This window comes from Giraffa tippelskirchi, chromosome 9 (assembly GCF_054371585.1).
Source record: "Giraffa tippelskirchi isolate mGirTip1 chromosome 9, T2T-mGirTip1v1.2.pri, whole genome shotgun sequence".
Classification (NCBI taxonomy): Eukaryota; Metazoa; Chordata; class Mammalia; order Artiodactyla; family Giraffidae; genus Giraffa; species Giraffa tippelskirchi.
In genome coordinates this window covers 7,108,175-7,343,171 of record NC_137283.1, presented here as the reverse complement: position 1 = coordinate 7,343,171, position 234,997 = coordinate 7,108,175, and the positions used below count along the sequence as shown (strand labels likewise).

The 234,997-nt window shown below is 44.9% G+C and overlaps 4 protein-coding genes and 2 long non-coding RNA genes across 10 annotated transcripts; 4 read left to right on the top strand and 2 right to left on the bottom strand.

Annotated features, from left to right (window-relative positions):
- Nucleotides 1-18,927: 18,927 nt before the first annotated feature.
- SUSD5 (sushi domain containing 5) lies at nucleotides 18,928-61,507 on the top strand. Its single transcript, XM_081527105.1, has 5 exons — nucleotides 18,928-19,286; nucleotides 29,117-29,294; nucleotides 36,466-36,584; nucleotides 45,227-45,415; nucleotides 57,216-61,507. The coding sequence occupies exons 1-5, from the start codon at nucleotides 19,196-19,198 to the stop codon at nucleotides 58,511-58,513; spliced, it is 1,875 nt and encodes a 624-aa protein (XP_081383231.1). The 5' UTR covers nucleotides 18,928-19,195; the 3' UTR covers nucleotides 58,514-61,507.
- Nucleotides 48,844-53,855, top strand: LOC145520557 (uncharacterized). The gene is made up of 2 exons (XR_014064582.1): nucleotides 48,844-50,601; nucleotides 53,605-53,855. It is a non-coding gene; the product is annotated as an uncharacterized LOC145520557 (long non-coding RNA).
- Nucleotides 61,508-65,926: 4,419 nt separating the features above from the next.
- On the bottom strand, nucleotides 65,927-101,558 carry CRTAP (cartilage associated protein). Of its 4 annotated transcripts, XM_081527123.1 has the most exons (7): nucleotides 100,992-101,558; nucleotides 96,724-96,873; nucleotides 92,485-92,656; nucleotides 87,709-87,837; nucleotides 75,325-75,470; nucleotides 74,331-74,414; nucleotides 65,927-66,958 (listed from the first exon to the last, which is right to left on the bottom strand). In XM_081527123.1, the coding sequence occupies exons 1-7, from the start codon at nucleotides 101,460-101,462 to the stop codon at nucleotides 66,905-66,907; spliced, it is 1,206 nt and encodes a 401-aa protein (XP_081383249.1). In that variant the 5' UTR covers nucleotides 101,463-101,558; the 3' UTR covers nucleotides 65,927-66,904. The 4 variants fall into 4 exon arrangements, with proteins under 4 accessions (XP_081383249.1, XP_081383250.1, XP_081383251.1 ...); XM_081527124.1 differs by lacking the exon at nucleotides 74,331-74,414; XM_081527125.1 differs by lacking the exon at nucleotides 87,709-87,837.
- Nucleotides 101,559-104,703: 3,145 nt separating this feature from the next.
- LOC145520556 (uncharacterized) lies at nucleotides 104,704-151,007 on the bottom strand. The gene is made up of 6 exons (XR_014064581.1): nucleotides 150,649-151,007; nucleotides 150,048-150,324; nucleotides 147,523-147,675; nucleotides 128,079-128,250; nucleotides 105,272-105,384; nucleotides 104,704-104,995 (listed from the first exon to the last, which is right to left on the bottom strand). It is a non-coding gene; the product is annotated as an uncharacterized LOC145520556 (long non-coding RNA).
- On the top strand, nucleotides 115,830-213,764 carry GLB1 (galactosidase beta 1). 2 transcript variants are annotated; one of them, XM_081527103.1, is made up of 16 exons: nucleotides 115,830-115,963; nucleotides 139,229-139,398; nucleotides 141,326-141,476; nucleotides 142,015-142,075; nucleotides 143,247-143,341; nucleotides 150,019-150,199; nucleotides 155,246-155,304; nucleotides 157,028-157,149; nucleotides 157,259-157,299; nucleotides 159,455-159,567; nucleotides 182,698-182,772; nucleotides 185,025-185,114; nucleotides 187,914-188,027; nucleotides 190,911-191,042; nucleotides 193,200-193,454; nucleotides 213,217-213,764. In XM_081527103.1, the coding sequence occupies exons 1-16, from the start codon at nucleotides 115,892-115,894 to the stop codon at nucleotides 213,445-213,447; spliced, it is 1,962 nt and encodes a 653-aa protein (XP_081383229.1). In that variant the 5' UTR covers nucleotides 115,830-115,891; the 3' UTR covers nucleotides 213,448-213,764. The 2 variants fall into 2 exon arrangements, with proteins under 2 accessions (XP_081383229.1, XP_081383230.1); XM_081527104.1 differs by lacking the exon at nucleotides 213,217-213,764 and adding an exon at nucleotides 200,178-201,368.
- TMPPE (transmembrane protein with metallophosphoesterase domain) lies at nucleotides 116,225-120,890 on the top strand. Its single transcript, XM_081527122.1, has 2 exons — nucleotides 116,225-116,532; nucleotides 118,045-120,890. The coding sequence occupies exon 2, from the start codon at nucleotides 118,150-118,152 to the stop codon at nucleotides 119,482-119,484; it is 1,335 nt and encodes a 444-aa protein (XP_081383248.1). The 5' UTR covers nucleotides 116,225-116,532; nucleotides 118,045-118,149; the 3' UTR covers nucleotides 119,485-120,890.
- Nucleotides 213,765-234,997: the final 21,233 nt, after the last annotated feature.

Below are 234,997 nucleotides of genomic sequence, written 5' to 3'. Positions count from 1 at the left end.
GTTCCTCTTCACTTTCTTCCATAAGGGTGGTGTCATCTGCATATCTGAGGTTATCGATATTTCTCCCTGCAATCTTGATTCCAGCTTGTGCTTCATCCAGCCCAGTGTTTCTCAAGATATACTCACATATAAGTTAAATAAGCAGGGTGACAATATACAGCCTTGATGTACTCCTTTCCCAATTTGGAACCAGTTTGTTGTTCCATATCTGGTTCTAACTGTTGCTTCTTGACCTGCATACAGATTTCTCAGGAGGCAGGTCAGGTGGTCTGGTATTCATCTCTTGAAGAATTTCCCACAGTTTGTTGTGATCCACACAGTCAAAGGCTTTGGCATAGTCAATAAAGAAGAAGTAGATGTTTTTCTGAAACTCTCTTGCTTTTTTGATGATCCAATGGCTGTTGGAAACTTGAGCTCTGGTTCCTCTGCCTTTTCTAAAACCAGCTTGAGCATATGGAAGTTCTCGGTTCATGTATTGTTGGAGCCTGGCTTGGAGAATTTTGACAATTACTTTGCTAGCATGTGAGATGAATGCAATTGTACTGTAGTTTGAACAGCTTTGGAATTGCTTTTCTTTGGGATTGGAATGAAAACTGACCTTTTCCAGTCCTGTGGCCACTGCTGAGTTTTCCAAATTTGCTGTCCTATTGAGTGCAGCACTTTCACAGCATCATCTTTTAGGATTTGAAATAGCTCAACTGGAATTCCATCACCTTCATTAGCTTTGTTCATAGTGATGCTTCCTAAGGCCCACTTGACTTCGCATTCCAGGATGTCTGGCTCTAAGTGAGTTATCACACCATCGTGGTTGTCTGGGTCATTAAGATCTTTTTGTACAGGTCTTCTGTGTATTCTTGCCACCTCTAAAAATTAATTTAAAAAATTCATTGGAGAAATTACTATTTAGGTCTTCTGCTCACTTTTTGATTGGGATGTTTGTTTTGATGCTGTTAAGCATCGTGAGGTATTTATAAATTTTGGAAACTAATCCCTTGTCAGTCATATCATTTGCAAATATTTTCTCCCGATTTGTGAGTTTTTTGCTTTGTTTATTGTTTCCTTTGCTGTGCAAAAGCTTTTGAGTCTAAGTAGGTCCCATTTGTTTATTTTTGTTTTATTTCAATTATTCTGGGAAGCGGACTGAAAAAGATATTACTGTGATTTATGTCAGAGAGTGTTCTGCCTATGTTCAACCAATGATTGCAATGTTCAACCCAATTAACAAATGGGAAGAAGACCTAAATGGATATTTCTCCAAAGAAGACATACAGATGGCCAAGAGGCACATGAAAATTTGCTCAACAGTGCTAATTATCAGAGAAATGTAAATCAAAACTACAATGAGGTATCACCTCACACCAATCAGAATGACTACCATAAAAAAAAAAAAATCCACAAACAATAAATGCTGGAGAGGGTGTGAAGAGAAGGTAACCCTCCTACACTGTTGGTAGGAATGTAAATTGGTGCACTGATTATAGAGAACAGTATGGAGGTCCCTGAAAAAACTAAAAACAGAGCTACCATATGACCCTGCAATCCCATCCCTGGGCAAATATCCAGAGAAACACATGATCTGAAAGGATACATACACCCCAATGTTCATGGCAGCATTGTTTACAGTAACCAAGATATGGAGGCAACCTAAATGTCCACCAAGAGAGGAACGATAAAGAAGATGTGACAAATACATACAAAGTAATATTACTTAGTCCTTAAAAAGAATGAAATAATTCCATTTGCAGCAACATGGATGGACCTAGAGATTGTCATACTGAGTGAAATAAGTTAGAGAAGGAGAAATATAGTCTGACATCCTTTTTATATGGAATCTAAAAAATTCTACAAATGAATTTACTTAACAAAACAGAGACTCAGAGAATGAACTTTTATGGCTGATGGGGGGAACAGATAGCTAGGGAGTTTGGGACACGTGCACACTGCTGTAGTCAAAATGGATAACCAACAAGGACCTACTACATAGCACATGGAGCTCTGCTCAATGTTATGTGGCAGCCTGGATGGGAGGACAGTTTGGGGAAGATGGATACATGTATATGTACAGCTGAGTCCCTTCACTGTTCACCTGAAACTATCACAACATTGTTAATCGGCTATACCCCAATACAAAATAAAAGTTTAAAAGAAAAATTAATGACTGAGATTATTCAAAGCTGAGTTGCACTCTCTGCAAGAACCAGCCTTTTTTTTGTATAACTTATCATTGATTGCAGCCATGAAATTAAAAGACGCTTACTCCTTGGAAGGAAGGTTATGGCCAAATTAGACAGCATATTTAAAAGCAGAGACATTGCTTTGCCAACAAAAGTCCGTCTAGTCAAGGCTATGGTTTTTCCAGTGGTCATGTATGGATGTGAGAGTTGAATGGTGAAGAAAGCTGAGCGCCAAAGAATTGATGCTTTTGAACTGTGGTGTTGGAGAAGACTCTTGAGAGTCCCTTGGACTGCAAGGAGATCCAATCAATCCATCCTAAAAGAGATCAATCCTGGGTGTTCATTGGAAGGTCTGATGTTGAAGCTGAAACTCCAATACTTTGGCCACCTCATGCAAAGAAGAGTTGCCTCATTGGAAAGGACCCTAATGCTGGGTAGGATTGGGGGCAGGAGGAGAAGGGGACGACAGAGGCTGAGATGGCTGGATGGCATCACTGACTCGATGTACATGGGTTTGGGTGGACTCCGGGAGTTGGTGATGGACAGAGAGGCCTGGCGTGCTGCAATTCATGGGGTCGCAAAGAGTCGGACACAACTGAGCGACTGAACTGAACTGAATGTGGAGCATTGAGGTCCCAACACAAAGCAAAGAAACACCCCTTCTTTGTCTTTGATAGAATCAGCAGTCAAAGGGTACTCTGGCTTTTATATAACATTTTTTAGATAAGTCAATGAATTCATTTTGACTTGTGAAATTTAAAATTTGATAAAGTATTAGAGTTATACTGGTGAAAAGCACATTTTGGAATAAAAACAGAAGACCTTTGGGTAAGAGAGTATCATTCTGCCAGACAACTTCTCTGGCATTTACAGATAATTTTTTACACAGTGTTTCTGGAGCAGCTTTTCCTCTGAAGTATTTCAAAAGATCCTATTCCTTCATTTTTTCCCCAATACTTTGGTCAACATCACCATCTAACCAATCCATATGTTGCCCTCTGTTCATGTAACAGAATCTTTTCCCTGACACATAGAGTTATTTTTTTCATCTTTTCCCCTTTTGCTTCTGTAGGCACACATTGTGCATTTTTGGTGAGCCTGGAGAAGCTGAAGTGAAGAATTTGTTTATTTTTTCATGTGAATGAAGATAAAATTCCATAAAAACCAAGTTCAAATAGCTACAGAGCAAACCTTTTATATGCTCATTTACTCTTACACAGACTATTTTTCAGGGCCCTCTTAAAAGTCAGTAGACAGGAAAATATGCTGTCTTAAAATATAATGTAACAAAAAACAGTGGGCTTTTAATTATTCTCCCAAGGCTATTCCTACCTTTTAAAAATAAATTAAAGCAAGCTTGACCACCTTTTAAAGGATGGAACGCAAAGTAAATAGGCACTAAGACAGCCGAAGGCATGCCTAGCAATCCAAGAGGCACATAATGCAAGTCTTCTCTGAACAGGGATCCTCTTCTGGTATTAATTCAATGTCGGGTGGGCCCCCCGGGCTCTAGGCCTCTGCAGCATCTCCCATGTGCTCCAGCTTCCCTCTCTTGATCCTACCCAGCAGCATCCCTAGATTTCAGCTGCCAACCTCCTCCAACTTGAATGTTCCTCTCAACTTCTTGTCTCCCCATCACTTGTTTGTTTAATGAATGAATGAGAGCAAAGCAGTCTGCCCTTGTTCACAGTACTACCAAGCAGCAGAATGCCCTTGGTTCTCTCTTCAGCACTCTGCTACTCACTTAGTAGGGAACACAAGAGAAACACAAAACATAACTTTCCTCCACTACCTACCTGGGTCCAAGTCAATTTAGTTAAGTGCCTGGAAAATTGTCATGTGTACACTCCTACTGTTATTTGGACATGACTTAACCTAATTATTGATGATTTGCTAACTCCTCAGTGAGTGGTTTTAGCTTCCAGTACATAATACTAAAAAGAGAAAATATTTGCCCACAGCTTGATACATATCTTCAGACAGTAAACGGAGGCTCAAAATGAATAAAAATAGAAAGTATATGAATTGGCAAACTGAACAAAGGTGATACATGGATTGTGATCAAAACACAAGTTTGTTTTTAACCTTCCACTGTCCCTTTGAACATTATTTCATGGGGATAATCATCCCTGCCCCCAAATTCCCAGTGAGTCCATGGATTTTTTTTCTCACTTCAAGGTTAACAGTCCCACTACCACTTAAATTTGAAGATACAGTTTTGTTCCAGAAATTGGTACTAGACACTTAGCAACAGAAATGCACGACTTTGTTTGGCCTTAGGTCTTCTTCCTCCACCTGTGTGGGCTGCTGGGTCCTTTGTGGCACATCACTATTTGGGGACCCCTTAGAGCTCTTTTTACAGCTCTTGGGCAGCTTACATAAACCTCTGTCCTCTTCCTGCTGGGGGGGGGGTCTCTTCCTGTTTCCAGATAGTCTTGTGTGGCAGGACCAAGACACCCCCACCCAACTCTCTTTCCAGCAGAATACACAGTTTAGTCCTCTGCTCTGACAAATTTGGGGAGTGTAAGGGTAGGGATTCTGGTCTGGCCAGCAGGAGGCATTCTAAACACAGAAAACCACCATGCATGAGGAAAAGGGCCACTGGATTCAAAGAGAACAATGGAAGTCTCCTCAGGAGCCACCTCTTCATTGCTTGGCTCTACTGAACAGGAAATGGAGTGCAAAGGAATGATTAACCCAATAGGCTGATGACAGACTAAGAGAAGAAGCCAAGAATCTTGGGCTCTTCTATCACACTACTTCTCAAAGAAAAGTTTTCAATGTCTCTGTCTTTGCTGTACTTCAGCAAAAAGCAAAAATCAACATATGGGCTAAGATAAGAGATATTTAACATGTCACATTGTTGGGTTGGGTTTTCCTGTCTTCTCACCATGTCCCATGTACATGATGACCGTTCTTCTGGAAATGAAGGCCTGGACGCATTGCTTGACAAGTACAGATACACCGGTGGGTACAACAGGACAGTCTACTGTTATTACATGAGCTATCTGAGGGAGATCTGGGAGAACAGTCCGTAGAATAGCAGACTGAGAGATCCACAGGGAATTCAGCAGAGATAGTCAGCTTGCCCTGCTTTCCCAGAGCAAAAGGACAGAGCTCAGTGGTTACTCTGTGACCTTTAGAGAAGTGAGAATCTTACTGTTAGACATGATAGAAGCCTGAGAATACTTATCTTTCTGCTGCTATAAATTAGTCTTGTTCAATTCACTTACTCAATTCAATGCCAAGCTGGATGAAGCACAAGCTGGAATCAAGATTGCAGGGAGAAATATCAATAACCTCAAATATGTAGATGACACCACCCTTATGGCAGAGAGTGAAGAGGAACTAAAGAGCCTCCTGATGCAAGTGAAAGAGGAGAGTGAAAAAGCTGGCTTAAAACTCAACATTCAAAAAACTAAGATCATGACATCTGGTCCCATCACTTCATGGCAAATAGATGGGGAAACAGTGGAAACAGTGAGAGACTTTATTTTCCAGGGCTCCAAAATCACTGCAGATGGTGACTGCAGCCATGAAATTAAAAGATGTTGCTCCTTGGAAGAAAAGTCATAACCAACCTAGACAGCATACTAAAATGCAGAGACATTACTTTGCCAACAAAGGTCTGTCCAGTCAAAACTAGGGTTTTTCCAGTGGTCATGTATGGATGTGAGAGTTGGACTATAAAGAAAGCTGAGCACTGAAGAATCAGTGCTTTTGAACTGTGGTGTTGGAGAAGACTCTTGAGAGTCCTTTGGACTGCAAGGAGATCAAACCAGTCCATCCTAAAGGAAATCAGTCCTGAATATTCATTGGAAGGACTGATGCTGAAGCTGAAACTCCAATCCTTTGGCCACCTGATGCAAAGAACCGCCTCATTTGAAAAGACCCTGATGCTGGGAAAGATTGAAGGCGGGAGGAGAAGGGGACGACAGAGGATGAGATGGTTGGATGGTATCACCGACTTGATGGACATGAGTTTGAGTAAGCTCCGGGAGTTGGTGATGGACAGGGAAGCCTGGCGTGCTGCAGTTCGTGGGGTTGCAAAGAGTTGGACATGACTGAGTGACTGAACTAAATTCACCTACCCTTTATTGAGCACCTACTCTGTCCCATGTACTGAGTTAGAAAGTGAAAGTGAAGTCGCTCAGTCGTGTCTGACTCTTTGTGATCCCATGGACTGTAGCCTACCAGGCACCTCCGTCCATGGAATTTTCAGGCAAGAGTACTGGAGTGGGTTGCCATTTCCTTCTCCAGGGGATTTTCCCGAGCCAGGGATCGAACCCAGGTCTCCTGCAATGCAGGCAGAGACTTTACCATCGGAGCCACCTGGGAAACCCACTGAGTTAGAAGCAGATCCCTAATATCTTCAGATACCTAATAAGACACAGAGCAATGCAAGTGGCTAAGGCACCATGCACATAGAAACTATTATGGATAGTCATTCTTTCTGTAGAAAGGTTTTTTATTTACAAATTCCAGTCTCAAAAACCCTGTATGTTAGGTGGCACATTCATCTCTATTTTATAGGTAAAGAATCTGAGGCCCAGAGATGTAAAGAGATATATTCATTTAGTTGCAAAAGTCAGACTGAAACTCAGATGCCTTTTCATAGGTGTCCCTCTCAATGGTATTTGCATCTCAATAAGGATCAAAGACTTCAGTGAACGATGCAGAATTCAAATTGGCGAGTGCAGGAGATATCAGGGAGCCTGGAGCCCTCCCAAAAGAGCCAGCACAGAAGGAAGGTGTAGGTAATACCAACAGGAAATCAGCCTTGTCCTGAGGGACAGCACTGAAGCGCCACCCCTTGGCTGCCCTGAAATGCCTTCCTGCCCCGTCCAAAGCCTGTCTTCCTTCAGAACCAGGTCTTCAGAATTGCTTTCTGAGTTCTCATTCCTACTTTTCATTAGATTAACTGCAAATACTCTGAGTAAACAAAATAAAATTTCCTGACTATTGGCAGCCTGCTGCTAACTGTGATACCCTGGACGATTTTCTTTTAGTTAATAATTCAATTGCTGAAAATGGGGGTGGGGGGGTTGGTAGGGACTTGGCTCCAGCTGCAAATCAAGTTCAGACCCCAGAGGAACTTGAAAGAACTCCCAGCACCCACAACGGTTCTTCAGTGTAGCCTGTGTTTACTCAGGACCCAGCCCACAACCTCGGTAGCCCTGGAGGCAGCCTACATGTAAATGCTACATTGTGCAGTGATTTTTCGGTTACGTGGCTTCAGACTGGAGGCAGATGATTTGCAAGACAGCTTTGGATCCATCAAGTCTGAAATCTACATTGGCTGATGTATATTGCTTTTGAGCCTCATTTATTTATCTTTCTGCTCATTGACCCTTAATTAAATGCCTACGAGCTATCAGAGATAGAAGAACATAAGTGGACTTGGTCACAGCCCTAAAAAGAAGACGCTAAGAAGAGATTCATGCAGTCCCTTGGCAAATGCACTGTTTTACTGAGAGCATTACCATGACCCTTGATCTGCTCTCCCCCTGGAGCTGGGTGTACGATGAATTCATCAAGCAGAGGTTGAGAACCTACTATGACCCAGGTACTTTCCAAGGCATCAGAGATAAAACCACAGAAAAGACGTGGTGTCTGTCATCAGGGACATTCAGACGAGTGGGAGAGACAGATCTATAGGACAATCACTCCATTAAAGATCCATCAACTTCCTTGGTGGTCAGTGGTCTAGACACTGTGCTTCCACTGCAGGGGGCAAAGGTTCAATCCCTGATTAGAGAACCAAGATCCCATATGCCGCATGGCATGGTCAAATTAATTAATTAATTAAACCAAAAATTTTAACCAACTGTACAGCACAGGTAACTCTACTCAATGCTCTGTGGTGACCTAAATGGGAAGGAAATCCAAGAAAGGGGGGATATATGTATATATGTGACTCATTGACTTTGCCGTATAACAGAAACTAACACAACATTGTCAAGCAACTATACTCCAGTTAAAAAATAAAAAGCCGTGGGCTTCCCTGGTGGTTCGGTGGTAAGGAATTTGCCCGCTATTGCAGGGGACACAAGTTCGATCACTGGTCCAGGATGATCCCACGGGCCATGGAGCGACTGAGGCCGTGGAGCAACTAAGCCTCTGCACCACAACTAATGAGCCTGTGCTCTGCAACAAGAGAAGCCATTGCAATGAGAAGCCTGGGCACTGCAACCAAGAGCAGCCCCCACTTGCTGCAACTAGGAAAAGCCTGCATGCAGCAGTGAAGACCAGCACAGCCAAAAAATAAAAAAATCCATGATTACTGAGACAACTGTTCAGGGTACACTGGGAGCATAAAAGAGAGAACTGTGAGTGGGGAGACTGGACTAGCCCAAAAGAAGACTTCCCAGAGGAGATGATGCTAGTATTGAGTCAAGAAAGATGAATATGCAGTCGAGCAGGTGGGCTAAGGGAAGCAGACTGCCCGCAATACCATGGGAAGTATGGACTCGTTCATTTATCAGGCATTTGTTGAGTATTTATTATGTGCCAGGCACTGGGATAAGGGCTATGGAGACCTTGGGATACAGAGATAGTGAGCCATGGCCCCTACTCTCTGGAAACTTATTCTCCAGAGAAAGGAAATAACCCATAAACAGCATCACAACACAGTGACCTACGCGGTACAGTCACAAGGAGCTGGAGAAGTTACTTATGGTTTCTTGTTCACACCTGCACATATAATGCAGCAAAAGCATTTAAACTACATACTCAGTGCTCCAAAACAGGAGTCCTCAGTCTCTGTTTTCTGCACAATTTTCATATTAACCTAACTTATAAGGTCCACACTCCTGACCTACTGGTGGCATGGTGGGCTCCTGACCTGCTGGTGGCATGGTGGGCACCTTACAGGCCACAGAAAAACTGCTTAGTAAACTGAGTGGCTGGTGGGGTTTTGAATACTTTTCCCACCATGACTAGAGACCATAAAGAGTGAGCTGCCCCTCACTCCACGTGTCTGAGCACACTTGATTTATATTACTGATCATTCCGCATACTGTGCTTGAGAGGGAGAGGTTGGTTACAAGGCATCAGAGAACGACCAGGGAAAATGAGATGGGTCACTGCTTATCATTCATGTTTAATCATGTTTTCAAGTGAGAAATACACATGCATCTCAACCACTACTAGATGAAAATACACAGAAGCGAGGAGTGCAAAATTGAGGACTGCCATTGTGGCTTATGTTAATTCTAGTGTTAATAATATTTCTCTAGAAAATGAAAACTCTAGGTCAAGATATGAAACTGGATGGCACTCTGTGATAACAGGTGTAAAAAGGAGATACAAACCAGGACTTTTTGTCATTCAATCTTTCCTTCTTGTTTGCCAGAGCAAAAGCCAGAAAATATTGCCAGTTTATCTTCAAACTAATCAGGGGCTGATGCCAATTGCATTGCTTTAGTGGGTATAGACATATAGTGGGTATATTGTCATTACTAGAATAGTGACAATAGTGGGTATATTGTCATTACTAGAATAAATATGGGTTTTGGCACCCGTTATGTTATTAACCCACTAAATGGTTCGTTTTTCATTCCTTCAGCTGCAAGAATAGCAGCACATTTTCACCGTTTATGTCAGGGCTGTATCTTGAGAGAAATTGATAGCCATGTATACTACATCATGAATAAGAAGATACAATGGTTATCCAGCAAAGGAAATCATAAACAATACAAAAAGCAACCTACCGCCTGGGAGAAAACATTTGCAAATGGTGCAACACAGCTTGATTTTCAAAATAAACAACAGCTCACATGACTCAACAACAAAAAAATAAACAACCTAATTGAAAAATGGGCAGAAGACCTAAAGAGACATTTCTCTGAAGGAGACATACAGATGGCCAACAGGCACATGAAAAGATGCTCCACATTGCTAGTTATTAGAGAAATGCAGATCACAACTACAATGAGGTACCACCTCACACCAGTCAGAATGAGCATCAGAAAAAAATCTACAAACAACAAATGCTGGAGAAGGTGTGGAGAAAAGGGAACCCTTCTGCACTGTTGGTGGGAATGTAACTTGGTGCAGCCACTATGGAAGAGAGCTTGGAGGTTCTGCATAAAACTGAAATTAGAGTCGCCATACGATGCAGCAATCCCACTCCTGGGCATATACCTGGACAAAACTCTAATTCAAAAAGATACTTGGGGGACTCCACTGGTGGCCCAGTGGCTAGGACTCTGATCTCTCAGTGCTGGGGCCCTGGGTTTGATCCCTGGTTGGGGAACTAGATCCTACATGCCACAACTAAGACCCTGTGCAGCCAAATGAGTAAATAAAAATAAACATTAAAAATATATGTATACACGGGATCTTCCTGGTGTCTACTGATTAAAAATGCACCTGCCAGTGTAGAGGACATGGGTTCAATTTCTTGTCTGGGAAGATCCCACATGCTGCAGAACAGTTAAGCCCATGCAGCACAAATACTGAAGCCTATTGGCCCCAGAATCCGTGCTCTGCAAGAGAAGCCACGCACAGCGATGAGAAGCCCACACACTGCAACAAAGAGTAGCCCCTGTTTGCTGCAACTAGAGAAAGCCTGCACACAGTAACAAAGACCCAGAGAAGCCGAAAATCAAATACATTTTTTTTTAAAAGGTACATGCACCCCTGTGTTCAGAGCAGCACTATTCACAACAGCCAAGACACGGAAACTACCTAAAAGTCCATCGGCAGATGAATGGATAAAGAAGATGTGGTATGGACTTCCCTGGTGGTCCAGCGGTTAAGACTCTGTGCTTCCACTGCTAAGGGCATGGGTTTGATTCCTGGTGAGGGAAGTCTCCCATGCCATAAAATGCGGCCAAAACAATTTTTAAAAGATGTGGTATACATACACAATGGAATAGTACTCAGCCATAAAAAGAGTGAAATAATGCCATTTGCAGCAACATGGATGGACCTAGAGATGATCATACTAAGGTAAGTAAGTCAAAAAGAGGAAGACAAATATCATATAATATCAATTATAGGTGGAATCTAAAATATGACACAAATGAACTTATCTACAAAACATAAACAGACACACAGACATAGAGAAAGGCTGTGGGGTGGGAGGAGGGATGGATTGGGAGTTTGGGATTAGCAGATACAAACTGTTATATATACCATGGATAAACTACAAAGTCTTACTGCAGAGCACAGGGAACTATACTCAATATCTTATAATAACCTGTAACAGAAAAGAACCTGAAAAAAATATATATATACATGCATATAACTGAATATATAGTCACATGTATATATACATGTATAACTGGAGAAGAGAATGGCAAACCAGTATTCTTGCCTTGAGAACCCCATGAACAGTAAGAAAAGGCATAGAGATATTACAGCAGAAGATGAGCCCCCCAGGTCAGAAAGTGTCCAGTACGGTACTGGGGAAGAGCAGAAGGTAATTACTAATCGCTCCAGAGAGAAGGACACAGATGGGCCAAAGCGGAAGCGACGCTCAGGTGTGCATGTGACTGGTGGTGACAGTAACGTCCGATGCTGTAAAGAACAGCATTGCACAGAAACCTGGAATGTTAGGTCCATGAATCAAGATAAACTGGACGTGGTCAAGCAAGAGCAAACATCATCAACATCTTAGGAATCGGTAAACTAAAATGGACTGGAGTGGGTGAATTTAATTCAGATGACCATTATACTACTACTGTGGGCAAGAATCTCATAGAAGAAATGGAGTAGCCCTCATAGTCAACAGAAGAATCCGAAATGCAGTACTTAGGTACAACCTGAAAAACAACGAATGATCTCAGTTCATTTCCAAGGAAAACCATCACAGTAATCCAAGTCTATGCCCCAACAACTAATGCCAAAGTAACTGAAGTTGACCGGTTCCATAAAAACCTACAAGAATTTCTAGAACTAACACCAAGAAAAAGATGTCCTTTTCATCATAGAAGACTGGAATGCAAAAAGTAGGAAGTCAAGAGATACCTGGAGTAACAGGCAAGTTTGGCCTTGGAGTACAAAATGAAGCAAGGAAAAGGCTAACAGTGTTGTCAAGAGAAAGCACTGGTTATAGCAAACACCCTCTTCCAACAACACAAGAGATGACTCTACATATGAATACTACCGAAATGGTCAATACTGAAATCAGATTGATTATATTCTTTGTAGCAGAAGATGGAGAAGCTCTATGCTGTCAGCAAAAACAAGACCTGGAACTGACCATGGCTCAGATCATCAGCTCCTTATTGCCAAATTCAGGCTTAAATTGTAGACAGTAGGGAAAACCACTAGGCCATTCAGGTATGACCTAAATCAAATCCCTATGACTATACAGTGGAGGTGGCAGATAGATTCAAGGGATTAGATCTGGTGGACAGAGTGCCTGAAAAACTATAGATGGAGGTTCATAACACTGTACAGGAGGCAGTGACCAAAAGTATACCAAAGAAAAAGAAATGCAAGAAGGTAAAGTAGTTGTCTGAGGAGGCTTTACAAATAGCTGAGGAAAGAAGAGAAGCAAAAGGCAAGGGACAAAGGAAAGATATACCCAACTGAATGCAGAGTTCCAGAGAATAGAAAGGAGAGAGAAGAAAGCCTTCTTAAACGAACAGCACAAAAAATATAGAAAACCAGTAGAATGGGAAAGACTAGAGATCTCTTCAATAAAATTGGAGATATCAAGGGAACATTACATGCAAAGATGTGTACGATAAAGGACAGAAACAGTAAGGACCTAAGAGAAGCAGAAGAAATTAAGATGAGGTGGCAAGAATACACAGATGAACTATACAAAAAAGGTCTTAATGACCCAGATAACCACAATGGTGTAGTCACTCACCTAAATCCAGATACCCTAGAGTATGAAGTCAAGTGGGCCTTAGAAAGCACTACTATGAACATAGCTATTGGAGGTGATGGAATTTCAGCTGAGCTATTTCAAATCCTAAAAGATGATGCTGTTAAAGTGTTTCACTCAACATGTCAGCATATTTGGAAAACTCAGCAGTGGCCACAGGACTGGAAAAGGTCACTTTTCCTTCCAATCCCAAAGAAGTGCAATGCCAAAGAATGTTCAAACTACTGTACAATTGCACTCATTTCACTCGTTAGCAAGATTGTGCTCAAAATCCTTCAAGCTACGCTTCAGCAGTACGTGAACTGTGAACTTCCAGATGTTCAAGCTGGGTTTAGAAAAAGCAGAGGAACCAGAGATCAAACTGCCAACATTCGTTGCATCATAAAGAAAGCAAAGAAGTTCCAAAAAACACCTATTTCTACTTCATTGACTATGGGAAAGCCTTTCATCCTGTGTGGATGACAAGAAACTGTGGAAAATTCTTAAAAAGATGAGAATACCAGACCACCTCACCTGTCTCCTGAGAAACCTGTATGTGGGTCAAGAAGTAACAGTTAGAACTGAACATGGAACAATGGACTGGTTCCAAACTGGGAAAGGAGTACGACAAGGCTGTATGTTGTCACCTTGCTTATTTAACTTATATGCAGAGTACATCATACAAAATGCCAGGCTGGATGAATCACAAGCTGGAATCAAGATTGCTGGGAGAAATAACAACCTCAGATATGCAAATGATACCACCCAAATGGCAGAAAGTGAAGAGGAACTATAGAGCCTCTTGAGGAAAGTGAAAGAGGAGAGTGAAAAGCTGGCTTAAAACTCAACATTCAAAAAAACTAAGATTGTGGCGTCTCATCACTTTATGGCAAATAGAAGGGGAAAAAGTGGAAGCAGTGACAGATTTTATTTTCTTGGGCTCCAAAATCAGTTAGGTGACTGCAGCCATGAATTTTCTTGGAAGGAAAGCTATGACAAACCTAAACAGTGTCTTAAAAAGCAGAGAAATCACTTTGCTGAAAAAGGTCCATATAGTCAAAGCTATGATTTTTCCAGTAGTCATATACGGATGTGAGAGTTGGACCATAAAGAAGGGTGAGAGCCAAAGAATTGATGGTTTCAAATTGTGATGCTGCAGAAGACTCTTGAGAGTCCCTTAGACACCAAGGAGATCAATCCTAAAGGAAATTAACTCTAAATATTCATTGGAAGAGTTGATGCTAAAGCTGAAGCGCCAATACTTTGGTCACCTAAGCAAAGAGCTGACTCATTAGAAAAGACCCTGATGCTAGTAAAGATTGAAGGCAAAAGAAGAGCGCCACAGAGGATGAGATGGTTAGACAGCATCACTGACTCAAAGGACACAGATTTGAGCAAATTCCAAAAAGATAGTGAAGGATAGGGGAGCCTGCCGTGGTGCAGTCCATGGGGTCACAAAAAGTCAGACACAACTTACCACCAAACAACAACATAACTGAATCACTTTACTGTACACTTGAAAGTAACACAACATTGTAAATTAACCAGACATCATTTTTTTTTTTCTTTTTGGCCTGGACTGGTTGACCACTTGAGTATGAGACTTCAACTGGTCTCATGAATGAGGCATTTTGAATCAGATGCAGAGTTCCAGTGTTCAATGGAAATGGTGTGTACAAGAGTAGGCCTGGAAGGAACAAATGACTTACACGAGCAGCTGGCTCAGGTTCCCAGGGCACTTGCTTCTGCTGCTTTACCATCTCTACCTCAACCCACATCTAGGGACTCACGGGCCGTTTCACACAACAGAGGGGAAAATCTGGGCTTGCTCTACCCTTGAGTATCCGTGGTGTGGTACTAGTCTTCTCCACTCTAGTGCAGAAATAAAAACATGGAGAAGGAAATGGCAACCCACTCCAGTATTCTTGCCTGAAAAAGTCCATGGACAGAGGAGCCTGGTGGGCTGCAGTTCATGGGATTACATGACTGAGCATGCGTGCATGAGGGTGGAGGGAGATGGGTTGGTAGCAATAAACTGGTAGAACTAAAAAAAAAAAAAAGAAATAAAAACAGTAGTAACGTAAAAGGACAAATATTGTACGATTCCAGTTATATGAGGTTCCTAGAATAGCCAAATTCATAGAGACAGAAGATAGGACAGCGGTGGCCAGGAGCTGGGGGTAGGGAGCGGAGGAACGGGATTTCTTGTTTAATGGGTTCAAAGCTTCAGCTGGGGGCAATGAAAGAGTTCTGGAGATGAGCAGGAGTGATGGCTGCACAACAGTGTGAAGGCATTTAATGCCACAGAATTGTACACTTAAAAATGATTAAAGTGGTAAGTTTCATGTTATATATGTTTTACCACAATGAAAAACACAGTCGCAAAAGAAAATTCTCCCAACGTGTGGGACTTTGGTTTACATGAAAGGAGAGATGGCCTTATCCATGGATCTGCACTGGTTTATGGATAATGCCTAAAACAGCTGGTGAGGAAATTGAAACGTTCAATGCTGAAAAACTGATAATAAGACGTCAGTATGGACCTCTTGAAATGAACAGCCTGGGAATGTGTACAGAGCCTGTGGCCCTGGGACACTCAGCGGAGACAACCAGGTGCCTCCTGGTAGTCCAGCGGGCCCTGTGGGGGACTGAGCCTGCTCTCTGGTCGTCAGGTGCCTCTGTCTCCAGCCACATCTGTGCTTGTGTGACGGAAGCATGCATGTCGGGGCCTTGTTGGCAGAGATGGAACCCAGGCAATAGTGCAGTAACACAAACTTCTCTTCTTCCTTAGATGTGAGCTCGTTACCACCACTGTTCCGTGTCCAGCATGCCAACAGGCAGAGGCTACAATGAGTCCCCACACAGCATCAATTCCCTCGCTGGCCCCTCTTGTTGGTTATGTGGGAGAAAAGCTTATATTGGATCCCTTTTCTCACAGGGGTCATAGTTATTCATATTCGTCCTCATTGGGACAGATGCTTAATCTACATATGATTTTGTCTTCTTTGCCTGCCTTGCTTCTTCTAGCATGATATCGTCAACTCAGAATGCCTCATTGATGGCCATGGGATCACACATCATCTATAACCAAGAAACTGACTCTGCCACAAAGGCAGTAGGGAGTGGAGTCATGTCCTTGAGTCTTATTCTATGCGGCTCACCCAGAAAGAGATGGCTTGATTAAAAGGTAAGGTCTCAGGGTACTAGCTGAGCTAACACTCTCAAGTGGTTAGGGCACTTGCCCAGGATACGGTATATGCCTTAAACCAGTCGCCAATGCATGGTGTCATTTCTCTTATAGACAGTACACCAAGAACCAAGGAGTGGAAGTCGGAATGAGCTTCCTTCTATTGCATATAATAAATCACCTATCAAAATTCCCCAAACCATCCCCACAACCTTTAGACTGGTGAACTGGAAGGGTTGGGTAGGCAAGGGAGATGTATTTCCATGAGGAACACACAGGCGTGTGCCAGTAAGTTGGAAACTCAAACTGCTCTCCAACAGACAGAGGAGGTCCCTCTACTGGCTAGTGATTGGTCCCGATGACCAAGAGGGTCGCTGCTACCCGATGGGGGAACGGATGACTATGTCTAGATCCCCGGAATCTGTCCAATAGCAACAGTCAGTGAGAAACCATGGCAAACTAATAAAGGTGGGTCCTCAGCAGGAATGAAGGTTTGGATCTCTCCTACCAGTTAAAAAAAATCATGTTGGCCAAGAGGCTCAGAGAGCAGAAGGGCAATATTGCAACGATTATCAAATGACACCTCTTGGCCAGTTGTGGGATCAAGGACTGTACTATCTACATTTAATGATACGCGTTTACTTTTTTCTCTGTATGTGAGACAGCACTAATGTGTAAATAAGGAGTGATGGTGGTTAAATATTATTGTTTAGCTCCGAGTGAGAGTCTGATTCAATGGACATATTCCCAGATCATATAGAAACTGATAGAACTTTGTGTTTCCCCCTGTTTTGTTCCCAATTATGTTCATGCAAATGAAAGGAAAAAATAGATGGACTGTGCTGGTTGATTTCCAACTGCCTCTCTGGATGCACTCTGCACCCACTCTGCCTGACTCTGCAGGCACATTTCCTGGGAGGATGACTGCTGGGGACCGTGGCACTAGTGCTCCTTTGCCTTTCAGCTGTCAAATGGGACAGCCACCAGGGGGCATCAGGGGGACTTCAAAGGGTAGACGGAGAGCGAGAGTGGGGTATTTCTCCCCCACTCCCTCCCTACCAGACCACTGGCAGCGATTACGTTCCTCTACCTGTGGTTAACCTCTCCTTTCATGACCATGTTCCTGCTGGGTTTTGATAACACCTCCACCTCCCCTCACACCTTCAGACCTCAAGGTGGTACCTCTTCCTGCTGTTGATAATCCCAAGAGCTTTAACATCCCTTACTGGTTCTCTCAACCCTGCCCACATCTCTGTTTGTGGTCCTTTCATTAAACTCTCTTCTGTTAAACCTATTTATTTTTCAGGGCAAGAACTGAACTCATTATTTTTGCAATGGTTGTTATTAAGGTATAAATAACATTCAACACAAGGCACAGAGTTTAAGTGTACAGTTTAGTGACAAAGTATATACACTCGGGTGACCATCACCCCCATCAGAGATAGAATGCTCTCATTTCATCAGAAGCTCTGTATGGTCCCACCTCCTCAAAGTGACCACACTGTTGTTTTCATCACAGAGTAGTCCTGCCCCTTTGTGAATGTCACATAAAAATGGAATCATGCAGGGACTTGCCTGGTGGCCCCTGTACAGTATGAGCTCTTTTGCTAAATCTTCTTTCACTCATCATATTTTTGAGATTCATCCATGTGATTGAGTGCATCAATATTTACTTCCTCTTACTGATGAAGGGTATTCTATTGCATAAACATGATGCAGTTTGTTTTTCTATTCATCAATGGATGACATGTGGGTTGCTTCCTGTTTTTAGTTATTGTGACTAAAGCTGCTATGAAATTTGGGTATAAATCTTCTTGTGGACATTCACTTTTTTTTTTTTTTGGATATACACCCAGGAGTGGAATTCTCTGTCTTTGGGGAGATGTATTTTAACTTTATATGAAATAACCAAACAGTTCTCTAAAACAATTGTACCAATTAAACCTTTAGAGCATGCTCTCTCTCCAAATTAGGCCAGGCCAAGACTTGGAAATGTCATTCGGATTCGCTGCTGCTGCTGCTGCTGCTGCTAAGTCGCTTCAGTCGTGTCCGACTCTGTGCGACCCCATAGACGGCAGCCCACCAGGCTCCGCTGTCCCTGGGATTCTCCAGGCAAGAATACTGGAGTGGGTTCGCTAACAATATCCAATTGACTATTCTAAACAACGGTGGTAGGCACAGTTCCTGAAGCAATCAAAGCGCAGCTCCTCCTACAGGTGCCTCCTGTCCCCTGCCCACCGTTCTCAGCGATCACCAGGCGCCATAAGGTCCCCTCCAGCCCAGACGTGTGAATTCTCACTCCTCAGCTTACCAGCTAGCTGTTAGCCGATGAGCAGTTAAGTGAATTCATTTACACTTACACGTGAATGACTGTCAGGCCTTTTAGGGGAAAGGAGTCTCGCTAGCCCGTGTCTGTCACTCCTCGGAATGAGGTTGGCCAGTTAGTTTTCTTTAAAAAAAAAAAAAAAAATTCTTCTACTCCAGGAGGACTCCAGCTGCAAAGTCAAGAGGCAGAGGACAGAGTTAGGCATCCGATTTTTCCCGGTCCTCCTGGAGGGGCTAGGCCTCTCAAGACTGCGTCCCCCTTTCTCAGAGGGTCCCCAGGCAGGCGGGGATTCCCTGAAGCCGGTGCTCCGGTCTCCCGCCTCCTCAAGCCCTTCCCCTTCGTCCGGGAGGCGCCCAGAGAGCCTGCCGCCCGTCCGGCGCAGCCTCCTTTGGCACCGAGACCTCCAGGTGCCCAGCGCGAAGGCGGAGCCGGGCTGCCGCCGCCTCCCCGGCGCCGCAGACGGGACCCCCGGGAGTGTGGGCCCCCGCGCTGAGGCTCCGGCGTCCCCAGCCTCCCAGGCCCGCTGCGCTCCTCCCTCTGCGCGCAGGGGGCTCAGCCTGCGACGCGCGAGCAGAGCGCAGCGCGCGGAGCCGAGGGGCGCGCGCGGGGCAGCAGCGCGGGCAGCGGGATCTCAGCGCGCTCAGAGCCCGCGCTCCAGCTGCGGGCCCACGGACGCCCGCACCATGGCTGCCGAGGGACCCGGCCCCGGCGCCCGGCTCTGGGCGGCCGCGCTGCTCCTTCTTGGCCTGCCGCGCCTCTCCATGCCGGCGAATGGTGAGTGTCCGTGGAGTGTCCACGAGGCGGCGGGCCCCAGGTGGCTCATAGGGTCTGGGGTGGGGGGTGGGGGTTATAAAGCTAAGCTCGCCCGGGCTGCCCCCTGGGACGAGCCCAGAGCACGGCCAGCTGGGGCGAGAATGAGGCGAGCGGCCGTCCTGCGACCCTGCGTCCCCCCTCCCGGCTCATCGAGTCTCCGCGAGCCGAAAGGCGCCCTGGAGCCCCTCGACCACCCCTTCCCGCGGGGCGCGCACCAGAGAAAGGCTGTGCTTTGATCTCACAGCCCTGCCGCTAGCTTTCCAAGATCTCCTTGAAAAGCCTTCAAAATGAAATCACGTCTAGGGTGCCTGGAACCTCCGCTGCAGAGATACGATTTCCCACGTCTATTAAATGTGCTCCTAATGGCAACACCGGTGATTACATGACTCCCTCGGAGTTTTGGCTTGGACCAGGAAGAGCTGAATGATGAGAGGAAATCAGCTAGGCGAAAGAGAGAGGACAGTATACTGGGGAGAGAGGATGGCACGTGCAAAGGCCCTGTGAGTGGCAGGGGAAATGGGACAAATGATAGAGTGGCTAGAGTGCAAAGTTCAAGGTGAAGCTGTCCTTCCACAAGAAGCTGAAGAAATAGGTAAGAACCAGATTATTGCAGAGTTTTGAGAATTGACCCATCTTTTTGTTCGTTTGTTGAACCTGAATTCAGCTTTCAATACTTCCCTTAAATTAGCAGAATCACAACCTTAGATCAGTTCAGTTTCAAAAAGCTAATTTAGCTGTCTTTTGATTTTGGAACAAAATCCCCGTTGACTTGTGCAGAAGGATATGATGAAAAAGAAGCCATCAGTTCTCACATCCATGAGGGGTTTCTAGTAAATCAAGCTTGGGACAAGTTAGGTTGATGAAGGAAAAAAAACCCTCAGGATTCAGGATGCTTTGTATATCTTAAAATGTCATCACTATTTAGCAAACAATACTGGGTGAAAGGAGAAGATTTGACAAAAAAGCAGCACAGTGGTTAGGGAAAGGAGAAAGCCAGAGGAAAACCTCCAGGTATTATCTTAGAAGTTTTGTCCTAAGTGCCAGATTGTAGGACTCTTTACTTATAATTAAGGTGAGTGTATGATTTCTCCATATCCTCAAAGAGAGTGTGAGAGGAAAAAAACACTGTTAACTTTGAAGGCTTCCAGTGAACACTGTTAATTTTTAATTAATATAAAATTCATGTACAATTTACCATTTTAAAATGCACAATTCAAGTGTTTTTTAATATAGTCATTATGTTTTACAACCATCACCGCTCTCTAATTTTTGTGTATTTTCATCACCCCAAAAGAAATCCCATCCCTATTAGCAGCTAATCCACTCTTAGTTCTTTGCTGTAGTAGTTTTTGGCCTGACATTGAGTCATGAAAAATTAAGCTGATTTTAAAGAATGCAACTAGAATAAATTGGAGCTAGTACTAACTTTTGAACAATGTATACTATTGTACCCATTTTATTTCCTTTTAAAGAAACATCCTGCAATCCATGAGACTTTAGTTTCACCCCATTATAACTGCTTAAGTGGAATGCCAGATGGATATGGAGCAATGTGGCTTGATTTGGGTCATAGAAAATTTAAGACAGAAATATCAGACAAGGCGAAAGCACCAAGCGTTGCTAAGTTGTGTCCGACTCATCGCCACCCCATGGGCTGAAGCATACCAGGCTCCTCTGTCCTTCGCTATCCCCCTCTGCTTGTTAACGCTTGCCAGAAATTGCCTCTGTTTCTCCTTTCCTTCTCCCTTCTTCCCCGATGGCGAACTATAGGTACCTTTGCTTTCAAGAAACTCCATTTGCTGAGCTCCAGCTTTTATAATAGAGCCATTGAAGAATTAGAATCTATTTATGAAAGGAATCTTTTCTTTACTAAATATATGCTTAACTACCACCACTTTTCACACTTAGGGATTTGTGTTCTACAGTGATGGAAGGAGGAAGATGAAATGTGCAGCTAAACTGATGTGTTAGGACATTTGAAGAGAGAATTTGGTGTTATTAAAAATTCCATAGACCTATTAAAAAAGAAGTCAAACTCAAATGGCAAACATTTAGTTTTCCATTGGACTAATTAGATATGTATCTTATATATAAAAGAGACCTGCTACTGTAACTTTAAAATACTTTTGAAACTGAAAAAATCTTCTCATTAACTGGATGCAAATTAACTGTGTTTGGGTAATGATTGCAGGAAAAGATCATTAATTCAACAGATAATTTGAGTGTCTACCATATGCTAGGTTACTGCCCTTGCTATTGAGGATAGAATGGCAAGGAGAAAAAGGTCCTTGTTATCAGGAAGCTTAAAATCCAATAGGGGAGTTTGTCCGTGGTGGCTAAGACTCCATGCTCTCATTGCAGGGTCCCAGGTTCAATCCCTCGTCAGGGAACTAGATCCCAAGTGGTGCAACTAAAGATCCCTCGTGCTGCAGCTAAAAAATTCCACATGCTGCAACTAAACCATGGCCCAGCAAAAGAAAAAAAAAAAATCCAGTGGGGGAAGAGACTCATTAAGCAAATAATTATGTGAACAAAATGTGAAATTGCAGTTCTGATAAGATTAAAGGATGGAAGTACTATGACAGCATGTATTAGGAGATTTTTCATTTGGTGTAGGAGGATCTGAAAGATGAGCAAGAACTGACCAGGCAAAAATGGGGAAGAAAGAAGATCTGAATAGAAAATGATATACAAAGAAACTGTGAGTCACAGAGAAAATGGGACATGTGATAAGCAACAGACTTCTGGGGTCCAGAGTCCAAGGTGGAAGCAGTTTGAGATGATGCTAGGAGAACTGAACATGGGGCCAAGTTTTGTTTTTATCCCCAAACAGACAGGAAACCATTGACTGGCTTCCAGTAGTAGGGTGACTGATCAGGTTTGCATTTTGGGAAGCCCATCCTGAGAATAGATAGATAGGAATGGATAGGACCAGGGCAAGACTGGATGTGGAGAGACCACACAGGATGGTACTTCACTTGTCCAGGTGAGAGAGGCTGGAGGTGGAGAGAAGGCTGGGGTGAACAGAAAGGGTCTGGACTGAAGAGAAAAACGTGAGTCATCCATGTCAAGATGGTCTGTGAAACGATGTGTGTAAATGGAATCCTAGGGAAAGATTTTATAGCAAGATGACCTACTTTAGTTTCTCTACCGATTCATTGAAGTATAAATACTGAACTAGTTCTAGTAGTTTTTTAGTGGATTCCTTAGGATTTTCTACATTCCAAGATTATGTCATTTGCAGATATATTTTTCTTTTTTCCAACCTGGATGCTTTTTATTTCATTTTCTTGCCTAACTGCCTTGGAGAGAACTGCCTTGGAGAGAACTGCCAGTACAATGTTGAATAGACGTGGCAAGAGTGGATAATCTTTGTTGACAAGGATCGTAGGAGAAGTGTACACCATCAAGTGTAATGTTATCTATGGGATTTTTGTAGATGCTTTTATCAAGTTGAAGAAATTCCTCTTCATTCCTAGTTTGCTGAATGCTTTTATCATGAAAAGGTATTGAATTTTGTCAAGTGCCTTTCTGCATCTATTGAGATGATCATGTAGTTTTTGTCCTTTATTCTATTGATAAGTTGTATTACATTAATTGATTTAGGGGTATAAGTCAACCTTGTATTCCTGGGATAGATCCCATTTAATCATCCTGTATAATTTTTTTTTTTTTTTAATTCTGCTGGACTTGGTTTGCTAGTATTTTTGTTGAGGATTTTTGTGTCTATATTTATGAGAGATAATGGCCTATAATTTTCTTTTCTTGTGTCTTTTGTCTGGTTTTGGCATTAGGGCAATGGTGGCCTTGTAGATAAAGTTGGGAGGTGTTGCTCTCTGCTGTTCTACTTTTTAGTTTTTATATTCTAACCATTTTTTAAATTGAAGTATAGTTAATTTACAATGTTGTGTTAGTTTCAGGTATAGAGCAAAGTGATTCACTTTTTAATATTCTTTTCCATTATAGGTTATTACAATATATTGAATATAGCTCCCTGTGCTATATAGTAGGTTCTTGTTGTTAATCAGTCTTATATATAGTAGTGCATATATATTAATCCCAAACTCCTAATTTGTCTCCCCCCTCATCCTCTTTGGTAACCATATAAGTTTGTTTTTGGTGTCTGTGAGTCTATTTTTGTTTTGTAAATAAGTTCATTTATATCATATTTTTAGATCGCACACGTAAGTGAGATCATATGATATTTGTCTTTCTCTCTCTGACTCACTTCACTTAGTATGATCAGCTCTAGGTCCATCCATGTTGCTGCAAATGGCATTATTTCATTCTTTTTTACAGCTGAGTAATATTAATATTTTCCATCTTTTTGGTCATTTTACTACATTTTGGATGATGTCTTCTGATTTCTTTTTCAAGGATAAGTTCTTTGTTCATATGTGTCTGATATGCAGTCAAAAACATTTATTACATTTAAAATTTTCATTTTTTAAAAACATTTCTAGATTTCCTATTTTGTTCTTTTTCAAGTCAGCATAGCACCTTTTTATAGCTCCCTATTCTTTGCAGATATTTTCAAATTTGTTACTTCTCCCAAAATGGTAATCCTCATTGTTTTATAATCTGTGCCTGTTAGTACCAGTATTGGACCCACCTGTAGGTCAGTGTCTGTTTCGTGTTGACTCTGTTGCTTCTCACTCACAGTGCCTTATTTCCTTGTACACTTGGCTGTGTTTTACTGTGGTGCTCATTGCCTTTGAAAAAGCGTTTGCGTGGGATTTCCTGAAGCATAAGACAAAGATTTTTTTTTTTCTCCTCCAGAGAGGAGTTACATTTGTTCCTATGAGGTGTCTGGATAAATGTTAGTTTCAGGCCACTTTAGGCTACATCCATGGCTTGAAGTATTTTAGACATCATGTTTTTTGTTAGGACTACAGTTCTCAACGAAGATTAGCATTTGGGTTCCTCGCACCAAGATGACTCATTCAACAGTCTTCAGAATGAGGGGAGGGGATATAGTTTATCCTTGTCCACTCTTTTATCTTGAGAATTTAACGTTTCAGACTCTCAGATTCATGTGTGCATGTAGCAGTGCTGGAGCAGGGAAGAGGTCTATCAGATTTCTTACATCATATGAACCCTTGACTTTCACTTTTATCTCCGGGGTTTGACCATCAAAACCTGTGTCTAATTTCATAGCCGTTTTTTTCCAGATACACAAATGCTATTAATACAAAAGTGTCCTGAGGGTGCAATGCTTGCTTCTTCAGGTAGGACTACCAAGTATTAATATAGTTATTCAGGTAATTTGCTGCACACTGGCACCATGTCTGAGGGAACTCCAGTCACCTACAGGTATGTTTATTGTGAAAAGTTTTTGCATTTTTTTTATTAAAGCTTTTGGTTCCAAAGCTGGGAAGATTACTGTGTTTGTGGTAATAACTTTGCAGTAGATGACAGTTAAGTTTCTTGTTTGATTAAAACCAAAATTTTATGTTAATTTTGCTGACAGAAGTGACATGTGACATTTTAGGTGGGCCTTATCTCCCCTGCCTTTACCTTAGATTTGACAAGGCCCCTACTTTGTCCCTTCAAGAGGTTGCTGGGGACCCCAGCACTCCCTCCTGCACCATGGTCTTCTTGCCTAAAGCTGTCTTTTGCTTTTAGACTCAGCTTTCACCTCTCCCTGAGTTCACATCCTATTCTGCCCATCTCTCTTATGTTTCTTGAGGCCTGCTTTTTGCCCATCGATTGACCGAGTGCAGGCAGCCGGGGTGCCAGAGACGAGGCTACTGCTCTCTTGTCCAGTGGGGAGAAATGCAGCAAACACGCGCGCGCTCATCGTGGGACGCGACGATGTCCCGAGAGAGGAGAGAAGCAACCTGCTGGGTGCGAGGTCACACTCCGGGGCAGGGCAGCAGAGGAGGGCAGAGCTGAGGCTGAGTCAGGGCCTCGGACACCGAGTGACCCCACCCAGGGGAACCTAGGGCGCTGAGCCTTAGCATACGGTGTTTGCAAAATACCTTTTTATTTATTTTTATTCAGTATTTTAATTTTTATACAATTTTGAAGGTTACTTTCCATTTACAGGTGAGTGACCACACCATCATGGTTATCTGGGTCGTGAAGATCTTTTTTGTACAGGTCTTCTGTGTATTCTTGCCACCTCTTCTTAATATCTTCTGCTTCTGTTAGGTCCATATCATTTCTGTCCTTTATTGTACCCATTTTCGCATGAAATGTTCCCTTGGTATCTCTGATTTTCTTGAAGAGATCTCTAGTCTTTCCCATTCTATGGTTTTCCTCTATTTCTCTGCATTGATCACTGAGGAAGGCTTTCTTACGTCTTCTTGCTATTCTTTGGAACTCTGCATTCAGATGGGTATAACTTTCCTTTTCTTCTTTGCCTTTAGCTTCTCTTCTTGTCTCAGCTAATTGTAATACCTCCTCAGATGACCATTTTGCCTTTTTGCATTTCTTTTTCTTTTTCTTGGGGATGGTCTTCATCAGTGCTTCCTGTACAATGTCACGGACCTCCATCCATAGTTCTTCAAGCTCTCTATCAGATCAAATCCCTTGAATCTGTCACTTCCACTGTATAATCATTAAGGGATTTAATTAAGGTCATACCTGAATGATCCAGTGGTTTTCCCTACTTTCTTCAATTTCAGTCTGAATTTTGCAATAAGGAGTTCACGATCTGAGCCACAGTCTGCTCCTGGTCTTGTTTTTGCTGACTGTATAGAGCTTCTCCATCTTTGGCTCCAAAGAATATAATCCATCTGATTTCGGTATTGACCATCTGGTGATGTCCATGTGTATAATCACCTCTTGTGTTGTTGGAAGAGGGTGTTTGCTATGACCAGTGCGTTCTCTTGGCAAAACTCTGTTAGCCTTTTCCCTGCTTCATTCTGTACTCCAAGGCCAAACTTGCCTGTTACTCCAGGTATCTCTAAACTTCCTACTTTTGCATTACAGTCCCCTATAATGAAAAGGACATCTTTTTCTTGGTGATAGTTCTAGAAGGTCTTCATTGAACTGTTCAACTTCAGCTTTTTCAGCGTTACTGGTGGGGGCATAGACTTGGATTACTGTGACACTGAGTGGTTTGCCTTGGAAACGAATAGAGATCCTTCTGTCGTTTCTGAGACTGCACCCAAGTACTGCATTTCAGACTCTTTTGTTGACTATGAGGGCTACTCCATTTCTTCTAAGGGATTCTTGCCCACAGTAGTAGACATAATGGTCATCTGAATAAAATTTGCCCATTCCAGTCCATTTTAGTTCACTGATTCCTAAAATGTCGATGTTTACTCTTGCCATCTCCTGCCTGACCACTTCCAATTTACCTTGATTCATGGACTTAACTTTCCAGGTTCCTATGCAGTATTATTCTTTACAGCGTCGGACTTTACTTCCATCATCAGTCACATCCACAACTGGGCACTGTTTTCGCTTTGGCTCTGTCTCTTCATTCTTTCTGGAGTTAGTTCTCCACCATTCTCCAGTAGCACACTGGGCACCTGCCGACCTGGGGAGCTCATCTTTCAGTGTCCTACCATTTTGCCTGTTCATACTGTTCATGGGGTTCTCAAGGCAAGAATACTGAAGTGGTTTGCCTTCCCTTCTCCAGTGGACCACGTTTTGTCAGAAATGTTTTGTCCAGACATCCTGGAATGTGAAGTCAAGTGGGCCTTAGAAAGCACTACTTCGAACACAGCTATTGAAGGTGACAGGATTTCAGCTGAGCTATTTCAGATCCTAAAATATGATGCTGTTAAAGTGCTGCACTCAATATACCAGCAAAATTAACTCAGCAGTGGCCACAGGACTGGAAAAGGTCAGTTTTCATTCCAATCCCAAAGAAAGGCAATGCCAAAGAATGCTCAAACTACTGCACAACTGCACTCATCTCACACTCTAGCAAAGTAATGCTCAAAATCCTTCAAGGGAGGTGTCAACAGTATGTGAACCGAGAACTTCCAGATCTTCAAACTGGATTTAGAAAATGCAGAGGAAGCAGAGGTCAAATTGCCAACATCCATTGGATCACAGAAAAAAACAAGAGAGTTCCAGAAAAACATCTACTTCTGCTTTATGACTACACCAAAGCCTTTGACTGTGTGGATCACAATAAACTGTGGAAAATTCTTCAAGAGATGAATACCAGACCACCTGACCTGCCTCCTGAGAAACCTGTATGCAGGTCAAGAAGCAACAGTTAGAACCGGACAAGGAAAACCAGACTGGTTTCAAATTGGGAAAGGAGTACGTCAAGGCTGTATATTGTCACCCTACTTATTTAACTTATATGCAAGTACATCATGAGAAATGCTGGGCAGGATGAAGCACAAGCTGAAATCAAGATTTCAGGGAGAAATATCAATAACCTCAGATACACAGAAGACACCACCATTATGGCAGAAAGTGAAGATGAACTAAAGAGCCTCTTGATGAAAGTGAAAGAGGAAAGTGAAAAAGTTGGCTTAAAACTCAACATTCAAAAAATTAAGATCATGACATTTGGTCCCATCACTTCATGGCAAATAGATGGGGAAACAGTGGAAACAGTGAGAGACTTTATTTTCTTGGGCTCCAAAATCACTGAAGATGGTGACTGCGGCCATGAAATTAAAAGACACTTGCTCCTTGGAAGAAACACTATGATCAACCCAGACAGCATATTAAAAAGCAAGGACATTACTATGCTGACAAAGATCCTCCTAGGCAAAGCTATGGTTTTCCCAGTAGTCATGTATGGATGTGAGGGTTGGACTATAAAGAAGCTGAGCATTGAAGAATTGATGCTTTTGAAGTGTGGTGTTGGAGAAGACTCTTGAGAATCCCTTGGACTGCAAGGAGATCCAACCAGTCCATCCTAAAGGAGATCAGTCCTGAATATTCATTGGAAGGACTGATGCTGAAGCTGAAACTCCAATACCTTGGCCACCTGATGTGAAGAACTGACTCATTGGAAAAGACCCTGATGCTGGGGAAGATTGAAGGTGGGAGGAGAAGGGGATGACAGAGGATGAGACGGTTGAATGGCGTCACTGACTGGATGGACATGAGTTTGAGCAAGCTCCAGGAGCTGGTGATGGACAAGGAAGCCTGGAGGGCTGCAGTCCATGGTCTTCCATTTACAAATATTACAAAATACTGGCTTGTATTCCCTGTGTTGTGCAACACATCCTTGAGCCTGTCGTACCCTCAGTAGTTTGTACCTCCCCCACCCCCGTATTTCCCCTGCCCCTTTCATTCCCCCTATATTCTGCTCTCTGTATCTGTGAGTCTGCTTCTTTGTTGTTATATTCACTAGTTTGTTGTATTTTTTAGATTCCACATTTAAGTGATATTGTACAGTATGTGTCTTTGTCTGACATATTTCCCTTAGCATAATGCTCTCGAAGTCCACCCATTTTGCTACAAATGGCAAAATTTCATTCTTTTTTATGGATGAATAGTATGCCATTGTGTATATCTCTCTATCCATTCATCTACTGATATACAGTTAGGATGTTTCCTTGTCTTGGCAAGGAAATTGCCAAGCATTGTAAATAATGCCGCTAAGCATCTTTTTAAATGGAAGATTTGAAGGACTTATCCAGATAAACATGCCAGAGCAAATAGTTAATTTTTTTTTAAGAGTAAAAAGTTGTCATTGTCATCGCTTGGTCCCAGGGATGAGTGCACTGCGGTAGTTGCTGTGCTTCAGTCTTGAAGCAAGTGGGAGAGACTACAGTCCTGACAGGTGTTTGCCCGGGGGGAATCTGCTGAGGTTCAATTCCCTGGGCTCCTGGAATCAGCCTGTGTCCGTGCTTGTCCTCACACAGGGAAGCTCTTCGTGCTGGAGTCTCAGAATGGCTCTCAGGGCCTGGCACTGGAGGCCGCGCAGCTTTCCTGCAAGAGCAGAGGTGCTCACCTGGCATCTGCAGATGAGCTGCAGAGGGTGGTCCGGGACTGCGCCTTAGCGGTGTGCACCACGGGCTGGCTGGCGGACGGCACCCTAGGGTAAGTCAGGCCAGCTGGGGCCTTCTCCTTCCAACTCACCCCCCTACCCCATCAGGGCTGATTTGGTGGCTCAATAATTGTTCTATTGAGGCACCAGGATAGACAAGAGTGCAGTGGGCTGTGGCTTGCAGTATACTTTTTGTTTTGAGTTCTCATATAAAAACATATTTCTGGAGTTCTGTCGCAGTCTTTTCCCCCTTGCTTTGTTATTTTGAATTGCCTTTTAGGTTACAAAAATAATACCTGCTCATAAAGATTTCAGATAATTCATATATATAAAGTACAAAGTGAGTTTCTCTCTTCTTCCCTACCTCAGAGGTAATGACCCTTAACTGTTTGACATATGTTCTTTACCTCTTTTTCTCTGTGGATGTCCATCTGCATCCATGAGAAAAGAGGAACATGGCATGGAGGTTTTAAAATATAATTACAAACTTTTTCACATTACTCCCATTGAGAAGTGGGGTCAATGTCCTTTCTGTTAGTATTTTGTTTGTTTTTATATCACTCCTTATTTTTTTGGCCTATGGGATCTTCATTCCCCACCCAGGGATCAAATCCTTGCCTCCTGCAGAAGCGCAGGGTCTTAACCACTGGACTGCAGGGGAAGTCCCAGGGTCCTCTGCCTTTGAATGAGGGACAGCATAGAATTGCCTCGACTAGTAGAACACAGCGGGAGTGATACTCTGAGGCTAGGTCAGAAAAAGCCACTCTCCGATTTCTGGGGACACTTACTTCTGAGATGCTACCACTGAGGAGTCCTAGCAAGCCCAGGCCACATGGAAACGCCCTGTGTATGTACTCTCACCAGTAGCCCCAAGTGATTTCCGAACCACTAGCGAGCATTAACTGCCTCTGAGTGATTCCAACCCCCCGCTATTGAGTGAGCCAGCCCAGCCTTAGATGAGTCTCCCCAGCTCAGCCTTGGACATTGTATAGCAGAGACAAGCCTTTCCCATCGTGCCCTATCTGAATTCCTGACCCCTGGAATCCTTGTGGAGAAATAATTCTGTGGCTGGCTAGGAGAAAACATCCCATTAGTGCTGCTAACTGCTCTGTTTATTAGTCATAAACAGAGAGGGCAGGAGCCATTCCACTTTTTCCTTCATGCCACAGGAATGTGAGAGAACAAATGGGCTCCAAGAACTACTTGACCCTGAAGATGTCTGGCTGGGAAATAGCCATAGAAAACATACACAACCATGCTGATTCACATCCCCAAAGGTGAAGCAGCAATTGAATAAAGAGAACAACTGAAAGTACCTCCAAAACTTTTCAGTGAATCTGGAATTGTGACTCTCTCTGCCTCATATTTTACTTCCAAGGTCCTAAATAAACAAAACATGACCAGTGATAATACATGTTTCCCAAGTGTAGTTAAGTATGGATACTTTTAATAACTATGTTACTATCATTGAATCAGATAATCAAGGTATTCAGAGATTCTAAAGAGCCAGCTTGGAGCCAGGCTTAGGTCTCCTAGGCATTACAAATCGAAACTAAGTCATTGGAAAGGTTTATCTTCTCTGGGTTTGCTGTAACATGTTAAAACATATTACATAGTGGATCTCTACCTTGCTTAGATGATATTTCTTTATACAATAAACACGCTTATTTGATATATTTACTAAATGACATATTAAAATAGTTTTCCATGTTAATATTTCTGGAACCAAGAAGTATCTGACCATTAGTAGTACATTTCACTGTGGGTCCATCTCCCTTCCCCACCAAAAACTGACACAGTGCAAGGACTTCCCTCGAGATCCAGTGGCTAGGATTCCACGTCCTAATGTGGGGCCCTCAGCTTCGATCCCTGGTCAAAGAATTAGATCCCAGATGCTGCAACTAATAAAAATGAAAAGAAAAAATCCTGCATGCCACAATGAAAATCAAAGCTCTCACATGTCACAGTTAAGACTCGGTGCACTCAAATAAAATAAATAAATAAATATTTTTTAAAAACTTCTCTAGAGGAAAATAATATTATCCTAGATTATTTCTACAAACTATGCTAGCAAATAAAAGACTTGTCACATAGTATAAAATAATCAGTCACATGGGGAGGCACCAGTCACATGGGGTCAGTTTTCATTCCAGTCCCAAAGAAAGGCAATGCCAAAGAATGCTCAAACTACTGCACAATTACACTCATCTCACACACTAGCAAAGTAATGCTCAAAATTCTCCAAGCCAGGCTTCAACAGTACGTGAACCGTGAACTTTCAGATGTTCAAGCTGGATTTAGAAAAGGCAGAGGAACCAGAGACCAAATTGCCAACATCCACTGAGTCATAGGAAAAGCAAGAGAGTTCCAGAAAAACATCTGCTTCTGCTTCATTCACTACACCAAAGCCTCTGGCTGTGTGGATCACAACAAACTGTGGAAAATTCTTCAAGAGATAGGAATACCAGACCACCTTACCTACCTCCTGAGAAATCTGTGTGCAGGTCAAGAAGCAACAGTTAGAACTGGACATGGAACAACAGACTGGTTCCAAATAGGAAAAGGAGTACATCAAGGCTGTATATTGTCACCCTGCTTATTTAACTTATATGCAGGGTACATCATGAGAAATGCTGGACTGGATGAAGCACAAGCTGGAAGCAAGATTGCCAGGAGAAATATCAATAACCTCAGATATGCAGATGACACCACCCTTATGGCAGAAAGTGAAGAACTAAAGAGCCTCTTGATGAAAGTAAAAGAGGAGAGTGAAAAAGCTGGCTTAAAACTCAACATTCAGAAAACTAAAATCATGACATCTGGTCCCATCACTTCATGGCAAATAGATGGGGAAGCACTGGAAACAGTGAGAGACTTTATTTTTCTGGGCTCCAAAATCACTGAAGATGGTAACTGCAGCCATGAAATTAAAAGACACTTGCTCCTTGGAAGAAACGCTATGACCAACCTAGACAGCATATTAAAAAGCAGAGACATTACTTTGCTGACAAAGGTCCATCTAGTCAGAGCTATGGTTTTTCCAGTAGTCATGTATGGATGTGAGAGTTGGACTGTAAAGAAAGCTTAGTGCTGAAGAATTGATGCTTTTGAACTGTGGTGTTGGAGAAGACTCTTGAGAGTCCCTTGGACTGCAAGGAGATCCAACCAGTCCATCCTAAAGGAAATCAGTCCTGAATATTCATTGGAAGGACTGATGCTGAAGCTGAAACTCCAATACTTTGGCCACCTGATGTGAAGAACTGACTTATTTGAAGATCCTGATGCTGGGAAAGATTGAAGTTGGGAGGAGAAGGGGACGACAGAAGATGAGATGGTTAGATGCCATCACCAACTGAATGGACTTGAGTTTGAGTAAACTCCAGGAGTTGGTGATGGACAGGGAAGCCTGGGGTGCTGCAGTCCATGGGGTCACAAAGAGTTGGACATGACTGAGCAACTGAACTGAACTGGGGAGACAAGGCAACAATAATAAAAATAGCCAATAGAAATTCTAGATGTTAACATTGGTAGATGCAGACTTTAAAATAACTCTTTAAAATGTTCAAAATACAAAGGATAAAAAGGAGAATTTTGGCAGAAGACTGAAAACTATGAAAATAACCAAATAAAAACTCTAGAAATGAAAAATACAATAGCTGAAATTAAGAACCAATGGCTAAATCTAACAGCTGATTTTAAGAGTCAAAGAGAAAATTAATGAACTGGAAGATATTTTAGAAGAAAATATCCAGAATAAAGAAGAGAAGAAAAAAGATGAAAATATAGAAGAAAGAGTACAAAGCAAAGAAGATGCATGTAATTGGAATTCCAAAAGGAGAAGAGAAACACGATGAAGCAAAAGTAATATGAGATTTAGCCACCACTGTGGAAAAAGACTCACACACAGATTTAAGAAGCCCTGCAAAGCCCAATCAGGATAAATAAGAGTTTCACAACTTGGAACAAAATAGTAAAACTGGTAAGAATCAAATATGAATAAAAACTGTTAAAGGTAATAAGGAAAAGAAAGAATACCGTCAAAGGAGCGACAGTAAAGTGACAGTGAAAGCCCCAAGACCACTGAATGGTGCCTTCAGAGTGCTGAAAGAAAATACCAGCAAGCTAGAATTCTATACCCAGTGAGAGTATCTTCAGAGAATAAAGGTAAAATAAAGAACTTTCAGACAGACAAAAGGGGAGAGAATTCATTACAGATGATCTGCACTAAATGAAACCCTGAAGCCTGTTCTTCTGGCAGGAGGAAAATAATTGGAGGTGGACAACTGGAGACGCAGGAAAGAACTGAGTGGTAAAAGTAAATACAGGGGTGAACTGAAATTACATACAGATGGTCCCTGACTTATGGTGGTTCAGCTTACAACTTTTTAACCTTATGATGGTACAAAAGTAGTATGCTTTCAATAGAAATGGTTCTTCAAGTTGTGAATTTTTATCTCTTTCTAGGCTAGTGAGATACTATCTGATACTTTTTTGTGATGTGGGGCAGTGTCAGTAAGCTGCAGCTCCCAGTCAGCCATGCAACTGTGAGAATAAAAAACTGATACACTTATAGCCATTCTGTGGTGAGACGACCATTCAGCTTTTTCACTTTCAGTATAGCATTCAACAAATTACATGAGACATTCAGTGCTTTATTGTAAAGTAGACTGTTAGATGATCTTACCCAACTATAGGCTGATGTAAATGTTTAGAGCATGTTTAAGGTTTAAGGCTAAGCCCTGATGTTCAGTAGGCTATATGCATTATATGCATTTTTGATTTATCATATTTTCAACTTATTACAAGTTCTGGGGTATTTAACCCCATTGTAAGCTGAGGAAGATCTATAATTATATAAAGCAATAATAGTAATACTAAACACTGAAAAATGGCATATAAGTCAGGAAGTGTTTGAAGTATGTTAATTCATAGTATTTTAAGTTGTGTTGTTGGGAAAGAGGGTAAAAGAAACATTAAATTTTAATAAATCAAAGAAGCATGTTATAACCTCTGGAGTAACCACTAAAAGAATTGTAAAAGGACATGTAACTTTCAAACCAATAAAGAAGAAGAAGAGATTGCTGAAAAGAAATTCAAACAATCAAAATCTGGAAAAGAAAAGAGAGGAAGAAAGAATGGGCAGGACTGATAGAAGTATGGCAGATTTAAATTCAAAGAAATATGTGATTAAGTTAAGCGAATGTGATGCTCTGATTAGAAAACAAGGACCATCACCTCCTAACCTGTTGGTGGGAATGTAAATGAGTATAGCCACTCTGGAGAGCAGTGTGGAGGTTCCATAAAAAAAGTGAAACCAGAGCTGCCATATGATCTAGCAATCCCACTCCTGGGCATATATCCCGAGAAAACCACAATTTGAAAATCACATACACCCCAATGTTCACTGCAACACTGTTCACAATAGTCAGGACATGAATGCAATCTAAATGTCCGTCAACAGAGGAATGGGTAAAGAAGTGGTACATATAGGCAATGGAATACTACTCAGTCATAAAAAAGAAACAGCATCTTTGGCAGCAATATGGGTGGACCTAGAGATGATCATACTAAGTGAAATAAGTACAAGAGAGGAAGACAAATATCATACCATATCACTTATATGTGGAGTCTAATTTTAAAAAAGATAACAGGACTTCCCTGGTGGTCCAGTGGTTAAGAATCTGCCTGCCAATGCAAGAGACATGGCTTCAATTCCTGGTCCAGGAAGATTCCACATGCTGCAGGGCAACTAAGCCTGTGTGCCACGACTACTGAGCCCATGTGCTTTTGATTCCACGCTCTCAAGAGCCTGTGCTCCACAACAAGAGAAGCCACTGCAATGAGAAGCCCGTGCATTGCAAGTAGAGAGTAGCCCCCACTCTCCACAACTAGAGAAAGCCTGCATGCAGCAACAAAGACCCAGCGCAGCCAAAGATAAATGAAATTTAAAATATACGAATGGACTTATTTATAAAACATAAACGGACTCAGCTGCAGCTCTTTCCTCCCTTTCTACTTCCATCACCCATTCATCCACCTCTGTGCCCAGATGGCTAGTGATCAGCTTTCTGACACCTGAGATTAATTTGTATTTCATATAAATGGAGTCATACAGCATATGCTCTTTTTCTGACTCCTTTCACTCAAAAATTATTTTGATATTCATCTATATTTTATGTTATTAATGGTTCATTGTTTTTTACTGCTAAATAATATTTGATTGCATCAAGTATGCTGCAATTTATTTATCCATTCACTTCCTGATAGGCATTTGGGTTGTTTCCATTTTTGCTCTGTAACAAATAAACCTGTTGTGAACATTTATGTACTAGTTTTTCTATAAACATGTGTTTTCATTTATGTTGGGAAGTACATAGATGTGCTCTGTCTACATCATATGGCACACTTAAAAAAAGAAAAAGAAAACAAGAACCATTAGGTGAATTTTAAAAAATTCTATTTGTTGATTTAAGTGGTACCCCTAAACAAATCATGGGACAAAAATAGATTATAATGGAAATTTATATATGTGTAGAAATGAATGATATTAAAATATAACAGGGACTTCTCTGGAAGTCCAGTTGTTAAGACTCTGTGCTCCTAATCCAGGGGGCATGGGTTCCATCCCTCTTGGAACTAAGGTCCTACATGCCACACAGTGTGCACCCCCCCCAAATATATATACATGTGTGTATACACACACACACACGTGCACACACATACATGCACACACATACACGTATGTGCACACACATACATGCACACACATATAAAGCATATCCAAACTCATGGGATGCTACTAGAGCTACACCTGGAGGAAAATGCATTAAATGCTTTAACAAAAACATTAAATGCTTATGTTAGAAAAGGAAAGCATCTGAAGGTTCAGGAACTAATAACGATCTATCTTAAGAAATCTGAAAAGAACAGCAAAACAAACCCATCCTAATAAAGAGCAGAATTTTATGAAATAAAAATGAAGCATATACTGGAAGAGATCAGCAATGTATTATATCTGAAACTTGAATCAATATATGTGACCTGAACTCAAGCATCACCTACAACTTCCTGCTTTTAGACCGATCTCTGGGAAGAGTATTAATACTTTCAGCCCAAACTCCTGAATCAGAAAAATATCTGCTGATTCAGAGCTGATGGCAGAAAAGAATTCTTTCCCAGCTTTGGTTAGCTCTTCTAACCCACTGTCTTCTTTGTCTGTTTCAGGACAACTGTGTGCAGCAAGGGGAGGGGTGAACAGCAAGCCAGGCGAGCTGTCGATGTGAGGATTGAAAGCAGCCCAGTTCCCGGTGGCGCACACAACGCGCTGTGCGTTAAGGATGAAGGTCAGTGCCGGGGCCTCTGTAAAGGTTTTGGAGGGTGTGCTCGTGGGGGTTGAGCTTTAGGCTGTGTTCTATCAGAAGCCAACTTTACGAGGAGGATTCACTGAACATCATGAATCAGGAAGTCTTCTGAAGAAAAGCCAGCAGGCCAGTGGGGAAGTGGACAGGGAAAGGAAGGGGGCCAGCAGAGGGGGGCACTAAGCAAAGTCCGCAGTGGCTGGGAGGCGGGTGGAGGTGGGGAGTAACTCTGGCGCGGTCCCACAGGGGCTCTCTGGAGACAGTGACCACAGGTCATCATGGGGTTCCTGATCAGGAGTGAGAGAGCAGGGCTATTTATACCACTGCTTTTCTCAGTCATTGGTTAAGGACTTCAGGGAGGTGTAAACTCCCAGACTCTTCTGGATTTCAGTGTGCTCAGGCAAAGGGTTCCAACAGGCAAGCCAACCTCCAACAAAGATGCACAGATGCCTACCTAGAGCCCCTGTCCATGGACCCCTGACAGCATCTGCTACAGCTGCTGGTACTGCTTGCCCTTCAATCTGCCTTCATGGTGGAAATTTTTCTACAAAGAAAAAAAAAAAAACTTTTTCCTTGAAAAGAAATGTATAGGATTTAGGAAACTGCTCCTAGAAAGGAAAATTCGACTTTCTTATGGGAAATCAGCTGAATGATGAGGAGAAAACCATAAAGGAGTCTCGAGGGCAGCGTATCACAAGCACACCTTCACTGTCAGAAATTCATGCCACTGAAAGGGAATGTCCGTGCGCAGTGGGAGAAAGCAAGCTGCTCACTCATCAGTCATAGACATCACCACAGGTACTGCCTGCCTGCGCAGTTTTCTCATCTGGGAAGTTTTAAGAAATACTGAGGCCTGGGTGCCAGCCCTGGAGATTCAGATACAAATGCTGTAGATGTTGGGGCTTTTTAAAGCTTCCCCAGGGCTTCCCAGCTGGCTCTAGTGGTAAAGAACCTGCCTGGCAGTGCAGATGTTAAGAGATGTGGGTTCAATCCCTGGGTCGGGAAGATCCCCTGGAGGAGGACATGGCAACTCACCCCAGTATTTTTGCCTGGAGAATCCCATGGATAGAGGAGCTTGACAGGTCGCATAGAGTCGGACACAACTGAAGCAACTTAGCATGCACGCACGCATTCAGTGGTTATAAGACGTAACCCAGTTGGAGAAATACTTCACTAATGCAGTTTCCCAAAGCTCTTTGATGGTGAGCAATAGCAGATGAACAGATTAGAAATACAAACCCTCAGGCTGCCTCCCAGAGGCACCAAATCCCAGTCTTCAGGGAAGGGGGTCAGAGGAGCTGCCAAAGCAAAGAGCCACAGTGGAGATTTCCCTAGTGGTCCAGTGGCTGAAACTCAGCACTCTCAATGTGGGGGGCCCCAGCTGGATCCCTGGTCAGGGAACTAGGTCCTACATGCCACAACTAAGAGTTCACATGCCAAAACTAAAGATCCTGTGTGTCGCAACCAAGACCTGGAGCAGCCAAATAAATAAATACATATATATATATATATATATTTTTAAAAAAGAGCCACAGTGAACCCTACCACCCTGGCTGGTGCCTGTTAGACACGTCTTGGTGGTAGATTGCTCTGCTGCTACGGCATCTCCCTCCAGAAAAAGGTTCTACATCTGTTGATTGCAGTCAAATGACCGAACGACGTGCCTGTCCCCTGGAAAGGCCTGAGGAGAACGATACCCGTAGTTTGTTTTTAAATCGCAGAAGTCAATGAAAATGATCCTTTGAATCTCGAACCTATGCAGAGGTTCAGATCCCTGAGGGAGACAGGACAGAGCTAAAAGAAAACCAGTGTGACCTTCTTTCTTTCGTGATCTCAATGGACATGCAGGGCTTCTGAGTCTGAGCTCTTTCCCCTGAACAAGGGGTATCTGCTATCCTTTGCTGTGGAACATACCATCTGTAAATGTAGTGGCTTAAAGCAACAACCCTTTGTTTAGTTCACTGTTTGGGGGGTGGGGAGACAGCAATCTGTGTTTCTCTGCTGGGCTCAGCCGGGCTTATTCATGAGTCCACCATCAGCTGCTGGGTGGGGGCCTTGCTTCTGGACGTTGGCTGGCTGTTGACTGGGTGATGGGGGCCACTGATCATCCAACCATGTGTTCCTCACCATCCAAAAGGAAACCCTGGGCCTTCCACCTCACAGGCCTTCAAACAGGTTGTGTGTCTGTGAGTGTGTGCTTCTCTGTCCACAGCTGTAGTGCACCAAGAAGCCAGAGGTTGGAGATATCTGTTCACATCTTACAAGGCACCAAGTTAAAACATGTGAGCGCGACTCTAAAACTGGATTCTTGTCAAACCGATGAGATGTGTCTGCTGATATCGTGCACTCTGAGGAGTACAACTTGATTTCAGTAGCGCTCCTGCCAAAAATGCATACCTTGAATCTGGTCATCAACAGACAGTAACTGGACTCAAGTTAAGAACCATCGTACAAAACGACTGGCCTACACTCTTTCCAAAATGTCAAGGATAAGAAAGATAAAGAAGGGCTAGGCAACGGTTTTGAATTAAATTAGATTAAAAAGACTTGACAACAAAATGCAGTCTGTGATCCTGGATCAGCGGAAATAGCTGTAATTGATGAAGTCTGCCTATGGATTATGAATTAGATAGTAGTATTGTGTCAGTGTTTAAGCGCTCTACACTGCAGTTATGCAAGAGAATATCCTTCTTGGAAACGTGTACTAAGGTTTTTGGGGACAAAGGGACATCACATCTACAAATCATTCTCAAGTGGTTGAGAAAGGAATTACAGATACACATATATACATATTTGTACATGTATACATACACAACCATGCAGCCATGAAATTAAAAGATGCTTGCTCCTTGGAAGGAAAGGAGAGAAACCTAGACAGCGTCTTAAAAAGCGGAGACATCACTTTGACGATCAAGGTCCATATAGTCAAAGCTATGGTTTTTCCAGTAGTCATGTATGAATGTGAGAGTTGGGCCATAAAGAAGGTTCAACACTGAAGAATGGATGCTTTTGAATTGCGGTGCTGGAGAAGACTCTTGAGAGTCCCTTAGACAGCAGGAAGATCAAAACAGTCAACCCTAAAGGAAATCAACCCTGAATATTCATTGGAAGAACTGATGCTATAGCTGAAGCTCCAAAACTTTGGCCACCTGATGCAAAGAGGTGACCCAATGGAAAAGACCCTGATATTGGAAAGATTGAAGGCAGAAGGAAAGGGCGGCAGCAGAGGATGAGACAGTTAGATAGCGTCACCAACTCAAAGTACATGAATTTGAGCAAACCCCAGGAGATAGTGGAGGATAAAGGAGCCTGACATGCTGCAATCCATGGGGTCACAAAGAGTTGGACACGACTTAGCAATTGAACAACAACAAAGCCTACAGGTATATGTATGTGTGTATGTATGTATGATATATATTTTCTCTATATATGGATATCTACATACATATCTATATCTATCTAGAGAATGATAAAGCAAATGGCACAAAATGAAAACACATTAGTAAATCTGGATAAAGCATTTATAAGAGTTCCTTATTCTTAGAATTTTTCTGTAACTCTTCAGTTATATATAAACGAAAATTTCCCCTCAAAAGGTCTACATACTCCTCCCAAAACAACAAAAACAACAGGGAAGCACAAAACAAAGCAAAACCAAAAAAACAAAACTGAAGCAAATTCATGACGCCTGTCAGCTTATGTGAGGACTGCTGCCATTTTAGCAGAGTGAGCCCTGTGTGGGGATCTTTCAATCAAAGCGCTTGAGCCCCGCATTCCAGGGCAATTTTGTGGAACCTAGCCTGCCCACCCCCATCACCTCCCAACCAACAGGGAGAGGCTTAGGTGGAAAAATCCGGGATCTTGTTCCAACAGGGCCTGACCTCTGAGGAGGCTGCAGATGGGCGATGAAGGGGGCTCAGAGATGCATGCTGAGGCAGGATTGGGGTCAGAGGGCTGTCGTCTCATGTGCTTTCCAGGAAGGCAGGATGGGTTCCCCAAGTTTTCCTCAGAGAGCTCTGTCCGTGATCCTCTGCCTTTGGCCCTTTAGAAAGAGCATGTAAACTGCTCCCACATGGCCCCCCACTTTTCCCCGGTTGGAACCTTGTAGACAGTCAACAAGAGATTATCATACTAAGCGAGGTAAGTCACAGAGAAAGACAAATACCATATGCTATCACTTATATGTGGAATCTAAACTTTGATACAAATGAACTTATTTACAAAACAGAAACAGATTCTCAGACATAGAAAACAAACCTATGCTTACCAAAGGGGAAAAGGGATGGGAGAGGGGTAAATTAGGGGTTATTAGCACATACAGACTACTACCTGTGTGTTTGTATATATATGTGTGTATACATCACTGAATCATTTGGCTGCACACCAGAAACTAACACCGCATTGTAAGTCAGTTAGGCTGCAGTCAAAAACAAAACAAGGGAAATCTGTGTGCCGATGGAAGGTGGTGGGAAGCTGAGAAGAGGCTCCTGGGGAGTGCACGTGAGGTCTGGTTCAGCAGGCCCCGGGTGCAGCATCGCCTCTAAGGTTGCCTTTTTCCTAAAGATGCTTCACAACACTTAGCCCTAGGCTGCCACTTCTTCTCAGTAAGACAGGGAGAATGAAGGGTGCTAGCTCCAACAATGGCAGACATGTGCCTCACAAGCCCAGAAGGAAAACAGCCTGTAGCGTGTGCAGGCAGCTTCCTCCTGTGTGTCTTTTTTTGAACTAAAGTTCACCATGCATGTAGACGTTTCTGTTTCTAGTATTTTTGTTTCACTGACAGTGAATTTCCAGCCCTGTGGTGATCTCACTTAAACTAATAAGGGAAGTTATTTTTAACCAACTGGATGCTGATTAAATGAGCGGCCTCCACGTGGGTTCTCTGGCTTTGCTTCTCTTGGCAGCTTGTTTATGGGGTCAACGGTGTGGTATCTGGAGGATTCGAGTCCCCTCTTGCCTACTCCCTGTTGCACCCCAAGGCTTACTTGGGGTGTGCTTCTGTTTCTCCCCCTCCAAGCTAGGGCTGGCCTGGCTGCTCTCTCCACCAGCCCACCTCATTCTCTTAGCACTGTTCCACCCTCCCCTGCACACGCTACTCCTGCCTGTATTTCCCATAAAAACAGAAATGGAACGATCTCTTCTTTTATGTCTTCAGACAGAGAGCTGAATGCTCACCTCTCAGGGCAAGCAAGAATTTTTGAGAACAGCTAATTCCCAGGTCTGCCTGCAGGAGGGGCTGTGCCTCCAGGTGGGCTTTGGGGAAATTCTCCAGTGGTGATGGGAGACTGAGACCGAAAAATTCCAATACTCTGAGCAGCTGATAGAACTTATCCAGTTTAGGATCTCCCAAGGGAGTGTGGAAAATTCTGTACTCATTACCAGTTGGCACTGGCCAATTGTTACTTTGTTTGTCTAGGGTAATGCAAAGCAGCACTCAGACTTACAGGTGCTTTCAATACATAGATAGACATACAGACACACAGACTGTTGGATGGCTGGATAGATGGATGGATGGTTGAGTGGACAGAGAGATGAATGGGTGGATAAATGAATAGATAGATGATAGGCAGACAGATGAATGGATAAATTGAAGACAGACAGATGGATTGTTGCATGGATGGATAGATAGATGGAGAGATAGATGAATGGATGAATAGATGGATGACGGGTAGACAGACAGCTGGATGGGTGGATAGATGGATGGAGAGATGAATGGATAATTAGAGAGATAAAGACTTCCGGAGGTGGCGGCAGTTGAGGTGGAATTTCATGGGGATTACGGTTAGGGAAAGGCGAAGAGGACACCGCACACAGAGACGGCTGGAGCACGGGCTAGAGAGACCCTGCAGACAGAGAGAACAGTGGCTCTGGGGAGATGAGCTCTGGGTGAGCCCTTGTCCCAGTGCTTCAGAGAATGAACTGGGTTTGGAACATCCCTGAGGGCTCGAGTGACTGCTCGGCAAGTCTGAGGAGGCTGCAGAGGGCAGCCCAGATAATCCTACCATAGTTAGGATTCCCAACTTCATCTATAGATTCAATGCAATCTCAGTCATAATTCTAAGCAAGTTACTTCGTGGATATGAACAAACTAATTCTGTAATTTGTAAGGAGAGACAAAGACCCAGAATAGCTCACTCGTTATTGAAGAACAAGGTTGAAGGCCTGACATGACAACTTCAAGACTTGCATAAAGATGCAGAAGCCAATACAGTGTGGTACTGGTGAAAGAAGACAAATATTAATGGAAACTAATAGCCCAGAAATAGACCCACATAAATGTAGTTGACTGATCTTTGACAAAGGAGCAAAAGCTATACAGTGGAGCAAAAATAGTCTTTTAAATAGAGATGCTGGGACAACTGAACATCCACATGCCAAAGAAAAGAATCTAGACCCAGACCTTACACCCTTCACAAAATTTAACTCAAAGTGGATCATAGACCTAAATGTAAAATGGAAAACTACAAAACTCTTAGAAGATAATATAAAGAGGAGCCCACCAGGCTCCTCTGTCCATGGGATTTCCTAGGCAAGAATACTGGAGTGGCATGCCATTTCCTACTCCAAGGGATCTTCCCAACCCAGGGATTGAATCTGCTTCTCTTAGTGAAAACCTAGAGACCATGTGTATGGTGATGGCTTTTTCAATACAACACCAATCGTACAATTCATGAAAGAAATAATTGATAAGCTGGACTCCCTTAAAATTAAAAACTTATGCTTTGCAAAAGACTATGAAGAAAATGAAAAGACAAGCCACAGACTATGGGAGTTATTTACAAAAGACATATCTACTAAAGACTATCATGCAAAATATACGAAGTGAAGTGAAAGTCATTCAGTCATGTCCAACTCTTTGCGACCCCATAGACTGTACAGTCCTTGGAATTCTCCAGGCCAGAATGCTGGAGTGCGTAGCTGTTCCCCTTCTCCAGGGGATTTTCCCAACCCAGGGATCGAACCCAGGTTTCCCGCATTGCAGGCGGATTCTTTACCAGCTGAGCTCCCTGGGAAGCCCTAAAATATACAAAGAACTCTTGGAATTCAATATTAAGAAAATGAACAACTCAATTACAAAATACACAAAAGGCATTTCCCTGATGGTCCAGTGATTAAGACTACATGCTCCCAATGCAGGAGGAGTGAGTTCAATCCCTGGTCAGGGAACTGGATCCCACCTGCGGCAATTCAAACCCAGTACAGCCAGATAAATAAAAAATAAATATTAAAAAAATATGCAAAAGACCCAGACAGATACCTCACTAAAGAAGATATACAGATGGCAAGCAAGCATATGAAAAATTGCTCCATGTCATATGTCATAAGGAAAAGGCAAATTAAAACGAGATACAACTACACATCTAGTAGAATGGCCAAAATTCAGAACACCGATGACACCAGACATTGGCAAGGATGTGGAGCAACAGGAACTCTCATTACTTGCTGATGGGAATGCAAACCGATACATCCACTTTGGAAGACAGTTTGCCAGTTTCTCACCAAGCTAAACATCTTTTACCATGTGATCCAGCAGTCACAGTCCTTGATGTTTACCCAAATTAGCTGAAAACTTTGTTGTTGTTTACTTGCTCAGTCGTGTCTGACTCTCTCTGTAACCTCATGGACTGTAGCCCACCAGGCTCCTCTGTCCATGGGATTCTCCAGGCAAGAATACTGGAGTGGGTTGCCATTTCCTGCTCCAGGAGATCCTCCCAGTTCACAGGTAGAAGCCACGTCTCCTCCGTCTCCTGCATTGCAGGTGGATTTTCTACTGCTGAGCCGCGAGGAAAGCCCAGCTGAACACTTAAGTTCACACAAAAACCTGTACATGAATGTTTATAGCATTTTTGACAATTTTCATAATTTGACAATTTCGTAATTCATCTTTTGATTACAGTCAGACAGGACTAAGCACACACACACAGACACACACATATATATAATTGTCTCTGTGTGTGCTGTAACATAAATGTTGTTGTTGAGTCGCTGAGTCATGTCTGACTCTTTGAAACCCCATGGACTGCAGCCCACCAGGCTCCTCTGTCCATGGGATTTCCTAGGCAAGAATACTGGAGGGGAGTGCCATTTCCTACTCCAAGGGATCTTCCCGACCCAGGGATTGAATCTGCTTCTCTTAGTCTCCTGCATTGGCAGAAGGGTTCTTTACCGCTAGTGCTCCCTGGGAAACCCTTTATATCTGTATCTGCATTTATTTGTAAAAACCAAACCGGTAGCAGTGTTATCATCAGGGTCAAGGTTGGGGGAAGGGATAGGCAACCTCTATTCTATAGTCTGTAACAGTTCGGTATTTGTCAAAGGGCATCTACCATTTATGTAAATAAGGCAAAAAGGAACTTGCTGCTGGGCATTGCCTCTGGTCATGTTGCCTGGCAGTTTAAAAATACAAAGCTATATTGGAGCACACACAATTCAGTCAGCAAGTATTGAGTGCTTCATCTGTGCCAGGCACTCTACCAGGTGTAGGGGATGCCAGGGTGAAGGCGATCTCCGTTTAGGGTGCAGGCAGCACCCATGAGGGAAGAGGGGGTCGCTTTCTCAGTTTTTTCTCTCAGGCTGAAAAGGTTCTGCAGAGTCTGGGGAAACTTACTGTGATTCCTTGTCCTCAGAGAAGCCGTGTGGAGACCCGCCCTCGTTCCCACACACCATCCTGCAGGGCCGCACCGGCTTGGAGATGGGGGACGAGTTGCTGTATGTGTGCGCCCCGGGCCACGTGACTGGCCGCCGCGAGACGGCCTTCACCCTGCTGTGCAACAGCTGCGGGGAGTGGTTCGGGCTGGTCCAGGCCTGCGGGAAAGGTAAGCAGGAAAGCAACTCCGTGAGCGCTGTGCGGATGGCTCCCCGGCTGCCTTGTTCTACCGCCTGCGCTGCCCCATGCGTCTGATTGAAATTATATGGTGGTGGTGGTTTAGTAGCGAAGTCGCGTCCAACTCTCGCGACCTCATGGGCTGTATCCCGCCCGGCTCCTCTGTCCATGGGATTCTCCAGGCAAGAACACTGGACGGGGTTGCCATTTGCTCCTCCAGGGGATCTTCCCAACCCAGGGATAGAACTCAAGTCTCCGGCATTGGCAGGCGGATTCTTTACCACTGAGCCAGCAGGGAAGCCTGAATGAAATTATAGCTGAGGCTAAAAAGACTCCTGGTGGGCAGAGCTCCTGAAACCTGATCTGACTCCCCATTCCCTCATCAGCATTTACCTGGAGGGTGAGTCTTCTGCATTCTACCTACCCCTGCTCAGCCCTTGGGAATTCTCCCAGGGAATTAAATTTCTCTCTCCTGTGACTCCTACACCATGAACCTCATGCCAACCCTGCATTGCTCCCTGACCTCACAGCTCTCCTCTCTCCCCAGGACTCCTTCAGGGCCACCTTCCTGATGCCCCATGATATCTGAGTACCAAGCGGAAGTTGGCTCTATAGAGGGGGAGGACTCCAGCACCATGATGCTACTGAATTTATAGGGCAATTTGTCCCCAGGATGTCCAGCAGAACATGCGGTAGAACCGTGACGAGACTAGGGTGCTGTCCTGTCTGTGAGCTTCACTCATGGCCTGAGCTGTGGTTTGTTGTGTTCATTGCAGTTTACTGTCCATAGTGTGAACACACTGCCCACTGCTTCTGCTGGTGGTCACTTGCCTTGTTCTCACGTTCTGATCGTCACAAACTTACGCTGCCATGATCTTTCCCATCTACATCATTCATTTCACACCTGAAGACCTTTCTGCTGGTTTTTGGGAGAGGCGTCACTGCCTACAGGATAGGTGGGTATGCAGCTTCTGTGGACACTGCCAGAGAGTTTTCTAAAGTGTCTGGACCATTTTCTGCTTCCACCAGCTGTGTGGAAGAGTTCTGCGTCAGCATCCTCACCAAGCTTCAGGACCGTGAGGCTTTTTACCGTTCTGCTAAGCTGGTGACTGCTCTGTCAGATCCATTTCTCTACCCAAGCACTTATCGCATGCTAATGGAGCATGATCAGTGTTTCCTTGGTAGAACTTCTGTCCAAGATGTTTGCCCATTTCTCTAATTGACTTGATTAGGCATCTTCCTGGTGGCTCAGATGGTAAAGAATCTGCCTACAATGCAGGAGACCCCGGGTTCAGCCCCTGAGTAGGGAAGATCCCCTGGAATAGGGCATGGCAACCCACTCCAGTATTCTTGTCTGGAGAATCCCATGGACAGAGAGGAGCCTGGCGGGCTACTCCAGTCCGACTCCAAGAGTTGGACACGGCTGAGGGACTCACACACACACATATAATGTAGGATTTCTTCTTTACATAAAACTCTATGTGTTAAAATGTTCTCTCTCACTCCGTGGCTTGTGTTTTTCCCCCTGGAGTGTTTTTTGATGAACACTGAGATTTTGTTGTTGTTGTCTCAAACTCCCTGTGTGCAACTTTACATTTTTTTCTGTGTGTAATTTTTAAACAGATTTTTGTTTTTTAGTTATTATAGACTGCCAGTTTTTGGTAAAGTGCAATAAAGATGAATTTGCATAAAGCTAAAGTAAAGATATTCCAAATATAAATAAAAATAGACATAAAATCCCCCCATCAAATTGTTACAAAAACTTCTAAAAGCTTCCTACTTGCTTGTCACATACTCATAACAAAGTGACAGACTGGGACAAATCCTTGAAACACAGTTTGAGCCATTGCCCAGCACTTTCCTCTGTTGCCGGTGTCTTGTGGCAGGCAGGAGCTCCACCAAGCCTAATGGATTCACCTGTCCGAGAAAAATCAGTCTGAAGACCTGACTTCCTGTTTGTGGAGCATGTCACCTCAAAGCAGACCCGAACTCACCCCGAGGAGTCAGTGAGCTGGCTGCATTTCTGACGCTGCATCATCCCACGAGCCACACCCACCACACTCAAACGGGCTGTTTACTGGCCCCAGCAGGATGAGAACTAAATGCAGGTCTTGTGTGTCTGAAACGGTGTTTCTTTTCTGGCCGCAAAGCAGAGTTGTTGGAGCTTTCAGCTACTGGTCAGGAATTTCGATTTCTACACTTGGCTGAATATACAGACCGTCAACAGTTTTCAGTATCTGTGTCACTGTAAGTGTGTGTTACAAGACCATTGTCACCAGGGATTCGACTCCACCTTTACATGTATTTTTCCAATGAACTTTTTTGATTCAGGGACTTTTTCAAATTGGAGAGGAGTCATCTTGGGGAGGGTGGACCAAACAGGATTTTGGAGTTGGATGGGTCTGAGTTTGAACAACAACATGCCTTATACGACTGACCAGCCATTCATTCATTCACTCTCTCCACCGCCCTTCATCTGGCAGGGTCCAAGCTACTGTGTAATCAAGATCGAGCAAAATTGTCCCAACCCTAAAGGTAACTAGTAAACTGAGTGCCTTAGAAGAGACAGAAAAGCCACAGATGATGAGGTAAAAGGGAAGCTGGAAAACGAGGTTTCATAGAAGGTGAAATTTTAAATGAAGTATATTATCCCAGGCGTAAGAAGTGCTCAAACGATGTACAGATCCAGTCCAAGGAAGCTAAAAAGTGTACATTAGCTTCAAAGTATAAGAAGACTCAGGAAGCCTCCTGTATTCCGCGTGTCTCTGAGGCGTGGAACACACCTAGGCAGCACCGCAGTGAACACAGAACAAGCTGCAGGGAGGAAGAGGGCCGAGGCAGACAACTACTGCTGCTCACCAAGAGGACGGGGTGGGGGCGCAAAGTGGGCAGCTGGAGGAGGAACAGGCGCCCAGAGAGGAGGTGAGGTTGTTTTGTTTTGTCTGCCTGCTTGCTGCTGTTATTCTAAGATGGTAAGTACCTCACTCAGAACAGGGCCTGTGTTATGGTCTGAGCCCAGTGAAGCTCCAATCTTTTGGCCACCTGTTGCAAAGAGCCGACTCATTGGAAAAGACCCTGATGCTGGGAAAGATTGAGGGCAGGAAGAGAACGGGGCAACAGAGAATGAGATGGTTGGATGGCCTCACTGACTCAATGGACGTAAGTCTGAGCAAGCTCTGGGAGATGGCGAAGGACAGGGAAGCCTGGTGTGTTGCAGTCCATGGGGTTGCAAAGAGTTGGACACGACTGAGCGACTAAACAGCAACGTGAAGGGTCCTTCTTTCCCTTTCACTGTTGTGCTGATGGAGGAGGGTATTAGGCCCCCTCACTGAAGGATGTAACGAGTTGTGTGATGCTGGCCTTGTTTCCCTGTGCATCATTGACTCTAGCCCCCTCTACAACAGACAGTCAAAGGCAGGCAGTGGCTCTAGCTGTCTAATACTTGGGTGAGAAATTAGTTGCCGCCAGCAGGCGTCTCAGATTCTGGAGACAGCAGCTGATCCTTCCAGAAAGGCATGGCCCGTGTGGCTTTATGACTCAAGGGAGACCCTGTGGGCAATCAGCTGGTGACTTTCTAATGTGTGGCTCCCAGGCACTCCAGACCTGTGGCCCTGCTGCCTCACCTCCCCAGGGAGCACCTGTCACCTCTGCCCTGGGCTTAGCCACTCCCCTCCCTACACATCAGAGCCCCCACCACAGAGCATTTCCTTCTGTACCCTATGAGCTGCTGGAGCCTGCTCCAAGCCCTCTGGCAGAACCTGCCCCAGAGGTTCCTGCCCTTTCTTTCCCTCATAACCTCTCCAGACCCAGAGAGCCTCAAGGCTCAGGAACCTTGGAGGTCAAGTGTTAAAAGAACTTGGAGCTCAGATGACTTTGGTCTCAGAGATTCTAGGCGCTTGGAGGCTCTGGGCTACTCTGAAGACTGTTTCACTCAAATTTGTCATTGTTTGGGCATGTTGAAGACTTGAGTTAGATTCTCCAAAAGCAGAGCCTATTCACCCGCAGATGGCTTGCTGAGGGAGAGTAAGGGAGGCAGGGAAGGTGGGAGGGGAGGAGTTAAGGATGCAGTCTCAGGTGGATTCCTGCTTTGCCTGATCCCTTGGGGAGCTAGGGAGCATGAATTGCACCACAGGGTTGGTCCCACTTGGAAGCAAGGGGACGGGCCTGAGTTCCTCTGTTCTAGTCTGTCATTGGCTGCAGGGCAAAAATGAAAGTGCTAGTCACTCAGTTGTGTCCAACTCTGTGCTACCCCATGGACTGTAGCCCGCCAGGCTCCTCTGCCCATGGAATTTTCCAGGCAAGAATACTGGAGTGGGTTGCCATTCCTTTCTCCAGGGGATCTTCCTGACCCAGGGAATTGAACCCAGGTCTCCTGAACTGCAGGCATCAGGTGGCTTGCAATTAAGGCTCCCATTCCTCCAAGGGCAGTGCTCTGGAGGAAGGGCAGCTGTTGCTTATTAAAGCATCAGTTCAGTAGAGCAGACATTTAAAGAAATTGTTTTAGATCCATTAGTAACGTGGGGATTGCCTGAATGAGCGTGATGAAATTTAAACTTTGTAATGGTGGTCACTGACTCAATGGACGTGAGTCTGAGCAAGCTCTGGGAGCTGGTGATGGTCAGGGAAGCCCGGCATGCTGCAGTCCATGTAGTCACAAAGAGTCGGACATGACTGAGTGACTGAACTGAACTAAATGGTGAGCAGGCATGAATGCACAGGGGTACATCCACCCAGAGGGGTCAGACAATGGCTGGTGCAGGAGGGCACCTCAGCCACACACCAACCACCCAGGTTGTACGTTCACTGTGACATTAAGGTCCAGCCTCAAGTGGTGGTGGTGAGGTCTCTCACTGAAGCACAAGGACTTCTGCCTTGACCATCAACCTGAAGCATGGGGGCTTCTTTAACTGCCATTTTTCTCCTTCTGTGTGTTGGTATTTCTCTAGTTTTGGGTCCAAGAGTCCAGGGTTGGGTCTGGCCATTTTCTTTTCCCTTCTATCTAAATCCACACATCTTCTTCTTGGTTTACATTCCCAGTTGGGCAGCACAAAACATCTGTCATACCTCTCCAATGTTCTCAGTACTAGTTGCTCAGTTGTGTCTGACTTTTTGTGACCTCGGGGACTGTAGCCCACCAGGCTCCTCTATCCGTGGAATTCTGCAGGCAAGAATACTGGGGTGGGTTGCCATTCTCTTCTCCAGGGGATCTTCCCAACCCAGGGATCAAATCTGGGTCTCCTGCACTGCAGGCTAGATTCTTTACCAGTAGTGCCACCAGGGAAGCCCAGTGTTCTCAGTGCTATGTGCTCAGTATCTGACTGTAATTGGTTATTGCCCTCATCACAGAAAAGTCCTGCTGCTTTGCTCTTTACCTGTGTGTGCAGATTTCCATGTTATGTTGGGTTTTCCTTGGGCTTTTTATTATACTGAGTCCCATACAGTCTTCAAAGCCATAGCCATCTCTGCCCACTTGTACCCTAGGGACAGTCTCTGACCTCCCACCACTCCAAGCGGCTGCCCCTGGCCACATGATCCCAGTGCCATGCAGTTTCCAGGGCACACTGCCTGCTCCCTACTTGCTGTCCTGGCCACTCGTTGCCTCTGACACCTCTGCCCTATGGTTTCCCCAGTGGCTCCTACCGTCTCCTGACTCAGCACCCTGTGGCCCCGTGGCCTCTGCAGAGTAGCACAGGATAGACACCCCAGGATGGGAGAGACTCATAGACCCTTGCTCTCTGATTTACCCCATGCTTCTCCTTTAAAGGTGGCTTCCCTGGTAACTCAGATGGTAAAGAATCTGCCTGCAGTGCAGAAGACCCAGGTTCCATCTCTGGATCGGGAAGATCCCCTGGAGAAGGGAATGGCAACCCACTCCAGTATTCTTGCCTGGAGAATCCTATGGACGGAGGAGCCTAGCGGGCTACAGTCCATGGGGTCACAAAGAGTGTAACATGACTGAGTGACTAACACTTCACTTCTCCTCTAAAACTTGCCCTGACAAAGGGCATCTGCTAAGACAGGCTCTGAAAAGCCTTTGAGATCTTCCACCCCAAGCTCCATGGTTCTGTTTGTGCATTCTGGCCTGCACTATCAGGAAAGTGAGCAACCCCAAGCTTGACCTCAGTCTACCAGCCCGACCACCTCTGAGTCCCACAACAGATAGACAGCAGTTCTCGTCCCCTCCCTGGTCTGCTGCAGCTGTGGCAACAAGACTTGTTCCCCCGTCCGGCACTGAGAAAAGAGCTCAATGCCAAACCCGTCCCGTGTTCTCTCTGTCTTGGGAGTTGTCTTTTGTTTTTGTTTTGTTTTTTGACAACTCTCTTGAGGCTTAATTTGCATACAAGAAATAGTACCCATTTAAAATATAAAAGTCCTGGTGGTTCAGTGACTAAGGTACCATGCTCCCAAGGCAGGGGGCCTGGGTTTGATCTGGAGTCAGAGAACTAGATCCCACATGCTACAACTAAGATCTCGTGCAGTCAAAAAACAAAAAAAAAACCCATATGCTGCAACTAAGACCTGGCCTAGCTAAATAAGGGAAACCACCAGCAGAACCAAATTACAGGATATTTTCATCTTCCCCAAGCCTCTTCATGCTGCTTTCTGATAGAGGAGTTCTGTATGCTTTATCCTAGCTCATCTCACAAGTCTGAGTAGAAACAGCCACCTCCCGTTGACAGATGGGACAACTGAGGGACAGAGAGGCTCAGTAACTTCCCATGTCAGCCAGCCAGAAAGCAGAGCCAAGATGTAAAACCAGGCATTCTCACTCTGGCATCTGTGTCATGTCCATGTGCTTCTCTGGGGCCTCTAAAAGCATGAGGGCAGAGCAGGGCTTGCTTTGCAAACGAGCTGTTCTCTCACCAAGTTTCTTTGCTATTTTCTCTCATTTCTGAAGTCCTTCTTTTGTTTTCTTAAATTAACTTCAATTTCTGTTTTCCTCCATCTTCTAGACTTCCTTCATAGAATAAAAGCCAGAGACTGAACTGAATTTAGAATTTCTTTGTCAATATTGCCATATTTGTTCATAAGTTCATTGAACCAGTGGTTATTTCTGGCTTGTCTGGCTGCCTTTTTTCAAAATTACTATTTTTAAAGGCTGTGTAGCCAAGACCAGAGGCAAAAAAAGAAGGCATGTGTGGGCTTCCAGAAACGCAACATGAAAAAGCATGAAAGTGGTAGCACTGGAGAGCCCAGCGTTCTGGGCTCCGGCTTGTACACTCCCGCCCTGGATAAAGGCACGGCCTAGGTGCCCCTTTTTACCCCGATCCCTATTGATCTGTTGTCTTCTGTTTTCCTAAAGTAGCAGTCAATTATAAACACAGAGGGAGGGATTTGATTTTTGCTAAGAGAGCCGATGAAGTTTACATTTCCTGGACCCGTTGGTCTAAACCAGAAGGCCAGGTATTGTGCAGACCAGGTTTCAGGAGAGCGTGGGGGAGGAGTCACAGTTGCTGGATGGTTCCAGAGAGCTCAGACCAGAAAGCAGAGAGGTGAGAGAAATAGCACCTCGACAGGCAAAGAGCTGGTGTTCCCCATCGTGATGGCAGAATGTAATTTGGGGTTGACATTCGGTGAGTAGCACACTTGAGCGTTACTCAGGAGGGGAAAAACAGCTTTGGGTTACTTTGTCATGAGTAGACTCTTTGTAAAAACAGTTGCTGTCTGTGTCTTCATTTGAGGTTTTGGTGTGGCTGAGGCTCTGACATAATGAGAGCCTGTTTCTGAGCCAGACCTTGACCTGAGAGCCTGGGCAGACAGGAGGGGCTTGGCTCTGAGCCCTGGGCTGCTGTCCAGGGATGCTCTAGACCCAGAGAGCTCTGAGGGCAGAATCTCCAGATGGACAGATAGATACACACAGAGCTCAGAGTGACCATAAGGGTCCAGGTCAAGGCAGGCCCACCAGGCAGGAGTGGGCTTATTGTGGTCGTTCAGTCGCTAGGTTGTGTCCCACTCCTTGCAACCCCATGGACTGCACCATGTCAGGCTTCCCTGGCCTTCACAGTCTCCTGGAGTTTGCGCCAATTCACGTCCATTGAGTCGATGATGCCATCCAACCATCTCATCTCAAATCCCCAGCTCTAACATCATACACTAGGCCAGTAAGAAGGGCGGGTAGAGGAGAACACGGCTTCTTTCCTGCCCATATTACAGGTGCCTTTTGACTTCTTAAGCTCATAGGGTGGGTTACACGGGAAAAGGAATTGAGCTGAGATTGTGTCCAGTACTAGGACTGAGAGGTTGTTGAGCATTCTTTGCTACTGTCATGAACCAAATAATGCCCTGGCTGATGACAGCCAGTCCCGAGCAGGGGAGAAGCAGGGAGGACCCCCGAAACAAATGGTTTTAGGCAGCTGCTAGGAACGTCCCCCCGAACCCCCTCCCGGGGCCAACAAACCATGAACAGCGGCTCCTTGAATCCACCTCGTAGCGTCATCATGGCGGCAGCTCTGTGCGTGGAAAACCCGGGGAGCCAGATATCGCGAGAGTGCAGGCTCACGTGGGCACCAAAATCTGTTATCTAAAGTGGGTCCAGGTGCTGGCAGCTGCAAAGCCAGTCAAGAAACGGTTGGTGGGAAGGTAAGTTTGCTTGATTTTGGAGGCCGGCAACTAGGGGTAGGGCGTTGTCCAAAGGCTGACTCCTCCCCCCACCCCCACCCCCACCCCCGACAACCAGTGGGCAAGAGCTTTTAAAGGGGAGTTTGGGAGGCATGGAGGCAGAAGGAGGGAGCTACATGCAGAAACAGCACACTCAGCTCTGAGTCTTCTTGATTGCTTTAAGTACCGTTAATCTTCATTTCCAGGGTTGGTTGGTTCCCGTTTCTTTGAGGCCAGTTCTCAGAATTGTGGCACCTTATGTCAGGCTACCTCTGGGCTTTATGTAGTTAACTTCTTCCACCTGGTGAGGATTTCAGTGTCGACAAAATAGCCTTCATCGAGCAGTAGTAGTAACATCAAAGATCACGGATCGCGCTTCCCTGGTGGTCTAGCGGTTAAGAGTCCACCTTGCAGTGCCTGGGACACTGGTTCGATCCCTGACCGGGGAGGATCCCACGTGCTGTGGAGCAACTAAGCCGGTGCGCAGCTACTGTGCCTCTGCTTTAGAGCCCAGTACCTGCAACTCCTGAAGCCTGTGTGCCTAGAGCCCGTGTTCTGCAACAAGAGAAGCGGCAACAATGAAAAGCCAAAGCCCTCATGCAGTGATGAAGACCCACCATAACCAAAAAATAAATAAGTCTTAGAAAAAATCGTGGATCACCATAACAAATATAATAAGGAAAAGTAAAATGAATGGGCAAGTGAGTGTTTTAAAAGATACGTATTTAGTTAAACATGCAATTATATCACTTACGTGAAATCTAAAAAATGAAACGAACTAGTGAATAAAACAAAATAGAAGCTGACGGGCACTTCCTTGGCGGTCCAGTGGTTAAGACCGTGCACTTCCACTGCAAGGGACACAGGTTCAATCCTGGCTGGAGAACGAAGATCTCACATGCTGTGCAGCGTGGCAAAAAAAAAAAAAAAAACACCCCAACTCGCAGATAATGGGAAACAAATGGTTACCAGTGGGGAGGGGGGGTGGGGTGAGCAACATGGGGGGAGGGGATAAAAAATGAAATCTTTATTACGGAATTTTATGGACTCGTGTGTGAAACTGTTGAAAATTGTAGAGCACTATAGAATTTAAAGAATCTTTCATTTAATTAAAAAGTTTGGAAAACCATACATCCGAATCATAAGAGAACAGGTTAATAAATGATCAAACAATAAAAGCAATTTAGCCACCCCACAGGTCAAGAAGTTGAATGCTGCCAGGGTCCCCAGAAGAATGTGCTCTTGTGCAGGATTTCATGGCGGTGAGAGTCCATGGCGTGTCTGCCACAATGTGTGTCATTTCTGCAGTTTGTGGCCATTTGCAGGATATCGGCTTCTGGTTATTATGAACATGCTTGTGCATGTCTTTTGGTGCCCACGTGCACACACTTAGGAGGAGAACTGCTGTATGTCACATCCACTGGAAAAGGGAGAGGCTACCCACTCCAGGATTCTTGGGTTTCCCTTGTGGCTCAGCTGGTAAAGAATCTGCCTGCAATGCAGGAGACCTGGGTTCGATCCCTGGGTTGGGAAGATCCCCTGGAGAAGGGAAAGGCTACCCACTCCAGTATTCTGGCCTGGAGAATTCCATGGACTGTTTAGTCCATAGGGTCCCAAAGAGTCGGACACGCCTCAGTGACTTTCACTTTCCACTTTCATATCCTTGTTAACACTAGAGACAGTTGGTCTGTTTAATTTCAGCCATTCTGGTCCTAGATAATGGAATCTCACTCTGGCTGTGATTAGCATTTCTCTGTTACTAATGAGGTTAAGCATCTTCACACGTGTATAATGACTATTTAGATTTTTTTTTTTCAGCCGTGCTGCATGGCATGTGGGATTTTAGTTCTCCAGCCAGGGAACAAACCTGTGCCCCCTGTAGTGGAAATTTGGAGTCTTAACCCCTGGACCACCAGGGAACTCCCAATACCTTTTCTGTGATATGCTGATTCAAGTATCTTGCCAACGTATCTACCGTTTGTCTGCCTATTTATTGTTGATTTGTAAGAGTTCTTTATAAATTCTGCAACCCTCCAGAGGTTGTATGTGCTGCAGTTATCTTCAAATCTGTGGCAGGCATTTGAATGCTCTTCATGGTGGCTTTTGACGAACAGAAGTTCTTTGAGTTAATGTAACTTGATTGTCTGTCTTTGTGCCAATACCAAACACAGTCTTTGAAAGTACTCCAGTTTTATAGTAAATCTTAAAATCTTGTAGCATACGTGCTACAGCATTTCTCTTTTTTCCTTGTCTCTTCTTGGCCCTTTGCATTTCCATAAATTTTAGCATCAGCTTGTCAATGTCTGAGATTTTTATTCAGTTCAGTTCAGTTCAGTCGCTCAGTCACGTCCGACTCTTTGCAACCCCATGAACCGCAGCACACCAGACGTCCCTGTCCATCACTAAGTCCCAGAGTCTACCCAAACCCATGTCCATTGAGTCAGTGATGCCGTCCAACCATCTTATCCTCTGTCGTCCCCTTCTCCTCCTGCCGTCAATCTTTCCCAGCATCAGGGTCTTTTCAAATGATTAATTGGGGCAGATTGACAGCTTAACAATTAAACTTCCATTATACTAATGTGGGATAGCCCTTCACTACTTAAGTCATCTTTTAATTTTGCTCAGAAATACTTTGTACCATTCCATGTACAAATCTTGCACATCTTTTGTTAGATTTATTCCTAGGAATTTTGGGGGGGGGGGTGTTTATGCAATGGTAGTCGGGCTTCCCAGGTGGCACAGTGGGAAAGAATCTGCCTGCTAATGCAGGAGATGATCCCCTGGAGTAGACAATGGCAACCCACTCCAATATTCTTGCCTGGAAAATTCCATGGACAGAGGAGCCTGGTGGGCTACAGTCCATGGGGTCACAAAGAGTCAGACACAACTAAAAGACGGCACACACATGCTATGGCAAACAGTATCTTCTAATTTTTTTTCTGTTTATTGCTGGTATATCGAGACACAGTTGGTGTTTTATGTGGCCTGTAGAACCAGTGTCCTTGTTAAACTCATCTGTTAATTCTAACAGTTTGTATGTAGGTTCTTTGGGTTTATCTGTGATACAGTCACAGCGTCTAAGAATAACAGTTTCATTCCATTTGTTCCAGCCCCTGTGCTTTTTATTCCCTTTCTGTGTTCCATGCTGGCTCTGTGCCTTGGACCTCATGAGGCTTTTCCCTCTTTCCTTCCAGATGACGCAGAGGTACATATTGACTATGAAGATAATTTTCCTGATGATAGATCCGTGTCATTCCGAGAGCTCATGGAGGACTCCCGCACAGAGGCAGAGGAGGACAGGAGTCAGGGAGAACCCTCTGAGGAGGCTCCAAAACAGGACCGTCTGGTCTCTATGCCTGTGGCAAGAGAAGACAGAGCCCAGGATACAGCCTTTGTGCCAACCACAGGCCTGCTGAGCGCCGGGAGCCCTGTCCCCACAGAGCTTCCGGGATCCCAAGGCAGCGGGAAGGACACGTTCTGGTCTCCTGCTGGGACCTTCCACAAGCCTGAGTGGGAAAAGGAGATGGATGATGACGCCAGAAAGCACCTTCCTGCTGGAGACCACCACAGGGGCACCACGTTGGCCCCAGGGGAGCCGGAAACCAGGGTCACCTACCACAGCACTGATGGTCCCCCGGGGCCCTCTGTGGGCAGGAATGACAGCAAGGCCGGTGACGCAATGGTGAGCAGCAGCGATGAGTCCTGGTTAGATGGCTACCCTGTGACTGACGGGGCTTGGAGGCAGCCAGAGGCAGGAGAGGAGGAAGGCGAGGAAGAGGAGGACAAAGGAGATGGATCAGTAGGGCTGGAAGAAGGCATCCTGATTACGCCCAGCCAGCCTGCCCTTGGGGAAGGGAAACAGTCCAGGAGCACCACCCTCACACCCAGTGAGGACGCGACTTCACTTCTTCCCTCTCAAACGGTAGATGGAGAAGCTTTGGCTCTCAGACCCATCAATGTGTCTGAAACCGAGGGTCCCGGCACAGGGGCTGGGGATTTGACTGGGAATCAGTCAGCCGTTCCCTGGGGATATGCCACAGAGAAGCCTCCCACGTCCACCCTGCCCTATGAACTCACCAGCTCTACCCTGGAGACCGTGACAACCACCGTCCAGAAGATGCCCAACCTTACTCCCTCAACTGTCATGGCGGCCACCCAGACTCCGCTGGAGACCACTGCCCCTGCTGTCCAGGATACCTTCCCATACCTGCTGTCGGAGGACTTCCTGGGACAGGAGGTCCCCGGCCCGGGTGCAAGTGAGGAGCTTCTTCCAACCTTGGAGCCCTGCGCTGGAGGCAAGTGTTCCAGCCTCGGCAGAGGCCCCGTCATTGCCACGATCGTCACGGTTCTGTGCCTGCTGCTGTTCCTGGCAGGCGTGGGGGCTGTGTGGGGCTACCGAAGGTGCCAGCACAAGAGCTCCGTGTACAAGCTGAATGTTGGCCAGCGGCAGGCCCGGCACTACCATCAACAGATTGAGATGGAGAAGGTCTAGCCACCTTGGGGTAGGGGGGGCTTCCCCGAAGCCCCCTTGGGAGGAAAATAAACTGACACATCACAGTGAGAAACACTGCCATTTCACTAGCGCATGAGACAGGTGCAGTGGGGCTGCTCTTCTCTCCCTCGGTCTTCGTTTTCTAGGCTGAGAAACGGGTCTGGAAGCAGCTGGCAGGGCAGGGAGGCTTGGGCAGGGAGGCTTGGGCAGGGTCATCACACGCCAGCAGCCCCTGGACCACCTGTCCTGGGACCTGTTGCCCTAACCCTAGACCTGTGCTTTGGCCCTAATTCCAGCCGGAGGTCAAAACTCACCTCTTCATCATACTATTGTATTCTTTTTTTTTTTTAAAGAAAAGTAATGAGTCTGCAGCCTGAAATTTTCGAAATAGGCGTGACAGAGTATTTGAGAGCAACATTATTTTGGATCAGGTATTTAATTGTTGGGAGTGGGAGAGGGAAGAAAAACAATGAGTTATTTCCTTTTAATGTTGTGATGTTGCTGAGGGCAAATGAGCCAAGATCCAGGACATAGCCTAGAAGCTCTGAGATTTTTTCAAAACTGTTTATTGCAATTGGAAAGAATTTACAACTGACATTTGTTGGGGGGAGGGGAGGAGGGTGGGACACACATCCAAACTGTTCCCTCTGTCCTGTGAATCCAACAAGGTTAGCTTTGTACCGGTAAGCACCGCTTCCTCTCAGAAGCAGTGGCCTGGTTGTCCTTGACCAGTCTGTGCCTAGGAATGTCTTAGAGTTTTTGCCAGGACTAACAAAACTCAGTCCTTGGCTTCCTCTCTCAGGATTAACCATTTCTCTGAACGCCAGGAAGAAAGAATGACCTAGGAGGGAAAAAATGTTTCAAGAGGGCGAAGGACTAGGATGTCAAGCACGGGTACCTACTTGATGGAGAAGCAGAGGAATTACAAAGGAATATGAAGTGATACCCTGTTGTGATGACTGTGAGCTGTCTGGAAACAGCCTGAGTGCATCACAGGCTCCCCCAGCTGGTGAGCATCCAGTTCACGGCGTCCCAGGCACTTTATGGTGACTCGGCCGGTCTCACTTATGACGGCCGTCCTCAGACCAGCGGCATAGATGTCACCTGGGAACCTGCTAGAGATGCAAGTCCTCTGATTCCACCCTGGATGAAGGGGAGGCCCGAGGGGTGGGGCCCAGCCGCGGGTGTGCGTGCTCAGTCATGTCCGACTCTTTGCAACCACATGGGCCGTAGCCCACTAGGCTCCTCTGTCCGTGGGATTCTCCTGGCGAGAATCTTGGAGTGGGTTGCCATTTCCTCCTCCTGGGGATCTTCCCAACCCAGGGATCAAACCTGCATCTCCTGGGGCTCCTGCATTGGTAGGCGGATTCTTGACTGCTGAGCCACCTGGGAAGCCCATTTATTGATTTGGTGTCATCTAAATTAATGTAAAAACACACGTAGAAAGGGAGTGATTAAAACAGTGTAAACTTCAATAGTATATCATGCATGTTTTGAGGTTGCTAAATGTTCAGTGTTCACGAAAATTTGGGGGTGGCGGATGGGCAAGGATCCATGAACACAAAGCTTCTGAGATATTTAAAACAAATAATAATTTCCCCAAATAGTTACTTAATGTATTTTATATCTGGGTTACATCACAATTGTTGTTGTTCAGTCGCTAAGTCGAGTCTGACTCTGTGACCCCATGAACTGCAGTATGCTAAACTTCCCTGTCCTTCACTATCTCCCAGAGTTTGCTTAAATTCATGTCCATTGAGTCATTGATGCCATGCAACCATCTCATCCTCTGTCTCCCTCTCCTCCTGCCTTCAATCTTTCCCAGCATCAGGGTCTTTTCCAGTGAGTCAGTTCTTTGCATCAGTGGCCAAAGGATTGGAGCTTCAGCTTCAGCATCAGTCCTTCCAATAAATATTCGGGACTGATTTCCTTTAGGATTGACTGGTTTGATCTCCTTGCAGTCCAAGGAACTCTCAAGAGTCTTCTCCAAGACCACAGTTCAAAAGCATCAATTCTTTAGCTCTCACAATAAGATTTTTTTTTTTTAAAAAAAAAGGGATTCTCTAGTAATCTTGAAAGTAATGTCTTAATACTTGCTGGATCTAAGACCAGCCTTTCTAAGCCTAATTCTCAGCCACATGACTTCCTGCAGCAGGATTTTAGGGCGTCTGCTGAGCTCCTACCCCCTCTTCCATCTTCCTAACACCAACCATAGACCATGCTTCTCACTACAACAAAAAGCCCAGGATCTTGCTCCTCAAAGTGTGGTTCCCAGGCCAGCAGTACAGACACCACTTAGGAGCTTGTTAGAGATGCAGAATCTGGGGCCCCCCTGGTGGCCCAGTGGTTAAGAATCTGCCTGCCAGTACAGGGGACATGGGTTTGATCCCTGGTTCGGGAAGATCCCACAGGCCACGAGGCAATTAAGCCTGTGCTCTAGAGCATACTCACACCCTTCTTGTCCAGAGGACTGTCCTCAGCCTAATGGGAGTTCCCTCACCCAGGAGTCAGCCTCCCCACCCCCACTCCCACTGGCTGGGCAGCCTGCGTGCAGCCAGTGACTAATGGACACGCTCACACGGAAGGTCGGCCTCCTTGCCTCCAGGTGGGAGAGCTCCCATGAGATCAGGCTGAGGCTGGTCTCCAGTGACCACACCCTTGCCAGCTCCTTCCTGCTCCCCTTCTCCTGAGAGCACTCCATCACTCACACAAGGCTTTGCTTCAAGAGATCTGGCCCTGGACTTACCTGGTGGTCCAGTAGATAAGAATCCACCTCCCAATACGGGAGACACACGGGCTCGATCCCTGGTCCAGGAAGATCCCACATGCCCCTGAACAACTTAAGCCCCTGCACCACAACTATTGAAGCCCGCACGCTCTCGAGTCCATGCTCAGGAACAAGAGAAGCCCGCACACGGCAATGAAGACTAGCCTCCGCTTGCTGCAACTAGAGAAAGCCCGTGTGCAGCGACGAAGACCCAGCACAACCAAAAATTTAAAAATATTTACTAATAACTTTTTAAAAAGTGATCTGGACCTAAGATGTCCGCTGATGGGTAAACTCTTACTTCCTACTCCCCCCCATTCCTGTTCAACCCCAACTTTTCCACTGTATCCTCCGGAATTCCTGGGCTGACATCAACAGAATCCCCCTGTCCTTCCCCTCCTCTTCCAGTAGCTGAGGTGTGAGTTCCCTGTGCAGTGAATCTGCTTTTGCCCTAACTGGTTCCTTACTCTTCCCACCTGCCTCCTTCTACACTTTTCTTTCTCCTCACTTGTCCTTGGGTGACAGGCATGGAGCACGGTAGCTGTTGGCTGTCATGCTTGGATCGGTCCTTGTTTGAAACAGTAAATACTTTGTTACTTCTCAGACCTTGGCAGCAAGGGACCAGCTCATTGGATCCAAAGCAAGCCCTAGATTCCCAGTGTTATCCCTTCGTGGGATCCCAGGTATTTGAAAAAGAGCCTTACTTGGGGGGGAGGAATGAGCCTGCATCTCCTGAAGGATCCGGGCGGGTAAGGACCACACCCCTCTCTGTCAGTCAACAGTCTTTGGGGTCAGGACTTTGCTTCAGTAGATGCACATCAGAAACCTCACAGACCTGAGAAAACAGCTCATGAGACGCATCCTAGGAATTCCCAGGTGGTCCAGTAGTTAGGACTCTGCACTTTTGTTGCCTAGGGCAGAGTTTCGATCCCTGGTGGGGGAACTAAGACCCTAAGATCCCACAGGCAGCTCAGTGTGGCAAAAATAAACGCAAACAAACAAAATACCACACAACACGTGTCCTAGAAGGACTGGGTGTGGTCAAGACAGTCCCACCACTGGACAGAGAAAGAAAATAGTCAAGAATAAGCAAAGTAAAACATTTAATGTGATTTCTTTAAAAAGGCTTTGTCTCCAACCATTTTCCAAGTTCTAATTTTCCAAAGAGTGAGACCATACCCACTGCCCTGATCCAAGGAGGGAGATGGAAAAGACATCGGTGACAACTTTTCAGTGTGGCCTGCTGACCACAACTCTACAGCGGGCCATCTTGGATCTGTGGGTACAACTGAGAAACTGCTTCAGTGTGGCAGCCTGGGTGGGAGGGGAGTTTTGGGGAGAATGGATACATGTATATGTACAGCTGGGTCCCTTCACTGTTCACCTGAAACTGTCACAACATTGTTAATCGGCTGTACCCCTGTACAAAATAAAAGAAGTTTTTAAAAATCAATGAAAAATAAAGACCAAAAAAAAGAAATTGCTTCATTTCCTCCCACTCTTTTTCTTGCAAAAGCAGGCACCATCATCTTACTCTATCAGCTCCAAGAAGGTAGCCAGCCAACTCACTCACTCAACAAGACACTCAAGCCAGATCTGGGAGGTAGAGTGGGGGGATTCTTGACTCTGCTGCCTACCTCTGGGAAGATGTTGCAACAGTGGCTGCTCCCGACTTGGGTTTCTGGGTAGGATAGGGTCAGTGAGGACGAAGTGGGCTGTCCTGGTGGGATCCCCCTCGAGGAGATGCCCCCAGGACTGGGCAGCGGGCACAGGAAGTCCTTGCACAAAACCTTTGGCCAAGGCTTGCTTAAGGTCCCTTCCCTTCCCACCCCCCTCCCTCTCCTTGTATATAGTTTAAACTCTCCACACTAGGTCATTCAAGCCTGGAGGCCCCAGAAAAAAGAAGTCGCTGTTTGGGGGATGGCAGATGGTCAAGAGTTGGGACAGCTGCGATGAAGGATTAGTTGTGGCTTTTTCTCGGAGCCTCGCTACAAACTGTCTTGCCATTCCATGTGCAAACACTATTAAATGAGAATGTTTTCTCTGGCTCCAGTCCACCTTCTCCCCACAGTTTAAGTATTGAATTTTTTTTTTTTTAACCGAAGTAGCTTAGGTTTACAGCTCACATTTAAAACTTAAAAAACGTTATTTCCATCCATGTTGGCAGAAACGGGCCACTGTTGATTCCACCGGCAGTCATAATAAACCCTTTCCCACTGACAATCGAACAAATCATTTTCTGTTTGCTGCTGAGTTTGGTTCAATAAAATTTTTGTACTCTTAAAATTCCCTTAGTAAGGACTCCTAAAAGCAACATTTCCTAAGGCGGCCTCTGTGGGTGACGGCCTCAGTGGTTCTGGACCCCAGAGGTGAGCCTGACAGGTTAGTGGCAGCAATTAGAAAGCCTCCAACTCAGAAGGACATTACTGCGCTGAATACATTGGTATGTGCAACATTTCCATTAGTTGCTTTTAATTCTCTGTGTACACCCAAACCTCCCCCCCATCCTTCCCTGAACATTAACATGGGCGCAGGGGGTGCCTTTAGACCCTCCCCAGTGGGGGTCCTTGTGCCTGGGCTGCCTGAAAGGCGTTGGGGCTGGACAGACTCCATTGCCCCATGGTGGGCAGCCTCCGTGGGCAGAGACCTAGCTGGTACCCACTGGGCTGAGCACAGGTGGGTCAGAGGGCAAGCCAGACATCTTAGACTTGGTCTGGAAACTCCCACACAGCTTACAAATGTGCTTCTTTTCTTCCCCCGCAAACAGCTGGCCAGACGAATGCTGAGCCCACGAGGTCTCAATCCAGGATTCTTCTAGGCTCTTCCAAGAAAACCCATTCAGGGAGGTACTGGGCTAAGGTCGCTGAGTGCAGCTGGGTTTTCATGATACATTTGGAAGAATTGGCCAACCTTTTTCTTTTTTCAAAAAATTGGTTTGGTTTCTTTTGAAATAAAAAATTAGTAACTCGGCTCCACAGCCTTCAATCAAAGCAAAGGGCTGACAGTATTGATCCCACTGTCCCCAGGGGACAGTCCCTAGGATGGGGGTGGGAGGGGCTTTCAGCCCCCAGCGGAAAGAAGACAACCTCAGATACCGCCTGCAATGTGGGAGACCTGGGTTTAGTCCCTGGGTCGGGAAGGTCCCCTGGAGACGGAAATAGCTACCCACTCCAGTATTCTTGCTTGCAGAATTCCATGGACAGAGGAGCCTGGCGGGCTATAATCCATGGGGTCACAAAAAGAGTTGGACATGACTGAGTGGCTTTCAGATAGTGAACTTGAACCTCTGCCCACACCAGGCAACCCTGTGGAGACATCCTCACCCCCAGAGAGTCCCCCAGAATCCGAGGAGGACCAGAGGGGGCCCTGGGGGACAGAGAAGTGGAGAGTCAAGCCTCCTTGCCTGTCCTCACGCAGCTGCAGAGAGCTGAAGCCTGGAGCTTCGAGGACAGTCAAGTGTCTGTGGGCCCAGAGCCTCCCCTGATGGGATCCTGGCGAAGGGTGTCCATGCCCAAGGTCCTCGACTCTGCTTTATAACCCCACCCTGGGACCCCTCCCCACTGGATCCCTGACTTAGGCTCTGCTAACCACCTGACCTGAGAAAACTCTCAAATCATATTTGCAGCCTGAACCCGGCATCCCAGCCTAGATGCTGCAGGCACAGACTGCCTGACTCACCAACCACCCACCTCCCTATCTCAGTCAATGGCAACTCAATCCTTCCAGTGAGTCAGGCTCCAAAGCTTCAGGTCACCACCAGCGCCTCTCTTTTCTCTAATGCTCTACGGTCAACCTGTCAGCAACTGTGATTGGCCCTGCTTTCAAATCCATGACGTGACCACTTCTTACCATCCCCCCTGCTATGGCCGGGGTCGCGCCTGCATCCCCTTGCCTGGATCTCTGTAGCCATGCCCCGATGGACATTCCCAAGTCTCCCCTCGAGTGCTGCCAGGTTTCTCACGGTATGGCAGCAGGCAGGCGCCCTGTAAAATGCCAGGGAGCCCAGGCTCTGCTCTGCTCCACGGCTCCCACTCCACTCAGGGCAGAAGCCAAGGGCCTTACTTACGTTGTCTGTCAAAGCTGAGCCATCCCCCCTCCCAGCCACACACTCACAGCAGCTTCCGCTCTGCGCCGGGCGCTCGCCTCCCCTGGGCTCTTTGCTGTCCCCTGACCGCACAAGCACGTCCCCGCCGCTGGGCCCCACACACGCTGCCCCCTCTGCCTGGAAGGTCCTGAGACCCACTTCCCCCGGCCTCTGCTCTTCTGTCGCGTTCTCAGTGATGGCTTCCTCGACCACTCCATTTAAACCACAGCAGGGCACTACAAGCCGGGATGACCCAGAGGGATGGGGTGGGGAGGGGGGCGGGAGGGGGGTTCAGGATGGGAGGACACATGTGCACCCGTGGGTGAGTCATGTCGATGGGTGGCAAAAACCACCACAAGGTTGTAAAGAAATTATCCTCCAATTAAAATAAATAAATTAATTCAAAACAAAACACTGCAGCCTTGGGACTTCCCTGGGGGTTCAGTGGTTCAGACGCCACACTTCCAATGCCAGGGCTGTGATCCCTGGTGGGCGGACTAAGATTCCACATACGGCACCACCAAAAAATTAAAAACCAGACAAACAACCCTGCAGCCTCATCTCCAAGCTTCCTTACCCCGCACTGCTTTATTTTCCTCCATAGCAATGATCACCCTCCGATGCCTTGTATATATTTATTCTTGTTTACCTGTTGTCTGTCTTTCCCTGTAGAGTGTAGGCTCTATGAGGATAGGTTTTTTTTTTTTTTCTGTTTTTCTGCGCAGCGTCTCCAGCGCCCAGATCAAGGCCTAACATGTAGTAGGTGCTCAGTAAATATTTGTCGAAGAGTGAATGAAACTAGATTCCCTCTCCTTCCTTCCATTTCCAACTCTGAGACTATCAGAGTTTGAGGTCAGTGGCTGAGCACTGACCTCAAAGGGGATCGACCGGCCATTGGAAGACTTCGGACACGTGAAAGTATTAGGCAAAAGTCCCATGTCTGTTCTCAATGCTGTTGCCCCAGCTCCTTTTTCAACAGGTGCCAGAATGGATGCAGGTCAGATGGTGTGCAGACCACTAAGAAGAGAAGCTTAGCCTTTGTCCTCACCATCTTTGCTGGATCAGGGGATGGGGAGAAAGGAAACCAAAATGGGGGAAAGCAGAAAGGCCAGAGTAGGTTTTTCTAACTACCATCTTTTAGGAGTATTTTTCTTATTTAAAAAATAATACTGATTTTCTGGGGGGAAAAAAATCCATGGAAAACTGTCCTTCTAACCAAAATGGTGAGAAAGGCAGGTATAAAAATGCAGAAGGCAGGTGTGAAGACGGGGAGGCAGGTGTAATCATGGGGAGGCGGGAGTGAAGATGGAGAGGCAGGTATGAAGACAGAGGGGCAGGTGTGAAAGGTGGGGGAGGCAGGTGTGGGCACGGGGAGTGCAGGCTCACCCCTTGTTAGCTGTAGTGAGAGACGGGGGCTTCCCTTACACTTCACAGAGTGAAGAGAGGGCTCTGAGGTATCAACAGCTTGGACTATTAGGAAAAGGAAGGCAAAGAATCGTGTTTTCTAAACATGGAAGGGTCGGCTCTCTGGCTTCTGGGGCTAGCTGGTCTCCTCCAACTCCAGCAGGTCATCCACGTATTCCAGGACCTCTCCCTGCAAGAGCAACCAGACACCTCTGTTAGGCGGCTACCTGACCTTCAAAGTATTGGTGACAGAGATTGTTTCCAAGAGGCTGCTGCTACCCGCCCCCGGGACTGGAGCAGCCTTTTCCCTGCTGCCCTCAGGCCCAGAGGGTCTGACTTCTTCTGGGGGAGACATGGCTTCCACATCATGTGAACTTGGCGTCAAGTGCTCCGAGACCCCCACAGATGGCATGTGAAGTGGGGGGCCCAGCACCCTAACCCTAACCCTTTTCTGTGCATCCCTCCCTCACCCCTACCCCCCTCCCATCAGCAGTTACCCGACAGGGAGACCTTCTGTCTGTTCCCCTACTGCCTTGATTACCAGACCATGAGCTTTTCAAGGGACCGGCACCTGGGCTCAGGTTCCTTTCCAGAGCCTGGCACACACAGGTCTCAGTAAACCTACTAGAGGAAGGATGGCTGACTGTGTGGACACGTGTTACTGCTGCTGCAGCTGAAGCCGCCACGCCACTCAGATGAGACATGCTTGGGTGCCGGGGACCCACCTGCCCACCTTCTGTCAGGACAGGAACCTACCTGCTCCCTCCTTCTGTCCCTGCCTTAAGCCTCAACCTGAAACAGCCCAGCACTTTCTGATCTTCTTTGCATTGGTTTCTCTCCCACAACACACTTGACCACCGGCACCCAAGCCCTTTACTGCAGAGAAAGAGTGAATCACCGACAAGGCCAAGCTCTCCTGCCCTGGGGTCAGCCCAGGCTGACCTGTGTAGCTCCTCCTTTGCCCCTCAGCTCCTTTCCCAAGAGTGCTCCCTCAGACAGTCACTCCAGCAAATTCTAATCTACTTCTTCGTCAACTACAAATGGGCACTCGCCATCTACCACCACAAGGATTAAATCAGGTGCTGCTATAGCTACCGACCTTCAACATTCCCTGAAAAGAGTTCAGGGCGGACAGCAGAAATGAAGCACTCTGTGCTCTGGGAAAAACTGGCAGAACAGGGCTTCAGATGGTTAAGATTTTATGAGGCAATTTTATGAGCCCAATTCTTATATCTCTTCATTTCTAGAAAAGCACTAAAATCCTTCATGGTGACTGAAGACTAGCAGAAAGCTTCTGTGAAAAATCTGTGCTTGACTGCATGTACTCCCACTTCACCACAATCACATTCATACTGACCGTCCCCCTGGCTTCATTACAGCAGTTTCTCAGAGCTATCTGAAATGCTGTCACCCGGGTTATAGTCCTCATTTTGTCCCCAACAAAACTTAACTCTCAACTCTAATGCTGTGCAGTTTTTAAAAGTTAACATCTTTTAGACTTTCCCAGAGCAAACAATTATCCGAACCTGAAACCTGAAACATCTGTTGCAGCTTGCTTTATAAACTTGCTGAAACGGTAGCGGGGCCCCTGCAAAATTTTTAACGACTGTGCAAACTTCCAGGTGTCCTTACACACATTTCAAGCCCAGAAAGCTATGAAGAATAATACCACAAATATCAGTAGACTGTATTGATGCTTTGTTTCAAGGTAGCATTTGGTCCTTTGAAATTTTTAAGGCTTAACTAAGAATTTTATTGTGTTAGTTACAGTTTATTTCAAATTATGACTTGCCATCATTTGATATATAATTTAAAAAATAGGTCATTCTTTAGAAATTATTTCACAATTCTAAAGCCTTAATAACCTAATTACCCTGGGATCTTCAGTGGAGCCCTGTTATCTTGAGAGTACCAAGTTCAATAATCCTAGGAATTGTGAAGCTTGGAAGAAGCCTGGTCAGTTCACTAGATGATTACTAGGCAGCTGTGAGACTTTCAGTAAGTCACGCTACCTTTCTGAGTTTGTTTCCTCATCTGTGACATGAAAGCGCTTTATTGCCTTATAAAGGGGCTCTTCTTGCTCTAATACTTGTGATTTTTCTATGTCTACTCACAGATAAACATGATCTTAACACACAGAAACTCCTGAGGAATACATATACACACAAAAAAGATTAGAACTGATAAACAAGTTCAATCAGCTTACAAGATAACACTATCAATATACAAAAACCAATAGCATGTCTATATACCAGCAAGACACAACTAGAAAATCAAAAAAAAAAAAGGAAAACAGTTCCATTTGCAACAGGGCTTCCCTGGTAGCTCAGCTGGTAAAGAATTCGCCTGCAATGCAGGAGACCTGGATTCGATTTCTGGGTTGGGAAGATTCCCCTGGAGAAGAGAACGGCTACCCACTCCAGTATTCTTGGGCTTCCCTGGTGGCTCAGCTGGTGAAGAATCTGCCTGCAATGCAGGAGACCTGAATTCGATCCCTGGATTGGGAAGATCCCCTGGAGAAGGGAATGGCTACTCACTCCAGTATTCTGGCCTGGAGAATTCCACGGACTGTATAGTCCATGGGGTCGCCAAGAGTTGGCCACGACTGAGCAACTTTCACTTCACTTCCATTTGCAACAGCACCCAGAATAACAAAACTTGAGAAAACATTATTGAAGGAAGTTATTTTCCAGGCAAGAATACTAGAGTGGATTGCCATTTCCTTCTCCAGGGAAACTTCCCAACCTAGGGACCAAACCTGAGTCTCCTGCACTGCAGGCAGATTCTTTACCAACTGAGCTACCAGGGAAGCTCCTCAAAGGAAGTTAAAGAAGACCTAAATAATCTTAACAATATCAAATATTCTGATCTATGAACATGGGATAGAGAAAGCTATCCCATGTTCATAGATCAGAATATTTGATATTGTTAAGATGTCAACAGTACCCAAAGCAATTGTCAGATTCAGCACAGTTCCTATCAAAATCCAAGCTGCTTTTGCAGAAACTGGCAAACTGATCCCATATCTCATATGGAAATGTAAGGGACCCAGAACAGACAAAACAATCTGGAAAAAGAAAATGAAGTTGGAAGACTTGCATTATCCAATGTCAAAATGTAATACAAAGCTACAGTATTTAAATCAGTGCAGTACCAAACTTTCCTGGTGGGCCAGTGGTTAAGAATCTGCCTGCTAATGCAGCAGACAAGGGTTTGAGTCCTGGTCCAGGAAGACCCCACATGCTGCAGAGCAACTAAGCCTGTGCACCACAGCTACTGAAGCTCACAAGCCTAGAGCCCACGCTCCACAACAAGAGAGGCCCATATCCCGCAACTAGAGTAGCCCCTGCTTGCTGCAACTAGAGAAAGCCCACACACAGCAACAAAGGCTCAGTACAGCCAAAAGCTACATAAATAAAATTTAGAATACATACATACATAAATGTGTTACGTTTACAAAACCAATAAAAACAAAACAGTGCAGTACCAGCATAAGGATAGAATCTAGATCCATGGGTAGAGTGGAGAGTCCAGGAATGAATCTTCACATTTAACATCAACCAATTTTCCTGTGAAGGTACCCAGACAACTGAATAGGGTGAGCCTTTTCAACAAACAGTGCTGGGACAACAGCATTTCCACATGCAAAAGAATGCAATTGGATCACTGCCTCATACATGTAAAATTAACAAAAAATAAGATTATAGATCAAAATGAAAGTTAAAACTATAAAAACTTTAGGAAAAAAACATAGTATATTTCAGTGATGGATGAGTTTCTTAGACATGACACCAAAACACAAGCAACAGGAAAAAAATTGGTTAAGTTGGATTTCATCAAAATCTAAAACATTTGAGCTTCAAGAGTAAAGTGAAAAGATAACCAACAGATTGAGAGAAAATGTTTGCAATTAATCTATCTGACAGAGGACTTTATAACCAGAATATATAAAGAACTCTTACAACTCAACAAAGAAAAGACAAATACCCCATTTGAAAATGGGCAAAGGAAAACAAAAACACTCCTCTCTTAAAAAAAAAGTGGGCAAAGGGTTTGAATAGAATCAACACTTCTCCAAAGAAATACACAAATGGCTAGTAAGCATGCAAAAAGATGCTCAACATCATTAGTCAATAGGGAAATGCAAATGACCACCACAATGAGGTACCACTTCATACTTACTTCACACCTATAATAAAAAAGACAGACACACACACACACAAAGAAAGGCAGTCGTTACAAATGTTGATTAAGATGAACCAGATTAGAACTTTCCTGCATTGCTGGTGGGAAATGCAAAATGGTTCAGCCACTTTGGAAAACAGTCTGGCAGTTCCTTACCAAGACAAACACAGAGTTACCATGGGACCCAGCCATTCCATTCTTAAGTATAAGAGAATCAAAACTTTTTACCCAAACAAAAATGTGTACACAAATGTACACAGTTATCATTATTCCAAGTAGCCAAAGAGTGGAAACAACCCAAACGTCCATCAGTCAAGAAATAAACACCATGTGGCATGTCCATACAGTAGAATATTATTCACCAATGAAAAGGAATTTTTTTCATGTCACGTGATGCATGTTGGGCTGCTGTCTATGGGGTCGCACAGAGTCGGACACAACTGAAGCGACTTAGCAGTAGCAAACTTGGAAAACATTATCCTCAGTGAAAGGAGCTAACCACAAAAACCAAAATCCATTTGATTCCACTCATAGGAAATGTCCAGAACAGGCAAATTCAGAGACAGAAAGAAGGTTAGTGGTTGCCAGCAGCTGGGCGCACAGGTTGTGTAGACAGAGGGGAAAAGGTGTAAAGTGACGACTTATGGGTTTCGGCTTTCATTTGGGTGAGGAAAACGTTCTCAAATCTGACAGTAGGATGAATGTACAACTTGATGAATATACTAAAAGCCACTGAATTGTACACTTTAGAAAGGAAAATTGTATGCTATGTAAGTAATAGCTCACATACCATTTTTTTGTTCTAGAAAAATGTAACAAGGGAAACTGCTCATATCAATGTTAAATGGAAAAGCCCTGATATATAATTGCCATCAAGTTAATGGTGAATATATTAATATATTGGAAATATATGGAAAAAACTGGAAGCATAAACACCAAAATCTCAATAGTAGTTTGCCTTTAGATAATCAGGAACCCAATCCATCCCCCTTTTCCTAAATATACTTTTCTCTACTTCTTAAACCACAGCGGCCAAGCTAGTTTGTGTCTGGCCTGGGTTCCTTCCTTTTCAGCATCCTTGTGATCTTATCCCAGGATCTGCCTCCAGAGAACCCAACCCAACCCAACCCAAGACACAAGGCATATGTGTCACTTCCTACTCTGTAAAGCACTTCCAGGTCCAAAGTGGTATTTTCTTCTTCCAACCCTGCAAAGCCAACGCTATCAGCTGCATTTTAATACACAAAAGAATTGAGGCTCAGGGTAGCTAAACGCATGGCAGTGGTCCATCCAACTCATGTGAATTTGTCCACGAAAACCAAATTTCATGATGACATTTTACTTACAGGTGTAGGTGCCTTCACTGAAAACTGGGGCAGTGGAAAGAACAGACATGGAGGCTCGGGACACTGCGTCTGGCCATGCAGCTTCCAGACTTTCCTGTCCTCCGGGGTCCCTCTTCTATGAAGTGAAGGGTCAGCTGAGAACAAGCCCTCAGCTGTCTTCCAACTCTGATGGCTGGTGAGTCCTCAGCTGTCTTAGAAACCATTTCATGGTCTGTTCCAAACACATCTCTCTAAGTGTTACCCCTGCACGCGTGCTTGGTCAGTCGTGTTTGACTTTTTGTGAACTGTAGCTCTTCAGCTCCTTTGTCCATGGGATTCTCCATGCAAGAATACTGTCATGGGTTGCCATGTCCTCCGCCAGGGAATCTTCCCAACCCAGGGTTTGAACCTGCATCTCTTACATCTCTTGCACTGGCAGGCAGGGTCTTTACCCACTAAGCCACCTGGGAAACCCAAACGCTAACCCCAATGATGGCTCTTCTGTGACTAGACTGCCCCAACACAGAATGACTGCCCCATAACCAGCAGAGTCTTCATCAGTAAAGGAATCAGCTGAGTGAGACTTAAGCAGGAATTTCAAGAAAATCCCAGAGAAGGATAAAATGCTTAACTCATAAAAAGACACACACACACACATACACACACACACACAAGTGACAGAAAAATTGGGATGTGGGTTTCCCAGAGTCTTCAGAGTGCTGAGTAATTGAATATTCACTGTTTTTATAAAGTTAAAAAATGAAGCTTGCTGCTCAGGCACAAAAAGGAATGCAATTATCCCATTTGCAGAGACATGAATGGATGTAGAGATTTTCATACTAAGTAAGTCAAAAAGAAAAAAACAAATATCATATATTAATTTATATATGTGGAATCTAAAACATGGTACTGCTGCTGCTGCTGCTAAGTCGCTTCAGTCGTGTCCGACTCTGTGCAACCCCATAGACGGCAGCCCACCAGGCTCCCCCGTCCCTGGGATTCTCCAGGCAAGAATAATGGAGTGGGTTGCCATTTCCTTCTCCAGTGCACGAAAGGGAAAAGTGAAAGTGAAGTCGCTCAGTCGTGTCCGACTCTTAGCGACCCCATGGACGGTAGCCTACCAGGCTCCTCCGTCCATGGGATTTTCCAGGCAAGAGTACTGGAGTGGGGTGCCATTGCCTTCTCCATGGTACAGATGAACCTATTTGAAAAGCAGAAATAGAGACACAGACATAGAGAACACACGTACAGACACCAAGGGGGAAAGGGCGAGGTGGGAGGAACTGGGAGATTGAGATTGACATATATACACTGTTCATACTATGTATAAAATAGAGACCTAGTGACAACCTACTGCACAACACAAGAAACTCTACTCAATGCTCTGTGAGGACCTAAACGGGCAGGCAATCCAAAAAAGAGGGGATAAATGTATATATATGGCTGATTCACTATATTCCAATATAAAACTTTTTTAAAAATGATGCCTGGGAGCTTCCCTGGTGGCTCAGTGGTAAAGAATCCGCCTGCCAATGCAGGAGACATGGATTTGATCCCTGATCCGGGAAGATCCCACACGTCATGGGACAACTAAGTCCATGTGCCACAACTATTAAGCCTGTGCTCTAGAGCCCCAGAGCCTCAACTACTGTCCTCGAGTCCATGCTCCGATACAAGAGAAGCCACCACAGTGAGAAGCCCGCTCACCACAACTAGAGAAAAGCCTACACAGCAACGGAGACCCAGCACAGCCTCAAATAAATAAACAAGCAAATAAATAAAACAAAAACGATGCCTGGATGGCTCCTGTGACGGGTGACTAGAGGATGGCTCCGAACTCTGCCAGGAAATGTGGTGCTTCAGCCTGGGTTTCCTAGAAGCCCTTCTTGTACAGGTCAGTCCACTGACGCGTTAAAACGCTCACAGAAACCGTGTTTCCCAAGGCCTCTTCTGGATCTCATTTCAGGAATGACAGGGCCTCCCAGTGATTTTTAACAAAGATGTGAGAAATATTTTCTCTCAGTCAGCTGTGTGCAAAACGTGAAAGCTCACCTCATCGTCATCCATGAGATTTTCCTTAGCAAAGTCATACAGCTCTTTCTGGAGTACAGTCACGTTAAAGAACTGGACTGCTTCCTGTTCAGACACAAACAGAGAACAGTGTATACAACCAACCATTTAACAGGAGAACTGGGGTGCAGGGGGAACAGGGGATTGGGGTTTCTTTGGTGAGGGGGTGATGAAAATGTGCAAAATTAAATAGTGGTAACAGCCATGCAGACCTGTGAATATACAAAAACCTCTGAATTGTGCACTTCGAACGCATGAACTTTCAACTATATGAATTACATCTCAATTTGAAAAACAGTGGCCAACCCCGAGTGAAGGAAAGAGAAATGTATGTGTGTGTGTCTGAACAGTGAGGTTGAAGGAAGATGTATGTACAGCAAACCAGGACAGCAGGCACAAATCTCAGTGAAAATACAACTTCAGGGCACATGAGAAAAGATCCTCTGAAAGTGATAAATAATCCACAAGTTTCCCTGAACATGTGCAAAACTGTGCGTGTGCATCAAGGGAATGAAATGATGACCCATCCATAAACAACCCTGCCACGGAGCTGTTAATTACAAAAAAAAAAAAAAAAAATATGGTATGAGTAACAAGGGAAGCATTCATGATGAAATTCTTAGAAAAAACAAAGCAAGTTGTAAAACTGTATATAGGATCCCATTTTTGTAAAAATAAAGAATTGCATGCTGTATATACAGCAAACATACAGCTTTACCACAGCATGAGACAGAGAAAACATAACATCAAGAGGCAGTGTCAATTCCTAACTGAAATGTTTCTGTAATGCTTGAAATTTCAGGAGAGTTTACCGATTTAGAAAAGAGAACAAAGGGGTAAAGGGTTAAAAGACAAAAAAGCGACAGAAGCAAGTTGAGACCCCCTTGTTTCTGAAATAGGCCTTCTCTTCAGCCGCCAAGCTGTCTCCCGGAAGTGGGATGAAGACGAGAGCGGAAACGCGATGGCGGGCGCTCACCGGTCTGGGCTGGAAATGCTCGTCCGCCAGCGCCCACTTGTCCCTGTGGTACTGATAGTACACCAGGTTCTGCTGCATGACCTTGTCGCTCTGGTCAAAGAGCAGGTAGCTGACCGCACAGGGCGCCGCATTCTTCAGGTCGTTCACTGTGGGCCAAAGAGAGAAAACAGGAACAGGAAGTCAGCCAGCCTCGCAGGTGCCCCCTCCGGTGAAGACAGCTTCCGGGAGAAAAAGACCAACAAGCCCCCTCTCCAAGCCCCTCCGACGGGGCACCTGCAGTGACGGGAAAAAAACTCAGGGATGAACAGGCCGTAGACAGGATCTCCAGGGAAAAGTGGAACCCATTTGTGAAAATGACATAAGTTCCTCGGTACACGGAGGCCAAGGCAGAAGTAACAAGTCGCTCCGCGTCAGGCCTCCGTGACCTGGGCTGGTGTCACGTCCCTGGGGCCTGAGCAGGTCTGGAGGCTGGACTCTCACCGGACTGACGGAGGATGTGCAAGCAAATGAGGCCCCTTGGACCTGTACTGCCCGCTCCCCTCTTGATGGGACCACAGTCTCCAGATCCAGGCGGGCCCACGAGAAGCCCAGGGCGCCCAAAGACGTGTGGATCCTCCTGGGGTTAGAAGAGCCTCGTCAAGTCACCTGGTCTCCCCTCCCCGTGTCCTGGCGCTGGGTTCCCACCGCCGCCCTCCCTCCTGAGAGTCCCCCCACCTACGGAGGAGGTGCTCCCTCAGCAGAGCGGTTTTCCGGGTGCTGAGATTTCTCCGTGGCGGGAAAGGGAAAGGGAAGAACGAATGAGACACTGGACCCTGGGCGTTTCTTCTGGCACATTCCCCTCTCCTTGACAACCCAGGAACAGGACTTCCCTAAGGCTCTGTCTGCCCAGGTAACCAGACCTGGGTGTGAAGTAGTGCTGCCGCCTTGTGGCCTTTTCCCATAACTACAACTTTCAAACCCCCACTTAAGGACATTGCCTGTTCATCAACCCTGCAAGGACTGTAAGTGACACCTACCTTCGAGAAATGTACGGCAGTAGGCTACGAAAAAATATTCAACATGGGGCTGACTTTCAAAAAGCCAACTTCAAAAGGTAAATTTCATTCATACTGTTTTTTTTAAAAGTAATAGAAAAGCTGCTCCATATGACTACTATTAGAGAAATGCAAATCAAAAAATGCAAGGAGGAATCACCCCACACCCGTCAGCATGGCCATCAGCAAATGGTCTGTATACGAACAACAAATGCGGAGACAAAGTGCACCAGAGGGAATCCTCCACCCAGGTTGTTGCGACTGTAAATCTGGAGAACGCTGTGAAAGTTCATTAAACAAACTACCAATAGAGTAGCATATGACTGGGCCACCCCAGTCCTGGGCAAGTAACTGGAGAAAACCAGAATTCCAAGAGACAAGTGCCCCTCAGTACTTAGTACAGCCCTGATTACAACAGGCAAGACATGGAAGTCACCACAATATCCTTCGACCGATGAATGGAAAAAGAAGAGATGCCACATGTTTACAATAGACTATTACTCAGCCACACAAAGGATGAAATGATGCCACTGGCAGCCACACTGACAGACCTAGACATGATCATACCAAGTGCAGTAAGTCAGACTGGGAAAGACAAATAGTATACGAGATCGCTTAGATTTGGAATCTAGAAAATAATAAGAATTAATTCATTTATGCAACAAAAAGAGACTCACAGAGTTGGAAAACAAACTTATGATCCACAAAGGGGAAATTAGGGTGGAAGGGATGAATTAGGAGGTTAGGATTAACAGATACACTCTTTAATATATAAAACAGATAATCGAGAGGGACCTACTATACACACAGGGAACTCCGTGAAACACGCTGTAAAACTACAGGGAAAGGATCTGAAAAACAATGCATCCATGTGTGTGCATAACTGAATCAATTTGCTGTACAGCTACAACAAACATCATAGTATAAATCAGTTCTATTTCAGTTCTATTTTAAATTTTTAAAATGACATTAAAAAAAAAAAGCAGTGCCTACCATATTGCCCTCAGGCCATAGGGACCTGGGCTGGTGTCACATCCTTGCACCTTGAGAGGCTTGGGTCTCAAGACTGGGCTCTCATGGGGCTGAGGGAGCTGAGAATTACATGCCATCAAAGCAGCGCCCCTTGGACCTGTAAGGACTGGTCCCCTCTGGATGGGACCACAATCTCCAGATGCAAGCGGGCCCTTCAGAAGCTACATGAAACCCAGGTCATCCAACGACTGGTGGGCCTTCAGGCTGGAAGAGCTTCCAAAAGCCAGCAGGTCTCCTGGACGTGTCCTGGTGAGGGAACTCAGCACCAACCTCGGAGGACATCACCCTCAGCGGAGTGGTTTTGCAGGGGCTGGGATTTGTCCGTGGGGAGAAGGGTAAGAAGGGGTAGAAGGAACGAGACACAGGCCCCTGGGCATTTCTCCTGGCACCTTCTGCTGTCCTTGACACCCAGGAATTGACTGACATTCCTGAGGTTTTGGCTGCCCAGGTGATCAGACCTGGGAGTGAGGAAGTGCTGCCAGCTTGTGGCTGTTTCTCGTTACTACAACTTTCAAACCAAAGTTTATGGACACTTTGCCTTCAATAACCCTGCAGGGCTGCAAAGGACACCTGCCCCCGCAAAATGCCCTGGGGTGGATCACGGGAAAAAAAGTCAAAACAAGGTCCCGACTTCCAAGAAGCCTGCTTCAAAATGTAAATTTCACTCATACTGTTTGAAACAAAGTATGAAAGACATGCTCTAAATGGCTATTCCTAGACAAATGTCAATCAGAACTACAAGGAGGTGTTAACTTGCACCAGTCAGAATGGTCATCAGGAAAATGTCTACAAACATAAATGCGGAGACAGGGTGGAGCAAAGGAAACCCTCCTTCAGAGTTCTTGTGAATTTAAATTTCCAGGAACTAGGGAGAACCTCGTGAGGTCTTTCAAAACTACTGAATAAAAATAGAGCGGGCATACGATTCGGCCACCCCGCCCCTGGGTGTACAAGTGGAGAAAACTGAATTTCAAAAGACACGTGCACCCCAACATTCAGGGCAGCCCTGCTTACCACACCCCAGGAATGGAAGCCACAGCAGTGCCCATCGTTAGATGAACAGGAAACGATGTGGCCCATGCATACAATGGAATACTACTCAGCCATTACAAAGGATGAAATGATGCCGTTGGCAGCCACCTGGATGGACCTAGACACAATCACACTAAGTGAAGTAACTTGGACTGAGAAAGACAAATATCATATGAGATCACTTACAGTTGGAATCCAAAAACTGATACAAATAATTTATGTAACACAAGGAGACTCACAGTTTCAGAACCAATGTATGATTCTATAAGGGGAAACTGGAGTGAGAGGGATGAAGTAGGAGGTTGGGATTAACAGATACACTCTCATATACATCATATAGAAAATAAAAAGGGACCTACTGTAAAGCACAGGGAACTGTGAAACACTCTAACGACCCGTAAGGGAAAAGGATCCAAAACACAATACACCTATGCGTGTGCGTCACTGAACCAATTTGCTGGACACCTCAAACACAACATTATAAGTCCACAGAAAATAAAAAGTAAATAAAGAAAAGCAGTGCCTACCATATTGCCCTCAGGCCGTGGGGACCCAGGCTATCACATCCTTGCACCCTGAGAGGCTTGGGTCTCAAGACTGGACTCTCATGGGGCTGAGGGAGCTAAGAATTACATGCCATCAAAGCAGTGCCCCTTGGACCTGTAAGGACTGGTCCCCTCTGGATGGGACCACAATCTCCAGATACAGGTGGGTCCTTCAAAAGCTACATGAAGCCCAGGGCACCCAACAACTGGTGGGCCCTCAGGCTGGAAGAGCTTCCAAAAGCCAGCAGGTCTCCTGGACATGTCCTGGTGAGGGAACTCAGCACCAGCCTCAGACAACAGCATCCTCAGCAGAGCGGCTTTGCAGGGGCTGGGATTTCTCCATGGGGTGAAGGGAAAGAAGGGGTAGAAGGAAGGAGACACAGGCCCTTAACCATTTCTCCTGGCACATTCCATTCTCCTTGACAACCCAAGAACTGACTTTCCGGACGCTCTGTCTGCCCAGGTGACCAGATCTGCACATGAGGTGGTACTGCCTCCTTGTGGTCATTTCCCATTACTACAACTTTAAAACAGGCTTTTACGGACACTGTGAAGTCAAGTGCACTTTAGGAAGCTTCACTACAAACAAAGCTAGTGGAGGTGATGGAATTCCAGTTAAGCTACTTCAAATCCTAAAAGATGATGCTGTGAAAGTGCTGCACTCAATAGGACAGCAAATTTGGAAAACTCAGCAGTGGCCACAGGACTGGAAAAGGTCAGTTTTCATTCCAATCCCAAAGAAAGGCAATGCCAAAGAATGTTCAAACTACTGCACAATTGTACTCATCTCACACACTAGCAAAATAATGGTCAAAATTCTCCAAGACAGGCTTCAACAGTACATGAACCGAGAATTTCCAGATATTCAAGCTGGATTTAGAAAAGGCAGAGGAACCAGAGATCAAATTGCCAACATCCATTGGATCATAGAAGAAAAAAGAGAGTTCCAGAAAAACATCTGCTTCATTAAGTACACCAAAGCCTTTGTCTGTATGGATCACAACAAACTGTGGAAAATTCTTCAAGAGATGGGAATACCAAACTATCTCACCTGCCTCCTGAGAAATCAATATGCAGGTCAGGAAGCAAGTTAGAACCAGATATGGAACAACGGACTGGTTCCAAATTGAGAAAGCAGTACGTCAAGGCTGTATATTGTCACCCTGCTGATTTAACTTATATGCAGAGTACATCATGCGAAATGCTGGGCTGGATGAAGCACAAGCTGGAATCAAGATTGCAGGGAGAAATATCAATAACCACAGAGATGCAGATGACACCACCCTTATGGCAGAAAGCGAAGAGGAACTAAAGAGCCTCCTGATGAAAGTGAAAAGAGGAGGGTGAAAAAACTGGCTTAAAACTCAACATTCAAAAAACTAAGATCATGGCATCCGGTCCCATCACTTCATGGCAAACAGGTAGGGAAACAGTGGGAACAGAGACTTTATTTTGAGGGGCTCCAAAATCACTGCAGATGGTGACTGCAGCCAGAAATTAAAAGACACTTGCTCCTTGGAAGGAAAGCTATGACCAACCTAGACAACATATTAAAAAGCAGAGACATAAAAAAAAAAAAAAAAAGCAGAGACATTACTTTGCTGACAAAGGTCCACCTAGTCAAAGCTATGGTTTTTCCAGTAGTCATGTATGGATGTGAGAGTTGGACCATAAAGAAAGCTGAGTGCCAAAGAATCAATGCTTTTGAAATGTGGTGTTGGAGAAGACTCTTGAGGGTCCCTTGGACTGCAAGGAGATCAAACCAGTCAATCCTAAAGGAAACCAATCCTGAATATTCATTGGAAGTACTAATGTTGAAGCTCAAGCTCCAATACTTTGGCCGCCTGATGTAAAGAACTGACTCACTGGAAAAGACCCTGATGCTGGGAAAGATTGAAGGCAGGAGGAGAAGGGGATGACAGAGGATGAGATGGTTGGATGGCATCACCAACTCGATGGACCTGAGTTTGAGCAAGTTCCGGAAGTTGGTGATAGACAGGGAAGCCTGGTGTGCTGCAGTCCATGGAGTTGCAAAGAGTCGGACATGACTGAGCAACTGAACAGAACCTGCCTTCAAAAATCCTGCAGGGCTGGAAATGACACCTGCCTTCAAGAAATGCCCCAGGGAAGGTCAGGAAAAAAATTCAAAAAGGGCCAACTTTTAAGAAGCCAATTTAAAGATGTAAATTTCAATTACACTATTTGAAAAGAAAAAACAAAAAAGAAACAGTAGTGAAAGTGCTCCACAAAGCTATTTTTAGAAAAATGCAAATCAGAACCGCAAGAAGGTAACAGCTCACACCAGTCAGAATGGCCATCAGCAAAACATCTATAAAGTGTAAATATGGAGACAGGGTGGAGCAAAGGGAACCCTCCTATGCTGTTGCTGGGAATGTAAATTGGTAACCAGCACCCTGGAGAACAGTGTGGAGGTTCTTTCAAAACTGAAAATAGAGCAGGGAGGAGGACCCATGCCGTTCCTGGGAGTATAATCTGAGAAAACGAAATTTCAAAAGACACGTGCAGCCCAGCGTTCAGTGCAGCACTGCTCACCACACTCAAGGCATGGAAGCCAGTGCCGCGCCCGTCGACAGGTGAGCAGGAAAAGATGCGGCACAGGTATACCATGGAACGCCACTCAGCCTAAAGAGAGATACCGCGATCCCACTGGGAGCCACATGGATGGACCCAGACATGATCGTATGCGGTGACGTCAATCAGACTGAGAAATACACATATCATATGAGATCACCTACAGGTGGAATCTGAAAACTGATCCAAACAAATTCATATCTGTAAAACAAAAACACTCACAGAGTTACGAAACAAACATATGATGCCCAAAGAGGAAATTAGGGCAGGAGGGATGAATTAGGAGGTTGGGATTAACATATACACTCTCACATACATAAAACAGATAATCTAGAAGGACCTAATCTAGAAGCACAGAGAACTGTGCTCAACACTCTGTAATATAAAGGAAGGGGAACAACAACAACAAAAATCCACAACTGAATCAAGATGCTATATACCTAAAACATTCAATAGTAACATTCTACTCCATCTAAGATAAAATGCCTGCCATGTTCCCCTAGGGCCTCGGGGACCTGAGCAGGCTTGGGTCTGAAGACTGGACTCTCATGGGGCTGAGGGAGCTGGGAACCGTGTGCCACCAAAGCAGCGCCCCTTGGATCTGTAGTGCCTGGAATCCTACCGATTAGACTACAATCTCCAGATCCAGGCGGGCTCATTAAAAGCCACACGAAGCCCAGGGAACCCAAAGATTGGTGAACCGTTCAAGCTGCAAGAGCTTGGAAAAGTCACCTGGTCCCTCTCCATGTCCTGGTACAGGGTTCCTACCACCAGCCTCCAACGACAGCACCCTTAGCACAGCGGTTTTTCAGGGGCTGGGATTTCTCCGCGGGGTAAAAGGGTTAGGGAAGAAGGAATGAAACACAAGTGCTGGGAGTTTCTTCTGGCACATTCCACTCTCCTTGACAACTCGGGAACACGACTTTCCTGAGGCTCTGGCTGCCCAGGTAACCAGACCTGGGGGTGAAGAAGTGCTGCCTCCTTGTGGCCGGTTCTCTTTACTACAGCTTTCAAACACAGGCTTCTGGACACTTTGACTTCAATAACCCCGCGGGGCTGCAAATGACACCTGCCCTCAAGAAATGCCCCGGGGTAGATCACGGGAAAGAAAGTCAAAACAAGGTCGACTTTCAAGAAGCCTGCTTCAAAATGTAAATTTAACTCACACTGTTTGGAACAATGACGAATGAAAAAAATGCTCCAAATGGCTATTACTAGACAAATGTGAATCACAACTACAAGGAGGTACCAACACACACCAGTCAGGATGGCTATCACCAAAACATCTACAAGCAGTAAATTCGGAGACAGGGTGGAGGAAAGAGAACCTTCTTACAAGGTCTTGTGAATGTGAATTGGTAACAGGAACTCTGGAGAACACTGTGAGGTTCTTCAAAACTATTGAATAAAAATAGAGCGGGCATATGATTTGGCCACCCCACTCCTGTACAAGTGGAGAAAACTGGATTTCAAAAGACACGTGCACCCCAACATTCAGGGCAGCCCTGCTTACCACACCCCAGGAATGGAATGGAAGCCACAGCAGCGCCCATCGTTAGATGAACAGGAAACGATGTGGCCCATGTATACAATGGAATACTACTCAGCCATTAGAAAGGAGAGATGGTGAAGGACAGCGAAGCCTGGTGTAGCGGAGTCTGCAGTCCACGGAGTCACAAAGAGTCGGACACAACTGATCAACTGAACAACAATAAGAAAGGATGAAATGACACCATTGGCAGGCATCTGGATGGACCTAGACATGGTCATACTAAGTGAAGTGACTTGGACTGAGAAAGACAAATATCGTATGAGATCAGTTACAGTTGGAATCCAAAAACTGACGAAATGAATTCATTTAGGTAACACCAGGAGACTCACAGAGTTTCAAAACAAACATGATTTCCAAAGGGGAAATTAGTGTGGGAAGGATGAATTAGGAGGTTGGGATTAATAGATACACTCTCATATACATAATACAGAGGGTCAAAAAGGACCTCCTGTATAGCCAAGGAAACTGTGCAACACGCTAACAACCCTCAAGGGAAAAGGATCCAAAAAACAACACATCTACGTGTATGTGTATCACTGAGTCAAGTTGCTGTACACCTCAAACACAACAGCATCAGTTCAGTTCAGTTCAGTCGCTCAGTCGTGTCCGACTCTTTGTGACCCCATGAATCGCAGCACACCAGGCCTTCCTGTCCATCACCAACTCCCGGAGTCCACCCAAACCCATGTCCATTGAGTCAGTGATGCCATCCAGCCATCTCTTCCTCTGTCATCCCCTTCTCCTCCTGCCCCCAATCCTTCCCAGCATCAGGGTCTTTTCGAATGAGTCAACTCTTCACATGAGGTGGCCAAAGTATTGGAGTTTCAGCTTCAACATCAGTCCTTCCAATGAACACCCAGGACTGATCTCCTTTAGGATAGACTGGTTGGATCTTCTTGCAATCCAAGGGACTCTCAAGAGTCTTCTCCAACACCACAGTTCAAAAGCATCAATTCTTCGGCGCTCAGCTTTCTTCACCATCCAACTCTCACATCCATACATGACTACTGGAAAAACCATAGCCTTGACTAGACAGACCTTTGTTGGCAAAGTAATGTCTCTGCTTTTAAATATGTTATCTAGGTTGGTCATAACATTCCTTCCAAGGAGTAAGTGTCTGTTAATTTCATGGCTGCAGTCACCATCTGCAGTGATTTTGGAGCCCCCAAAAATAAAGTCTGACACTGTTTCCACTGTTTCTCCATCTATTTCCATGAAGTGATGGGACCAGATGCCATCATCTTAGTTTTCACATAAACTAAAAATTAAATAAAAAAGGAAAAGCAGTGCCTACCATATTGCCCTCAGGCCGTGGGAACCCAGGCTGGTGTCACGTCCCTGCACCCTGAGAAGCTTGGGTCTCAAGACTGGACTCTCATGGGGCTGAGGATGCTGAGAACTACGTGCCATCAAAGCAGCGCCCCTTGGGCCTGTAGGGCCTGATCCCGTCCTGATGGGACCACAATCTCCAGATGCAGGCAGGCTCTTCAGAAGCTATGTGAAGCCCAGGGCACCCAACGACTGGTGGAACTTCTGGGCTGAAAGAGCTTGCAAAAGCCAGCAGGTCTCCTGGATGTGTCCTGGTGAGGGCCCTCAGCACCAGTCTCATATGGCAGCACTCTCAGCAGAGTGGTTTTGCAGGGGCTGGGATTTCTCCGTGGGGTGAAGGGGAAGAAGGGGTAGAATGAATGAGACACAGGCCCCTGGGCATCTCTTCTCCCACACTGCGCTCTCCTTGACAACCCAGAAACAGACTTTCACGAGGCTGTGTCTGCCCAGGTACCAGACGTGGGCGTGAAGTAGTGCTGCCACCTTGTGGCCTTTTCCCACAACTACAACTTATTTAATTTAAAAAAAAAAACCCTTGTTTATGGACACGTTCTATTCACTAACCCTGTGGAGCTGGAAATGACACTTGTCCTCGAGAAATGCCCTGGTGTAGGTCTCGGAAAAGGAATTCAAAACAGGGCTGACTTTCAAGAAGCCAATTTTAAGAGTTACATTTCATTCACAGTGCTTATCTATATTCCCGAAAACAAAGGTTTCTTGCAGAGTAGCAATAAATGCTGAAAATCTTGTGGGGTTTTTTGGCCATTATGTCCTTGTCACAGTTTCTGATATGCCCGGTGGTTTTTAGAGCAAGTAAAGGTTTCAGAGGAGTGACCATGAGTTGCCAGAGCCTGGACGTGTCCAGGACAGCGCTGAACTCCAGTGTTCCGGCATGTTGCCACTGAGCCCAGCCTGCTCCGTGGGTGGAAGACCCAAGTTTCAATGTCCATCACAATTAGCTCAGTGAAGTGCTGGCACAGCCTCTCATGAAAATGAAACAAAAATACCAGCTGTATTTTCATCCCACAGAACATGTAGAAACCTAACCCAGGATCGGCAGTGTGTTGATAAATGTTTGAGTTGGGTGACAGTCACCCCTAGTTCACTGGGCTTCCCTGGTAAAGAACCTGGCTGCCAATGCAGGAGAGATAACAGACCAGGTTTTATCCCTGGGTCAGAAAGATCCCCTGGAGGAGGGCACGGCAACCCACTCCAGAATTTTGCTTGAGAATCCCATGGACAGAGGAGCCTGGTGGGCTACAGTCCATAGGGTCACAAAGAGTCAGACACAACTGAAGCAACTTAGGACGCACCCCTGGTTTATTATACCATCCTTTATGATATGTTTCTCAATTTTCAGAAGTTAAAAAAAAAAAAGCACATAATTTTCTGTAATTCTCATTAAAATAAGATCTTTCCAAGTGTGGATAAATACAAGCCAGTCGTTAAATCTGGGGTCGGGTGAGAAGAAGCAGGGAGATTAGAATGGGTGATGTGCTTGATGTTTTTCTGTACATCTCTGTGATGTTTAGTTTATTGCACTAAGCCTATACTACAAGCCTTTTTAGGAAAAAAAAACACTTACCTTAAACCAGGTACTTATTTTTAAAAAGATGGCCCCTCATAAGCAAAGACACTGTCCGGTAGAAGACCACCCCTCCACACTAGAATGCAGTCAACAAATATTTGCTGGAACATGCTGTGAGCTCGGGGCTGCCCGGTAGGGAAGCATGTTCACACATTATATAGAAGGAGACTGTTGTCCTCTGTGCTAAAGAATCCTTTACTAGACAGTTCATGCCAGGGTGAGAGTGGCAAATAAACTCACCCTTCCCTCCATGAAAGGGGACACGAGAAAGACACTTCTTTAAAACACACCTCGACCTCCTGTTGGTCTCAGAAATGTCCCAATGAAGGGACGTTTTGGGCCATTTCATTCCACATTTAGATGAGGCTCAGGCTGCTGAAGATCAGGTTCACTGCTGAGAGAGGCCAGTTACCTTTCTCAGAAAAACATGGTGTAAATGTCAGTATCAGAGACTTTTCAGGAACAAAGGAACCAACTTGATTAGCAGCAAAACTTTAAATGTTTTAGTTAAAAAATTAAAATAGAGAAAAAGAGAGGGAATGAAGCAAAATTTTTCTCTTTCCCTTTTTTCCCTTTTTTGACCTTCAACAGGCAAGGCCTCTGGTGTGTCCTGGAGAGGAGACGAGGTGGGATTAACAGGTAGGTGGGCAGGTGTCTGGTGTGGGCAGAGGGAACTCAACAATGAACAAGATGTTCACAGCCGGGGAGGAGGGCTGTGGAAGCCAAACTCACCTGTCAGTCCTCCAGGACATCCCTGAGGCCCCATGACCAGCCACCCCTGAGTTTGAAAGACAGCCTCGGGGAAGCTAGCCAGACACCTGCCCATGGACCAGATCAGGAGAGCAGAGTCTTCCCCATAGCAAATGACCCTAGCAACCGCGCAAGCTCATAACTGATCGGCCAGGGGACACGCTGCTCAAGCAAGCGGCCCCCAGCAATCTTGGTTACAAAGAAAGAAGGGAAGGCAGGGACTTTGGGCTTTGAAGTCTGAATTCCTTTCTCTCTCCTACGTGAGCCCTTTGTCCACCTTGAAGGTTCTGACTGAGAAACTCCAAGTTCAAGGCAGGATCAACTGCAATGATCTTAGGGTTAACAGTCTGAAAAGGTCAATGATGTGGAGGAAGGGAAATAATGATATATATAGTGCTGGGGGTTTAGGAGCTCAGTTGTGTCCGACTCTTCTGCAACCCCACCGACCGTAGCCCACAAGGCTCCTCTGTCCGTGGGATTTTCCAGGCAAGAATACTGGAGTGGGTTGCCATTTCCTCCTCCAGGGAATCTTTCCCACTCAGGGATAGCAACTGCATCTCTTGCATCTCCTGCATTGCAGACAAATTCTTTACCACTGAGCCATCAGGGAAGCCATTGGTAATTCCTAAAAGGAATTCCCGTGCAGTCCAGTGGTTAGGACTCCACATTTCCACTACAGGGTGTTCCATTCCTGGCCAGGGAACTAGGATCCTGCAAGCTGCATGGAGCAGTCAAAAAAAAAAAAAGATTAATAAACAAAAACACCAGTTATATAGAGTTTGCCCTGTGCCGGTGTGTGAATTCCGTATGCATTCCATGTCTACCAACTCATTTAGTCCTCAAGACAATCTTACAAGGTTAGTACTCTCCACTGAGGCGGAAGCTGAGTCTTAGTACTTTGCCCAGATTTCCTAGAAGATGAATACTTACATTTATAATAAGCAAACTGCAAATAATGGTACATGGTAGCCACAAATTTCTCCACTGGATATCCTCCGATGACAGGGGTGAGGCTCTCTTCACACTGTATTTTGCATTCCAGGACCTCCACATAATGATCTGAAAGAACATACAGATTTTCAGGCAGTGTATTCATTATTTTCTTTATGCCACTTCTGCCCCACCCCCCAAAACAATTCAGGCAAAAATGATCATGATAAAATGATAAAAGTAAAATATTCGCACCACTTATGATAAAGGGCCAAAGTCTTAAACACATGAAGCTCGTTAAATCAATAGGAAAAAGACCAATGTTCGCTATAAAAATAGCCAAAAGGATGCTAACAGAAATTATAAAAAGGGCTAATAAACATTGTGAAAAGATCTTAACCTTATTTGTAATTAAGAAATCCTAAAATAATGTAAGCTATTAAATTGGCTTTGGTATAGTCAATAAAGCAGAAATAGATGTTTTTCTGGAACTCTCTTGCTTTTTCGATGATCCAGTGGATATTGGCAATTTGATCTCTGGTTCCTCTGCCTTTTCTAAAACCAGGGTGTTCATTGGAAGGACTGATGTTGAAGCTGAAACTCCAATACTTTGGCCATCTCATGCGAAGGGTTGACTCATTGGAAAAGACCCTAATGCTGGGTAGGATTGGGGGTGGGAGGAGAAGGGGACGACAGAGGATGAGATGGTTGGATGGCATCACCGACTCGATGGACATGGGTTTGGGTAGACTCCGGGAGTTGGTGATGGACAGAGAGGCCTGGCGTGCTGCAATTCATGGGGTCACAGAGAGTCGGACACGACTGAGCGACTGAACTGACTGAACTGATTAAATTGGCAAAATGTTTAAAAGTTGACAACACCCAGTGTTAGGGAGAGAATATTGAGATTCATAGTATCATATTTTGTTGGTAGGAGCAAAAATGGAACAATTTTTTTGGAGAACAATTTGACAAAATTTATCAAAGATTAAAATACACATATTCTCTAACCCAGTAGTCTCCTTCTGGGGAAATTTTTTTTAGACTTGGGCATACATAAGCAAACAAACTTGAAAGTAACCAAAATGCCAATCAGTAGGATAGTGACTAAGAAGTTATGGTACATACAGACAACAGAATCCACACAGGTTTTAAAAGAGAGTAGGTAGACCTAAACACAGTCACATAGAAAGATGTGAAAGACTACATTTCCCAGCCCTTTGCAGTTCAGCTGGGGCCATATGACTAACTGAGCCAATGAAATGTGGACGGTTAACAACTGATGGATACTACTTCTGGGGCTGGTCCCTAAATCCAGTGTGGTCCTCAGCCCTTCCCTTTCCTCCTTTCAGAGTCCAGCATGATGGTACACATTTTGCCAGCAAGACTGTGGAGGAGTAGGCAGTCTCCCTGGTTGGTAGGAATATATAACAGTACCTTAAAATACCAAATAATTTACTGAAACATTCACCCTGAACCATCAATCCTACTGATGTTGACTTCGCAAACACACTTCCATACTTAGCAAACAACAACAACAAAAAAGAAACCCACTAAAATTCCCCAGTACAGTAGTAGATGTAATAGCAAAAGACTGAAAGAAAGCGAAAGTCGCTCAGTCGTATCTGACTCTTCGCGACCCCATGGACTATACAGTCCCTGGAATTCTCCAGGCCAGAATACTGGAGTGGGTAGCCTTTCCCTTCTCCAGGGGATCTTCCCAACCCAGGGATCAAACCCAGGTCTCCCACATTGTTGGTGGATTCTTTACCAGCTGAGCCACCAGGGAAGCCCAAGCAAAAGATTGGAGGAGCCCAAATATCTATCAGATGGTTGAATAAACAGTAGCACACTCCTCCCCCGACCCTCAACGGAGCACTCAGCAGTAATGAGAAGAATGGTTTTATATTCACATAACCTTTATAGGAAAAATAGATTCAGGGAAGAATTCTCAATACTGTGCTAAATCAGTGCATGGTCAGGGGTGAGGGGGTAGAGAATAGAGAATCTGATGGACAGCAGTTGTCCTAGACTGGAAGCATCTGTCCATAAATTATTAATTTCAATAGTAATTATATTGGGGAACTGGAAAGCACCCCTCTATCTAGTCACGAAACATTTTCCTGAGAAAGCAGGAGACGTTTTTCACACTATATCCCTTTGCCTTTCACATGCTATAGGATGTGCTTATATTAACTATCAAAAATAAAGTTTGAGATTAAGTATTAATACAGGGCAACCCCCTCAGGTGAGACACTATTTCACTGGTTAAGAGGTGAGACCACAGTCAGAACACCTGGGTCTAAATCCTAGCCCTTCCCCAGAGGACAAGAAGCACTGGACTTGGGAGGTAGGGGAAAAATTAGGAGTTTGGGATTAAGACATACACACTGCCATGTGTAAAATAGGTAAACAACAAAGACCTACTGTATATATAGGGGGGCTTCCCCAGTGGCTCAGCTGGTAAAGAACTCGCCTGCCAATGCAGGAGAGGCAAGAAACAAGGGTTTGATCCCTGGGTCGGGAAGATCCCCCCGAAGAAGGCATGGCAACCCACTCCAGTATTCTCGCCTGGAGAATCCCATGGACAGAGGGACCTGGCGGGCTACAGTCCATGGGGTCACAAACAGTCAGACATGACTGAGCAGGCACACCACGCACTGTATACACAGCACAAGGAACTCTGCCTGATACCTTGTAATAATAACCTATAACGGAAATTATATCTGAAAAAATGTGTGTGTATATAGATTTGTATGTATATGTATAACTGAATCACTTTGCTGTACACTTGAAACTAACACAACATTGCAAATTAACTATACCTCAATTTTTTTTTGCCAAGCCGGGAGTCTTGTTTCCTGACCAGAGATTGAACCTGTGCCCTCAGCAGTGAAAAATGCCGAGTCCTAACCATTGGACCACTGGGGAAGTCCTGGGAATTAGTGTTTAATGGGTACAGAGTTTCAGTCTGAGAAGATGAAAAAGTTCTGGAGATGGATGGTGATGATGGCCACACAGCCATGTGAAAGATTAAGAAACTAACCAAGTGCAATGTGTGGACTTTATTTTGAACCTGATTCAAAGCAACAAATTGTAAATTTAAGGGACACACACATGTTTATGCCATTTCTAAGACGATTGGGACACTGGATGTTTGATGACGAGATCAAGGAACTGTTGTTATAATTCTTTAAGGTATAATAGTTGGGCAGTTATGTTAAAAAAAAAAAGAATTCTTATCTTTTGGAGGTTATCTGTTGAAACGTGACAAACGAAACGAGGGAACACCTAGGATTTGCTTTAAAATAACGTGAGAGGGAAGAGGGGGGTTTCAGATCACAGTCTGCCATGAGCTGACATGAGCTGACAGTTGACCATAGCGAAGCTGAGTCATGGGTAAATGGGCTTTTTCCACACTCTTCTATATTTTGTATATGTCTGAAATATTCCACAATCAAAACGTTTTGTTAAGAAAAATAAAGGTACTCTGTAGAAAAAGAGTTTCACAAGCAAAAAGATACTAAAACAACAACAACCAACAACCATACTGGATTCAATAACTGTAAAAGAGCTGCCCGCCTCAGGGTTTCTGAGAGTCATCACTCATCACACGGCACAGAGACTCCAAGAGGCAGACAAGCCTCAGGCCAATTCCAGACTTATCTGACCTGGGGCCCCTTCCTGCAAGGGGCAGTTTGAGGGTCTGTGTTTCCAAACCACTTAGAGACATCTCTTGGCCATTTCCTATTCTCTGGAGCATTGCTACCCACTAATGGTTAAAAAAAATACCTAGGGCTATTTATGTGTTTTCAATTTTCTTTTTGTTTTTTTGGCCAAGCCTGAAGGAATGGAGGATCTTAGTTCCTTGATCAGGATCAGAACTGAACTGGTGCCCCCTGCAGGGGAAGCTCAGAGTCTTAACCATTGGACCACCAGCGAAGTCCTCAATTTTCTTTCTTCACTCTTTCTTGTGCTTTCCAAACTTCTTAAAATAAGCATGCATTATTTTATCATCAGAAAATGTTTTCTTTTTTCCCAAAAGTTACCTTGGTATGCGTTAGTCACTCAGTAGTGTCTTACTCTTTGTGACCCCATGGACTGTAGCCTGCCAGGCTCCTTTGCCCATGGAATTCTCCAGGCAAGAGTACTGGAGTGGGTTGCCATTTCATTCTCCAGGGGACCTGTCTGACCCCGGGGATCAAATGTGGGTCTCCTCCATTGCAGGCAGATTCTTTACCATCTGAGCCATCAAAGTTACCTTAGTGATCACTAATTAGGGTTCATTATACTCTTCATTGTTGGAGAAGGAAATCGCTACCCACTCCAGTATTCTTGCCTGGGAATTTCCACGGACAGAGGAGCCTGGTGGGCTACAGTGCATGGAGTCGCAAAGAGTCAGACGTGACTAAGCGATTGAGCATGCAGACTCTGCATGCTGAAAAACTGCCATAATCAAAGTTGTCTCCCTAAGCTGAGGTATGAGATGCTTTGGGGCTCAATTTTGTTTTTCTACAAGCCTGTGGGAATCTACAGTCAAGCAGGACTGATGAGACAGACCTTCTCCGCAGGCCTGTGTCTGGACACCATATTCACTGTTCCTCTAGAAGCTCCAGCCAAGTCAGAGGCTAATCCATGTCTGTGTCAGCCACCTCAGTTACCCACTCTTATTTAAGCTCAAAAGTTCCTCAGAGGCCACCCGAGTCACCTAGAAGGCATGTAGAACTCGCAGGGGCAGCTGTGTCCTTTATGTCGAGGATACAACCCACTACCAACCTGCGATGGAAAGATAGAAATCCTTGAAGTCCCTGATCTCCCGGGAGCCCTCGCAGGCAGCAAGACACTCATAGAAGGCCTTGAAGAAGTCAGGAAGGGCCAGCTCCATGTCGGTGATGCACGTCCTCCAGTTCTCGCCATTGTACGCCCGCACAGCTCGGATGAACAGGCTCTGGAATCATCGAAAAGTCTACAAATAAAAAATGCTGGAGAGGGTGTGGAGAAAAGGGAGGGATGTTGATTGGGCAGCCACTGTGGAGAACAGTATGATGTATGGAGGTTCCTTAAAAACTAAAAATAGAGCTACCACGTGATCCTGCCATCCCACTCCTGGACATATGTTCAGAAAAAATGAAGACTAATCCCAAAACATGCATACACCACTATAGCAGCACTGTTTACAATAACCAAGACGTGGAAGCAACCTAAATGTCCATCAACAGATGAATGGATAAAGATGTGGTACATATATACATATATAAAAAAGAATGAAATAATGCCATTAGCAGCAACGTCAATGGACCTAGAGATTATCGTGCTGAGTGAAGTCAGACAGAGAAAGACAAATAACATATGATACCACTTATACGTGGAATCTAAAAAAAGGATACAAATGAGCTTATATACCAAACAGAAATAAAATCACAGACAGAAAACCAAACTTACGGTTACCAAGGGGGAAAGGGACCAGGAGGGATAAATAGGGAATTTGGGGTTAACAGTTATATATTACTATATATATTGGGTTGGGCAAAAACTTCATTTGGGTTTTTCTATAAGATCTTATAAAATATAAAATGGATAAACAAGGATCTATTGTATAGCACAGGGAACTATACTCCATATTTTGTAATAACTTATAATAGAAAAGAATCTGAATATATATAGGTATACATGTATATATTTACATATATATATGTACATGTATGTATAACTGAATCACTCTTCTGTACACCTGACACATTATAAATCAATCAAAAACAAAACAAAAAAACAGGCTCTGGAAAGCCGAGAGAAGTCAAAGAAGGTCCAGACATGGAGAGGGACAGACTTGTCGTCCCAAAAGGAATGAGATTATCATGAAGCTTGACTCTCATTAACTCTGCAGAAACCATGCTCACTTTTTTTTTTTTAATTAAAAAAATCTTTTTACAATGTTGTGCTGGTTTCTGCCATACAATAAGGCAAATCAGACCCAATTATACATATGTCCTCTCTTTCTCTGGCCTCCCTCCCTCCCAGACTCCAGATCATCACAGAGCACCAGACTGGGCTCCCTGTGCTACACCCCAACTTCTCCCCAGCTAGGAAGACAATCAGTGACGTACCTATATCTAGATTTTTCTACCCTGTTCACACGCACAGTTATTTTATTTAATTCAAAAACTAGCAGATGATTGATAATAAAATCAAGTTTGAATCAAGGAAAACACCAGTGACGGAAACCGGAGCAGTAGCTGCCAGGGGTCAGGGGCAAAGGCATGACTGCAAAGGGGTATGGGGGAAATTTAAAACAATGCTTTTTTATGCAGGAACTTTTTAGGAGAGAAGAACACGTCTGTATGATTGTGGTGGTAGCTGTGTGACTGCACACATTTGTCAAAACTCATCGAATTATACACTTACAATTAGAAGATTAGTTTTAAATAAATTATACCTCCATAAAGCTGATTTTAAAAATCAACTCAAGGAAAAGATAGAAGCTAAAGCAAGTGTCAGACACCCCTTGCCCTAACAGCAAAGTATAAACTAGGAGTGTCCGCATGTCTGCACAAGTTCCTAGGTAGGGCAGCCACATGCCAGCCAGTGGAAACATCAAGGAATTCCTGCTACCTGTTGCCTCTACCGGGTACCAGGAATAACTAGGGCGAGGAAGCAGTTTCTTCTTCACAGGAAGTAAGTAGAGATCTTGGGCACATGCAGAAACCTGCTAACTTGGAGGGGCCAGGACAGGTCTTAAAAATGCATGTGGCTCTCCACTGGGAGTTTTGTTTTCAGCTGCTCTGGATGGGGGCTATTTGAGGGTCACCCCTGGGACCTGGAATTTTCACCCAACTTAAAGCCTAAGGTTAGGAAGGTGGATCTCCTTATATATCCTGGGCAGGCAGCATCCCCTGGAAGCAAGACAGGCAAAGAACTGAAGCTTTGCCTGGAGATGGATGGGGGGGTGAAGGAAAGGGGGGTGTTGGGGCAGGGGAAGCAGAAACACCAGACCGCTGGCTCTGCAGAAATGGCAGGGTGGCAGCAGAAAGAAAGCCTTGCAGAGGGACTTCCCTGGTGGTCCAGTTTTAAGAATCCACCTTCCAATGCAGGGAACATGGGTTCGATCCCTGGTCAGGGAACTAAGATCCCACAGGGATCAGAGCCTAAGCCCGCGTGCCACAGCTACTGAGCCTGCATGCCCCAGAGCCTGCGAGCTACAACTTAAGATCCCCACGTAGCCAAATAAATAAAATAGAAAAGAAAACAAAGAAAGCCCTACAGAGAGAGGATGCCCCTAAGCCCAGTGCAATGGCCACATGCACACAACTCTTTTCCCTAAACCCAATGAACAATAACAGGGAAGAAAGTAAAAAGGGATCGATTCTTCTTATGGGAGATCAGGAAATGAGCAAGCAGTAGACAAGAGATTTCAACAACTCCTGGAAAAACAGAAGGCCGAACAATCAAAGAGGAGGGTCCTCAGGGGAGCTGAGCTACACAACCCATAGGTACCTGCAGGCCCCAGGGACCACGGAGGCTGGCACAAGGTGGGGGATGGAAAGCTGGGCTGAACGTCTAAACCTAGCTGTTGGAGCCTGGCTTCCCCTGCCAGTGGCCATCTGCTCCCCTAAGGGATCACACCTTCCAAAGCCACTCCTCCTCAGAAACTGGGGGTCTGTCCTAGAGATTCTACCCATAAAGGCTGAGGGGCCAGGGAGCGAGCACAGCAGTTAAGTTGAGGTGCGGGCTGAAACCCAGGAACAGGTGAGGTCTCCAACTCAGCCGTGAGACCGCCATCCCTCTCCCCAGACTGGCTCTCAGACACTCTGCCAGCCCTGCAGAAGGCTGGGGAAATCTTCCCTGGAAACCAGATGGGCTCCAGAAAAGAGACTTGGCCCACTGTGTTTGAGGGTCACCGCCAGCGAAAAAGTGAGCTTGCAGTCTGGTCCCACAATGGGAAACCCTAGAGTCAGACCTGAGGATCTAACAGCTCCCATGGGTACTTCTAACACATCCCTCTGTTTTCAACCCCTGCTGCTGCTCCACTGGTACCCACACGCCTGGAGCCCAAACTCGACGGCCCAGACAACAGTAAGTGCTCTGGACTCTTCCTCTGCTTACTGTCCTCATTCTCATCAGAATTCCCCTCTGCAGATGCACAGACTTCAATATCCTATAATCTGCTGAGTCTGTCCTAGAACCTATATTCCCTTTCCATCTTGAGATATATCTGTGTGTGTGTATAAAAATACACGTTTCCTAGTTTCATTAGAGATGAAGACCCATTTCCTGTTTCTTCTGTTCTTAGTCATTTTCAGATGATTTCCAAGACCCATTTTTATACCATCTTAAAACTGAATGATCAAATGACCATATTTCTAAAATGTAGCATTTAAAGGAAAAACAGTGACTTTAAAATCACCATGCAAAGTAAAATTGCATTCTTAAATGGATCAACTTGGTGTTAAAAAGGCAATCATTTTTTCTTTTTTAAAATTTTTTGGCCATACCCCACAACATGTGGAATCCAGTTCCCTGACCAGAGATCAAACTTGCAGCCCCTGCATTAGCAGCACGAGGTCTTAACCACTAGATCAGCAGGGAAATCCCAAGACAATCATTTCTATTGTCATAATACTCATTAAGGAGAAGGCAATGGCAACCTACTCCAGTACTCTTGCCTGGAAACTCCCACGGACGGAGGGGCCTGGTGGGCTGCAGTCCATGGGGTCGAGAAGAGTCGGACACGACCGAGCAACTTCACTTTCACTTTTCACTCTCATGCATTGGAGAAGGAAATGGCAACCCACTCCAGTGTTCTTGCCTGGAGAATCCCAGGAACAGGGGAGCCTTGTGGGCTGCCATCTATGGGGTCGCACAGAGTCGGACACGACTAAAGCAACTTAGCAGCAGCAATACTCATTACATGTCATCAAAAATCACTATCAGTCCTTCAGTGTCAATAGCTGTTCACTAAGATACACTTCTTCAAAAATTCACATTGCAACTAACCACTGTGTAAAAACCCAAATATACCTCGTACGACTTGGTTTCCAAGTCTTTAATGTAGTCCTCGGCATCAGGTAGGCTCTTGTAATAAGCCATGTTTCTCTTCATCATCTCGTCATCAGGATGCTTCAGTAGAAACGTGTGAGCAGCTGCAATGGCTTTCGGAAGATTATTTGCCTAAAGTACAGAGAGGAGAGACAAGAGCTACTCAATGGCTGGTGAGAGTGATTTCTGTAAAACAAGAATGTCTGTTCAGTCCTTAGGCAATTTTGTGTTTCTACACAATGCTTCCAGATAAGTGCTCAGTGATTTCCAAGGCCCAGCATACCTGGTCCAGCCACTCTGCATGAGCGTTCATTCCCTGTGGGTGAGCCGACGGACCCTCTGTGTCTGTCCCAATCTACTCTGCCGTCTCCACCCTCCCATGACCAGGAGGCTGGCCTACGGGCTGTCCTTGTGGACTCCCTTGCCCTCCAGCTTTCAGTGGATTCAGCTCCAACAGGCGCCCAACAGAAGACTGAAGGAAGGGAAGAGAGTAGGGCTGGGCTGTTTTCGTCCTGACTCCTTCCCTGCAAGGTCGCTCCCTTAATTCAAGGTCACAGCCCTTCTCAGTGGAGGGTCTCTCCATCTAGTCTCTCTCCATTCATGTTACCCCTTCTGGCCTGGGAGGTGGGTCACCACCCCGTCACCAGCTTTTGTAAGTAACCGCCTTATTCATAATTGTCCCTCCAGTTACCCAGTATGACTATATCGCATCTTTTCTGCCAGAACCTTGACAGATAGATCAGTATTTTCCCGGGTCTCTCACGGAACCTCTGTTTCATCTTCTCGAGGACCCCCACCACCTCCTCATTCACCCGTCTTGCTGAGAGCCTCTGCAGTAGGTGCTCTTCTAGGAAGGGAGTCCTGGGGGGTTGGGAGGAAGCTCCCTGCCTGTACATGCAAGTGAGTCCTCCCTTTCCCCACAACCTCAATCAGGAGACTCTTTTAAGAAGGCAATGGCACCCCACTCCAGTACTCTTGCCTGGAAAATCCCATGGACGGAGGAGCCTGGTAGGCTACAGTCCATGGGGTCGCTAAGAGTTGGGCACGACTGAGCGACTTCACTTTCACTTTTCCCTTTCATGCACTGGAGAAGGAAATGGCAACCCACTCCAGTGTTCTTGCCTGGAGAATCCCAGGGACGGGGGAGCCTGGTGGGCTGCCGTCTATGGGGTCGCACAGAGTCGGACATGACTGAAGCGACTTAGCAGCAGTAGCATATATATGAAAGTGAAAGTCGTTCAGTCATGTGCGACTCCTGGCAACCCCATAGACTATACAGTCCGTGGAATTCTCCAGGCCAGAATACTGGAATGGGTACCCTTCTCCAGGGTATCTTCCCAACCCAGGGATCGAATCCAGGTCTCCCGCCTTGCAGGCGGATTCTTTACCAGCTGAGCCACCAGGGAAGCCCAAGAATACTGGAGTGGGTAGCCTATCCCTTCTCCAAGGGAACTTCCCAACCCAGGAATTGAACCTGGGTCCCCTGCATTGCAGGCAGATTCTTTACCAGCTGAGTTATCAAGGTATGTATTTATCAGGGTATATAAATATATATATTTATTTAATGAATTTATTTGGCTGTGCTGGGTCTTAGCTGCAGCATGTGGGGTCTAGGTTCCTAACCAGGGATCAAACCCAGGCTCTCTATATTGGGAGTGAGGAGTCTTAACCACTGGACCACGGGCCTCTTTTACGTCATCCTGTCTCCTGCATTCCCAGCACCTGGCAGAGTTCCTAGGACAAGGCAGGACTCGGTAAGTAGCAGTGACTTGGACAGGACATCACGACTACATAATGTTTTCATGAAATTAATTCATGTTTCCCTCTCTTTTCCCCTCTCTCTCTTCTCCCCATTTGGTGGTGATCAGCTGATTCTGAGTCTCACTGTCTCAGGGGAGGTCAGGACACAGAAGTATGACCAAAGCCCTTGCACTCCTTAGAGAACTTGGCAAGTATGTGAAGAAGAGGAAACTGAGAGAGGGAACTGCAGGAAGAAGCTGACTGGCCCGGAAGAAGAAGACAGAGGAGGGATTTCCCTGTCGGTTCAGGACCCGAGGTTCCACTGCAGGGGATATGGGTTCAATCCGTGGTTGGGGAACTAAGATCCAGCATGCCATGCCGCATAGCTAAAAAAAAAAAAAAAAAACAAACCAAGGAGGAGGAAGGGGAATCCTCTAGGCTAGAAAAAACTCCCTCCTTGGGGTCTGCAGGGGCAGCAAGGTCTGTGGCCCTTGATCCCCAGGTTAGGTACCTGCAGGCAGAGTCCAGAAGTCTTCAGGGAGGAATGAGGTGCCGTGGGGCGAGTGAAAAGGCGTGCAGAAAGGGAGAGGGGCACCTCCCTGTGTGGACACACGAGCAGCGAACAGAGGGCCCCTCCCCCACCATGGATGTCATGGCCCCTCCATGCCCTGAAATCACAGCGCAGCCTGGGGGAGGGAGGCGGGACCCATACACGGGCAGGGAGACTCCTTCAGCCAATCCAGAGGGACCCTCGGGGGCAGGAATTAGGGAATTCTGGATGGGGAGAGAAAATAAAGGGATATTTGGCACGGTCTGGATTTCTGAGAATTAAAGGGCAGCAAATAGCCTGGGCAGAAACTGCCCCAGAAACGAGAGCCTAGTCATTTGGAGATAATGGCAGAGGCTGCCCTGGAGCGGCGGGTGGTGATAAGGACAGACTTCCAGATGTCCGTGCTGATGTCTGAGGAATGCCAGCTAGTGGCCTGGAGTGGGACTGTCTCCCTCCTCCCCACCCCGCCGGCCCCCTTGCCTCCTCTTCGGCCCCTCCGTCCCCCCACCCCCCTAGACCTCTGTGGAAGCGCGTAGCCCTAACCACCTGACCAGCGTGGAATTCCGTTTACTGACTTTAAGTAAGTGATTGTCACAAGACCTGTAAAGGGTTTTGAAGAGAAGTTATGAATTTACTAGCCTTTGCGGATGCCACGATGGACGAAACCCCTGCCTTCCGGTTACCCTGAATTAAATGTTCCTCCCCTTTTGCCTCGTTTCACATTCAACGGTATTTTATTTTTTATTTTTTTGTTTTTGTTTCTTTTTTTTTTATTCATCGGTATTTTAAAGGAATCAGAGCTTCCATTATTCTCCAGGTTTAAAAATAGAACGTTTCCCCCTTGATTATGTGACTCAAATTTGGCTCAGACTGTATGTGCCAAAAGCTCTACAAAAAAGAGGATTAAACGAGTTTTTCAGCGTAAAAATATAGTGCTTGTATGAGTCAGCCATCATTTCTGCGTTCTGGAAATGTATTAACCTTATCCCCAGTCTATTTTAAAACTGTTTTTTTTGTTGTTGTTGTTATTATTACTAGGATAAACATTCACAAATCTGATACTTTATATAAAGCTGTGGCAGGCATAGAAATAACCGTTTTTCTATTTAGGGTTTTGTGCTATTTTATGGCCCATATGAATGCAACATACACGTGGATCCGTTTCAGAGAAATATGAAAAGCATATCTTACAGCCCAAAGACAAGAGAGTTTACCAAATCGTTTTCCAATAAAGTGGAAACAGCTTTAAGAGGGATCTCTTGGCAAAACCCATCGAAGACCCGCCAAGCTAAAGCCTCTTTATCCAGTTAACAGGGAATTCAGCCCATTCTTAAAACTTCGGGGTCCCCGGTGTAAGGACCTAGAGGGTAGACAACTGCAATTTGTGGCTTTTTTTAGCCAGCAATCACAGACGGAATGCAAGCAGCCACAAAAAGGAGGCAGACAACCGCAATGCACCGTAGAGGAAAGACAGCCAGCGGAGAGCGCCAGCCCCGAGGACTCGCGGCGCTCAGGTTCTCCTCCAGGCGGGGGAGTGTCCTCCCAAGGAGCCCTGCCCTTTTCTGGCCTTAAGTTCCTCTGTAAAAGAGACTGGCCGGCCCCGCAGGTCCTCCTCCGCCCTACTCACTCGAGAAAAGCGGGTTTGATGGTATCTACCAAAAACGGAAGTCTGTCTTCAGATAACACTGCGCTAGTCGTTAGATGTACATCCTCTGCCTCAGAACCACCCTTCAGTTAAAGTATTTTCCATCTTTATTTATGAAATAGAATACGGGGAATAAGATTTGAAGGCCTCCCTTAGCGACGCTGAGTGCGAAAGAACTAGGTCAAGAAGGGGCAGTGGAACCGGGCCCAGGACGCAGGCACCAGGCAGGGGTCTAGAGGCGGGGCCTAGGCGAGGGAGGGGCGGGGCCTGGGCGTGGGGCGGGGCCTGGGCGTGGGGCGGGGCGGGCGGACTTGCCTTGAAGTAGGCGAACTGCAGGAACTTGTAGGGCTCTCGGCGCTGGAAGTCCGCCAGTACTTCGCGGCTGGGCTGCGACTGGCGGAAGGCCGGCAGGCCCTGCTTGCAGCGTTTGAGACAGTGCGCGCGGCGCAGCAGGCCCCCGAAGAGGCGCAACTCCGGGTAGCGCGCGAGGCCGGCGGCGGGCTCGGGCTGCGGCGCCGCGCTGCAGTTGCGGTGGCAGAAGGCCTCGCTGTCCCGTAGCAGGCGGTGCAGCCGCAGGCTGATCTCCAAGTAGCCCACGCTCTCCGCCCAGTGCTCGCTGCTGTACTGGTCCAGCGCGTGCCGGTAGGCCGACTCAAGCGGCATCAGCTCGTCCCGCGGGAAGCTGCGGAAGCTGTAGCGCTCGTACTGGGCGCGCCCCGAGTGCAGCGCGCACACCGCGCATAGCAGCACCAGCAGCGCCGCGGCCGCCGGGCGCCCCGGCTCCATCGCTCCAGGCGGAAGGAAGGAAAGAGAGGAGAACGAAGGAAAGGAAAAGGGAGCCGAACGCTGAAGAGGCGGAGACGCCAGCCTCAGGCCCGCCCCGTCCGGCCGCCTCTCCCCGCCCAGCCGGGGGGTCCGGGCGAAGCTGCCCGTACGAGGCGGGTGTCCTAGGGAGGTGCGCTGCCCTCTAGTTTCTGCGTGTCTAACCCGTGATCCCCGGCTCGGCTGATCGCTCCTTTAGAGAAGGCGGTCTGCAAGCCAGACGCGGCCCTGATGGATCTGCGCTGCTTAGACTTTAGAATCACTTAGAGGACTTTTGAAAAACGCAGATTCACAAGTGACTCCAGACTTTCTCTTTCAACAAATCTGGCTGAGATGGGGATCTGAGGGTTTGCAGTTCTAACCAGCAGCCTAGTGAGGCTAATGCTGCAGGTCCACGGCCTACACTTTGATGACCGCGAACGACCTTACATTTCAGTGAGAGAGACAGTGCATATATAAAATTAATAAGGATGTCGATGGCACTTTGTAAAACTATTGAGCTAATCAAGTTGAAGATGTACACACCTTATGATTGCGATTCCAAGCTTCTGAATACGCTCGAGAAACGTGTATGTGTGCATCAAAAGATGTGTATGAAATGTTAAAAGCAGTACTGTTATTATTAAATTTTTTGGCCGCACCGCGCGACTTTCAGGGATCTTAGTTCCCGGACCACGGATCAAACCCCTGACCCAGCCGTGGGAGCGCCAAGTCCTAACCAGCGGACTGCCAGTGATTAAGTCCTAGCATTGTGATTTTAATTACTTAAATTTTTTCTTTAAATAATTTACAGAAAATTTGCAAGGAGAGTACATACAACTCCTATATATCCTTTATACACATTCACAAATTAATAACTTATGCCACATTTCTTTTCTCTATTCTTTTCTGAATCATTTGAGAGAAGGTTGCATACATCAGGCCACTTACCCTATAATCTTTTAGTATGTATGTCCTAGGAACCGAAACTCTGTGTGTGTGCTCAGTCATGTCTGACTCTTTGCAACCCCGTGGACTGTAGCCCACCAGGCTATGTCCATAGGATTCTCCAGGCAAAAACCCTGGAGTGGGTTGCCATTTCCTTCTCCAGGGGATCTTCCCGACCCAGGAATTGAACCCGTGTCTCCTGCATTGACAGGCGGATTCTTTACAACTGCCCCTCCTGGGAACAAAACTACAATGCTTAAATTCATTAATGATCAAATTCACTAACCTATATCCCCTTTTTCAGTTTTGTCAGCTAATAATGTCTTTTATGGGCTTCCCTGGTGGCTCCTCAGTAAAGACTGCCTGCAATGCAGGAGTTGTGGGAGATGCACTGGTAGCTCAGTGGTAAAAAAAAAAAATCTGCCTCCCAATGCAGGAGACATAAGAGACGTGGATTCCATTTCAACTGTTGCTGCAACTAAACAGCAATAATGTCTTTTATAGCACGTTTTCCCCCTGGGCAGGATGCATCCAGTATCATGCACTATATCTAGTTGTCTCTTCTGTCTAATGTTCTAGAATCTGAACCTTCAGATTTTATTGTTATGCTATTGACACTAAGAGTACAGGCCAAAACAACAGTGAGATCCACTACACACCTATTAGAATGGCCAAAATTCAAAATACTGACAGCACCAAATGCTGACAAGGATGCAGAGCAACAAGAACTCTGTTCATCTCTGGTGGGAATGTAAAATGGTACAGTTACCTTGGAAAGACAGTCTGGCAGTTTCTACCAAACTAAAAATACCCTGCCATACTATCCAGCAAAATTACATTCACTGGTATTGACTGAACTAAGGTGAAAACATCTATTCATACAGAAACCTACACATGAATGTTTATAGCAGCTTTTTACATAATGGCTAAAACTTGGAAGCAAACAAGATGTCCTTCAACGAGTGAATCAATGAACTGTGGTACATTCACATCCAGACAATAGAATATTACTCAGCACTAAAAAGAAATGAGCTATCGTGCCACAAAAAGACAAAAACTTAAATACATTTTACTACGTAAAAGGTTATATTTGAAAAGGCTATATACTGTATGATTCCAACTATATATGACGTTATGTTTGGGGGTTTTATTTATTTGTTTTCTTGTTGGCTGCACTGCGCTGCTTGTGGGATTTTAGCTCCCCAACCAGGGATTGAACCTGGGCCCTCAGCAGTGAGAATGTGGAGTCCTAACCAATGGACCAGCAGGGAATTCCCCCAACTATATGCCATTCTGGAAAAGGCAAAACTTTGAGAACAGTAAAAGGATCACTGATTGCCAGGTGTTACGGGGAGAGAGGGGTAACAGGCACAGCACAGAGGATTTTAGGGCAGCGAGACTATTCCGTGTGATACTATAATGGTGGATGGATACCATTACACACTTCTCAAAACCCAAAGAATATGCAGTAACAAGAGTGGACCCTAATGTAAGTCATGGACTTTGGGTGATTATATTGAATCAAAGTAGCTTCATTGGTTGTACTAGGTGTACCAGTCTGGTGTGGGATTCTGATAGTGGGAGAGGCTGCGTGTATGTAGCTGCTGCTGCTGCTGCTGCTAAATCGCTTCAGTCGTGTCCGACTCTCTGCGACCCCATAGACAGCAGCCCACCAGGCTCCCCCGTCCCTGGGATTCTCCAGGCAAGAACACTGGAGTGGGTTGCCATTTCCTTCTCCAATGCAGGAAAGTGGAAAGTGAAATATGAAAGTGAAGTCGCTCAGTCGTGTCCGACTCCTAGCGACCCCGTTGACTGCAGCCTACCAGGCCCCTCCATCCATGGGATTTTCCAGGCAAGAGTAGTGGAGTGGGGTGCCATTGCCTTCTCTGGTGTATGTAGCAGTGGAGGGTAAATGGAAAACTTCTGTGCCTTTCATTCAATGTTGCTGCAAACCTAAAACTGCTCTAAAAATTAAAGTCTATTTTAAAAAAGAATACAGGGGTCTTCCCTGGTGGCTCACTGGTAAAGAATCTGCCTGCCAATGCAGGAGACATGGGTTTGATTCCTGGTCCCAAAAGATCCCACATGCTTCTGAGCAACTAAGCCCATGTGCCACAACTACTGAGCCTGTGCTCTAGGACTTGGGAGCTGCAACTATTGAGCCCACGGGCCGCCTAGAGCCCATGCTCTGCAACAAAAGCTTGAACCCTGCAACTAGAGAGTAGCCTCTGCGACAAGAAAAGCCTGCACAGCATGGACGACCTAGCACAGCCGAAAGTAAATAAAATTATTTTTAAGAATACAGGCCAGTTATTTTATAAAAAGTCCTTCATTGAGGTTTCTCGCTGTTTCTTCATGATTAGATTCAGATTAAGGTCTTTGAACTAGAACAGGGGTCCCCAGCGCCTGGGCAACAGACTGATACTGGTCTGTGGTCTGTTAGGAACCGGGCCACAACAGGAGGTGAGCGAAGCTTCATCTGTATTTGTAGCTGCTCCCCATCGCTCTCCCATCAGCCCTAGATGGGACCGTCTAGTTGCAGGAAAACAAGCTCAGGGCTCCCACTGATTCTGCATTATAGTGAGTTGTAGAATTATTTCATTGTCTATCACAACGTAATAATAATAGAAATAAAGTGCACAGTAAATGTAATGCACTTGAATCATCCCCAAACCATTCCCCCCACCCACCCTCCCACATCCCAGTCCATGGAAAAATTGTCTTCCATGAAACCGGTCCCTGGTGCCAAAAAGGTTGGGGACCACTGGACTAGAATACAGTCCTTCTCAGATGTCACTGGAGGAACACACTGTCAGCCCCTTATCATTGATGTTAATTGTGATTACCTTGTTAAGGCTGTATCCATTTTCTCCACTTCATTTTTTTTTCTTTTGTATTTAGTAAGTGTTTTGGGTATGATACAGCAGCACAGTTCCTAATAGTAGAAAGCAGAAATAACCTGTGTAAAAACAAAAGAGAATTTTTTTGTTTGTTTTTTTAGAGAGAAGAAGCACATGTAGGAGAAAATTTTACAGCGGGGAATAATAAAAGAATTACAGCTATACATAACAGCACAGTTTAGCCTTAAAAAGAATGATTCCACTTGTCTAAAGTTTAAAAGCATGCTAAATCACATAAAATATTATTTAGGAATGCCAGTAATACAGTCTTACCTCATACAAACAAATATGGTTTTTCCAGTAGTCATGTACGGATGTGAGAGTTAGACCATAAAGAAGGCTGAAAGTGAAAGTTGCTCAGTAGTGTCCAACTCTTACCCATCCCATGGACTATACAGACAGTGGAATTCTCCAGGCTGGGGTACTGGAGTGGGTAGCCTTTCCCTTCTCCAGGGGATCTTCCCAACCCAGGGATCAAACCCACATCTCTCGCCTTCCGGGTGGATTCTTAACCAGCTGAGCCACAAGGGAAGCCCAAGAACACTGGAGCGGGTAGCCTATCCCCTCTCTAGCGGATCTTCCTGACCCGGAATCGAACCGGGGTCTCCTGCATGGCAGGCGGATTCTTTACCAACTGAGCTATCAGGGTGCTTTTGAACTGTGGTGCTAAAGAAGACTCTTGAGAGTCCCTTGGATGGCAAAGATCAAACCAGTCAATCCTAAAGGAAATCAACCCTGACTATGCGTTGGAAGGACTGATGCTGAAGCTGAAGCTCCAATACTCTGGCCACCTGATGCAAAGAGTCGACTCATTGGAAAAGACCCTGATGCTGTGAAAGATTGAGGGCAGGAGAAGGAGGGGGCAACAGAGGATGAGATGGTTAGACAGCATCACCAATTCAATAGACAAGAGTTTAAGCAAACTCCGGGAGAAAGGATAAGGAAGCCTGGTGTGCTGCAGTCCATGGGGTCACAAAGAGTCAGACACGACTGAGAGATGGAACAATAACATACAAACATACAAGATAAAACTGTAATGAAAAAGGAACCATAAACAAAACTTTTGGATTATGATTTCCTATAAGTTGGAGAAGGAAACGGCAACCCACTCCAGTGTTCTTGCCTGGAGAATCTCACGGACGGTGGAGCCTGGTGGGCTGCTGTCTATGGGGTCGCACAGAGTCGGACACGACTGAAGCAACTTAGCAGCATAAGGTGGAAGGCCCCTCAGGTGACTTAAATGGCAAATTCTCTTTAGTATCATGAATTTATTCATTCTTTCACTACACTGTTCAGCACCTACCTTAGACCAGGTCCTGCCCTTGGCACGGAATGCAAAGATGAATCAGACATACATCCTTGACTACAAAGAACTTCCAGTTCAGTAGAGATAAGACATCTATTTTTTTTTTTTCATTTGTTCCATTAACCTATAGTAAACTATTGTGTGACAGGGACTATATTAAAGAAATATCAACTCGTTCCCTCCAAGTCTTGAGAAGACAGGTCAGCAAACCTTTAATTACCCACCATTAGAGCTGGAGAGAGTGTTATGTGGACCCCAAAGAGGGTTGGGTAACTATCTTATTGATTTCTGGCTGCTATCACAGGCCCAATGGATGGCTTGTAGACTGAAATTTATTTCTCATGGTCTGGAGGCTGAGAACCCCAGGATCACGGTGTTGGCAGGTTTGGTGTCAGGTAAGAACCTACTCTCTGGTTCATGGATGGAAGGGGCAAGGGAACTTTCTGGTGTCTCTCCCTCTTTTTTTAAAAAAAAAAAAATATCGATTTTTAATTGAAGGATAATAATTGCTTTACAATATTGTGTGGGTTTCTGCCATACAGCAACATGAATCAGCCATGGGTACACATATGTGCCAGGGCCCCTGCAATCCAAGCAGCTGTGCCACCTCCACACCTGGGACAGACCTAAGTCCTCAAGGAGTCTCACTTTTTTTTTATTTGGCTGCATGGCTTGCTGGATCTTAGTTGCCTGACCAGGGATTGAACCCTGGGCCACTGCAGTGAAAGCACCTGGTCCTAACCACTGGATTCTCTCTCTCTTTTAATAAATGTTTGGCCATACCTCATGGCATGTGGGATCTTAGTTCCCCAACCTGGGACTGAACCCATGTTCTCTGGATTGAAAGGCAGCCCATCAGGGAAGTCCCTGGGGTCTGTTTTTCAAGGGCACTAATCCCATCCGTGAGGGCCCCGTCCTCATGAGCTAATCACCCCAAAGACTTCAAAGACCTCATTTCCAAATACCATCACTTTGGGGATTAGGTTTCAACATATAAATTTGGGGAGGGGTACAAATCTTCAGTCTGTAGCACTAACCTAGTCTGAAGGTGAGTCTGGGAAAGTTTCTTGCAAGAGGTCATTCTTCAAGTCTTGAAGGGCCTGAACAAAAGGAACAGAAGTTTGCTGGAGGCAAGAAGGGAAAAAGGAAGAAGATTCTTGGCAAAAGAAATAACAGTTACAAGGGAGAAGAGAGGTGATGGGACTGGCAGCCAAAAAACAGCATAAAGACCCCAAATGTGATCCTATAAGAAAGATGAAGGCGTGGGAATTCCTTGGTGGTCTGGTGGTTAAGACTTTGCACTTCCACGGCGGGGGACCCCCGGCTCAGTCCCTTGTCGGGGAGCTAAGATCCTACAAGCCTCGCAGTGTGACCAAAAATAATTAATTCATTCATAATTAAAAGAAGATGAGGGTCTGAGTTAAGGCACAGAACATAAAGAGCCATAACACAGAGAAAGATAAATGTTATAAGTCCGATGTATGTAGAGTGAAGTGGAAATTGTTGGAAGGAAAGAACTCTTTCAGCTAGTGCAAGCACTAATTACTTCATTACGAAAGAGGCATTAAATCTGGGATTTGAATTGGGAATGAATTGTGACTTGTGGTCCTAAAAGCAAAATCTAAGAGGACATCCCCAGAACCCACGGATAGAGAAAGCTTAAGAAATACACACAGGCAAGAAATAGTAGGCTGCAGAGCAGTTTCTTCGTGTTCAACAAAGAATGGTCTCATGCTGGGTGGGCTAGAAAACAGAGACTGAGGCAAGAATTAAGTGCTTGGACTTTATGTGGAAGGTAGAATGCATGACTGGGCGAGAGGAAAGGAAAGGAAAAGGAAAGAAAAGATGAGATGCAAAGTGCGTACGTGTGTGCTATGCCGCTTCGGTCACGTCCGATTCTTCATGACCCTGTGAACCACAGCCCGCCAGGCTCCTCTGTCCATGGGGTTCTCCAGGCAAGAATACTGGAATGGATTGCCATGCCCTCCTCCAGGGGATCTTCCTGACCCAGGGATGGAACCTGCATTTGTTACCTGTCCTGCAGTAGCAGGCCAGTTCTTTACCGCTGGAGGCACCTGGGGAGCCCCAGAGATGCAACACACAGAGACGCAAAGTAACGTGTTCCCACACTGGCTACACCTTCAGGACAGCTTGAAGACATAGGGGCCTTGGCAGGTGCACCCACTAGACCACGTAGAATGTCTCTGGACAAGCTATACAGAGAAACCACTCCTTGAAATAGTTGATTGGAGCGAAGAAGGGTGAGGAGGACGTTTATTTACTGGCTCATTCCCTGCTCTGATCTCCACTGCACTGTGGTTCTCCATGAGAGAGTGAACTTGCCTGCCCTTCTGGGTTGCACCACCCAGCCACAGAGGAAGCGTGGTGCTCTGTTCCAACGAGCGCACAGGTGTCCGGAGGAGCCAGAAACTCCAGGTGGTTGGTTTGGGGCGATAGATGTGCAGCCAGGATAGCTGGATGGAACAGACAGCTGAGGGCTCTGGAGACAGGTAACTAGGGAATCTAATGGGTCACATCAATGTGTTTGATATAGCAGTCAGAGAGGTTGTAATCAAATTACCACGCATACTCTCTGGCCCAGAAGTTGCAAACTTTCCTGTCTGCTGGGGCCTGCAGGCCATGGCAAAGGTGCAGCAGACCAGAAGGAGATGTTGCAAACTGAAAGAACTGACCTGCCTCAAGAATGTCCCAATTCAACCTGTGATCGACTGTTATCCCAGGGAACTTGGCCTTCTGTGGCTAGACTTTCTGATCATTTTTTCTTTTTTTGGTCAAACCATGCAGCATGTGGGAGCTTAGCTTCATGACCAGGGATCAAACCCTCGCCCACTGCAGTGGAAGTATGAAGTCCTAACCACTGGACCACCGGGGAAGTCTCAGAGAGAGAGTGTGTGTGTGTTGAAAACAAAGTCACTCCGCCTCCCATCCCCCTGCCCCATTAAGAAGGGCCTCATGTGGGGTATTTTTGGTTTTAGATCTTAGACTCCTGAAAGGGAGTTTGAGGACATGCGGACCAAGGCATCCTAACCTCACAAGAGTCATAAAAGGTGAGCCGGTCTTGGGGCACAGCTGCCAAGTTTTATTGAGACTGTGAGGAAACTGCAAGTTGATGATTTCACAATTACATCTTTTTATTGCAAATAGATGGGGAAACAATAGAAACAGTGAAAGACTTTATTTTGGGGGCTCCAAAATCACTGCAGATGGTGATTGCAGGCATGAAATTAAAAGACGGTTGCTCCTTGGAAGAAAAGCTATGACCAACCTAGACAGCATATTAAAAAGCAGAGACATTACTCTGCTGAAAAAGGTGCGTCTAGTCAAAGCTATGGTTTTTCCAGTAGTCATGTATGGATGTGAGAATTGTACTATCAAGAAAGCTGAGTGCTAAAGAATTGAGGCTTTTGAACTGTGGTGTTGGAAAAGACTCTTGAGAGTCCTTTGGACTGCAAGGAAATCAAACCAGTCCATCCTAAAGGAAATCAGTCCTGAATATTCATTGGAAGGACTGATACTGAAGCTGAAACTCCAATACTTTGGCCACCTGATGGGAAGAGGCGACTCATTGGAAAAGACCCTGATGCTGGGAAAGACTGAAGCAGGAGGAGAAGGGGACGACAGAGGATGAAATGGTTGGATGGCATCACCAACTCGATATACACGAGTTTGAGTAAGCTCTGGGAGTTGGTGATAGACAGGGAAGCCTGGCGTGCTGCAGTCCATTGGGTCGCAAAGAGTTGGACATGACTGAGTGACTGAACTGAACTTAAATGATTGTTTCATAATCATACCCATTAGTTGGTTGCACAATTTAACCCCAGGATACAGGTCTTGTGACTTTTTTCGTCAGAAAATTTAAAGACTTGAAAGAAGCATGAGGGATTGCTACACAGCAGAACTGTCTGAATCTGTATAGGCCGGAGGCTTTATTTTATATTTTTTAAATAACCTTTTTATTTTGATATAAGAATTTCTATATGCCTTTTGCTGAATTCATCGATTGTTAACATTCTGCCTCATTTGCTCCATAATTTGCTCTCATCCTATACGTGTAATAATATGTGTATTACGTATGATTATATATATACATGTAATAAATGTATATTTATTTTAATGTATAATTATATATACGATACATACACATGAGGCTTCCCAGGTGGCACAGTGGTCAACAATCTGCCTGCCAATGCAGGACACACAAGAAATGTGGGTTTCACCCTGGGTTGGGAAGATCCCCTGGAGAAGGAAATGGCAACCCACTCCAGCCATCTGGGCTGGAAAATTCCATGGACAGAGGAGCCTGGTGGGGTACGGTCCATGGGGTCACCGAGTCAGACACAACTGACCACTGCCCGGCACAGTAGCACATCCTGTCTGTGCACACCTAGACCGTCCCGTCCGTGCACACGTAGACCGTCCCGTCCGTGCGCACCTAGACAGGAACTATAAATAAAGCAGGCACAGAAGCATCGTGGCCTTGTGAAAATAACCTGGACTCTAATAAACCATAATGAAAAAACAGGAAAAAGAACATTTATATATATATATATATATGTATATAAATAAACTGGAATCACTTTGCTCTACTCCAGAAACTATTCATAACATAACATTGTAAATCAAATATACCTCAATAAAAAAAAATAAAGATAAAAAGGAACTTGGGGTTTAAAGTCAGCCAATGAGACTAGAGATCCCATCACTTCCTGACTCTGTGGCTACTGGCAAGTACCTCCTCTGTGACTCGGTTTTCTCATCCGTGAAATGTGGATAATAACGTGCAATTAGGTTGTGACGCAGACTGACTCACTGCTGGTAAAGCCTTTAGCACAACCATGGCTATTATTACTTCCAGTTCAACTATGACACAGAGTCAGGTGCTAAAATCTCAGAAACAAACTACTATCTATACTCTCTGGGCAAGCTTCTATTGTAAAGGGCCAGATACGATACATTTTAGGTTTCGTGGCTCATAAAGGAAAGCTAAGACAAACCTAGCCAGCGAATTAAAATGCAGAGACATCACTTTGCCAACAAAGGTCCGTACAAAGCTATATTTTTTCTAGTAGTCATGTATGGATGTCAGAGTTGGCATCAAGAAAGCTGAATGCCGAAGAAGACTCTTGAGAGTCCCTTGGACGGTAGGGAGATCAAGCCAGTCAGTCCTTAAGAAAATTAACCCTGAATATTCATTGGAAGGAAAGATGCTGAAGCTGAAACTCCAGTATTTTGGGCAACTGATGCACAAGTTGATTCATTGGAAAAGACTCTGATCCTAGGAAAGACTGAAGGCAAACGGAGATGAGGGAGGCAGAGGATGAGATGGCTGCATAGCATCACTGACTCAAGGGACATGAATTTGCGCAGATTCCGGCAGATAGCGGAGGACGGGGGAGTCTAGCGTGCTGCAGTCTATGGGGTTGCAAAGAGTTGGACACAACTTAGGGACTGAACAGCAACAACCACAAAGTCTCTGTTTCAGCCACTCGACTGCCATTGTAACCCCAAAGCAGTCACAGGCAGGGCGTAGTGGGTTAGAAGGGGCTGTAGTCTAATACAACTTTATTCATGGATGCTAACATTTGAATCTCTTATCTTTTTTTTTTGGCCACGTCTCAAGGCGTGTGGGGTCTTAGTTCTTAGACCAGACAAAGGATTGAACCCTCTTCCCCTGCAGTGAAAGTATGGAGTTCTACCACTGGACCGCTAGGGAAGTCCCCCTCATTTTTTTTTTTTTTTAGGTTTCTTTATTTTTATTTTTCATTGTGCTGGGTCTTCGTTGCTGGGTGGGCTTTCTCTAGCTGCGGAGAGTGGGGGCTACTCTGGAGTTGCGGTGCATGGGGTTCCCATTGCAGTGGCTTCTCTTGTTGTGGGGCACAGGCTTTAGGCACACACGCTTCTGTACTTGCAGCTCGCAGGTCCTACAACACAGGCTCAAATGTTGCGCACAGGCTTAACTGCTCTGCAGCATGTGGGATCTTCCCAGAAAAGGGATTGAACCCGCGTCTCCTCCATTATCAGGTGGATTCGTTACCACTGAGCCACCAGGGAAGCCCCCAAAATAACTTTTAAACTAATTTTAAAAACAATTACAGGGAATTCCCTGACAGTCCAGCAGTTAGGACTCTGTGTTTCCACTGCAGAGGGCATGGGTTCGATCCCTCATTGGGGAACTAAGATCCCACATGCCTTGAGGTGAGGTCAAAAAAAAAAAAAAAGAAAAAGATACAGGAAGTGACACAAAACGAATGACTAAGAGGTGAGTACTCCTGTAACCACCCTCTAGTTCAAGAAACAAAACTTGGGGGGCCTTTCCCATTTCAGGCCCTCACTCTCATAAGTAATTACTACTCTTTATTATTATTACTTTACTTATTTATTTGGTTGTGCCAGGTTTTAGTTGTGGCATGCAAGCTCTTAGTTGCAGCATGTGCTGCTGTGGGAGCTAGTCCCCTGACCAGGGATTGAACCCTGGCCCCCTGCATTGGAAGCTGAGAGTCCTAGCCACTGGACCACGAGGGAAGTCCCATAACCACTACTCTTGTCTTTGATAACCATCACTCTCGTTGTTAAAAACCAGACTAAGTTTGAAAAAGGTCTGCAAATTGTAAAAAAAAAAAAAAAAAATAGTGCTAAAGAAAAAAAATTGGATACTTGCTAAAGTGGTAAGGAAGATTTTCTTCAAGATTTTTTGTAATAACGGTCAATTCTACTGCCACAGGTGGAGAGGGATCGTTCTCAATTCTAATTACAGCAAAGAGAGCTGGGGATTTATAGTCAGCAGAGTTAGGGGCCTGTGGGTGGAAAATTGTAAGAGGAGGTCTCAAAGGATTCTTGCTAAGGGTAGGTCAAAGAGTTAGATGTCAAGGAGAGGTGGGATGGGGATGAGTAGCTTGATCAGATAACAAGAATTGGGGGATTTGTTCTAAACTGACTTAGCAAGATTCTTTGCTAAGAATTTTTTTTTTTTTTTTGCTAATTTGCTAAGACTGGACAATTCCGGGCAGGCAAGGACAGGTCAGGCACAGAAGGCCAAGATCCAGGTCTAGAAGAGTCTCTAGTCAGAGAAGCCTAATTAAAGTTTAGTCAAGGAGTCTATCAATAAACCGCAATTTGGTGGGGGGGGGGTCGGTGATCGCAGTTTGGCTTGTGGGATCTTAGTTCCCCTACCAGGGATTGAATGTTGCAACCACCAAGGAATTCCCTAATCCTATACTGTTATTGTTAACCTCAAGCCTCAAGTTAACAATATGGGCTTCCCTAGTGGCTCAGTGTTAAACAATCTGCCTGCAATGTAGGAGATTCAGGTTCCATCCCCGGGTGGGGAATCGGACAATGGGAATCCAGTCCAGTATCCTTGCCTGGGAAATCCCATGGACAGAGAAGCCTGGTGGGCTATATAGTCCCTGCGGTCACAAAGACTCGGACACGACTTAGCGACTAAAGCATCAGCAAGTTAATATATTTAACATGAGTGAATTTTGTAGTGTTGGGGCCAGTGTGAGGAAAGCAGGAGAGACTCCATCTTGAAGTCTGTCATCCATCTTAAAGACAGGATGTAAACTGGGCGTGAACCCTGCCCAAGAATGAGAAAACCACTGCTAATGAAAACCAGGTCTCCTGGAGACTTGCCTCCCTACAGATGGCAAAGGGAGACTGTAGTTGAGGTCAGGCTGCCCCTGTTAGATTAACCATGGAGATATCCACCCTTGATGTATAATGGTTGTTCCCGGCCTTAACCTTGTTTGGTCTCCTAGCACCTATTTGTTTTAAAACTCAGTCATACATGACAAAGAGGTTGCTAACATGTAACCACTCACGTGGTGGGGGTGGGGGTGGGGGCCTCTGGGAAACATCAAGGTCCTTGTTGGGAACTGATTCCCCTTGGACCTGCTGGTTAATAAACTGTACCCCACACTGTCTTGTGTCCTCTGAGGTGTGTTTTGTGACTCCCGATTGCACAACAGTAGAATGTTAATCGTAACTCAATAAGGCTGGAAAATATATATACATATATATATTTGAAAGTGATTTCCCTAAAGGCGCCTTCCTCTGAGACTCAGTTTTGATTAAAGATGATTTAAAGTACAGCGATGCAAAGGAGGGATTTGCAGAGAGTTTTGGCAGCCAGGTTGGAAAAGACAACTTCAGGCTCAGATCTAGGGGTAACCAGAAGTCCTGGACTGGTTAACTCACAGTAGAGTCTCCCTTTCCCCACGTGTAGAAAAGAGATCATACTAGATATTTTACATCCACTTGACAGATCTGCTTGCATCACAGGGGTGTTGAGTGGCTTAAGTGCAAAACTGAAAGATGGGAGCTGTAGCTACTCTTATCTCTCAAAATCCAGTAGGAAATAAAAATTCCTTAGACCCAGGAGCCTTGAGGGTTGGCATTCCTGAAGGTTTCGCCACAGTTGAACCACACCTCTTAATGTATCAGTAACCTGGAAAAGACCCTGATGCTGGGTAGGATTGGGGGCAGGAGGAGAAGGGGACGACAGAGGGTGAGATGGTTGGATGGCATCACCGACTCGATGGACATGGGTTTGGGTAGACTCTGGGAGTTGGTGATGGACAGAGAGGCCTGGCATGCTGCAGTTCATGGGGTCGCAAAGAGTCGGACACGACTGAGCGACTGAACTGAACAGAACTGAACTGAACCTGGAATAATGGTTCTCAAGCTTTGCGTGCTGTCATAATGACCCGGACGGTTGTAAAAAGATTTCTGGATCCTATCCCCAGGGTTTCTTGGGCGAGGACTTGTTATTTCCAATTCCAATACGTAACAGATGGAAGACTGATTCAGGGACCACACTTGGCAGACCCCTGGTTGTTTTCCAGACTGCCCCTATGAAGGGCTGAGGATCCATCTAGTCCACTTAGGTTTATCTGGCCCGTTTCTGTCGTGTCCAGGGAGGCGGGGAGCAAGGCGACCCTTGTTAAAGTCCAAACCCGAGGTGCGTTATCAAGCTGCTGACAGCGAGTACTCCTGAGTGTCTTTGCAAAAGGTCCCTCCCTCCGGCGGAGGCCGGCCAGGGTCAGATAACACTGCCCTGGAGTCACGCGGCCGCGTGTGGCCCCAGGCTCTCGCCTGCAGGGCTCCGGCCTCCGCGGCTGCGGCTGGGCGGAGCGCGGGGCGGAGCCGGCGCGAGGCGGGGCCAGGCCCCAGGTCCTCAGTCAAGTGACACCGAACGGCTGCCCGGGCTGACTGCGGAGCCGGGAGGCCGGGGCGTGGACATGCCGGGGGTCGCTCGCCTCCTCGCCCTGCTGCCGGGGCTGCTGCTGCTGGGCTCTGCGCGTGGTTTGCACGTAAGTCCACAGGACCCCCGCGCACAAATGATGAATCGGGGGACGCTGGCGGGGAACCGCGCTGGGGCTGCTGCCACCTGGGGTCCCACAGGGCGGAGGTCCTGGGACCCCGAGGCCCGCCCGGGCCCGCCCGGCTCTACCGGGGAAGCTCAGGCAGTGGGCCGGCCCTCCCGTCGGGGGCGGGCCGGGCGGGGCGCGCGTCCTTATCAGTAGCTCTGTCGCTCGTGAGTTCCGCCCCTGCCTCCTCTGTCGCCGAGAGCCACTTCCTTATCGGTGCAACCAAGAGCTGAGATGAGGTGCTTTCCAGCTTTGCGGGTTTCCGGGAGTGGGATTCTGAGCAGCGCGCGTTCTTGGAGGGCGCCGGAGGCTCGGGCTTGGAGCGCCTCTCCTGCCTGCGCTCTGCGGAGCGCTCCGGAAGGAGAATGGTGGGGTCAGCAGAGGCCCCAGCAACGGGAACACTGGATTAACTACCTTCGGGGTGTTCTCTTTGAGGACGTCTCTTGCCCGTCTCGCCACTTCCCTCCGCCTACTTTTAAGGCTTGGATTTTTCAAAGCTTCAGCGTTTGACGGTGGGCAAGGGGCAGGCTGCAGGTGGCCGCCAGCGTTGCTGGAGGGAGGTCTGGCCGGGCGAGGTGTGTGCGGCGGGGGGGTGGGGGTGGGGGAGTCGTGCACGATTGCGGGAGAAGGACAGCCTCAGTCCACGCGGCAGAGCTAAGGTGGGGGCCGAGGGAACTCGGGATCGCTCCTGTGCAGGTCTGCATCCCGGCCTTGCAAACGTGGGGGTGGAGGGATCTGAGCTGGGAGAGGAGAGCGGGGACTTGAAACGGGCGCCTCTCTCTCTACACCTTCTGGGAACTAATTTTGGTTCCTCCAGAGTTCCGGTGGGCTGAGTCTGGGGCTTGTTTTATAAGTAGAAGCTGGTGAACTTGACTTGCAAATTACACCCTCTGATGAGAGGCTTTTTAATCAAGTGCCTACAGCAGAAAAAAGAAAAAAAGGCCTACGTTTATCTAAAAGCAAGGTTGAGAATCTTACTTGGAAAACAACCGCTGAAAATATTTTCGTTTTGGGTCTTACTGGGAATAGGTCACCTCAAATGAATATTTGCTAACCCTTGTCTATCCAGGTCTGTAGTTCCCTTGCACAGTTTTTCGTCTGGGAGCCAGCCAGCTATGAGAACCAACCAGGAGACTGGCTCCACCCCAGGAATCTTTATGTCAGTTGCCTAGGTTCCCCTCCTTGGCCTACAGCTGAAAAAAAATACCAGCGGGCTAGCTTTCCATGGCTTCCTAGTTTACACTTTAGAACAGCGGTTCTCAAACTGTAACTCTCCTAGAAGTTAGAACATTTAAAACTATATATTAATAAACAATATGTATATATTTTAAAATAAGTTGTTCTCTCCAGCTTTTAGGGCACAAAGTGACATTGTACATTTTTGCAAATCTTTCATGTCTTTTTTTCTTTTTGGAGATTAGACTTTGTTTTTTGCAAACTTTCAACTTTTTATTTTGTATCGGGGTAGAGCCGATTAACAATGTTGTGGTCTTTTCAGGTGAATAGCAAAGGGACCCAGCCATATATACACATGTATCCATTCATGTCTGCCTTAGTAGATGACTGTTGAAGGCTCCTAGCTACTTCTGCATTCAGTTTTGCCATATCACATGTCACATAACCTCTGGAAACTTCACTCATGAAAGAATGGTTATGGCTTAGTACTGTTTTTGAAAACAGTCAATGGACACCCCCGCCTTCCCCTCGAACCCCAACAGCCAGAGGGTCTCCCTGGACCACACTTTGAGAACCGCTGATTTAGAATAATGTTTCCCTTATTATAAAAGTTCATATTACATGTTGTGGAAATACTTGAAACATGCAGAAAACTGTGAGAAAGTTAAACTGCCCATCCTGTTACAATCGGGTGTGTTTGTAGTTCACTAATAAAATGTAGCAACTGACAGGTACTTGAGTGGCTTGGATTCAAGGCTGGTTGGGCAGATGTAAGTGGCCTTCAGGTTTTGACAGGGGACAAGAAAGCTGTCATATCACACAAAGCTGACGCGGGTTCCTGGTTGCAGGCGGAGCTGACCTGGAAACCTGCCCTTGGCCACAGTCTTATCTAAGGAACTCACCTTCCAGAGCTCACACGCACAGAGCTGGGTATCCTCTTAGGAGCAGAGGCAATGATGATCTTCAGGCAGCTGTCCCTGGGCGCAAAGGCCGCCCTGGCTGCCGGCACTGTCTTCGTGTCCATGGTTGTCTCCCGGTCTTACCTGGCGGAGAGCCTGGAGTTCAGGGCCTGGCGATGCCTGTTCCGCCTGCAGCTCGCCCTGTTTGCCAATTCGCTCATGCTCCTCGGCTCCATCTACATCTGGCGTAGCACCGTCAGCAATCTCAGACACTCCCCGGCGGCGGAGTCAGCCTGTTTCCAGCTCTGGAAGATGCTTGTCACGGCCTTCCTGGCCCTGGCGCATTCCAGCTTCTTCACCATGATCTTTCTAGTGGCCGAGGAGCCCTATCTCTTTTCCCTGGTTGCCTACACCTGCCTCGGGGCGTATGTCATCATGCTGTGCTTCCTCTGTGTCCTCAGCGGCATGGAGCAGGCCTACCAGCTCCTGGCCTGGCACACCGGCAGGGCGGTGGGCAGCCTTGACAAGACCAGGAAGCTGGCCCTCCGACCGGCACTGGCGGTGGCGGTGACCACTGTGCTCAGCGTGGCAGGGCTGCTGAACGCCGCTCAGCCCCCAGTGGTGACCACTGTGGAGGTGCCCGTGCATCGGCTGCACCCCTCCATGAACAGTCTCAAGATCGTGCTCCTGTCGGACATCCACCTGGGCCCCACGGTGGGCAGGACCAAGATGGACATGTTCGTGAGGATGGTGAACACGCTGGAGCCAGACATCACGGTGATTGTGGGCGACCTGTGCGATTCCGAAGCCTCTGTCCTGCGCACGGCTGTGGCTCCTCTAGGCCAGCTGCGTTCACGCCTGGGCACCTACTTCGTCACAGGCAATCACGAGTACTACACATCAGATGTCAGCAACTGGTTTGCGCTGCTGACGTCCCTGAACGTCCAGCCCCTCCACAATGAGAACGTGAGGATTTCTGCCACCGGGGCCCACCGTGAGGATGACGAGTGGATCTGCCTGGCTGGGGTGGACGACATCGAGGCGAACATCCTGCACTACACTGGCCACGGCATGGACCTGGAGAAGGCCCTGGAGGGCTGCAGCCCGGACCACCCCACCATCCTGCTGGCTCACCAGCCCCTGGCTGCCAAGAGAGCCCTCCAGGCTCGGCCAGATATTAACCTGATCCTGTCTGGGCACACGCATGCTGGGCAGATCTTCCCCTTGAACGTGGCAGCCTATCTCCTGAACCCCTTCTTTGCTGGTCTCTACCAGGTGGCCGAGTCTACATTTGTATATGTGAGCCCAGGCACGGCCTACTATGGTATACCCATGCGTCTGGGCAGCAGGGCGGAAATTACCCAGCTCATCCTGCGGCCGGCCCCCTGACCCCACCCCTGCCTGCCCCCCGGGCGCCTGCCTCCTTGTTGCCCTTGTCCTCTGTCCTCATCCCTCTGAAGAACAGGCCTCCCATCTACCCCTCCAGCCTCCCCTGCCAACCCACACTTGTCACAAGACTGGCTGGCACCGTGATCTGTGCTGGGGCTGCCTGGCAAGTCCAGGGAGGTTAACTCTGCAGATGACCACCTGCTTTTTCATACGCATTTGTGAGGCCACTCAAGTCACATGTGTAAGGACAGGCATCTATTTTCCAAATGATGTGAAGTAAGCCCTCCTCCTCTGCAGAACTCACAAGGATGCCCTGAAAACAGGGATTGCTGAATAGGGATGCCTCTGGCAAGTGGAATAAGGAAGGGACTCTTGGTGTTCTAAAAATCTTCTTTCGAGCTTAAGCAGTTTCCAGAAATCAGTGATTCTGAGCTTTCTGGGGAAGGGGCAGTGGGGCTAGGTAATCTGGGAGAACAGGCAAGATGGAGGCCCCTCTGGCAGCTGGAGAAGAAGGTTTACTTTTCCCCCTTGGTTCTACCAGAGTCACCTTTACTGAGAGCATCGGCCAAACCGTCTGGAACGCAGGCTTCCTCCTGCTCCTCTGGGCCTTGATTGATGCTGTCTAACTGGCTGCTGGACCTTTGGGAGTGGAAGGATGTGAGCACTTCGAGATGAAGGTCATGGTGCTGCCTAGAATTCAGAGGGTGTTTGCCAACCTTGACTCCATTTGTATTACAACACTTGGATGAAGGGATTAGAGACAGGCAACTTGCCCTAGCTGAGAGATGAAGAAACTAAGGCAAAGGGAAGTTAGGGCACTGGCAACATTGCAAGGGTTGTGGGAGATTCCAGGCTGAGAGCCAGGTTTCTGCCTCCCAACAGAAGTGTTCTTCCCACTGCCTGTATCCTTACAGGTGAGAACGGGATTCAAACACAAGTAACAGTGTAATGAGAAGGGCCTGGAACCTGATGTCCTTTCCAAGCGCTCACCTTGAGGCTGATTTCAGTTCATCATAACTACATGGGCCATGGAAGGCGGTTAGACAGTTTCAATGTAGGCCAACTGTTACAGGGGAGGGCCAGCCAGTAAACTGAAGACCACACCCTCCACCCCAGGTTGGGGTTAGAAATGGAGGTTCGCTCTCTCCCAATGGGGAGGTTGAGGCTTGCATCAGGAATGGCAGGGCCTTTCCTCCCTGGGAGTCCTGGCTTTGGGATGCTGGGCTATCCTTCCTCTCCAGCTGACCCCATCAGAGTCATGGAACCAGATGGCCATCCCTGTGCTGGATCCGCAGAAAAAGAGGCAGGGGTCAATATGTCTGGAGCAGCCCCGACCCCACTGGCTGGCCTCTGTGCCAGAGGCAGGGGACCCTGTGACCCCGGGCTAGCAATAAATCCTGATAGGAAAGGCCTCAGTGGGAATCTTTCTGTGACCTCTGACTGATCGGGGAGGTGGGGGGCTCCTCACCTTCCTGCTCACTTGTTAGGCAGCATCGGGCAAACTTGACGTCACTGAGCCTCAGTTTCCCTCACCCTGAAATGGGGATAATTACTGTATGTACCTCAAGACTGTTTTGAGGGGAGGGTATTAAAACATGGTGCAAAACAAAAACAAAAAAACATGTGGTGCAACAGTTGCCAGGGCTCAGTCACAAGAAGCACTTGATGTTGCCAATTTTAAAACATCCCATGGGGTGTGCAGTGGTACTGTTGGTCTCAGGTGCCCAGAGAATTTGTGGAGCAGCCACTCCTAGGGAATGGGAGTGGGTACCATGCCCAGTGATTTGTCAGAGCAGCAGCTGCTGGCATTGCTTTCCTCTGCCTCTCTGCCTGTTTCTGTCTCCTTGTTCCAGAGGGAGGCAGGGCCTGGTCAGGGCATTTCTCCGTTTCCCCAGGCAAGTATCATTTGCTTCTGTTCTTGGTCAGTGGAACCCTGGGGGGTCCTGGAGACCACCTGCCTTGTTTTCCAAGCAGCCAAAGTGTTGACAGCTGGCCTTCCAGTCAAGTTTAAAATGCATCTTTGAGTGGAGATTTCAGTGGTTTCCTTACTATCTACCCCCTTGTGTTTAATCGTTCCTATAATCAGGAGTATGTTTGGAGAAAAACCTATCTAGAGCCAAGGAAGGGACCCTGGAGAGCCTTTCTTTGAACACATTTTGCAGATGGTGGGGTCGTGGGTGGGGGAAGTGCTTTGCCCTGGGCAGCGCCCAGCTCAGCTCAAGTTCTCTGACTCCCTTCTCCGTGGCATCAGTCAAGCTCCCCACCTCTCCGTGTCTCAGAAAGGTCACTCTTCCAAACTCTCTCCCTCTCTCGTGCCCTGACCCCAGCTGGGATCCCTGGCTTTCTGACTCCCTTGCTTGGATCCCCCCAGGCTATGTTAGTTCTGCCATCTGTCTTCCACCTTATGGTGCAACAGGCCGTGTGTGTCTCTCCTGCTCCAACAAGTATTATTTCACTGGTTGCTTAATTGGGGGTCTTTCATTCCGGTGCCTGAGCTGGATGGAATTCACTTGCGTCAGTCCTGTTTTCCATCTTGCATCTTTGTCTCTTCTCTTCCCCTTGAGTGCCAATATTTTTTGGTCCTGTGCCCTGTGATCCTTATTCTGAGGTCCTTGGTTGACTGATTCCTGCCTTAACAGAAACAGGACAGGTCCATCTTCTGTGCCCAAGGAATAGTCAGCAACAGCTTCTCACACTTGGTTTGTGTTCCTTGATTTTATGGGGGAAGTTTTCCAAGCAGAAATTTCTCCATTTCTGTTCAGATATGGTCTGGGGAGGGACATGTGTGGTTTGCTCTCCACGGCCCCCAGGCGCCTACGTTCCCGCATTCTTTGCTCATTTACCTTCTTTGATTTATTGATTGCCAGGGGAGGTGGTGAGAAACATTTACTTGAAGCTTGAAAATGCTTTCAATTTCATTCTAGTATTTATATATATATATATATATATATATATATATATATATGTTAAATGCAAGTTAAACATAAAACTGTCTAAAAATTAACAGCAGCATGTGTAGTATGATACTATTGTTAGAAAATCTCAGTACATTTATCCCACTGCTGTTTATCCCAAACATCATCCATTCATCCATCCTTTTCCCCTCTTGTTTTGTTTATTCTTTTTAAAGCCTTTTACCGGGAAAATCTGAAAGTATTCATGAAGTAGAGAAAACAGCAATTGAGTTCCCCTGTACCCATCACGCAGCTTCAACATTTGTGACTATTCCACTGTTCTTTCTCATCTACCCCAGCCCCACACTCTTTGTTTTGGTCTGGAGTATATTAAGACAAATCTTAGAAAATATGATTTCACCCTAAAATACTTCAGTATGAATCAGTTTTTAAAAAGCGTATCCATAATGCTGTTATATCTGATGAAATTCACAGTAATTCTTTAATATCGTCTAATACCTAGTTAGGAGACTTGGGGCTAGAAGTTGTAATAGGTCTTCTACCTCTTAATAAGAGTGTTTTTGCCACTGTCTGAGGATTAAGTAGCTCTATCTATTATAGGTAAGTATAGGATTCAAATGCAGTTAACTGGATAAGGAGTAGCTTTCAGGTTTTTTCTGATTATTTCAATTGTCTTTTGTGTGTGTGATTTAAAAAAAAACACATAACAAAATTTGTCATCTTATTGATTTTTTAAGTGTACAGTTCAGTGGTATTAAGTATATTCACATCGATGTACAACAGCTCTTCAGAGCTTTTTCCTCTTGCAGATCTAAAACTCTGTACCCATTAAACAACAGTGCCCTACCCACCCCCAGCTCCCAGTAGCTCCCACTTCACATTCTGTTTCTATTTGACTATTCTGGGTACCTCCTATAAGCAGAACGATACATTATTTGTCTTTTGTTTCACTTGGCATAACGTCCTCAGTGTGCATCCATATTGTAGCACGTGACAAGACTTCCTTCCTAAGGCTGAGTAATATCGCACTGTATGTACCTACCACATTTTGTTTATTCATTCATCCATCAGTGGACACCTGGATTACTGTCACCCCTTGCCTGTGGTGAATGGTGCTGCTTGAACATGGGCATGTAGACATCTCTTTGAGACACTACTCTCTCTGCTCTTGGATATAGACCCAGACATGGAATTGCTGGATCATATAGTAGTTCTGTTTCTCACGTTTTGAAGAAGTTCTGTACCGCTTTCCATAGCAGCCGGACCACTTTACAGTCCCACCAGCAAGTTTCATATTCTGTTTGTCAATTTTGATTTTGTTGCCTATGCTTTTGGTATCATATTCAAGTAGTCACTGCCAATCCCAATATCACAAAGTTTTCCCCCATTTTTTTTTTTTTTTTTTGAGGAGTTTTAAATGTTAGGTTTTATGTTTAGGTCTTTAATCTGTTTTGAGTTATTTTTGTATATGGTGTAAAGTCAGGATCCAATTTTATTCTTCTGCTTGTGCATATCCAGTTTCCCCAAAACTTTGTTTAAGAGACTGTCCTTTCCCCAGGGTGGTCTTGGCTCCCTTGTTGATGACCAGCTGAACATATACGTGACAGTTTATTTCAGATCCCTCTATTCTATTCCAGTGGTCTATTTGTCTGTCTTTATATCAGTAACTCATTGTTTTTAGTATTATAGTTTTGTAATATCTTTTGAAATCAGCAAGTATGGGTCTTCCAATGTTGTTCTTCTTTTCCAAAGTTGTTTTAGCTATTTGGGGTTCCTTGAAATTCCATATGAATTTGAGGATGAATTTTTCCATTTCTGCAAAGAATGCTGTTCATGTTTTGATAGAGATTACGCTGACTCTGTAGATCACATTGGGTAATACGGACATCTTAACAATACTAAGTCTCCTGATCCATTAACATGGGATGTCTTTCCATTTATTTGAGTCTGTTTAAATCTCAGTAGTGTTTTGTAGTTTGCAGTGTATGAGTCTTTCACCTCCTTCGTTAGGTTTATTCCCAAGCATTTTATTCTTTTTGATCCCATTTTGATTGGAATTGCTTAATTTCCTTTTTGGATTGCTCTTGTCAATGTATAGAAATGCAGCTGATTTTTGTATGTTGATTTTGTATCCTGCAACTTTGTTGAATTCATTTATTAGTTCTAATAGTTGTTTGTGTATGGGGGTTGGGGGAGACTCTTTAGGGTGTTCTACATGTAAGATCATGTCATCTCTTCCTTTCCAATTGAATGTCTTTTTTTTCTTTTTCTTGCCTTGTTGCTCTGGCTAGGACTTCCATAAGTATCTTGACTAGAAGTGGTGAGAATGAGCATCCTGATCATGAAAGAAAAACTTGCAGTCTTTCATATTGAGTATGATGTTAGCTGTTGATTTTCATATATATGGCCTTTATTGTGTTGAGGTAATTTTCTTCTATTCATAGTTTAAGTGTTTTATCCTAAAAAGGTATAGAATCTTACCAAATAGATTTCTGCCTCAATTGAAGCAGTTATCTTTTTGTTCTTCAACCTGTTAATGTGGTGCAACCCATTGATTTTCGTATGTTGAATCACTCTTGTGTTCTGAGTCTCATTTGGCCATGGTGTACTGATACAAAGAGTCGCTAAGGGAAACCCCCAGCAGTCTGGTAATTAGGACTTGGCGCTCTCACTTATGAGGGTGCCAGTTCAATCCCTTATCAGGCAACTAAGATCCCACAAGCCAAGTGGTGCATCCAAAGAGAAAACGAGTTGTTGAATTTAGTTTGCTGATATTTGTTGAGGACTTTTGCATCAATATTAACCAAGAATATGGATATTGGCCTGTAGTTTTCTTTTTCTGTTATGTCCTGTCTAGCATTGATATCAGGATTATGTTGTTCTCATAGGATGAACTTAAAAGTGTCCCCTCCTCTTTAAGTTTTCAAATAGTTTCAGGAGGATTGGCATCAATTGTTCTTTAAATGTTTGGTAGAATTCCCTAGCTCAGTTGGTAAAGAATCTGCCTGCAATGCAGGAGATCCCGGTTCAATTCCTGGGTCAGGAAGATCCGCTGGAGAAGGGACAGGCTACCCATTCTAGTATTGTTTGGTTTCTCTTGTGGCTCAGCTGATAAAGAATCCGCCTGCAGTGCGGGTGACCTGGGTTCTATTCCTGGGTTGGGAAGATTCCCCTGGAGAAGGGAAAGGCTACCCACTCCAGTATTCTGATCTGGAGAATTCCATGGACCGTACAGTCCACGGGGTCACAAAGAGTCGGACACTAGTGAGCGACTTTCACTTTCAAAGCATCAGGTTCTTGGCTTTTCTTTGAGATTTTCAATACTGATTCAGTCTTTTTACTAGTTATTGGTCTGTTCAGATTTTTTATTTCTTCATGATTCCGTCTATGTAGGTTGTATGTTTCTTGGTAGGTTGTATGTTAACACAATTTGTAGGCATACAGTTGTTCATAATAGTCTCATAATCCTTTTTATTTCTGTAGCATCAGTTGTAGCATTTTTTGTTTCATTTCTAATTTTGAGTTTTATCTCTTTTTTCTTAATCTAGCTAAAGATTTGTCCATTTTGTTGATCTTTTTAAAAGATGAACTCTTACTTTCATTGATTTTTTTTCTATTCTCTATTTCACTTGAAAAGTGAAAGTGTTAGTTGCTCAATCGTGTCCGACTCTTTGCGACCCTAATGGACTGTAGCCTGCCAGGCTCCCCTGTCCATGGAATTCTCCAGGCAGGAATACTGAAGTGGGTTGCTGTTTCCTTCTCCAGGGGATCTTCTTGACCCAGGGATCGAACCTGGGTCTTCTGCTTTGCAAGCAGATTCTTTACTGCCTAAGCCACTTATCCCTGCATTAATTTGCATTATTTCCTCCCTTCTGGTAGCTTTAGGTTTAGTTTTTTCTTTTGATTTCTTGAGGAATTGTGTTACTTTATAGTTCTTTTGTTTGAATCAGGATCTAAAAACAAGGTCCATATATTATATATGATATATTTCATGAGTCTCTCTTTAGTCTTTAAGATATCTTCTCTTCTTATTTTGTGTCATGTGTTTGTTCAAGTTATCTGGATTTATATCTTGGTATTTCCTACATTTTGGATTTGAGATGGTGTTTGACATGTACTCTCCTTCATATTCTCTGTAAACTGATAGAGGTGGACATCTATTAAAGTTAGAGCTAGAAGCTGGACAGATTCACGTTCAACTTCTGCCCTTTTTGGTAGGAAGACACCACCGTTTTTGGTGATGCTGAGGTGGAGCAGGTGTTGTCAGCTGGGCCCCACCCCTAGAAAGTTCCACATCATCTTTTCACCTAAGGTTTCAGGAGTCATTGATGATTTTTGCCTGAAGTCATTAGTCTAGTAGGGATTGTAAAATGGTGATTTTTTTTTTTAAGTTTGATACATTTAATACAGAATTTAGTAGGCCAGAATACCAAGTAGACTTTTTAGGAATAATTAGTTGGCTTTAATGTATTCAACAGACAATGGAAGCTTCTTTTACCTCAGTTTTGTATTTTGAAGGAATTTTTGTGGCACTTAGAAGTATAATCCTGGGAATTCCCTGGCAGTCCAGTGGTTAAGACTCTGAGCTCTTGCTCCTGAGGGCCCAGGTTCAATCCCTGATTGGGGAACTAAGATCCCACAAGCCACACAGTGTGACCAAAAAGAGGTATAATTCGGCCATCAGCCCCCGAAATGAGGATTTTTAATCACATCATTTCTTCTGTATTTACTAGCTATGTTTTTTTCTACAAAGAATTATCTTCATCAGTTTTTTGGTTATTCTGAAAAAGTCTGTAGCAAAGGCAAGAGAGATGCTGATTCTGCCCCTTCATTCTTCATTTTTCAGGATAATGAAGTGATACCCCCAGCAAACTTCAAGGATGACCAAAAAGCTTTTTTTTTGCGTGGGAGGGAGTATTCCGAATTTGGCTAGTTTTACATGTCTGATGTGTTTCAACCCAGTGAAATGTTAAAACTTTTGATGCTCAAAATAGCCCATCTTCAGCCAGTAGGAACCCTTTCAAATTGGCTTCTATGTAATTTTGTTGTTGATAATAGTTATTGTTTTAGGCCTATTTTGTATATATTCTACCCAGACTTGGATTAAGTAATTTCTTAAGGAGCCCTGGTTTCTTTTAATGGGAAATATTTAGAGACTATAATTTAAGGGACTCGATGAGTTAAGTGCTACTGGCTATTGTCATTTCTAAGCTGTTTCTGTGGTTACTGCTGGGAAATAAATTTTTTTTAGAAAAAGGAAAACTTTAAGTTATATTATTTTTTACAGCAGTTTTATGTTCGTAGCAAAATTGAGTGGAAGGTATAGAGATTTTCTGATTTTAGGATTTTTAATTAACTTTCTTTGATTTTATATTTGCTTCTATTTTACATTGAAAATTTTGGTTCCTAACAACCCGATATAATTACATATGTATCCTACTGTGTATTTTATGAATTCAAATAGTCATGAAATATTAATAGGATGAAGTCTACTGGATGCAGGTTTGTTTGTTTGTTTTAATGCAGCTCAAGATATATTTTTATCCTTAGTTAAAATACTATTTCAAATTGACTTGATTCTTTCCTCTGTGGAAAGTTAGGTCTGTTTTTAACTTTTAAAAATTATTTTATATTTTTAATTTTTAATTTTTATTTAAAATTAATGAAATGTGCACTTACCTCTTCTCTGAGAGGAGCGGGTAGAATGAATCTGTAAATGTCTGTGAGTCCTGGAGGATAGGGAACTGATCCTCAACCGTGCTCACTTCTTTTCTATTCTGCCATTTTTCCTTCCTCTTCCATTGAAATGTATTCTTTCTATCCGGGGTCATTTGGAATGCTGAACACAAATCTGTTTGGAATAAGACAGGCATAAATAAATAAAATGAGTAAATACATAAGCTATAGCAGATCATTCACAAATTCCTCCAGATCCGTATTGGTTATCACTGTTCATTCCCTGTGGCGGTTTTGCTTCTCCATTCTGTCTGATGTAATGATGCTTCCATGACGTTTGATGTTTGAAAGGGCTCCTGCTCTGGCACAACGAAAGTGTCTTTTATAATTGTCTGCAATACTGCTTCTCTTTCCTCTTGTTCTGTGAACTGAGGGATCTGGGAAGCCCATGAGTGTAAACACCCACCCACCCCTGTCTTCTCCCCTTCTCTTAATCCCATTTCCCTCACCCCTAGGGTACTATCAGCCTTGGAGGGTTGTGTCTCTGTCACCCTGGAGCTGAGCAGCTCGTGTCAGGGATTCTCCAGGCTCTTGGGCCTCTGGGGTGAGTTGAGAGGGTATGTAGGAGCTAGGGATGGAGGTCCATGAAGAGGTGCTTAACTGAATTATAGTGAGCAACTTAAGTATCTTCACATAATCAGCATGACTCATAACTGTGATAGCACTGATCTCCTTTTATTTCTTTATTCAGGTTGAGGAGTGTGCACTAATAATGCAAATATAATCATTTTTAGTCCTGAGGATTAGGAAACTTGAGGCATGTTCGCATTACCTGGTGATGTAAATGCTGATGTTATATTTAATTTTTTAAAAGAAAGGCTTATTTGCCACTGACATAATCTTAAACATTATCAGTAACTTTAAAAATATTGTACTGGACAGTATGAGTTACCTGATACGTACTTGGTTACTTGTACTCTGGCCTTCTTTTTCTCCAGTATTGTATGCACTGTGCTCATTGGTTGGGGGTGGTGGGGGTGGCTTGGAAAAGCATGGGCTTTGACTTGCTTGGAATTACTCTTTGTGAGTGCTATGACTTCATGCATTGTAAACACTGATGCTCCCACACCCCAGCACATGTGAAATAAAACTGTGACTCTTCAGTATTTGGTTCCAGTGCTAATTATTTAAAAGGGGTGGAATTTGCACAGAAGGCAGATTTTCCGTTATATATATTTTGGGGGAGTAAACTCAGAAGACAGCTTTCGCTCCTTCTCCTCTCCCCATTCCTCGATTTCTTCCTCCCATTAGTGGTGCCACAGCTCAGAGATTAAGGAAGCTGGCTTTAGTAAGCTGGATCCTTTCAGGTCCTTCAGCATGGAGAGGGGTCAGTTTGGAGCCATGAGGTGGATTTTCCCTGTTGACTGTGGCTGTGACAGGCACCAGTTAGAGGCGATCTCTTAGGTGACGTCTCTTGCTCCTGCATCTGTCCATATTATCCCCCTTTAAATTTTTTTTTAATTTTTTTGGCTGAGTTAGGTCTCAGGTGCGCACTCAGCATCTTCGCTGTAGCACACGGGTTTCTCTAGCTGTGGCACATGGGCTTTGTTGCCCTGCGGCATCCTACCTCGGGGGCCAGGGACTGAGTCCACGGCCCCTGCATTGGAAGGTGGATTCTACCACTGGGCCACCAGAGAAGTCCCCCCATCTGCTGCTTTTCTAAGCTTTCTTTCAGAGACTTGTCACTGCTCCCCAGGTCTAAATAACACTGTTGTTTGAACTACTGTGACAGCTCAGAGAGTGTCCTGGCAGTCACGGTCTCAGGGGACGGAGCAGGGCAGGTACCAGATCCCTGGAGCAAAAGAAAGAAGGTGTCCTGCTGTCATGCCCACTTACAGACTGCTTTTGATGCTTTTTAGTGATAGTTTTGCAGAGATTAAAACACGAGTCACACATGCCAGAGGCTGTGTTGGCGTTCTACAGCCATCCCCGGGGTAATGCTTGGTTAAACAAGTGGTCTCCCAGCATCAGCCTCTTCCTGACAGGGGCTCGCAGGTGATCTGACTGTGGATGTGGTGAGGGTGTCCACTGCGTCTTTGTGGAAGAGGCACCAGGAATCTGCAGTTTCAGGAGGAACTGTGGGCTTGTTCAGATTTCTCTTGGGTGGAGGTGGGCAGTGGGTAGCTCCAGGACAATCATCTGGCCTTTCCCCCAACCATGGGCTCTAACTCAGGTGGAAGGTTCTGGAGGTTGTTAAGTAAGTTGAGTTGAGTGCATGCTCAGTCGTGTCCGACTCTTTGTGACCCTGTGGACTGTAGCCCACCAGGCTCCTCTGTCCATGGGATTCTCCAGGCAAGAGTACTGGAGTGGGTTGCCATTCCCTTCTCCAGGGGATCTTCCCAATCCAGCAATCAAACCCGCATCTCCTGCATTGCAGGCGGATTCTTTACTGCTGAGCCACTGGGGAAACCATCCCAGTTTACACTCATGACTGGGGACATTGCCATAGGGTAGGTCCTCTGACTTGCTGTGAAAAGGACGTGGCCCTTTTCCATGGCCTCCCAAAGAGCAACAAGGTGGGGATGACGGAATTTCTGGAGCTCTGGTATCAGCCCAGACTGCATCGGACAGTCCTCACACAGCCTAGGGGTGCCCTTTCCTTAGGACAAAGGTGCCATGAGTCCCACTGGAGAAGGAATTTTTATCATGTGCACCTGGGTGGCATCACAGGGCCCTTCCGCAAGGGGACCCTCCCTTCTATCAGTTGGTTCCTGCCTCAGAGCTGGGGCCTGGATGAAGGACTCGTGATTTCCCACGGTGGTGGCTGACCTCAGCCTTTTGTTCATGAGTGACTGAGTTTTTTGTCTTTTATGAGACACATCAAGCTGCAGCCCCACTGGCTGCCCAGCTATCTCACCCTCCCGGGACACTGTGGTTGCTGAGCCCTTGCCTGAGGTCATCTCTGAGGTCAACACGCCCCAGTGGCCCCCACAGTCTAGCAGACTGTGATGGCGATTATGTCCACCTGCCAATGGCAGTGAAATGGCCCCTCCTTGGGTATGTCAGGATTTCATCACCCTTGAAGACACGAAGAAGTGTCTTCTGCCATTCCCTGCCCACGGAGCAGAGCCCTCAGGGGACGTGAGGTTTCCAGGGCCGTCCTCACTGCTGCCTCCTTACGGAAGGGCGCATTATCTGGCCAGGCTTGGGGAGTACAGTCAGATGCTGGGGTGTCTGGTCACTGGCTTCACCTTCTCATCTCTTAGAGCCGTCTCACACCTTCCTTAGGATTGGATAGCAGTCCTGGCACCTCATTTCATTTCCTGTAGGTCAACATCAAGTCCAAGTTCCAAGGCACTGGGTTCCAACAGCACAGGGACTGGATTGAATGCCTTTACCAAGATGAAAGCTAACGAATCTTGGGAGAATGAGCCATGTCCATGCACTCCCCTCTCTCCTCCTCGTGTTCTGTTCCCTCGAGATCCACTGCCAGTGTTCCCCTCCACCCCCATTAAGTCCTGGCCTTATCCTTCTGGCAGGAGACGTAGGTCTCTTTCAACATTGCCACAGAAGCCTCTAGCATTCACAGAATGCCCTGCGTGGACGCATGATTTGAGCCTGTCAGCCAGTCTTTCTTCAAAGCTACCAATCGGTTAATAAAAGCCAGCCAAGCTCAGAGTCCTTACAGTTACCAGCACCCCGTCCTTCAGCCCCGTCCCACAGGGAGAGCTAAGGCAGGTGCCAGCTCCTGTCTGCCTGTCTCCTCCCTGTCCTGTGCAGGAGGGGCCTCAGCGCGTGTGTTCGCATACCAGAGGCTGTTGGCCTCCCACTTAGCACTACTTTAGGGTTCTCACTACTGTCTTGATGTACAGGAAATGAGAAATCCAGGTACAGATTCAACATCATGAGGATCTGCTGTTTAGGCCACTTCTGGTACAAATTCTTAATTCCGGTTCCTCTAGAAGTAAAACAGGCTTCCTTGGTGGCTCAGACAGTAAAGAATCTTCCTGCAATGCAGGAGACCCAGGTTTGATCCCTGGGTCGAGAAGGTTCCCTAGAGAAGGGAATGACAACTCACTCCAGTATTCTTGCCTGGAGAATGCCACGGACAGAGGAGCCTTGCGGGCTACAGTCCAGTTCAGTTCAGTTCAGTCACTCAGTCGTGTCCAGCTCTTTGCGACCCCATGGACTGCAGCACGCCAGGCTTCCCTGTCCATCACCAACTCCCGGAGCTTACTCAAAGTCATGTCCATAGAGTCAGTGATGCCATCCAACCATCTCGTCCTCTGTCGTCCCTTTCTCCTCCTGCTTTCAATCTTTCCCAGCATCAGGGTCTTTTCCAATGAGTCGGTTCTTCGCATCAGGTGGCCGAAGTTTAGGAGCTGCAGCTTCAGCATCAGTCCTTCCAATGAATATTCAGGACTGATTTCCTTTAGGATGGGTTGGTTTGATTTCCTTGCAGTCCAAGGGACTCTCAAGACTCTTCTCCAACACCACAGTTTAAAAGCATCAATTCTCAGCTTTCTTTATGGTCCAACTCTCACATCCATACATGACTACTGAAAAACCATAGCTTTGACTAGACGGACCTTTTTCAGCAAAGTAATGTCTCTGCTTTTTAATATGCTATCTAGGTTTGTCATAGCTTTTCTTCCAAGGAGCAAGCATCTTTTAATTTCATGGCTGCAGTCACCATCTGCAGTGATTTTGGGGTGGGAAGTCACAAAGACTTGAGGGATGAGTTTGAGATGAGACACTGTCAGCATACAGTACAACGAGTTCCCAAGAGACTATCCACAGGCGCTGGTTTAGATGTGTGGTTTTTTTTAGTTGCGGCCTGTGGGATCTTTAGTTGCGGCCTGTGGGATCTAGTTCCCTGACCAGGGATTGAACTCGCAGCCCATGCATTGGGAGCACAGAGTCTGAACCATTGGACCCCCAGGGAAGTCCCCTCAGTTCACATTTTAAGCTTAACTTTTTCTCAGTTTTATTGAGAAATAATTGGCATACATCCCTGGATAAGATTAAGGTAAACAACATGATTGACTGATTTGCATATTGTGAAATGATTACCACAGTAGGTGGTAATATCCCACTTCTCATACAGATATAATAAAAAGGAAAGAAAGAAGAAAGAAAATTTTTTCTTATGACGAGAACTCTTAGAAGTTCCTCTCCTAACAATGTTCCTATAGATCCTGAAGCATTCTTAGCTGGAGTCATATTGTACATGACATCTCTGGTACTTATTTACCTTGTAAATGGAAATTTGTGCCTTTTGACCACCTTTCTCCAATTCTCCCTGCCCCAACTTTTTCATTTGTGTCAACATTTCACTTGGAGAAGTCTTCACACATACAGAGAGCTGAAAATATTTCATATACTCCCCATTCAAATTCTCCCATTAACATGTCACTGTCAGTCCCTCCATCCATCACTCCATCCATCAACTGTGTCTTATTTGGGGGATGCATTTGGGAGTCAGTTGCAGACATCACTGTAGATCCTCTGAAATATATCAGCATATAAATCATTACTAGAGGTCAATATTTGTTTAGAGCCCTTTTTTCCTTTAAGGTAAACTTTACATGGGCCTTCCCTGGTGGCTCAGATGGTAAAGAATCTGTCTGCAATGCAGGAGACCTGGGTTCGATCCCTAGGTCAGAAAGATCCCCTGGAGAAGGGAATGGCTCTCCACTGCAGTATTCTTGCCTGGAGAATTCCATGGACAGAGGAACCTGGTGGGCTACGGTTCATGGGATTACAAAGAGTCAGACACGACTGAGCGACTTTCACTACTACAAACTTTGCATAAAGTACATGAGAGATTTTTTTAATTTAACAGTGTTTGGGGTTTTTTTCAGATTTATTTATTTTTGGCTGTGCTAGGTCTTCTTTGCCGTGTGCAGGCTCTCTCTAGTTGCGGCGAGCTGGGGCTTCCCTCTAGTTGTGGTGGATGGGCTTCTCAGTGTGGTAGCTTCCTTTGCTGGGGAAGCACGGGCTCTAGGGTGCTCCCACTTCAGTAGTTGTGATCCACTGGCTTACTTGCCATGAGGCATGTGGGATCTTCTCGGAGCGGGGATTGAACCCGTGTCCCCTGCATTGGCAACAGGGTTCTTAACCACTAGACCACCAGGGAAGCCCACCGCTTGATGGGTTTTGACAAACGCATACACCTGGTAATCCCAAACTCTGATTCAGCTATAGGGTGTTACCATTGCCCCAGAAAATTCCCCAATGTTCCTTCCCAGGCATTGCTATTTTCAAAAGTATTTTATTTTGTTTTAATACCATAATTTTTCAGAGTAACTCGATCACTGGACTTTAAAATGTCCCACATGTTAGACTTGGCTTACTACTTCCTTGTGTTAGAGTTAGATTCAGGTTCAGTTGAGATTAAAGTTCAGCAATGAGCACTGCTTCGAGGTGGGGCTGTGCACATCTTCCTGAATCACATGAGAGTCACGTCTGCTTGTTCCCCTTTTATGAGGTTGACATGAACGGAGGGATCACATCTGCCTGATCCCTCCTTTATAAGATTCCTTCAACCTTGCTGATGGTTTTAGCATACATTGATTATTACCAACAAAGGTCCGTCTAGTCAAGGCTATGGTTTTTCCAGTAATCATATATGGATGTGAGAGTTGGACTATAAAGAAACCTGAGTGCCGAAGAACTGATGTTTTTGAACTGTGGTGTTGGAGAAGACTCTTGAGAGTCCCTTGGACTGCAAGGAGATCCAACCAGTCCATCCTAAAGAAAATCAGTCCTGGGTGTTCATTGGAAAGACACGTTGAAGCTGAAACTTCAATACTTTGGCCACCTGATGCGAAGAGCTGATTCATTTAAAGAGACCCTGATGCTGGGAAAGATTGAAGGCGGGAGGAGAAGGGGACGACAGAGGATGAGATGGTTGGATGGCATCACCGACTCAGTGGAGATGAGTATGAGTAAACTCCAGGAGTTGGTGATGGACAGGGAGGCCTGGCGTGCTGTGGTCCATGTGGTCGCGAAGAGTTGCACACGACTGAGGGACAGAACTGAACTGATGATTACAGCTTAAGTCTATTATTTCGCTTAAGGTTAGGAAAGGATGTTTTTCAGATTCTTTTATTCTGTCACCATTTATTAGCTAGAATTCTGTGAAGAATTCTCCATTGTCAACTTCTTGGTTACCCTGAAATATATTTTTTCTGTGAAAAGGGAAATAACCCACTTGGTTTTTCCCTTTGCTTGTCATTTTTGGAGTAATGAGTTGGTACTCTCGCAGTCTCCAAAGGTGACTGGTAAATTCTTTTTTCCCCTCTGTGTATCATGATGAACTCATAGGTGTTAATATCCTTGCAGTCTTCTTTTTTTCCAGATGATCCTTTTAAGTTTCTCTCTTTAAAAAAAAATTTTTTTTATATTTTTTGATCTCTTGGCTGCTTTGCACGGCATGTGGGATCTTAGTTCCCTGACCCGGGATTGGACCCTGCATTGGCAGTCTGGAGTTTTAACCACTGGACCAGCAGGAAGTCCCTCTCTATTTTTTAAAGAAAAAGCTCATTTTTTTCTGCCCGAGGCTAGTGGGAGGCTCTGGCTTAGGCCCTGTGTTCGTCCGGCATCTGACCAACCCATGAGTTCTGTGGGGTCCACTTCCTGCCCACCTGACCCCTCGCTACCACCACCAGGGTCCACAACTCTGCTTCCTTGGTTGCCATTTCAGGAAAAGAGCAGAGTGCCAAATACTTGAAGAGACACGTCTGATCCTGTCAGTCTTCTGTTTGAGGCGCTCTCTGTAGCTCTGGGCACAAAGTCCAGGCCCTTGGGTGTGGATGTCAGAGCTCAGTGGGTCCCGCCTCTCCCACCTCCCCGGTTTCGGCTGTCACTGTGCTTTATCTGGGTCGTCCCACCACTCCCTGCCCGAGTGCCGCACCCTCTCCGTCAGGGCTCCCAGTTTCTGCTGCCTGCCTTGCACCTCTCCTTGGCTAACTCCTCTTCATCCTGGGGCTCAGCTTAAACCAGGCATTCTCAACGCTGACTGTACGTTACATCATCTGGGCAGTTTTAAGAAATACCAAGGCCTGGGCTCCACCCAAGGTCAGTTAACATCTGCATGTCTGGGCGATGAGTCTTGACTTTGCTATTTTTAAAAGCTTAGGCAGCTGATTCTGATGTGCAGCCTAGGCTGAGAATCACCATTTGAGGCGTTCCTTCCTCTGGGAAATTCTTCTTTGTCCCCCAGGCCTGGGTTACAAGCTGTTTATTACTGTTGCCATCTTCTGCTCTTGTCCTATCCCCCAGCTGCACTCGATATAATTGGATAACTGTGTATGTTTAAGGTGTACAACCCGGTGGTTTTATTCCCATTTAATCATCTAGGACTCACTGTGTTGATTCCTGGGTTTCTTCCTTGCTAGACAGAAGCTTCGTGTGGGCTGTGGCTGCATCTGTGTGGCTCTCCTGTTATTACTCAGCACACAGTATTTAGTCATATACATGCTGTGAGATGTTTTCAAAATCATCCACTGGGCCACATGGTATAAGAAATAATTTTTATATTTTTGTTAATTTCTGGTCTTTGGTGGCGATTAAAGCACTGCTTACTGGAAGAATAAAGGGATATTGACACTCTGTCATTTGAAAAAATGATTCTTAAATTAGTTTTTTGTTTATTTTTGGTTAGTAAAGCTTTCCAGTTGTCCCTTAGCAGTCTCTGAATTGTTTAACTTTTAGTCACAATGCTTTTCTTTTTTTGCCATGCCTGCAGCAAGCGGGATCTTAGTTCCCCAACCAGGGATCAAATCCATACACCCTGCAGTGGAAAGTGCAGAGTCTTCACCACTGGACCCCCAGGGATGTCCCACAGTCACAATACTTTAACTCTCTAGTTGGATTTCAAGCCAACTGTGATCTAGGACCCTTGCTCTCACGGTTGTCTCCAGATATGGCTTCAAGGTCAACACTCAAAAGTTTCAGGGACTGTTATGCTGCTGTGAAAAAAAGATTTTAAAAAAATGCCTAAAGATGCACAAGAAATTTTACCAACAATTGTTGTTCAGTCGCTAAGTTGTATCCAACTCTTTGCAGTCTCATGGACTGTAGCATGCCAGGCTTCCCTGTCCTTCACTATCTCCCTGAGTTTGCTCAAACTCATGTTCACTGAGTTGATGATGCCATCCAACCATCTCATCCTCTGTCGCCCCCTTCTCCTCCTGCCCTCAATCTTTCCCAGTGTCAAGGTCTCCTTTCCAGTGAGTCGGTTCTTCAAATCAAGTGGCCAATGTATTGGAGCTTCAGCTTCAGCATCAGTCCTTGCAGTGAATATTCAGGGTTGATTTCCTTTAGGATGGACTGATTTGATCTCCTTGCTGCCCGAGGGACTCTCAAGATTCTTCTCCAGCTCCACAGTTCAACAGCATCAGTTCTTTGGTGCTCAGCTTTCTTTATGGTACAACTCTCACATCTGTACATGACTACTGGAAAAACCATAACCATTGTTAACAATGGAGGACACTAATTAAATGGCTTCTGGTAGCCCTGGGTCAGGAAGGTCCCCTGGAGAGGAAGTGGCAGCCCACTCCAATATTCTTGCCTGGAAAATCCCATGGATAGAGGAGCCTGGTGGGTTGTACAGTCCAGAGCATCGAAAAAGAGTTGGACGTGACTTAGCAACTAAACAACAACAATAATTTGTAACCCTGGTTCTGTTGCTACATGAGGTCTGTTGCTGCCTTTTTCCACCCACCAGAGGGCAGTGTTCTATTCTACCTAAAAGTCGGCCTCCCCTTTGAGGTCTCGTTCATCTCCTAGCATTTCGCCTTCTGAAGTCATCCCCAAATAGTGTTTCTTGAAATTCGATTTGATTCTAGAAATACAACTTCCATTGCAACACCACAGAGATATACATCCATATTCAAATCTATATATGCCTATATAGCTGAAGTTTCATAAAATAACACTTATCTTTGTAGAGAACAGACTTGTGGTTGCCAAGGAGAAGGGGGCTGGGGGAGGGATGGATGGACTGGGAGTTTGGGGTCAGCAGATACAAACTCGGAGAAGGCAATGGCAGCCCACTCCAGTACTCTTGCCTGGAAAATCCCATGGACGGAGGAGCCTGGTAGGCTGCAGTCCATGGGGTCTCGAAGAGTCGGACACAACTGAGCTACTTCACTTTCCCTTTTCACTTTCCTGCATTGGAGAAGGAAATGGCAACCCACTCCAGTGTTCTTGCCTGGAGACTCCCAGGGACGGGAGAGCCTGGTGGGCTGCCGTCTATGGGGTCGCACAGAGTCGGACACGACTGAAGCGACTTAGCAGCAGCAGATACAAACTATCATATAGAGAGTGCAGAGACAACAAGGTCCTAATGTATAGCACAGAGAACTATGTTCAATATCCTGTGATAAATCATAATGGAAAAGAATATGAAAAAAGATGTATATATAGATATAACTGAATCACTTTGCTCTACAGCAAAGATTAATACAACATTGTAAATCAACTACTTCAATAAAATACAATTTTTTAAATAACACTTGTCTTTACTATGTGTAATACTGATTTTTTTCCTTTGTTTTTTTCTGTTCGCTTTCATTTAAAAAAGTTCTGATCACCCAGATTGAGTTCACAATTCACCGACTGGGTCGCAGATATTGCCTTCGAGTTCATTTAGCCTGGCATCCTGCATTTTTATGGATGAAGAGACACAGGGTTAGAGAAGGATGCTCGGTCATGGTGGGACTCAGAGCAGCAGCTAGGAGGATTTCGGGGCTTCGGACTTCTGGTCTGTTGCTCTCAGCACAGTGACATTCCTGCTGAGGGAAAAGCAGGGCTCCAGCAGGGCACGGCCACGGAGGCAGGGGAGGCAGTGTGTGTGCGTGTGTCTGTGCTGCCACCCCAGCACACTGGGTATGAGAGGAGTCCCCTGTCGCAGGGGGACTCTTTCATAATGTAACTTCGGCATCTCACCCACTGATTGTCAAATTGGTGCCAGCCTCTGGAACTTTGCATGTAGGTCCTCCTCGCCCTAACTCAGCAGTGGTTTGTTTTATAGCCCAGAACCAGGCAAGTACACAAACTAAATGGGTAGGGAGTCCCTCACCACCGTCCAAACATCTGCTTTCTGAAGGTGGAAGTTCTCATGTGGTCCAATCCTTGCTCTGTAGAATGCCACCCAGAGAACATTCCAGATCGACTACGGCCATAACTGCTTCCTCAAGGATGGCCAGCCCTTCCGCTACATCTCAGGAAGCATTCACTATTTCCGCGTGCCCCGCTTCTACTGGAAGGACCGGCTGCTGAAGATGAAGATGGCTGGGCTGAACGCCATCCAGACGTAAGTAGGAGGGCACTGGCCTCCCCTCCAAGGCAGAGACACCCACACCTGGAGTGGGGGACCAGCTGCATCTCTCTATGCAGAGGTTTCGTTGCTCGGAACGGGAATAACATGATCTGGTGTCCCACTCCAGTATTCTTGTCTGGGCAATCCCATGGACAGAGGAGGCTGGCAGGCCACAGTCCATAGTGTCACAGAGAGTCAGACACAACTGAAGTGACTATAGCATGCACAGCGTCCTGGGAGAGGTTTGTCGTGGGCTTGGGTGTCGCTTCTTTAGACAGTTAACTACTTCTTCCAGCCTTGAACTTTGTCAGCAGAAATCATAAAATGAGTACCAGCTTAAAAAGGCAGAGGGAAGTAACAATGATTGAACATTTGCTGTGTGCAGGATATACGATATGGATGATGCCATTTCTCCAAGTTAACTATTACTGAATGCAGCTGATAAAACTGAAATTTGCCGAGGTGTGTGCTTTTGCACTGAAATCCAGCTGAGATTTGAAGATAAGGGTGTTTGTAGGCAGCCATAGCTCCTGTCAGCTCCTAGGGGAACTTGCCTTGTTGGGTAGATCCGTGAAACCTAGTTTGTCTTTGTGGTTCTGCTGGGGTGATTCTATGGCCCAGGGTTACAGAATCACCCCCAATACCTATCTCTCTTCATCTTTCTGTTTGTTTCAAAGTGACTAATTGAGAAGGAAGTTGGGGTAGCTGGCCACCCTGGTTATTGCATTGCTGATGTGGATTGCTGATAACTTTTCAAAGATAAAATACAAGAAAATCCAGCAGCCTGGGACAGATGGTTAGGAAGAATCCCACTCATTCTTCTGGTTGTAGGACCACTGGGGCCTGTCTGTAGTTTTAGCCCTAAAACTAAAGTTTTAAAACTAAACTAAGTTTTGGGAGACCAAAATGGTTCCAGGGAACCATGAAACCCTGAAACCCTAAGTCAGGGGTCATCAGAGAGACCTTTGTGATGGCAATGGGTAGCTTCATATTTAAATTTGTGTCCCATGCTACAGGCAGTCAGGGGAACTGGTCGGAGTTTTTGTTACTTTACCTCCTTCAGGGTATTCCTGATAAAATTTTTGGTTAGGAGGACACAGGGCTTGGAGGCTTTTCCATTTTTATTGAAAAACATTTTTCAAAAAGTAAGTATATCACTTATGACCATAACACAGATACTTTCATTTTTCCTAAGCCTTACACTGTTGCTAGGTCGCTTCAGTCGTGCCCGACTCTGTGCAACCCCATAGACGGCAGCCCACCAGGCTCCCCCGTCCCTGGGATTCTCCAGGCAAGAATACTGGAGTGGGTTGCCATTTCCTTCTCCAGTGCATGAAAGGGAAAAGTCAAAGTGAAGTCGCTCAGTCGTGTCCGACTCTTAGCGACCCCATGGACTGCAGCCTACCAGGCTCCTCCGTCCATGGGATTTTCCAGGCAAGAGTGCTGGAGTGGGGTGCCATTGCCTTCTCCAAAGCCTTACACAGGCATATATAATTTTTACACAGTAGAAATTTGTGTCCGTGTAACTATGCATTTTTTGTTTTTTGGCCACACCGTGTGGCTTGCAGGATCTCAGTTCCCCAACCAGATATTTAATCCCGGCCCTGTCAGTGAAAGCCCGGAATCCTAACCACTAGGCAACCAGGGAACTCCATATATATATATATAAATTTTTTTTTTTTAAATAAAGCGTTAAATAGGAATGGGCATCCTTTGTGGAGCATACACGTAAGTGTCCCCACAAGTTTGATTATCTGGGTAGCTACTGTGAAAACTCAAGAGTTTTTTCTCAAGAGCTGCCTTAGGAAGATGTCTGTGTGTGTCCTGTGGGTTTATAGCTCTGCAGAGTGGTTCAGAAATTTGTATGGGACACCTGGAATTTTGAGCTATTTTCAGGAACGGGCTGTGTGCGTCTTGGCAGGTACGTGGCCTGGAACTTCCACGAGCTGCAGCCTGGACGGTACAATTTCTCTGGGGACCACGATGTGGAACATTTCATTCAGCTGGCACATGAGCTGGGACTGCTGGTCATCCTGAGGCCTGGACCCTACATCTGTGCAGAGTGGGACATGGTGAGTGCGGCTAACCTGGCCTCGTCTGCCTGGTGCGTGGACAGACGGGGCTCTGGGGGAAAGGGAATGAAAGCGGTGTGGATAAGTCTCCTTCCAGATAGCACGGGCCTGTAGCTAAGAAAGCCCAGGTGTCTTTTACCTTAGGCGGTGGCCAGGCAGAGAGGAGCAGGGAGGGGTGAGAAGGCATGGGTCCTCCTCCTGGTGGTCACAGACAGAAGTCAGTTTCCTCATCTGTTAAGAGCAGTTCATGAAGTGGCCTCTGTCTGCCCCACAGGGTAGATGTGAGGTTCAGTGGAGTAATCTATAGAAAAACCTTTGATTCTCAAAACACTGCATTCATGCAGAGTGATCTTATTTTTTATTATGTTTACAATCTCTAATTGCCCTGAAATTTACAAACCAGAAAGCCTAGCTTAAATACCCGTTCTCCATGACACATTTCTTCTTTACTCTCACTGCTTGTATTATTAATCATTTCTATCTCCCCTAAGACTTTAAAATGGTTTCTTGTATTCATTTGCTTCTTTCCCCATCCTAGGGAGGATTACCTGCTTGGCTATTGGAGAAAAAATCTATTGTTCTCCGTTCTTCGGATCCAGGTGAGTTGTTAGAGATGTTGTAAGAGAATTTAAGAAAGTTCAGGTACTTTATATCCAAAGGGTCAGATACAATATTTCAAAGGCTGGGATACTCCTGGGTGAATGCTTCTGAAAGTTTAGTAAAAGTGTGGGTGTCCGTCATTCTCCACCAGACACTGAGTGTGTAGGAAAGAAGGATTGTTTGAACAACTCGAGCAGATCTCATTGATGCCTTGGTAACTCTTTGAATTGGCACTGGACTCTGTTTGCGGTTGACTGATTGACTTTAATGCTTTCTCTGCCCCCATTCTCAGTCTGTGACTTGACGGGGGATGACTCCCAGCTAACCAGGAGGGCCGACGTAGTTTCTGTGGTGGCGTCACTGGATCTCTCTTCATCTGCTTTTACAGAGTGATCTGTGAGTGATAGGTTTTTCCCTTATCTAGCTATAAACCCTGATCAGTCTGCAGGTCCCAGTTAGCTGTATTTATTTTTGCTGGCATATAGCTGACTTACAACGTGGTGTTATTTCCTGCTGTACAGCACAGTGAATCAGTTATGCATATTTTTGAGATTCTTTTTCCATGTGGGTCATTGCAGAGTACTGAGTAGAGTTCTCAGCTGCATTTCTGTCTTCTGAAGACTTCATTTCTCTTGGGGATGAAGCTGGTCGTAAGAGCCGCTAACAATGATTAAATCTGCTGTATAAAAGGCTAGTACCTTACGCTCCGTGTACCTTTTCTTCGTAGTGTACTACCCTCGTGTTTTACACTGTTGGTATATTATTAGTGTTCTCCCACATACTATCTCATTTAATACTTACAGCAGCTTTGTGAACTGCGTACTTCTTATCCTTATTTGACAGTGTAAATGTATAGTTGATTAGAACTTAATTTTTTAAAAACTCAGCTGTGACAGAGAAGGACTCAGTCACTCAGTCATTCAACAAACATAGGCAGATGCCTCCTGTGCTGCAGGCTTGTGGTCCTAGCGGCAGGGGCTGATACCAGGCACACTGGTCCTCTGAAGGCTCTGCTGAGCAGACAACTCCAGGCAGGACAACTTTTATCAGACTTGTAGTGGTTGAATCCAATCTGTTCGATCTCTCCTGCCAGCTCCAGGATAATAGGCTCCACGATGCCTCTTTGTAGAAAAAAGGTGTGTGATGGTGTTAAACCTGGTTGTTTTCCAGATTACCTTGCAGCTGTGGACAAGTGGCTGGGGGTCCTTCTGCCCAAGATGAGGCCCCTCCTCTATAAGAATGGAGGCCCGATTATAACAGTGCAGGTAATCATGGAGCCCGGGTGGGTAGGGGGAGGTTTCCCTTTATCCACACAGTATGTGGGCTTGAAGCAGACGGGAGCCTCATATGACTATTTCTTTCTTTCTTTTTAATTTTTAGAATTGAAGTGTAGTTGATTTGCTATGTTGTGTGAGCTTCAGGTGTCTGGCAACGTCATTCGGTTTTATATACAGATACAGATTCTTTTCCATTATAGGTTATTATAAGATGTTGAATATAGTTCCCTGGGCTCTACAGTGAGGTCCTTGCTGCTTATCCTTCTATGTCTATCTCTAAGAGGCAATGCCACAGACAGTACTTTGATTTAAATTGCATTTTAAGGGGGCGTTACCATTTTTGAATGCCCTCCGTGTGAGACTCTGTGCTGGCTGCCCTACAGATGCCATTCAGTTATCCCAGCCACCGTCGCCAAAGAGGTTAAGTGACTTGGCCAAGGTCACGAACCTGGCAGGTGGCAGTAAGGACTGCAGCCAGGCTCCCCTCTGCTCCTACAGCGCCTTCTGGCTGCAGCGACACAGCCCAGACCAGCTCACTTTGGCGTCTGCATCGCCTTGGTCGTCGGTTCCCACGGGTGTGGAAAGAGGACGCGGTGAGCTGGTGCCACGTGTTTCTTCTCCCACTTCCTGCCCTCACCTTCCTTCTGCCATGTATTTTTCTCTTTGCATTGACTGGTAGAAGAAGGAGGATGTCATGTGGCAAGAGTGTTCCAAGAGAAAGATCAGTTCACTTGACCTGCAGTGACTTTCGATGTTTGTAAAATGACTTAGGTCAAACAAAACCATGTTTGTTGGTCATGTTGCAAGGGTTCTCTTATTGCAAAGAGTATGTCATGTAAAACTGGCTGTGTCCCGGACCAGCATGGGGTGTGTGCAGCGCTCCCTAGGGGGATGTGGGCCCGCCCTTGGGACCGGCACTGTTCACTGTTTGTGGGGATGGTCATTGTGGGCAGGAGCTTGGAGACTTAAGATACAGTATATACGGTAAGATACTGCATCTGTACGCTTAAGATACAGGCTGTAGGGGGTCCCGTGGTGGTCCAGTGGCTAGGACTCTGCACTGTCACTGCTGTGGCCTGGGTTCACCCCCTGGTCAGGGAATTAAGATCCCACAAGCTGTGTGGGGCAGCCCCCCCCAAAAAAACTAACAAACAAATATGCAGGTTACAAGGAGAGGGCCGGGCTGACCAGGGTGCCTGTTCTGACACTGCGTGGTGGAGAAAGGCCAGGCTGCTGTTCCCAGAGGGATGAATGACTGGTAGCATTCGCTGCCCCTGACCCGTCCTGAGTCTGTACCAGTTAAGCTGACAGGAGCCCGTTTTCCTATATGAAGATTTCAAGGCTGAAGCTGGATGTGTCTGCCTAGCTGGGTCTTCTTCCTTCCTCTTGATCTCAGGTTTTCCTCAGTTTCCATTGTCTTTTAGTGTTTTTGTTGTTGTTGTCGTTGTTGTTTAGTTGCTTAGTCACGTTCAACTCTTTGTGACCCCATGGACTGTATAGCCCACCAGGCTCCTCTGTCCATGGGATTCTCCAGGCAAGAACACTGGAGTGGGTTGCCATTTCCTCCTCCAGGGGATCTTCCCAACCCAGAGATCAAACCCACATCTCTTCCATCTCCAGCAATGACAGGCAGATTCTTTACCATTGAGCCACCTGGAAAGCCCTTTGCTTCTAAGTCACTTTTTAAAAAAAATTTATTTATTTACTTGGTTGTCCTGGGTCTTAGCTGCAGCATGCAGGATCTTCAGTCACAGCATGCTAACTCTTAGTTGGGGCATGTGGGATCTAGTTCCCTGACCAGGGATCAAACCCAGGCCCCCTGCATTGGGAGCAAGGAGTCTTAGCCACTGGACCACCAGGGAAGTCCCCCCTAAATCACTTTCAACTTTTGCTCACAAGTTTTCTGTATCTTTTGCTCATTGAAAGGCACTAAAATGTCATCCCTGGAGAAGGGTATGGCAATCCACTCCAGTATTCTTGCCTGGAGAATTCCATGGACAGAGGGGTCTGGTGGGCTACAGTCCATGGGGTAGCACAGAGTTGGACACGACTGAGGGACTAACACTTTCACTTTCAAAGTGTCAGCAAATAACGAACTCTGCACAGGAGGGCAAAGTTGACTGATTTAGAGGGGTGGGCGGTGGGCATGTTTCCTCCTGTTTCCATCCCTGGCAACCTCAGGTGACATGAACTTAACCGTGGATCCTGCGAGGAGACTCAGTTTCCTCCTCTTTCTTCTCCCCACATCTCTCTGCCTGCTCAAATCCCACCTAATCCTTTTGCCCCTTGGTAATCAGGAATGGGGGCCTTCTACGCTACAACCTAATTTGTGGGGCCCTCGTCATGAGGGATTCCCTCTGTTTATAGCTGTTGTTTTGGAAGATCAACAACTGAAAATGTCTTTGTTGCTTTACAGTAAATCCCCTATGTGTGAATGAGTTTCATTCTAAGAGCACGTTCCTAAGTCTGATTTGTTCCTAAGTCCAACAAAGTTAGCCCAAGTACCCAACTAACACAATCGGCTATATGGTACTGTACTATGACAAGTTTATAATACTTTCCACACAAATAATACATAAACAAACAAACAGAAAAGAAAACATTTTTAATCTTACAGTACAGTACCTTGAGAAGTACAGTAGGACAGTATGACAACTGGCACACGGGGGTTGGCATCAAGCAAACGGGCAAGAAGAGCGACCGACTGGAGAAGGGAGACGAGGTGGGAGATGGTAGAGCTGAAGAATCGGCAGCAGTAGGGGACAGAGTACAAGCTCTGATTCCATTCACGCCTGATGTTGATGGTACAGGTTCTGGTTCCTTGCTGGATCAATTCTGTCTGTTGTTGTAGTTCAGCTGCTCAGTCGTGTCTGACTCTCTGTGACCCCACGGACTGCAGCACGCCAGGTTCCCTGTCGTTCACCGTCTCTCGGAATTTGCTCGAACGCATGTCCATTGTGTTGGTGATAACACCCAACAATCTCCTCCTCTGTCGCCTCATTCTCCTCCTGCCTTCAATCTTTTCCAGTATCAGGATCTTTTCCAGTGAGTCGGCTCTTTGCATCAGGTGGCCAAAGTGTTGGAGCTTCAGTTTCAGCCTCAGTGCTTCCAATGAATATTCTGGGTTGATTTCCTTTAGGATTGACTGATTTGATCTTCTTGCTGTCCAAGGGACTCTCAAGAGTCTTCTTCAGGACCACAGTTTGAAAGCACCAATTCTTTGGCACTCAGCCTTCTTTATGGTCCAGCTCTCACATCCGTACATGACTACTGGAAAAAACCATAACTTTGACTATACAAACCTTTGTCAGCAAAGTAATATCTCTGCTTTTCAATACACTGTCTAGGTTTGTCATAGACAAACAATTCTGTCTATCCTCTTGGAAAATGATCCAGTGATATCTAGGCAGTAGCTCTTTTTTTCTCATCATAGGTGACAATGGTAGCACTGGATTGCATTCTGAACAGCTCCTGCAGCCTTTGGGAACTGTTCTACATTTGGCTCCTGTGCCTCGAAAACTAACAGTGGCTCCTCAAATAAAGCAAATCCTCTTGCCATTTCCCTGCGTCGTGAATCTTTTCGGTTCTTCAGTTTCTTCATCTTCCTCTTGTTTCTCTTCATCCTTTCTCTGGGCACATTCACATCTTTGATAGTTCACAACTTGAAGGTTCGTGTGTAGGGGACTTAGGAGCTTCCAGGGTGAGACAATTATCCTAGAGCAAGTACCTGCAACCTGCAATAGGGGCCCTCTGCCTGTTGTAGTAAATAAATGCCATTGGCACACGGCCCTTTGTGCATTGTCTAGGGTGCTCATGCACCACAATGACATACCCGAGTAGCTGAGACAGAGACTTAGGGCCCAAAAGCCCCTACTATTTACTTGCTGGCCCTTAATTGAAAAAGTTAGCAAACTCCTGTCTAGAAAAATCAGTGTTCCTCTGAATCTCACTTCGACTTCTTCTATGTGCCTTTCAAGCCCTTTTCTGTATGTTTCTCCTCTCACCTGCCCCGCCTCTTCTTTCCCCTCCTTGGCAATGATAGAGAACTTGAATATACGCTTTGTTGCCAGCATTTTGAGCCTTCGCAAGGTGCCAGGTATCGTGTATGCCAGGTATCGTGTATCGGCTCAGTGACTCCTCACACAGCCCAGTGGGGAAGGTACACTCACCTCTTACAGACAGAGAGACGTTTTACAGGTGGAGCCCCATGGATGAGAAGAGGCAGAGCTGAGATTTGCACGAGGACTCTTGGGCCTTTGATGTCTGTGCCTGTGACCGCAGCGCTAAGCTGTCTTGCCAATGTGAAGCTTTTCTCTCTTTCTCTAAAAAGCAAACCAAATGATGTGTATGCATCAATTACGATCCTGTTTAAAATGCACTCCTATATTTTACTATAATATAATGATGTTAATGGATAAATGAGGCTTGAAAAAGTAAGTGAAGATCAACAATGTCAGCTTGGGCGTGGCCCGAAAAGAACTCGGGGTGCAGAGGCTGTGAGCCCATTTTGTTGCTAGAGCTGACCTTAAAGTTAGCTCTGAACTTCTTGGCAGCCAGATGATGAAGGAAGACGCAGCCATATAATTACCAGTTTTTTTCGTTTTGGCTGTGTCGTGCAGCTTGTGGGATCTTAGTTCCCCACCCAGGGATTGAACCTGTGCCCCCTGCATTGGGAGCACAGAGTCTTCAGCACAGGCCCACCAGGGAAGTCCCTATAAATAGCTCTTAATTAAAAGGAGGAAAAAGAAAATGAGGGGGAATGTACCTTGCCAGTATTTATGAAGCTTTCCTTAAGATTTATTTCATTTATTTTCAAAGGGAGTGCTGAGGGTTCATCTGGGTATCAGGATCAGGTCGTCAGGGTATCAGGATCAGTCTCCCAAGGAGAGTGTCCTGCTCTGAGTGGAAACACCTCCTTTTTCAGGACGGCTGCATGCCCTGTGAAGCCCTTGGTACTGGCTACTACTGCCTGGTTTTGCATTTAAAGGACAGTTTGTTATTTTTGGCTGCACTGGGTCTTTGTTGCTGTGCACAGGCTCTCTCTGGCTGTGGCGAGCGGGGGCTGCCCTCTAGTTGTGGTCCATGGGCTTCTCGTTGCGGTGGCTTCTCTTCTTGTGGAGCACAGGCTCAAGGGCATGGAAGCTTCAGGAGCTGTGGCCCTCATGGCATGTGGAATATTTCCAGAACAGGGATTGAACCCATGTCCCCTTCATTGGCAAGTAGATTCTTAACCACTTGGACCACCAGGGAAGTCCCAGAACATTTTTGTGTTATTTTATTTGCCGTACCTGGAGGCATATAGAATCCTAGTTTTCCGACACAGGGCTTGAACCTGTGTCCCCTGCGTTGGAAGCATGGAGCCTCAATCACTGGACCACCCGGGAGGTCCCTGTTTTGGTTTTGGAACCCATACCATGATGGTGAGGTCAGAGGGATGCATCAAGCCATTGGAAGGTAGTACTTTCAGACAGTGATGGTGGCATCACTCCGCACCCCTCCCCACACCCCGACTGTGTCCACAGGCTTCATGGAGCTACTAGCAATTCTGCAAACAGCCTGCTCTCTGAGGAACGCTCTCCACCTGTCTGGCTTCCTTGACCAGTGCCTTTCTGTCTACAGCTGCCTCGGGTAACCCCTCTGGGGAAGCTCCGTTAACCTCCTCTCCCAGCTGCCCTCAGGCTGGACACCTGTTTTCTGGGAGCTCACAGTCTCTTTTTCTCTTAACTTGTAATTTTGTATTGGAGTTTAACAGTTACTAACAATGTTGGGATGGTTTCAGATGTACAGCCAAGGGACCCTGCCATACATATACATGGATCCACTCTCCCCCATTCTCCCCTCCCATCCAGGCTGCCACATAACATTGAGCAGAGCTCCCTGTGCTGGACAGGAGGTTTTTCTTGGTTATCCATTCTAAATACGGCAGTGCGTACGTGCTAATCCCCGACTCCCTGACTATCCCTTCTTGGGGGGTCTCGGTTTCTCATGCTCACGTTCAAAGACAACGTATTCCTTGTATCACAGAAGTTTGTTTTGTGTTATGTGCTGGTTGAAATTTTTATGTTTGGGCAATTTTTAAGTTTTTGTAAAATTGTGAGCTGTAACACACACACACACACGTTAATGTGCAGTGACTGAAGCACTGTGGGGAGAACAGCCACAGAATGACCACCCGAGATGGGAAATGGTATGTGACCAGGACCCTGGAAGCTTCCTGATCATGCTCTACTTTTTCTCACTGTCCTGACGTTCATGACCATCAGCTTCTTGCTTTTCTTTACACTTCTACCAACCAACCATCCGCACATCCACACTTACAGTTTGGTTTTAACTGGTTTGGATTTTTTGTTCGGGAAGTTGTATTATGTGTATTTTTTTTAGAGTCATGCTTCCTTCATTAAACTCTATACCTCTAAGATTTTTATTTATTTATTTATTTATTCATTTCGCTGCATTGGGTCTTACTTGTGACTCACAGGCTTAGGTCTTTATGCTGAGTTGCTCTTTGGAAAATGAGTTTTGAGGATCAAGTGTAGGAGATATTTAGGGGGAGGGGACCACTAAGCCTCGTCATCTCAGAGAGGCTCGGGGAGTTTCTCAAACAAGTTTGCCTTAGAACGTTGGAGTCTTCTGATTCCTTTCCCCTCCTCTTTTTAAACTTGCAGGTGGAAAATGAATATGGCAGCTACTATACCTGTGATTACGACTACTTGCGTTTCCTGCAAAAGCGTTTCCATGAGCACCTGGGTGAGGACGTGCTTCTGTTCACCACGGACGGACTGAGTGAGAGTTTCCTGCGGTGTGGGGCGCTTCAGGGGCTCTACGCTACCGTGGACTTCCACGCAGGTTGGTGTCTGCAGAAACCCAGCTCAGCGGGTGGATCTGGGCCTTTTACTCAGTCAGTTGCTCTAGGCAGCTGTTGTTTAAGTGGCATGGGCATACTGAGTAAGATTTCCCAAATTTTCCTTTATCTGTAACGGTAAAATAGAATACTTGATAAAGCACCCCTTGGTGGCAGAGATGGTTTGTTGTCAGCTGAGCTGCCCCTTAGGACACAGACTGTGTTTCCAGCCCTGACGGAGCTGGCTGCAGCCTGGAGTCCTGTTTTCTTAGGGGCTGCTGCCAGGGGTTCCCCCAGCTGGAGGAGCTCCACCTCTCAGGCTGTGTCTGGGATGTGCCGTTCTTCTCTGCACCCGCCCCCCCGCCCCCTGTCCCCCCAAGTCGTGTCTGGATGCTTGGGCCGGGTTGTGGCCACTGTGAACTCTGAGGTCAGCTCTGGAGAGCAGAGACCATACCTGGCAATTCCGTCTTCTTTCTGTATAACTCATAACACCAGGAACTGTGATGGGCCAGAGGTGGTTTGGTAGATGCTGCAAAGAATCGTCTTTCCTGATGCTTTCACGCTGTGTGAGCCACTGAGGTTCTGCACGTGAAAGCGCGGCTGGGGTGCTCAAGCTGTGATACATTAAGAGATCTTCACGGGGGTTGAGAGTGGCTTTTAGAAAAGGCATCACGGCTAAGTGCAATGTGATCCTGAAAAGAGTCTTGGACTTTTTTCTCTGTTTGTTCTGGTTGTTGTTATTATGAAGGACATTATTGAGACAATTGAAATCTTTGAATAAAGCCTTTAGATAATGGTATTCTATCCATGCTAATTTCCTATTTTTTTAATCATTCTATTGTATTTATTTAAAGAATGCTCTTGCTCTTAGGGGATACATGCTGAAGTATTTAGGGGTAAAGGGCCATCCTGTCTACAACTTATTCTCAAATGGCTCAGAAAAAAAAAAAAGTGCATATTTATATAGAGAGGGAAAAAACCGATGAAAGTGGTAAAATGTTAACAACTGGGGAAGCTGGGTGAAGGGAAAATAAGTTCTTTGTATTATTCTCACAGTTTTCCTATAAATTTGGAATGATTTCAAAATAAAATGTTACCCACTTGCCCAAGAGACCAGCTCTTCAAGTAGCATAAAGACCCCACTGTTGTCTTGTCTGAGGGAGGAGACACACATCCCGCATTGCCTTCTGTAGAGAAGGATGTTCAGACTGAAGTTGCATTTTTGAAGAAATTCTTCTCCACTACGAACAAAGAGATAACTGGCTCTGAGTGGATTGAGTGAATCTCTAGAAACATGGTGTGTTGCTCAGAGCATTTGGTGGTGAAGGAAGTCATCTACAAAGAGCTGCACAGGAAGTGGCATGCTGGTTTCCTCCTGCTTTGGCACATTTCCTTACACTGTAATGAAAAGCACAGTATTTTTCTGTTGGGAGGAACAAATTGAGGATTATCTCGAGTTAGTCATAAGTGTTATTTGTATGTGGGGTGACAGCATGGTTGCTACCGCTGTGGGTTCAAGGACAGACACTCAAGGCCATTGTACCTGGGGCAGGTGGGATGGTGGTGGCTTCATTTATCGGAGTGTCAGAGGGGCAATGCCTGGGGTCAGACCCCAGGAGAGGCTCTTGAGAGCAGGTTTCAAGATCTGGAAGCCAAAAAAAAAAACCAAAACACCAAATAACCCAATCAAGAGATGGAGAAATGATCTAAATAGACATCTTTCCAAAGAGGACATACAAATGGTCAAAAAGCACATGAAAAGAGGTTCAACATCACTAATATTAATAATTAGAGAAATGTGAATCAAAACTACCATGAAGTATTATCTCACATCAATCAGAGTGGCCATCATCTAACAATTTACAAACAGTAAATGCTGGAGAAGGTGTGGAGCAAAGGGGATCCTCTCACACTGTGAGTGGGAATGTAAGTTGGTAACAGCCACTATGGAGAACAGTATAGAGGTTCCTTAAAAACTAAAACTACCATATGATCCAGCAATCCCACTCCTGAGGGTATAGCCGAAGAAAACTAGAATTCAAAAAGATGCATGCACCACCAACGTTAAGTGCAGCACTGTCTACAACAGCCAGGACATAGAAGCAACCTAATGTCCACCAGCAGAGGAGGGGATAAAGTAGATGTAGTGCACATATGCAGTGGAATATTAGCCATAAAGGAGTGAAATAATGCCATATGCAGCAACGTGGATGAACCTAGAGACTGTCATACTGAGTGAAGTAAGTCAGATACAGAAAGACAAATGTCACATGATATCACTTATATGTGAAATCTAAAAAAAAGGGAGGTGTAAATGAACTTACAAAATAGGAATAGAGTCACAGATGTAGAAAACAAACGTGGTTATCAGGGGATAAGGTGGGAGGAGGGATGAATTGGGAGATTGAGACTGACATATACATACTACTATGTGTTAAATAGATAACGTATAAAACCTGCTGTATAGCTCAGGGAACTCTACTTAGTAGTCTGTAATGACCTATATGAGAAAAGAACCGAAGAAAAAAAATAAGAGAGTAGGTATATGTATATGTATAGCTGATTCACTTTGCTGTACACCTGAAACTATCACAACATTGTAAATCAACTATATTCCAATAAAAATTTTTTAAAAATCTAGAAACCACCTAATGCTTAGTTAATAGTGAGAAATTTACGGCCATAAAGTAAATGCAATTCCACTCTTTCCTGATCATCACTTTCTTTCCTTAGAGCTAGCCTCACAGAGAAGCCCAAGACTTGTCCGACAGCGAGGGGTTATTTGGAGACTTGGCTGGTGCCCTTGCGCTCTGGGATACCTGCTGCAGGAACTGGACAGTGCAGCGTGGGGCCAGGGTGTCCTCGACTCTGGCTGGAGAGACACTGTTCATGTTCATTACTTCTCTGTAGAGAAACCCTTTCTCTTTTTAGAAGAGGGGAGAACAGAAGATGTGGGAAGCAAGATGAGACATAAACATCCTAATGGAACACTTCAGAAGACAAAAATTGAGCACAAGTGGTCTGGAATGGCTTGTGATGTACAAATTAAAATACAGAGTATACTCTATGATTCAGGATAAATGTAATTAGAGCACAATTTGTCCCTTTGATTTGTTAATTTGTTGTTGTTGTTCAGTTGCTCAGTCTTTGCGACCCCATGGACTGCAGCACATCACGCTTCCCTGTCCCTCACCCTCTCCCGGAGCTTGCTCAAACTTATGTCCATTGAGTCAGTGGTGCCATCCAACCATCTCATCCTCTATATTCCCCTTCTCCTCCTGCCTTCAATCTTTTCCAGCATCAGGGTCTTCTCCAATGAATCAGTTCTTTGCATCAGTGGCCAAAGTATTGGAGCTTCACCTTCAGCATCAGTCCTTCCAATGAATGTTCAGGACTGATTTCCTTTAGGATTGACTGGTTTGATCTCCTTGCAGTCCAAGGGACTCTCAAAAGGCTTCTCCAACACCACAGTTCGAAACCATCAGTTCTTTGGTGCTCGGTTTTCTTTATGGTCCAACTCTCACATCCATTCACGACTACTGGAAAAACCATAGCTTTGACTAGGTGGACCTTTGGCAGCAAAGTAATGTCTCTGCTTTTTAATATGCTATCTAGGTTTGTCAATTTTTCTTCCAAGGATCAAGCATCTTTTAATTTCATGGTGGCAGCCACTATCTGCAGTGATTTTGGAGCCCCCCAAAATAAAGTTTGTCATTGTTTCCATTGTTTCCCCATCTATTTGCCATAAAGTGATGGGACTGGATGCCATGATCTTAGTTTTCTGAATGTTGAGTTTTAAGCCAGCTTTTTCACTCTCCTCTTTCATCAAGAGGCTCTTTAGTTTCTCTTCGCTTTCTGCCATAAGGGTGGTGTCATCTGCATATCTGAGGTTATTGATATTTCTCCCAGCAATCTTGATTCCAGCTTGTGCTTCATCCACCCCAGTATTTTGCATGATGCACTCTACATATAAGTTAAATAAGCAGGATGACAATATACAGCCTTGCCGTACTCCTTTCCCAATTTGGAAGCAGTCTGTTGTTCCAGGTCTGGTTCTAATTTGTGGCACTGTGATGCATATGGTGCTGTGGAGGCTACCAGGAAGTATGTTCAAAGCAGGGTCATCGTGTAGGGAGCAGCTCGGTCAACCAGTTACCTGAGTGAAGAGAGATGCACACCAGCTATGTGTCCAGGGTCTGGAGACATAGAGGAAGCACAAGGCCTGTGTCGTGATCTCCCAAAGGAATGCAGTCAAGAGAGGCCCAGACACTGTTCACAAAGGAATCATTGTGTGGTCCCCACAGTCCATCAAATGTATGGTCTGAGTCCCCACCTAAAGCAGTCCTCACCTAAAGCTGGCTTGGAGGTGTGCAGGCCCACGGGGGTATGAGGGAGGGCAGGGAGCCTGAGGCTCAAGTCCTGCAAAGGAATCTTTTTTTTTTTTTAATTTTATTAATTTATTTTCCACTGTGCTGGGTCTTCGTTGCTGCACATGGGCTTTCTCTGGTTGCAGCGAGCGGGGGCAACTGTTCATTGTGGTACACGGGCTTCTCATTGAGATGGCTTCTCTTGTTGGGGGCTCCAGGTGCGTGGGCTTCAAGAGTGGCAGCACATGGGCTCAGTAGATGTGGCACATGGGCTCAGTTGCTCCGCCTCATGTGGGATCTGCCCAGACCTGGGATCGAACCCGTGTTCCCTGTATTAGCAGGTGGATTCTTACCCAGTGTGCCACCAGGGAAAGTCCTCTTTTTTAAGAAATGAATTTATTATATACCTGGCTGCATCAGGTCTTAGCTGCAGCACTCAGGATCTTTCATTGTGGAGCACAGATTCTCTGTGGTGTGCATGGGCTTAGCTGCTCTCCTGCACGTGGGATCTTAGTTCCCCAACAAGGGATCGAACCCATGTCCCCTGCACTGGCAGGTGGAAGTCCCTGCAAGGCAGATTCTTAACCACTGGACCCACTTCCTTTGGGAAGTCTCCAAAGGAATCTTTTTTTCTTGAACTTGTCACTCCCATGGCTGACCTCTCTCCTCTTTCTCATTGTTCAGGTACCAACCTCGAAGCTGCTTTCACGCTCCAGAGGAGGTTTGAGCCCAGAGGACCCCTGGTAAGGGTCAGGGGTGAGGCACGGGGAGACCACTTGGTTGTACAGACTTCATTTCAGCTGTTGGGGGAGAGTGATGAGGTGCTGTGAAGGGTGGGAGTGGATCTTTGGTTTCCCTGGGTCTGGAGTCAGAACTGATGGGGCTGTAGAGACCGCCTTCTGGACACATGCGAAACAGCTGAAGCAGTGCTACTGCTCACCACTGACGCCCTGCACTGGGGGGGCAACTAAGCCCACGTGCTGCAACTAGAGAAGCCTGCTCGTGGCAGTGGAGACCCAGTGCAGCCAAGTCATTAACGAAAGAAAGAAAGAAAAAGAAATACAATGGACTTTTTTTTAATGCAAAAGAAAAAAAAAAAAAAGCAGAGCTTAATGAGGGGGGATGTTCACCGTGGTCCCCATTCTGTCCCCTCCAGAATGGATCCTAGTTCTCCCAGCAGGGATCAAACCCACATCCCCTGGATTGCAAGGCAGATTGTTAACCACTGGATCACCAGGGAAGTCCCAGGCTCTGCACTCTGGCATACCTCGCCACCTTTGGTCCTCATGGCAGCTCTCCTAAGTGGTGTTATGAGAGCTTGTTTTTCAGTGAGACACAGAGGCTGTGTCACTTGCCCATGCTTGCACAGCTGGTGAGTGGCGGGGCGAGGATCTGAGTTCAGCTCTGTCTCTTGAGAGCTCTTTATGACAGAGCTGCTCCGCCTTTAAGCTGCTTAGAAATCACATAGGAGGCTTGTGGAAATGCAGACATTGATTTACTGGCTCTGGGGAAAGGGTCACTGAGTTTCTGACCAGCAGCCAGGAGATGTGGGGATGTACGGTTGCTGACTCCTCTGGGGGTTGCAGGGCTCTGGGGCATGCTCCGTAGGTGGCTGGCAGGCAGAGACGGCAACAAGGTCCTGGCAGGTGAGCTCAGCCCGTCAATGAATGTGTCCCTCTCTCCACTTCCCTTTTCCATGCAATTGTTGTTGTTACTTGGCCCCACCTAAGGGGTGTCTTCCCTGCAGCAGGTCAGGCAGCCCTGCCTGTGTACCCACTTTTGTACAAAGCAACCTTTTCTGAACCTGGTCTCTGCTTCCTGAGTCATGCAGAACCCGTGTTCACAGACTCTAAGTGGAGCTATTTCCTGCAGCCTGAGACAAGAAGTCCCCAGAACACATCCAGATTTCTCTTTTTGTAGACAAGGACTTGGCAGGATCATGCCCCACAGAAACACCAAGCACTAGAATATTTGGACAATATTTCTACAATACATTAAGTCAGTCTGAGATCTAAAGAATGTCTATATGTCACTTTGCTGTACAGCAGAGATTGGCACAACACTGTAAATCAACTGTTCTTCAATTAAAATAAGTCAGCCTGAGATCTGAAAATCTGGTTTCACACAACGGGTGAATTTGGAGCTAATTATTTCATAGACATATTTTGTCATCTGATTCTTCTGCCCAACAAGCTTTCCCCCCGTATTCAAACTAGGGGTTGGTTAACAAGATTTCAATGCAGGTACAGCTTTTCAGGAATGCCTGCATTGTCCACACCTGAGACCTGAGTTTAGGCAGTGCTACTATGAAATGTCCTCATTGGTCCTCCGGTTCCCAGTAAAGCCGTGAGTGTCAGCTGCCCCCTCTACCTGTTCTTCAGCGGATAACCTAGGGCAGTAGTTACTGGGAAGCCCAGCGTGTGAAGGTTTAAGTCTGTCGTAAGCTCCATGTCCCTTTCTTTTTAGATCAATTCTGAATTCTATACTGGATGGTTGGATCACTGGGGCCAACGTCATTCAACAGTCGACTCTAAAGCAGTGGCCTTCACCCTTCATGATATGCTTGCTCTTGGGGCAAATGTGAACATGTGAGTGTTAATGTTTGGAGGGAAGGGTGTCCTCTGTAGCTGTGGGCTCATGGTGAAGCTGTGGGTTCATGATGAGCTGTGGCTCATCTGTTCTCTTGTTTCCTTGTAGGTACATGTTTATAGGTGGCACCAATTTTGCCTATTGGAATGGTAAGAGCGATTTAACATTTGTTTGTAGAATCTAATGGTAGAATGTTTCTGGTGCTTGATTTTGTCCATGCCTATGGCCAACTGTGATTTTTCTTTCAGTTTGTCTTCTCCTAAATTTTCTAACATGTAAGACTGCCTATATAATATTAAAAAAAATCACTTTTATTTTTTATTTATTAGGAAGAGAGAAATGTTGAATTTACTTTTCTATTGAGAATGATTTTTTAAAATTGAGTATGCAGGTGTTATGAAATAATCAGTGTTATATAAATGAGTAGCATTAGGATGCTTATGAATTACCATTCTATACTTGTTTTAGATGTTCAAAAGTTACTTTTTACAGTTTAGTTCAACATTTCAATTTACAAATGTGTAAGAATCATAGAAGTGGAATTTTTTTCCCTATGTAAATATGAATTTTTCTAGGTTTTCTTTATTTTCTTAATTTTATTGAAGTATAGTTGCTTTACAGTGTATTTCAGGAATACAGCAAAGTGATTCAGATATATATATAGATAGATATAGATACAGATATATATATTTCTTTTTCAGATTCTTTTCCTTAATAGGTTACTATAAAATATTGAGTTCTCTGGCTATACAGTAGGTCAAAAAATCATTTTTCTTTTTTTTTTTTGGTCACACTTTATGGCATGTGAGATCTTATTCCTTGACCGAGGATTAAACACATACCCCATGCGTTGGAAGCATGGAGTCTTAAGCACTGGACTGCCAGAGAATTCCTACAAAATCATTTTTCTTTACAAAAATTTTAAGGGCTGTAAGTTGTGCATTTAGAAACTATTGTTTAAAATCAAGCTAACTGGGCAAGTCATAGTCTCTGGCTATAACTTACCTGTTCGTATATTCTGGTCTTTTTCCTCTTTCTTTTTTAAAAAACAGTTTGTTGAGGCATAATTCACATACCTTAAAATGATGATTTTTAAAATATATGATCCAGTGGTGTTTAGTTTATCAAAAACTTGTGCAGCCATTACCACCATCTAATTCCAAAACATTTTCATTACCCCCAAAAGAAACCTCATACCCAAGAAATGCCCCGTCCCTTCTCCCAGCTCTTGGCCACCACTCCTTGTCTTTATGGATTTGCCTATTCTGGACGTCTAGTACAAGTAGAACCACACAATGTGTGGTCTTTTGTGTTTGATTTCTTTCATTTAGCATAATCTTCTCAAGGTTCATCCATATTATAGTGTGTATCAGTACTTCATTCTTTCTTATAGAGGAATAATATTCTATTATGTGGATATAGTACATCCTGTTTCTCCATTTATCAATGATGGACAGGTGGGTTGTTTCCCCTCTTTTGTGGCCATTATGAATAATGTTGCTTTGAACATTGATGTGTAAGTGTTTGTCTGAACCGCTGTTTCAGTTCTTTTGACTGCACACCTAGGATTGGAATTGCTGGTTCACATGGTAACTAACTCTATTTTTAGAGTTAGAGGAACTGAACTGCCACAGTATTTTCCAAAGCAAATGCACCATTCCTATATTGCCTATATGGTCTTTTTTTTTTTTTTTGGCCATACCATGTGACATGTGGGATCTTAGTTCCCTGACCAGGGATTGAACCCTCGCCCCCTGCAATGGAAGCACAGAGTCTTAACCACTGGACCACCAGGGAAGTCCTTACATGGTCTTTTTGGGGGGTAGCAAAAATTATGATAAAATTCTCCCAGTTTATTTGGTCTGATAACCCCTTAGTGGTTTGCTGCTGATCCTGGGCCCAGAAACCTGTGTGTCTACCATGGACCTTTTTTTAGCCACAGATGAGGTCAAAAACAAGATCACAGCTGCAAGGTTAACAGTCAGACATGTGCGTCATGGCCTGGCCACTGCTGGCTGTGAGTTGTCTGAGGGCTTTGTTGGGAGTTTCAGGTGCCCTACTGATCCAGTGTGGGGATATCTGCTGGGGTTGCTGAGAGAGTAAATGGGGAGAGTCCTTTGTAGACACCCAGGTGCTTAGTGAGGGCCACCTGCAGGAAGAAACCTTGCATCTGGAGGGCCACCTCTGTGTCACTTAACGGCTGGCTCTAATTTGTTTCCTTATTCACCCCCTCTACAAATCCATAAGAACTTGTCACAGGAGAAGGCCTTCTGTAGTAACTAGTGGCATGGTTTTGTCTTCCAGGAGCCAACACACCCTACCAACCACAGCCCACCAGCTATGACTATGACGCCCCCCTGAGCGAGGCTGGGGACCTCACTGAGAAGTATTTTGCTCTGCGGGATATTATTCAGAAGGTGAGTGCTTTGTACATGCCCCAGGGGCTGGTCTTGGACAAAGCCTGCCTGGGACTCATGATGATCTGTAGACATCTTCCTGCAGCCTTTGTGTGTAAAAGTTTGGATGAAGGGAGGCATCAGCTAGATTTGACCTCAAGTCTTGGCCCCACCCAGTTAAGAGTGAGCCTGTCAGCAAGTGAGGCCACAGCAGGCGGTTGTGTTATAAAGATTAGAAAGAACATAGGTAAAGCCTCGGGAATAGTCCTTGCACACACGCTGTCCAGTAAGTGTTAGCCGTTACTATTATTTACACTAAAGGTATAAATGTGTGTCCACATAAATAGCTGAAGTGCGCGGGAGAGAAAATCTATGGGCATTGTGAACACAGGGCAAGTGTGAGCTGTCAGCAATGGCTGATTTTTCTGCTTTGGAGCAAGTGATTGCTATTTCCTCCTGGCCTGACACCTGAACGCTTAGTCCTGCTAATGTTGTGACCTTTTGAGGCATCTAACGCACCCAGGTGGGGTTTCCTGTCTCTGTGTGGCTTAAAAAAAAAAAAAAAACCCACAGTTTTTCTGCTCAGTCACCTGAGTTTTGAAGTTAAAAACAAAGGTTTTCTGCCTATAAATGGTATAAACTTTTTTTTTGTTTTCAATATAGTCTCAATTTAAGCCTAAGAGTTAACGTTAATATTATGAAATACTTTAAACCTATTAAAAAGTAGAGTCGATACCTAACTACTCAGAGTTTGTTCATTTCCTCTGCATTTTCAGATGTGTGGTTAAAATGCTGCTCGTGTGATTTTTATTGTGGGTTTAATCTTTAGAATTTAGAGTGATGACTCCCAAGTTCTGTCTTGTACATTTGTTCTCTATTTCAAAGCTCTCTGTTCCTATCTTTCTTGTTTCCTTCCTTTATTTGAAGCTTAGCTTTTTAAACCAGACTTTGTTCTTTTCTAATATAAATGCTCAAGTCTTCACCTTTCCTTCAAGTACTGCTATGGTTCCATCTCGTAAGTCTTGATATGTAATATATTTATTATTGCTTTTACAGATGCTTAGTTTGATTTTTCTTTGACCCTTCAAATGTTCACAAGTAAGGTTTTAAAATACTAAACACAAGTATTTTTCTAGTCTGATGGTTTCTCACATAGTTGCATTCTGGTTAGAGAATGTTTTGAGTATAATACCAATCCCTTGAAATTTATTGAAACTCCTCATACAGCCTGGCTTATACCAATATGAACAAATATTCCATGTATTCTTGAAAAGACTGCATGTTTTATAATTGTTGGCTATAATCTGTATACATGTTCATTTGATTAAGCTTATTAATGGTGCTATTGATATCTTTTATATCCTTCCTAATTTTTGTTAGTTTATTCTATTAGTTATTGAGAGAGTTGTGTTTATGTATTTCTCCTTGTAGTTCTGTCAGTTGTTGAGGCCATATTATTAGAATGCAAATTGAGAATTAAATCTTTTTGTATCATTATATGGAAAACTCTCTATCTCTGATAATGATTTTTGCCTTAGAATGTGTTATGTCTGATACTAATATACTTACCTGCATTCTTTTACCTGGTATATCTTTCACAGTGCTTTAATTTCAAGCTTTCTATATCCTTTCTTAAAAATCATCCCCCCAAACTGTCCCAAAACAGAAACAAACTCACAGACATAGAGAACAGACTTGTGGCTGGTGAGGGAGAGAGGGATGGATTGGGAGCCTGGGGTTAGCAAATAGAAACTATTATACATAGGATGGATAAGCAACAAGGTCCTACTATATAGCACAGGGAACTATATTCAATATCTTTGTAATAAACCATAATGAAAAAGAATGTATAAGTGTATAACTGACTTCGTTGTACAGCAGAAATTAACACAACACTGTAAATCAACTTTACTTCAATAAAAACAAAATAAAAAATAAAAACACACGTCCTTGGTAGACAGGTTATAGCTGACTTTTTAAAAAATCTCGTTTGAACATTTTGTCTTTTAACTGGTGCACCTACTCATCATCCATTGTAATTCTTGATATACATCGATTATTTCAGCATCTTCTAATTATCTTCTTGCCTACCTTTTCTGTTTTGTGTTCCTTTCTCACTTTCTTTTGAACCATTTCTTTTTGTTTTCTTATATCACCGCCCCTCCACACCCTAATTTGGATGTTACCCTCTATATTTTCACTTCTTTAGGGGTTACCAGTTGAAGTGTAAAGTATGTACACCCCACCCTCCCCACAAAAGCACAGCTCATTAGTGTAGAGCTCAGTGATTTATAAATCACAAACCCCTGGAACCAACACACAATCCCTCAGAAGCTTCCCTCATGTTCCTTCTAATTATTGACGTTCCACTGACCTTGATCCCCACAAGTTAGCTGTGCTTGTTTTTTGACTTTATATAGATGGGTTCATACAATATGTATTCCTTTATACCTGGCTTTCAAAAAACGTTAACATTTAGTTTTAATTTATAATAATTAAAAATTAATCTATATCTTTACTTCCTTCCTACAACCAGAACTTTATCTCACGTTAACTTCAATTACATCCCTCCTGACTTACATGCTCTGAATGGCACGTATTTTAGTAGTGGGCTAGTTGTGGATGTGAATCCTCAAGAGAGATTTGTTTTCTCCCCAGTTTATTGCTGTGCAACAAATTACCCACAAACTTAGTAGCTTAAAACAACAGATGTTAGGAGTTCTCTGGTGGCCTGCTGGTTAGGATTCTGGGCTTCCACTGTCATGGCCCAGATTCACTCTCTATTTGGTGAATCCCACAAGCTTCATGGCATGGCCAAACATACATATATGTATGATCTCACACAGTTTCTGACGGTGAAGAATATAGGGTGGCTTAGCTGTATGTTCTAGCTCATGAATTCTCCTGAGGCTGCAGGGAAAGCTGTTGGCCAAGCAGCAGGCTCTAAAGACTTGCATGGGGCTAAAGGATCCATTTCTTTGTTTTTTTTTAAATTGAAGTATGGTTGATTTACAATGTTATGTTAGTTTCCCGTGTACAGCAAAGTGGTTCGGTTATACATATATATACATATTCTCTTCCATTATGGTTTATTACAGGATTCTGAACATAGTTCCCGGTGCTATTCAGTAGGTCTTGTTGGTTATCTATTTTATATATATAGTACTGTGTACATGTAATCCCAAACTCCTAATTTATCCTTCCCCCACCTTTTTTCCCCTTTGGTAACCATAAGTTTGTTTTCTTTTAAATTTTACTGACTAATTTATTTTTGGCCGCACTGGGCCTTCTTTGTTGCGTGAGGGCTTTCCCTAGTTGTGCTGAGCGGGGACTCCTCTTCACTGTGGTGCGCGGGCTTCTCACTGTGCTGGCTTCTCTTGAGGTGGAGCACAGGCTTCAGTAGTTGCGACTCTTGGGCTCTAGAGACTGGGCTCAGTAGTTGTGGCGCCTGTGCTTAGTTGCCCCAAGGCATGTGGGATCTTCCTGGACCAGGTATCAAACCCATGTCCTCTGCCTTGGCAAGCAGATTCTTAACTACTAGCCCACCAGGGAAGTCCCCATAAGTTTGTTTTCTATGTCAGTGAGTCTGTTTCTGTTCTGTAAATTAGTTCATCTGTACCAATTTTTAGATCTCACATATAAGTGATATTATATGGTATTTATCTTTCTTCATTTCATGTAGGATGATGATCTATAGGTCCATCCTACAAAATGGCATAATTTTATTTTCTTATGGCTTAGTAATATTCTATTGTATGTATGTACTACATCTTCTTTATCCATGCGTCTGTCAGTGGACATTTAGGATGTTTCCATGTCCTGGCTACTGTGAACAGTGCTGCTACAAACACTGGGGTGGATGAGTCTTTTTGAATTACAATTTTGTCCAGATATATTCTTAGGAGTGGGATTGCAGGATCATATAGCAGCTCTATCTTTAGTTTCTTGAGGAACCTCCATACTGTTCTCCATAGTGGCTGCAACAACTTACATTCCCACCCGCTCCCCTTTGAAAGGTCCATCTCACAGGGCTAAGGGCAGGTCACTAAAGTTCCTTGCCATGTAGGACTCTCCATGAGGTGGCTTACAATGTGGCTTCCCCCACAGTGAAAGATCTGTGAGCAAGCGGGCACCTCCAGATGAAAGTTGCAGTCTTTTAAAAAAACCTTTTTTTTAATTTATTTATGACACATGGGACCTTATTTCTCAACCAGGGATTGAACCCATGGCCTCTGCAGTGGAAGCATGGAGTCTTAACCACTGGACTCCCAGGGAGTCACTGAATCACTGAACTCCCAAAGCTGCAGTCTTTTAATTACCTAAACAAAGAATGACATCCTATCCCTTTTTCCACATTCTTTCCTCCAGAAGCCAGTTACTAAGTATGGGCCATCCTCACAGGGACTAAGTTCCACTTATTGAAGGGAAGAGGATCAGAGAATTTGTGGGCATACTGTTAAAACCATCGCATCCCCCTACCGTCAGGGCCAGATTTGTCACAGTCAACACTCATTGTAACCACAGGTAACTTTTGGTTATGCTGCTTATCCAACAGGTTCATTTATTTCCTTTAGGGGTTTTTTATTTATAGAGGTTGCCTTTTTCCTTTTTGACTAATTTTGTTTAATTATATAAAATTACAAAGTATCAGTATCTTTAAATGTTTCCTGTATGACTGTTAAGATTTCCAAGAAAGATGTCTTCTGATTTTCTGCCTGGAATAAGTGGCTGGCTCCCAGCATTCTGCACCCCGGAGCAGGGCTGGGGTGGTGGTAGTTCCTTTTTACTCTGTACATGATCGCATTCTCCCCTTTTAAAATGCTCTACATGTCCGTAACTCTGCAGGTTAACCAGGAACCCAAAGACCATGTTTTCTCCTCCCCAGAAAATAAATCTCTAGTCCCAGGAGGGAGAGGGCACGGCATTCACAGAGCAGTGTTTCTCACATACCAGCGCCTCAGGACCACCTAGTAACCTGATGGGAATTCTCATCCCACTGAATCAGAAGCTCTGTGGGGAGGGCCAGCAGTCCAGGGCTCTACAGACCCTAGGAGACTCTGGCACGCACTAGAGGTTGAGAACCCTCAGCGTGGAGAAGCAGCAATCTGTGGATCATGCTCCTTATTTAATTAAGCACCTGTACCTCCCAGGTTCGGAAGGTGCTGCCAGTTTCGAGCCTTTTGGTAATTCTTCAGAACCAAATGGAATTGGTTCTCCATTTCCTCCCATTCTCGGTTAGGGTTTGCCTTTCTTACTACTGACTTGCCATTCATTTGTCTGTTTTCCAGCTTCCAAAATTTTATTGCTGTTGTCTCCTCTCCTGTTCTTCAGTTCTGTGTATTTCTGCCTTAAACAAAAATCTATTCATTGAGATTTTATTGGTGTTTGGGGCAAGAATGACATCAGATGTTCTGTTTAGTGAGCCTTCTTAACCTAAATGATCTCATTCTCTGTAATGAGATCATTACATGCTGTTGTACATGTAGCATGTACTCAGCCACATGCTATTATACTATTTAGATCTACTGCCATTTACTTACACCATTTCTAATTGATGGGTATTTAGATTATTTTGAACTTTTATTTTACTTATTTACAAATTTTTAAATTAATGTGGCTTCACCGGGTCTTAGTTGCAGCATGTAGAATTTTAGTTATGGCATGTGGGATGTAGTTCCCCGACCAAGGATCGAACCTGGGCCCCCCATGCAGTGGAAGCCCGGAGTGTTAGCCACTGGAAAGTCCTAGTCTTCCATCTGTAGTCTTTCAGGATTTCCCCAGCTATTATAAACTTTCATATTATTCTATCAACTTCAAAACAAAAACTCAAGATACCTGTAGATGTTTTAATTAGTTTTGTATTAAATTTATACATCAAATTAGGGGTGATATTTACTGTATTGAGACTTAGCCAAGAAAACGGTTTTCTATCTATTCAAGTCTTCTCTGATGTCCTTGTTTTAAAGTTTTCTTAAAAAATAGTCCCTGTCCATTTCTGAATATGTTTATTCTCAAATATTCTATGTTCCTAATTCTAATATCATTATAAATGGAGTCTTTTATTTCTTCATGAGAAATATTACGATATATATTTGTCTTCAAAATATAACATCTTGAAATTTTTTTAATATATAGAATAATGTTGCAGACACTCATGTACCCAATACCTAGATATAACACAGGTCATTATGAAATCTTTGCTTCTAATTGTTTAAGAAAATAATACAATGCAGGTAAAGCTGGGTATATCTCCTGTTTCTTGCCCTCCCCCCTCAGATGGAGGAGGAGGGAATGGTATTTATCCTTACATACATTTTGTGATTTTACCACAAATGCATGCATCCACATATACCATGTTTAATTTATTTAGTCTCTTTAAATTGTACATGAATACTCCATTGTACCTTCCTTTTTACATTACTGACTGATTTCTATGATTTTATTAATGTTATAGTGCCTGTGGACTTATTTCTGTTGCTTCATCTCACAGACCATTTCAGATTTATTTATTTATTTATTAACAGATTTATTTAGATATAAATCACGTACTGTGGACCTCACCCATTTAAAGTACACAATTCAATGGATTCTGTACATTAATTTTGTAAATTGTGGTAAAATATATATAACATTAAATTTGGCATTTTAACCATTTTTAAGTGGTTAAAAATTCAGTGGCATAAATTACATTCATAACGTTGTGTAACCATGGCCATTATCTACTCACGAAATCTTTTCATTCACCCAGACAGAAACGCTGTTATGCAATAACTCCCCATTACAGCCTCCTTTCAGCCACTGGGAAGCTCTAGTCTACTTTCTGCCACTGTGAGTTTGCATATTCTAGATGTTTCACAAAAGTGGAACCATACAGTATTTTCCTTTTGTGACTGACTTATTTCACTTAGCATATTTTCAAGATTCAGTCATGTTATAGCATGTGTCAGAATTTCATTTATTTTTATACTGAATAATACTTTATGGTATATATACAGTCAGTGCTCCATATCTGTGGGTTCCACATCTGCAGACTCAACCAACCACAGAGTAAGGAAAAAAAAAAAAAATTACAAGAAGTTCCATAAAGCAAACCTTGAGGTGGTTGCATAGCACCAATGTTTTACATGACATTTACATTGTATTTACAACTATTTACATAGCATTTACACTGTATTAGGTATTATAAGTAATCTAGAGATGATTTAAAGTATATGGAAGGGCTTCCCTGGTGGCTCAGTGGTAAAGAATCCACTTGCCAAAGCAGGAGACACAGGTATGATCCCTGGTCTGGGAAGGTCCCTCATACCTTGAAGTAACTAAGCTCATATACCACAACAGTTGAGCCCGTGCTCTAAAGCCGAGGAGTGGCAACTATTAAGCCTACTTGCCACGACTACTGAAGCCCACACGCCCTAGAGGCTGGTCTCTGCAACAAGAGAAGCCACTGCAATGAGAAGCCCGTGCACTGCAGTGAACAGTAGCCCCCACTCACAACTACAGAAAAGTGCGCACAGCAACAAAGACCCAGCATAGCCAAAAAAATTTTTAATTATTAAAAAAAGTATATGGGAGAATGTGCACAGGACATATGCATATATACTCAAATTTCTTGAGCATCCTGATTTTGGCATCTGCAGGGGTCCTGGTGGCAGTACCCTGCAGATACAAAGGGACAACTTGTGTACCAGTTTATCTATTCATTTCATTCATCTCTTGATGGACACTTCGAATTGTGTGACACTCTTCTGGCTATTTTGAATAACACTATATTAAATATCAGGGCACAAATATCTGTTCAAGTTCTGCTTTCCATTCCTCTGGCTATATACCTTGCAGTGGTATTGCTGGGCAGGGTTATTTTAGAATACTGTTCTTTCGGAAATAATGAACTTTTCTATGCCTAACAAGAAAAAAAATGCAAATCAAACTTAAAAACGGATATTTACATGTGCTTTTTTTTTGCACAAAACATCATCTTATCTTTGGCCTCATCACAACCTCACACTCTTATTCTCCTATACATTTAGCTGCATCTTTCTGCCTCTTCCCCACTCCTGCAGCCCCTCACATTTTCTTGGCCTTCCCTGGCTCCTATGATCGCTGGCTGTTGGAGTCACTGTAACCCTCCATAGCTCTCTCTGCTGCTGTTCAGAGTCCGTGCTTCATACACCGGCCTGGGCCATTCTGCTGGCACACTCTGGCCCTGGAAACAAGCAGGAGGATTGTGAGCTTCAGTGTCAACTGGCTGGAAGAGGGATTTGTACTTCCAGCCTCAACTGGACCTTTAACTATCTGCATTTCTGTTTCCACCCTCATCTCTTCTCCCCATCCAGTGTGAACCATCACCGCCACACTTTTTCCATAATGTACAGGTGATGCTATCTCCTCCTTCATCAAGAACATTAATGCTGCTGAAAAAGCCAGGTGACATAGATATACATTTCAGAGAGGGTATTGGGTGAGGCATGAAAAGTTGAACGTATATTTAAATGAGTAAATATACTTTTTGTTTGTTTGTTTTTTACCCATGGGTACCAGGGAGTAAGGGGGGGAGGAATAAATTGGGAGATTGGGATTAAGGTATACACACTGCTATATATAAATAGACAACTAATAAGAACCTGTTGTATAGCACAGGGAACTCTACTCAATACTCAGCAATGGGAAAAGAATCTAAAAAAAAAAAAAGAGTGGATATATGTATATGCATAACTGATCCCACTTCATAGATCACAGCCTGAGTCATGCCATGCAGGGCCACCCAAGACGGACAGGTCATAGTGAAGAGTTTTGACAAAATGTGGCCCACTGGAGGAGGAAATTGGCAACCCACTCCAGGAGTCTCACCTGGAGAACCCCATGGACAGTATGAAAAGGCAAAATATATAACACTGGAAAATAAGTCCCTCAGGTCAGAAGGTGTCCACTATGCTTCTGGGGAAGAGCAGAGGGCAATTACTAGTAGCTCCAGAAAGAATGAAGCAGCTGGGCCAAAGCAAAAACGATGCTCAGGTGTGGATGTATCTGTTGGTGAAAGTAAAATCTGATGCTGTAAGGAACAATATTGCATAGGAACCTGGAATTTTAGGCTCATGAGTCAGGGTAAATTGGACATGGTCAAGCAGGAGATGGCAAGATTGAGCATCGAAATCTTAGGAATCAGTGGACTAAAATGAACGGGAATGGGCCAGTTTAATTCAGACAACCATTATGTCTACTACTGTGGGTAAGAATCCCTTAGAAGAAATGAAGTAGCCCTCACAGTCAACAAGAGTCCAAAATGCAGTACCTGGGTGCAACCTCAAAAACGACTGAATGATCTCAGTTAGTTTCCAAGGCAAACCATTCAACCTCACTGTGATCCAAGTCTATGCCCCGACCACTGATGCCAAAGAAGCTGAAGTTGACAGGTTACATGAAGACGTACAACACCTTCTAGAACTAACACTAAAAAAAGATGTCCTTCTCATCATAGGGGATTGGAATGCAAAAGTCAAAAAATACTTGGAATAACAGGCAAGTTTGGCATTGGAGTACAAAATGAAGCAGGGCAAGGGAAAGAGAACACGCTGGTCATATCAGATACCCTTTTCCAACAACCCAAGAGATGACTCTGCCCATGGACATCACCAGATGGTCAATAGTGAAATCAGACTGATTATGTTATTTGTAGCCAAAGATGGAGAAGCTCAGTACAATCAGCAAAAACAAGATGTGGCGCTGACTGTGACTCAGATCATAAACTCCTTATTGCAAAATTTGGGCTTAAATTGAAGAAAGCAGGGAAAACCATTAGGCCACTCAGATTCGACCTAAATAAAATCTCTTACGATTATACAGTGGAGGTGACAAATAGATTCAAGGGATTAGATCTGGTAGGGTGCCCAAAGAACTATGTATGGAGGTTCGTAACCCTGTACAGGAAGCAGTGACCAAAATCATCCCAAAGAAAAAGAGTGCAAGAAGGCAAAGTGGTTGTCTGAGGAGGCCTTACAAATAGCTGAGGAAAGAAAAGTGAAAGGCAAAGGGGAAAGGGAAAGATATACCCAACTGAATGCAGAGTTCCAGAGAATAGCAAGGAGAGACAAGAAGGCCTTCTTAAATGAACAATGCAAAGAAACAGGAAAACAACAGAATGGGAAAGACTAAGGATCTCTTCAAGAAAATTAGAGATACCAAGGGAACATTTCATGCAAGGATGGGCACAATAAAGGACAAAAATGATAAGGACCTAACAGAAGCAGAAGAAATTAAGAAGAGGTGGCAAGAATACACAGAAGAACTAGATAAAAAAAGGTTTTAATGACTTGGATAACCACTATATTGTGGTTACTCTCTTAGAGCCAGATATCCTGGAATGTAAGGTCAGGTGAACCTTAGGAAGCATTATTACAAACAAAGCTAGTGGAAGTGATGGAATTCCAGCTGAGGTATTTCGAATCCTAAAAGATGATGCTGTTAGAGTGCTGCGTTCAATATGTCAGCAAATTTGGAAAACTCAGCAGTGGTCACAGGACTAGAAAAGGTCAGTTTTCATTCCAGTCTCCAAGAAGGGCAGTGCCATAAAATGTTCAAGCTACCACACAATTGCTAGCAAGGTGATGCTTAAAATCCTTCAAGCTCAGCTTCAGCAGCTCATGAACTGAGAACTCCCAGATGTACGAGCTGGGTTTCAAAGAGACAGAGGAACCAGAAATCAAATTGTCAACATTCACTGATCATGGAGATCGCAAGGGAGTTCCAGAAAAAATCTACTTGTGTTTCACTGACTACACCAAGGACGTTGACTGTGTAGATCACACCAAACTGTGGAAAATTCTTAAAGAGATGGGAATACCAGACCACCTGACCTGTCTCCTCAGAAACCTGTATGCAGGTGTCAAGAAGAAACAGTTAGAACCAGACATGGAGCAACTGACTGGTTCAAAGTTGGGAAAGGAGTACAACAAGGCTGGATAGTGTCACCCTGCTTATTTAACTTATATGCAGAGTACATCATGTGACATGCTGGGCTGGATGAATCACAAGCTGGAATCAAGATTTCCAGGAGAAATACCAAAACCTCAGATATGCAGATGATATCAGTCTAATGGCAGAAAGTAAAGAGGAACTAAAGAGCCTCTTGATGAGAATGAAAGAGGAGAGTGAAAAAGCTGGCTTGCAACTCAGCATTCAAAAAACTAAGATCATGGCATCTGGTTCCATCACTTCATGGCAAATAGAAGTGGAAAAAGTGGAAGCAAGACAGATTTTATTTTCTTAAGCTACAAAATCACTGTGGACAGTGACTGCAGCCACGAAATTAAAAGACACTTGCTCCTTGGAAGGAAATCTATGACCAACCTAGACAGCATCATATTAAAAAGCAGAGACATCACTTTGCTGACAAAGATCTGTATAATCAAAGCTATGGTTTTTCTAGTAGTCACGCACTGATATGAGAGTTTAACCGTAAAGAAAGCCGAGCACCAAAGAATTGATGCTTTCAAATTGTGGTGCTGGAGAAGACTCTTGAGAGTCCCTCGGATAGCAAGGAGATCAAACCAGTAAGTCCTAAAAGAAGTCAACTCTGAATACTCATTGGTAGGACTGATGCTAAAGCTGAAGACCTAATACTTTGGTCACCTGATGTGAAGAGCTGACTCACTGGAAAAGACCCTAATGCTGGGAAAGATTTAAGGCAGAAGGAGAAGAAAGCAGCCGAGAATGAGATGGTTAGATAGTATCACCAACTCAATGGACATAATTTGAGCAAACTCTGGGAAATAGTGAAGGGCAGAGGAGCCTGGTGTGCTGCAGTCCATGGGGTCACGAAGAGTCAGACACGACTTAGTGACTGAACAACAACAACATTACTGATTCACTTTACTGTATACCAGAAACTAACACAACATTGTAAATCAATTATACTCCAATGAAAAAAATTTTAATCATTGCAAGTTATAATTTTTTAAAGATTAAAATAATCGGAAACATCACAAAACTTAAAAACGTATTTTGATTTATTCACTGCTTGAAACACCTCTGCCATCCTTCTTTCCTTATGTTCTTTTGGCTCCATGCTGTTTTATTGTCTCTTCAAATGACAACAGTGTTTGTAATCTTCTCTAGTGAGATTGGCTCTTGAGTGTGGTTGATAGAAATTTGTTTTTCAGTATTGACAGTTTAGAAAAAGAGAAAAGCTTCACATTTTGTTACCGATAGTGTTATATGACTATCTAGTATTGTCATGCAAATTAGGGAGATATCTTTCAAGTTCTTGCGTGCATGAGCTATAATATTTGGAAGAAATTTCTACAGACAAGTTCTGGCCACGTAACATTTCAAACCCTGTTTCCCCTCCACAACCCACATATTTCTGGGGCTGGATGCCTTAGAGCACAGTCATGTTGCAAGTCAGCATAATCTGTTAGCAATAGTTTACCTACTCGAGGGAGTGACAGTGCAGCTTGTAAATATATTCTCCACCCAAATTAAATAAATCCCCCCCTCAACTCTCCTTTGGTTGAATCAAGGCCTGTAGCCACTCTAAAGCCCTTTCACCTAAGAGCATGCTTGACAGAGGAAAGCTGGAGCAGAACGAGACAAGTGTTTTAGCCTTTTGTGGTTAAATTGCATTACTTTGCAAATTTTATAGAAACCTCTGACCACGCACTGCTAGGACCCTCCCTTGGGGAGGGAGTGACCCTTGGGGGCACTTCCAGGTGCAGGAGATGAGTTCAGAGGCTGCTGAAGTAACTGAGGAATGCGACGATGGCAGAGGCAGCAGGGAGTGGAGAGACAGCAATTGATTTGGAAAATATTCGGGAGGTAAAATTGGTAACCAAGGGAAGTGAGAGTGTTAGTCACTCAGTCGTGTCCAACTCTTTGCAAACTCATGGACTGTAGCCCACCAGGCTCCTCTGCCCTTGGGATTCTCCAGGCAAGAATACTGGAGTGAGTTGCCATTCCCTTCTCCAGGGGATCTTCCTGACCCAGGGATCAAACCCGGGTCTCCTGCATTGCAGGCGGATTCTTTACCATCTGAGCCACCAGGGAAGCCCCAAATTGGTAGGATTTAGCAGGTGTGAGGAAGAATGAGGAGTCGTTGATTGGTCCATGCTACAACGTTAGTTGGATAACTGGATGGGTATTGGGGTTAGCAACTAAGACAGAGGGCTGCGAGGAAAGCACAGGTGGGCAGTGGGGTGGGGAGAGAAGCCAGTGATGCTCAGGATGCCTCTGGGGACGTCTGGGGGAGGTGTCTGTCTGGCAGGCACCCCACGTAAGAGTGAAAAGTTCCAGGAAGAAGTCGTTAGGACAGACCTGGACTCCGCAGTCCTTGTGGGGGCGGAGGGTGAAGTTCAGGGGAGGCTGAGATTGCACATGGAGAGCTGATCAAGACGGGCAGTGGGCCAAGCAAAGGACAAATCCAGAGGATCCCAGGTGTTGAACCAGGGGCCACTGTAAGATGAACTCATGAAGGAGACAGAGTCTTCAGAAATTAATGTGATTCAGTAGCTTATGATAGATTGCAACATAACATGTAGTTGTCTTTCCCCTGGTTCTCTGTGTTGATATTTTAGGTATAGGAAGAGGAAAAAGAACAACTTCAAAAGTGGGCTCTTTCTTAGGAGACTTTATAGATGCTCAACTAGCTGGTTTGTTAGATGGTGCTCAGAGTGTTTGTTTGCATGGAGGAAAAGAAATGGGATCATAAATACCCCCATATACACCTCTTCCTGCCTCTTTCCTTCACCAAAGACTGAAAAAGTTGAATGGGTCTCTTCTTTACTCCATCTCAAGACTAAGCTGGGTGGAGATGGACAGTCTCTTTCACCGATGTGGACCCCCGGGGATGGGAATTTCCCAGCAGGTTGCACAAGCCTGTGCTCAGTGGTGAAGGCTCCAGGCAGCCCTCCAGGCAGCACAGGACTCTTTTAAGGCGTGACAGAACTCTTGATATTTGCATTTTTTAAGCTATTCTCTTTGCTGTGGGTAAAACTCAACCAACTTGGTTAACACTTTGACCTCGAGGATGAACTGTAAGACTGTAGGGTAGCGCCCTCCTACTCATTACCAATTCCTGAGAGGGGCAGTGGTGAGTTTATTTTTGTATGCTTGTGAATGCGAGTTTTGTTCCAGTTCTTAACAGGGGTTCTATCAAAGATGAGTCCAGCTGACTTTTTGAAGATGGGTTATTCTGCAGAAATTAATCAAGTTGTAGTTGATGACCTTGATGACTGGAGTGGGTCTTGGAATTCCTTGAGGGTGGCATTGGGGCTGGGCAGTGACAGGGCATGGGAGAATGGCCAACGTGATTTTCAGTATTTCAGAAGCTTCATGACGTCTGAACCTTGACCCAGGACCAGTCCACACCGGCTGAATGTCCTCCTGGTTTATGGCTAGAATGACATTAGTTCAGTGGGTGAACCAGCTGTCTCTTAATGATCCAATGTGCTGGTGGAAACACAGTGTTTATGTCAGATAATTAAGGATGATAATGTGAATATTACTTAATGAACGTTAGTCTTTTAAAAAAAATTTATTGAAGCACAGTTGATTTACAGTGTTGTGTTAATTTCTGCTGTACAACAGAGTGACTCAGTTATACATATAGATACATTCTTTTTCATATTCATTTCCATTATGGTTTATCAGAGGATACTGATTATAGTTCCCAGTGGTACACAGTAGGACCTTGTTGTTTATCCATTCTACATATAATAGTCTGCATCTGCTAATCCAAACAGATAGTCTTTTAAAGCGTCACCTACACGCCTGTGGCGTTAGTCCATTCATTTCCTGCATACCTGGCTTTTTTAGTTTGTCTTCCAAAGTGATTTCTCTGAAACACTGATCTGGTCAGGATGCCTTCCATGACTCCACCCCTATTTTCATCAAGCCTCATCTTTCAATTCTCCCTTTTATTTAAACCATTTTTAAAAAATTAAAGTATAATTTACAATGCTGTGTTAGGTTCAGGTGTACAACAAGATGATTCAGTCCTTTTCCACTCTTTTTCAGATGCTTTTCCTCTATTACAGGTATTGAATATAGTTCCCTGTGCTATTCAGTTCTCCCTTTCTTGTACATGACTGTCTAGCCTTAAGATAAAGGTACATAAAATTCCTCAAGTTCTACAGGAGGTGCTGCTTCTACTCCCTGGCCTCTGCACAGAGTGGCCCCTCTACCTTTATCCACCTGCAAAATGAGGACACGCCTCATTACCTTCTCTGGGGAGTCATCTTTGAGTCATCTCTCTGCAGATTTAGTCCCACTTTGCTTTCTGCCACTATGTTATACTGTGGAAATCTTGAATACACAACTTCTCCTAGTGTTAATATAACTTGTTGATACACATTGTCACTCTAGACTTGGAGCTGTTACTATCCTTAGTGCCAAGCACAGGACCTGACACAAAGTACTTTCATTTTTTTTTCTGTGCCACGTGGCTTGCCAGATCTTAGTTTCCTGACCAGGAATTGAACCTGGCCCCATCAGCAAAAGTGCAGAGTCCTAAACACTGGACTACCAGTGGATTCCCCAATTACTTTCTTAATAAGAGTTTATTAGATAAATGAACAAAAACATTAGAGATCTTGGGGAGAGAATAGTTGTTCACCATTGTATCTGCTGGATTCTGCTAGGAAAAGAGCAACTTCCTATGTTGAGTTGTCCCTCTAAATAAGTAGGATAAGAAGCAATATTTATGACAAGTCTGAAAACTATGATAAAAGTACAAATTACTATGGAGACATAAAGGTTCAGAAATTTATTTTGCTATGTTTGTCTGTTTCTTTTCTGACACATTGATTACTTGGACAGATTAGAATTTTGCTATATGATGATCAGTGAAAACTCACTATGATTATTTTTTTAAAGGTTGTGGCAAATGTAATAGACAGATGGAGGCTTAATATGGAGAATACAATGAGCTCATACTACTGATTTAAAAAAAATCAAGATCCAAATAGATAACTGGGTGAAAGACATATACAAGTATAGACCTCTAGTGAAAACTGTGGCATACCTTATATTAAGAATTATATAAAATGCTTATATCATTTGACCTAATGACCCCTCACTTGACTGGAGGAAGAAATGGCAACCCACTCCAGTATTCTTGCCTGGAGAATCCCATGAACAGAGCAGCCTGACAGGCTACAGTACCTGGAGTCACAAACATTTGGACACGACTGAAGCGACTTCACACGCACGCCCCTTACTCGGAACTTCATTTTAAAAATTCTGAACATGGAGAATGTTATAGACAAGAAGTTGTTCACTGCAATATTATTTATAGTATCAAAAACTGCAAATACTTCAATGCCTAATATTGAAAAGTGATGGTTATATAAATTCTGTTATATTTGTTTGAATGTAATATGCAAGTAAGTAAAATTGTTGTTACTATTTGGTCCATGCCAAAAGTGCTCTTGGTAAGTGGCAGTAGTAAATTATAAAATTATCTCATCTTTATATGTGCATAAGTAGAGGGGTTATAGCAGGAAAACTACGAGAGAGAGATGGTTTTGTGGGGCGGGGAAGATACTTTCTACTGTATTATTGTTCAGCAAAAAAGGAGGCAAGATGGAGCTGTAGATGGGACTTACCTGGTGGTCGAGTGGCTAAGACTCAGAGCTCCCAATGCAGGGAGTCTGAGTTCGATCCCTGGCCAGGGAGCTAGATCCCACATGCTGCAACTAAAGGTTCTGCATGCCTCAACAAAGATTCTTGTGTGCCACCACTAAGACCCAGCACAGCCAAATAAAAAAATAAATAAAAATTGTAAAAACAAAAAAGACAGAGCCAGAGGAACAACACTAAACTTGGAGTCAAAGTCCCAGCTCCCTCCCTTGCCCCTTTTCAAAATCTTGAGCAAGTTCCTCAGTCTCATCTCTAAAGAGGAGATATAATAACAAGATATGAGGGCCTATGTAAGGAGTAAATAAGATGACAGAACTGGCACATCAAAGTTAGCTGAGTGTAGGCTGAATAAAGGGGTCTGTGCAGTTGACTTTTTCATCCAGTGTGATAGAGCGCTTGCAGTCCTGGCCACACCTTGACTTTAGAAGTTAGGCGTGTCGTGGCCCCTACCATGTACAAGTAAATAGGAGGTCTCACACTGCTATCAGGGCTCCTCTGTGGATTTGTGTCGACTGCTGTTATTGGCCAGAATGTTGGGGGTTGGGGGGAGAATGGGGTATGTCACCTGGCAAAAGTGAAAGAATGTGATCTAGACTTCAGGGAAAGCTGGGAAGAGAGACCTTGCATCTTGCTCTAAGATCAGGAGTAACTCTGGCCTCATTTGTGTTACTCTGAGTCATGAAGTTCATTTTAACATGATCTTTTAAATTTCACAGAAATATAGACTCATAGAATATTAGAAATACCAAGGACTCCTAGTTCCAGATGGCTGTCTGTCTATGTATCTATCTCTTCTTCCTTCCCAAATGTGACTAATGATTAAAAAAAAAAAGAGTTTTTTTTTAAATGAAGCCAACAAGAAGGGAGCTGTCCATGCATGAGAGATTTCAGCAGATTTCTGGGAAACAAATAGATGGAGCAGTGGTGACTGAAGAAGAAAGATAAGGAAATCTACGTTCCCAGTGAGCATGGAAGAGGAACAGGGAAGAGGGAGTAGATTGACCTTAAAGAACCACAAAGAGCTGGGGTCTTGGAAATGCAAGTAAGACAAAGGATGGAAATGAGAGCTGAAAATGGAAGATGTGAGTGGTCCAGTGGTTAAGATTCTGCACTCCTTATGCAGGGAGTGGGTGTTCGATCCCAAGTCAGGGAACAAACATCCAGGATCCCACATGCCATGTATCATGGCCAAAAGATTTTTAAAAAGCTGGGGTGGCGGGGTGGGAAGGCTGATGAAACTCTATGTATTTCCTGTCAGATCCTTCACTCCTTCACCCCACTTTCCAATAAACTGTCCATCAGGGAAGCATCTTTCTACCAGTCAGAAAATTGGAAGATTTAAAAGAAAGTGCATAGCCCCAGAGCAAAGACCCCACATATTATGTCTGATTCCCTGCCAAGTCACCCTAAAACAAAGCTCCCCACTGGACAAGCCTGGCTCCTGTACACATAACAGGACTGGCGCATAGAAGCTGAGTGTGCAAATGATAGTGCATTCATCTGCATTACCATTAAATGTGAACAGACAACTAAGGATGATGGCCAGATGTTTGTGCAAATCCATAAAAACTGCAACCAGGAGGAGAAAGACCAAGATGAAATAAACAGAAAAATAACCCTAAAGGCAACAGCATTCACAGGACAGGAGAGATCTTAAACAAAACAAAGCAAACCTTCTGAAATTTAAATCCTTCAGAGATATTTGAGAAGATATTGCATTGATAAAATAAGAACAGAATACTTTGATAAATGAGACCAAGAAAAAGTTATTGGAAATTTAAAAAATATCCTAGAAATTTGAGTGAGAAGACAGATGGAAACAGGAGAGAAAAGATGAGACACAGAGAAGAATAATCTGGGAGGAGCAGGTTACTTATAAGGAAGGGGAGAAATGGAGAAAAAGAAAACACCAAAGAACTAATACAGAACTGTTTCCAAAATAGAAAAGAATATCTGAGTTGCCTAGTACAATGAATGTAAAAACCATGTGTGTCCAGATGCATCTTTATAAAAATTTAGGATATTGGGGGATAAAGAACCTACAAGCTTCTAGAGAGACAAAGCTGGTCACCTTTTTCAGGAATGTGCTTGGCAGGAGCCACACCAGGTGACAGAGGGAACTAAACAGCACCCTGTCATTCTGAGGGAAGATGATTTTTTTAAAAATACTTATTTGGCTGCATTGGGTCTTAGTTGCAGCATGCAAACTCTTAAGTTGAGGCGTGTGGGATCTAGTTCCCTGGCCAGGGATTGAAGCTGGGGCCCCTGCATTGGGAGTCGTAGCCTCTGGACCACCAGGGAAGTCCTGAAGATGATTTTCAACATAGAATTCTATACCTATCCAAATTGTTGACTAAATATGACATACTCAGACATTCAGAGATTCAGCAAGTTTCCCTCCCATGTACCAGTTCTTAGGAAGTTACTTGAGATTGCTCTAGTGAAATGAGGAAGTCATGAGATTCTAGAAACAGGAGGGAAAAGCCAGAATAATGATAAAAGCCTGGGGACTTCCCTGGTGGTCCAGCAATGCAGGGAGCATGAGTTTGATCCCTGGTCAGGGAATGGGGATCCCACAAGTGGTGCAGCAGGGCCATAAATAAATGAAATATGAAAGTTTTTCTAAAATAATCCTGTACTCTCAACCCTTGGAGCAGGAAGACTGAGGGTCCCAGTAGGAAGTTTTCTAGGAGAGAAGAGTGTTGGAAGAAACTTGATACCGTCTTTGGAAATTTGGAACCATCTAACCACCATGTTAACCAAACAGCAGAGAGGAAAAAAGAAAGGCCATTAGAAACCCCAGGGAAGAGAAAAGAAAAATAACGTCTTCAAGGAGAGAGAATCCTGGTACATATCTGCCATTTAGCTATGCAGAGAGCAATGTTTATGTAATTGTAATAATGTGAGCACAGGTGATTAATTTTTAATTTAAGGTCAATGCACACTTGAAGGGAGGACTTGTGACTATAAGGTAGACCTTTAACCTTGACATTGTAAAAAGCACAGCTGATGGTTTGGAGATGGGAGTGGAGAGGAGAGCTAAGGGGAAGGATGAAGATAGCCTTATGTTTAAATGTGTGGACACAACAGATAATGTCCTAGTCGGTTAGAACTAAGAAATAAAGGTATAGGGTATTATTTAAAGCCACAAAGGTAACCAGTAGAGAAAGTAAAAATGGTGACATAATCATATTGGCAAGAAAGGGCAATATTTGAAGAGTGCAAATGAGCTAAATCCCATGTATTAAAGAAACAAATGATCATGCTTTAAGTTGCTCAAACAAGAAGTAGCAGATAAGTATATTATTTAGAGACTAAAAGAAGCAAAAATCGAAACAGTGAAATAATTTTAAAATGATTTCCTCTGAAGAACAGAACTAAAAGAATATTGCAGGAAACCACTGCTTTTTACTATGCTTTTTTAAAATTACTTTTAAAAAGGGAAGCTGAGAGGCGGTGGCGGGGGGGGAGAAGGAAAGAACTAAGAGCCCTGACAGATCGTAATACAACCTATTAATACTGGAGATTCCAGATGGACATAGACTTTAAGACCCGGGAATTACACCCATATCTTCTGCCATTAATAGGAACTCTGTGTGTGTGTATTTAATAAGGTTTTTGTTTTTATTTAAAAATAATTTCAAACTTACAGAAATGTTTCCAGAATAAGAATGGTAGAACACACACTTGTGTATTCCGCACCCAGATTCACCCGTGTGAATATTTCACTACGTTTGTGTCACCATGTGCCCCTCGCCGAGCCCATGTGTTCTTTAAACCCTGGAGGGTTCTAGGCATCAAGACCCTTGACCCCTATGCATTTCAGTGTATGTTTTTTAACAGGCGAGCATATGCTCTTATACAACCACAGCAAATTTAACATTGACACGAAACTTTAATCTACTCATGAGATTTAATTTGCAAACGGCACCTCTTCCTACTACAGGCTCCCTCCCTTCAGAGTCAGTTTCGCCGTGCACCTTTTTCTCCTCTTCCCCACTCCAGTCTTCTCCTGTCACTTTCATCCTCTCTACTTGTTTTTGCTTTTTTGTTTCACCTCATTCCTAATTCAGGTCTCAGTTTTTGTTGTTTTTAAAAATAACTCATCTATTTTTTGGCCATGCTGGGTCCTCTTTGCTGCATGGGCTTTTCTCTAGAGCAGGGGCGACTCTGTAGTTGCGGTGTGTAGGCTTCTCTCAGGGAGCACTTGTTCTAGGGAGCAGGGTCCTCAGGAGTTGCAGCACATGGGCTCAGTAGTTGTTGTGGCTCCTGGGCTCTAGAGCGCTGGCTCAAATAGTTGGGGTGCATGGGCTTAGTTGCTTTGTGACGTGTGGGACCCTCCCAGCTGCTGCTGTTGCTAACTTGCTTCAGTTGTGTCCGACTCTGTGACCCCATAGACGGCAGCCCACCAGGCTCCCCTGACCCTGGGATTCTCCAGGCAAGAACACTGGAGTGGGTTGCCATTGCCTTCTCCAATGCACGAAAGTGAAAAGTGAAAGTGAAGTCGCTCAGTCATGTCCGACTCTTAGCCACCCTATGGACTGCAGCCTACCAGGCTCCTCCGTCCATGGGATTTTCCAGGCAAGAGTACTGGAGTGGGGTGCCATTGCCTTCTCTGGGACCCTCACAGACCAGGCATCAAACCCACTGTCTCCTGCACTGGCAGGCAGATTCCCCCACTGGACCATGAGGGAAGCCCCTGTTGTCACTGTTTTCAATGGTAGCATTTAAAAATTTTTTTCATTGGTGTATAGTTGATTTCTCCTGGTAATCTTGATTCCAGCTTTTGCTTCATCCAGCCCTGCATTTCTCATGATGTACTCTGCATATAAGTTAAATAAGCAGGGTGACAATATACAGCCTTGACGTACTCCTTTCCCAATTTGGAACCAGTCTGTTCCATGTCCAATTCTAACTGTTGTTTCCTGACCTGCATACAGATTTCTCAGGTCAGGTGGTCTGGTATTCCTGTCCCTTTCAGAATTTTCCACAGTTTGTTGTGATCCACACAGTCAAAGGCTTTGGCATAGTCAATAAAGCAGAAATAGATGTTTTCCTGGAACTCACTTGCTTTTTTTTGATGGTCCAACAGATGTTGGCAATTTGATCTCTGGTTTCTCTGCCTTTTCTAAATCCAGCTTGAACATGTGCAAGTTCACAGTTCACGTACTGTCAAAGCCTGACTTGGAGAATTTTGAGCATCACTTTGCTAGCGTGTGAGATAAGTACAATTGTGCAGTAGTTTGAGCATTCTTTGGCATTGCCTTTCTTTGGGATTGGAATGAAAACTGCCCTTTTCCCATCCTGTGGCCACTGCTGAGTTTTCCAAATTTGTTGGCATATTGAGTGCAGCACTTTCACAGCATCATCTTTTAGGATTTGAAATAGCTCAACTGGAATTCCATCACCTCCACTAGCTTTGTTTGTAGTGATGCTTCCTAAGGCCCATTTGACTTTGCATTCCAGGATGTGACACCACCCTTATGGCAGAAATCAAAGAAGAACTAAAGAGCCTCTTGATGAAAGTGAAAGAGGAGAGTGAAAGTGTTGGCTTAAAACTCAACATTCAGAAAACTAAGATCATGGCATCTGGTCCCATCACTTCATGGCAAATAGATGGGGAAACAATGGAAACAGTGACAGACATTATTTTGGGGGGCTCCAAAATCACTGCAGATGGTGACTGCAACCATGAAATTAAAAGACACTTGCTCCTTGGAAGAAAAGTTATGACAAACCCAGGCAGCATATTAAAAGGCAGAGATATTACTTTGCCAACAAAGGTCTATCTAGTCAAAGCTATAGTTTTTCCAGTAGTCATGGATAGATGTGCGAGTTGGACCATAAAGAAAGCTGAGTGCCAAGGAATTGATGCTTTTGAACTGTGGTGTTGGAGAAGACTCTTGAGAGTCCCTTGGACTGCAAGGAGATCCAACCAGTCCATCCTAAAGGAGATCAGTCCTGAATATTCATTGGAAGGACTGATGCTGAAGCTGAAACTCCAATCCTTTGGCCACCTAATGCAAAGAACTGACTCATTGGAAAAGACCCTGATGCTGGGAAAGATTGAAGGCGGGAGAAGAGGATAACAGAGGATGAGATGGTTGGATGGCATCACCGATTCAATGGACATGAGTTTGAGTAAACTCCGGGAGTTGGTGATGGACAGGGAGGCCTGGCGTGCTGCAGTCCATGGGGTTGCAAACAGTCGGACACGACTGAGCGACTGAACTGAACTGATAGCTGATTTACAATGTTGTGCTAGTCTACTTGTTTCCGCTTTCTGTTTTCAGGTGTTTTGTTCTCTAATTATCTGAATGATTCCTGGAGCTTAAAGCACAGACATACACAGACGCATGCTTACAATTCTGTTTTGGAGGGAGTTTTTGGTTCCTTTGCCTTCCCAAAAATCACTGGCACTATTTGAATCTTTGATCATTCTTTTGAAACATGAATTGTAGAGATGTGTTTCTGAGAGTTTAACAGCTGTTTTTCTTTTCTTTTTTCCACTGTGGTTTATAGTTTGTAAAAGTACCGGAAGGTCCTATCCCCCCATCCACACCAAAGTTTGCATATGGAAAAGTTGCTCTGAAAAAGGTAAGAAAAAAACTGACAGAAACATTCAGAGTGAGGAAGTGGAATTCAGCAGTCATGAGTCAAAGTGTTACACCTGGCAATCGGTTCCTTATGTTTTTGTGAACTTGTTTTCTGTGAGACTGATGGGGTGGGTGATGTTTCTGGGAAAATGGGGACACAGGCTGTGAGATGCTGTGTGTGGTGCTGACAGGGTGAGTGCATCAGGCGTGAGCGGGCATTCTTAGATCATTTTGTTTCCATTATCAGTGTCAAAACCAGTGTTAGGAGCCCTTGTGGGAATAACATGCAACCTTATTGTTATGGCTAGTGACATTCATTTCTATAATTCTCCTTTTCTAAAAGGAGTTCTCAAAAGCTACGAACATTAACTCAAAATTATACACTCCCCTCCATCTCAAAATCATGTCTTCAGGAAAAAAAGAAAAATCATGTCCTCATGACTTGTGGCTTGTATGGTAATTGGGACATTGAGTGGGAAAGCTAGAAACGAATCATAAATACCAGCGAAGAGCTTTTTCTTCTAGGGAAAGAGAAAAAGAGGAGAGGCTTCATTTGATAGTCAGGAGTGACGTAAGCCCAAGGCAATTTGTTTTGACCATCTTCAGGTTTTCCCCTCTGATAATCCCTAACTCCTACCTGGGTTAACTAACAAGAAAAAAAAAGTTATACATTTCTTAAGAATCTTGATATGCCAAAATAGCATCATAAGTTTTTATCTTTAAGCAAAATGCCAAACACGATTGTATAATGTTTCCATTTGTGAAGCCCTTTGATGTTTGGTTGAGCTCTTGTAACATTTTCCACCTAGTGTCTGATATGTGTGTTACATTCTACAAAGAATGTGGTTTCTCTGCTTGATAGGAATCTTGCTTTAGATTAATCAGACTTTAATCACATGTGTAAAGGGAGTACCTTCTACTTGTTCATTGCTACTGCTACTTAAGGAGAAGTTTGTCTTTTTAAGCTGTGAAAAGTTTATTTTTATGCAACAGAAAATAACTGCAAATGTTTTAAACAATAGTGCTAAAACAGAGCCACCTTAGTACCAAAGCACATTCTGTTTACCAGGAAGGAGAATTGTGAGACCAGAAACTACATATATACGATTGAAGACAGCAAACGGGTGTAAACCTGTGTCAAGTTTGGGAGTCCCCTGGTCGTCCAGTGTCTTAAGACTCTATACGGCCCATTCGGGGGGTCCAAGGTTTGATCCCTGGTCAGGGAGCTAGATCCCACATGCTGCAACTTAGACCCAGTGCAGCCAAATAAATGAATAATTAATTTTTTAAAATACTGAGTGATGTTTATGTAGATCATAGTTATATAGGATAAAAGCTTTCACCGTGAGCTCCTTAGGTTGTCCAAGTGGGAAAGCACTCACTTAGCTGAATTGATGGGATTGCGCCTAACAGATTTTTTTTTTTTTCTCCCATGATACCTATCAGTGAAGTAGCCCTAAAAAGCGTTTATAAAATTCCTAACCAGTTTCATGTTGGGGAAAGCCCTGGGTTTGAAGCCAAACCTAACTGCAAATCCCATCTGGGCCGTGACTCAAGTGAACTCCTCTGAGTCCCCAGTTCCTCTTCCCTAACAAGGGACAGTATTGCCTTCCTTGCCCGGTTTTGTGAGGACTCAGTGAGGTGTGTGGGTAAAGGCAGGTCTCTCCGAGAGTTTGGTGAGGCACCCAGGGTTGTTTTGTGCCTCAGAGTAAACATCATGGGGTACAAGAAAACACAGTCATTTAGGCTGAATATAAAAAGTGTTAATTGGGTGTCTGCTATATGCTGGACATCGGAGGTGAGCACAGTACAGACCTTGCTTTTAAGAAGATGACTGTCAACAAGGAGTGCAGTGGGGTAAACAAGTGGAAGGTGATACAGGCATGGGGAATATGAGCTACTGACAAGCTCAGAGGAGGGCACAGTTGGGGCTACTTCACTCGGAGGTGGTGGGAAGGCTTTACAGAGTCTTGGTTTTCATGCATGTTACGGGCCTTTTCTATACAGAGGGTTGTGATTGTAAATAGGTATGTTTGAAACTCTTTTTACAATATCATCTGTTATTTTTCATCCAGAGTTAGGGACTGGATAGAATTGATTGAAGGTGACTGTGGGACAGCCCTGAGTGGAATTCAAACCATTTCATTTTATTTAGGGGTTTGGTCAAATCAGCTGTCTCTGATGATGACGTTATTTTTACTGTGATTAAGTGAGGGGTGACAGTGAGTGAATGCTGCTTTTGTTTCTTTTCAGTTAAAGACAGTGGAGGATGCTCTCAACATCCTGTGTCCCTCTGGACCCATAAAAAGTGTTTATCCCTTGACATTCATCGATGTGAAACAGGTAGGGCTTCAGAGGTAATGCTTTACCTTTTTTCTACCCTCAAAAATATGTGCTTTCTACCCTACCTGTTCTGAACACAGGGACTAAAATGGTAAGCAGATAAATCAGACCCCACGTAAAACCACCTCGGATCTCCAGGCTCTAGCTCTGTGCGCTGCACGATGGCTGATCTTTCCTGTTCTCCTCACCCCCATTTCTTATCAGATAGGTAATAACCTGCTTTAGCATAATTCTGTGCAGGTTATACATTGAGTATAGGTCTGCTATAATTAATCTTATTAGGTATCAGGTAAAACCACTGTTTTATTACTCAAAAAAAGAGTTATTTGTTCTTAGTTCCAAGATATAGGGACTATGTTCTTAATAGATTAGGTTATTAGAGATTCTTTTTCCTGCCTTTGCAGCGAAAAAGAACAGATGGGTGGGTGTGTGTGTGTGTGTGTGTGTCTGTGTGTGTGTGTGTGTGTGTGTGTCTGTGTGTGTGTGTCTGTGTGTGTGTGTGTGTGTGTGTGTGTCTGTCTGTGTGTGTGTGTGTTGTTTAATCTCCAGGCACAGCTCCATCTTTATTGTAAAATTTCCCCAACTTTTTATGTTAGAAAATTTGCAACACTAGTACAATACCCATAGAGCTTTAACCTAGATCCATCAAGCATTAACAGCTGCTTCCTTTGCGTTCTCTTTCTCTGTGTGTATGGTTCGGAGTCAGCTGCTTTTTGCTTTTTTTAAGCATTTGAGGTAGTTGTCAACATCATGACACTTCACTCTTAAATATTAGAGCATATATTTTTAAGGACATTATCCTACATGATCACAAATAATGATCACCCTTAAGAAATTTAGCATGGATACAATCCTATTATCTAACATACATACGTTCTACAATCAGGTATCCCAGTTTATTCCAATAATGTCCTTTATAGCTTTATCTCTTTTCATTCCAGTTGCCAGTCCATGATCACACATTGCATTTAGTCTGCTTTCATCTGAAACAGTTCCTGAGTCTCTTTTTCTTCTCTGTCTAGTGACATGGTCATGTCTGAAGAGTTGAGACAGTTTCTGAGTTCTGTAGACCATGCCTCACTAGTTAGATTCAGTGAGACATTTTTGGCACTCACACGACAGCAGTGGTGTGTTCTTCTCAGACTCCTGTTGTAGGATCACTTGGTGCGTTTAGTTCAGTGTCCTGTTTGATCACTTAGTTAAGATCTCAGCTCTGGTTTTTGAAATGGAAAATTATCTAGGGGCTCCTTTCTTTGTGAGGAGATCACCTTCTGAAGGGTGATATAATAACAGCACATTTGATCTTGCTTTAGCTTATTTTGCCTCCAGTTACTATTGTTATGTTTGTGATTTCACTCCAGCAATACTGCTTTGTGATAAATAAAAATGATTAAGTAAGCTCCCCCTCACTTTTTTATTAGTGTTGGGTAGTGTTCTTTCTCTGGTTCTAACACACACTGGTTGTACATCCATGTCCCCATCTACCTGTCCCCCCCACCGAGTAGGGTCGGAGCACATCAGATAAGACACAACTCAGAGCAGTGGGAACCTGGGAAGTGGACCCCAGGTTAGTGTCCTTGCTTTTTCTCAGACCCTTTCTGCTCTCTCCCCTTTGGCCAAGGCAGTGCTCTCAGATCAGGTGTGGCTCCTGGGCCCTGACTGCTTCAGATCTGGGACAGGCCGTAGAAGATTTATTTCCAGCAAACCTCTCAGCGGGCACAGCTGCAGGGGGTGGGGTGCAGCTTTGGTACCCCTGCAGCTGCCTCCCCCATCCACCCCCCGTCCCTGGAGTCCTCTACTTTGCCACTGCAGGGAGGATCTCACCTTCTGCTCCCCTCCCGGAAATCCCTAGTCTCTGAGCCAGGATTCACCACTCTGCTCTATTCAAAAGAAAAAAGGAAACAAGAGATGGGAGATTTGGGGGTCTGGAAGGGAGGCATCCTTGTGCTTGAAGGCTTGGGTGATGACAGTGGCATTTCTTGAGTTCAGCACTTTCCTGCAACACAGGAACATGGGCTGGTGTTTTCCTTCCACTCCTGCATGTCACCTCTCCCCTTTGCTGGGCTGCACTCTCCTGCATTCAGGGCCGAGGAGTGGGAAACTCTGTTTCCTGCTGGGTTTCCATTTGGATTTTCCTGTATGACTTGATTTGTCCAGCTCTCCCAGCTGATGACCACCCAGGAAGCCATTCACCCAGGCTGGTGTTTGGGGGCTTCCTTTCCGACCAGGGGTCCCAGCATCTCAAAGTACTTTCTGAGGCACATTTAGAGGCACATTTCACCCCTACCTCTATCTGTCTCTCGCTACCTGTTTCCCCCTTGCCTCCACTTGAAACGGTTTCTGATTGACTCTTGTTTTGCATGCTAGAGCAGATTTAGCCCAAGAAGCTGGAGAATGTTTTAAGGAGCATTCTGTTGCCGTTTACCTTTTGGTTTTGTTGTCTTTGGTTTTGGTTTTTGAGGTAACAGCAGTAACCTTTTGATCTGTGATGGGATCCTCCCAAGTGATTCTGGCACATCACCTAACACGTTCCAGGGTCTGGTTCCCTCTCGTGGGAGGGGAGGGGATGTTTGACAAAGGCCTCCAGGCTTCCTTGCAGTTTGCTGCTGTGATGGTTATTCTGTGATCTGAAAACTGAAGCCAGTTCCCTTCTTTCAGACAGAATATTTGCCGAGGCTGGGGAAGCATTTCATTCCTATAGTTTTAGATACGTTGCTTTCACGCGGATGGAGGGTGACCCAGTTCTCCTAAGGTGAACTGCAAGAGTGATGTCTTTTTCTTGCATCCTTCTCTAACCAGTACTTTGGATTTGTGCTGTACCGAACAACGCTCCCTGAAGACTACAGCGACCCTACACCCCTCTCTTCGCCGCCCAGTGGCGTCCATGACCGGGCCTACGTCTCTGTGAATGGGGTAAGAATTCTCTCTGAACTTGTCTCTGCCCCCACGGGGGAGGAGAGTTGTGGGTTGCACTTGGTAATGATTTCAGAGAGACAGCAGTAAGCAGTCCTGAGGAGAGATCTTATTCCTTGCCCAGGAATTGGACCTGGGTAGCCTGGATGAAAAGCAGAAATCTTAGCTGCTAGGCCACCAGGGGCGACAGGCAAAGTTCTCCTGGGTCTTTCCTCTGTTTGAAGGCAAGAATGTTTCAAGGAGGCAAAAACTGTAAAAACAGGTAGCAAGTTTATCCTTAGAGACAGAGCACAGTCAGTGGGGCAGCACACAGAGAAACAGCATGTTTGTCCGAGTTCCCTGGTTGCCTAGTGGTTAGGATGCAGCATTTCACTGCCGGGGCCTGGGTTTGATCCCTGATCCAGGAACTGTCTTGCATGCCGCACAGCAGGACCAAAATACAAAAATAATAAATAAATAAAAATAAAAGACTGAAGCAAGGCAGAAATACACGCGCAGCAGGTGTCCTGAGTGAGGAATGTAATAAAGAGGTGATTTAAATCCCTTATATAAGACAGTCCTTCTGGGTCTTTGTGTACCTTTGGCCAATTATCTTGTCTCCTTTTTCACACTTGACCTGTCCTCGGGCCTTCCCCAACATGCGTGCCTAACTTTTTGCTAAAATGGATCTCACTGCAGAGGCCTCTGGGTACACGTCCTCACTTGTCATGGGGTGGCATGTTTTGACCCCCAGGGAGCCTGTCTGCACATGTACTGACAGGGAAGTTTCCCTTGACCTCAGGAGTGGTCATCTTATCTCTTCTCTTCAGCAGAGGCCAGCTTCTGCCACTAGCTTTGTCCTTGAAGTGTCTTCAGTTTGACCCCACTTGACAAACACCAGATGTCCAACCCAAGGGCCCGTCTATCTCCTACCTCAGTAACATGACGGTCAGGGCCACTGCTGCCTTCCCACCCTCAGGCTCCACCCTCCTGGTGATGCTCCTTAGCTGTCCCCCTTGCTGGCTGATGTAGCCTCACCTGCGCTCCGTCTACCTGAGGTATACACCCCCATCCATCCAAACTTCCCGGTCACCCCCCTAGTCCAGGACCATCCCCTCGGACTGACACTGTGTGTCACGCCTGTCTTCTTTGCTCCCGGGCGGCAGGGTCTGTTTTGTACACACCAGGTGAGTCATTTAACTTAGAGTCTTCATCCTGCATGAGAAGTTATATTCTGAAGGGCTGTTCATGATAATTAAAGCCAAGAGATACAAAGACTTTGGTTTCATACAAAGTAAACATAACCTTATAGGATTTCCATTCCTCTCACTGAAACAAATCATGTGAAATAAACACATGAAAGATTGTTCCTAACCAAGAAAATCTGCTGAGAAAAAAAACTTTTTTTTAATTTTTCTTCAAAAAAAAAAAAGAATGAAGTGAGTTTAATATATGAAATAGGCAAACAACAAGGTCCTACTCTATAGCACAGGGAACTATATTCAATATCTTATAATAACCTATAATGGAAAAGAATATGTAAAACGAAATCACTTTGCTGGACACCTGAAGCTAACACAACATTGTAAATCAACTATGCTTCAAAAACAACACAAAAGGAAAGAAATTGAGGGTCAGAGAAGTGAAGTGATTCACCCAAGGTTATTCAAGTAAGTATCAGAACTGGTTCTCTGGTTCTTCTATTTCTCCACAACAATCTCCCATGTCTCCCAAACTACTAATTTTTTTTTTTTTTTCAGATTTTAAACTTTTTATTTTGTATTGGGGTATAGCCAGTTAACAATGTTGTGGTAGTTTCAGGTGAGAGACAATTTTATATGAAAATATTTCCATTCTATTGTCATGAGTGGTTTTAATTTGAGTGGGAGCAAATGTCTAAAACACTATGAGTATGTATACTGATGGCAACGATTTCTAAAATTCCAATTTGAGGGTTGTTTTAGTGATTTACAGTCTTTTTTTTTTTTTAAGAATCTTGCATTTTAAAAAGTTAGGAATATGTTGCTGCTAAAATACACGTTATTTCCCCTCATTCTATTATTTCATCTTTGTGGTTAATGCATCATATCAGGTATTTTGAAGTAAAACTACTCCACCTAACTCTCTGATTTTATCTCGTTTGTCTTATTTTGTCCCTCTCCATGCTGTTTAAAAGCTATTTTTTATTACTGCCTTTTTTGCTGTGAGCACATGAAGAGATTCCTGTCTTAGAAATCTTCCCCTGGAATTTCTGCCTCCATCCCCTCTCTGTTAAAAACAGATGCACAGCCTACTCAATACTCTGTAATAACCTACCTGGGAAAGGAATCTGAAAAAGACTTCATATACTGATATGTATACATATACCTGTACCACTTAGCTAGCTGTACGTCTGTAATGAACACATTGTAAATCAACTATACCCCAATATAAAATGAAAATTAAATTTAAAAAACAAGGGACTTCCCTGGAAGTTCAGTGTTTAAGACTCTGTGATTCCACTGCAAGGAGTGCAGGTTGGATCCCTGGCTGGGGAACTAAGATCTCGTGTACTTTGCGGCATGGCCAAAAATTAAAAATAAATGAATGACATTTAAAATAACAATAAATACAGAATTAAAAAAAAATTAAAATAGACACACAGGAAAACATCCCAGAGCTAAGGAAATGAGCCTCAGCCCTTCCCTGCTGGGAGCTGAGTCTGGCAACCCTCCTATGTAGAAACCAGTGGTTGCAGGAGCCTGGGCATCTGGCTGAGGACTTGGGCAAAGGAGCCATCAGAGCATTTCTGTCCCAAGTCTGGTGACACTTCAAGGTAGGAAAATGAGTGTGGAATTAACTGAGCAGGCTGCCTCTGCTGACCCTCCCACCCTAGTTAATTCTCATTTGGTATTGAACCCACAGGTCCCCCAGGGAGTCCTTGAACGAGAATCTGTGATCACCCTGAACATAACAGGGAAAGCTGGAGCCACCTTGGACCTCCTGGTGGAGAATATGGGGCGTGTGAACTATGGCTCGTATATCAACGATTTTAAGGTAGGCCCAGACTCCGTGTTGGGAGAAGGCAATGGCAACCCACTCCAGTACCTTTGCTTGGAAAATCCCATGGACGGAGGAGCCTGGTAGGCTGCAGTCCATGGGGTCGCTAGGAGTTGGACACGACTGAGCAACTTCACTTTCAATTTTCACTTTCATGCATTGGAGAGGGAAATGGCAACCCACTCCAGTATTCTTCCCTGGAGAATCCCAGGGATGGGGGAGCCTAGTGGGCTGCCGTCTATGGAGTCATACAGAGTCGGACATGACTGAAGTGACTTAGAAGCAGCAGCAGCCTCCCTGTTGGGAGTGAGACTCAAAAGTTGACAGAACTGTGCCTAAGTCATTGGGGAAGTTTCTATAAATCCACTTAAAGACTCTTCTGCATACACTCTTGCCTTCCAGCCCTGTTAACGGGGAAGTAACTTTCTTTTTTGGTTGCGCTGGGCCTTTGCTGCTGCACACAGGCTTTCTCTAGTTGGGACAACTCTCTAGTTGCAGCACATGGGCTTCTCATTGCAGTGGCTCCTCTTGATGGTGGAGCATAGGCTCTAGGCTTATGAGCTTCAGTAGTTGCAGCTTGTGGGCTCTAGAGTGCAGGGGCTCCAGAAGTTGTGGCTCATGGGCTTAGTTGCTCCGAGGCATGTGGAATCTTCCCAGACCAGGGATTGAACCCATGTCCCCGGCACTGGCAGGCAGATTCTTATCCACTGTACCACCAGGGAAGTCCACATAGAAGTAATTTTTAAAAGCACACCCACTTTGCCAAATTTGATGAGTAAACTTACCTGGTTTGTTTTGCAACCTAGAAGCTGGGTTATTTTGAAGATCTGTTTTCCCCTGTAGATGATGAGAAAGTCGAGCTTTGCAAACAGAACCCTTGCATTTGAGTTCAGTCATCCTTTAGCAAGAAACAGGAGGAGGAAGCCACCGCACCATGCTTTTCCTTTGCTTAAAAAACCCACCGAGCCTGCAAAAGGCACTCCCTTGCCAACAAAGCCAACTTAGCATTTGTTCTGCTGTTTTCTGGGTGTGGACAAACTCTTGACTTTTAGAAAGCCTTTCCCTCTGCGCACTGCTCTCACCTCTCTTGGTTAGTCTGTGCCTAGGCATCTAGTCCAAATACGTTTTCCTGATGTACATTTTGAGAGCATTGTTCAGTAAATGTTGGTTATGCTCTTACACCGTGTGTGTGCTCCACGCAGTGCTTTTGGGGGAAGGCAAGGATGCTGAGACACAGGCTGCCCCTTGGGTAGCTCACCATGTGCTAGAGAAGGGAAGGCTGCACCTCTGGAATGATGGCAACACTCACGACAGGACAGGGGTCTGGGGCTATCTCCTCACCCTCCCGGTGGCATCTCAAAAGCAAAGCACTGACACTCTTAGAGAACAGCCATGCAGGGGCCACTTTTGTCTCCAGTATAAAAGAAATGTCCCTGTTACCATCCTTGTGGTCAGACTAATTAATGGTCGTCCTGCTTGGCTATCATAGGCCACACTGACCCCCAGAGTGACGGGGATTCTTGTGAGGTGTCTCAGTCCCCAGGACCCAGCAAAGAGCCTGGCACAGAGCTGCGTGGTTAACGCTTATTGAATTACTGATTGGACCATTGAGGGATGGTATTGAGAGGTGTCGTAGAACAAATACAGGATCCCACTGGGATGGAAAAGTTCCCCTCATGAAAGGCTGGGAAGAGGAAGCCAGATGAGCCACGAGCAAAGGCTTCCCTGCAGTGTCTGGTGCCATGGACACCCCAGGCCCTTGCCCCCGCTGGACAAATAGAGCAACTTCAGAATGTGTCTCAGGCTCCCCATCATTGTCACAGACCCTTCTACCCTTTTACAGTGGGCCAAGTGTTCCTTTGCATCCCCCCCCACCTCCATTCACTCTCCCATCCTCAAAACCATCATTTCCTCTCTTCTGGCCATGTCTCTGAACCAAACACCGAAGACTGGGGATTTGGGGTCTAAAGCTCTGGCCTCGAGCCAGATCTCTGTCATTTTGATGTACACACAGTTTGAGTTTCACGTGCTGTTGGTATTTCATATCCCAGTTTGCTTCTCCCAGGAATTCAGGGCTGGAACACAGAGTCACGTGAAGCCTCTCTCCACCCCCATCTTTACCCCCCAGCTCATCACTCTGTTTCTCTTTTACAGGGTCTTGTTTCTAACCTGACCCTTGATTCTGAAATCCTCACTGACTGGGAGATCTTCCCGCTGGACATGGAGGATGCAGTACGCAGTCACCTGGGGACCTGGGATGGCCGTGACAGTGGCTACCACAATAAAACCCGTGCACGCAGCCCACCTACCTACGCACTCCCCACCTTTTATGTGGGTAACTTCACTATTCCCAGTGGCATCTCAGACTTGCCTCAGGACACCTTCATCCAGTTTCCTGGATGGACCAAGGTATGTGTCTTCATGGAAAGTATTTGCATTTAGGCCTCAGATGTCTGCTTTTCTGTGTCTGATACAGCATCCAAAAGACTGCTAATGGTGTGCTGCGTGAGACTCAGTGAGTGGAGGGTTTTCTGTGGCAGTTCATCCATTTCTCAGGAGCAGGACCATAGCAGATCTTCAAAGATACTGTGGTCAGCCTGAAGGTACACCATCTAGCCCATTTTCATTGACAACTTTGTTTAGCAACTTCCTCCTTCCCCTAAGAAAAATCATACCTTCTTTGAAAACTGACTAGGAATAGCATTTCTTGTTTATACTGAAGAAAATCTGGCCCAGGCGAAGGGGCAAATCTCTGGGAAGCCTGTTTTCTCTTGTTCACGCCTAACTCTGTACTCTCCAGACCACCCCACCTCCGTATGAGGATGCCCCCACGCCCGGGGTGCTTCCACCTGTCTGTAGGATCCTCAGCTCTCCCCTGGCCACTTTACTGCCTGCTTCATTCTCCTTTATTCTTTGAAGACATGTCTTCTTTCACCATTGTCTTCTCTGCTTCAAGTTCTATTTTCATCCTAGATGACCTTATCATGACTCAAGTTATTCATTCAACAAATATTTTAGTGGTTTCTGTTACTGAGAGTGGGTCCAGCTGCTCGCCCCCCCTAAAGCCAATAAAGAGGTCAGGTTGGTGGAAAGGCAAGTTTGCTTTATTTCAGAGGCTGGCAATGCTGGGGGAGGGCAGAGTTCTGTCCACAGGCCGACTCCCCCACCGCTGACAATCAGTGGGCAAGAGCTTTTATAGGCGGAGGGAGGAGCTACATGCAGAAACAGCAGTCAGCTCCGACAGTCATCTTGAAATTGGTCATGCAGTGGTCTGAGCAGTGTCATCTTGATTGTTTTAAGTACAGTTAATCTTCAGTTCCAGGGTCGGTCGGTTCCCATTTCCTAGGGGCCAGTTCTCGGCATTGTGGCACCTTATGTCATGGCTGCAGTCTGGTCCTCATGTAATTAAATTCTTCCATCTGGTGGGAGTTTCAGTGTCTACAACCCAGCTCCAAGGATATGGCTCAGAATACTATCTATAACCCTTGAGAAGAAACTAAATGTCTTTAACTTTGCTTACTGGCTAAACCATTATCATTTTGTCCTGTTTGATTGTTTTCCTTTGCTTCTGTATTTTCCCAATTCTCTGATTAAACTAGTTAAAGTTTTCTACAGACAACAGGCAGGCAGAGGATATGGGGGGTTGGGGACCACAGGATCTTGTTCCCTTTCAATCCACCCCTTTTTGACACTCTTCAAGATTAAGGAGAGACAGATACAGAGCAAGAAATGGAATAAAAGTTTTGAATAGAGAATAAAGTTAATAATAAAGTAGGCAGAGGAACTTGGCTTCAGTTCCATTTCTCTTCCAATATTCCCCAATTCTTTGAGGCGGTGGGGTGCTGACTTCTCTGGTTCCTTTCTACTGAAGTGGGGTGCAGTCCTGCCTAATTTGGGGAATGGACACAGAGCTGGAAATAATCTCAAGTCTCAAGTTTAGCATCAGTATTTTGTACTGTGAAAACATGACCTCAGTCTGATTGCCTTGTCACAGCACCTGGATAAACGCTTAAAAATGAGCAGACATATTACAGATGAGGATAATAATCAAAATGCATCTTTGTATTATTCCCTGAATGTATTTTCTTCTTAATGGTTAAAGCAGATGTACAATGTATGTCTAATAGGCCATAAGCCGGCTATTTGGAATACTGGAATGGGTTGCCATTTCCTTCCCCAAAGGATCTTCCCACCCAGGGATCGAACCCAGGTCTCCTGCGTTGCAGGTGGATTCTTGACCATCTGAGACACCAGGGAAGCCCTGGTTAGCCTAAAGTTCAAATTAAATCATGTATAAGCCAGAATGACTTCCCCATACCTCAATACATGAAAACTTCTACCATTTTCCCCTTTCAATTGTAAATCTTCCCATAAAAAGCACTGATAATATATTTTTCCACTGTGGTCAGAGTGGCTCAGTTGTTGCCTGCTCCAGGTCCATTCATGTCCCTCAGTGCTAGGCCGACTTTTTGTCTATATATTTATCTAGTCATCCACATGGGGAGAAAACTAATTAGACATAACAAACAAGCATACAGAGGTATGCTAACAGGGAAGCATTTTATAGGCCATACATTTTACTGATTATACCCAATCTTTACACATCGTACATGTGTTTTAAGTAAACTTAAAGCCAGCAATGATACACATCATGAGTAGTTATACTCTGTGATGACTTCATTAAACAATTTTTTCCATCCTGAACACTGAGGTCAAAAGTATGATTAGAAGAAAAACAACAGTTTTCCATTAGAATTCTTTCAATTTCTTAACAGTATTTTTCTCAGAAATTCCTCAGGGGCCCTCTGGAAAACTCAAAGTTACCTAGATAAAGAAACTTACAATCTGTTATCAAAAGCGGCACAATATTCCAGGAAAACTTTGTTCTCATAACAGAAAACCAAATTGCTGCCCTGTATCAGCTTACTGTTAAAATTCATTTACCTTTTTAAATTCAATCTAATTTTAATATATCTTAAGTGTCCGAAATTCCTTTCTCATAGTACTTTGTTTTTGTTTACAAAAAAGGATACTTTCTGTAGCCATTTTAATTTCTCTCTAATTTTTTTCCCACCCAAAAGTTATTCTCCTTTTATCCTTCCAACAAAAATATCTCCAAGGAATTCCCTGGAAGTGCAGTGGTTAGGACTTCAAGCTTCCACTGCAGGGGCACAGGGTTGATCCTTGGTGAAAACTAAGATCGCGCATGCCACACGGTGGGGCCAAAGGAAAAAAACAAAATCTCCGTCCTTTATATTTTCTCTGGCAGACAACACATATCCTACCTGCTTTATGTACTGAAATATATCCCTTATCATTTTTACATATTACAATTTTTAACCCTTTAAAACCTTAACAAAACTAAGAAACAAAGTAATTGAACTGTTATACCAGCATTTCTGATTGGCAAACTTAAGAACATATTCCTATAACCTCCAAAAACATACATTTTTTTCATTGCACAATTTCTCTTTAATATGTGGTACAATATGTGTATTTAATAATATGCATTTATTGTGTTTAACTCTAAGCCCTCTTTCGTTTTTTCTTTTTGTTTAAAATTGTACTAAATAACCCAAGTCTGAAGTCTCAACGTGAGCTGTGTTTGTATTTCAAGGGTATGGTAAGAGTTAACTTCAAGCTTTCTCCTAAGCATATTTTTATTTCTCTCAGGGTCAGAATCCTGAAGAAAAAAAAAAACAAGTATGTTTTCTCTAACTGCATATGCAAAAATAAAAGACTCATTGTAACCAAATTTTTTGGAGTTTGAAAAACACTTGGTGGCCACTCAGTGTTTAAAAAGTCATCTTTTTTTTCTTTAGTCATAGTTTCATAGCTAAAATCTTTCTAATAAATTGGACCTGAATTTTTCACTTTACAAAAAAAACAAGAATACCAATCACACAAACAATACACACTCACACACCAGAAGAAAGAACTGTCATAAATCCCCTGAGAGGATGACGGATATGGAGTCCCAAATAAACACTTTCCAACACAAACGGCCGTCAACCTCATACAGACATCAGAACCAGCTGGCAAAAATGCCCAAATAGCACTTCCAGCTCAAAAGAGAAGTTAGCCGGGTGCACACCCGTGGACTTACTGGTCTGGGAGCCCCTCAACTCGTCCAGCGGCGTCTTTCCATTCCACCAAAGAAAAGCGCATGTTGGCGGCCAGTGCCGAGCAGGCGAGAAACAGGGAGGCTCCCCGAAACAAATGGTTTCGGCAGCTAGTAGGAATGTCCCCCAAACCTCCTCCCAGGACCTGAGAGCCATGAGCAATGGCTCCTTGAAGCCTTCCTGGCGCGTCTTCATGGTGGCGGCTTCCCTCGGGGAAAACCCCAGGAGGCAGGTATCGCGAGAGCTCAGTCTCACGTTGCATCAAAATCTGTTAGCGAAAGTGGGTCCAGGTGCTCGGAGCTGAAAAGCCAATAAAGAGGCAAGGTTAGTGGGAAAGAAAGCTGGCTTTTTTTCAGATGTATGCAATCAGAGGGAGGGCAGACTCCTGTCCAAAGGCCAACTCATTCCTCCTCCCACTGACAAGCAGTGAGCAAGAGCTTTTAAAGGGGATCTTCAGGATTGTATAGGTGTTAGGGAGGGGGCTACAGTCAGCTCTGACAGTCACCTTGAAATTGATCATGCAGTGGTCTCACCAGCATTTTGGGTGTTTGTTTTGCTGCACTGCACAGCTTTGGGGATCTTAGTTCCCTGACCAGCAATTGAGCATGGGCTCCCTGTAGTGGAAATGTGAAGTCCTAACCACTGGACTGCCAGGAAATCCCTGATCAGTGTCTTCTTGATTATTTTAAGTACAATTAATCTTCAATTCCGGTGTCAGTTCTTGGAATTGTGGCACCTTATGTTATGGCTACAGTCTGGTCTTCATGTAGTTAACTTCTTCCACCTGGTGGGGTTTCAGTATCTACAACACAGCTCCAAGGATATGGCTCGAATATTATCTAAAGCCCTTGAGAAGAAACTAAAGATCCTTGACTTTGCTTACTGACTTAAGTTATTATTTTATCCTATTTGATTGTTTTCCTTTGCTTCTGTATTTTCTCAGTTCTCTGACTAAACTTATCCTTTGGCTAAAGGTTTTCTACAGACAAAAGGCAGGCAGGAAACATGGTTGGGGGAAGGACCATAGGGTCCTGCTCCTTTTCATTACTATGTGCCCAAACTTTGTGCCAGGCACTAAGGATCCAAAATGAAGAGAACTGGATATGGCTCTTGCTGTCTTGGAACTTAAAGTCTGGGTGTGTGCTAGTCACTCAGTCGTGTCCAACTCTGTGACCCCATGGACTGTAGACCACCAGGCTCTTCTATCCATGGGATTCTCCAGGCAAGAATACTGGAGTGGATTGCCATTCCCTTCTTTGGGGGGTCTTCCCAACCGAGGGATCAAACCCAGGTCTCCTGCATTGCAGGCAGATTCTTTACCATCTGAGCCACGAGGGAAGCCGTCTTGCTCTCATGGAACTTAAAGTCTAGCATGCCCAAATCATATCATCACTCAAATTAAATGATAAAATTGCAGATGCAATGGATGCTAAGAAGAGATATGGAGGTTGACAATAATTGGACATTTGACCATGTTAAGGTGGTCAGGGGATGATGGACATGTGAGCATGATGCTTGATAGAGATAGAGGGATTGAATAGGACTTAACATGGCAGAAAGGGGAGGGAAATATACGCCAGGCAGAGGAGATAGCATATGCAAAAGTTATGTGGTTAGAAGGAGAAGTGGCCAGAATGAGAAACTTATAGAGAACTCAACTGTTTGGAACACAGAGAAGAGAGAATGTGGTTCAGAGAAGAAGCTAGAAAGTAGGTAGAGACTAGATCGGAACAGGGTATTAAATCACATTACAGTTTTATCTTTCTTTTGAGACCCACCAAAACAGAGTGACATGGCATGGTTGTGATGCAATGAGTTTCTGTGACCCTGGGATGCATTGGGCTCAGGGAGACTATCTAGGAGGCTGGACCATAGTTTCATTGCCAGATTGGGTTGGTGGGTGACAAGATGGTAATGACACACTATTTGAGAGATGTTTGTAGTTAAATCCATAAAGAGGTAATGATAGATTAGATATAGGTATTTAAAGAGAAGGACATATCAGGTGACTGTTAGGTTCTAGGCTTGCTGCTAGGAAGATGACACCATTTACTGAAAGAAGAAATTTCAAAAGAGGATTTGTGCTAGAAGAGCATGATCATGAGTTTGGATGTGGACAGTTGAGTTAGGCCATGGGGAATAGCGGAGAGAAGGTTCTTGAGGAGGCTGTTGGATTTATGGGTGGGTATTCAGAGGAGGGATCTGAACTGGGAATATATGTATGAGATCATTTGTATATGGATGACCACTGAAGACATGGAGTAGACAAGTTCCTCTAAGGAGAAAGGATGCAGAAGGAAGAAAGGAAGACACTGAGCTGATCTTTGAGAGACACAAACATGATGGAGAGCGAGGAGAGACCAAACAAACAGGAGGAGAACAGCATTTATGCTGCCAAGAGGCAAGTGAGATGAAGACTGAAGCACCTCTGCTGGATTTAGCACCAGGGGTCACAGCGACCCTCAGTAAGGGCTAAGCCAGTGGAGCAAACACTGCAAGCCAAACAGCCTTCTATTGAGGACTGTAGGGGGAGGAGATGAACTCATGAAAAATACAGATACTTGAAGATAAACATTCTTTTTGAGAAGTTTGACTCTGAAGGAGAAGAGGAAAACAATACTGGGAAAAAAGCTGCAAGAGAAGATGCACATGTGAAAGTGAAAGTGAATGTTGCTCAGTCGTGTCTGACTCTTTGCCAGAATACTGGAGTGGGTAACCATTCCCTTCTCCAGGGGATCATCCCAATCCAGGGATCAAACCCAGGTCTCCTGCATTGCAGGTAGATTATTTACCAGCTGAGCTACCAGGGAAGCTGAATATGCACATGGTATGTGTTTAATAAGTGCCCTTTTATAATGTTTGATTTTTACATGTTTATGGAAATATGTTTTCATTATCATTCTGTCTGAAATATTTTTTAATTTCCCATAATATCTCTTCTTTGAACATAAGTTATTTAAATATGCATTGTTTAATTTTCATATTTATTTTTTTTGGCCATACTGCACAGCTTGTGGGATCTTAGTTCCCTGACCAGTGATTGAACCCAGGCCCTCAGCATTGAAAGCACACAGTCCTAAGCACTGGATCACCAAGGAATTCTCTGTGTTTTTGTTTTTGTTTTTGTTTTGGAAGCATTTCTTATTTTTTTACTTCTAACTTAATTCTTCTGTAAAACTTCTGGAAGAAGGAGAAAAATCTTCCTGATCTTGGGTTAGGCAAAGACTTCTTAGACTTGACACCTAATCCATAATCCTTAAAGGAAAAAAATTGATGAATTAGATTTTATCAAAATTGAAAATGTTTTCCCTTCAAAAGACATTTTTAAGAAAATGAATATCCAAGCCACAGATTGGCAGAAAATGTTTTCAACTCATATATCTGACAAAGGACTTGGTTCTAGAATATATAACGAATTCTTATAACTCAGTAATAGAAAGATGACCAACCCACTCAAAAAATGGGCAAGGGACTTGCATGGACATTTCACCAAAGAAGATAAGTACATGAAAAGATGCTTAATGCTGAACATCATTAAGGAAGTGCAAATCAACCACAATGAAATACCACTTCACACCCACTAGAATGGCTGTAATATTAAAAGATGGACAAGAACAAATGTTGGCAAGGATATGGAGAAATGGGAACCTTCCTCCATTGCTAGTAGAAATGTAAAATGGTACAAACACTTTGGAACACAGTTTGGCAGTTTCTTCAGTTTCTCCTAAAATTACCATAGGATTCTTCAATTCTACTCCCAGCTGTTTCCAAGAGAAGTGAAAATGTGTGTCTACACAAAGACTTACATGCGAATGTTCATAGTAGCATTATCAAAGTAACTGAGAGTTGGAAATAATTCAAAATGTCCATGAACTGATAAATGGAGAAATAAACTATGGAATATCCATACAATGGAATGATATTCCACAATAAAAAAGGGCAGACCTCTGATACAGGCTACAACATGGATAAATCTGAAAAACATTATGCTAAGTAAAAGCAGCCAGTCATAAAAGACCACATATTGTGTGATCCCATTTGTCTGAATTGTTCAGAAAAGGCCAATCTATATAGCCAGAAAGTAAATGAATGGCTGCCTAGGACTTAGGGTGGGAATAGACAGTGACTGCAAATGGGTATGGGGTTTCTCTTTGGGGTGATGAAAATGTCCCCAAATTAAACTGTGGTGATGGTTGCAAAATCTTCTTAAATTTATTGAGACTTGGTTTATCGCCCAAGCATATATTTCCTGGTGAACATACTTCTGTAATTTCAAGCTCTACTGTCCTCTCTCTGGCCATATGTTTCTATCCCTCAAACCCTCAAGGCTCCCAAGTCTACTCTTGGATCTTGTGGATGACCTGAAACTCCCCCATCAGGGCCACAGTTCTTCCCTATCCTGCCTAGACATCACCACCATTTTTTTTTCCTTAGGAGCCGTCAATCCACTGGCCCTCTCGCCCTTCCGCTCCTTGTTCACCCTCACTGGGAATGGGTTCACCACTGGCTTCTGCTAGTTCATCAGTAACTGAGGACCTCTGGTGTGGCCTCTCTGGCATATTCATCCCTCCTCTGTCTCCAAACTCTGGAGGTCCCCAAGTTGTCCAGCAGTCCTTGGCCTCTGTCTTCCCTATCCCCAGCTGGCCTCTAACTCTCACCACCTCCCTTAAACCACCTACCTCCTCCCCACCTCCTCCACTGAGGACACGCTGTCAGGTGAGATCCTTTGATCCTCAGCTTCCTGTCAGACTTATCTCTCTGCCTCCACCCTCACTTCCTGCCCAGTGGCCTCTAGAAGGAAGTGTAAGCTCCAAACCCCCTCCCCACCTTCTTCCTCCAGGCCAAGATTGTGTTCTCTCTCTTCCTCCTCCTGCATTTTGTCAGCTTTTCCATCTTCTCTCCAACTCCCTGTTGCATGTAGCCCAGAAGCAATATCTAGGGCCGCTGGGACCCGGAAATAAAGTATGGCCTTCCTTGGATCTTCCCACTGGATTGCGCATGCTCACTCTTCTCTCCCTCCCTCTTCCTCACCTCGCCCTTCCACCCCATCCCCCTCCCCCTGTTACTGCCCCCCTTCTCCCTCTTGGTGTCCTCTGTTCACCTTTTTCATTCCCTCTCTGTGCCCACTGGGTCTTCACAACTTCAAGATTGGCATTAACTCCTCTCCGAAACCTTCCTAGACCCATTGTCCCCCTTGATCCCCCTAGAGCCCAGCCTGGACTCAGCACCCGTGACACTTCATCACTCAAGCTGGCACCCCAGTTTCACCCGCTGAGCCATAAGTTTCACGAGGGGCATTTTTTTTTAAGTGCCTGGTTTATTTGGCCTCCTCCCTGGGCCTGGTTGCTCTGTTACTGCCTTCAGGGGGAAGAGGGGAATGGCTTATGTTGCTGGGTCCCTTGCAAGAAACCTTTTGGAGGTGAGTTTGGAGGTGAGTGGAGTGCAGGCCTTCCAAGGGTCCCGTTGGTGAAGAGAGGCTTGGCTGTTGCTGGGGGTATGGGACCAAGGCCCATGAGAAGACCCAACACAAACGGTGGCTCACCAGGAAGTATCAGTTCCACGGCTTAGAGAAAGAACCTTCAAGAGATGCAATGCATAAAGACAGCATTATCTTTCCCAGGAGTTATGAGCAGGGCTGAGGGCTCAGATGGAGCTTGAAACACACCCAAAGGATGGATAGTCCTTCATCAGAATCAGAGGTTATGTCAGGGAGGGAACTTCAAGTGAAAGAATAGCAGATACAAAGGAAAAAATAAATGGAAAAGCATAGCATGTTTTTGGAGGTCAAAGGGGTTCACCTTGGCCAGGTCATGGAAATGTCACACCCAAGAGTTACTGACCCAGGCATTTTGCTCAGCGCTTAAGAGACACTATCTTTATAATCATCAAAGGAGGCCCCTGTGGTAGGATGTCCCGGCAGTGTCTCCAGTTTGCAGACGAGCAGATAGAGGCTCAAAGACCTCAGTATCTGGTGTGAGGTATAGACATGCTGGTGGAAAGGTTCCCCAGCCCTAGGTCTGTCTGACTTGGAGGCCCAAGTGAAAAGGCCAGCAGCGTGTACAGGGCCTCGAAGGCCAGGGGGAGCTTGTGCTAATGATCCAGGCAGAAGCTCTTCACTTACTTAGTCTGATGGGTTTTCTGCACCTTTATGCCTGAAAAGTTCATGTACAGGACTCGCCTGGTGGTGCAGTGGATAAGAATCCGCTTGCCAGTGCAGGGGACACGTGTTCCATCTCTGGGAAGATTGATTCTACATATGCTGTGGAGCAAGTAAGCCCGTGACCCACAACTACTGAGCCCGCACTCTAGAGCCCACTGTGCTCCGAAGCCAGAGAAGCCACTGAGTGAGAAGCTCCTGGACGGTAACAAAGCGGGGCCCCCACAGCCCCCCTCGCCACACAAAGCAGCCAAGAGCCAGCGCAGCCAAAAGTAAAACAAAAATTGTTTAACCTTAAAGTACATGTGCACACAATATTTATGAATGTGTCAGGGTGTTTGGAACCCAAGAAACTCATCGAATTCCTATGTCTGATCAAAACTTAGTATGCAGGGGAACTAAGATTCCCGCATGCTACATGGTTCAGCCAAAAATAAAGGTAAAAACTGGTACACAAACATACACAGCAGCATTACCCAGAATTATCCAAAATCAACTAAAAGGTCAAAAAACCCAAGTGTCCATCAACTAATAATGAATAAACAAACTATGGTCTATCCGTTTCATGGAAAATTATTTGGCAGTAAAAACAAACGAACAGGACTTTCCTGGTGATTCAGTGGTAAAGAATCCACCTGCCAATGCAAGAGACATGGGTTCAATCCCGGATCCGGGAAGATCCCACATACTTCAGAGCAACTAAGCCCACGTACCACGACCACTGAAGCCTGTGCACCCTAGAGCCCTTGCTCCACAACAAGAGAAGTCACCGCAGTGAGAAGCCTACACACCACAACTGGAAAGTAGCCCCTGCTCGCAACTAGAGAAAAGTCCACACAGCGATGAAGACCCAGCACAGCCAAGAGTAAGTTAATAAATAAAAATATTTTTAAAAAAAGACAAATGAACGACATGGATGACCCTTGAAAACATGTCCCATGAAAGAAGCTAATCACCAACCATATATACCATGTGATACCATGAGTATGAAATGTCCAGAACAGGCAGATCTATAGACACAGGAAGATTAGTGGTTGCCTACAACAGGGAAAAGGGGGTGTTGAGGGAAAATGGGGGGCAGATACTAAAGACTGAAGAGTTTTTCTTTGGGGTGATGGTTGGATTGCTCTTTAGTAAACTAATAACCACTGAGTTGTATATTTGAAATGAGGGAGTTATATAGTATGTGAATTACATCTCAGTAAAGCTTTATCCATGAGATTTGTGAGCCTGGGTTGCCTAGGTCTGAAGGTCAGAGAACACACGTTTATCATGCCTAGGACACAGCATGTGCGTTTTCTATTCTATTCCTGCGAGCGGTGGCCCCTATTGCCATGGACCGTCCAGGCCAGCTCCTGAGGTTCTGAGTGATGGGCAGACGCTCGGCAGACAGATCACATCCCCCCTCCCAGGGCACGGAGTTCTGAGTGTGGGAGGATGCGCACTTTAGCAGATCAGAGGGATGCAGAGGGGATGGACCACCCAAAGCGTGGGTGGTTTCTAAGCCTCTGCCTCTGGGCACCAAACCCGCTTTCTCCTCCTCCAGTTGGGAGCCCCCATCGAGGCCCCTGTTCAGGCCCTTTGACTTCTGCCATTCACTTGTGATAGAGAAACGATCTTGATGGGGTGAATGAAGTCACTGATAAGGAGATTCAGGAGATTAAAAAAAAAAGTCACTTCTGATTAATAGGCCGTACTTGAGTCGGATGTGGCTTTCTGGTTAAATGCCCGAACGTCAGCTGGGATTTCTTTGGGAAGTGGTCTGACATGTTTTGCTTCATCCAAGAGACACAGGCCAGCGCTTTGTCTGCACAGAACTCTCATCCGACCACAAACTCCCCACAGTGAGCATTGTTCTTCAGTGCTCCAGCTTGCCAGATGGGCCAGACCTAAAACCCTTCCTCTGTCTCTGTAGTGACGTGTGTGCTATTTGTCTCTCCTTCAGATGCATGTGGATGACACCACGTGAATATCCTCTGTAGACTTCCTGCATTTTTTACCACTTTCAGTAGGTCTGGGTGCCTAGCAGAGCATGGGGGTGAGAGGGGTGGGATAACTTCCGGCTTTTCCTCTACCAGAATAAAGCTTTGAACATTAAGAAGCAACATAGAGGGACCTCCCTTGTGGTCCAGTGGTTAGAACTCCAAGCTTCCACTGCCAGGGGCACAGGTTCGATCCCTGGTCAGGGAACTAGGATCCCACATGCAGGCGACCAAAAAAAATCAACACTGAATACAGAAGATAAGCAAGAAGCTTGTAAAAGAACCATGGATAAAAGAATTTATAATGAATGGTTGATAAATATCTTCTATTTGGAGACTCTTTTTGAATCTTGCTTTTGAAATTTCCAGCTCTCTAATCATTTGGTCTTTCTGGTGATCAGTCCTATCCTAAGGCCTAGTCACCAGAAAGACAATGTGATTAGACGTTGGAACTTTCAGCCCACCCCTCCTCAACCTCTGGAGTTAGGGTCAGGGACTGGAAATGGAATTCTATAAAAAAACTTTAGAACAACAAGATTCAAGGAGCTTTGGGGTTGGTGAACACTTCCAGATGCTGAGAGCTTACACCTGGGCGCGAGGTACACGTGGAGACGGCTGGCAGCTCAGCCCTGCACCTCTAATACCTTGCCCTGTGAATCTTTTTCGTCTGGCCATTTCTAAGTTGTATCCTTTATAATAACCCCATAAATACCAGTAAAGTGTTTTTCTGCATTCTGTGAGCCATGCTAGGACATTATTGAATCTGAGGAGGGGTTCATGGGAATCCCCAGCTTCCAACTGGTTGTTCAGAACTAGGACTCCAGAGTTTGGAGCCTACACAAGTGGAGGTATGGAGCTGTCAGCCTCTGAGGGGGAAAACCCAGGAGGATGGTGGGGGCCAGAGGCCACTCAGGTACTTCCTGCTCATTCAGGAAGAGCTGTCCGCTCTTGGTCGTCGCAGGGGGTGGCCATGAAGTCTGGAACACAGCAAAAAAGGAAAGCTGCATTCAGCACAATGAAATTGTGTCATCTCTGTTTCCACACCTGATGGCCATTTTCTAGATGGCCCGTCAGTCTTGAGTCTATATGGATAATTCTGTACAGGTTGCAGGGGCCGGGCTGTATGATGCAAGTTAAAGGGGAGACTTCAGCATTTATGGGAATGCAGAGGGAAGGTGCCGGTCAGGAAAGGACTCAGTCTGTAGAGTGGAGGGGAATGGGGAGGAACTCTGCTCCCGTGTTCCTCGGAAGCTGTCCCTGCTGAGACCACCGGCACCCACATGGTGACATGCTCCCCAGACATTTCTCACTTAACTTCTTGGCAAGTAACGTCTGACATAGCTAACCACTCCCTCCCTTGAAGCTCTCCTGATGTCTATGACCAAACTTCTGGTTTCCTACCCTGTCTTCGTTCCTTCTCATGCTTTGCTTTCTCTGTCTGTGTTTCAGTTCTCAGGACTTGATTCAGGGCCCTCTGCTTACACTTTTAGGGGAGCTCATCCCCACAGATGTAACACCCAGATTTCCAGCTCCAGCTCGTCCTTTTTGTGGGCAGGGACACCACATCCAACCACCGGGGTGGACTGACCACTGGAGGCCTCAGAGGCACCTCTCGTCTGGTACATATAAGACAGACCCTTCTTCCTCGTTCCCCCAAAGCTTGCTCTTCTGCAGAAGTGGTCCAGGGACAAGGAAGGAAGCTGGACTTTAGTGCAGCCGAGAGGATGAAAAAGGGGCCCGGCTGTGGGAAATGATATCAGCAGTCTTGTTGTGGAGAGCTCCCTGCATCCCAGCCACCACGCAGAGTGCTCACCTGAGCCCTCTCACTTACTTACAGCAACCCTGACAGAGGTGCAGATAACGACAGAGCTGGGGACTTGGAGATGGGATTTGGAGGCTAACTGGTGAAAGAGGAACTGAGTAGTAGAGGATAACCCTCCTCTTGTGAAATTGGGTTCAGTGACATCATTTACTTTACTGAAAAGTAGCATGCTGCTGTACGTTGACGCCTTGGAGTTGTGCATCAGTTAGCTTTCAGCTGTCTAAAACACCACCCCAAACTTCACGGTTTCAAACAGCAACCATGTATTTAGCTCCTGATTTGGAGTGTTGGCAGACTGGGTTGTGGTTCCACTGGTCTTGGCTGGGCAAGCCCTTCCAGTCAGCGAGGAGGCCCTCCTCCTGGGGCTTGGCTGGTGTCTGCTGAGGCCGTACAGATAGGTCTATGTCTCTCTCACCATCTAGCACGGCAACCTGGGCTTGCTCATATGATGACTGGCAGCGTTCAAAGAAAAAAATGCAGATGCGCAAGGATTCCTAAGACCCAAGTCAGAATTCACACGTCACTTCTTCCATGTCCTTTGCCCAGCACTTGACCAGCCCCATCCAAGATTCTACTTCTGAGTGCATATGCTGTGAAAAATTGGAAGCATTTCTGCAGCCTGCCACGAAGTCGTAGCCCTGTTTGACCCTACTTTCATTCTGAATTTGATATGCTTTTTCAACTCTTTTTTGGCCTGATTTACAGTTATCCTACCCCCAACAAAGTTTACTATTTCCGCTTCATTCCTTTATTTCTAATCACAAGTCCTGTGAACTTGGAAACTAGATAGACACCTTTGCCCAAATGTATATTAATTTAGGAACAAGGCGTGTAAGAATTGTGTGCCAACAGGAGTAAATGGGCTCTGAGTGCAAGAATCTCCTACAAATTTTAGTGCATGGACTCTGCAACAAATAGTATATGGCTGCCTAGAGATGGTTGTCGCTTACCAGTTCTTAGCTTCATTCCAGGAGTGTGAGGATGCGTGAGAACAGTCATAGAGGAGATGCTCCATGAAAAGCTCAAGCGATGGTGACACCCTGGGGGAGTTGAAAAGGAAGGAATTTATCTTTTGGGGTTTGCTGAGAGCAGGAAGTGACTCATCTTTTATGTTAATATTCTGCGTTTTCGTGGCTTCGATTCTATCTGGGTCTGTCCTAAAATACAGAGAAATTGTAAACTTTTTACTCTAAGACAAAGGAGGAAGGAAAGGATTTGCATCAGCTACAGACTTGGGGTCTGAAGGAAGGGGAGATTTTGTTTTTCTTCTGTGTGGAGGTTTATTTAACATCTTATCTCTCACTGTTTTACTTTTTTTTCTTTGTTTTTTTCCTCCCAAGTTAGCACCATAAATACTCATGAATCATGTGTATGAGAAACCTTTTAACTTTGAGAAATGGACCTTTAAGTCCCCCAAGTGTCTAAATGTCTTCTTCCAGAGTAGAACAGAGTCAACATTCGAAGCAAGTTTGGTGTTGGTAAAGGAACTCCTGACCACATTTGAAAACGTTGAAGCTATGACTTAAACCAGGACTGAATCTTTGGCTTTACATTCTTCTCAGAGGGTTCTATTTATCTGGAGAATTGAAAACAGACCGACAGACACATGTCTGTCTGATTAACACAGAAGCAAGTCAGTCACTGCCAGGAATCTGTCCTTCACTGGCACTATTACCACCTCCGCGATAATATTTAGCGGAGAGCGGGGAGTCTGCAGGGGTCAAGCCACAGTCAGAGAAAGTCAGCATTTGTCACGGAGATGTTTCAGCTGAGACAACCCAGGGAAACTCTGAAGCCGTTGGTGTTCACTCTACAGACGCTCGGCCTTAGTATGTATTAATAGTTACTGTGTTGATTAAGAGTGTGTCTACTTATAGGGACTTTCCTGGAGGTCCAATGGTTGGGACTCCGAGCTTCCACCTCAGGGGGCACAGGTTCTATCCCTGGGCAGGGAACTAAGATCCGCAAGCCACATGGCTAGAACAAAAGGAAAAAAAAGAGTTATGTCTATTTTTAGATCACATGGGCCTACTCTCCCCCCACCAATAATTGCAGCATAATATTTTAAAAGAGAAACAAGAATCAGAATGTGTATATATGTTTTAATAGATTTTTTTTTTCAGTTTGACTGTTTTAAAGTGATTTTTTTTTTGGCTGCGCTGGGTCTTGGTTACCGTGCAGAGGCTTTCTCTAGTTGCGCAATCAAGGGCCACTCTCTAGTAGCACTGCGCCGGCTTCTCACTGCGGTGACTTCTCTTGTTGCAGAGCACAGGGCTTCCGCAGTTGTGGTGCACAGGTGTAGTTGCTCACAGCATGCGGGATCTTCCCGGACCCGGGACTGAACCCATGTCCCCTGCATTGGCAGGTGGATTCTTAATCACTGGACCACCAGGGAAGTCCTACACTGATTTTTTTAGTGCCTTAAAAAATTGTGTTTTAAAAAATCACAGTGTTAATCAAGGGAGTAGGCAAATGCTGCATTGTTCTTCCTGTGAACAGTAGTCCCTAAATTCTTAAGCTGGGAGGGGAGGGACAGGAGTATTCTTAAAGTGGGGCTGGGTATTTGCCCGGGCAGAATCGTCCACGAGTCTTACCTCCTGGGTGTCATGGGTGTATATCGTCTCTCTGCTGGGTGCTGAGAAGCTCTCCCTCAACAAGGTGGACTCAGCCTTCCTCTTCATGGAGCCTCTGCTGGAAATAGCTGACAAACCAGTAGTGAAACAAATGACTACGTGTGCAAACAATGACAGTAACTAGAAGAACGATATTAAAGGGCAAGCGGATGACTTGGAATGGAAGGCCCAGGACTGAGGAGGCTGGCATGACCTTCTCTCTGTGGAGGTGGGGGGGGGGCGACACTTGAGGGATCTGAAGGCTTGGAGTGGAGGGGATAGCCTTGCAGGCTCAGGGTGAAGCGTGGTGCACAGGTGAGCGAGCTTGGTGTGGGCAGGAGGAAAGCGAGGAGCTGACCACAAGGGCGAGAGGACCAAGGTGTATGCCCGTGGGCCGCATAAGGAGCTTAGAAGCAGGACCTCGTGAGGACTGTTTGATGTTCACGTGGCCGCTGTGTAGATCTAGAGTTAGAGGAAGCAGGGGGACCTGCCCGGGCGGTGGGGGGCGAGAGGTGGGTGTCTCCAGGAGCCTGAGCCAACACTGCCCGGAATGTGTCTGAAGAACTAGCTGTGAAAGTAGAGAGGAGCAGAGAGATTGGTCTGATGATGGAGTGATGGGCATTCAGCACACCTCTGCTGAGCTGCTCAGCACAACAGTCGCCTGCCACCTGGCTATTTTACATTTACATCTGAATTAATTCAGAGCGAAAATTGAGTTCCTCCCTCGCACCAGCCGCTGGTGAGTGCAGGTAGCTACCCTGTGGGGCAGCACCAAGCCCTCCACCTCTGTGGACAGTTCTGTGGACCAGCAGGGCCTCAGACCTCTGTACCTGTGCTCTCCGAATCCTTCATTCCTCTGGGTTGGAAGGGCAACCAAACCGTCATAGGCGTCACTGAACGCCCATTCTGTTAAGGACGGAGAGTAGAGGGAAACTGTCCTGAAGACTTTCCTTGCTTTGGAGAATTAACCAAAATCAAACAACTCGCCTGCAATATAGGAGACACAGGTTCGATTCCTGGGTCAGCAAAATCCCCTGGAGAAGGAAATGGTAATCCACTGCAGTATTCTTGCCTGGAGAATTCCATGGAGAAGCCTGGTGGGCTACAGAATGACCCCTACAGCATGGGGTCACAAAACAGTTGGACACGACTTAACGACTAACCAACAACAACAAAGACACTGTAACCCTGAATTTGGGGAAGGTTGGCGAGAAGGTGCCAGGCACGATATCTACATGTTAGAGGCACTTAGGTGAGGTAGGAGGCAGAATCCAGATGGGAGCTGAAGGCTCCAAGTGGGTGATAACTTGGGAGAGAAAAGATAACTTAAACAGATGATGCAAAGCCAGGAGGGTCAGAAGAAAAATTACATCTACTTTGATGAGCAACTAGGAGCGACAGTTAGGGGTGACATCTGTCAGTCACAGAGCAGTCTGGGAAGGGGGGCCACCCTGAGTGTTCACTGGTGGGAGCTGGACCTTCCAGAAACGTGGGGGCAGCTGGGGAAGCGAAAGTTGGAAGAGGGACTGGAGAATCAAAGGCGGAAATGCTCATCTTCCTCCCGGGCTGGTCCAGTCGGCACCTCGAGGGGCTCCCAGGAGCAAGTGTTATACCTGGAAGCTCATGGGGGGCGTCTTTAGGGCTGTTGTCTCATGCAACTGCCTCACCATTTGTGAGCAGGGCAGCATCTAGGAGGATAAGCTAGACCTGGGGGAGTGGGGGGACCAAGGGCGAGCTGACCCCATAGGTGCCAGTCCCTCGTCTACCTGTGCAAACCCCCGACAGTGGCCCAGCTCCCCTGCCACCTTCCAGTGTCAAGCAAGGTCCTCCTGGGGCCCCAGCCCGCCGCACCCCATCGCCTTTGCCAGGTGAATTGCACCGCCTAACCCTGGAGGGAGCTGGGGGGAGCCTTTTTCCACCCAGCTCCCCAGTCCCAACACAGGAGACCTGCTCGGTGCAGCTGGAGAGAGGTATTGGAGGAGCAGCATCTTGGGAGGGACTGGTCCTCAATGTGGCCAGGACGCAGTGTGGAGCCGGGGTCACCCACACGTGCTGCTCACAGCGCTCTCCCTCTCTTCCCCTTGGAGCCCATCTCCCCCTCACAACCACAGAGTCGGGCTCCGCTGTTCTCTAATACTGCAGAAACGGGGCGCCACCAGATCTTCAATATGATAAACCCTGGTGAAGTTGTCATTTGCATGTACCTTCAGGATGGATCGAGATAGCATATCCCGTGGTAAAAACAAGAGTAAAATAATTCTGAGAAGTGTGAAACTGTCACCCTTTTTCTAAATGACTTATCCCAACAGACAGGTGGCTTTCCATCACTGGCTTCCTTTCAAGGGGCCGTGGAGGCCAAGGTCTTTTCACTGGGTGGCGTGAGGGGTGCAGCCACGCCATGCTGACCATGCACTGCTCCCTCCTGCCTGCCCCATCCCCCTGCCCAGAGTCACACAGGCCGGAGGCGGCAGGAGTAAGGTTTGAAGCCAGGTGGAAAGCTCGCGTCCAGAGGCTGCCTGGGGGCTGAAAGTTACCCAAAGCTAGCTCCAGGGTGAGCACCCAGAGCTGGGTTCAGGGTCAGGGCCGCAGGGGTCCACGAGGACGGGGCCTCTCCAGGATGTTCCCCCAAGACCTTAGGGCCACTGTGGGGCCAATTGTGGTGCTTCTTCCTCCCACCCCTCCTCTCCCAGGTATTCTGTCTCCCTCTTGTGTGTGACCTCCTCTCCTTTGCTCCCTTGCTTTCTCTGTAACAGAATGTTCCACCTACTCCGTCAACTGCTAAGTCCCAGCTGACAGCAAATTCTAGCTCCTGCTGTCACGCTGTGCGGACACACCCAGGCCCGGTCCCCATTCCTGAGAACTTTGTCCTCCTTGGTTTTGCCGTGGAAGCAGCTTTTCCTACTCATAGAAGTCTTCGCAGCTTGTAGGATCCTCTGTGCTCCTTGAAACGAGTCCCCACCCCTCACTCTTATGCTGGTGTGAAAAGCATTGAAACGCAGCAAGAAGGCAGATGCCCAGCTGGGCGGCCAGCCTCTCCCTCCTCGACCCCCACATCCTTCTAAGGGCGCATGTGTCTGGGCTGCTGGGCTCTTGCTTACCTCGTGCAGCAAGGTCCCCATCTGCCTGGAGGAAGGGGGAGCACAGAGGCAAAGCTCGTCTCTTGAGGAGGCAGGGAGGCGACTGTGTACAGAGGTCTCGGGCAGAGGCGGGTGTGTGCAGACAGGCACCCCACCCCCACGTCGCGCCGGACCCAGGACAAAATTCAGAAACTAGGTGAATGTGCCGCATAGGTCTCCTCCTGAAGCAGGGTGGGTACTGGGATGAGTTTTGTGGCTTCTCCACCCAGCTCCTGCCCGACTTGAGTATCCTCCTGGGGACCCTGCCTGCCTCCCCACCCCACCCACCCCCTGCACCAAGGTTCTCACGCCCCTCAGCAGGGTCAGCACAGCTGGGTTGATGGTGTTCTCTCTCTCCAGGGTCAGGTGTGGATCAACGGCTTTAACCTCGGCCGCTACTGGCCAGTGCGGGGCCCCCAGATGACCCTGTTCGTGCCTCTGCACATCCTGGTGACCTCGACCCCGAACACTATCGTGGTGCTGGAGCTGGAGCATGCGCCCTGCCGGGACAGTAGCCCGGAACTGTGCACCGTGGAGTTCGTGGACAGGCCGGTTTTTCGCACAGTCCAGACCCACAGACGTGCAAACTAGGAGCAAGACTCATGGCCGACTCCCTGTGATGAAGACTGTGACCCTTCAGAATTCTAGCCTTGCACATACCTCACCGCTCGGAATGCCAGCATTCACTTCTGATTGGAAGATAGGTTAGGCGTGTTCTTACCTAGGTTTCCCTGGCGCCCGGCGGTGCCTGACGCACCCCGTCCCAGCTGCGTGGTCATGGGGTGGGGCTGGTAGCCCAGCTACACAGAGGCATCCACAGGCTTGGAAGGGAAGCGTTTGAAGTTTTTCTGATTTTTATTTTAAGAATCATGTAGCCTTTTTATTAAATAAAATTTGTATTCAAACGATCTTACTGTTTTTAATGTTGAACAGGTCTTATATTATAGCTTCTGATTTAAATCATAACTAGACTTGAGTGGGCTGAATAAGCCACTTCACTAAGTTGAGGTTGGTTCAAAGGAGTGGAAAATAGTCTTGTTTTGATCTAGTGGACCATTGCTTTTCTGATCTTTGACTTCCTTTTGAATTGCCGTGATACCCTACCAGGAGAGCTCATAAACACAACTCCAAATGATTATGCAGACCATCAACAGTTGGAAAGCATAGATAGGATGGTACATCTGTACAGTGGAAGATACCAGAGCCGCTAAGATGCATTTGGAGATCTGTATTTATTTACTTGGAAATATTTTCATGGTAAGTGGTGTGAAAAAGACATGTTGCCTTAAGTTGGATCCTGTGTTGTCGGTTTGGACATAAGAGCTGCACACATGCACACACTCAGTCCAGGCCTGTTCACCCGTCAACAGACAGGTGGACACATGTGGACATACAGACTCCAGCAATTGTGGGAGATGCCCTTCCTGCCCCAAGCATCCTGACCTCACACCGTCAGCACTGTCCTCCACCATGTCCAGTTCTGAGCATATTGTGTATTTAATCCACTCGTCCCTCACCAGAACTCAGAGGAACAGACTGTCGTCTTCCCTGATTTACCGGGTCACATGTCTACATATTGGGCTTCCCTGGTAGCTCAGGTGGTGAAGAGTCTGCCTGCAATGCGGGAGACCCAGGTTTGATTCCTGGGCCACGAAAATCCTCTGGAGAAGGAAATGGCAACCCACTCCAGTATTCTTGTCTGGAAAATCCCATAGATGGAGGAGCCTGGCAGGCTACAGTTCATGGGGTCTCAAAGAATTGGACATGACCGAGTGACTAACATATTCACTTCACGTCTACACGTTGTAGAGACGTGGTTTGAACCCGTCCTCTGGCTCTGGTGTGGCATCTGTCATATACTGACACATGCTCATGTTCCCAAAGGAGAGGACTACAGTGACAGAAATGGAAATGTTGACATGAGCATATCTGGGGGCAGGGGACACAGGTTAGATCCCTGTCCGGGAAGATTCCACATGCCGCGGAGCAACTACTGAGCTCACGCATAACAACTAACGAGCCCACACACCCCAGAGCCTGTGGTCCCCAACAAGAGAAGCCACTGCAGTGAGAAGCCCGTGCACCGCAAGGAGAGAGCAGACCCCGCTCACCCCAACTAGAGAGAGCCTGCGCCCAGCAACGAAGACCCAGCACAGCCAAAAGTAAATAAATAAAAATGTTTTTAAATATATGAGCATATCTGGGTGGTGGGTCTTTGAGAAGTTGTTTACAATTTCTTTTTTGCTTACCTGTGTTTTAGATTCTGTGCAGAGATGAGGTACATTTTCTTAAGAGAGGAAAAAAGATGTCTGTTGCTAATCAACAGCATCTTTTTACAGGAGTGTGTTTCTGTGTCTCCTAGACATCAGTGATGACTGGGAGTCTGGAAACTCTGCAGGAGGCATGTGTGTGCTGAAACAAACAGACCAGAACTGGCCTGAGGAGTGTCTTGCGTAGCATCTTCTGCTGGATGTCCTGCATCCTTTGGGTGCTGGGCAGAGCACAGGGTGAAGGCGCTGCTCCCCTGCAGCTAAGCTTCAGTGCATCACTCTCTTCCACTAAGTTCCTGAAAATTGAGAAAATGATACTCAAGAGCTGAGCCTTGTGATGTGCTCTGGGAAGATGAGAGACTAAAGCCTCATGTGCGTTGGTCCATGGTGTATCCCCTGTCCCAGAGATCCCCTGTTGTGGCATCTCCAGAGGCTCAGGCCCTGGAGTGTTTCCCTCCCATTGCCTTCCCTGGATCCCCTCATCCAGCCTTCAGAACCACACTCCGCTGGTGGCAATGGTGAGCCCGCTTCACAGATGGAAACGTTTCAACTTCAGGGAGAGGTGGCACTGGATTCCAGTCTGGTCTGTCTCCACCCAAAGTCAATCAGAGTGTTTTATTTGTTTATGTGAGGGAGTCTTTTGGGGTTCTCCCCCTCGTCCAGGATGCTATGTTCTGGAAAACAATCTTTTTTTTTTTAAATTTAAATTAATTTTTATTGGAGTATAGTTGCTTTACAATGCTGTGTTAGTTTCTGCTGTAAAGTGAATTAGCTATACATATATCCCCTCTTTTTCAGATTTCCTTCCCATTTCGGTCACCCTAGAGCTTTGACTCGAGTTCCCTGTGCTATACCGTAGATTCTCATTCCTTAACCATTTTATACATAGTATCAATAATGTATATATGTCAATCCCAACCTCCCAATCCATCCCACTGCCTTCCTTCCCCCTTACCTCTGGTATCCATACCTCTGTTCTCTACATCTATGTCTCTATTTCTGCTTTGCCAGTAAGTTCATCTGTTCCATTTTTCTAGATTTCACAAATAAGTGACATAATACGACATTTGTTTTTCTCTTTCTGACTTACTTCACTCTGTATGGCAATCTCTAGGTCCATCAATGTCACTGCAAATTGCATGATTTCATTTCTTTTGATGACTGAGTAGTAGTCCATTGTATTTGTGTAGCACATCTTTATCCATTCATCTGTTAATGGATATTTAGGTTGCTTCCTGTCTTGGCTATTGTAAACAGTGCTCCAATGAATATTGAGAAACTTGTATCTTTTTGAATTATGGTTTTTTCCAGGTATATGCCCAAGAGTGGGATTATTAGGGTCATATGGTAGTTCTATTTTTAGTTTTTTAAGGAACTTCCATACTGTGGAAAACAGAATCTTAATATACAAATGACCCTACCCTGGACTCTACCCAAACCCAGCCAACTCTTTGTTTATCTCTCAGGGGCATACATTTCACCTTCTACAATGTCATTCATAAAATTCGATGAGCCTCTGGAAATAATAAGGACAACACCTTTATTGACTAATGTGTAAACCTTTTATATTAAATTTATCATAAGCTGATTTTTAATATGTCAAAGCTTTCTGGGGACTTCCCCGGTGGCCCAGTGTCTAAGACTACCCACTCCCAGTGCAAGGGGCCCGGGTTCGATCCCTGGTCAGGGAACTAGATCCCACATGCTGCAACTAAAGATCCATGTGCTGCAACTAAGACCTGGTGCAGCCAAATAAATAATTTTTTTTTAGTTTGTCAAAGCTTTCTGAGCAGGCCTGAACTAACCCATCCATAACACTGATGTTCCTGGAACATTACTGTATTTTCAGCCATCCTTGTGAACAGCAGGGCTTTTTCATTGGCATCCTTGGCCCAGATTTGCACAACTAGCAGATTGTCTTGTTTGGAAAAGTGTTGCTGAAGTATAATTTACATACCATAAAATTCACTCATATTAGGGTACAGTTTGATGGGTTTTACTAAACTTGTGTGGCGGGGGGGGGCGGTGCTCAGTCATGTCTGACTGTTTGCAATCCCACGGACTGTAGCCTGCCAGGCTCCTCTGTCCATGGGATTTTCCAGGCAAGAACACTGGAGTGGGTAGCCATTCCCCTCTCCAGGGGATCCTCCTGACCCAGGGATCAAACCGGCATCTCTTTTGTCTCCCACATTGGTGGGTGAGTTCTTTACCAGCTGAGCCACTGGGGAAGTCCTTTACTAAATTTATTCAGGTGTAAATCCACCAGCACAATCCAGTTTTAGGACACGTTTTTCACTCAGAAGATTCTCGCGAGCAGGAAGTCTTCATTTCCACCCCACATCGGGGGACCGTTAACGTTTTCCATCTCTGTAGTTTTGCCTTCTGCTGGAATTCCGTGTAACTAGGAATATGAAGTCTTCTGTGTCTCGCTTCTTTCACTCAGCAGCATGTGTTTGAGCTACATTCGTGCTGTAGCGTGATGTGGAATGTTCTCCGTTTTCCTGCTGAGGAGTGTTCCGTGTGTGAACATCCATTTGTCAGTTGATGGGCATTCAGACTGTTTCCAGCTTGGGACTCATAAATAATGCTGGTCTGAACATCTATGCCCAATTCTTTGTGTGGTCAACTATTTTCGTTTCCCTTGGGTAGGCATCTAGGAGTGGAATTCTTTGGTCCTATGATAAGTGTATGTTTAACTTTTTAAGAAACGGCCAAACAATTTCAGAAGATCTTACCTGAGCCGAGGAGAGAATGAAGACTCACGCCTCTCCCGCCTCCTTCTGTCTCTCTGCCTTGCTCTGCGTCAGGCCAGTCACTGTCTCTCTCTTTTTATCTGTCAGCCTGTCCGTTGTTATTTCTCAGCAAATCCAGTTTATTCAGAATGAAATTGTTTCGTGTTCATCTGAGTTTGGGTGTTTTTTCACTGTTTCCCCAACAAGCACGAGGTCTTCTGTCGGATGACACACAGAGGAAATGTTCTTGTGTGGTCTTTGTTTCTTGCCCTATGATCATAAAAAAAAAGTCATTTCCTGAAATTGCTTTTTCGGTCCGTACTCTGAGGGATTCTGTCTGGTCTGTGGTAGAGGAGACGGCTGGTGTGGCCCAGCCGCTCGTGGGCTGTGAGGAGAGTCTGGTCAGGGTCCAGATGCTCAGGGTGAGGGGTTCTGGGTTCAGCCCAGCCTCCGCTCTTGATCTAACTGAGCGTGTTCCCGGGTTGTCCCCTGCCTTCCAGCCTTTGGGTCCTGAGGTTTGCTAACTAGACACCCAGCAGCCATCTGTGAAGATTCTCAACTGATTCCTCAGCAGACAGCTGTTCTATTTGTACCCCCAGGGGCTTTCCATGTGTAAGGAAGTCCCCTAGGAGCCCCAGGCTCGTAAGCCCCCCAGGCTAGCACCACTGTCTCCCTGGTGAAATAGGACAGGCTGGGGGCGGGTGGGGAGCAAAAACACAGGTGGGGGCTCCCCGCTCATCACTCACCATCGATATGATCTTAAGCAAGTGATTCACTTATTAAGCCCTCATTTCATAAGGGGGCCTCCACTTGCGGAGATTTTACATGAAAGGCAATCATCATAAAAGCACCTCTTAGGTCACTTGCCAAGGAGAAAGGGTTTCCTGAAGGCTATTTGGATGCTTTCCCCTCACATTCCTCCACAGAAGCAGGTAAAGGGTCGTCTGGAAACCTGAGGGACAGACTGGGGAGATAAACCACCAGGAGACACTGTCCTTCCTTGCACCCCTTGTGTTCATTTCAACAACTGGGCTCTTGTGACTGGACACCGTGCTGGACTGAAGGACGCAAAGCCAAGGAGAGAGTTTGGTATCGAATATGGACACACACCAGAAAAGGGGAGGGCAGAGGCTGCACAGAAAGGGGAAGATACTTCATCCCTCAGGACCCTCCAGCACTAGCCTGATCTTGCTGGGGGCAGCCTATGCCGACAGAAAACACTTGCAATCCAGCGTGGACATCAGAAACCTCAGTGTAGACTAAAGGGTCCTCCAGTTCTTGAAAGCCTCTATTCACCTGTCCTCAAAACTCAAGCAACTCTCTGGTGCCAACACCTTAATTACTAATCCGAAGGGCCCTTCCCATCACTATGTGCCTGATGGTCGTGGTCTGTTGCTACACATCCAAGCACTTCAATACATTTGCATAAGTGGCATAAAAAAAAATTATCTTGTGACGTGTATGATTCCATGGATCAGGAATTCAGACAGACTCTGCAGGATGGCTTGTTGATGTCATGACGTGGCGGCCTCTGCCGGGTCCTAGAATCGTCTGGAGGTTCCTTCACTCCAGATGGCCTTTGGGCTGGCGTGTCTGAAGGCTGAGCTCAGCTGGGATTGTCAACCAAAACTTCCACCCATGGCCTTTACTGTGACTAGGACTTCTTACAGCCTGGTAGCCAGGTTCAAGAGAGTGTGTTCCAGGAGGAAATTCTGCAGTGCTATATGTATTTCCATTCTTCCCACTCAAGTCTGAGAACCTGGTGAGCATGAATCGGGTCCTTTCACCCTTGTGCAAGGTCACGTTGGCAGAGCACTGTGCTTGTTCCATAGCAGGTATGTTTAGCCTGTGTTAATGAGTTGGATTCCTTTGTCCCTTTTGCAGATTACTGTCCTTTGGCAGTCCTGCCAGGTATTAACTAAATGGGAATTGTGATTCTGAACACAGGCCTCACCAGGCAGAGTATATGGCGGGGTGAGATGACAGGAGTGTGTCCTGCGCTTAAAGCTCAGTTTGGTTTCCTTTGCTTTGGCAAAGCCTTTGGATTTAGATTTCTGAGCAAGACGTGCAGTTCAGCTCAGTTCAGTCACTCAGTTGTGTCGGATTCTTTGAGACCCCATGGACTGCAGCACATCAGGGCTTCCCTGTCCATCACCAACTCCTGGAACTTGCTCAAACTCATGTCCATCAAGTCAGTGATGCCATCCAATCATCTCATCCTCTGTCATCCCATCATTCTCCTCCTGCCCTCAATCTTTCCCAGCATCAGGGTCTTTTCCAATGAGTCAGTTCTTTGCAGCAGGAGGCCAAAGTATTGGAGCTTCAGCTTCAGCATCAATCCTTCCAATGAATATTCAGGACTGATTTCCTTTAGGATTGACTGGTTTGATCTCCTTGCTGTCCAAGGGACTCTCAAGACTCTTCTCCAATACCAGTTCAAAAAGCATCAATTCTTTGATGCTCAGCTTTCTTTATGGTTCAACTCTCACATCCATACATGACTACTGGAAAAACCATAGCTTTTACTATACAGACTTTTGTCAGCAAAGTAATGTCTCTGCTTTTTAATATGCTATATAGGTTTGTCACAGCCTTTCTTCCAAGGAGCAAGCGTCTTTTAATATCATGGCTGCACTCACCATCTGCAGTGATTTTGGAGCCCAAGAAAATAAAGTCTCTCATCATTTCCATTGTTTCCCCATCTATTTGCCATGAAGTGATGGACCAGATGCCATGATCTTAATTTTTTGAATGTTGAGTTTTAAGCCAGCTTTTTCACTCTCCTCTTTCACTTTTATCAAGAGGCTCTTTAGTTCCTCTCCGCTTTCTGCCATAAGAGTGGTGCCATAAGGCAAGATATGCAATCTGTCCAATTTACTTCACCTTGGCTTTAACTTTTACTAGGCAATAGGATCTTTATCCAGGTAGTTGGGCCATTCTGGCTCACCTGTCCTCCTTTCCACACCTTTGAAAACATTAAGTGTTCCAAGAAATGCCAGAGAGGACTCCTGGGGGGTTCAGATCCTGGTCCGTTTAGGGTCGGTGTGCCCCTCACCTTTAACTATGAGCAGAGTGTCTTTACCTACACAATAAACATTTATTCAGTACTTACTCTGAACCCCATATTACTGAGTAGGACATATTTCTTTCCCCTCGAGGATCACACCGTTGTGTATGAATGGACGAGGCAGTGTTTGTGGGGAAGACAATTTCAGGGAGAAGAACAGCATGCTGTGAACATGCCAGCTGTAGACCTGGACCTGACACAGAGCCGGGGTTCAGGGTAAGCCTCCTGGAGTGGAGACACATGGAGAATAAGAGGAGGGAGGAACAGAAATGAAGAGAACAGAAGGCACTTCAAGGAGGAAGCAGCAACTGCAGAGATCCAGAAAGACAATAGAGAATTCCAGAAATATTCCGACCCCAGCCAGTCTTACTCAACGAGTTCCCTTACTTCTCACCAGCTCCAATTCTAATGCTCGATAAAAAAACACCTGGAGAGAGAGAGAGCATGAGACAAATGCTCAGGGCTGGGGCAGTGGGATGGCCCAGCGGGATGGGATGGGGAGGGAGGTGGGAGGGGGGTCCAGGAAGGGGAACACAGGTAAACCCATGGCTGATTCACGTCAATGTATGGCAAAAACTGCTACAATATTGTAAGGTGATTAGCCCCCATCTAAAATAAATAAATTTATTTGAAAAAAAAAAAAAAACACCTGGAACTGACTGTAGCCTTGTGGGTTTTGCCTTTATCAACCTCTCTCATTTTGTAGTCCAGCAGAACAAACTCCGGTGTTTCTCGAGTCTGTGTCTCCCAGGCTACAGCCCTAACAAACCCCCAATAAACATCTTTTTATGTCAACAAGGCGTTGGTTTCTAAAATTTTAGTTAACATGCTTCTAGCAGGGTCCCATGAATTCCTCTGTTGCAGAGTCTGAAATACAAGAACTTACTTTCCTCCTCAACTCTTGACAGTTAGAAAATTTATTTTCTTTCTTTTTCTTTTTTTGATTGTGTTATTATGGAAAATGGGAGGGGAGAATTCTTCTTTTCCATTCCCACTCAAAGAAGGCATGTGCCACACAAAGCCTCCATCTCTAGCACGTCTCATAACATCTCTCCATCTTCAAGCTAAATGTGCTAAGAATCGCATCAGTCTCTTTGGGACAAATGCCTCCCCCCCGCCCCCGCCATGCTAGCTGTGGACATCAAGGCAATTATCTCACCCAAAGGTTTTTGAGATGATGGGCGATTTCCTGTTTTGGTGACACTCGTTCTCCCGTCAGCTCAACTACCACATGGGATCACCATGGAGCTTCTGCAGAGTTGTCCTATGCTCATGAACCAACAGTCAATAATAACAATCAAAAAAGAAGAGAAACTTCCATCGTTTAATTAGGCAAAGGACACAGAAGTAAATATCCAGGGCACTGTGTCAGAAATTCAGACATGTGGATTAGGGCCAGGTTGGCAAAACATTCTGTGAGCCTCGGGAGCAGATGAGGAAATGGAAGAGCCAGGTTCCCCTGATATTTGTTAGTGGAGGGACTGTTAACCCTTTCTCAGGTTACATCCCCCTCTATGGCACTTAGCTCATAAAACTGTGGTTATTTGTTTACCACTGACCAGAGAGCCCTCACGACAGCTACCATGTGATATTCATTCTTGTATCCTTGGTACTCAGTTCAGCACATCTAGCCCATAGTAAGTTGTCCACCAACTTCCTGAATGCAAAAAAAAAAATACTTCTATGTCAATACTCACAGATTGGGAATGGGTCCATGTGTTTTTAGCACTCCTTTAGCCATGTCTACCAGATGTCAGCTGAGCTTTCCTTCTCTTTGAAAATCTAGAAAAGATTTGTTTTTAAAACCTTCCCAAGATTTCTGTGAACCCCTGGAGGGTTTCCTTCTCATCGTTTCCTCTGGCTAGACATTGTGCCTCCACTGAATGAGTTCAATTCATGAACAAGCTCACCGTCCCACATATTTTCTTGCAGTATCTTGACTCAAATGTGGAACTGAGTCCCTTGAGTTTCACAAAAAATCTCACCCACACTGGCCCTTTCATCTTTAGAACTCTACAGAAGCTTAAAGAGACAGGGGTGGGGGCGGTCTACACAGTAATAGCATAAGCTTAATTGTACTGAATATCAGATATTCCAGTTTTTACAAGACATTCTACCATGGTCCATATTGCTTGGCCATCTTTTTTTAATCTTCACTTCTCTTTGTCCACTCCCACCTCTGAATTTCTAATGATTTTAAAATTAAGCATGTCCTATCTCTATTTCTGAAATGACACATGCTTGCCTTTCTCCTTCAGATCTAACTTCTTAGGAAGAGGCCCTGAGAGGGACGAGGCTTCCATGGGCTGAGAAAGAGGAGTCAGAAGGAAAGCAAAAGTCAGATGCTAGGAAGTACACCTGGGAAGGGTCCTTGCATGACCACCGCCCATGGCCAGGCTCTTAGAGTTAGGGAACACAATGGAATCCCCACCAATTCAAAAGGGGAGGAAGCAAGATCCATGCATTTCCCATTGTAGCTCAAGTCTGGAGGAAGCATAGCATAGGTGTCTGCACAAGGACCAAGGTCCCTGCAAGGTTTCCTATGAGCCAGACACGGAGTGGGGAGAAGGGTGATCTCTCACGCCAGCCAGAGCAGCAGGAAGTAGCAACGGCTCCAGAAAGCCCTAATATGTCTTCTGAGGCCACAGAGGAACACAGGAGAAAATGGAGCGTTTCCAGTGTTGCCACAGGATCAGTGGATAAACGCAGCAGGTCAGTCCATGGATTGATGGTTGAGGCCTGGACGGGATTAGGTGAGTCTCAGCATTTGCTGACAACAGATGACGAAGACCATTTCCCAAAATTGTGACACCAAAATGCCACTGAAGGAAGGGGGAGTGAGTGAAATGCTGAACTGACTTGAGATTAAGTCTCTGACTTCTGGGAGAACTAGGATCTTGAAACAGAAGTTCAGTTCAGTTGTAGAAGGAAGTTTACTGTTGACACCCACATACATCTCTCCTAACACCTTTGGGTAGGATCAATTCTATCAGGTGTCAGTAAAAATGTTTGTTCTTTAGTGGGTGTTATGTTAGTGGGTGTTATTACTTCCTCCAAATGGATCAGCATGTTTATTTAGAATTATTTTCCCCGCTATTTTATTATATTGAGTTCATCTCAAGTGATCTCGTTTTAACTGTCAATCTTGTTCATTGTTGTACAATCGTATTTCTTTGTTGGAGTAAGGAATGTTAGATTGCAGGCTCATTTTGAATGGAGATTTCATATTAGTTTGTTTATAAAGATTTATTTCTCTCTCTCTGCTCCTCTATCTCTGCATAGGAATTTTGAGGTTGCCTCTGTATTGGATGCTGTTGGTAACCTACCCAGAAGCCTTTGCCTACTGCGGCACCCCTCTTTTAGCTGCTGTGAGTGTTAGTTGCTTTTTTCCCCAGAAAACTACTCTCTTAATTAATTTATTTATTTATTGGCTGCATGGCATGTGGGATCTAGTTCCCTGGCCAGAGATTGAACCCAGGCCCTGAACTGGAAGTGCAGAGTCTTATCCAGTCGACCAGCCACCAAGGAAGTCCTACCACAGATCTACTCTTGGCTTAAGTAAGAAGATGCCTCACTGACCTGTGGATACAAAAGGCCAGACCCTTTGCCTCAAAATGGAAATAATTCTGTGGAACAATTCATGCTCCAGAGCCCCTATGAAATCAAGCCAGCACAGGCAACTGATAATGGTTAATTTTATGTGTCAACTTGACTGAGCCACAGACATTTGGTTAAACAGTATTCTGGGTATGTCTGTGAGGATTTCTGGATGAGATTAATATTTGAATAGAAATATTATTGATTTATGTTGATCTTGTACCATGTAATCTGCTGAACTCACTTAATAGCCCTAAGAGTTTTCCTTTTTTATGGATTCCTTACAATTTTCTACATAAAAGATCATGTCCTCTGCAGAGAGACATAGTTTTACTTCTTCCTTTCCAATCTGGATGCATTTTATTCAGTATTTCTTTTTCTTGCCTTGTTGTCCGGACCAAAACCTCCAATATACTATGATAGAAGTGGCAAGAGCAGACATCCTTGTCTTGTTCCTGATTTTAAGGCAAAGGCAACTACAATGAGGTGTCACCTCACACTGGTCAGAATGGCCATCATCAAAAAATCTACAAACAATAAATGCTGGAGAGGATGTAAGAAAAAGGGAACCCTCTTGCACTGTTGGTGGGAATGTAAACAGATATAGTCACTATGGAGAACAGCATGGAGATTTCTTAAAAAAAAACTAGGAATAAAACTACCAAATGACCCAGCAATCCCACCACTGGGCATATACCCTAAGAAAACCGTAACTGAAAAAGTCACGTGTACCCCAATGTTCTGCAGCACTATTTACAATAGCCAGGACATGGAAGCAACTTAGATGTCTGTCAACATATGAACAGATAAAGAAGTTGTGGTATATATATACACAATGGAATATTACTCAGTCATAAAAAGGAACACATTTGAGTCAGTTCTAGTGATGTGAATAAACCTAGGGCCCATTATAGAGTGAAGTAAGTCAGAAAGAAAAACACAAATATTGCATATTAATGATACGTATGGAACCTAGAAAAATGGTACTGATGAACCTATTTGCAGGGCAGGAATAGAGACTCAGACATAGAAAACAGACTTATGGACACAGCGGGGACAGGAGAAGGTGGGACAAATTGAGAGAGTAACATTGAAATATATACATTACCATGTGTAAAATAGATAGCCAGTGGGAAATTGCTGTATGACACAGGGAGTTTAATCTAGTGCTCTGTGACAACCTAGAGGGGTGGGATGGGGGTGGGGGGTGGGAGGGAGGTTCAAGAGGAAGGGGATACATGTATATACCCATGGCTGATTCATGTTGATGTATGGCAGAAACCAACACAATATTGTAAAGCAATTATCCTCCAATTAAAAATAAATAATTTTTTTAAAAAGGGGAAAGCATTCAGTCTTTCACCATCAAGTATGATGTTGTGAACCTTCTTGTACAAGTCTTTTTTAGAACTAAGATCTTAATTTCTATTGCACAAATACCTAAGTATAGAATTCCTTGATCATAGGGTACATATATGTTCAACTTTACAAATGTCAAGGTATTTTCTAAAGTGGCTTTTGTATCCAACCATCTTTTAAATTTCTCTTGTTACATCCCAGTGAGTTTTGGAAAACAGAAAGGCCCCCAAACTGTAGACTTATGTTGCACCTTAACTGGAAGTCTTCTCTGTGATAGACTCAACATGTCTGTAACCTTCAAGAAGCTTTCACGGGATGAATTTCTTTATTTTCAGCTTAAATCCATTCCCTCATAAGCTCACTCTTTGTCGACTGTGCAAACCCTCTCAAACTCCTCCTCAGTCGTTCCCCCAAGAGAAGCCCAGCTAGACCACAAAATGCACCACTGGAACCACCATTCACTTTATTTGCATGTGATGTTTTTGTAGCGATGTCATTACAATTAGGAGGAATCCCTCAAACCAAGGCAACCAAGGTGGCTGTACAGTCCAGTGTTGGTGCAGAGCTTTTTCCTGCCTGGCAGGGCTCCAGGCATAGCCTTGGCTTATCTCCTGTGAGATCAAAAGAATGCAGACATTCTGCAGGTTCCCACAAGCTATCTTGTAACCATCTCATTTGCAAACTCTGCTTCCCATCCCACAACTGACATCAGCATCTTCTTCAAAGTACCCATCTCTGTAGGCAGGTATCATACCAGGATGAGCAACCACCTGCTCACCTCACCTGGGAGCCCTACTTTTTAGATTCTCTCTGCAGTTCATTAGTCAGCTTTCCTTAATCACAAGGCCTCCCTCTTTTTATTTTTCTAAAACGGAGAGATCCTGATTGTTTTGGCAGGTTGTGAAAATAAGGCATGTTTGTTTAAAGACATAAAGAAGCCTAGAAATTGTAAAGTAGTATAATTCTTCCCTCTTTACATATGGATAAGAGACTTTCTGGTGGTTCAGTGGTTGAGAATCGCCTGCCAAGCCAACTCAGGGGACACAGGTTTGATCCCTGGTCCGGGAAGATTTCACCCACCACGGGGCAACTGAGCCAGTGTGCCACAACTAGAGAGCAGCAGTGAAGACCCAGTGTAACCAAAAATAAGCAAATACATATTTTTAAATTGTCTAAAAATTTTTAATTAAAAATAATTTTAAGAAATAGCTAACATCAATAATATCTCAATAAATCCAGAAAAATTTTAACAGAATAACAGTTTGGGATTTAAGTTTTAGGTTTATTGTTCCAGGTTTTTATAATGCACTTACAGGAATTCCTTGGTAGTCCAGTGGTTAAGACTAGACACTTTCAGTGCCAGGGCCTGCATTCACAAAAAGCCACATGGCCAAACAAACAAACAAAAAAAACAAACTTAATATATATCATGAACTTTTGTGCATAGTAGTTAAGTTTATAGCTGGAAGCCATTCTTTTTTTAATGGCATATTCCATAATATACATTAATTAATTTTGGGTTAAATGTTTTGACCATATAGAAAAGTATTGAGAATAATGTAACAAACATCCTTTTGCCACTTAGCTGTTAAAGAAAAAGTCCAATCGCATATACATATTTTCTCCAGTTTGTCACTTGTCTTCTGAGTTTTATTTTGGTGACGTTTCATCATGCATATTTTTGTATTCACATGGTTGAATTTATTACTCATTTCTTTTATGGCTTCTGGATTTTGAGAATGCTCTTGCTTGTGCAAAAATTATGAAGAAATTCTTCCATGTTTCCATTTAGAACTTTTATTGTGCCAATTTTTTTACATTTAAATTATCTGTTTGCCACTCAACCATGTATGTATGATGAATGAATCAAGCTTAATTTTTTTCCCAGATAATAGTCCAACTTGGCCTACTCCTTAAGTAAATTTGTTGTGTCCCTTCTTTGATTTAAGATGCCATCTTTATTTTTTTATTGAAGTATAGTTTATTTAAAATTTTGTTTCAGGTATATAGCAAAGTGATTGGAGAAGGCAATGGCACCCCACTCCAGTACTCTTGCCTGGAAAATCCCATGGACAGAGGAGCCTGGTAGGCTGCAGTCCATGGAGTCATTAAGATTCAGACACAACTGAGCGACTTCACTTTCACTTTTCACTTTCATGCATTGGAGAAGGAAATGGCAATCCACCCCAGTGTTCTTGCCAGGAGAATCCCAGGGACGGCAGAGCCTGGTGGGCTGCCGTCTATGGGGTCGCACAGAGTCGGACATGACTGAAGCAACTTAGCAGCAGCAGCAGCAAAGTGATTCAGGTATATATGTATAAATATTCTTTTTTAGAAGATTTAGATATAGATACAGGTAGAGATGGGTTTCCCTGGTAGTTCAGATGGTAAAGAATCTACTTGCAGTACAGGAGACCTGGGTTCAATCCCTGCATCAAGAAGATCCACTGGAGAAGGGAATGGCTACTCACTCCAGTGTTCTTGCATGGAGAATTACATGGACAAACAGTCCATGGGGTCACAAAGAGTTGAACACGACTGAGTAACTAACACTTTCACTTTCACTTCTTCACAGGTTAAGATATACACACAATGTAATATTACTCAGCCTTACTAAAGAATGAAATCTTGCCATTTGTGACAACATGGGTGGACAGAAATGGTATGGACGTAACAGAAGCAGAAGATATTAAGAAGAGGTGGCAAGAATATACAGAAGAACTACATAAAAAAGATCTTTACAACCCAGATAATCATGATGGTGTGATCACTCACCTAGAGCCAGACATCCTGGAATGTGAAGTTAAGTGGGCCTTAGGAAGAATCACTACAAAGCTAGTGGAGGTAATGGAATTCCAGTTGAGCTATTTCAAATCCTAGAAGATGATGCTGTGAAAGTGTTGCACTCAATATGCCAGCAAATTTGGAAAACTCAACAGTGGCCACAGAACTGGAAAAGGTCAGTTTTCATTCCAATCCCAAAGAAAGGCAATGCCAAAGAATGCTCAAACTACTACACAATTGCACTCATCTCACATGCTAGCAAAATAATGCTCAAAATTCTCCAAGCCAGGCTTCAACAGTATGTAAACCATGAACTTCCAGATGTTCAAGCTGGATTTAGAAAAGGCAGAGGAACCAGAGATCAAATTGCCAACATCTACTGGATCATCGAAAAAGCAAGCGAGTTCCAAAAAAACATCTACTTCTTCTTTATTGATTATGCCAAAGCCTTTGACTGTGTGGATCACAATAAACTGTGGAAAATTCTTCAACAGATGAGAATACCAGACCACCTGATCTGTGTCCTGAGAAATCTGTATGCAGGTCAGGAAGCAACATTTAGAACTGGACATGGAACAACAGACTAGTTCCAAATCAGGAAAGGAGTACTCCAAGGCCGTATATTGTCACCCTGCTTATTTGACTTCTGCCGAGTACATCATGAGAAACGCTGGACTGGATGAAGCACAAGCTGGAATCAAAATTGCCAGGAGAAATATCAATAACCTCAGATATGCAGATGATACCACCCTTATGGCAGAAAGCAAAGAAGATCTAAAGAGCCTCTTGATGAAAATGAAAGAGGAGAGTGAAAAAGTTGGCTTAAAGCTCAACATTCAGAAAACTAAGATCATGGCATTTGGTCCCATCACTTTATGGCAAATAGATGGGGAAGCAATGGAAACAGTGACAGACTTTAATTTTGGGGGCTCCAAAATCACTGCAGATGGTGACTGCAGCCATGAAATTAAAAGACACTTGCTCCTTGGAAGAAAAGTTATGACCAACCTAGACAGCATATTAAAAAGCAGAGACATTACTTTGCCAACAAAGGCCCGTCAAGTCAAAGCTATGGTTTTTCCAGTGGTCATGTATGGATGTGAGAATAAATGAACAAAAGCAAAACAAATGAACAAACATAAAAAAAAGAAACAGAAGGGAGAGTGTGGGGGAGGAGTGAACCCAGTGAGGGGGTTTAAGGGGCACAGGTTTCCAGTTACAAAATATATGAGTAACACATATAAAATGGACAGTGTGGGGAATAGATCCAATAATTATGCAATATCCTTGGTAACCTATTTTTAATTTCATATCTCTATAAGCTGATGGATATTCCCTAAACTTACATGGTAATCACTTCATGATATATGCAAGTCAAATCATTATGCTGGGGACTTCCCTAGTGGTCCAGTGGCTAATATTCCATGCTCGCAATGGAACATGGGGGCCCAGGTTTGATCACTGGTCAAGGAACTAGATCCTGCATGCAGCAACTAAGATCTGGGACAGCCAAATGAACAAATAAATATTTTAAAAATCATCATGGTGTACACCTTAAACTTATACAATATCCATCTCACTCAGTCATGTCCGACTCTTTGAGACCCCATGAACTGTAGCCCACCAGGTTCCTCTGTCCATGGGATTCTCCAGGCAAGAATACTGGAGTAAGTTACCGTACCTTCTTCTGGGGGATCTTCCCAACCCAGGGATTGAACCCAGGTCTCCTGCATTGCAGGTGGATTCTTTACCATCTGAGCCACCAGGGAAGCCCAAGAATACTGGAGTGGATGGTCTCTCCCTTCCCCAGGGAACTTCCTGACCCAGGAATCAAACTGGGGTCTCCTGCATTGCAGGCAGATTCTTTACCAGCTGAACTGCCTGGGAAGCCCAAACGTATATGATGCTGTATGCCAATTATATCTCACTAAAACTGGAAGAATAAAAGAAAATTATGAAGAAAGTAGAGAGTTCCCATATACCCCATGCCCCATTTTCCCTATTACTAATATCTTACATTAGCGTGATGCATTTGTTATACTGAATGAACCAATATTGATGCATTATTATCAGCTAATGTCCATACTTTATTCAGATGACCTTAGTTTTTAGCTGATATTCTTTTCTGTTCCACAACTACATTTTATCGTCATGTCTCTTCAGGTTCCTCTAGTCTGGGACAATTTCTCAAGCTTTCTCTGTTTTTACTGATGTTAACAGTTTTGAAGGATCCTGGTCAGATATTTTGTAGAATGTCCCTCTTTCCCAATTTTTATACCTCTAATTTATCCCTAAATAGGAAGGAGCTGGTATCTCAAAGCCTGGTATCGTGTAGCAGCAGTGATAACAGGCGTTTTTGCCTTCTGTTTTGAGCTAAAATATCTCGGGAGTGCCCTGTTAAGCATTTTAAGAAAGTGAAAGTGAAAGTCTCTCAGTCGTGTCTGACCCTTTGTGACCCCATGGACTATATAGTCCATGGAATTCTCCAGGCCAGAATACTGGAGTGGGTAGCCTTTCCCTTCTCCGGGGAATCTTCTCAACCCAGGGATCAAACCCAGGTTTCCCTCACTGCAGGCAGATTCTTTACCAGCTGAGCCACAAGGGAAGCTGGGGATAAATATATTTGATGATAGTAGCAAAACATTATATTCCTATACTTCTATAGTATTCCTCTCCTGATTGTAGTCAGTATTATTTTTCTGAGTGTCCATCTTTGAATTGTCAAGTATGAGTATGCGTGTGTTTGGGGCAGGGTGTCCGCTCTTTTCCAGGAGGCAAGCTGTTTTCACAATCCAGTGACTCTCTTATACAGCCACAGAGACAGACTGCATCCTGCAGATCTGAAACTGAACAAACCTGCCTCCTCTGAACCAAGCTGGGACTCGGAGGGCTTCTGATGCCAGCTCTGTTCCTGCCAGCTCCTGCTCCTGGCGGTAGATTGTGAGCTCTGTCACTGCCGTACCCTTTCTCCACATCTGTGCCTGACGTCGGGTGCTTTTAGTAGGCCTTTCATATATATTTTAGACTCTGAAAAGTATTTCTCTCTCCAAGTTTGATTGAAAACGGAGTTTGAGGGGTTTTTCATTCCTCTTGCTGTTATTTTATAATTTCCCAGAGAAGACGAAAATGCAGATTTCTGCAACTCTGTTCATACCAAAAGTCATAATGAAGTCATTTTTGACCCAAAGACCACCCACTAATTTCTGGAACTAGGAGGCAAGTCAATCAATCTTTGAACTCTGTCACACAGAGTCTTATTAGAAACATATTGGGGATTTTGGAGAGAGGACTGGTGAACTTTGTGTAGTGAAACAGAAACTTGAGTTGCCAGCATAGAGTACTTAACTAAGAGATAAGGAAATTCACTCATTCACTAAAAAATAATTGAACAACTGCTCTGTGCTAGGCATTTTACTAAGCAGTTAGGTGATGATTATTGTTGGTAGAGCTGGTCTACTTCATTATTAAAATGTTTCCCCTGAACTCAGTTGCTTGGGGATAATAACACCAACCTTATCTACTTTAAGAGGAGGCTGAAATGAGTTTGAAAAATAGTTAGTGGAGTTCTGATATTCTGAAAGGGGAATTTGAAGCCATTAGAAGCTTTTAAGGAGTAAAGTATTTTTCTAAAAATTTTATTGAAATATAGTTGATTTAAAATGTTGTCTTAGTTTCAGGTGTACAGCAAAGTGATTCAGTTAGACATATATATAGCTATTCTTTTTCTGACTCTTTTCCATTACAGGTTATTACAGGATATTGAACATAGTTCCCTATGCTATAGACTAGGTCCTTGTTGGTTATCTATTTTATATGTAGTAGTGTGTATATTTTGATCCCAAACTCCTAATTTATCCCCCCCTTCCCTTCCCCCTTTGTTAACCACAAGTTTGTTTTCTTTTTGTTTTTTTTAATAAATTTATTTATTTTAGTTGGGGGCCAATTACTTTACAATATTGTAGTGGTTTTTGCCATATATTGACATGAATCAGCCATGGGTTTACACGTGTTCCTCATCCTGAACCCCCCTCCCCCCTCCCTCCCCATCCCATCCCCCACAAGTTTGTTTTCTACATCTGTGAGTGTATTCCTGTTTTGTAAATAAGTTCATTTGTATCATTTTTTTAGATTCCACGTGTAAGTGACATCATATGATATTTGTCTTCCTCTGTCTGATCCACTTAGTGAAATAATCTCTAGTTCCGTCCATGTTGCTGCCAATGGCATTAGTTGATTCTTTTTACGGCTAATATTCTATTGTGTGTGTATATATACCACGTCATCATCCATTCATCTGTAGCACTTAAGCTGCTTGTGAGCAGTGCTGCTCTGAGCATAGGCTGTATGTGTCTTTCCGAGTGGGGGTTTTCTCCAGGTATACACCCAGGATTGGGATTGCTGGATTATGGCAGCTCTGTTATTCGTTTTTTAAGGAAACTCCATACTGTTTTTCATAGTGACTGCACCCATTTACATTACCAGTGACAGTGTAGGAGGGTTCCCTTTTCTCCACTCTCTGTAGCATTATTTTTTTCCCATTTTTGTTGTCGTTGTTGTTGGTCATACCCCTTAGCTTGTGGGATCTTAGTTCCCCGACCAGGGATTGAACCCAGACCTCAGCACTGAAAGCAGTGAAAGTGAAGTCCTAACCACTGGACCATAAGGGAACTCCCTCCAGCATTTACTATTTACAGACCTTTTGATAATGGCTATTCAGGAGTGAAGTATCATGACCCCAGAAGTGAATGGAACTTGTGACTGGTTCATTTGAGTCCAGGAAGCCACAGACCAGTGCAGAATACAGGACATCATGGCCAAGGGTGGAGTTGAGCTGTTACCATAACAGAAAGAGAGTGGTGTCGGGATGATGGCTCAGGGTTTGAGGCAGGTGAATTATGACAGCAGAGGTGAGGTTGGTTAAAGGAAGCACATGAAGCAAGAGTCAAATGGGGTTGATAGCCAGAGGGTGATGAATGCAAACTCTGTGCATCCTCATTTCCCCACACCTGGGGTCAATTCCATTTATATTAGGTGATGATCCAGAATTCCCATTTTAGACCTCAGTTCTTGGGAGCAGACTCTGAGACTCTGAGATGAACATACAGGAGATTTAATGGGGAGTCCTCTTGGGAACAACATCTGTAAGGGCATGAAGGAAGCAGGACTGGGCAGTAGGAAAAGTTGTTACCACAATGTAGCTGCAACAGAGGCTCGGCTAATCTTACGGGCAGCTCTGCGGTTGGAATGGCTTATCAGCATATCCCAAATTAGAGCAAGGGAGCAAGTGTTTCTTTCCCCTCAAGACTCAGGCACTGGAAGTGAGCTGCAGCCCTGGGAGGACAGTCCTGACGAGACCAGGTGAGAGCCCCCAGGGTCAGTGCTCCTGGAGTGGTTGGAGTGAGTGCTCCTCATTCTGCAGCCCACAACAGCGACAGTCTCCTCCAGCCTGACGCAGGACGGCCACTGTCTCAGGAGCCCTAACTCTTTCTTTTGTCTCAGCTTTTCCTCTTTTGCTCCTCTCGCCACCCAGCCCCGCTTCACTTTAACTACAAAAACCTACTCACCCCTCCTTGACCACAAGGGGTAGTCTTGACACAGCATCTACCTTTTCATGTGTAATTTCACCAGCGTAGAATGTCCTTCCTCCCTTTCATTCACCAAAATCACGCTCCTCTTACAAGGCCAACTTCAAAAGCTAGTTGAAGTTCCACGTTAGACGTTGATCCCTTCCTCGTCTGGGGCCCTGACGCATTTTGTTTGTGACCCTGTTATTGTATCTGTCCTGCTTGCTTCGCAGCTGATCTTGTACTTGTCTTTCCCTTCTCAGGGTACAGTCCATGCGTGCAGAGCCCACTCCGTTATCCTATTCTCTCCATTACCTACCATCCCGCGTGGTACAAGACAGACTCCCAACAAATCAGAAATCGTTGCATAAAATGTCCCAGAGTGTTATGAGAGTTTCTTATGAAAAATCTCCCTAAAGGTCTGTACATCAACCAGCATTGTTCCTTCTCTTGAGAAGCAGGTGACACTTTTTTATTTAATAAAGTTTGAGTGCCTGTTATAGGACAGATACTGACAGGGCTATTTCTTATCATTCTTTTTGTTGTTGTTGAGGTAAAATTCACACACTATAAAACCAATCATTTAAAACTGTACCTACCATTCAGGACTTCTCTGGCCATCCAGAGGTTAAGACTCCAGGCTTCCACTGCAGGGGATTTGATCCAAGGATTTGATCCTTGGTCAGGGAACTAAGATCCCACATGCTGCATAGTGTGATCAAAAAATAAAAATAAATAAAAAAATATTTAAATGTACAGTTCAGTGGC

Bases quoted from the DNA above. Each gene is read 5' to 3' on its own strand.
- SUSD5 (XM_081527105.1), top strand. From the start codon at position 19,196: ATGGCTGCCGAGGGACCCGGCCCCGGCGCCCGGCTCTGGGCGGCCGCG. The intron at 29,295-36,465 runs GTAAGTCAGGCC...TGTCTGTTTCAG, and splicing joins CTGGCGGACGGCACCCTAGG to GACAACTGTGTGCAGCAAGG. The intron at 36,585-45,226 runs GTCAGTGCCGGG...CCTTGTCCTCAG, and splicing joins GCTGTGCGTTAAGGATGAAG to AGAAGCCGTGTGGAGACCCG.
- CRTAP (XM_081527123.1), bottom strand. From the start codon at position 101,462: ATGGAGCCGGGGCGCCCGGCGGCCGCGGCGCTGCTGGTGCTGCTATGC. The intron at 92,657-96,723 runs GTATATTTGGGT...CGATGATTCCAG, and splicing joins TGGAAACCAAGTCGTACGAG to AGCCTGTTCATCCGAGCTGT. The intron at 66,959-74,330 runs GTGAGCTTTCAC...TTGCTCTTGCAG, and splicing joins ATCTCATGGATGACGATGAG to GGAGAGGTCCTGGAATACGT.
- GLB1 (XM_081527103.1), top strand. From the start codon at position 115,892: ATGCCGGGGGTCGCTCGCCTCCTCGCCCTGCTGCCGGGGCTGCTGCTG. The intron at 157,300-159,454 runs GTAAGAGCGATT...TTTGTCTTCCAG, and splicing joins CAATTTTGCCTATTGGAATG to GAGCCAACACACCCTACCAA. The intron at 193,455-213,216 runs GTATGTGTCTTC...CTCTCTCTCCAG, and splicing joins AGTTTCCTGGATGGACCAAG to GGTCAGGTGTGGATCAACGG.
- TMPPE (XM_081527122.1), top strand. From the start codon at position 118,150: ATGATGATCTTCAGGCAGCTGTCCCTGGGCGCAAAGGCCGCCCTGGCT.